At 40.0% G+C, this 232,757-nt stretch overlaps 16 protein-coding genes, 1 long non-coding RNA gene, 20 other non-coding genes and 1 pseudogene across 50 annotated transcripts; 29 read left to right on the forward strand and 9 right to left on the reverse strand.

Moving 5' to 3' along the window:
• Positions 1 to 1,658: 1,658 nt before the first annotated feature.
• Positions 1,659 to 30,658, reverse strand: mical2b (microtubule associated monooxygenase, calponin and LIM domain containing 2b). Of its 4 annotated transcripts, XM_061282590.1 has the most exons (37): positions 30,462 to 30,658; positions 21,899 to 22,249; positions 20,739 to 20,946; positions 20,201 to 20,317; positions 19,781 to 19,882; positions 18,955 to 19,110; positions 18,107 to 18,207; positions 17,703 to 17,960; positions 17,497 to 17,612; positions 15,845 to 15,971; positions 15,597 to 15,678; positions 15,186 to 15,333; positions 14,485 to 14,684; positions 14,256 to 14,326; positions 13,929 to 13,991; positions 13,674 to 13,799; positions 13,066 to 13,245; positions 12,710 to 12,931; positions 12,431 to 12,565; positions 11,688 to 12,107; positions 11,457 to 11,558; positions 11,224 to 11,316; positions 9,763 to 9,949; positions 9,602 to 9,666; positions 9,367 to 9,448; positions 6,040 to 6,174; positions 5,315 to 5,365; positions 5,047 to 5,168; positions 4,755 to 4,964; positions 4,459 to 4,637; positions 3,961 to 4,292; positions 3,109 to 3,176; positions 2,916 to 3,005; positions 2,707 to 2,800; positions 2,132 to 2,243; positions 1,968 to 2,041; positions 1,659 to 1,891 (listed from the first exon to the last, which is right to left on the reverse strand). In XM_061282590.1, exons 2-37 carry the CDS (start codon positions 22,160 to 22,162, stop codon positions 1,659 to 1,661), a joined length of 5,325 nt encoding a protein of 1,774 aa, XP_061138574.1. In that variant the 5' UTR covers positions 22,163 to 22,249; positions 30,462 to 30,658. The 4 variants fall into 4 exon arrangements, 2 of the variants coding, with proteins under 2 accessions (XP_061138574.1, XP_061138575.1); XM_061282591.1 differs by lacking the exons at positions 11,224 to 11,316; positions 11,457 to 11,558; positions 11,688 to 12,107; ... (1 more) ...; positions 12,710 to 12,931; positions 13,066 to 13,245; XR_009714895.1 differs by lacking the exons at positions 1,659 to 1,891; positions 1,968 to 2,041; positions 2,132 to 2,243; ... (9 more) ...; positions 9,367 to 9,448; positions 9,602 to 9,666 and having other exon boundaries at positions 9,914 to 9,949; positions 11,418 to 11,558.
• On the forward strand, positions 23,142 to 39,043 carry LOC133156717 (dual specificity tyrosine-phosphorylation-regulated kinase 4-like). The gene is made up of 14 exons (XM_061282636.1): positions 23,142 to 23,227; positions 31,516 to 31,690; positions 32,307 to 32,480; positions 32,568 to 32,631; positions 32,730 to 32,893; positions 33,458 to 33,594; positions 35,306 to 35,446; positions 35,541 to 35,679; positions 35,922 to 35,997; positions 36,681 to 36,853; positions 36,921 to 36,981; positions 37,892 to 37,991; positions 38,080 to 38,180; positions 38,718 to 39,043. The coding sequence occupies exons 1-14, from the start codon at positions 23,142 to 23,144 to the stop codon at positions 38,801 to 38,803; spliced, it is 1,677 nt and encodes a 558-aa protein (XP_061138620.1). The 3' UTR covers positions 38,804 to 39,043.
• Positions 39,044 to 43,881: 4,838 nt separating this feature from the next.
• Positions 43,882 to 61,775, forward strand: LOC133157452 (synaptic vesicle glycoprotein 2B-like). The gene is made up of 15 exons (XM_061283979.1): positions 43,882 to 44,078; positions 50,018 to 50,563; positions 51,243 to 51,466; positions 54,209 to 54,389; positions 55,217 to 55,368; positions 55,467 to 55,600; positions 55,852 to 55,941; positions 56,422 to 56,535; positions 57,537 to 57,625; positions 57,716 to 57,791; positions 58,062 to 58,150; positions 59,700 to 59,833; positions 59,996 to 60,193; positions 60,735 to 60,894; positions 61,186 to 61,775. Exons 2-15 carry the CDS (start codon positions 50,322 to 50,324, stop codon positions 61,367 to 61,369), a joined length of 2,067 nt encoding a protein of 688 aa, XP_061139963.1. The 5' UTR covers positions 43,882 to 44,078; positions 50,018 to 50,321; the 3' UTR covers positions 61,370 to 61,775.
• A 1,920-nt stretch (positions 61,776 to 63,695) lies between these two features.
• On the reverse strand, positions 63,696 to 81,216 carry LOC133157451 (aminopeptidase N). Its single transcript, XM_061283978.1, has 24 exons — positions 81,081 to 81,216; positions 80,845 to 80,993; positions 79,456 to 79,553; positions 78,992 to 79,108; positions 71,417 to 71,603; positions 71,181 to 71,323; positions 70,695 to 70,831; positions 70,336 to 70,462; positions 70,011 to 70,165; positions 69,808 to 69,921; positions 69,365 to 69,508; positions 69,044 to 69,109; positions 68,604 to 68,669; positions 68,165 to 68,337; positions 67,840 to 67,919; positions 67,549 to 67,679; positions 67,386 to 67,441; positions 66,914 to 67,061; positions 66,713 to 66,804; positions 66,036 to 66,146; positions 65,772 to 65,939; positions 65,566 to 65,706; positions 65,150 to 65,231; positions 63,696 to 65,073 (listed from the first exon to the last, which is right to left on the reverse strand). The coding sequence occupies exons 2-24, from the start codon at positions 80,988 to 80,990 to the stop codon at positions 64,918 to 64,920; spliced, it is 2,838 nt and encodes a 945-aa protein (XP_061139962.1). The 5' UTR covers positions 80,991 to 80,993; positions 81,081 to 81,216; the 3' UTR covers positions 63,696 to 64,917.
• trnai-aau (transfer RNA isoleucine (anticodon AAU)) lies at positions 72,080 to 72,153 on the forward strand. Its single transcript has one exon. It is a non-coding gene; the product is annotated as a tRNA-Ile (tRNA).
• Positions 72,419 to 72,492, forward strand: trnai-aau (transfer RNA isoleucine (anticodon AAU)). Its single transcript has one exon. It is a non-coding gene; the product is annotated as a tRNA-Ile (tRNA).
• Positions 72,756 to 72,829, forward strand: trnai-aau (transfer RNA isoleucine (anticodon AAU)). The gene has a single exon. It is a non-coding gene; the product is annotated as a tRNA-Ile (tRNA).
• trnai-aau (transfer RNA isoleucine (anticodon AAU)) lies at positions 73,097 to 73,170 on the forward strand. Its single transcript has one exon. It is a non-coding gene; the product is annotated as a tRNA-Ile (tRNA).
• Positions 73,443 to 73,516, forward strand: trnai-aau (transfer RNA isoleucine (anticodon AAU)). Its single transcript has one exon. It is a non-coding gene; the product is annotated as a tRNA-Ile (tRNA).
• On the forward strand, positions 73,794 to 73,867 carry trnai-aau (transfer RNA isoleucine (anticodon AAU)). The gene has a single exon. It is a non-coding gene; the product is annotated as a tRNA-Ile (tRNA).
• trnai-aau (transfer RNA isoleucine (anticodon AAU)) lies at positions 74,135 to 74,208 on the forward strand. The gene has a single exon. It is a non-coding gene; the product is annotated as a tRNA-Ile (tRNA).
• trnai-aau (transfer RNA isoleucine (anticodon AAU)) lies at positions 74,477 to 74,550 on the forward strand. Its single transcript has one exon. It is a non-coding gene; the product is annotated as a tRNA-Ile (tRNA).
• trnai-aau (transfer RNA isoleucine (anticodon AAU)) lies at positions 74,819 to 74,892 on the forward strand. The gene has a single exon. It is a non-coding gene; the product is annotated as a tRNA-Ile (tRNA).
• Positions 75,146 to 75,219, forward strand: trnai-aau (transfer RNA isoleucine (anticodon AAU)). Its single transcript has one exon. It is a non-coding gene; the product is annotated as a tRNA-Ile (tRNA).
• On the forward strand, positions 75,488 to 75,561 carry trnai-aau (transfer RNA isoleucine (anticodon AAU)). Its single transcript has one exon. It is a non-coding gene; the product is annotated as a tRNA-Ile (tRNA).
• trnai-aau (transfer RNA isoleucine (anticodon AAU)) lies at positions 75,832 to 75,905 on the forward strand. The gene has a single exon. It is a non-coding gene; the product is annotated as a tRNA-Ile (tRNA).
• trnai-aau (transfer RNA isoleucine (anticodon AAU)) lies at positions 76,176 to 76,249 on the forward strand. Its single transcript has one exon. It is a non-coding gene; the product is annotated as a tRNA-Ile (tRNA).
• Positions 76,519 to 76,592, forward strand: trnai-aau (transfer RNA isoleucine (anticodon AAU)). Its single transcript has one exon. It is a non-coding gene; the product is annotated as a tRNA-Ile (tRNA).
• trnai-aau (transfer RNA isoleucine (anticodon AAU)) lies at positions 76,861 to 76,934 on the forward strand. Its single transcript has one exon. It is a non-coding gene; the product is annotated as a tRNA-Ile (tRNA).
• Positions 77,203 to 77,276, forward strand: trnai-aau (transfer RNA isoleucine (anticodon AAU)). The gene has a single exon. It is a non-coding gene; the product is annotated as a tRNA-Ile (tRNA).
• On the forward strand, positions 77,530 to 77,603 carry trnai-aau (transfer RNA isoleucine (anticodon AAU)). The gene has a single exon. It is a non-coding gene; the product is annotated as a tRNA-Ile (tRNA).
• On the forward strand, positions 77,854 to 77,927 carry trnai-aau (transfer RNA isoleucine (anticodon AAU)). Its single transcript has one exon. It is a non-coding gene; the product is annotated as a tRNA-Ile (tRNA).
• Positions 78,197 to 78,270, forward strand: trnai-aau (transfer RNA isoleucine (anticodon AAU)). Its single transcript has one exon. It is a non-coding gene; the product is annotated as a tRNA-Ile (tRNA).
• Positions 78,513 to 78,586, forward strand: trnai-aau (transfer RNA isoleucine (anticodon AAU)). Its single transcript has one exon. It is a non-coding gene; the product is annotated as a tRNA-Ile (tRNA).
• Positions 81,217 to 81,538: 322 nt separating the features above from the next.
• LOC133157557 (aminopeptidase N-like) lies at positions 81,539 to 92,403 on the reverse strand. 3 transcript variants are annotated; one of them, XM_061284185.1, is made up of 22 exons: positions 92,277 to 92,403; positions 91,742 to 91,900; positions 90,874 to 91,180; positions 89,776 to 89,918; positions 89,561 to 89,697; positions 88,696 to 88,822; positions 88,098 to 88,252; positions 87,772 to 87,885; positions 87,528 to 87,671; positions 87,336 to 87,401; positions 86,962 to 87,027; positions 86,252 to 86,427; positions 85,937 to 86,013; positions 85,466 to 85,599; positions 85,326 to 85,381; positions 84,761 to 84,908; positions 84,256 to 84,347; positions 84,044 to 84,151; positions 83,795 to 83,962; positions 83,571 to 83,711; positions 82,498 to 82,579; positions 81,539 to 82,162 (listed from the first exon to the last, which is right to left on the reverse strand). In XM_061284185.1, the coding sequence occupies exons 3-22, from the start codon at positions 91,077 to 91,079 to the stop codon at positions 82,007 to 82,009; spliced, it is 2,496 nt and encodes an 831-aa protein (XP_061140169.1). In that variant the 5' UTR covers positions 91,080 to 91,180; positions 91,742 to 91,900; positions 92,277 to 92,403; the 3' UTR covers positions 81,539 to 82,006. The 3 variants fall into 3 exon arrangements, with proteins under 3 accessions (XP_061140169.1, XP_061140167.1, XP_061140166.1); XM_061284183.1 differs by having other exon boundaries at positions 91,742 to 91,937; positions 92,277 to 92,387; XM_061284182.1 differs by lacking the exon at positions 92,277 to 92,403 and having other exon boundaries at positions 91,742 to 92,201.
• Positions 92,404 to 93,199: 796 nt separating this feature from the next.
• On the reverse strand, positions 93,200 to 97,786 carry LOC133157206 (uncharacterized). The gene is made up of 3 exons (XR_009714972.1): positions 97,601 to 97,786; positions 94,864 to 94,982; positions 93,200 to 94,776 (listed from the first exon to the last, which is right to left on the reverse strand). It is a non-coding gene; the product is annotated as an uncharacterized LOC133157206 (long non-coding RNA).
• Positions 94,508 to 99,201, forward strand: dnaaf4 (dynein axonemal assembly factor 4). The gene is made up of 9 exons (XM_061283575.1): positions 94,508 to 94,760; positions 94,851 to 94,998; positions 95,788 to 95,921; positions 96,503 to 96,719; positions 96,947 to 97,092; positions 97,183 to 97,292; positions 97,373 to 97,526; positions 98,064 to 98,169; positions 98,841 to 99,201. Exons 1-9 carry the CDS (start codon positions 94,644 to 94,646, stop codon positions 98,942 to 98,944), a joined length of 1,236 nt encoding a protein of 411 aa, XP_061139559.1. The 5' UTR covers positions 94,508 to 94,643; the 3' UTR covers positions 98,945 to 99,201.
• Positions 99,202 to 114,814: 15,613 nt separating this feature from the next.
• On the forward strand, positions 114,815 to 119,006 carry LOC133156871 (homeobox protein DBX1-B-like; annotated as a pseudogene).
• A 1,340-nt stretch (positions 119,007 to 120,346) lies between these two features.
• ckap5 (cytoskeleton associated protein 5) lies at positions 120,347 to 140,716 on the reverse strand. Of its 2 annotated transcripts, XM_061282948.1 has the most exons (44): positions 140,626 to 140,716; positions 139,880 to 139,976; positions 139,400 to 139,593; positions 138,880 to 139,086; positions 138,463 to 138,634; positions 138,254 to 138,374; positions 137,607 to 137,707; positions 137,264 to 137,377; positions 136,793 to 136,897; positions 136,330 to 136,419; positions 135,782 to 135,946; positions 135,573 to 135,701; positions 135,327 to 135,491; positions 134,918 to 135,016; positions 134,317 to 134,427; positions 134,039 to 134,131; positions 133,728 to 133,913; positions 133,319 to 133,413; positions 133,029 to 133,212; positions 132,792 to 132,928; positions 131,674 to 131,848; positions 131,085 to 131,198; positions 130,883 to 131,011; positions 130,521 to 130,715; positions 130,330 to 130,450; positions 129,792 to 129,877; positions 128,810 to 128,920; positions 128,114 to 128,236; positions 127,730 to 127,879; positions 127,401 to 127,604; positions 127,180 to 127,315; positions 126,879 to 127,072; positions 126,616 to 126,791; positions 125,082 to 125,255; positions 124,866 to 124,986; positions 124,127 to 124,306; positions 123,851 to 124,038; positions 123,409 to 123,484; positions 123,133 to 123,321; positions 122,669 to 122,791; positions 122,435 to 122,518; positions 122,167 to 122,326; positions 121,985 to 122,094; positions 120,347 to 121,046 (listed from the first exon to the last, which is right to left on the reverse strand). In XM_061282948.1, the coding sequence occupies exons 2-44, from the start codon at positions 139,934 to 139,936 to the stop codon at positions 120,786 to 120,788; spliced, it is 6,105 nt and encodes a 2,034-aa protein (XP_061138932.1). In that variant the 5' UTR covers positions 139,937 to 139,976; positions 140,626 to 140,716; the 3' UTR covers positions 120,347 to 120,785. The 2 variants fall into 2 exon arrangements, with proteins under 2 accessions (XP_061138932.1, XP_061138933.1); XM_061282949.1 differs by lacking the exon at positions 128,810 to 128,920.
• A 913-nt stretch (positions 140,717 to 141,629) lies between these two features.
• On the forward strand, positions 141,630 to 146,002 carry cstpp1 (centriolar satellite-associated tubulin polyglutamylase complex regulator 1). 2 transcript variants are annotated; one of them, XM_061283779.1, is made up of 9 exons: positions 141,630 to 141,865; positions 142,027 to 142,129; positions 142,250 to 142,380; positions 142,681 to 142,765; positions 142,985 to 143,070; positions 143,517 to 143,718; positions 144,112 to 144,221; positions 144,330 to 144,393; positions 144,496 to 146,002. In XM_061283779.1, exons 1-9 carry the CDS (start codon positions 141,811 to 141,813, stop codon positions 144,662 to 144,664), a joined length of 1,005 nt encoding a protein of 334 aa, XP_061139763.1. In that variant the 5' UTR covers positions 141,630 to 141,810; the 3' UTR covers positions 144,665 to 146,002. The 2 variants fall into 2 exon arrangements, with proteins under 2 accessions (XP_061139763.1, XP_061139764.1); XM_061283780.1 differs by having other exon boundaries at positions 141,634 to 141,765.
• Positions 146,003 to 146,057: 55 nt separating this feature from the next.
• mapk8ip1a (mitogen-activated protein kinase 8 interacting protein 1a) lies at positions 146,058 to 156,509 on the reverse strand. Its single transcript, XM_061283778.1, has 12 exons — positions 156,179 to 156,509; positions 154,252 to 154,327; positions 153,272 to 153,856; positions 152,137 to 152,679; positions 151,688 to 151,936; positions 151,404 to 151,479; positions 151,155 to 151,321; positions 150,960 to 151,063; positions 150,243 to 150,353; positions 150,112 to 150,182; positions 149,930 to 150,028; positions 146,058 to 149,610 (listed from the first exon to the last, which is right to left on the reverse strand). The coding sequence occupies exons 1-12, from the start codon at positions 156,248 to 156,250 to the stop codon at positions 149,538 to 149,540; spliced, it is 2,226 nt and encodes a 741-aa protein (XP_061139762.1). The 5' UTR covers positions 156,251 to 156,509; the 3' UTR covers positions 146,058 to 149,537.
• Positions 156,510 to 158,885: 2,376 nt separating this feature from the next.
• On the forward strand, positions 158,886 to 170,601 carry cry2 (cryptochrome circadian regulator 2). Of its 2 annotated transcripts, none has more exons than XM_061282585.1 (12): positions 158,886 to 159,206; positions 160,135 to 160,243; positions 160,726 to 160,868; positions 163,326 to 163,510; positions 163,723 to 163,811; positions 164,219 to 164,359; positions 164,442 to 164,567; positions 165,110 to 165,295; positions 165,386 to 165,537; positions 166,049 to 166,251; positions 167,593 to 167,673; positions 167,773 to 170,601. In XM_061282585.1, the coding sequence occupies exons 1-12, from the start codon at positions 159,049 to 159,051 to the stop codon at positions 168,318 to 168,320; spliced, it is 2,121 nt and encodes a 706-aa protein (XP_061138569.1). In that variant the 5' UTR covers positions 158,886 to 159,048; the 3' UTR covers positions 168,321 to 170,601. The 2 variants fall into 2 exon arrangements, with proteins under 2 accessions (XP_061138569.1, XP_061138570.1); XM_061282586.1 differs by having other exon boundaries at positions 167,854 to 170,601.
• Positions 170,602 to 170,853: 252 nt separating this feature from the next.
• On the forward strand, positions 170,854 to 180,216 carry tango6 (transport and golgi organization 6 homolog (Drosophila)). The gene is made up of 18 exons (XM_061282584.1): positions 170,854 to 171,011; positions 171,434 to 172,089; positions 172,293 to 172,409; positions 172,686 to 172,833; positions 172,908 to 173,011; positions 173,118 to 173,280; positions 173,607 to 173,674; positions 173,899 to 174,011; positions 174,241 to 174,417; positions 174,496 to 174,622; positions 174,750 to 174,956; positions 175,893 to 176,036; positions 176,413 to 176,904; positions 177,451 to 177,508; positions 177,643 to 177,801; positions 178,188 to 178,339; positions 178,486 to 178,599; positions 179,396 to 180,216. Exons 1-18 carry the CDS (start codon positions 170,960 to 170,962, stop codon positions 179,570 to 179,572), a joined length of 3,228 nt encoding a protein of 1,075 aa, XP_061138568.1. The 5' UTR covers positions 170,854 to 170,959; the 3' UTR covers positions 179,573 to 180,216.
• Positions 180,217 to 182,594: 2,378 nt separating this feature from the next.
• has3 (hyaluronan synthase 3) lies at positions 182,595 to 194,881 on the forward strand. 2 transcript variants are annotated; one of them, XM_061283415.1, is made up of 5 exons: positions 182,595 to 182,807; positions 185,031 to 185,124; positions 185,610 to 186,151; positions 192,596 to 192,697; positions 192,765 to 194,881. In XM_061283415.1, exons 2-5 carry the CDS (start codon positions 185,031 to 185,033, stop codon positions 193,692 to 193,694), a joined length of 1,668 nt encoding a protein of 555 aa, XP_061139399.1. In that variant the 5' UTR covers positions 182,595 to 182,807; the 3' UTR covers positions 193,695 to 194,881. The 2 variants fall into 2 exon arrangements, with proteins under 2 accessions (XP_061139399.1, XP_061139398.1); XM_061283414.1 differs by lacking the exon at positions 182,595 to 182,807 and having other exon boundaries at positions 185,019 to 185,124.
• Positions 194,882 to 195,275: 394 nt separating this feature from the next.
• chtf8 (CTF8, chromosome transmission fidelity factor 8 homolog (S. cerevisiae)) lies at positions 195,276 to 197,057 on the reverse strand. Its single transcript, XM_061283767.1, has 3 exons — positions 196,923 to 197,057; positions 196,694 to 196,817; positions 195,276 to 195,814 (listed from the first exon to the last, which is right to left on the reverse strand). Exons 1-3 carry the CDS (start codon positions 196,940 to 196,942, stop codon positions 195,551 to 195,553), a joined length of 408 nt encoding a protein of 135 aa, XP_061139751.1. The 5' UTR covers positions 196,943 to 197,057; the 3' UTR covers positions 195,276 to 195,550.
• On the forward strand, positions 197,057 to 203,330 carry utp4 (UTP4 small subunit processome component). 2 transcript variants are annotated; one of them, XR_009714996.1, is made up of 17 exons: positions 197,057 to 197,471; positions 198,094 to 198,282; positions 198,372 to 198,456; positions 198,570 to 198,659; positions 198,759 to 198,970; positions 199,230 to 199,401; positions 199,758 to 199,849; positions 199,970 to 200,066; positions 200,837 to 200,901; positions 201,208 to 201,327; positions 201,488 to 201,644; positions 201,811 to 201,917; positions 202,005 to 202,100; positions 202,207 to 202,392; positions 202,484 to 202,594; positions 202,861 to 203,063; positions 203,172 to 203,330. XR_009714996.1 is itself a non-coding variant. In XM_061283764.1 (16 exons), exons 1-16 carry the CDS (start codon positions 197,313 to 197,315, stop codon positions 202,975 to 202,977), a joined length of 2,055 nt encoding a protein of 684 aa, XP_061139748.1. In that variant the 5' UTR covers positions 197,057 to 197,312; the 3' UTR covers positions 202,978 to 203,114. The 2 variants fall into 2 exon arrangements, 1 of the variants encoding a protein (XP_061139748.1); XM_061283764.1 differs by lacking the exon at positions 203,172 to 203,330 and having other exon boundaries at positions 202,861 to 203,114.
• A 115-nt stretch (positions 203,331 to 203,445) lies between these two features.
• il17c (interleukin 17c) lies at positions 203,446 to 209,021 on the reverse strand. The gene is made up of 3 exons (XM_061283765.1): positions 208,837 to 209,021; positions 208,535 to 208,764; positions 203,446 to 204,340 (listed from the first exon to the last, which is right to left on the reverse strand). The coding sequence occupies exons 1-3, from the start codon at positions 208,891 to 208,893 to the stop codon at positions 204,094 to 204,096; spliced, it is 534 nt and encodes a 177-aa protein (XP_061139749.1). The 5' UTR covers positions 208,894 to 209,021; the 3' UTR covers positions 203,446 to 204,093.
• Positions 209,022 to 211,853: 2,832 nt separating this feature from the next.
• zc3h18 (zinc finger CCCH-type containing 18) lies at positions 211,854 to 230,152 on the reverse strand. Of its 4 annotated transcripts, none has more exons than XM_061282671.1 (20): positions 229,971 to 230,152; positions 228,172 to 229,157; positions 227,176 to 227,260; positions 225,869 to 226,017; positions 225,486 to 225,581; positions 224,553 to 224,695; positions 223,828 to 223,857; positions 223,572 to 223,686; positions 221,543 to 221,808; positions 218,300 to 218,482; positions 217,988 to 218,113; positions 217,054 to 217,146; positions 216,469 to 216,762; positions 216,098 to 216,214; positions 215,722 to 215,730; positions 215,309 to 215,517; positions 214,860 to 215,221; positions 214,542 to 214,638; positions 213,838 to 213,934; positions 211,854 to 212,949 (listed from the first exon to the last, which is right to left on the reverse strand). In XM_061282671.1, exons 2-20 carry the CDS (start codon positions 229,141 to 229,143, stop codon positions 212,751 to 212,753), a joined length of 3,642 nt encoding a protein of 1,213 aa, XP_061138655.1. In that variant the 5' UTR covers positions 229,144 to 229,157; positions 229,971 to 230,152; the 3' UTR covers positions 211,854 to 212,750. The 4 variants fall into 4 exon arrangements, with proteins under 4 accessions (XP_061138655.1, XP_061138653.1, XP_061138657.1 ...); XM_061282669.1 differs by having other exon boundaries at positions 214,542 to 214,641; XM_061282673.1 differs by lacking the exon at positions 215,722 to 215,730.
• Between the last annotated feature and the right edge of the window lie 2,605 nt (positions 230,153 to 232,757).

The following is a 232,757-nucleotide window of genomic DNA, read 5'->3' on the forward strand; positions in this document are numbered from 1 at the left end:
GACTGGAGTGCTCATTGAGTTGCCTCGTAGGCATGCGTGAATCATTTGGATTCTAGTAACCCTTTAAGAAAACACAAGTCATTTATTATCATACCTTTCACGGTCAGGGTTTTGTGGAATAAAATGCACGAAAGCAATATTTTCTGAGCTTGACTAGATACCGTAATGCCATTTCCTATGCTTTTTATTTGTGTCTACTCATCATGCACTTCTATTTCAGCCACTGATTCATTAAAACAGCCAATTTTGACAATCAATACCATTTTGCAAACTGCACTAAATGTCGCATTCACTCAAAGCATATTCGAAAAGCACAACGACACAAACAGCTCTTAATTCTTCAGAATTCTAAATGTTGCTTTTTTGCTTAAATCTGTTCTTTGTATTTTAATGCAAGAGTTCTTTGCACTGGGGGGGGGGGACAAAATAAAAACAAAATTACTGTTTATTTTTTGGTTATTTCAAACCTTATGTTGTTGAATAGGTTCTTTTTTTCTACATGCATTGAGAAATGTATTCTGAAATACATTAAGAACACATTGTACAATTGTTTGTCCAGATTTAAAGTGGCATTATTGTCAGAAATCTGGTTAGAAAATGCTGGGTCCAATGTGACCCCCCTGCGTAGCATTGATGAAAAACTGCAGGAATTTATAGATACATTTTATTATAGATTGGGCTCCTTTTAAAACAAACCATATGGCATAAAATAAAAACATGAAGCAACATCAAATAATACCACTAAACAGACATCCTCTTAGCTCATACAGTTTAGCTAACCAGTAGTGGCTGGCTAAATTCACAGCTATATAGGATAGGTACACTCATTTTCAACCATGTAGCAATTTATCTGGTCACTGCATCACTGATTGGCTCAATGTACTGTACATGAAAGGGTGAATCGCCGAACTGTTCATCTATTTCTCACATTATATTACAAATAAATGATTAAATAATGATGATGAAATAATTGTGTTGAAAGCAATGGACTGATGACTTTTTTAATATAATTACTGTAAATGAAAAGTAATTCCATAACAGAAGTTTGTGAGTTTTGTTTGAAAGGGACCCGTTATTAAATACCGGGTCTACCGTTACACCAGTGATGCACCAATTTGTCATGATGACAACGTAAAAACAGTTTTACACGCACAAACACACAGTAAACATACATATATTAATGAACACAATATACTGCACATCTGTGGATTCATTATGCAATTACAAAATTCTAGCTGTGAAAAACTGAAACCCCAAGTAAAGTGTTTGGTTAGTCCATGTGATAAGATGTGACTATGTAGCCTACAATAAGACGTATTTGTCACCAATCTATCTTATATAGGTAGATATATATATAAAAAAGAATATAGCAGTTGTGGCTTCAGGCCAGTTGCATTATAAAGTGTGCAAAAAGGCAGTCAGTCATGATCAGAAGTAGTAAATATAAAGTACATTGACAACTCATGTTAGCTTTTTCTTTTACGTCATTTGTTTGATTTTGAGTCTTCTTTTCAAGTCTCTTTCATTGATTAAAAAAATGATAGGCAAGACTTGGATGAAGGCTATGAATGACAAAAAGCTAAATAGAAAGTTAACTTTTCTTACTTTGTCTAGTGTTGCGCATAGTCTTAGGACATCTGACCTGGTCTTTTTAATAGTCACCCTTCAGTACTGCCTCCCTCATGTGACTCCAAGCTGTCATTAGCCTGGGCCCAATGGAACTGGTAGCCTTTAGACAGCACAAGGCTTTCCAAGTCTTGGTCTTCAGCTCTCTCCATCAGCCTTTGCTCCTCAAGTTTAGACACCAGCATGTCCCTCTTCTCCACTGTCCTCATAATCTCAGATAGGATCACCTGCTCCTTCTGGAGCTCAGAGGCACTCTTCTTTGTATCTTTGGAAAAGAAAAAGTGAGAAGCTACAAACAATCAGCTCAATGGCTCCTTACAGCATGTCTGTGTGGGATTTACCGTCTTTACTCATCCTGCGTCGAAGGTCTTGCTGCAGTCGGCCCTGGATGTCCTCCAATTCAAGCTCCTGAGCACTGAAACGGACAGGAAGGAGTGACCTCTACTGGTCAGGTATGGAAAGCGCATCCCAGTCACACATTTCTCGACCAGATGCAGTCACTTACAAGATCATGAGATCAGACTCGTATCGTGCTAGTCTGTTCTTCTCCAAAACCAGTTCGAACCAGGATTGATAAAGGTGGGCTTGGTCAGCATCATTTTCCTGATTGTCAGTGCCTTGGAGGAGGAGGCAAAAGCAAGGATGAATGGCAAAATCGACAATTGGGTGGGGCAGGGTCCGGAAGGGATTGAAAGAATAAATCACGGGGATTGCGGGTGACACAGGAAGATCAGACATCACGTTTTGGAGAACACAGGGTTGAGAAAATGTCAAATTTTGTGGGGTTTTTTTGGAGGTCATTGCATAACTTTCTATTGTACGAATCAAATCTAAGATAAAATAAGATAAGATAATCCTTAATCTGAACCATATACTGGGATAAAAACACTGCGGCAAGATCACATGCTCTACTTGTTGCGCTATATCATTAAAGACACACTGTATAGAGGAGCATACATGAAGGGAGGAAAATTAGACGGGATTTTCAGTTTGGGCATCTATTGAGGTTTGACTTTTCTAGTCCTTCTTGCCTGATTCTGTAAGTACTTGTTTTCAACATTCTACTACATTATTCAGTACCTTCTTCTCCTCTTATAACTTTTTCTATGGCCACTCCTCTCTCCTCCAGGTCTCTTTGTTTCTCTCCAACCTCCTCCAGTTGCCGCTGAATCGCCTAAACGAAAACCACACACGGTGTACTCAGAATCAAACTGCGGTGATTAATATTCAAAATAGCACATGAAGAGAAATACGTAGGTACAACATGGAGTAGTACAGGTCAAATGTACCTGAGCTCTATGCAACCTCTTTAATTGTTCTTGTTTGGCCTGCAGCGCCACTGTCTTTTCTCGCCTCTTTTGTTGTCTTTTTGAAGACACCTGTTACCAGAAAGTTTCATCAACATTTAATAAAATGTACACAAGATTAAACAACACTAACACAGACAGGCACTCTACAGAAACTACATACAGGTGTACGAACCGTCATATGAGTCGATTCGCATTCATCATCAGTGGAGCTGGGCTCCTCCAAACTCTGCTGACTGGAAGCTAGGTTAAAAAAATATTGACAATGTTTCTAAGAGACTAATAAATTGGCCATTAAAGGCATGTCCAACAAATATAACATTTATCTATTGTATTGCAGAATAGTATTCACAGCACAGCACTTCAATTCTTCCACAATTTATATTAGCCTTATCGCAAGCTGTCTTAAATATTTTCTTATTTTAAATTCTTTATAGCATCCCACAAGAACATTAAAAAGATAAACTCAAAAACATTGCTAAGTATCCACAGCCTTTGCAATTAATCTCAAAATTGAGTTCAGTTGAATCTGGTTTCCATTGATCATTGGATTTCACCTTTGGTAAATAGTTGATTGGAACTGCTTTAAAAAGGCAAACACCTCTCTGTGTATGTACCTAAAAACGTCATTTTTTTTCAAAAGCCGACAGTGCGCCTTATAATCAGGTGCGCCTTATATATGGACCAATATTGAGCCACGACAGCAGGCGTGTCCAAAGTCCGGCCCGCGGGCCAAATGTATATATCTTATATATGGACAAAGTTTTAAAATGGGCCATTCATTGAAGGTGCCCTTTATAATCCGGTGCGCCTTATATATGGAGAACGTTTTAAGATGGGCCATTCATTGAAGGTGCGCCTTATAATCCAGTGCGGAAAACACGGTAATCGGATGATGTGGCGATGTGAACAGCCCCTAAAACACATTGAAAGTAAATACCCTATTTACTCGTCTTCGGCTCCATAGACATTTTGAATCTACCCAGATTTCTTAATTATCTCAGGTTGTCTGAATCACTATACTGACCTTTGTTTCTCAGGTTGATAAGTATCATCCTGATTTCCTTTTGGAGCTCCTGGTCCTTCCTGTCACTCTCTGATGACTCCCTCTTCCGAAGCCTCAGGGAAGAGAAGAGGGTAACTTTCCTGGAAGGCAGTGACGAAACGTTGTCATTGAAAACCCTCCCAGAGTTTCTGCGGCCCTTCAAGCAGACTTGCTGCTGCAGAGACGGCAGCTCCGGCCCAGCCTTGTGGTTTCTAGCTTTCTTCTCTTCGGATAACGCTGGTTCAGCAGTGGGAAAATGTAACTCTCCTTCTGACAAAGGCCTGCGTCTGCGTTGGCCGTCATGTCTGGGTCTTCTGGTGAAATGGAAAAATAAACCGAAACGCAGTGTGAAACTCATCACAGAAACACTTAATCACAAAATCAAACATTTGAAAGAGACACCTTATAAGAAGGGTTCTAGAACAATCTGTATAATATGAGCAGTATTAATGTGGCGCACGTAATTGTGTCTTTACAAACATTGTGGGGGCTGTGTTGGAGCTGCTGGAAGGATTGGTCACACCAAATGTCCTCCTGAAGGCGTTGGCAATAAGCTGGAAAGCTGAGAGGGAGGAGGCACTGGCAAATTGGCTTTCAGTTAGTTCTCCATGCTGGCCGGAATCTGCCTGAGGCTGATCTGCTTCTCTCTCTGCTTGGACCTGATAAAACATCAGAGGGGAATATGTAATGCAGGTCATTATGAGGTGAAGTGAATTCCATTTAATTCTCGTTGGACCATGGCGTTATAACAAGGAGAGTGATAGTCATATCTCAACCTGGTGTTGCTTTGTGGTCTTGGCATCTGGATTAAGTGAAGTTTCCTCTGAATGTGAATGAGTGTCCCAGCTCAAGAGTTTCTCTTTCTCACTGGGAGATAAGATCAAGCATTTCTTTGGACTGGCCAAGTTGCATGTTGTGTGCTTTGGATGCTTTTCGCTCTTCTCAATTCTGTGTTTGGGATCAGCTGGTGTCTTGCCTTTTGAGGTCTGAGTAAAGAACACCAAATTACTTTTTAATCAAATACCCAATACTGTTGGCAACATGGAGAGGATAAGAAAGTGAGCGTACAGTTTGCTTTTCAGCCGACTCAATATCCTCAAAGTCAGAATCCACTTCAGGAACAGTTTCCGGTCCGTCTTTGTCTCGGGGCCGGCTTCGTTGGAAGCTTTTGACAAATGTCAAAGGGAATGCTGGGAGGGGCCGGAGGATGATGAGAAAACAATGCTTACATAAGGCATTTGCTTAACGGGGAAAAACAATCATCACTACAATTTTCAACATACATGACGATGCATTTAAAAGCCGGAAAAGTTGAGCTTTAGAGAAATATACTCACTTGCTCTGATTCTTTGCTTCCAAAAAAGACTGTGTTTGGTCTTACAGTGACCTGCACACATTTGGGGGAAAACGATCAAGAAACAAAAAGACAACAACCTGTACTGACATTGGAAATCAGTCATGACACTTCTGTTTGATCAATTCAACAGTTTGGAAAAAAAAAGGTTTTAAAGGGTAGAAAGGTTTGAACAAGCATTATCAGAGACAGTTTCATCATCCGATTTGATAGAGATGAGTGCTTTAAGTAATTAATGGAAAGCTAGCTAGAGCGCAGCAATGAACATCCTTATTTCCCTACCAACCTCAAGAGGAGTTTAAATACTAATGCAAGCATCATATGATTAATCAAGTTGTATTTAAAAGTCACAACATCATTATCACTTGATCTCATTAGATTAAATCCAGTTGCGGTATCAAATTAGGAACAGCTACTTTTTTTTTTTCCTCAATTTCAATGACATGATGATGAATTTGATTAAAATATCATAACTTCACCATAGCTGAATAAAAGATTGTTAGTCATATTACATTCTCAAGGACAAACAAAAAAGAAGAAAGTCTAACACTTCTCAGACAGTAAGAATAAAAAAAAGGACTATTATTCTATCAAGATAGTGTTCTTAGATCTAATTCTAATGTCCAAGCATTCATGATATTTGAATTGAGTTATTGCTCAACATACACTATATGTAATTGAATTTACGGACTGAAAACCATCCTGACCTTCAGCCCCCTTTGCCTCTGTGACATCTTGCTCTGCAGGCTTTTCTATGCTGGGCACATCGAGGGTTTCCACAGCCATGAATGTTTCTCCGGGACCAGCTGTCAAACTTCTAGCGGCATGCATGTTAGACCTGTCTGGAAATTAAAAACAACACTAACTGGTTAAGGAGAATGAATTCAATTCAAGTTCAAAGAAATAGCCGAGTTAAATACACAGTTATTGTTTGAATTGAGCTTGAGAACAGGTACACAGCCTTATGATGCAAGGAGTAAGTATAGATTCAATTTCTACAAGTCTAATGTTAGCTAAAACAATGTGTCAACCTCTGGCACGATCACATTAAGTTACGATTCAACATATTGCAACAGAGTGCTGGAATCACATCAAAGGATGTCAACATTACATATATTACCAATGACGGTTCCTCTAAATCAGTGCAAAAAAAATAAAAAAAATAAACAAAAACAAAATGTAGGGAAATGGTGAGGCCAATTCTTCTATTTTTCATTTTGAGACTGACACATTTGAGTTTGACATAAATATATAAATCAAGCAAGAAAAAAATCAAATTAAACTTTAATCGATTAAAATATTGGTGTTAAAATCTGTATCTCATACACAACTTGTATAATGCACAAAATAATTTGTAACAAAAGAAACAAATGTTTCGTGTGCAATAACTGCATCACTTCTGAAAAAATACCTATTGGCCAGAAAAAGCGATGCGATCCCACTTGCACAATGATTTTAATGGCTTTCAAACTCAAATGCATTCAGTCTACAGCAAAGCCAAATAAATAAATAAATAAATAGATAGATACACAAATAAGTACACAAATAAATAAGAATAGGTGCACTAATTTTGGAGCAAAAAATACTTACTGTTATAGTTTGATGTTCCCATTTCAGTTGGCTACAGGTTTGTAAGAAGCAACTGATAAGCGTAAGCGCAACTGTGTAAAGAATTGAGAAAATGTGAAAGAGCCTCATCACCCGAAGAAAAAGAAATAGAGTGAAATATAGCCCAGTAGAAGATGACAGGAGACATGATTCACTTCAGCTTTGCTCAGGTATGAAATTCAATTGAGTAGAGATGAATAAATGGCATGTGCTTTTTATTTCCTGTCCTTTCACAGTTCCAAACGTGACAGACAAACATTATGACAAGTAGGTGATGTTAGGGCAACTAGACGCAAAAGTAGACAGAGGATTTTCTTGACAGATGGCTGTGAATGCAATTGTTAATTGTGTGGTTAGGTATGGAAATATTAAAAAATATATACATATTATTTCAATTTTAAGTCGTGTAATGCAAACTAACATATCTGATAATAACGCACAAACAATTGTTATCATTTGGGTTTATTTTCAGTTCTATTTACATTGCATAAATAGATTAAGAATTCTTTACAGAGATTCTCAAGAAGGAAACGAAATACAAATGTTGGTAGACTACATCAAGATCTAAATATCCAGCAACGAAGACAATATTTTTGAATAAAGAAAGCGAACACACCTTGTTAAAGCCCTGTATCCTTGAATATAAATAAAAACCTAGAACCTGTAAACATGCAGCTGAAAAGGAACGTAAACATGTTTCAACTTTAAAAATGTACAGTAGGATGACTCCATGGCACGTCTTAAAACAAATAATTTGCTTTAATTACAGCAGTTTTCTGAAATACACGTCCGCCAATATCTGCTCATTATCCCGTCTGAATAGTGAGTACAGAAAAAGTTGCCCATTGTAATTGTTGATTTATTTTTAACTATGCCATACTAGGTATTGCTTAAAAAAATAAAAAAATAGCGAGCGTCAGTAAAAAAAAAAAAAGTCATTTTGTATATTCACTACATCATATCAGCATATTAAACGGTTGATGGTGTGTGCAGCAAAAAGCAGCTACGTATTTGTTGGACAAATTCTAGCAGGTACACGAGAGAGATCTGGAGAGGGGTTCTGAAGGGGAGAGGTCTTCTGTAACACAGTTGTGGACACGCATTACTGTCAAACTAGCCTAAGAGTAGGACGCTTGATGATGATGGTTATGATGGATCAACTGAGGCAGGCAGATTGGTTGGTATTAGGGTGTTAGTGAGGAACTGCTAAGCACACGGGTTACTAGGGTCACACTGATGTTATGACTGCCAGGAAATACAGTGACTAATAAGGGATGGATACGTTCAATAAAATGTCCATCTGTGCATCACAATTCTTCGGAGTGGGAAGGTAAAAAGAAATGTAGCACCTCCCAAATTGAATCATGCATGATACATAATTGCCAATTGTCACCCTCCTTTTGTTGCAAATGTTAGACTGAACAAAATGAAGTGAATGAATGAACTGAGGAAGAAAATAGATAAGAAAAGATTGTTGGAGGCAGAACAGATTTAGAAAGAATACTCAAAATAAATAGATAAACTCAAACCAGAGAAATGCAAAATTGAAATGATGTATTTGGTCTTTTTTCAAGCATAAAGTACATAAATTAGAGAAATATTGAGAGTTAAAAGTGAGCAATTTTGTTGGCCTTAGGCAAAATAAAAAATAATAATGAACCAAAGTACGAGACTAAACTAGAAAGCAAAATAAATATCTATAATGTAATTTTTATCACTGGTGTCCCAGTGCAAATGTTTTGAGTGCAGTGATTTTAGACCAAAGACAACAAATAAAGTAAACAAAACATTGTTTTGGCATTTCCATTGCAGTCATTGTGCAGCAGGCAATATCCCGAGTCAACTGCCATGTGGAATTCTTATAGTTTGTTTAAAAGCATCCAACGCATTGTGAAAGTTAGATTTGAAGCAAGTTCCAGGTTACTTCCAAGTTGCAAATCAATGCTGCATTAACAAAATTCTGACATTTTAGACATTTCCACTCACCAGCTAAAACTAAATAATGGAAACTAGTTAGGTGTTGTATACCTTGACTATCAAAATAAACTTTGCCTTCAAAAATATTATATCCAATAGGGCACTTTGGAATGCAGGAATGCTAGACAAACTCCACATGATCGGGAACGAAACGGAGCACACTTAGGTAAGACAGAGCCCTCGACTATTTCCTCAGCTCAGTACGCAAGCTAGCTGAGGCTCCTGGCTGATCTGTCCAAGCACCTCGAGCATTACACAGAGCAGAGAACAACCCATGCTCATCAACTCATACAGGAACACATAATCATGCGAGTAGCTTCTCACATGGGTACTCAGAGCTGCAAAACACTCACGCACACAGCCCAAAAGATGTCCAGGAATCACACACGCAGCCCGGCTGGCATGCCTCGGCCAATTCAGGCCTCGCTTAAGCAAGGAAACCAGGGTACCTGGAGGTTGTGTCTGGATGTCGCTTGTCAATGGGTTTCTCTCTTTGTCTAGCACCAACGCTGTGACGTGATTGTGGTTGTCCTGCACAGATCAAATCACAGAGATGACAGATGCAGGACAATAACAATGTTAGTGTGTTCTGTCTTCTTTGTAGACATGCTGTTTGACCATCTCGTTCGAAAGATTTTGAAATATAGCTTTTGTGACATCAAACCATACCATGGTTATATTTACCTTTCTTTTCCTGAAGTGTGTACTGGACTGGTATTGACTATAATGCATCTTACAGTAGAATTTTGCTGGAAGAATACAAACATGACAAATTCAAAGTATTTCACAACACAGGCAAGATTTTCAAGATTAAATGGTACATTTTGACAGTGATTCAAGCATACCCTCATACGAGTTGAAGGTGTGGCCGCCCAGTCGAAGTGTGCAGTTACAGACGTCACAGCGGAAACACTCTCGGTGGAAGAAGTAGCCTTCAGCACTCAGTCTCTCCATGACATACACACGCTTCAAGCAGAAATGGCAGACGTCGCTGCCACCAAGTCCAGACTGGAATTCCTTACGTCCCACACACTGAGAAAACGATAGGACATGGGTAACGTTAAAATGACTTTAACCCTATACGAATACATATTACGCAAATCATAGGAACATTTTCAGTATGAATAAACTTTCCACTAGTGGATACAAGAATATATTCCTAAATGCATGAACGCAGAAGAAAAAGTAGAATAACAGCCATGTTTAATTCCGGGATTATTATTATTATTTTTTTAAAACAGAATATATATAAAGCAAAGTTTGCACCAAAACTCATTGTGTAAAAAAGATTGTTTATTAGAATGAACCCAGAGAACACGGTCGATCACTCCACAACAAAGCAAGCGTTTGAGTTGCGCACTGAAATGAAAAATATGTGAAATGAGTGGCAATAGTTGAAAAATGTCGAAGGAAGGAAGGAAGGAAGGAAGGAAGGAAGGAAGGAAGGAAGGAAGGAAGGAAGGAAGGAAGGAAGGAAGGAAGGAAGGAAGGAAGGAAGGAAGGAAGGAAGGAAGGAAGGAAGAAAGAAAGAAAGAAAGAAAGGCGGGAAGCAAAACAGCAAAGAGAGAACACCTCAAAGGCTTGGATCCCAGCAGGCAACCTCCAATGTCCTGGCACAATATGATATCCACTCCAAAAGAGTCTTTCCAAAGATAATACCGCCTCGCTTTGATTGACACTGCCATAATTATTTCACAATTGTTTATTATTGTGGTTGTATTTCACCGTGATACATGAGAGTTGTTTATTCATTTATCCTCTCAAGCTGCTGAATTGCAGTACACTGCTACAGCTCTGCAAACTCAAACTCTGCTACATCATTTGAGCTATGACGGATTGCAGGCGATGAGTTGTGTAGCTGTAATCAAACACATCATCGTTAGGCCTTGTCAGAGGGCACAGCACTACTGAGTGCCATTCTGCTCTTCTCTTTTAAACGTTTTGTTTGAACATAATACTGTCCTGTACATAATGTTGCACCAGAATGTCATTCACTGTGCACCTGTCCAGTAACTATACAACAAAAATGAATTTGAATCTTGCACGAAACATGATTGATTTGACAGGATGTGAGTCAGGATGTGACACGATATCAGGCGTGCTAAGCGAGCATGAAGCTGGCCTTGTACAGTAGCTATCCAGTGCTGAAACGACTCTTTTAGAGCGAGTTTTGTTTTTAAATCAAGTTACTTGCGATTGCATGCATAATGCAGAACTTCTGAATATCTTTTGCAAACAAAACTGCAGAGAAGCCCAATAACTCGACTGTTAGATTTCTCACTGCAATATCAAAACACACATCTTACCATAGCAGCACTGGGCCTGTGATCTGTCTCATAGAGGATGGCTAGCATTTGGGCTTTAGCATCTATGGCTGAAGACACCTTTCCAACTGTGCGCTAACATTGACATCAACACAAATGAAAGGACAACAGAGGGAAGCAGAAGATTGACAAAAGAAAGTCAGGAAAAGAACAGATCACCCTTTCCCTGAACAAACCTGGATTTAGGTTGGTTTTAACTGGTTTTTAACTGGTACCTCTTTACTGTAGCTCGGAGCTCCAGTTGGACAACTCTCAGAACGAATGACTGATTTTCGAACGGTTCCTTTATGGTCTTTGAGAACAGAACTTCCATTGCACTAAGACATACGGCAAAGGGAAGAGTAACCTATGAAAAAGTGCTGATTCCTAGTAAATGACGTATGTAATTAAAGCATGCACAAGGTTGCTTCATGCCATGCATGCTGCTATTGTCATAAATGTGTTACCTTTGCATTTATACAATTTTTGTGGCTCTCCGATGTCTCATTTGAAGTTTTGTGGATTTGCTGTGTTTCGAGGCGGCCCTGAGGCCCGTATTGAGTCCCTGTATCTTTGTTTAACAGAGAAAAAACTGGACTTGAAGAAAAGTGGTTTTCAGGGAGTGATGTGGCATCCTGGCTTGCATTCGAACCAGATATTTCAGTGGGGGCTTTGCTGTTACTAGACAAGGAATCCGCTTGACTAGTTTGCTGTGAACTTTCAGAGTCCACGTGAAATGTGGGAAAGGGAGATTCTTTTTTGTGCTTGAGGTGAAGAGGGTTAAAGAAACCAGCCTGGGCAGTGGGGTCAGGGACAGGGTGCACCATAGGGTAGATTTTTGTGCTTATAGATGGAGGAATAGGCGGGACAGAGGTAGATAGTTCAACCTAGGGAAGAGTCAAAAGTTAAAGGATGAAGTAGAATAAGGAAAACAAGAACTCAACATACTATTACTAGCGTCGGGCAAAATCCTCATACCTCCAAAACTATGAGTTTTCAGTAGACCCCAAAAAGGGCATGTTTTTTCAAACATTAACATTGCATAGTCAAAGACAGCAAGCTATTTTCAACACTTTGGATAGATCAATAAGTTGTTTAAAAAACTCACCTGACTGATATATTGCATAGATTTTGGAAAAAAATAAAAATAAAACACCAAATTGTAACATGGGAGGTTTCTGCCTGACGCCAACAATATACTAACTCAAACCTGTGCTTGAGGAAGAGAGGGAAAATGAGCAGGAGTAGGTTTGTCGGAGCCAGTAAACAAGGACGAAAGGAGGACAGCTCTTTCCTTTATCGTCTTTTGTGCAAACTGTCTAGCAGACAGCCTCTCAGCTTGATTCTGCAGGGTGGACCAACAAGAGGCAGCAATAATACTACAGCTTATAATGAACACTAAAAAGCAAACAACTGTGAACGGCATCTAAAGATTTAATGAAGCTTTGTTCTTTCCTTAAATGCCAATACGGTACACCCATATGTTCACCTGTTGCATTTCCTCCTCTGACCTTGGTGAGGAAAGATCAGTGTCCAACAGAGCAGAGGCAGAATAATGGCTGGCTTTAGCTACAGGGGAGGTGCATTCTGTGTAGTGTCGTTCAGGGCTTGGTGAGCGCAATGGGCTACTGGGGTGTGAGGGTGAAGGAGAGCGACTGCCGCGTTTTGAGTAAGAATCAGGATTCTCCAGTAAGCGGAGGTAGATGGAAGGCTGAGGAGATGGAGACAAAGAAACATGGAGCCACAGTAGGGAGTGATGACAAACTACATCTATGGTAAGAATAGCAAGTTGAAAACTACTGAGCCATAAATGACATGACACAAGATACAATGGGTGGAGCATACCTGCCATTTGCGGCCAAGAGAAAGAGGAGGAGGAGGAGGAGGAGGCGGAGTATCCTTGGGCTTTGCAAAGCGGGGATTTTCACCCTCCTCCTCCTCCTCCTCCTCATTTGAGAGAGGAAGTGGGGTGGAGGAAGGTGACAGAGATGAAGAAAAGGGCAGGTTAGGTAGGTCATCCTCGGGCTGATTGTAGAAGGAATGGGAAAAGCAAATATTAAAATAAAGAGAAATAAAGTGATGTCTGGTTGTTCACAATCTGCACCTTGCTGTGACGTGAGTTAGGTTTGCTGCTGCCATTTAACACCCGTACCTATAATTTTGCTCGCAAATGAAAGAAACAAATTGGCCCAGTGATTGGCTCACTCATTTCCTGAAAATTTTAAAAAGTCTACTTACTCATAAGTCAAGGTACCACTGTATTACACCACGCCCCAATCAATTCAAACGTATCTTATTTTTAGGTAGAATATCACTTTTTAGGGTGCTTTCATTTTAATTCTCTATTTCCACTTGTTTTGCAGCAATGGACGCAGAAATAAGACAAGCCCATGCACCCAAGGGTTCATAAATTTCTCAAATGTTGATGCATTGACTACTTCTTGATATCCGACCTTGCCATGCATTTTTTCTGCCGCGTTCTCCTCAAATTTGGCCAGCAGTTGGGTTGCCATGGATCGGACCTTGTTCTCCCGCAGTTTCCCATCCTCACCTGCTGAGGGCGCACTGTGACAGGATAACTGGCCCAATGGACCCAAAGAATATGAAGCAAGATCATGTGAAGAATAGTCATAAACTTCATCAAATGGTCGAAATGTAAGAGGAACTATTTCACTTCTTTTTTAAATATGATGATATAATTGGCCTACCTTTGTGACGTTACCCTTGCGTCGCCTTTTATTAATTGAATCATCGTCCATTTTCTTGTCATCCTGCGAGAGCAAGCACAAGATTCCTTTATTATAATAAAATTAAACCTTAACATGATAATTTTCCTTGCAATATACACCCAGCAGACATCCAATAATCCATCTAACCAGTTTCATGCCCATTCTTTACCAATGTAATGACTTGAAAGAAAATATTTTTTTATATCAAAAGAGCAATGATGGTTCTCTGACAAGATGCCAAGTGACATAAAGCGTTTCCATTGGTTAATTCAACAAGTTGGTTCATTCCAAAGAGTGTTATACAACCTTTGGGATCCTCTTCCTGGGTTGGCTTTGTCCTGTTTCTCTTTCAATATTTTCATTCCTTTCTTTTGCTCCTGGAATGTAGAAGCACATTAGATTTAAAAAAAAAAAAAAGTAGGCAATACTTAAGCAATAAAGGTATGGGATAAAACAAAACATTCTCAAAAGTCACACACACACGCACATGCATGCAAGAAACAACAAACAAACAAAATGTTTTTTTAACCTTGACCTTTTTTGTTTCCAGGCAAGTTCCTGAAGGCTTCATAAAACTTGGACAAGTATAAAACCATTAGCAGCTTGTCTGGTTCAGCCCCAGCGAGCATCTCCTTTCCAGTCGTCATTGGCTGAATCCCGAGGTGGTGCTCAGCCACATCAAATGCCAATTGATTGTTTGCTGCTACGTCATCTTCATAAAGGGAGTTATAGTCGCTGAAACAGAAAGACAATCACAGACATGTTCATTATCAATGCTCAAATTCATATGCTAGCGAGTTCTGCCTTTGAAGATCACAAGTTAGCAGTATAACTATCTTGACAATCACATGGGTGAAAAACAAGCAATTGTGAAACTGTGCGAAGATGGGAAATCAATTATAAATATTAATTTTCAATACATCGTGGACTGTTTGCAATCCAATGACAAAGTGCATTCAATTTCAAGAACAGGTGCTTTGCTCCCTTCATTTAAATATTTTTGTCTATTTTTCATAATTCAATGTTTCCAATCATCAATCCAATCTCAGTACCTCACAAAGGCAAACCAAGTGAAATTATTATTTTATAATTAAACTGTAAAAAGAAAAAAAAAAAACATACAAACCCATTGCTCTCCCCCACCACATTTCAAAACCAAATGTCTTAAGTTTGAGGCAAAAACAGAGGAATTGTTGTTGCAATACTTTGGGAGGAATACAGAAAGTGCATTCTCACATGAGCTCAGGCCTCTGCCTATGTATGAGTGCACAAAGAGCAAGGCCACTCCTCCAGGAGGATGTCAGGTTGGTGATGTTGACCCCTCTATAGCCATTAGTCTGTCTCTGACACCACGTCAGCAGCCTGTTGGGGCACACCTCAGATTCTGTATAAGAAAGAACATTATTCACGTTACTGAACTTAGAACAGCTAGGCTTGAAATAAAGTGATTTTGACGCACACCGTTTGCCGTCATCGGCACTCGTTACCATCGGTCCTCGTCGCCACCCACGCCTTGTATGCGGAGGCATTTTTGGAGCGCCGATGGGGCTGGCGCTAATGGCAATGGCAACAAGCACCGATGGCAACGAGCAGCAATGGAGCGTCGTGTTTATTAGGCTTTGAACGTATTTGATATTTGAGTCTCACCTCTGGAAAGGTAGACAGGTCTACCTATGGGACCTTCAAAGTGAGAAGAGTCATGTTTGCCATCATTGAACAGGTGGCGCACCTTAGAGGTAGAAAATGAAGTGATGCTCTTTTTAGTAAAGCAATGACACATAACACAATTCATTTTTATCCTTGAGCAAGCAGTAACACTGGGTATCTCCATCCAAAATTGCAACTGCACTCCTTTATGTAATAATGGATTCATTTTCAATAAGCGTTAGACTGACCTGGTGGGGGCGAACATTACTGGAGTTAAGGTTGGGATAGCGGGTTGCAGGGTCAATGGTATATTGATCAAAGTTTTTACTGATGTTCTCTGGTGTGGTCTGGGGAAGTAGCCGATAGATGCTCTCCCTAAAGAATGATACAACAAACAACTGAGGAACAATTTGTAGGTATCACACTGCATTATCATTATTTGTAAAGATTAGTTATCCTTGCAGAACATTCAAAAAGGGAGGCTGTATTTTGTTTGCAAAATGCTAACAATCCTCCTGGACTGTTCTATTTTGCATTCATTGTTTTGATGCTGTAGACCAGGGGTGTCAAACTCATTTTTGTCGCAGGCCGCATTAGAGCCATAGTTTCCTTCGGAGGGCCAATATGACTGTAAACGACTTACTATCTTATACGCATACACAACTAATTGATGACTAACTAGTTTTGAAATCAGAGACGAGTAGAATTGTTCAAATATCTTAAAAAGATTGCTCGGAATTAGAGATGCACCGATCCGACTTTTTCAGTTCCGATACCGATGCCGTGGCTTTGCGTATCGGTCGATACCCGATACCGATCCGATATTATGGTTGACTTGATTGATTGATTGATTGTATATTTATTGATCCCCAGGGGTGGGGAAATTCAGGCCCCAGCCGTATTCATACCACAGAGTGGGTATACAAAAGACACACAGATGGCATGAGCGCAACTCAATAGGCTCTCATAAGGCTGCCACACAACGGTGCCACAAAGAAAGGCAGAAAGTGCTCAAGATAAAAGCCATCAAAGCAAAACAAAGCTAAAAGACAAAGGAAAAAAAGTAACAGCGGCCAACCAGCACCCCTCAATACAAGAGAACACCCCAAAACACACAAAATAGCCTCCACGGGGTCCATAGACAGGTGTAGGGGCAGTCCAGTTCAAACTTAACAAGCTACATAACTCTACATGTGGAACAGAAAAGACCAAAGGCAATGGCATCAGGCAGACTACACAGTTCTTTGCTCTAAATTAGGGGTGTCCAAACTAACGGTCCAGTTTTTATTGGCCCGCAGCAAATTCCGAAAACATAATTGAATATGGCCCGCACAAGAAGCTTGAGCTCAGCTTCTCAGTTTCCACACTAGATGGAGCCCGCCACACAAAGCGTTTGAGGTCCCATTAACACCCCCCCCCGGAAGAGAAGCGAACACGCAGCGTTTCACATCCGATTAGCCCCCCCCCCATTCGGGAGAGAAGCGAACGCGCAGCCTTTGACGTCCCATTAGCAACCCGAAGAGAAGCGAACGCGCATGGTTTGACGTCCGCTTAGCAACCCGGGGAAGAGAAGCGAACGTTCGCTCCATGTTTGCGTTTATTTAGAAAACTCTCGTGGCATGCGGCACACGTGCTGCTGGCGTATGACGGAGCCCGCGTCCCAATAGATTAAGGAAAGTATCGGCTCAAAAATCGGCTGTATATCCCGATACCCGATCCATCTATTTTGTTGATATCGGGACCGATATCCGATCCAGATATCGGATCGGTGCATCTCTACTCGGAATAGCTCTATTTTTTGAAGTGAAGATAATTTGTAGTCGATGCACAATGAAAACAATCAAGGATATTGGCAGACAACTTATTTCTTGTTCGAGAAAGAAAAGCAATGCCACATAACCTCTCGGCCAGAATTTCCAGAGGGCTCTTCCCCTGTGCAAAGGCCTTCACCATCCAAGCTGTGTCAAAAGCTGCCAAAAAACCTCGCGCGCAACCTGTACCCATCGGCCAGAAAGGCTGTGGAGAGAATCATCATCATCATCTTGGTCAAGGAGAATAATTTCTCTAAAGATCGAGTTAGTGCTTATTTCCACTGACAATACAGACCTCAAGCAGACTATCTCCCACTAGTGCAACCAGTAGCTGGTGTCCATGTTTTTCCCTGATCAGAGCAGCATTCTCCGAGGCATACATGCTGGTGAAGTCAAACATTGCCACATCTGGCTGGCCGTAGTGGTTGATAGCATAGTCCAGTGATGGTAGCTGGTAATTTGTGCCAAAATCAGCTGCCTCTCGGGCATACGAGAGCAATGCTTCCTGGTTTACATTGTCAGTGCTTAGTAAACGATCCGTTTCTACATAATCCTATATGAAAAACAAAAAAGAGGAAATCAACACTATATATAGAACATCAACTTGTATAGTAATTATTTAGGGAGATGGGGGGTTGCATTCCTAATTGAATATTTACGACCACTGAGTCAAGCCGCTCTATGAACATGTGAACTTACATCAATAATGACCCCTTTGTCCAGCAAACTCTGCTTCTTTGCAGTCATAACAAAGTAATGAGTGTTGTCTCTGTAGTAAACAATGTTCTCCAAATCAATTCCTGAAAATATGAAGACAAAGACAAACTCGAGATTTAGAACTGACATTTCACTTAAAGTATGTATAATACTATAGTATAATATAATAGTCTATATGTACAGGGTGTCACAATTCTTCAAATTTTGATTGGTCTTTTTTTTTCCTTAGCGCACAGAGGCCTGTGGCATATTTAAACTAGTTAAGTCTAATATAGATTGTATTCATTGCATTCTGTATTTAATACAAAATTTAACAGTGGACTGTGCTAATGATTGTCGGTATTTTTGTTGCAGTTTCATTACACTGCTTAAGCGCAGCACTTCAAACCATACGATTAAGAAGTTACGTAGCTCCTTAGATATTTTAACTTTGATGTCAAATTATCACATGGTGAAATTCAACAGAATTTTCACTAAGATGAATGTGCCGTTAAACTCAACGGTCGATTAAACAATCTGAACCAGTGATTAAAAAATAACAGAGTTTAGAACAACTGGCCCCTGAGGGTTAAGATCAGGGGATAAGATAGATTGACAGACAGACACTTTCTTCCTTGCAAAACAGCACCAGGTAGATTAGACGAAGAGTGTTTGTAAACAGAAGTTTTCAGATCTCCAGATTTTCACTTGATCCATGTCTAGACTTGGCCATTTGAAAGCCTTGATTTGTTTAGTTAGGAAGCATTTTGGTCCAGATTCCGCTTTCTGTTTTGGATCATTGTCTTGTGAAATTTAAGGGTATATACAGGGGCAATATTTTGGTGATTAACCTGTTTCTTCCTTGAGTTCAAGGAAGAACTTCTGGTTGAAGATAAAGGCAACTCCACTAATCTCCTCCACTTTGGCCTCTGCTGTGGTGTTTCTGTTGACAAAGTTTGCCGTAATAGCAATGGCGAGCTTTCCTCGAAACTCCTTGCGCCTGAAACCTACCAAAAGCAAAGAAAGAAATGTTTGTGAACAACAACAGCCAAAAACAATTCAACTTTAAAAGGCATTGATTCTATTTGACCAATTCAGGGGAATCAAAGTTTTACAAAGTAGAACATAGCTGGGCAACAAACTTGCCTGATAATAACAGTGTGCTTGTCATGAATTTAAACGGTATGCTTCTGGTAAGAGATGACAGCTTGTCATACTACAGGGGCACAGAGGACATTAAAATAAGCTTGGTATTCAAAATCTGTGGCTAATGGGTTGTGCAGCTGTGGGACATTTGGCTGTAAAATCTTTACGCAAATATAGCGGAGCTATTTAACAGGCTGTATAGCAGGAATAAAAAAAATGAAAATTATGACCTCGACCACAAACTCGGATGGACATTATACAATACTTGCCTTCCACTTAAAAGCATGTAAACAGGAAATGCTTTAGTCAGTGATGGAGGGTAGCTTTGGAACTATTCACAGAAAATAAACAGTGCTTTGACTACAGAGTTGCACTTAGCATACTACTTTTGGGGGGAAAAACATTCCTTAAGCTTGTTTGGGCTAATAATGTGAACAATAGGACAACATTTAAAGACTGACTAAAAAAAGCACAATCACAAAGTATAATAGTCCACAATCCGATTCCTCCTGATATTTTCTTTAACTTTACCATCTAATGTGTTTTTGCGTCCATCAGCTCCAATCACCACATCAAAGTCCATGTCTGAGACGGGGTGATTTGAAGGCTGGATATCTGCTCTCCAACTCGGACCTAGCAAAGCAAACCAGTCTGGTTAACAAAGATGACAGGGAGTTGGATGTGACGTGTTCAGCAGTAATGCTGTTCAATTGAAAACAGTGTGGAGAAGGGGAATCTTTCATGTGCTGCTGTTTATTAAGCGACAAAGTTTTGATTTGCATGAGGAACAATGGGAAAGCGTGAATGCTGAGATTAGTGACCGTCAAAAGTAAATTTATTGTCAATTTCTTCACATGCCAAGACACACAAAGAGATCAAAACTACATTCCCACCGTGTTCGGATTACTCTGTTTTAATATACATTACCAATGTTTATGAAGAGAAACTTACTGTCGTCAGTCTGTTCTTCTGGTGGCTCAACAAGTTTAATGAATTCCACATTGACATGAACTTCAATGCCCAGAATGAGACAAATTTTAAGCAGCATCAACTGGAGCTGACGGATACCTGGAAGAGATATTAGCACTTGCAGAGAGGATGCATGTATATATCAAAAAAAAAATAATAATAATAATTGTAAAACTAAGGGCAGATTAGCATACGTACACAAATCATCCATTCATTAAATGAAGATGCATGGATGTTACTACAGTGCTGCAATTTCTCTTCTTGACTCGCACTCTTTTTTTTGTCATTTAATGTTTCATTTTTAATCAGTACATTCTTTGAACATGGTTGGAAAAATCACACATCACAATAATATTATTCCAAATCCAGAAATAATTCCGCATTATTCATGGGAAGAGTAAAGCTAATGAAACAGTGTTTGTGAAATAAAAGTATTGCTTTTATTCAGTGCTTCCTCAGCACTGGAAACAATGATATTTCAAGGGAACTATTAAAAACAATGCCAGCCAAATGTACTCACTGATATGATCGATGGACCCAGCACAGAACTTGCCATAGAACTTCTTAGCACCAAGGCCTCGGAGGTCTTCAATGGTGAATGGCCACAGATGAAGCACATTGTTCCTGGAGAACGTGTCCCTCTTTTCAATCACCACCACATTACAACCCAGCAAAGCCAGCTCGATGGCTGTCCGCAGACCACAAGGTCCGCCACCAATGATCAGACACTAAACAGGGTTAGAGAGGTGATCAAGAACTACTCGAGGGGAAGACAATTTGGGCTCATGATAACATTAATATGTATATTTGTAGTGTGGAAGTACTTAGATTAGCAAAGACATACTGTTTAAATTAAAAGTAAGAAAACATTTTCCTTTGCTGACTCTGTCCTTTAATTGCAGCACAACCAAAACAGAATAACCAAACAAGACATTTGCTGTGGTTAGCAATGAAGACTAAAACAAATTCACAATAATAATCACAGTAACAACTGACTTTCTGAAACTTTTATCTGGGATAATGTAATAATTATTATAATTATAATAAGATGCAACAATACAATTTTGCATACACACAGTTCAAATCCCACAATGTAAATTTAGAACCAGCTTGGCCAACGAGCTAGGAGCAAAGTGTTTTGTTTCAAATACTTTGTTTTCACTAAAAAAAAAAAAAAAAAAAAGAGTCTGGGGTAATAATTCAGCTGTTGTTTTTGGCCAGCCAACACTGCTATCGCCACTCTTTCCTTTCCAGACATCTTATCTTCAGTTATGTATGAAGTCATTGAAGCAGCATGTTAAAAGGGTGTAGCTTTTCTAACATAGGGGCGGAGTGTGCCCTGGATTTATCTCAACATACACGACGAAGTATTTCGTTGAGGCAAACCATTTAATGGTGGCCCTTAGTCTCCCCCAGAATATTAATCTCTCAGTCGATGCCTTTTGGACTATTTTGTGCTTCGGATTTGGTGGGAACATTTTCAATATGCTGACTGTAATTTATCAATAGAAGCTTTATTCTTATCATTTGGCCATAATGTATTTTCAACAGAAATAAACAAATTGTCAAAACATACTTTTAATAACTGAACATTGGCTAAAGCAAAAGTAATATATCACACTGTGCATGTGCACCTAATATACTGAGAATTATAGTTTTGTGAGCAATTCTGTGTCTTACCCTAGTTCCTTGAGAGGCTTTATTCTGGCTGTACACTTTTTGCTGTGCCCTCTTGTCCAATTTGGTCCACAGAGGTTTGACCTTCCAGGAGTTGACTGCTGCTTTCAGTGAGCTGTAGAAATTGCTATAATCCAGCGGATCCAGTTCCAGCTGCCTGCAGAGGATACTGAAGGCCTGCAGAGTTCCTTTACATGTGGACATCTGGACAAAGTTCTCAAAGAGTTGACTAGCCTTAGCGGTTCGCTCATCCTCCGTCTTGCCCATCCTGTCTGATTGTTACCAATGTCTCCTTTCCCCTTTTGACTCCTTGCACACTCTGAGAACTCTGTCCTAGAATGTTGCCATGCATATCTGGGAATGGAAAATAAAGAAATAATGAATACAAGATTATTCACTGATAAAACAGAATACATGAACGTGTGTAAAAATAATCCAAATGATTGAAGCAATGCCAAGTTATGTATGGTGCAGATATGAATTGCAATGGTGTAGAAAAAAGTTGCATAATTGTGCACGCAGCCAATTTAAGCATGGCCGCTCTCTGGCTGCTGGTGTAATTTACTGTGTCGCGTTCTGCAGGGGGAGCAGAATTATTGCCAGCAACATGCCAGTGGGGTTATTAAAGTAATCCCAAAAGAATCCGATTACAACTGGAGTTATGCAAGCCAATGAAGAAGAGGAAGTCTCTGATCAAACTTTTATTCAGCTACCCATCCCAACCCCATTTTGACACGGGTTGGTTGGGCCAATCTCATTCAGCTGAGTCGTCATAAAAAATAGATTTACCTTCCTGCCCATACTAAGTATAGGGACTGAAGCAAGGATGTTGCGGAGTTAAACAAATAAACAGACGGTGTTGACAAGATGAGGAAAGCAAAAAGCTGAAATAAAATAATGCATACCAAACCACACTCTTAATGGCTTACATATTTGGGGTAATGGCAATGTATTGGACGTCTGATTTTAAAATAGTGGGATAGAAAATAGTTGGACATCTTTTTTGGATGCAGAAGGACAACCATGGTTGTGGATTGTATTTTAAGTAGACTGTTAGGAATTTCCTTTTAGGCCAATGCCAATATTTGAAAGAAAATAAAGCCGATTTCCAAGAAAATACATACTGAATATCAGGGCTGCTCAATTCATTGAATATAACCATGATTATGATTTTGGCTGCAGATGATCTCGAAATTCATATAATCAAGGAAAAATGATTATTTGGTGTTTTCGTTCTGAGACGCGCATGCACAACTCCATCGCTACCTCTCCGCGAGTGTGGAGAGTGGAGATCCAGGCCGGCGGTTTTAGCAAGTGTGAAGATGGTAGAGGGTGAGGCTGAGCATCGTCACTTGGTTGACAAAAAAGGCAAAACCACTCCATTACTATGGGTTAAGGTTAAGCTCCTAGGTCAACAGGCTGGTGTTTCGGCAAAAAACCTTTAAGAACATACAAGTGGCCCTACCAGAATTTTAGTTTAATGTTATTCGTTTTTTTTTTTTTTGTGTTGGACATTTGACCAGGCTTTGCAGATTCAACCTTTGTTTTTTTCCCCTTTACTTTGTTGAATGTTGTGGCAGGGTTAGGCTCCATAATCGAGCAGCCCTATTGAATAAATTAACAAATTTGTTTGTAATTTGCAACTATTACATAATTAAAGACATAAAATTTGACTATTTTACAATACTGATTGAATCAGCAGAACAACTAATCTGTCACACCCTAAATATAAATGTTGCTGAACTTGAGTGTTGATCAATAAAGAATTAAATGAAGCTATTTCAATGTTAATACATTTCAAATATGATTTATTGAACAACATACTACATACATAACTGTAAAAAGGGATGGAGATTTTCAGCGATGAATACAAACTAAAAAAGATTTACATAAAACTGTCAATTTGGAGGCTTGTGCAATAGCAACAATTATTAAACTATGGACTTGAATGCATTGGTCACTGCATCATTTGGGATATCAAACTGAAATGGAAAATCGTAAACTTGGGTAAAGGAAAGGTTACATTCCAAAGGCAATAACTGCTTGTAGCGGTCACTGAAAATAGCCTTCACACGTCCGTGTGCTGCCTTGCTTAACTTGTCATGTTTGCTTTTAACACACATCTCTGCATGCATGTACAGTATACTTATAGCCAACAATAAGCCAAGACTGTTCAAAATTAATTATTAATCCTTTTTCTTTTCCCTACAAAACATATTTACCTTCTTCCACTGCTCCACTGAATGCCTGATAGGATTACGACTGGGTGCATGTGACTGGATAGGTTCGGCTCAACAAGCTCAAAAAAAGAAATTCACACAAGCGAGCTTAGCTTTGGAACGGAAACCTCGTCCTTTCTCTGGTATTTAATTTCAATTTCAAAATCAATTACACATAACCGATCTTTTTAGGGAATATTGAATCAAAATAAGCTTACATTTATCTTAATAACTATAATGACCTACTGTATTATTTATTTAAGTGGAAAAACTAAGCATAAGCATCCGGATTAAAAAAAAAAAAAAAAAAAGTCAGGCAGAGCACTCTAAAGATGCGTTCACACCGCAGGTCTTTATGCTCAATTCGGATTTTTGGGTGAAGTCCGATTTTGTATAAACATTCACATCCCATATTAAGTGTGATCCCAGTCAGTCTGGTGTGTGAACTAGGTTGAATTTGAGAACCAAAAAAAGATCTGCACCTATTAGAGCTCTTGCAGTCAATTTTAGTAGACAGCCATGAAATAATAACATGCTCTCTTGTAGGAGTGCATGATTCACATTAGGCAAACAGTCTAACACCGGATAAAGTCATTTAAAAGAACCGACGTCTCAACACCTGTTCAGTGTTGATATGAAATTGAAATGTTTTCTGGGTTCCTTAAATCCAGACAATCTGTTCAAATCATTAAACCCCAGATTACACTATTTGTCTAATTCTGATTCTTAATCTAAAGACATATTGAAGTTCCCACTGATTTATAAACTCAAGTCTTATACTGTAATCTAAACAGTGACATACATAGGCTGGTCATGGGAATGACTGACTTGAAAGCTGTATTGCGCTCAAAAAAAAAAAAAAAAGGGAATGAACTTTGTGTTGTGGAACAGGAAGTGGTTCATTTGATCTCTCTTTGGACCTCTCCTGCCCTCAGTATATGTAGTGTAAACATAAAAGTTTGAAATAATAACATTTTTATTGTAAATGGCTACCTTGTGCATCTGCACAAATAGCAGATTATCAAACAATATACTTCATAAAAGGAAATTGTTAATGACATCACTATATTGGGAGAAAGCAAAGCTAATTTTAGGTAATTACGTGCTTCCTGGTTACTGAATCTAAAGATAAACGACTTATGGCCGTAGCGCTCAGGGGTATCAGGCGAAACAGAGCGACTATCTATTAAGCCACATCCGAAAGCACCACTGCAGTGGAGGATGACACACCCATGCCTAACATTTAGATAAAAGACTAACAAAATGCACGCCCTTCATCAGTTACAGTTTTGCAAAGTTTGCACACTGGAGGGGGTAATTCATGTTGAAATCCAGTTAACGTGTATTGTACCCTTTCCATTTCCCATAACTATTAGAGGATTGTATTGGTAAGGGAATAGTTTCGCCAATAACAGTTTAAATTTAAATCTGGATCAGTTTGGAAAGGTATTGGTGGTGTCGAACATCATCAGTACCCCGTGCGAAATATCAACCGATTTAACACCATCTTGTGTTTGTTTGACGAAACATACTGCAGTATAACTTAACACACAGTCAGCACATCAGGCTTTTTAAAACAGAATATCTGGCAGAGGTTTTGCAACCTCAAACTGCTTCAAGGGTCTTTGGTCGAATGCCCTTACTTATGCTGTCTCGTCTTATGATGGAGACAAATAATCGCTCAGATAACCATCTAAAAATTCTGACTGATCAAAGACTAAAAATGATCCAATTACCATATTTGATTGACATTCCAGTGAAATCAGCAGATACTCTTTCAATCAATTTACAATTGTACTTTGGAGCACATCCATAAGGCTTTAAATGAAGTAAGCCCTGATTGAGCAAGCAATGACTGATATCATGCATCAACTGATAATTCATGATGACACACCAGATTCACGGTTAGTTTGTCAAAGCTGAAGCAAAAGGGAAGGCAAAACCTCTCGGATCAATTGTTGAAGATCAATATGTCTGCAAGTTACAGTGGACGCCCCACGTACTCACGGTTCGACATCTTTATCAAGAACGTTATTGGGGGACGCAGAAAACTAGAAGGAAGAATTAAAACTAGATGGATGGGCATGAACTGTTTTTTTCCCTTGTTTAACTCATTGGACAACTTTTGGATGAATGTCCTAATTTCGAATCCAAGTTACTTTACAGTGAGTGGATAATCTAAATTGACCATTGCTGTGAATGTCAGCGTGAATGGTTGTTCGTTTCTATGTTCCTTGCGATTGACTCTTGACCCAGTCAGGTGTGTAAACCGGCCGCTAGTACGGGGTGGGCTTCACCTTGTCTGCAACTCAACTGAGAATAAACTGGATAGGCATGCAATACAATTCATGAGCGGCATTGCGTATTTAAAAAACATTTGCATTTTTTCTGGGTGGTAATTTTTTATGCATTTTAAATGAAAACATGAGAATAAAAGGCAAAATAGCCTATATTAATAATTAACGTGTTTTGTCAAAATCTGGATCAATTGGTGAAACGTTTACATTAACTAGCTAAATGGGTTGCTACGCGAAAGACCTAAAACTATTGAGCTTGTTTATTTATTTAACTTTTTACATGCGTGTTTGAGAAATCAAATCCAACTTTAAAGTCACGATTGTGTTGTGTATACCGTACCTCAGCCTCATTGAGCACATGGGGTTCTGAATGCTATGTGTACAAGGACTGTACTGAGACCAGCTTTGACTGTTGCATGCAAGTCCTTAAATCACACTCCTAATCCTCATAGCATTAACACCACACACTGTAGATGACCAATGCACGATTAAGCCCATAAACTTGTCAGCAGTTGTTGTGACACAATAGCCTGCACTTCCATAGTGCATTATAAAGTGCGAGAAGCAACCCGGGAATAAGAATGTTAGTTGTAAGCAACGGTCAAATAATAATGATGAACCAAGCCAGGTCCTATGATCCTATTTTCTTAAATCCGGTCCATTTTTCAAAATAAAAACTTGTTCTCAGACTCAGGTAAATAAAACGGTAATTCATCCATTCATTTTTTTCTACCGCTTGTCCTAACGGGGGGGCGCGGGTATGCTGGAGCCTGACACCCTGAACCAGTTGCCAGCCAATCGCAGGACACACAGAGACGAACAACCATTCGCATTCACACTCATACTTAATCCACAGCGCATTATAGGGCGCATGCATGCCATGATTTACGGTAAACAAAAATATGAAACGGAAGCAAGACAGTTTGGTTGTACTTCATTCTACTCCTCATATTATTGTTAATTGTTATTCATACGCAAATCCATCAAATTCCTCTTCTTCTGTATACGAGTTAAACAGTTTGACAAGTTCGCCATTAAACATGCCCAATTGTTCAATTTAAAACACAGGACCTTTGACATCGAAGAGGTAGCCTAACTCTGAGGCGCTACGGTTTATGTAGTCCAGGGGTGTCAAACTCATTTTTGTCGCGGGCCACATCGTAGTCCTAGTTCCCTTCGGATGGCCATTATGAATGTCAACGGCTACACAACAAACCGATGAACAACTGGTTTTGAATTCTGAGACTAGTAAAACTGCTCAAGTATTTTAAAAAGATCAATGGTAATAAATATTACTCGCAGTATCTCTATTTTTTTTTTTAAAGTGAAGACAATTTGTAATTTTAGTATTGACACATGAAGCCGATGCACAATTTGTCTTGGCGGGCCACACTAAAACAATTTCTTAAACAAAACATGAGGAATGTTTTTTATTCTTTCATGATCTATCTTGTTTTCATTTGTTTACTATGCCCAACAGAGGCATTTTAAAAAGTAGCGTTGAGATCTAAGAATTTTTTTCTCAGCGTCCGGTTCTCATGAAAAGATTATCCGACACACTGGAGCTCAACTTGGCCTTTCTCATCTGACAGCAGCTCATGTTGTCAGCCAGCAACACTTAGCTCCCTGGTGTATTTTTGTCGCCTGATGTCTCTCCCCCAAAACTGATACGTGCAGCGTCGCCCCCATATAAGTCAATCACTCATTCAAGGGACTAACAGCGTGAGCCATAGTGGCTTGTTTTCGTGGCCCCACACACTGAATGACAGAAAGATAAATGAGAAATGACTCAGAGGAAATATGATATTCACATCTTTGGTGTCGACTGCAACAGCGCGCTAATAAAAACATAATTTTTAATTCCTGACACTACTCTCATATTATCCGGATGTTGTCATTGCTTTGTAATACAACACAGGCAGAGAAACCCATATAGTGTACAAAGAGGTATGGAACTCCAACTGATACTGTGGACAGAATATATAATAATAATAATAATAATAAATTTTATTTGTATAGCACCTTTCATACAAGAAATGCAGCTCAAAGCCCTTTACAACAATGAAAGAAAAATATGAAAACATAAAAACAAAACATTAATGTATGCATACACAATTAATAAAGTGAGTTTAAAATAGGAGCACGCTTTAATAAAATAAAGAATAGATCATTAAGAAAAGGTAAAAAATAAAATAAAGATAAAATTAGGCTTAAAATGAAATTTACAAAACGTAATTAGTGCATAAACACCTCCCCAATACATACACTTGCAAACAACTTTTGAAAAGTAGAACCATTTTCTTATTACAGCTTAACCAATAGGATATTTGGAATAGTACAATTTAAATGCATGACATTCATAGTTCATTCAGAATCATTAATTACAGTGGAATGTCATTTTACAACAGTGCTGACACGAGACGCGTCGATGTTAGAGACGGTGAACAATGAGCTAGCGCAGTAAACTCAGAACACTGTGGATCACTTGATGGCACAAGGTACAAAGTCAGTTACAGCCGTACTCTGTTTTTCATCCGATTGTTTTATATTAACGGCCTAGTGTTTTTCACGCAAATGTTTTCTGTAATTGGATAGATGATTGATAGACTTTAATACGTTCCATGTTCCAATTGTGGCACACATTTGGGTTTATGTTGCTGCTTCAATGGAGAAGTCAAAATAAATATTTTCAATATGTTCTATGCAGCCCAACTTGTTGAAAGACAGCATTCTGATTAATATTACAGTATTATTAAAACTGCATTCTGATGAATATCAATATATAAAAATTTGTTTTAAAAGCATTAAAACTACCGTTTTTTTCCATGTATAATGTGCCCCCATGTATAATACGCACCCCTAAAAATGGCATGTTGATGCTGGAAAAAAGCCTGTACCCATGTATAATACGCACCCAAATTTTGACTCCTACTTAAGTCCGTGAATATAAAATTACTTCAGAAAAAAAGAGCATCTTTGGGAACAACCGGATGTTATTCTGCCGGTCAGTATCACTGCGCATGCGCTAGCATACTCAATAGCGAAGAAATGTTTCGGATTTGTGTAGGGTACATTGTGACAGCAAACGAGCAGGTGATCTAGCAAGCGTCTGATACGAGAGCATTGTGTTCGTATGGAGTGTGTTTGAAGTGAACAGCAGAGAAGAAAGTGCATCTGTAATGGCGTCCTCCGTATGATATCCGGATAAAAAAATAAAAAAATAAAAAATAAAAAAATTGTACCCATGTATAATGCGCACCCCAGATTTTAGGACAATAAATTAGTTAAATTTTGCGCATTATACATGGAAAAAAACGGTAATTTACTTGTAATTTTATTGTTTTAGACTAAAAGCTTGTGTCTTTTTCTATTTTATCTGTGATTCCAATCTGAATATACCAAATCCCTAGTTTTTTTTTTTTTTTTAAAGCACGTATATGGTGCATATATGAATTCTGCCATTTGACAGCAGAAAAAAAAAAAAAAAGAAGAAATCAATCGTGTCACTTGAACATTAAGTGGTGGCGTTTCAACATGAAGAGGTTAAGTTAACTTTTGACACGGGGAAATATGAGCAGCAACAAGCCTGAAGGAATTGAACATCTCAAATGGCTGCAGCACTTGTGAAAATAATTTCATTTGGCAGATATGTAATGGGATACTTGCGCCAAAAGGAAATTCATCTCATATTTTCAGGACTTCTCAACGTTTTTTTTATTTCCATTTCTGATCCGTTTTGAATCGAAGCTAATAAAAAATAGAAGTAGAACCATAATAATCATTGCAACGTCATTTTGCTGAATCAAGTCCATGAACATTCCACCTTAGCTCATGGCCTGCTTTAATTCACCTGCTGTGCCTCTTCAAGGGAGAAATAGCGTAAATAAAGCTGCAGCGGGTTTAAAAAAAATCAATCATGTTAACCAGGTTGGTTAGAAAATATGAAATTGACTAGGGGAATTGCAACCAGGTGCGAAATTCAAAGTAACATTCGTGATGGGCATTAAGTCGTGCGCACATTTGCAGAGGGGCTTTCTGACAGCTACTTACCGGGGAGCTCATGTCAGCAAATCGGCGACCTGTCGCAGGCTTCCGTCTTTATTCAACGTTGTCTCCCAAATAGTTTCCTCCAAGTAATGGCACAAATTGGCTTGAATGCCGACACGCGACTACGGTAGTTGAACCTGATCGCTGTTCACATGACGACCGCCGGAGTGTGACAGCTACTTCATAAAGTCTTTTTTTCCCCCTAGTAAATCACACGCTTCCGTCTTGCCCTTCAACATAAGAGGCAGACAACCTAACAACATACTGCTTTATCGGCATTTATAAAGGACGCTTATTATTTTTGTACAGACCAATTAATAAAGTAAAAAAATCCAATCCATTATTCCTTTATTCCTTTATTTATTTATTTATTTATTTATTTTTTTATTTATTTATTTATTTATTTATTTATTTATTTATTTATTTATTTATTTATTTATTTATTTATTTATTTATTTATTTATTTATTTATTTATTTATTTACTTATTTATTTGGGCCATCCTAACTGATACTTCAAACTAGGTATGGATGGATGGATGGATGGATGGATGGATGGATGGATGGATGGATGGATGGATGGATGGATGGATGGATGGATGGATGGATGGATGGATGGATACCTCAGTGCATTTGGGGTAATGGAGTGCTCAGTAATACGGTATAAAGTGCAGATAAAGAAAAATACAATTTCATCCATGGAACGTCATGTGTGGTCCTCTTCTGCCCTCAGGTGGTAGTGGCAGCTCCGCAATATTTGCATTTATAAATGGGAATGTAGAATAAATATCACAAGGCACTGACACGATACAATACAGGAAATTGTATATTAATATTAATTGTAGCAAAATAGACATAGATCTATTTTTTAGGATGAAGAAAGTCCATGAAGTAAGGACAGAGGCAAAGTTGGAATCCAGCTTTTGTTTTCCCCTTGTAACTCAAATTGTGACGCCGATTGTCTAGTGACTCGCGCAGGAGTTGTTCTATAAACTATGACGAGATCATCGAGCCTTTAAGTCAAAGAATGACCCAATGGCATTACGAGGGGTTCTGAAGAAATCGTATAACACCACCAACGTATGTTCCGCTCCGGCGTAAAATGTTTACTTTCAACCATCTTGACATTGCGCAAGTCTTCAAGCAGAGGTGCTTGGGACTTGAAAAGGCACTGCAAGCGAGGAGGTTCCAAAAACAACAATGTATTTACAGAGCAATGTTTCAACCCAACAAGGTATGTTATATTTTAAGATGTTTTATGTTAACGTAGAGTATAAATGATTATTGTTTTCATACATGCATAAATTGCCCATCTTCTACATGTAACAATTTATCTGTGGGGGGAAAAAACTAAAACTGCAAACTTCTGTTTCTATGCAGCAATGGATATATTTGCACACTATATGCATACAAGGGCTGAAACAAAAATCTTAAATGCACATCTAGGTCCAGTGACTCCAACCACAGACAAAGGAACAGGATGCTGAATTGCTTGCTTATTCAACTATGGATTCGTTTTATCCCATGTCGGCACAAAACACTCATTCTCACTGACACTTTAATTGTGTTCTCTTCTGAGTTCTCCACCCCGCCCTCATTGCTCATTTGTTGCGCCAAATTATAATCGAACTGGTCAATTTGTCAGATGTCAAGCTTTTTCTTAAGATGAAACAAGGGGAAAATAATTTTACGAAAGTGAACTATAGACTGCACTGCACATTTTCATAAAAAAGAGCCAAATGTTTCAGCAGTGCTTCCATGCATGATGATATAATCTGGTTTGTCCATATGAATCCAGATTATTTTGTTTACAGCATCCTAAATATGAACCTTTTCTGATAAACATCTAGATCTGTCCAACTTCAATAAGTAAGGTTCACCAAAAGTCAAGCAAATCTGCTGGAAAAAAGATGTCACCACCATCAAATCATCCTCCTCAAATTACTGAAATTGGATTAATATGTCAAAAGATCAGATACCCACAAAAACATGTGTATCAACAAGGACACCCCAAACCTGTTCACGTAAGTTTTAATGGCGTCTTGCAAATGTATTTCTGTTTGTAAATTTGTCAAGTTTTGGAAATGTTTTCAGTTTCTCTTTCTATTCAGGCGTACAAAACAACCATCAAGAACAAAATCTTCACTTTCAATTTGCCGAGTATGACATATGAAAGTAAGGGCTTCAGGGACCGGCCTTTGTATTATTGCTACATGCATTGTTTATAGTCTGATGACAAATACGTGAAATGTAATCTCTTAATATGTCCACAGGTATTCTTCGAGATAACAGACGATTCTTGACACCGTACGAGCAGATTGAAATTAAAGAATACAGAAAAGTCTGGTACGTAGGAAAAAAGGACAGTAAAAATCGGACACAAACCACAACTGAGGAGGTCAAGTCATTTGATGATGAACAGGGATTTTACAAATCAGTAAGTGCAGAACGACCACTGGTTTTATTTTTTTTCTATTTTTAAAGAAGTGTATTGCTGCCACTCAAGGAAAAAAAAAATCAATGTCATGTCATCATGAAATTTCATGTTTTAGCGAAATATTTGTTTCGTTTCTACCGTCTAACCCAACCTGCTAAGGTAGAAGGCCACCTCACATCGAATCGTGGATCTCGTCGATCTTGCTTCACAACCAATTTGTCCTTGCTTCCGTCGCATAGTGCTGGCTCATGTAGGGTTCAGTTGAAATTTTAATAAATCAGGCGTGTGGTCTTTGACTTGTTCCATGTGAACAGTGCCTTAAGACACCTTCTGTTGTGGTTTGGCGCTCTGTAAATAAATTGAATTCTACCACGACATACTGTATTTTTTCTTTTGCATTGCCAAAACAGCTACATTCGAGTGACCACCCTCCTCATCCTCTAATCACATGAACTCTTAATAAAAGCGTTTTCTGGATATTTCTACTGTGTATCGTGAAACTCTGCATGACACATTACTAATATATTCACATTCATTGATCAATGATTTTTTTTCCATCAACAGAGGATTGGCGACCACCTGGCTTACCGCTTTGAAATATTGAGGGTGATTGGATCAGGATTTGCTGGAAAAGTCCTCAAGTGTAAGGACCACAAGACAACAATGCTGGTTGCAGTCAAGGTTTTTCGAAACACAACCGAGTAAGATGTCACCTAACCAATGTGTATAACAGAAATCGTGCCAAGTTTCCCAGTTCACAAATTTCAACCCCAACAATCTCTGCGTGATGTCCGATCAGTCATTTCTCCCTCTAAACTCCCAATACTGTATTACAGTGAAATAAACAGTTAAAATCGACACAGCTCCTTTTGGCCAAGGGGGGTGACTGCTCGCTCAGATTTGCTGTCAGTCAAATCCTCCTGTGACCACTCATCCTCAGACATAGCCTCGTCAATATTTTGAAGAAGATGTAATGCCTCTACTTTATTTGTATGTCGTTTATTTTTATAGACCACAATGACCCTTTTCTCAATCCATACCAGCACTCGGCTGGTTGCTGTGGAAATCTGGTGGGCGATGTCCGAGCGATGCAAAAGATATACATTGAAATGAATAGAGTGGATTGACTGGCGGTTGAAGGAACAATGACGTAAATATTTTTTTATACTCTTTAATCCACCTCCTTTTAACGCCCCATGAGCCTTTGCGTGAATTTGGTGCGCATCAAAAATCTGCGAGTTCACCTTCTCTGACAGCGACAGACTTAACAATGTGGGAATGCTGGTTGTTGCATCATATAAGAAAAAAAATCCCGCTTTCTGCTAATATAAGAGTAGGAGGATGAGGGGAAAAAAGGCCAGCGACAAGGTATGGAAATCGTAACAAACTCCTTTGCTTCAGACGTGAGGCAATCTGAAAAGCCTCACTAATGAAGTTGGTTGTGTTTTGTCAAAAGAGTTTGAACAGAGTCTTATTTAGCTTAAAACACGTGGGAGCCAGCCAAACCTACTACAGTACTCACCAGGGATGCAACTGAGGGGTATGCAGACACATAACACATAACGTCCGCCCTTATATATGATATAATTGTCCCTCTGTCCTTGTCCGTCATGGAAAAAGGCTGTGGCCATTGTCAGTCCAAAAATAAAGCCATAGTCCAAGAGGTGAGAAAGTCAATCTGATTAAAATGTTTAAAATAATAACACATAACACACACACATATACATATATACATGGCTGACAAAGAGCTTTACAAAGCTTCACATTCATATTTTTGCAAACTATGAAACGGAAAGACGTTGGTTACGTAGCACATAATAAACATTTAAACCTCATTAGCTGGCAAGTTTGCTATTTACATCCACTTGATTTACGAGAACTCACTGCCGGGTTAACATTCATTATTTATTCTTTTTTTGCGTTGTGAAAATTTAATTTGATGTTGACATAGTAAGACACTGCTGTGACACAAAAAGATCACCGGATGGTAATATATTACAAGATTTGGTTGACTTTAACTGAAAAGAGTCAATTGTGTTTCTGGAAATGTTATCTCATAAACAGGATGATAGAAAAATCACGTCAGTCTCCTTTCTCCACCTGCATGAAAAAAGAACCTTCTTTTTTTGTTTTCAACATTCACATTCGCTCTAAACGTACGGATAACACATGCAAGACAAAGTAGAAACGGAAACCCCTAGCTTTGATTACTAAAGGTAGAAACTATTTTCTCAAGAATATATTCATACATTTTTTAATACAATGAAATTACAGCCAGTGTATGATACATATTCAGACAGGAAATATCAAAAGGCCAGGAACCTTGTTAATGTGAACAATAAAAATAATACATCAAAGTTTAAGAACCCTGGTTGCTAAAGAAAATAATTCTGGACATGCTTTTGCTTGTAGGGGTCATGGGTTTGCGGAGGCAGAACTAAAAGTTTTAAAGACCCTGCAAAAGTTAGACAAGAGCAACAAAGCCAATCTAGTTCACATGAAGGAGTACTTTTACTTCCGCAGCCATCTGTGCATCACATTTGACCTCTTTGAGTAAGTTGACAACCCTTTTTGTTTCTTTCTGTAGTAGGACTAGAACTTCTGATTCATGCAGTAAGAGTAAGCATTCAATTATATTTATTTTCAGAAAGGACCTCTTTAAAGCCTTAATGCAGAGCAAGATGCGACGACTCCATGATGGGGACATTAGAAAATATGCCACCGATGTGCTTAAGTGTCTTCAAGTACTCAAAGGCATGAAGATTGTTCATGGTGATCTGAAACCGGTAAGGTACCCTTAGGACAACCATATGTACAAGTCTTGAAAGAAGGTAACATATTTTTGTGAATTGTGAAAAATGTAATTTTGGAAAACTACACGCGTTAGGTGCAAATGCTTCAAAGCCAAAACAACAGTGAGTGATTCTAGATTTTAGGTGGCAGTTCATTTGTTAATTAAAAATTGTAATTCACTCTTTGGGCTATGGTTGATATTGTTAAACTTCTATACTATGTTTTCTCTTTGCAGGAAAACATTCTATTAGACAAGGAAAACAATGCTGCAGTGAGCGATTTTGGAGGCTGCATTTTTTTGAAAGACAATGGCAAGTGCATCTTTTTCAACTAAATGTCACAGGTGAACATTTAGTGTCCCTGAAAAGTAAAGCACACAGTAGAAAACAGTGGAGGTAGAGTTGAAAATTGTGAGAGTTAAAAAAAAATGAACAAGACGTCAAATCAACCAATCACGTCTCCTGTGACATTTGTAAGCGATGTCGTAATTAGTTATCTGACTAGTGACAAAATGAAGTTTTAAAGAGGAAGTCAATCCCAAATGTTTCTTTAGAATATATGTTGTTTGTGCCCCCACTGCTCGGCATTCTGGTTAATACTGCGTTCGTGGAATATGAGTTAAGCAACAAAATGGAGAAAAACAAGTGGATTTTGCTTGTTTAATTCTTATTCCAGTAATTCAACATTAATCACATTTAACACATCTAGGTATAAAAGCTGTAGGATAATTCTGAACTTTTGGCTCATATTCTTTTGATTTGAAACACAAATATCTTTAGTTTACAACAAAAACAAAGGAACTGACCTTGCCTTTCCAGTTCTTTTGGAGGAGACTTTGTGTGTGTCTATGCGACTGTGTGTGCGTTGTTAACACAATAGTGCACACGGGGAAAATAACAGTACCAGGACAGAAAATCCCATTATACTTGACAACTAAATTAAATTAAACACCACAAACAATGCTTATGTGTCTTTTCTATATGATCTACCACAGACAGACCGACCATTTACACTCTGCCGTACATGTCTCCAGAGCTGCTTCTCGGCAAAATTTCTACCCCAGCGACCGACATGTGGAGCCTAGGCTGTATGTTGGCTGAACTCGACAGAGGCTACGCTCTCTTTAGTGGCCATACCAAAGCAGATATGTTCTACTCTATCACAAGAGTAAGACTGACAATTGCACGCCTCACTAGTTGTGAATAACTAAGCAAGGCATTGAATATCATTTCAGGTGCTTGGCCTCCCACCAATGGAAATGCAGATGGAAGCAAATGAAAAAAAATTCCGCATGGGTAAGTAAAAAAAATGTTTCTTCATGATGATGGCAATTTTCTCCCTCAAGTTTCTTTGCTATTTTGTTTTCTTTTTTTCAAAGGGTGGGAGCTTTTAATGTGAAAATAATGGGGGATCGTATTGAGAAAAAGTATTTAAAGTTTTATACTTAATTAAAATACTTTATTTAAAATACCACATTAAAGTAAAATAAGTTATAATACTTGAACGGTCTCTGAATTTTTCTTCTGGGGTTTTCATTCTCGTTCTCAATCATGCATTTTTCAAATAGGACACTTTGGGCCAATGTCCACTGGTCTGCAGCAAACTAAGACAACTCGTAAATAGAACATAACTGTAGCAATTTGCTGATTATATTAATACTATTTCAATAAATTAATACATTTTCAAATGATTGAATGTCTGAGTTTTTAAAACATTTCTACAGATAGTGTAGTAGATAAAGTGCTTTAAAAGTCATGTGCAAATCCTAGTCGTATCAGAATATATGTATCGGGCGGAATCCTCATACCTCCAAAATCATCACTTTTAAGAGAGCCCAAAAATGCCAGGTTTGTAAATATCACCAAGCAGTGCACGCTGGGATGGGCTCCAGCACACCAACAACACCTGTAGGTCTGTATATTTTTGAAAAATGAATATCAGCAAGCCATTTTCTACATTTTAGCTTGGTCAATAATTTGTAAAAATAATACCTACGTACGTGTCTTGACTGACCAAAAATAAAAAATTAACTGTGATTTAAAGATTTTGGCCCAACTCCAGCATTCAATATAGCTGTTGAGTAAGAACATATAATAGTGCATGGAACATTTATCTTTTTTTATGACTTAGTAGCACATTTGTTCACAACATTTAGTGCCAAATTAGCCCCAACATTACCATCACTTTTTTTTTTTTTAAACACAGGTGGTCCGGACGTTGAATCCACCAAACAACAAAAATCACTGACCATGAGGATAAGGTCAAGCAATCCAAAGTTTCTGGATTTCATTTCAACCTGCTTAGAGTAAGAGAACATACAATGACAGTCGGTATTTGTAGTATCATCAATCAATATATGAATGTACATTGAGTGCATGTATATTGTTTGTCAGATATGATACAAAGAAGCGTCTCACTCCAGAACAAGCTTTGCGTCATCCATGGATCCTAAACGCAGATGTGTCCAAACCAATGAAGACGGCAATTAAAACGAGTGAGTCAACACTAATACTGTATGCTTCAACTCGATATGAAAACATTAACGTATTCACATTAATTACTGTTTCAGAACACTTTAGTACAGACTGAAATATCTCATTAACCATAGGGGTTCCATGGCATTGTATTGTTTGGTGTTATTTTGAGTTGCAAGAAAAACTAGGTGAAGTCTTTGGAATTATCTAGATGTCATAAATTCCATGATTTGGTCACAAGATATGATCTGATCATCATCCATGCCACAAACACAGACATATAATTATGTATATTCAGGTTTTAGTGAACACATGTTTGTACATTGTCATAGTGAAGGCTGGAAAAGATTGTAAACCATTGGGTTAATGCTTGAGCCTCCTTTTGCAGCAATAACCTTGAAGTTTAAGATCAGACTCAGTGATTTGGGGATTGTTCCTCACAAATTGTTTCAGTGAGGCAATATTCCTGAGAGTTCTGGTTTGAAACATATACGGAAACAAGCTACTATATAACATTTGAAAAGACTAATATTTCCCTTTTTTGTCCACCTCCACAGGTGTCAAAGCAGCCAAAACCAGCTTGCTGAAGAGAGACAAAATTGCACCACCACTGTTACAGCCATTGGTACCACATAAACAGTAACTCCTGAACTCTTGTACACTGGGGTGCATGTATATATAAAAACTACATGCATATATAAAATTGTAGAGATAGGGAGGAAATAACAACAGGAGGCCTAAGCATCCATAACTAGTTTGCAAAGGCATGACTCAAAACTCCCAAGGCTCTACAGACCTGCATAAGGTTTCCCTGAACTGAGTAAGAGAATGCTCAGTGCCCGAAAAATGGATACTAGAGAGCATGGCATCATGCGGGCACACAGGCAGCTCATCCTCAACAACAATCCAACAACAGGAAGCCAGCCATTGCACCTTTCACTTTCAAGTGGAGCATGTACTGAGTGCACACTTCATTTGCAGTATTGTACCATGCCTTTCTACCTCCTAAGTATTCACCAAATGATGGTGTGTACTGACACCTAGAGTCATTTGGGTTAACTTGCTCAAGAATATTTTAATAAATGAGACCGGTCCCAAGCCATGCCACCCTATGCACCCTGAAGACACAGATGTAGTAATGAGTCGCTTGGGGCAAGGAGTGAAAATCCAGTGACAAGAACAAGTTAAGCTTTGACATGAATGTGCAACAGTCAATGGTATTGTCACTGGAATTAATGTAAGCTGCTGGTATCAGGATGACGCTCCACTAAAGGTTTTCTCAACAGTTAAGCATCAGGAAGAATTGAGAGTGTCTCACAACACAAGACAAAATAAGGAGCAGCCACATCTACAGTTTTAACTGCATTGCGAGTGTTCCTGTTGGAATTTTCTTTGGAGGTGATTGATTGGTCATCCCTATTTTGAATGTTTTACTTTTGGGTGAGTTTTTTTTTTTGTAATGATTAGGTTCCCTGAGAGGCTGAGAAGGACAGGGCCCTCACGTTTTTGTCAAGTTTAATGTAAATTTAGAAAGCAAATGGACAAATAAAATGTTGGTTATTTTTTCACATCTGGCACTATTCCAATGTCTCTTCCCCATATGCACATTCTTCTAGTTGCTACTTTCCACAAGAAGATAAAGTATAAAATATTTAATATTTAAAATAATGTAAGTAAATATTTTTATCTAATGCGAATTTACATTTTTCAAAGGTCTGTCGGGTACTAGTCAAGTAAATTCTATTTATGTAGCCCCAATTCACAGCAGAGCCCAAGGCAATATAACATTAGGAAGAGGTCTAGTGACAGGGACAGGCAGAGAGAAAATTATTTGGTGAGTGATGAGAAAACAATGCCAAGCGATAATTATTGCTATCCATTAGATGAACTTGTTCACCATGAAATTGATTAATAAATGCTTTTCAAATGGGATATACTAATTTATGTTGGACATTAGAGGTCCTATTTGTGTAGACAGGCGCTTGATTTAAAAACAGGCACATCTTTTTCGTGCTGAGCTAGGTGTAGTTTACCGTGCGGAGCTGTCTTTATTGTCTGTGAGTTGACAGACTCTATCTATCTATCTATCTATCTATCTATCTATCTATCTATCTATCTATCTATCTATCTATCTATCTATCTATCTATCTATCTATCTATCTATCTATCTATCTATCTATCTATCTATCTATCTATCTATCTATCTATCTATCTATCTATCTATCTATCTATCTATCTATCTATCTATCTATCTATCTATCTATCTATCTATCTATCTATCTATCTATCTATCTATCTATCTATCTATCTATCTACACAATGTTAATCCCTCTCTCAGGAAAGTTCACAGTGTGTGGTGAGTGGTAAATGAAAATATATGTAGTAACTAAAAAACATACATTACCGTCTCCCTGATGCAACAATGGTCACGATTGTCATCCAGCTTCTCCAGAACTTGCTGATTACAGACCTTATGATTTTATCTGGTAGCATAAAACATTCCTGAAACCGGCCCTCAAAGAAAAGAATTTGAGGTCAGCGGCTGAACAAGATAAATGTAATAAATGAAGTGACTCCTGACACTGGGAAAAGTCAGTGTGCCTTATAAATGTGAAGATGAATTGTGTTTGTACACGTGGATGTGGTCATCTAGTGAAAACAGGAATGAAGTGCTCTCGTAATGACGCTACCAAAACCCTATCCACAAACCTACACAGCTGATATGTATTCAGACCTTGTCGAGACTGCATCAAGACACCTCTCTCACTCTCTCCCTCTGTACCACCTCGTTTTTCCCTGCATCATCTTTTTGGGATCTCTGCCATCCTTTAGGAACGCAAGAGTAAACCCCAATCACCTACCTACATTGTAAAGGATAAGGCAAGTAAACTTCATTTATCGTTTTATCCCATCATTTTCACGAGTTAACATTTAAACATGATTGCCAATTACAATATCCCATTATGAAAAGTGTTTTGTGGAAACTAACATCGCTGATGAAAAAGATAAACAGCAAATCTAAGTCTCTAAGGGCTGGGCAGGATCAATGCAGGATTTTCCCTCAATGATGTCTGAACATTGTATAATTTAAATCAATGTACTCTGTGAACCACAATTCTGGTGGTGAAGCAAACAGCGCAGTGAACAAGATGTCGGTAAATCCACTCAAAGCAAGCTTTTCGCTCCTACATTAGCTGATTAGCATTCACTTGGCTTATTTGTCACTTGGGAGTTTCTTGGCAGATTTATTTTAGAGACAGCAATGACTGTGCAGGTATTCATGATGCCACTTTTCATTATCAAAACCAAGTAATACATTTCTATAATCATCTAGGTATTAAAAAGTGATTGATTAGATTATCAATGGAGGATTTTGAGTCATGATCAGGTATTTCATGGAAGTTAATGCTCTCATATGTTATTTGTTGACCTCATGAAATTGATATACCCCATTTGTAATTTCACTTCAGACTTTGGGGCCATTAAAGGTGTTTTTTTTTTTTTTTTTGCCCGTGCCAAAGATTTCTGCAAGTCTGTAGACTTGAATCAATGAATGACAATGAATCAGCTTTACAAGACAGCAACTCATACAACAAGCAAAAGCGGTGGTTAACTTTTCTTTGAATATCAAGGTTTTTAGAGATATTATATTTGTGACTATTTCTAATTTTAGGTATTCTCACAGCTCTTAGGTTTATATTGGGCATTACTTTTTGAAAATGGAAACCTCCAAACTGGTGAGTGGGTTGAAGGCGTGACCGCTTCAACCAGCTCTTTCAATCGGACCACATTCATGTTCGCATACTTTTGTCACTCACACTGCAAATGTTTACATATCTAACAAAACCGTGAATGTGGCTTTTTTTTTTCCACCAAGCTGTGTTTGTGTATTGTGACACGTGAGAAAAGGTTGTTGCAAACTAAGATAGTAGTTCCCCTGGTGCCTAACACACTTTCTCAGACCTAGTCTGCCAAGCCTTCATAAACAATAGAAGGATGACGAGAACCTCTGTTTTCACAAGCGACAAACCTCATGAGCTTTGGAAAGAGGGAGAAAAAAAACTCTGAGTAGAGAGCTTGCTACTTCTTGGGCAAGAATTGTCAAATGGTCAGATTATTGTGTGTTTTTATTTGCCATGCTACTGTATGTATCTCAATGTGTAAATGGCCTTTTTAACGATTTTTAGCACAGTGATGTAAAAAAGACATTGACATGACTCCTTGTAGTATCTCTGCTATCTGGCCTTAGCAACTACAGACTGAATGCTACCTGCCATTGCCTTTGAGAGATGCACAGGAAATGAAATTGGGTTTTGATTTTCATCCGATTTCATCTTGGTATAGACTGACTGTTCGGTTGACTGGCAGACTGATGACACTGATTTAATCCTCTACCGCCAGCTTTGAGCTGTTCTGCCAAAGAGTACCACTGGGATTAAGGATTCCTCCTATCCTCTGCATGTGTGTTCTTCCTGCTTCAAATGATCGACTGACTCCAAATTACGTCAAAGAAATGGTGTCATTGAGAAAGAGTGGGAAGTGAGTGAGCTTAGTATAATTTCACAAATATCAAATTTCTTGTTTCCTGGGAAATCAAGCGATGCATTATCGACATTTTTATGTCGTTAAACCCAGAACCAAAATAAAATAAGAATGGTTTGGATAGATGCATTGTTGGACTAGCAGAAATAATTCAAAATACAATCTGGTCAGACATAGCACACATTTTTCTTTAGGTTTGTGGCCTTAAGCAATGCTTGCTTATGAAAAAAATATTCACCAATCTCAATAAAGGGTTTACAAAAGAAAAAAAGGAATATACACTGGAAGTTAAGTGAAGAGATAAACACATTCAAAGCAGTAGGATATAACGTGCCCTATATTTTCCAATGTACAATCAACGATTGCAGCATTTTCAAGGAGCTCTAAGAAGTAGCCATTTTAATACCATTGAATGGATGGATGGATGGATGGATGGATGGATGGATGGATGGATGGATGGATGGATGGATGGATGGATGGATGGATGGATGGATGAGAAATAAATGAACAAACGAACGAACAAATGAATAAGTAAATGAACGAATGAATGAATCAGCGCAGCAGCATAGGACAAGGAAAATTCCTCCTTTTGTCTCAGAACAGATTTTTTTTACTTGTGTGAAAAATATGATTGATGCATGATGTTTTTTTGTTTTTTTACGACATTGAGACACACTAAACTTGTAAGATGGTCATGATTTTTCCAAATCAGGTATGTGGGCCTTTATTTCGAGGCCTCTGCTCACCGTGTGTAATTGTCAAACATTGTTTTAAAAAAAACACACACACACAGAGGAGTTAGAGTCTTATATCTGTGCAAATCTGCAAGACTTTCCCATCAATGTGCAGAAAGCATCACACTAAGTCAACACATCTGTCACTGGGCAGCCCCACTCGCTTACTCCACCTCATCATCTATTCATCCCTCCCTGCTTCCATCCATCCCCCTCCCACAAGCCACCCATCTGCTCCTCTCAAACCACCACCTCCCCCTTACACGCCCTCCTTTCCTCACATCACTCCTGGCCTCCCCCTGCAGCAAGACAAATGGAATGGTCTTGCTCATGAAACAGGGCAGAGGCAGACTGTACCATTATGCCCCAGATAGGAAGGACGCAGCAGAGACTGCTGCTGCAACAAGAGAGAGAGTGAGACCGACAGACAGATAGAGAAAGAGAGGCGAGATCTATCCTTTGCTTTTCTAATCCCTCAGCTCTGTCTGCGTCCTGCCTTTGTAGTCAAAGTAATGCTCTCTCTACGTACACTGTTCAAGCTCCAGATTCACATTTTAGGGTGATTACCGAACTATGAGATAGATTTTTTGTGAGAGCGTGACGCCAATGAAAATTCGTAAACTTCAGGTTGACTCCTTTCTGGTAAGTCAACTATTTGTCATGTATTTAATTTGAAATGAATGAAGACAAGTGTTTTTATTGAAGCATTATTTGAGTTCAAAGATGTATGAGATGGCTATGAAATGCAAGACAAATATTTAAAGTATTTTCTTATTCCAATAGATGAAATTTGTCAATATTCTTTATGTAACAATGCATGCAATGTAGTTCTATTTTATTTAATGTGACAACGCGTTGCGCATAAATACTGCAGATGCAATTGTATGGAAACAAGTCAAACTATTTTGGCTATTATGTGACAATAATTTGAATGTTACAAACTGTCAAGAAGCACAGAGGCAAAGATTGCGTGCCAGTTTTATGCAAGAAATATGCACGTTGAAAACACTCAAACCTTATTTTACAGCATCTGTTCAATGGTACCTGATGGCATATTGTGTATAATATTCTTCCTTTGCCACACTCTCACATCAAAAGCTGCATTTGTAATGGACCACTACAAACTGTTTGAAGTCTTGCATTTTAATAAAAGCCTGTATTTCTTGACAGAAGGTAACAGAACAAGACTATTTTAAACCCATCTTAAAGGTTTTAAAAAGCTTGATGCCGACTCTTCCAGTCTCAAGTGTAACCTTTTATAAAACTCATCTTAATGTTAACGTTTAACTCCAGAAAATGATCATTTGAATACTTTATTTCAATTGCCAACTTCAATTAAAGAGACACACACAAACTATAATCATGAAACCTTAACCCTGTGACTGAGTGGCGACACATCCGGAGTCCGCTTGGGTTGCCTTCATGCATGACCCAAATGAGGACAAGCTTTATAGAAAATGAATAGATGGAAAGATGGGATGGATAGATTCAATAGTTTTATTACTTTTGTTATCGACTGGGAGATATCACATGGTTCATGAGGCGTGAGATACACAAGGGGGGTGAGAGTAGCGGAAGGCTTTAGCTCCCAACCTGCTGAGTTGCGGGATGGGCGTGGACAGTAGACCAACAGTGAAGGGGCGCTACAAAATAATGCCCATCATTAATAGAAAAGGCACCAGAACAAACTTCCATTGTTCTAGCTCGGATCTGGTGATGCTGCTTATAACATCCAGCAGGTTACTTCAGCTCCAATTTGATTCAGTAGACTGCACTATTGCTTAATGTGTGTGTGTGTGTGTGTGTGTGGTGGTGGGGGGGTGGGGGGAGGTGGAGAGTCTTCCTGCTGTAGCTAGGAACATGATGCATTATTAATTGTGTCTAAATGACTCGGCTGACTCTTCAGCTTCCCCATTTCATATCCATCACAGCCCTAAGCAGCACTGTTTTTTGAGCACATCACTTGCAATTTTCAAAACTAAAAGCCCCTTGAGAACATTTTTTTCCCTTGCAATACAAACTATAAGCTATCAGGTGTTGTTGTGTTTAAAGGTTGCGGTATGATGCGGATATAGAAAGGCTTTGAGGTATACGCAGTCAAAGTATTATATAAACAGCAGCCCCCTCAACATACCTCATCCCGCTGGCGTTCATTTCAGTCTCTCACAGGCTGCTCAGTGAAAGCTGCATGACAGTAGAACAGCTGCAGTCCTGTTTTGGGACGTACTTCACTTTTTAATGAGTCTATGTGGTCCAATTCTACAAAGTCTTTTTTAATTGTGTTATTGCTGAATTCGTACAGCACTGTATAAATAGCATTCTCACGTTGTCTCGTACTATGTAAACCTGAAGTCTAAATCCAGTCAAATAGAATATTAAATATATTTAATCTGGGTAAAGTTAAAGAGGTGATGGAGGATCTTTGGAACCTGGAAGTACTGAGGGCCATTGAAGGGAACTTTAGAATTTATTCTTCTCAACGTTGTTTTCTGCCTATTCCCTCACTCACTCATTAAAGTGGAAAAGCACTGATTTATGAATATTTCCAAAGCTAAAATCCCCATGGGAATTTTTTCCCCCCACCAGTTTGCGTCACAATCAGCAAATCAAAACAAGGCATCTACGTGTTTGTGAAATTCATCATTACCTCAATGAACATCAGATTTTAGGCAATCGCCTCTGGCTGATAAAGTATTAGCTAAAATCATTATGGCTGTTTCTCTATTTCCGGTGTACTTACGATTTAGTTTTATTCTGATTTATTTGACCACATTGTGTTATTTAGGACTCAGATCCCATTTGAATGCACTTTTTAAATAATCCCACAATTTTAAGTGGATTCTATTGTTCAAATGATATTTTAGGCGCAGTCTCACGATAAGTATTAGGATCTCCACATCACACAGATTAAAATTGACGTATGTATGAATGATGTTAGAGCTTCAGTAAAAATGTTAGTTGTTTCCTGGCTGTGAGTGAGCGACTTCATGCAAAGTCACATGTGTAGCTGGTGGGAGGGTTACCTAATAAACTTAAAACAACTACTCTGCACTGAATAAAAATCTGCTCTGAATCTGAGACAAAATGGACCTCAGGAATCAGACTTCAGTGGATCTTTAAGATATTGCAGCAGTGTGAAACGTACAGGATGACTGATCAATGATAAATGCTGATGTTATTTTGTTTACCATGATAATGTTAATCCTCAGGCTTCATGGGTACCCTGGAAAACAAATACGTACCTCTAAAAGCGCGTGTTTGTTGTGCTCACTTCTGCGATCAATGTGTGCTGGTACGTGACAATAATTGTTTTTTGTCCATTGACATTCAGGTGAATGATGATAGGCCTTCAAAACGGAATGCTTATTTGTTATGTTTTTGGGATGCTGTTCCATATTTTGCACTTGGGTAAAAATGTGGATAATAGAATGTGGAAAATCCCAATCTTAGATATCAACTGGAAATTGTTGATTAAAACAATTGTTTCCTCAAGTTGAGCATACTCTATACTGTAAGATATCTCGTGGACTCACTTGTTAGGTCTCAATGTTTTTTGAAAGTTATCATGACAATATCAAACTAAAACAAGTATGTGTGCTAAAGGTTTATTGTTAATTAAGCATGAATTAACATATTTTTTCTTTTTTAATGTAATCTTTACTTATCAAGCAATTGGACTGAGAAGACTGCGATTATAGCTAGGTCTCTGCAAAGAAAGGAAGAAGTGCTTCTGTCAGATTGCCTTGAAGGTTTTTATTCTACAAAAATTTCTGTACTAATCCACAGGGAAGCACTTAGACAGAAAAACTAACAGCATACTTCCATACTATTGTATAGATGAATTTAATACTCTTCAAGGGTTTAGACTGATGTGAGCCCAGAGTGAATGCAGCATTGGTTGAACAACAAGCCTGGGAGGGGACCAAGCGTTCATTTAATATACATGAAGGCACACACTGCACCTGCAACATTTATAACCCAGAAGGGTGGAAGGAAACAGATTTGGGGGAGGGGTTGTATACACTTTTTGTGAAATATCGTCTTAATTGGCAGGGAGATAGATGGTCAACACATCTCTTAGTGTGGAAAACATGCAACACCCCATAGAAAGCTGGGGTTCAAACCCAGAACCTTTAAAAGTGACACAGATATGTACACGCTCCGCCCTCCTCCCCAGAAATCATCTAGTTGAATGAATTATTCACAAGTGAATCTTTCATCTTCTTTCGAAGACATAGTCAATCGTTTCGACTTTGTGGGAGGGCCCAAAGGAAGGCTCTTACCTGTCTCTGCGTGACTGTACCCCAGTATACAAAGTAAGGCTCTTAAAATGCACGGTGTGATGAGTTGGGTGTGAAAAGACCTTGACTGGATCAAACAAAGCTGGAACATCATACAACCCTAACCCTCAAAGGAACAAACAGTTGTATCTGGACCTACAGTGGGGACTTGTCCAACGTAATCCATCTCTTACAACAATCACTATTACAATATAATTATACGAGATACCACCAGTACCATAAAAAAAACCAATATGCAAATTTTTTATCCTTGACCAACCAATCAGAGGATGGAAAAATGTTGACATTATCGAGGACCTGTGAAAAAAACTTGAAGTCTGGTTGTTGTAGAAACGGTCCTGTTGCTAATAATTGAAGTTACATTGGCCTGCACTAAAGAGGATTAAAAACGCACAATACGCAAAATGAACTTTGTAGACAGATGTATTCATGATGCAGATCAGCTTCCACATCTGTTTGGATGAGCAATCAAGTTTGCTGCACTCACAAACCTTCAGTATATCAAGCTCATTGAGTACTTATTAGTTTTGACAGTATATGTGAGAGCATGCATGCATGCATGTGGGTTTTGCATGTTCTTGTGTGCAGTCCGTATCAACTTAAAAGCTAATGAACCATCAGATTCCAACCTGACTGAGCATCTGTTCCTGACAAAACCCATTTCCTGAGCCACTAATTAAAGGATGAGGTTGCAGAAAAACAGATGAAGAACAGAAAATAGATTTCCGTTGATACGTACGTACGTACTGTAGATGCATCCATGAGTTTCTTTATGCTAAATAAATGAAACATTTTCATCTCACTTTCACAGAACATGGCTAGAGTTTTTTTCAGAAACCATATTCTTTCAGAAGGAAATTAAGAACAGATCCTGACCGCTCAACACGGTTGAGTTCCCACACATGGATCTTTGTTCTTATGATAGCCCACTCATTGTAATTTTTTTTTTCCTCAGCACACCAATTTCAGCTTTTGTATTAGTCTTGTGTGGAAAATGATTTTACCAATAAAGTGGAGCCTACATTTTGCCTCCTTTGAAAATACATTATCTAGCAGAAAATAATGGGATTTAAATGAATTCTTTACGGGGCCAAGTATTGTATAGGTTCATTTTAGTAGCATTTTATCAATTGAAAGCAAGCTATATATAATAGTGGACTGGGAATAAAGACAAGTGACCGCTCATAAGGACATGATGCACTGCATGCAGGAGCCTAACTCATGGATGCTGCATGTTAGGTGCAGCCATATTGTTTCATGACTGGACGGCAATGTAGATTACCAGTGCTTCAGCTTTTACATTGCATTAGATTGGTAAAGTATGAAAACACACATTTGGGACTGTGACATGCTTGGAATCAGACAATTATCTAATTACAACTTGTTGAAACTGGCAGTACATGCTGCTGACTTTATCGGATTAATTATGTGCATTATTCAAAGATGGAGGGCAGATAAGGTCTGGCGACAATGGCGAGCCGATGACGCTGCCAGAATTTAATTTCCTGCTGCCTATCCGTCAGTAGCGAATACCCCGTACATAATGATGGAAGGTTGGATCATTGCTGGTCAACTGTTAGTCAGATAAATCATTATTGTGTTAACTCTATTTTCTGTGACTTTGTTTTGTTACTGATTGCTTTGACGTAAGCAAATAAGAAGTAAACAATCAACCCATACAATAGGTAAACATTATGTTGTTTTTTTCAGAAATATCTTTCAGATTTATCTGGTACCTTTTGCAACTGGGACAAGATTTAATCTTGCATGCACATTTAATCCCAAAAAAGGAAACCAGTACTCATCAATAAAAGGAATATCAACAAGGTTTTATGATTCTGCGGTACTGTATGTAACCGCCAGCCCGGATGCCAACACTGGCAGCGGAGCTTTGTTAGACTCTACTGGGCCCCCAAACATGTTTCAACGCTGCCCGGTGTTCATGTTTCATGTGTAGAAAGCCTTGACACAAAGTGAGAATTGCAAGTGACCCCGTCAGAACATGAAGGGTACATACTGGGTTCTGTGGTTTTCCGCGGGCCAAACCATATTGTTCCTTTGAGCCTCCGTGCCTAAACAGCCCCGTCCCCTTATAGGTGGCTATGAGAAAACATACAGGAGGGTCATACAGGGGTCAAAAATGGGCAAAATCTCATAGTGGTCTACGTTTCTGGCAGTATACAGTGGGGCTGTTGCGGCACCCAGGAGCATAATGTAAATGTAACATGTGAAAGACTGTATTGTGGTTTGATAATTACATTTTTTTTCTTCTGTCTTCAGGTTTGGATATTGAAAACAAATATTTCATTTCTCTGAAGTCACCCAAACACCACTGCAGCTACTGAAATCAGGTCTTAAGACATTCAGGCATGCATGATTACACACTCGCTGCAAGAAAGCAACAAATGCAAGTGTGACCAACGGATCAGATATTTTCAAGTAATTGACACATCATGCTCTAACTGAAGGCTCACAGTTTACACCCTTGAAACGTCACACAGGCTGCCGATTCTTCCCACAAATCACAGACGTTTCCACTTGTTCCGATTAGTCTATCAGCATAGAGAAGGTAGAACCAGATAGGATGGCCGACCGCTACCAAAACAACATATACCACCAAAGCGACGGCGACAGCTATGGGACTTATGGAGAAGGTGATGGAGGTGGTCACGATGGATATGGCTACCAGGCCGAATATCCCCCCCAAGAAGAGGACGCTGCCAGTGATGCGACTGAAGGTCATGATGAAGAAGACCAAATGTATGAAGGAGAATATCAAGGGATACCACATCCTGATGAGGTGAAGGCCGCACAGAGGGCTGCGAGGTGAGGAGACACATTTACCATGACGGGAATCCCCCTAAATAGTAGCAACATAGCTTAACATAGCTGATGTATGCTCAATTATTTTTCACCGGAAGTATATATCATGTTGCGTTCTATGGATTTATGTCTGGAATTAAAAAATAAAAACAATAGTCCATCTGAACACTTAGTGAATACTTCAAGTCCACTTTTTCTACATTTTATCTTACAGCCTCATTCCAAAGTGGAATAAATTTATTTATCTCAAAATTATACTCAACATGTACGTATATTGTCAACATGCAAAGCTTGAGGCATTATATTGAAGAAGACTTGAAACAGCATGCTGTACCATACTGCACGACGGCTAATATATGTAAGATTTGGCCAAAACATCCAAAAACAGTAATTATGGGATGTTTTGTGTACCATTGAGGGGATCAAATGAATTTTGAAACAAGGCTGATGTGGGAAAACTGTAAAGCAAAGACTTTCCAGATGCACGTTGAACTCATGTAAAATGAATAGAGAACTAATTGCAGTAATAAAATCTAGTTTTTAGTATAGTAGAAAGAAAACTAATTTGAGTCTTAATAGTCATTCTGTCCAATTAACATCATGTATCATTTTAATGTTAATGTGAGCTCATTAGGGAGTGATTCCACCTCAAGATTTGTTCTCCTTTTTTGTGCAATCTCAGGGCAAAGTCTCGAGCTGGCGGTGCACTCACCGAACTGCAGGAGTTATCGGAACAGTATGAGGATATCATGGAAGACTGTGGCCATGGAAAGTTCCAGTGGACGCTCTTCATGGTGCTGGGCCTGGCTCTCATGGCTGATGGGGTGGAATGTTTTGTGGTTGCCTTTGTTCTGCCATCTGCCGAAAAGGACCTGTGCCTGTCCAATGCAGAGAAGGGGATGTTGGGTAAGGTTGATTGTCTTACTGATTTGATACTGGCTTACCTGTTATGTGTGCTCTTTGATTTCGTCTAATCCGCGAGTCAATATATTCCTGCATTCCAAACGGGTGTGTGTATTGACATATCCTGTAGTGCTCGTTTCAGACAATTTAAAACATTTCCTTGGTGTTTTAAAACCAAGTCTGTGATAAGAATCTGATTACCCAAAGGATCAAGAAATGCAAGATACGATCAATGATTTTAATTCTTTAAGAGCCACATTTTCTCATTTGCAAATAAGTCTTTTTTTTTACGTGCTTGGCTTGCACACCTTCTAGCTCAGCGGATTCTCCCGTCAAATTGCTGACACACCCTCCGTTAGGAACCTGGAAATGTGTAGGCAAACACCAAAGAGGCATGACTCAATAAAGTCTGAGGCTGGCTGTAAATCATGGAATATTGGGTTTTCCAGAGACTTGTCATTGTACTGACACCTTGGGAAAGCAGAGCGCATTTTGCTTCAATTGTTAGGAACATTGCTGTTGTAGAATGAGCAGCAGAGCTGAGTCGCAGGTTTGTGCCCATGAAGAATTTTCAAAAAAAGCTGGTGACAAGCAGATTATTTTGCTGTTGCCGTTGACTCTCGTTTTCAGGTTCTGTACATGTGGAGGAATATTATGATGAGCTTGAGTTCAGAAGTGTGGAGAGGAACCGAAGAATGCCACAATACGCTAATTGCTGCACTGATATAGTAACAACTTTTGGTGGAGGCAGTTTGATCATGGTCCGTGACTGGGTGTCAGTAATGTGGAGTATTGTTGATGCAGTAAATCCCCAAATGAGTCTGGTTTTCTGAGGTAGCAGAAATAAAACTGCTTGCTTGCAGGAGATTGCATGCAGTCTTCATTGCTTTACATATTGAGGGCTTACTTGAGTTGCTTATTTGTATTCTACAAGTTATGCAGGGCATGGTTAGAAGTGGAAGTGCGTATTTGTACAACTGACATTCATGCAACTGTGAGGAAAGAGTAGGATAGAGGCTGAGCCATCAAATTCCACTGGGAGAGAAAAGTGAGAAACAAACAACAGCAGAAACAAGAAAACAAATAGCAGTCAAATGCAGACAGGGGGATACAGAAACAACTTGTGTGTGAATGAATAAGCAGGGGAGTGGATGGCAAAGGGAAATGGAGATGTGACGTGAAGAAATATGGGTGGAGGAAAAAGCCTGCTGCAGTGCGGTCGTCATGAACTATTTCAGTCGTAGATCAAATGCTCGAAAATGGAGTCTGGTCAGACATTAACACTATGACAGTATTCATAAGTAATGTTCTGATGTGTTTTCATACATTCACTTAACATGTATGCAGCCTAATAAAAGAATCTTAAGATGAATAGTCACAGCTATAGCTCGACCCCTGTTGTATGACCATCTGCACACTGGTGTTGTGTTTCCAGAATTAGTTTGATGCAACAAATAGATAAAGAGAATGATCTGCCCACAACTCTCTTGAATAACTTGAGAAAATTCTGTAATTCCATTTGCCACAGACAAGCTCCTTCCTTCACCCAGATATATTGAGATCACATCCCATAATTTAATCACATCTTTCAAATTCATTGATCTACCTCACAGTCAGCTGATCTACGTTCGAATCTCGGCTTTATTCTCACCCATGTTGTCTTTCTGCAGCAACGTGTCTTACTTGAATGACAGGAAAACAGATACAGGCTTGCACAGTTCACATCACACGGAATCATGGTGCTAAATTACCTGGAGTGCGGAGTGAGTGGCTATTTTTTATGATGATCGGACCGGGGTGGGATCCGGAAGAGTCACGCGCGGTGGCCCTTGCTGTGATGTTGTCATGGAGAAGTGGATTCCAGTGGCAACCCAAGAAGCTCTGGTGAAGTCCTTTCTCAAAAGGGTTAATACACTGTTGGAAAATAATGGACAAAACATATTGACACTTAAGGACAAACACTTATTGACACAAGTTTGGACATTTTTACATCGGGGTGTCACGTGCCTGTGTTACCTGCCACCCAGCCAGTCACTTCCATTGACGTCACATGCTCACAGCCACACCCACGAAATCAAGTAATCAGCTGCAACAGTCCCTTGTTAGTGAACGCTACTTAAACCTGCCACTACCTGCTTTTCTCTGTCAGTCTGTCCCGTGATGCCACTCGTTGCTCCCGGCGCTTGACCCCTCTGACTCCCGTTGCCAACATTGCTCATGTACTGACCTGTCTGCCGCCCACCCTGACCACTTGCCCATTTCTGACCACGTCTCGCTAGCCGCCCGGCCTGACCTCCTGCTTGGTCAGGACGGGCGGCCGCACCTGTCGTTCAGCTTCTTCCTCTGCAGCCTCTGTTCCCGGAATTCAAGCGCCGCCGGTTCCTGACGCTATGGACTGATGCATCTGCGGAGTAGTGATCCGCTTCTGTAATTGGTTGTCCTGTCCTGTCTGTCACAAGGGACATGTCCATTTTGTTGCCAGTGGCTTAGGCAATGCGTGTGTTGAGGTATTTTGAGGGTACAGTAATTTACCCTGATAAACATGCCTACATTCCTGCAAAGTGTCTTTTTTTTTTTCAATGTTGTCCCACTATGAAGTACCGAAGTTGCCCAAATCTTTTTCCATGCATCTGCCATCATGAGTATGAAAAAGTGCGTTTAATGTCAACCAAATAAATGGCATTTTATGAATGAATGAAACACTCCCTCTTGCTCAAGTTTAACACCTTCTGTTTCTCTCTGCAGGTCTGATTGTCTTCCTGAGTATGATGGTGGGAGCATTCATATGGGGTGGTCTCGCAGACAAAATTGGCCGTCGACGCTGTTTGGTTGTGGCCTTAGCTATAAACTGTGTCTTCGTCTTCCTATCTTCTTTCGCCCAGAGCTATGGCTTCTTCCTCTTCTTCAGGCTGCTGTCAGGCATCGGGTAACTCATGCACTGTACATCAGTACATCACTGGTAACTGTTGTGTTGTTGCCTTCACTTCTTTTTACTCAAGAACTCAGAGGGTTCATACTTCATTATTATCCACTATTGCATGCTTTAATACGTGATTATCTTTGATCAGTATATTGTGGTAGACGTCATATTTACTTTCATATTTACAACCCTACCTCGGCAGTCTGGTGTTTCATAGCAGGGACCAAGTACAATGCTTAAGCTCAAAATAACTCAAATCCATTGGGAACCACACACTCAGAAATCAGGTCACGGCACACCACAAATGATCCCATCTACAAACAGCTTGCACCACATCAATAAATGTCTTGTAGTTATAGCTTATCTGCCGTGTCCTGCCTCATTGTATGTGTGTGTAATAACTATAGACCTACTATGGACTATTAGTATTACTATTTCATCCATGCATTCTTTAATGCTTGTCTTCACTGTTCCATCTGAGTGTACCCTGGAATGGTCACCAATAGAGCACATTCACAGCAGACAATTCACACTCACATTCACGCCCATGCACGATAATAGAGTCTTTAATTAGTCTAACATTAATCCCTGTGGAAAGAAGCTGGGAAACCTAGTAGTCAAACTCCACACTGAAAAGTATCAGTCGAGAACCAAAGTCGTAACCTCTCGATTTATTCATCTCTCTTCTCTCTCTCTAGTAATCCAATTGGCCTTTGTTGTTTTTATGACTCTTAATTCCATTATTCCTTTGAATCAAATCATTTGAAAACAAAATTCCATGCCGATAATGTTTGCAAGCAAAGTTAGTTAAAGGAGTCTTATCTGTTTTTCAGTATCGGTGGCACAGTGCCGATTGTCTACTCGTACTTCTCTGAGTTCCTCCAGATGGACAAGCGAGGAGAGCATCTTTCCTGGTTGTGTATGTTTTGGATGATTGGTGCGATTTTTGCTTCTTTTACTGCCTGGGGAATCATCCCCAGATATGGTAAGATGATTTACTGTCATTGTAGCTACATGTACAGCACAACTTGGCATATAATTCTTCGGTTTAATAATATGTATTTGTGCTTGTGTTTTGCGTAGGTTGGGGGTTCAGTATGGGCACAGACTTCCAGTTCCACAGTTGGAGGTTATTTGTTCTGGTTGCAGCTCTTCCTGCCATCGCCTCTCTCATCGGACTAACATTCATGCCTGAGAGTCCTCGCTTCTTGCTTGAGGTGAGATAGCTACCATGTTTTGGTTCCATGCTCACTTTTGCAAATGTTTTTTGTTTAGTATATAGGTGTTGTGGTTTTTTCAATGAGGCAATCTGCATGACTTGAAAAATCAATTTATGCATAAAGGGGATTCATTACTTTGAATCTACAAGCACAAAGAATAGGAATTTGTTTGTTCTTGTGTTGCTCTATAAACACCAAGAATTTAGTGTGCGGAATTGGTGCTGAAAATGTCATCTTGTTTGGAGCAGAATGCCAAGCACGATGAAGCATGGATGATTCTGAAGCAGGTCCACGACACCAACTGGAGAGCCAAAGGACAGCCGGAAAAAGTCTTCACCGTGAGTCAATACTGTAGATATCCAATAAAGCTATCCAGATGGACATACTGGCCGGGTGTTTGTCTCAAAATGTGCCCACATTCATCTTTGTAGTCAGTCAGGTTTAACTTTTAGGATCATTTTAAAGATGAAACTGAACTATTTTGGGTGGAAAAATTGCATCAGGCATTAACATTCTCAGAACCACCCTGAATATTATAACATGACTGGAGGGCGTCATTTGCAAGAATTTTATGAAAATGGATATCATTGTTGCATTTACATATAATTAGCCTCAGAATTGTGTCAAAAAATGGAGAAATAAGACTCTTTTGCTCATGTTTCACAGTTGGTGATTTTGCAAACATCTGTAAATAGCTGCATTGGCTCAAAAGTTGTCGTCTGAAAGTCTGTCCTATTTGAAGAAATTAAAGATGACATCATTGGAGATGTTGGACAAATTTGATCAACCGTACCTCAGTTCTCCTTTACCTTCTTCAGGTGACTCACATCAAGGCTCCAAAGACAGCAGAGGATGAGTTAATTGAGATTCAAAGTGCTACAGGAACAGCTGTGCAACGCTGGGCTGTCCGCTCACTTACGCTATGTAAACTGGTACGTAAATCACACCCAATACTGTATTTTAAATTGAATAGAGAATACTAATTCAAGTGTATTACATCTCACAACACACGCATTGCTCTTCTGACTTAACGTTGTTCTTCCCGAGCAAACAATAGACCTTATTCCCTAACTGTCTATTTCCTTTCACCAGTTCCAAGAGGCTTTATGTAAACTGAATTATTTATTCATGCATTGTTATATATTCAATTGAAATGGGTAAGGGTTCATTTGACTTACAATTCCCCTGAAGTCCACATATGGGGTACCACCTCCGCCACCTATCACAGCTCAGTTGAAGGGTCGAGCTCCTCGCTGGACGTCTGATGCTCCCAATTAAGCTCCACACATTGCTGAGATGTGCCAGATGAATTCCCTTTTATAGGGAAATAAAAGCAAGGTTAGGGTTAGAGCTTTTTTGATTTTGATTGAATTTTGATGAGTGAATTGGCCAACAAGAGCAGTCTATGAAAATAAAGCCCCACGTGTCTCACCCAGGTGGAGTAGTGATCAGTCCAACGGGTGTACCTCATCTCTCACCAGTCGCCATATGCCATCTGGGATAGATTCCAGCATCCAAACAGAATAAGCTAAATGGATGAATCCTATTAGAGCAGGGGTGTCAAACTCCTTTTTTTCGCGGGCCACATTGTAGTCATAGCTTTTTTCGAAGGGCCATTCTGACTGTCAACCCAAATAAATGTATGAGCACCTCATATTATATACAATAAAAGCTACAAAACAAACTGACAAATAACTCGTTTTCAAATCAGACGAGTAAAAACTGGTCAAATATTAAAAAAAAAAAGATATTAAGTGAAGACAATTTGCAATTCCAGTAATGACACACGAATTTGATGCACAATATGTCTTTGCGGGCCACATAGGATGATATGGTGGGCCGTATCTGGTCCCCGGGCCTTGAGTTTGACACCTGTGTATTAGAGAGTTTAATGTAGATTTTTCTGTCATGTATATTTGTGTTTCATTCCCAGGTATTTGAGAACGTAGCATCTCTCTTTTCTGCTGAGCTGAGGTTTGCTACTCTCTTTATGGCCATCATCTGGTTCTGCATGGCTTTCAGGTTTGCTCACACTGTCGCCCACTGCAGGTGAAACTTGCCACTTATTGCATTTTAAACACCCGCTTTTCTTTTCACACTGCTTTCTCCCAGCTACTATGGCCTATCTGTGTGGTTCCCAGACATGATCAAGCACCTTCAATATGAGGAGTATGAATCTAGAGTCAAGGTAATGTAAGCACCACTCTGCATTCATTGATCTGATAGATTGTGCGTGACCTCTGGCGAGTGAGCTGTTACATCTCAAGGGGCTAAATCAAGAATTTCCACCAACTTTAACAACTTTGTGTAATAAAATAAGGATTACATTTTCATACCCAACTTTTTCTTTCAAGTGCCATTCTCACTTCTCACATATCCCATCTGTGAAATGTTATTTATCTATACAATTGCTCAATTCTGAATATTTGCCTCTGGCTGAAGTTTTTTCTGTCTTCAGGTATTCCATAGAGAAAAAGTAGAGAACTTCCATTTCAACTTTTCTTTAGAGAACCAGGTCCATAAAGAAGGCGAATACATCCATGACAAGTAGGTGCTTCTTTCTCGTTCTCTTAAAGTTGTTTTATTGACATTTATGTGATTTGACATTTAAATACGTAAAACTACGAGGTTGCAGAACTATCAAAATGTTACATTGTTGTAAAGTTGAAATGACTTCAGCTTCTCTCCACAGCCCTGCTCAGTGAAAGCATAGTAAATCATCTTGATGTGACGTGTACAGCTTCTGTAGTTTGAATGCGGCCAGGATCCGATGCCTTTCACTTTGAAAAACATCATAAGCACCTTGTGCGAAGTACACAAGAGTTAATGCATTTCATTTGTTATCCAAAGTGCATGTTGTGCATGTTTGCTCTATGTGATTAATCATTTTGCTCTTGCATAATGGCCAAATACTTACGTTGAGAAGCTGATCAACCTCGTGAGGTTTACGCGTTAATTGCTGATTACTAAAACTGTACAATGTACTTGGAATAGATCGATAAACTGCAATTTCATTTTTTTTCTTTTACAGTGACTAGATTTCTCATCTATACCATGACTTACTGGCTAATATTTTGGCAGTTTAAATATGAGGCCCAGCATCACATTTGCCCATCTCACTTCCTCACAACTTTGTCTCCAGTCCATTGTATTTTGTCCCAATGGCTGGCCTGAAATGTGATTGAAAGAGCCGCCATAAAAAAAACCGATGTAAACACAGAACATGACGTGTGCTATTGCTTGCCTCCATTATATAGTTTACGAGGGATGTGTGTAAAGTTTGAAAGAAAGTTCTGGCAGGTCCCCCAAATATTGTTCTGAACGTGCCTTAACGAACTTTTATTGGATTGTGTAGCGCACGGGTGGTTAGATGAAGACACTGAGAGTTTTTCTTTTTCTTTTATTTGGTCACATTTACTACAACAGTGCAGAGGTTGTGGGTTTGATTCCAGCTCCGGCCTTCCTGTGTGGTGTTTCAAAAACATGCATGGTAGGCCAATTGACCGCTCCAAATTGCCTGTAGGTGTGAGTGTCCGACTCTCCTGTTGCTCATTGTGCAGATTTACCAAACTCGCTGTAGCAGTAAAGAGTGGTTCAGATAATGGATGAAAGGATGGATGGACTTTACATCACCAAATCTATCATCGGGTTTGCTCACAAACAAAGAAAAATATGAATTTCTCTAAAGTGGAAAAAAAAATTGTAGCTGCTATTGGGCTTTACATCATCTGTACGTGACTATATTTAATGACGTTTTCAGGATACAGTATGTGACTACTACTACTGTATATCACCTGACTTCTATGCTATTGCAAAATTGAAAAAAGACAGAATGGGACTTCACTTCAATATAATAACAAGTTTTCCGCTCAAACTATGATACTGCCATGGAGCGCATCACGTATGCATACATGTGTGCATCGTATGGCGATCATATCTTTGCGTGCGACAAAGCTTGTTTGCATAGCAGTTGTGACTGACTGCAATGTATTCCTGAGACCATTCTGCTCATTCTGCAATGCTTCAGCTATAAAAGTCGGAATCCATATTTTTTTTGTCTATTGGCTTGTTTGTGTGTCCCATCCCATGCCCATAGGTTCATCAAAATAGAACTGAGGTCTGTGAAGTTTGAGGACTCATTGTTTGAAGACTGTCTCTTTGAGGACATCAAATCCACTGACACGATGTTTGAGAACTGCACCATACGCAACACTGTCTTCACTAATACAGGTAGGTTCAGGTGAAGCAGCTCATGTTGGTGAGGCTCACTGGTTTGGCTGGTATGTTTACTAAATATCATGGTTGGAGGTAGACAGAAAAATTCATAGCTGTCCCAATACTGTACACCAAGGGACAACACCCTGAATCTCTCTTATGCATTATACTCTGTAGATCTGAAGGAGAAGTTCATTGACTGTAAAATGGAAAACAACACCTTTGAGGACGACAAACGTGGCTGTCACCTAGACACTGGTGAAGAGAATGATGTCCTCATATATCTGGTCAGTTTCCTTGGCAGTCTGGCTGTGTTGCCTGGCAACATCATCTCCGCCCTCTTCATGGAGAAGATCGGCAGAGTCAAGATTATAGGTGATGTGGATCTTACGTTGCTGACCTCTCTGATGGTCATGACTCTTTATATGCAAAAGTCAACCCAAGATCTCCCAATGTCCAATTGGCATATTTACTTAACAGTGGTTTTTAAAATTTAGTCTACCGAGTATTTATTCTAAAAGATGAGTTCAAAACATGGCATTTATTCATCTTTCGGGTGCATCTATGAGAATCTATGTCCAGGGGGAGACTCAACAAGCATATTCAAAGGGAATGAAAAGAGCTGCTTTGACTGGCCATGATTGAAGTCCGCTGTGACCACTCCCATAGTGGCACAGCCCTCCCTTTCACAGATCTGCCGGTTTACACTCGTTTGTGAAATGACCAACTTGTTGAACTTTCCTTTGCGCAGAGATGTGCTGTGTGTTGCGCCAGATTTATGTTAGTCACAAAAATAGAGCACAGAACCTTTCAATTCTAAAGTGGGATTTGTAAAAATCGATTTTGAGTCCAACATTATTAGTAGTTCAGTCAGGCCTTTGTAGTCGGGTTTTAATTGGACTCATCATCTCCTCAGGTGGCTCAATGCTGATCTCAGCAGGCTGTACCTTTTTCCTGTTTCTGAGCTTCAGCCAATCTGCGATCATCGCTCTACAGTGTCTCTTCTGCGGCGTCAGTGTGGCTGCATGGAACGGCATCGAGGTGGTGACAGTAGAGCTCTACCCTGCTTCTAAAAGGTATTTGCCCACTTTTGTCACAACAGGAGAGACATTGTTAACATCGATCAGCATTGAATGAGTTTTAAATAACCAGAAACAAACCCCAGAAGCATGTAATTCAACAGAAGACATGGGTATTGTCTAATTTGTGTCTTTGTCACTTTGCAGGCATGATCACTCAAACCAAGAATAACCTAACTTTTACTGTGGATTAGTGTCACGATTACCTTGATTGTAAATCAATTAATCATGGAATATCAAGCTATTTTAAGGTTGCAAAAAATCTTCTTACATCTGTCTGTATCCCAGGGCAACAGCCTTCGGTGTCCTGAATGCTCTCTGTAAGCTGGCAGCGGTTCTTGGCAGCTCTATCTTCGCCAGTTTTGTGGGCATCTCCAAAGCCATCCCCATCCTGCTATCATTTGTTGCGCTGGTATGCGGCGGCATGGTTGCCCTCAAACTGCCGGACACCCGAGAGAAAATTCTCCAATGAGGTGACTTGAGGTCCAGTATTAAGAGTGTTTAAGACCTACTGTAATTGCTTGATGTTGAAGTCTTGGCAGCACCAATTGACTTTTACTGCACTTTTCTTTCCAAGGCAAGGACGGTAACAACTTCAAATACAAAATGCCATGTTGTACTGATTATTTTTTATTTTGACAATGCGCCTTTTGAGGGGTAGATCAGACAACGTGAGATGAGCTAGATTTAGTTTGTTTCAGTTATCAGGGATGATCTTAAAATAATGTGTGAAAAGAATATGCATACACTAACTTAAATTATGTGCACACTCAGTATGACGCAAATCACAATGTAATTGATCATCATTCCCCATGCTCTGTGTTGAATATGTAATGTGAAATGACATCACAAACTGACAACATAAATTTTGAATTGTCTCACTGGCAGCAAAGTCCATTTTTAAATGTGTTGCAAAAATGATCCTACAATTGTGATTTGATACCCAGCTCGTCCTAATGCTATTCATTGTGTCCTTGTTAAATGTTTACACTTGTCAGTACTCTTAACTAGAGTGACTGGAACATAAGGCAGGATAAACTGTGATAATTAAATCAATAATAATCCACATTTTTAAAATGTACTCAAATCCATGGCTAAATTGCACCGATGCTTTTGTCCCGAGACTTGACAAACAGGTTTTATAAGTGTCGTCAATTATGTACGATTACCATTCATAGCTGCTTTACATTGAAGATGGTTATTTTAGTACTGACACTATTAGAGAGATGTTTTATGTGTTACATATTCACAAGTGCGTTTTCTGTTGTCCTATTATCCCGTTAATGTATCACTCTGGACTTCTCAATTAGTCTCGGTTAATTTATGGAGACAAGTTTGCACCTATACAAACTTGAAAATGAATTGACGGCACATGCATGTACAGTGTGTCAATGACTCCTTACTTAATGTGTGTTTTTTCATGGCTGCAGCAAATAAACACATTCATCTCATGAAAAGTACTTATTTGCACTCAAGATATTTGAATCTCTAATAGTGTCAGTCAAAAAATAACTCACCTTTGTAAAGGCACATCATTTAATACAATTTTGGAAATGACAAACGTGCAGGTGTGTCTAATAGATTGAAAGTGTCCAGTGAATTCTGTTTACAGGCACATTTATTATTGCATTCCGAGCCGCTCCTGCAACTGATGAGCACATCAACACACTGACAATGCACATACCAACATATACGGATGACATTACATGTGTGGGTGATGGAGTTGAATGTTTTATTTTTCTTGTAAAATTTGATGTTGACATGTATTTATTGCAAGCGGTTCCGTGGCGCAATTGGTTGTGTAAGTAACTAACTGCATGTTTGTCTGATGTTTTCTCTTGTTTGTATGTTTGTCAACGTGTGCGGCTCAAAAAATCTCCTCAAATGGTCTGTGCTTCCTCTAAAGCAGGGATTGTCAACGGGTGATCCGCGGCCGTCTAGTAGGCTGTGGTGGTATTGCAGGTGGTCCGCGAAATTGGACATGAAAATTAATTGTAAGAATTTTAAAAATAAGATGTATCTATTATTTACACTTAATTTATTTTCCAGCTAATTTTGTGAATCATTTACCTATACAAATGATGTCAAATGTAGCTGAGATTCCCCAAATTGACATACAGATGCAAATAAATCGCCTGTCCGAATAGTTCATTTCTCTGCATATGACTCTCATCCAAAGAGGGAAAAATGCTGGTTTCGAAATTTTATTCTACATCCTCGGTTAGCTCTGGTTTTGGTTGCTCTGTTGTCTAATGACAAGTGTTGTCATGCACCAGCACATTTACTAGCTTTGGTTAAACTTACATACATGAGCTGTAACCAAACAAAAACTTATAAGCCCTGGGCATACCGCTGCAGAATGAACACATTTACGCCGCTTGGCTTTAAAAGGGCAGGCGACTCCAAAATATTCTTTACAATAATATGTTGTATGTACCCACACTAGACTAAAGATGGCATTCTGACAAATTCGACATCTTTTGAATGAGTTAGGGAGTAAGATATTATATCCATTTGAGGGGGCGGCTATTTTGCCATTTGCCATCGACTGAAAATGATATTCCATAAATAAAACATACATCAGTACACTGTTTTGATTCGATCATAATTGTTGCTGCAGTGAAGGAAAAAAAAGGGCAAATCATCAAACGGTGACAGTATTTTTTTGATGTCATGACACCAATAACCAAATTGCTTATGACAATGAAATAGTAACATTCAGTTTTTATGGCTTATCATATTTATAATTTTCCCCTGTCAATATTTGTGTCTGGAAGAAGTGAAAGCAAAGCCTACTGTTTGTTCCAAGTGCAAATGATTGTCTTTCATTTTATTGGTGGTTCTTGGTATCATTTGATTTCTATTTATTACATGTGTATTTGTGGCAATGACAAATCTGATCATTAAAGCAAAATTGTCCATGCTTTGCAGTCTTTGAAGTACATTTATTTATTCCATGACCGAAAAACAACACATGCATACTCATACTGTACATAAACTCAGATATAAAATCAGATATTGTAATCTTTGAAGATGCATATTACTAAAATGAGACCAGAATAAGCTTTGATGCAAATTTATATTCATAAATGAGTCCGCAAATCTTCTAGAGACCAGCTTCAATACAATTGACAAAAATGATTGGCTGTAACTACCCTCATCTAGGAATATTCAAGCGGAATTTCCTGCCAGACCCCTACCAAGGTCTCCTGCATCGGAGACAGTGGAAGCAACGATGCTTGCTTCAAGGAGGGGCCAATCAATAGCATCATATGCCTTCATCACTCAGAAACTCCTGAATTACTTCTGCGTCATGGGCACTGACAATTGCATTCACCAGAAGGAGCCCTGCGTAACGCCTGCATAAGCAGATGGTCTGAAAGAGCCCGACCATTTGCTAATACCAGCCAGGCTCCATCTGGCTAGCACACAAAAATATGTGTGCCTTTTAAGGACAACCCTCATAAAACCACCTTAAAAACTCCCACGAGCATGGTGGTGGCAAGACCATGAACAGGCATGTGCTCGTTGTTTTTTTTAATCAAGTTTTACAAGTCAGAATAAGAGGTGAAGACTTTTTATATCGACTGTAGATCTACATTGGCTTGTAATACTAAATTCTTACTATAAACCACAATTTTGTAACTATAAATTCTAGCATGAGCATAGCTTCTCTCCCCGAGCGGAATAAAGTGTTAGCCCGGGTGCAGTAATTGTAAAATAGTGACATTCTTCTGTAAAAAATATTTGTGGTCACACTCTGCCCCTGGCTTTAACAGCAACATAAATGTGGTTTTCAATTAATTAATAAAACCAGTGACTTTGTCTTAGTTGCAAAAGTCACAAAATCTTAACAGGTAAGTGTTATGCATAAATGCATTGCTGATCACACACACAGACACACACACATGCTCTGCTACTTTATTTTCGTGTGTGTATAGAAAACATTGGGCCATTATCAGGTGATTTCATAATGTTAAGTATTACGTTTGCATCAAATCTTGTCAAGATACAAAATCTTCACTGGTAGGTCTGGCTGGTGAACCAGTGGAGGATCTCCTGTTTGTTCTGCTCTAGCCATTTGATATTTGCTCTGGTCCTCTCCACTGCTTGCTCCACTGCCATAGTTGCTGAACCAAAGCCTGTGGCATGGTGTTCAGTCACAAAATCCTCCAGCTACCAGAGGAAATGTGAGAAATAGTTCAGACAGATGCAGGACTACAATACATCATGATTTTTTACATTGACTGACCTGTTGTAAGTGGACAGGTGTGGAAAACCTTGCTGTGACATCATCAATGATTGAGGCAAAATTGAAGGAGCCACCACCATATCTGTAAAGAAGAACACGAGAACAGCTTCAACTCTATTTTCCTCTGCTTATCTTCACCCAGGCTCTCATGTTCAAGGTCTGCCCTCGGGCCCCATTGTCGGACTATCTTGGAACACTTTAACAGGCAGACATCCAGCAGGTATCTGTATTAAGCTGTATTGAGCCAAAGGTAAATACATTTTGCGTGAGAAATAAAAAAAAAAAGAAATCACTAAAGAGGAAATCAAATATTCTGTGCTGTTCTGTTAAACCAAAAAGCAGGAGATAACCAGATGATAAAAGTTCAAATTCAATTAAAAGCACACATCCATTAAGCACTATTATCCATGACTTACCCATTAAACATGAAGTCCCATTGAAGTCTCACAAAGTTCCACGCTAATTCCTGACCCAGTCTGTTGCTGGCCACAGCCCCAATGACTGTCGCGGCATCCTGCTTTCGAATCATATCTGGCATTAATGTGTACGAGAGATACCTGTGAAACCCGACAACATCTATTAAAATCAGTCTTCATAGCACAAATGGATAAAATGTACTTACCTTTCCAACAATTGTGTGTTGCTGCTACACGCTAAGGCAGACATGAGTTTATTTGCCTCACTGGCCACAGATGCATTCTTAAACTGGGCCCAGCCAAACTCCCACTCCGCCTCGTCCCCAGATGCTATGGCACTGCAGTATACTGCATCTCTCAGGTGTGGCTGGATCCTGTCAGAGAAATACAATGAAGGTTGCATTGTGTGTTTGTTCAACAACATTAAATGAGTACTGTGTGGAGGAGAACATGTATTATGAAGAACACACGAGTTATGTTGAGGGTTTAGCATCCATTGTTCGAACCAAGTGCTGGTCAATTTTTGGCACTGTGTTATTCCAGTCTGACAGGCCATTTGGATGGCATTCACCTGATTGTACCTGCAGGGAGAAACAACATGGCCATCAGCTTGGTGTTCCATTTGTTCTGTATACCTTCGACTACACTATTTTCATCCTCCCTGACTGAAGGTGGTAGGAGTGCAGTACTTCTAAAAGTTAGTTTTGAAAACTCATCCAGTGTTGTCTTCTCATCAAAATGCTACCATGACTACAAATCAAATTAGATTCAGGCAAGCCGTGCATGAGCATCACCTTCTTCAGAGAACAAAACCAACACAATGCATGAACTCACAACAAAGTACATACCTGCTAATTAGTGTGACTTCTGCTGTTGCCTTTGCGAGCCAATTTAGATATGTCATCACGAATTTGCACGATAAATCAAGTGTGTTCGGACCTTCGCAGTGGAGTCTCTGCCGAACCCTTGAGACCGACTCACCCCTATGGTTCGATCGAACCAAGGTTAAGAACCACTGCACTAGTGGAAGCCATGTGAGGGATTAAACAGGTAATACCCATTACCACGGCCTCCTTTGTGTTCTTCTTGTAAGTATATTCTCCCCATATTTGTAAGTGGCCAGGTGTGGACAACCTGATATACTCACTGGTCTGTGTGTCTCTGAGGAATCTGGATCCAATCTGATGTCATGTTTTTGAAATACAGGTAGAGAGGCGTAACTAACTTCTTCAAGTACTCCTGGAAGTGTTTCAGAGAGATGAGTGAAGTACAGACTGTAAGTGTTACTTTCCAAAACTACACAGTAGAACAAACATGACAATGGGTCTCAAAGTGACTCTTTACGTACCTGCATAGGGTGGTAGACCTCGGTTTGGTCCAACATAAGGTAATAATAGTGAAAGTTATTCAAAGCAGTTTGCCAGGGAATGTACTCAGTCTCAGCATATAAATAAGATGTGGTTCTCAGAGCAAGTGAGGCAGAGACGAGACGAGCTCTGCAAAGGGAACAGAAATACCTAAATTTAACCGATGGGTTATCGGATTGATAACTTGGTGATGAAATAATGAATGAATCTTCTTCCCAGTTTTTTCACTATTCAGAGGTACTTTTGTCTTCATTTTTTTCTGTTTTGTTTTGCAGGGAAACAGTGAATGTTATCCTTGAATTTAATTGGTTGAAGGAATAGCAATAATAAAAAATAATCGATGGAATTTGCTAATAATTTTGTTAACTTGATGTTGTAGTGGATTTTAACAAATTTCCTGTAAATGATTGGGAACGGAGCAAAAAATATTACAGACACATTTGAGTTCTTTACCTGGCCAGATTAAAGGCATCATCTACAAGTTGGGCTCTGTTTGTTAGTGGTATAACCTGCACAAGAGATTTGAATGTTCGCACACAGCATGTTAGCGTATATATTTAGTCCACAAAGAAGATAGAACCACAAACTAATTAGAGTTGATATCAGTATACTGTACCTGATGATCTTTGATGAGCTGAGAAAGAAGTCTTTCCCAGTTTCCTAGATCATAATTTACCCGATAATAACCTGTGACGTTGATATTAGCAAGAATCCACAAGCCGTCACTCTTCATCTTCATGTTTACAGCTAAAAGGAGCAAAGTGCATGATAAAAAAAATAAATAAAAATAGTTCCTGGACTGATGTTAAAAATCGTTCTAGCCCATGCTAAAACAATGTAAGATTTGCCCTTCAGTGTAGGTCAGACTATCAACTTAAGCATCTACAGAGAGATATTTGTTCCATACCTGTTTTCTTCAACAGCCACCAGGTATCTCTTTGGACCTCACCGGACTTCATCCATTGAATAGGAATTAGCCACTCATAGCTGTAGAATTCATAATAAAAGCAAATTGTAAAGCATATATATTTTTATATTTTGTCAAATTTGTTTATACAGTTTCTTTTATTTATTTATTTATTTATTTATTTATTTATTTATTTATTTATTTATTTATTTATTTATTTATTTATTTATTTATTTATTTATTTATTTATTTATTTATTTATTTATTTATTTATTTATTTATTTATTTATTTATTTATTTATTTTAAAAAGAATGAAGTACATACTTATATGGTGATTGCAAGGATCTGTTGGACTGAGCGTCCAGCAAGAAATGCTTCTGAGATACTTGTCCTGTGGAAGTATCAATGGTAACGACAGGGAAGCCCATCTGGAGTATCCACCGATTCATGATGTCATGAACTTGACGAGGAAGATATATATTGTTGGCTTTCACCGCCTGTTGACAAAGATTACACAAAGAGCTCAAGATTGGTAGAGCATCTGCAACAAAGCGCAAAAACTGTCACATCCTGATTTTGGCTCGTTGGGCCTGTGTTTCAATTTGGCTGACCGGTCTGTGCCAAGCTGACAAAGTTCATGTGTGTTCATGTGTATGATGTGGCTCTTTGCGGTACACAGTAAAAAAAAATGTGGCTCAGTCTCTGACTGGTTGGCCACCCCTGCTCTGCAATAAGTAAAATAAAACTAAACCAAACTCCTTACCATTTGTAAATTGTCCCATAGGTCATTTCCTATTGTGTTACTGTAGGCAAAGTGGCTCAAGTATTTCTGGAGAAGAAAGACAAGCACATTATGCTGCATTAGATTTGCAATTACCGTAATTTCCGGACTATAATCTGCACCTGAATATAAATCGCACCAGCAAAAATTAGGGGGAAATCCTGTTTTGTTCGCACCAAACTATAAGCCGCAAGTGTTTGAAATGAAATGTGCTCATTTCTATTTCCTGTATAACCAAAACAAATCATTTTTACATTATCATAAAAATCATGATAAATCCATAGATAAGCAGCACCGCACTATTATATAGTATAATATAGCCTGTGGAAAAAGCAGCGTCTTATAGTCTGGAAATTACGTCATTTATGGGTTCTGGACAACATTGCTAATTGTTCTATATCAATTCTAAGAACGATACATACATTGACTCCTTGGACGAAGACGGGCTCTGACAGGAAACAAGACAACATTCTCAAGACTGCTGCACCCTAGGGAACAGAAAGTTGTGTTTTGAAACTTGCAACAATGTATTTGTAGCTTTTTCATTTAATCTTGGAAAATATCAGAGGTGGTAAATCCAGATTCAGAGAGTAAAAACCCTGTTACTGTTTGGCTTTAGCTATAGGAGCTTCACAGTTTTTTCCTACAGTACCTGCACATGCATGGGTGTGTGTGTGCATGTATGCGTGTGTGTGTGTGTGTGTGCGTGTGCATGTGTGTGCGTGTGTGTGCGTGTGTTAAACCTTGCTGTATGAGATGGTGTCAAACTGCTGACTGATGTGCTCAGGCAGTAGAATATGGTCTTCTTTCAAAGACAAAGGGTGAGAGGAGGTCAAGGCATCAACTGCAAACGCTCTGTGGGTTTCTATGAGAACTATCTGATCCTTCTAGAACAAAGAAACAGAGATATATAATCAGTTTCTGGTGTTCACAATAGAGATTTATGTAGGAAGGGGAAGAAAAATGTACAAGCACATCATACCACTCCGAACAGTAACATTAGCGACAACACACAAGTGAGACTCTAACGACTTGAACAACTATCATGAACAATTTTAAAACCTGTTTGTCAAAGTGGCCCAATATCTGCAGTGTTTTTTGAATGAAGTCAAACAATTGTTACTGTGCATTACCAAGGAAACAAGCTGCATATACAAAAATAGAAAGATTGAAATAAGGTCCTCACCAAGCCCCATGTTGGCTCATAATAGTCAGCTGCTAGATAAGAGACATAAGAAGCAAAGCCCTCATTGAGCCACACCTCATTCCACCACCTCAGGGTCACCAGGTTACCAAACCACTGCATCAGAGAATAAAATCACACAACTTTACTGATTCAGTCAAATTGAAGGACTCATTTTAAGTGTGAGAACGTGATCATCAGCAGACCATGTGTGCCAGTTCATGGGCAATGATGGTGGCTGTGCTCTGTTTATTTTGACTGGAGGAGGTCAAAGGGCTGTATAGCAGTTTGGTTTCTCTGTATGTAACCAAACCCCAATTCTCCATCGCCCCATAATAGAAGTCTGGCAGAGCGATTTGATCTATGAGATAGAGCAGCAGAGAAAGTATTGATTGGACGGTCTTTGGAGGCATCAAAAACATGTAAGTGAACAATATTATGAACTCCAGAATCATTCTTATTTAAGAAATAAAAGTGTAAGTGTAAGGGGAAAATTGTATTTGTGTATGACGGCTATTCTCCTAATCTAACCCAACTTCCTCAAAGGATAGGAGATGTTGTAATAGAATTGAAGGAATTCCAAAATGGGTCCCGTCACACTGAGCGCATAGTTTCCTTGTCCTTGCTCCATGGACTTCCTCCGGGCCCAGACACGTAACTGAAAACACACCCATGTTTTAGTCCACACTTTACTTTTTCTTTAATCTAAATGGAGAAAAAAAATGGAAATAACACAAGTATTTATATATATATGTATTTGCCTTTTAATAGCATGCGGGTTAACAGTAATTGGAGACAGCAGAATTGTTGCTGTATTCATGTTTTCAGTAAATATTTTTCACAAATCTGATGTAAAAAAAATACATAGATATATTCTTAATATGAGTTACCAAGATGTCATCTTGCATAGAATTGAGGTGTGTGTAGTCTGAGATGACAATAGCCAATAGATATGTTGACATTTTCTTAGTTGGCTCAAATCTGGTCCTTGTCACAGCTATGCCGTCAATAGTGGTGTTAACAACCTCTAAAATGAACACAAAGGATCAATCAAATAAAGGACGACTGTGAAGGGAGTTAACATCAGCATGTTGTTGAGTTTCATCCTCCACTCTCAGCATGCTAAAAATGAAATACTTGCAATGTGCGTAGTTATTTGAGTGTAACAATATTTTTTTCTTAATGACTAAAGATGTTTTGCTTTTGGATGATGATTACATGATAATCATTACATTCCATAGGAAAGGTAGATTGATGGGCAGTGATTAATTTCCTGTATATAGAACACATTTTAATATTTGCAATAATTCACGTGTAAAGCAAAAGAGGCAGAGAGTCTATATACAATATGAATAAATGCTGGAGTTAAAACTGACCTGTTTCATTGCCATTGGACAAGGCTACAGTTTGGGGTGGGTGGATGAGAGTTATGTTGAAAACAGCTTTCATAGCTGGTTCATCAAAACAAGGAAAGGTTTTTCTTGCGTGAGTTGGATGCATCTGAGAGCTAGCAATAATCCTGTGAATGAGTCATAATCAATCTGAGCACCTGACTTTACCTCACTCAAAACAAATCTTAAAATACTACACGAAAATATAGAGTAGAATATACCTTCTGGCTCCATCCTCCACATATTCACTTCTGTAAAGGCCAGCTAAGTCATCAGCCAGCTCTCCAGTGAACTCAGTGTGCAGAAGGTATGTCTCGTCTTTGGTTAAAATGTCATTTAGCTGAACCACCATGTACTGTGTCTTTGGCTGCAACCAGGTGGATCTAATACTTGGAACGTAACCATTGCCTGCATAAAAATACAAACAAGTGAGATATGCTCGCTACCATTTATTTGAACCATGCACTGAAATAGTCGGCAAATCACATTGCACATACCTAAACAAACTTATTTAGACAATGTCAGCGGTGTCCTTCAGTAAAGTTTTATCAGTTTGTATTACATGGTTTTGACTTGAATGGACTTAAACAAAATACTTCACCACTTCTCATTAAAACTTACAAGTTTTATAACCAAGGCAGAGGTTTCTGGGACATTTGTCGACCAGCATTCATATTGGTTGTCCTTCATTGAGGTCTCTGCGCTTGGTATATGGTTTTATCTTCAGCAGACCAAAAGGAAATGCCTTAGAAAACACTAAGCCTAACCCTAACCCAAAAGAAAATGCTTAAAAAATAAACTAACCCTAACCCACCACTCTCATTAAGAATTACCCAAGGCAGGGTTTTTTCCGACATTTGTTAACCAAACTTTCCTAACGTTGTGGCCTGTTAGCTCAGTTGGTTAGAGTGTGGTGCTAATAACGCCAAGGTCATGGGTTCGACCCCCATATGGGCCACTGTCTTTCATTTCGTGTGCTCCAGATCTGTAATGTTGCCAAAGTCCTCACTTGGACATATTGTTCTTAATGGGTTGAGGTTGTCATTCATTGAGATCTCATCACTTGGTATATGGTTTTATCTTCAGCAGACCAAAAGGAAATACCTTAAAACACCCTAACCCAAAAGAAAATGCTTAAAAAAAAACTAACCCTAACCCACCGCTCTCGATTACCCAAGGCAGGGGTTTTTCGACATTTGTTGACCAAACTCTCCCAACGTTATGGCCTGTTAGCTCAGTTGGTTAGAGCGTGGTGCTAATAACGCCAAGGTCATGGGTTCGACCCCCATATGGGCCACTGTCTTTCATTTTGTGTGCTCCAGATCTGTAATGTTGCCAAAGTCCTCAATTGGACATATTGTTCTTAATGGGTTGAGGTTGTCATTCATTGAGATCTCATCACTTGGTATATGGTTTTATCTTCAGCAGACCAAAAGGAAATGCCTTAAAACACCCTAACCCAAAAGAAAATGCTTAAAAAAAACCTAACCCTAACCCACCACTCATTATCCAAGGCAGGGGTTTTTCCGACATTTGTTGACCAAACTCTTCCAACGTTGTGGCCTGTTAGCTCAGTTGGTTAGAGCGTGGTGCTAATAATGCCAAGGTCATGGGTTCGACCCCCATATGGGCCACTGTCTTTCATTTTGTGTGCTCCAGATCTGTAATGTTGCCAAAGTCCTCACTTGGACATATTGTTCTTAATGGGTTGAGGTTGTCATTTATTGAGATCTCATCACTTGGTGTATGGTTTTATCTTCAGCAGACCAAAAGGGAATCCCTTAAAACACCCTAACCCAAAAGAAAATGCTTAAAAAAAAAAACTAACCCTAACCCACCGCTCTCGATTACCCAAGGCAGGGTTCTTTTGACATTTGTTGACCAAACTCTCCCAACGTTATGGCCTGTTAGCTCAGTTGGTTAGAGCGTGGTGCTAATAACGCCAAGGTCATGGGTTCGACCCCCATATGGGCCACTGTCTTTCAATTTGTGTGCTCCAGATCTGTAATGTTGCCAAAGTCCTCCATTGGACATATTCTTCTTAATGGGTTGAGTTTGTCATTCATTGAGATCTCATCACTTGGTATATGGTTTTATCTTCAGCAGACCAAAAGGAAATGCCTTAAAACACCCTAACCCAAAAGAAAATGCTTTAAAAAAAACTAACCCTAACCCACCACTTTCCTTACGAATAACCCAAGGCAGGGCTGTTTCCGACATTTGTTGACCAAACTTTCACCACCTTGTGGCCTGTTAGCTCAGTTGGTTAGAGCGTGGTGCTAATAACGCCAAGGTCATGGGTTCGACCCCCATATGGGCCACTGTCCTTCATTTTATGTGCTCCAGATCTGTAATGTTGCCAAAGTCCTCACTTGGACATATTGTTCTTAATGGGTTGAGGTTGTCATTCATTGAGATCTCATCGATTGGTATGTGGTTTTATCTTCAGCAGACCAAAAGGAGATGCCTAATAAAACCCTAACCCAAAAGAAAATGCTTAAAAAAAAACTAACCCTAACCCACCACTCCTCTCATTAAAAATCACACCTAAGGCAGGGTTTTTTCCGACATGTGTTGACCAAACTTTCTCAACATTGCGGCCTGTTAGCTCAGTTGGCTAGAGCGTGGTGCTAATAACGCCAAGGTCATGGGTTCGACCCCCGTATGGGCCACTGTCTTTCATTTCATGTACTCCAGATCTGTAATGTTGCCAAAGTCCTCACTTGGACATACTGTTCTTAATCGGTTGAGGTTGTCATTCATTGAGATCTCATCACTTGGTATATGGTTTTATCTTCAGCAGACCAAAAGGAAATACCTTAAAACACCCTAACCCAAAAGAAAATGCTTAAAAAAAAACTAACCCTAACCCACCACTCTCTCAATTACCCAAGGCAGGGGTTTTTCGACATTTGTTGACCAAACTCTCCCAATGTTGTGGCCTGTTAGCTCAGTTGGTTAGAGTGTGGTGCTAATAACGCCAAGGTCATGGGTTCGACCCCCATACGGGCCACTGTCTTTCATTTCGTGTGGTCTAGATCTGTAATGTTGCCAAAGTTCTCACTTGGACATATTGTTCTTAATGGGTTGAGGTTGTCATTCATTGAGATCTCATCACTTGGTATATGGTTTTATCTTCAGCAGAGGAAAAGGAAATGCCTTAAAACACCCTAACCCAAAAGGAAATGCTTAAAAAAAAACTAACCCTAACCCACCACTCTCTCGATTACCCAAGGCAGGGGTTTTTCCGACATTTGTTGACCAAACTCTCCCAATGTTGTGGCCTGTTAGCTCAGTTGGTTAGAGCGTGGTGCTAATAACGCCAAGGTCATGGGTTCGACCCCCATACGGGCCACTGTCTTTCATTTCGTGTGGTCCACATCTGTAATGTTGCCAAAGTCCTCACTTGGACATATTGTTCTTAATGGGTTGAGGTTGTCATTCATTGACATCTCATCACTTGGTATATGGTTTTATCTTCAGCAGAGGAAAAGGAAATGCCTTAAAACACCCTAACCCAAAAGAAAATGCTTAAAAAAAAACTAACCCTAACCCACCACTCTCTCGATTACCCAAGGCAGGGGTTTTTCCGACATTTGTTGACCAAACTCTCCTAACATTGTGGCCTGTTAGCTCAGTTGGTTAGAGCGTGGTGCTAATAACGCCAAGGTCATGGGTTCGACCCCCATATGGGCCACTGACTTTCATTTTGTGTACTCTAGATCTGTAATATTGCCAAAGTCCTCACTTGGACATATTGTTCTTAATGGGTTGAGGTTGTCATTCATTGAGATCTCATCACTTGGTATATTGTTTTATCTTCAGCAGAGCAAAAGGAAATGCCCTAAAACACCCTAACCCAAAAGAAAATGCTTAAAAAAAACTAACCCACCACTCGCCTAAGGCAGGCGTTTTTCCGACATTTGTTGACCAAACTCTCCCAACGGTGTGGCCTGTTAGCTCAGTTGGTTAGAGCGTGGTGCTAATAACGCCAAGGTCATGGGTTCGACCCCCATATGGGCCACTGTCTTTCATTTCGTGTGCTCCAGATCTGTAATGTTGCCAAAGTCCTCACTTGGACATATTGTTCTTAATGGGTTGAGGTTGTCATTCATTGAGATCTCATCACTTGGTATATGGTTTTATCATCAGCAGAGGAAAAGGAAATGCCTTAAAACACCCTAACGCAAAAGAAAATGCTTAAAAAAAAACTAACCCTAACCCACCACTCTCTCGATTACCCAAGGCAGGGGTTTTTCCGACATTTGTTGACCAAACTCTCCCAATGTTGTGGCCTGTTAGCTCAGTTGGTTAGAGCGTGGTGCTAATAACGCCAAGGTCATGGGTTCGACCCCCATACGGGCCACTGTCTTTCATTTCGTGTGGTCCAGATCTGTAATGTTGCCAAAGTTCTCACTTGGACATATTGTTCTTAATGGGTTGAGGTTGTCATTCATTGAGATCTCATCACTTGGTATATGGTTTTATCTTCAGCAGAGGAAAAGGAAATGCCTTAAAACACCCTAACCCAAAAGAAAATGCTTAAAAAAAAAAACTAACCCTAACCCACCACTCTCTCCATTACCCAAGGCAGGGGTTTTTCCGACATTTGTTGACCAAACACTCCCAATGTTGTGGCCTGTTAGCTCAGTTGGTTAGAGCGTGGTGCTAATAACGCCAAGGTCATGGGTTCGACCCCCATATGGGCCACTGACTTTCATTTTGTGTACTCTAGATCTGTAATATTGCCAAAGTCCTCACTTGGACATATTGTTCTTAATGGGTTGAGGTTGTCATTCATTGAGATCTCATCACTTGGTATATGGTTTTATCTCCAGCAGACCAAAAGGAAATGCCTTAAAAAACCCTAACCCAAAAGAAAATGCTTAAAAAAAACCTAACCCTAACCCACCACTCATTAAAAATTACCCAAGGCAGGGGTTTTTCCGACATTTGTTGACCAAACCTTCCCAATGTTGTGGGCTGTTAGCTCAGTTGGTTAGAGCGTGGTGCTAATAACGCCAAGGTCATGGGTTCGACTCCCATATGGGCCACTGTCTTTCATTTTGTGTGCTCCAGATCTGTAATGTTGCCAAAGTCCTCACTTGAACATATTGTTCTTAATAGATCGAGGTTGTCATTCATTGAGATCTCATCACTTGGTATATGGTTCTATCTTCAGCAGACCAAAAGGAAATGCCTTAAAACATCCTAACCCAAAAGAAAATGCTTAAAAAAAAACTAACCCTAACCCACCACTCTCTCCATTACCCAAGGCAGGGGTTTTTCCGACATTTGTTGACCAAACTCTCCCAACCTTTGTGGCCTGTTAGCTCAGTTGGTTAGAGCGTGGTGCTAATAACGCCAAGGTCATGGGTTCGACCCCCATATGGGCCACTGTCTTTCATTTCGTGTGCTCCAGATCTGTAATGTTGCCAAAGTCCTCACTTGGACATATTGTTCTTAATGGGTTGAGGTTGTCATTCATTGAGATCTCATCACTTGGTATGTGGTTTTATCTTCAGCAGAGGAAAAGGAAATGCCTTAAATCACCCTAACCCGAAAGAAAATGCTTAAAAAAAAACTAACCCTAACCCACCACTCTCTCGATTACCCAAGGCAGGACTTTTGGCGACATTTGTTGACCAAACTCTCCCAACGTTGTGGCCTGTTAGCTCAGTTGGTTAGAGTGTGGTGCTAATAACGCCAAGGTCATGGGTTCGACCCCCATATGGGCCACTGTTTTTCATTTCGTGTGGTCCACATCTGTAATGTTGCCAAAGTCCTCACTTGGACATATTGTTCTTAATGGGTTGAGGTTGTCATTCATTGACATCTCATCACTTGGTATATGGTTTTATCTTCAGCAGAGGAAAAGGAAATGCCTTAAAACACCCTAACCCAAAAGAAAATGCTTAAAAAAAAACTAACCCTAACCCACCACTCTCTCGATTACCCAAGGCAGGGGTTTTTCCGACATTTGTTGACCAAACTCTCCCAACATTGTGGCCTGTTAGCTCAGTTGGTTAGAGCGTGGTGCTAATAACGCCAAGGTCATGGGTTCGACCCCCATATGGGCCACTGACTTTCATTTTGTGTACTCTAGATCTGTAATATTGCCAAAGTCCTCACTTGGACATATTGTTCTTAATGGGTTGAGGTTGTCATTCATTGAGATCTCATCACTTGGTATATTGTTTTATCTTCAGCAGAGCAAAAGGAAATGCCCTAAAACACCCTAACCCAAAAGAAAATGCTTAAAAAAAACTAACCCACCACTCGCCTAAGGCAGGCGTTTTTCCGACATTTGTTGACCAAACTCTCCCAACGGTGTGGCCTGTTAGCTCAGTTGGTTAGAGCGTGGTGCTAATAACGCCAAGGTCATGGGTTCGACCCCCATATGGGCCACTGTCTTTCATTTCGTGTGCTCCAGATCTGTAATGTTGCCAAAGTCCTCACTTGGACATATTGTTCTTAATGGGTTGAGGTTGTCATTCATTGAGATCTCATCACTTGGTATATGGTTTTATCATCAGCAGAGGAAAAGGAAATGCCTTAAAACACCCTAACCCAAAAGAAAATGCTTAAAAAAAACTAACCCACCAGCCTAAGGCAGGCGTTTTTCCGACATTTGTTGACCAAACTCTCCCAACATTGTGGCCTGTTAGCTCAGTTGGTTAGAGCGTGGTGCTAATAACGCCAAGGTCATGGGTTCGACCCCCATACGGGCCACTGTCTTCCATTTCGTGTGGTCCAGATCTGTAATGTTGCCAAAGTTCTCACTTGGACATATTGTTCTTAATGGGTTGAGGTTGTCATTCATTGAGATCTCATCACTTGGTATATGGTTTTATCTTCAGCAGAGGAAAAGGAAATGCCTTAAAACACCCTAACCCAAAAGAAAATGCTTAAAAAAAAACTAACCCTAACCCACCACTCTCTCCATTACCCAAGGCAGGGGTTTTTCCGACATTTGTTGACCAAACTCTCCCAACTGTTGTGGCCTGTTAGCTCAGTTGGTTAGAGCGCGGTGCTAATAACGCCAAGGTCATGGGTTCGACCCCCATATGGGCCACTGTCTTCAATTTTGTGTGCTCCTTGAGCTTTGCCAGATCAGAAATGTTGAGAAAGTCCTCGCTTGAGCATGCTGTTCTTAGTTGGTTGATGTTGTCCATTGTTGAGGTCTCATACGTTGTATGTTTTATATTCAGCAGACCCAAAGGAAATCCCGTCACTCCTCTCATTAAAATGTTAGAATTTTTAAAAGCAAAAGAGGACTTTTGGGGACATTTGTTGACCAGACACTATGTACAACATGGCCTGTTAGCTCAGTTGGTTAGAGCGTGGTGCTAATAACGCCAAGGTCATGGGTTCAACCCCCATATGGGCCACTGTCTTTGACTTTGTGTGCTCCTTGAGCTTTGCCAGAACTGAACTGTTTCATAAGTCCTCGCTTGAACGAAATGTTCAAAGTGGGCTCAGGTTGTCATTCATTAAGGTGTGTGTCTGTTTTTGCCCTGTGACTGACGAGTTCAGTGCATAGCCACCTTTGATATCCTCCAGTACCCCCTAACGCTTCACAGGGTAATTGTGTTTGATGGATATAGTATCAGCGGTTTTTTTTTTTGACATGTATAACTTGATCTGAACTCCATATAAAAAATCATTCAACATTGCATCTTAAAGTCTGAGAGCTGTACCAACACAGAGTAGAACACATGAAGCACAACAATGATGTCAAGGAACCCACATGACATAATCCCTCTTCATCAATATGTGTTGATGTGTGAATACACCTGAAGCACGAAGCCGGGCAATGTGTTTGTTCTCCAGCACAGTATAGTTGAGTTTGTTTGAGTGGATCAGGACCAGATCGGCTTCTATTGCACACTCAAACTCCACAGTAGATGTGCCTGGTGGGGAAAGACATCACATGTTTTAGTATATATTGACACTATTGGAGCTAGGATTTTTTCCCAGAAGGGACTATGGAGGAGCCGAAGACGTCTCAATGCTTCTCATATGACTTCAACCAGTAGGTGTCGGTAATGCGCATTGAAGCTGGTGCCACCTCGCCGTAAATCAAAACAAATAAGAAAATGACGTCACAGCCTCTCCAGACAATCGGAATTTAAAGAACTTTAGAACTATACAAGGTTGCTACAATATTTTTTTCATGCCACTGCACTTTCTGGTTCTACAGAATAGCAACATTTCAGTAATGTATCCCTCTTGACAACTATCCAATGCTGTGACTCACCAGTGAAGATGAAGAGACCAGAGTCGGGGTCAGGGCTTAACCGAGGCCACAAGGTAATGTTGTATGAAAGAGGGATCAGAGAAGTGGGCAGACGATACCTGAGGAGACAAAACATTTACTGAGGGCCCAGCTCAAATAAAATTAGCCTTTCTCATTAAATAACAACACATAAATTGTAATGACGAATGAAATCATAATGCTGAGAGGATCAAAGCCCACGGCTCCTATCTAATCATAAAAGTGGACCTGCATAGTCATGTTAGTATAGGATATAAAATAAATAATTGCTATGAAGAGAGAGAGAGAGAGAGAGAGAGAGAGAGAGAGAGAGAGAGAGAGAGAGAGAGAGAGAGAGAGAGAGAGAGAGAGAGAGAGAGAGAGAGAGAGAGAGAGAGAGAGAGAGAGAGAGAGAGAGAAGCTAAGCAGTTATGACAACGTTAACCCCAGTCGTAAGAGGAAGTTTGACTTTAGAAATAATAAGATATATGATGATTGATTAACTGGCATCAAGTCCATAATCTGTCTTTATCTTGAGGTCAGTTGAAGAGGAAGGATAGGTGAAAGATAAATGAATTTGAATTTCATTGAATGGTTTTGTTGCTCGAATAACCTTTGTGAGATTTAAGTATACTGGAAAAATGTTTTTCCAGTGTGTTGAATGAATATCATGTCAGCGAACGAATTTAAATTTTCTTTCAAAAAACGAAGTATTGAGTCAGATGTGCATTCAGTATTTAGGCTTAGCATTTAAAAGCGATGGAATGTTGCAGTTGGTATGGAATTGATAGAATCTTCTCGCCAAAGGTGTGACAGGGAGATGCCCAACCAATTTTACAAAATATTGCTGCTATTACTGCAAGCTGATTTTAGAGCAACTATAAAAGCAACGTTTTTGACGTGAAGCTCAGTAGGTTTAATATGTACATGTATGCACATATTTTGCATTTTCTTATAAGATATTAAATATCAGAGTACTGCATCATGTCAGTAATTCTGTTTGGATTGCGAGTGTGTTCATTAGAAACATTCTTAGATAGACTGCAATGTTATGTTTTTTTTCTCTCAGTGTATAAAAATACTGGTGAAATCGTATCCAATACACACATGATTAAACACACATTGGCTGAATCTAATGTTGAGTAATAATTCTTAAGTATTTCTTATTAAGGAACGGGTGTTTTGAGCCTTGTGTGAGTGTACGTATTTCTTTGCAATTTTACTGACAAACAATGCTTGTTATTTAATCCTAAAACAATTAGCATATCAAAGCGAAGTGGTGACTGGTGACTTGACTAACCAAGCAACTCAATCTACATGAAAAGAATGAAAAAAAGATCTCTGATGAACATCACTAAACTGTTAAACATCTCCTGAGGCCAACAATCATACCTGTCCCAAGGAGCGACAGCATGATCACCTTCATCTCCTCCTGACAGGGCAATAGTCCACAGAGTGATAATGGTTGCTACTGAGACAAAGGTTAAAAGGACACACAGAATACAAAACTTGCTGAGCCGACAACGTCTTTTCTCCATTACCTGATAAACAAGACAAAGAATGTTCACAGGCTCAAACACATAAGTCACAATTAAAGTAAAAGGCTAATATATCCAAAGCACACTTACTTGGCAGGGCTTCAGATCCAAAATGACAAAAACCAAGTGAAATTCATCACTACAGTTATGCTCCCTTGCTCAGTCCTCTCATTATTTGCAAGGGAATGGATGACGTATTTGGACAGAGGAGTGACATAAACAGCCGATAACCATTGACTCGAGGGAGCAATAAGAGTGGTTTACAATGTTTTTTAACAATGTCCATGGCATGTTCCCACGGCCTCATAAAATGTGAAGATGTGTTGCCTTTGTCACAGTGATCACAGCTCAGTCTTTACTTATCCCCATCGAAAATGAGTTTGAAATAAACAATGCTGCGAGTATTGATTTTAGTACCTTGGAAGTTCTGTATAACAAAACCAATTACATATATCTCACAAATACACACCAAAATAGTTTCTTTTGTTTGTTTGACATAAATTAATTGTGTAGTATTCAGCGTAGGGGGAAATGAATGACCAAATGAGTAAATAGAGACATATTTATTGGAGAAAGCTGATGGAATTAAATTTTACAAAACAAAGCTTCAGTATATATGATAAATGCAATAGAAATAAATAATGGAATTACATTTCTCAAAATTGTTTCTCATTTTATGTTTGACTGACAAAACATTCCAGAAAGTACAGTATATAGTTTTTAAGTTAAGTTTTATTCTTTCAAATCATGTAATAGAGTGATCCTGTTATGAATAATTATAACCAAATTGACTTGCAAAGTTGTCCTTGTAAATGAAAACATTAAATCATTTATTTATTTACAATAGGAATCTCACTTATGAGTCCAACAAAAATCTTAAATTGAGGTTGTTGTATTTTCAAGGGCAGAAAATACCCAATAGTTCTGCCTACTCTGTCGAGCTGAAAGTACCAACAGCTTCAAAAGATACTTTGTTTAAAAATAGATGTTATAGTTGATGGAAAGTGAAGGCATCATTAGGGTTTTACTGCATCTTGGAACCACTCTAAGACACTTTCCTTGTTGTCTGCTATCCACTTCTTGTTGGCGATGGTTCTCTCAATGGACTGATCCACTGCCAGGGTCCCAGAGCCAAAACCGACCTCGGCGTTATCTGCTTTGAACTGCTTTAGCTACAATGGTAAAGAAAACAGACATTATTATTAGAAATTATGCTAACACTTGTGAAGTTATGTTGAGCAGAATAAGAATTTAATTTACAGAAGTGCTTGTTTGCCACAAACACTGACGGCAAGTGAATATGTGCTTGACAGTAACAGATCTCATTATTATCATTACGGTATCTAAATATTAGGTTGTTTTACCATGTTTGGTGGTGACCCAAACTAGTCTACATAATTGCAGGATTGACAGAAAGAAATCATGTTGGGGCTAAATGTGTCCCCTAAGGAATGATGCTGGTAAAATGACTATTCCAACCTGTTAGATTAGCTAAAAACAATCTAACCTGTTGAAGCTCAAAATCACTGGAAAATCTTTTGGTGACTCCGTTAATGAGGTTGGAAAAGGAAAAAGATCCACCTCCATATCTGTAAGTGAAGGAAGACAAGAATTGAATAAAACAGTAATGGTACAAAGAAATTGGTCTGGACAGGCATATGTTAAATATCATTTAATCAGAAAACTATAACAAAAATAATTAAAAAAAGAAAATATGCTTAACAATATGGTAATATTGTTTTTAATAAAACAGACTAAGTGAGTGTGTAGTTTTTATCTTTTAGCATGTCTGAGTAATCAACCAGCAATGTCAACTATATATAAAAAAGAGAAATACATGTACCATTGCCTCTTTGAAACCCTATGATTCGTTTTTGAAACTCTATTTGGTGCTTTCAGTCTTTAATCTTTTCTGGGGGGAGTTTAAGTTTGGAGGTCAACGATTTTAAGTTGTGCATTTCTGGTAGGAATGTTATTTTTAACATACTGTAACTGAATTCAATGAATGGACATGGCACAACTCAAGAGGCGGTAAAACCAAGGAATAATACTAAGAAAAAAAAATCAAAAATAACATGCATTGTAAATGAAACCTATTGATAAAATACAAAGATTTGAAAAATAAACACTTGCCATATTAAGTTCAAGGTTCTTGAACATAATATGAATGTAATGCTGAAAAAACACATTGAACCCTTCAAACAAATGATCAAAAGGTGAGTTTAAAGTATCGGGTTGATTCTTAACTTGACCAAGCTGCACTGGCCCAGAGAGCAACAGTCAGCACAGCAGAGGTTGGATTACAACCAGGGTCACAATGATCTAGGCTATAAAGCTGCCATTCTATTTTTATGTGACATGAGCGGAGACCATTTAATTGCTTTAAGCTTGTTTAGTTGAATGTCAGGTAAATAAGTTCCTTGACATATCATATAATTTAGTGGCCACAACAATGGCAAGCTTTTACACAGGGCCGTAAAGTTAACTTCAGCAATTTGAAACAGTCACGTTGTGAACACGAATGATGAGCAGACATAATTTGTCAAAACGAGGAATTAAAAAGCTGGACTTTATACTCACTGGGTAAAAATGAATGTCCAATGAGCCCTGACAAAGTCCCAAGCAAGAGATTGACCAATCACATTGTTGGCAATGTAGACAATGGTGGAGGTGGCATCCTGCTTTCGGATCAAGGTGGAATTCAGCGTGGACTCCAAGTACCTGAGGAGACCCCACCAAATAAATCCGCGTTGTTCGAGTAAAAGCATGCTGGACTGTAGAATAGTAGTCTAGACTGAACGTACCTATTGAGCAGCCAAGGCTGCTTTGTACAAGCCAAAGCAGCACGGAGTTTTTCAGCTTCAGATGCAATGGTAGCACTTTGAAATTGCGACCAAGCAAAGTCCCACTCTTTAGCACCACCTGCTGCGATGGCATTGCAGTATACAGTGGAACGTAGGTTGGGGTCGATTCTGGATAGAGATAGTGTCAAATCAGAAACAGCAGTGATAGCAAATCAGATACAAAATGGACACATCTTGCTATTTACGTACGGGTTTTTTTCCCCATCCATCCACTGCTTGAACCATGCTTTGGTCAGGTCTTGGCATTCTTGATGGCCCGTCCTGCAGGCCAGACTGATGGCATTCACCTGATTGTACCTGAAAGGTAATCCAAAATTAGGAAGAAGGGCTGAAGAATATATTGGTATTGGAAGTGTTGAAGGCTCAACGTCTGCCAAACCTGTATTTCAATCTATACTCACTGGTCCATGTGTCCACCTGGTAATTTTGTCCAATTTTCAGTCATGGTCTTGAAGTAGTTAAACAGTTGGATGGCGTGCTTCTTTAAATAATCCTGAAACAAAGAAGAATGAGCTTGAATTAGTTGAGGAACATGGAAGAGATCATATTAAGATATGCATATAGCACACCGCATACAGTATACACAACACATTCTGCAACCTCTGGTTTCTTTAATGAAGCTGCTGCCAAAGTGTTTGTGGGAATAGTTACCATTATTTTTTGTTAAGAAGAACATTCCAGTATGTGAAATCATAGGGTGTGTTTGTTTGTGGGCCAGTGATTGACTTCATTATCAAACTTTATACACGTCTTCATTGGCCCTGCCAAACTCTTTCCACACTGTTTATTTCCAAAATATTTATTCAGAGGCAGCTAACCAGGGATTATTTGATTAAAAGTCATGTTTTAGTTATTGGATCAATGGAGTGTATTTGTTGTATTTCTTATGAAAGGGCGAAACCCCACCTGCATGGGACCATAAACCTCACTACGATCAAACATGAGGTAGAAGAAGTCCAGGTTGTTCAGGGCCGACTCCCAGGGCATGTATTCCCTCTCCTGATCCAGATACTTTGTGGTTTCAAGAGCCAGCACAGTGGGGATGATGTTTGCCCTTGTGGAGTTTAAAGTATTGTGAAAATAACTATAACATTACAGTCGAGTTTTTTTTTTATACTGTGTATCAGCATTAATATTGTCAAATTGAGCAAACTTCCTGGGTCGGTCCAATTTTTAACCCTGAGTGAGTGAGTGAGTGAGTGAGTGAGTGAGTGAGTGAGTGAGTGAGTGAGTGAGTGAGTGAGTGAGTGAGTGAGTGAGTGAGTGAGTGAGTGAGTGAGTGAGTGAGTGAGTGTGAGTGAGTGAGTGAGTGAGTGAGTGAGTGAGTGAGTGAGTGAGTGAGTGAGTGAGTGAGTGAGTGAGTGAGTGAGTGAGTGAGTGAGTGAGTGAGTGAGTGAGTGAGTGAGTGAGTGAGTGAGTGAGTGAGTGAGTGAGTGAGTGAGTGAGTGAGTGAGTGAGTGTGAGTGTTTACCTTGCCAAGTTGAAAGCATCATCCACTAACTGAGCTCTGTTGATCACCGGTATAGTCTTGAGACAACAGAACAAGTGTTATCACTTGACTAAAATGAATCAAAAAAGTGCAGAGAAGTGTGATGGCACAAATGGTCTTACTTTGTGAGTGGTTTTCAGGACATCCAGAAGTTTGTTCCAGTTGCCTTGGTCATAGTTAACTCTGTAGTAACCCATCATATTGAGATTGGCCAGGAGCCACTCAGAGCCTGATAACTTCATTGACGCTTTCGTATCTGGAGAGGAAAATGTAACATTTAACGTTTCCCAGCCATTTGAAGTAGTTCCCCTCATTCCCTTGCGTCTACTATTTTGGTAACAACATATTCTTGTATTGATGAATTTACTCAAATTTTTAAATTGTACAATGGATGTGAAGATCTATTACGACTTTTTTTTTTACCCTACCACTAGTAGATGTTTCATAATATGTGGTTGCAATCAAATGCAGGAGAAATTATAAGGGCTATGACGACATAATGATATGATCATCTTAGTATAATTTAGCATTTTCAAGCCTAATGCTGACCTTGCCCAGATGAAAATTTGCTTCAAACTACTTATGCTATTTACCTGTTTCTTTAGTTAACCATAATTGATCTTGGGTGACTCCAGTCTTCATCCACCTGATGGGTACAATCCATTGATAACTGCAAAAGACAGATGATATAAATTAGTTGGACCACTACAAAAATCATTTTATGCCTTCCTTTGCAGTTAATTACACCAGTAGTTTGTAGGTTTGTTTATTCATTGATTTTTGGATGTGAAGTTTTACAATTATCTCTTGACTAGGATCAAATAATGGAGATGAAAATGCTTTGCAAAGAAATTTGCCTGTATTTGGATGGTCTAATTTTCAAAAATATGACAACTGAACATAATTACTTGTAAGGAGACGGTGCAGTAACTTCAGAGTCGGGATCCAAGAGAAAATGTTTCTGTGTAATAACTCCATTTGTTGCATTGATTGTAATCACGGGAAAGCCCATCTGCAGCACCCATGTGTTCATGATGTCATGAACACTTTGGGGAAGATCACCAAGACCAGCACTGTCAACAGCCTGCAGAGACATATCAGTTTTCTTCATTGTTCAATTGACTTGCATATTTACACGACCTTTGACCGCTGCATTTGACCCATCACAGTGACCACACACTGCTGTTGGCACCCATTGGAACAGAAGCAGCCAAGGATGGATCTTTGTTCATCTATGTGTGCCAGTCCAATGACAGGCAGAACAATTCAATTTTCTCCCATTGCATGGCAGAAAGTGAAATTAACCTTAGTATCAATTTTTCTAATACAAATTATAGCCTTGTCATAAAGTTTGGGACGCACAAATCTACACCCATTGAGCATCAACTTGGCAAAACAACTATTCTCATTTGAACCAAGAATGTGAAATAGTAAAGACAATTAGAGTAAGTTTTTCTCTGGTGGGGAAGAGACAATTATTTCTTAATGTGGACAGCACGCACAGTCATAAACTTCAACACAGCGGTTAAAAGAGAGGGTGCCACTGTTTGAAGATATAGACTCCTAAATGTATTGCTTTTCTATTCATGTATTTGAGACATAAAAAAAAAATACTTGCCTTCTGCAGATGATTCCACAGATCTGTATAAACCGCATTTCCAAATGCAAATTCAGCCAGGTAGGTCTAAAGGGACATGAAGAAAAATGGTAACTGTGGATAAATACTGCAAAAACATAAACATTAGAAATGCTGGTACAAGCTGTAAAGTTTAATAAAAGGTGAATGTAATATCATCGTAATTGTCTTTATTTTTAATTTGCACCTGCCTAAATAAATTCAAGCTGTAATAAAATGATGTATATAAGCGCAGCGGCTTGCTGGCATGATACGCTGCAATTTACATTAGCCAACCATCAAAGTGAAAATGATTCAAAGCATCATGTGAATATTGTTTAATTCATGCGGTAAATATTGGTGCAAGCACTCCTTACCCTGAGGCCCTCTTTGAAGACAGGTTCAGACAGGAAATCTGACAACATCCTCAGTACAGACGCTCCCTACAAATGAAGGAAAAAGGTGTAACTGCTGATTACTTACCAAAATATTGCAGGTTTTTTTTTTTTCAGTTATAGAGATTTTGAAAATTCACATGTATGTGTGAAAAGCCTGATGGACAAGGTTACCTTGCTATATGAAATGGCATCAAACAGCTCACTGATTTGTTCTGGCTTCTGGATATCTTCTTCTTTCGAGGACAAAGGGTGAGAGGAGGCCAAAGCATCAATGGCAAACACCCTGTGCATATCACTCAGCACAATAAGATCTGTCTGTTGAAAGGAATATTAAAAATAATCACAGTGGTTGATCATCATCATCATCATCATTTAACGTGAGATTCAAGAGACAGAGTTGGAAAGCAATCCTTACCACATTCCACAGAGGTTCAGCTTCATCTGCTCCAAGGTACTCAACATATGAGGCAAAACCTTCATTTAGCCACAAGTCATTCCACCACCTCAGGGTGACCAGATTCCCAAACCACTAAAGAGAACAAACAAATTGAAGCAAACCTGATAAGATGTCACCTTACACACTATATGTAGCACGAATTAGATTTCCTCTCCTAATTACAGAATGTTCTTCGTTTTATTTATGATTGGCTTCGCCTAACTTCTCACATTTGAATCTCCCACACTCTGGGCTTTTCCGACCTTACAGAAAAGGATGTGCTGTTAACCATTATCTGAACTAACCATATGAGCCAGTTCATGACTGATGATGGAAGCGATCCTCTCCTTGTTGCCGTTGGAGGAGAAGTCTTCATCGTAGAGGAGAGCTGTCTCTCTGTAGGTGATTAGACCCCAGTTCTCCATGGCTCCAGCATTAAAGTCTGGCAGGGCTATCTGATCTGTATTCAGTAAGAGTAAACAACTGCATATTTGTAAAAGAAAACATTTTCAGTTAAACATTGATCATTTATGACCAGGTACAATGCACTTCCCAAACAAGACATGAAAGACAACCACAAAGAAATAAAATTATTTACTGTGAGCTAATAAAAGTCCGGCATCTCTCACCTACTATGATAAATGAGACGAGAGTGCAACAAAGCAGTTTATGAAAACTTATCGATAATGTTATCAAAACCACACTGGCCTTGTTGGTGAATTGACATAAATGCAGACTTATTTTATAATATATGATTTAATTTTCATTATTTTGAAGCTCATTCTGATCACAAATGTTTGTTATAACTGCTCCAATTGACCCTCACCTTTGCATAAATACAAAGCAGTAACATCATGAGCCCCAAGAGGAAAATTCCATTTAAAGTAGAAGCATTTGACATACCTGACTTGGGCAGGGGGTACGTGGAATTGTAATAGTTCTCAAAAAACTTGAGAATTGGTCCAGTTTTTTTAAGAGCATACGCTCCTTGGCCAGCATCAATAGCAGATTTGCGGGCAAAGATCCGGATCTAAATCAACAAAACACAACAGAAGTTAATGCGTAAATAAAACACAACTCATTAAGTGAAAAATTGATTTCCTCAAATGAAGATGATTTAGAGCGCATCTGTTTTCTTTAAATGCGAATAATGATATGAAAATTTGTCTAAGAGGGTAGTGTACAGTTTCTTATTTGAAGTTTTACTGGATCTCTGTCATGCTCGTGGCTAACTAACTTGTGGTAGTCTCAATCACAACTGTAATAATGCTAACTACTGAGAACATTCTGCCTTTCTAACCTTTTACCAGTGGAATGGGAGAGTGCGTGTCACATGAGACGACAGATCGTTATCACTCATCTGATAAAGAATTCATTCTGTGCAAGAGTTCGACGTTTTCTTTAAATTGGTATTACAAAAGACAGATAAGAGTCAGCACTGACTATGCACTATTTTTAATGTTAATGTTGTCTCATGGGTTTGTTCACTTAAGAATGCGGAACGATTACTTTTATAGATGTTAATTATCAACTTTTTGACCCTTAAAAACAGATTATTACCCTTTATGTGTTTTCTCTCTGTTTCCCAATGAAGGTAAAAAAAAAAAAATATCCTAGAATGGATTATTGTATTCTGTTTTAAGAGGTTCCATGGCTATTTCCTTATGAACACTTGGTTTTGTTCCATGCTATAAAAATTAATTATGAACATTATACTTAAGTAAACTCAGCCATAAACATATAGATAGTAACACAACTGTTACATTACCGTGACATCATCAATGATGTTGGAGATATTGCCAAAGTCACTGACAATAAATGCCAAAAGATAGGTGGACATTTTCAGAGTTGGTTCAAACACTGTTTTCTGTAGAGTCTTTTCACCAATGACAATATTGCTTGTTTCTGCAGAATGGAATATGATGGATTATAACAAATGAACATCAAAATAAGAAATAAATATAACAATCATCTGGATGAAACCTTTTGGTTCGCCATTTGAGAGTGCCACAGTTCCTTTGTCATGTATCAGAGTGATGTCAAAAACGGCTTTCATAGCCGGCTCATCAAAACAAGGGAAGGCCTTCCTGGCATCTGTTGGCTGCATCTGAGTTGTTGCAACAATCCTAAACAGTAACAAATGCAATCACTGCATAAAATACTCATAAAACGATTCATAAAATACTCATAAAACAATTGAACAGTAATTCAGGTATGAAGCAACACAAAGCGGGGTTGAATTGACCCAAGTTAAAGGGATCAGTCACATTTTTGACCCAGCAGTTTTAAGGGTGATTACCCAAACTTAAAAAATAGAAATGACAATAATTAAAATAGATAATGCATCACTTGGTTCAAAAGGGATTGAGCCAATTGTGGGTCATTTATACACAGCACATTGGGTTGAGGATTGCAAATATAAATTTTACTTCCAATATTTTCTAACAATTTACAGTGGTCAGTGGTCTCTCAATACGTTTGGCGCAGATTTTTACTGATGCAACCTGCCCATTTTGATTGCAGACTTGAAAATGCCATATGGCATAAACAACTACTGACTAGCCCTCCAACTGGAGGTTACACTCTTGAAACTACTGGGTCAAAAATAACCCGCTTTTAGTCAAAAATTGGAAAGACCTGCTACTTGGGACAATTTGAGAATGTAACATTCACCCTGACCAGCGGTGTCACAGTCGTCCAGTCATCATCAATGTTTAATAAATTTGATTTATTTACTTAAAGTTTTTACTTCAACTTCAGTACACTAAAAGTGTTCGAAACAAGTCTATTAGAAAGCAACAATATCCATTTTCCATAACATTTACTCTGTTGAGGGTTGCAACAAGAGCCACGAGTTGGGCCCATCTCATTTCTGATTTTCTTGTGACAAGAGTAATAGGTGGGAATTAATCCCTTGCTAGTTAATCCCAAATAGACCAAACGTGTTAAGAGCAATAAAGAATCACACTGATAAGAAAACAGATGAGCAAATGATTGTCTTGCACACGTGAACGCTTAACAAAGGGATATCCATTTTTTCCACTATATTTTACAAACATAAATAGAAACAAGTCCACATACTTTGTCAGTCCATTTTCCTTGTATTCACTTCTGTAGAAGCCTCCAAGGTCATCAGCCAGCTCTCCAGTAAAATTTGTGTAAAGAATGTACCGATGGTCCTTCATCAGTTTATTGTCCAGTGTTATGACCAGATACTGAGTTTCTGTTTTGACCCAGGAGGAGACTATTGAGGGAGCTTTGATTTCACTCTCCAAAGCATTGAGCATTGCAAATTGGTTATTGTCATGCTTGCTGTAGTTCAGTTTATTGGAGTGGATTAGAATCAGATTTGTCTCCTCAGCACACACAAACTCGACACTGGATTCACCTAGAATGACATTGAGTGTGATATGATGATAATAATATATACAAATATATAAAAACACATGTAATATAACAGATAGTGTGTCAAATTGTCTTTTTCTAAACCAGAAGTTTCTATGACAAAGTACAAGCAGGCAATGCTTTTGTGAAAGTGGTGATGAGTTATAATTTATATTGGGGCCTCCACATTTTTTATAAATAGAGAGTAATAAGCAAACAAGACAACTATATATATATACATCATTGCCCTTTTTGATCTTTTGAAAATGTGTATTTGCAAGATCTTATAGGCGAGTGATTCTAATCAACTTATCAACTTCATATTAGGGAAATTGGACAAGGTTATATTGGGAAATTAGAGACGTTTTTGTCAAACAAATTCTTAAAATAAAAAATAAAAATAGGGATTTTATTTTAAATAAATACCCTTCATTATCAAATAAAAGACATATAATAATTGATCAAATTCAATCACTTTGTGTTGGTCTTATTTTGATCATGAGAGTAACAACACTGAACAGTTTTTTGGTGATACTAGACTGGTCTAAAAATGAAACCACTTTACCTGTAAAAATGTAGAGTCCAGTCTTTGGATCTGGAGTTAGCCGAGGCCACAGTGTGACGTGATAATGTTCTGGTACCAGGCTCTTGGGCAGTCGATATTTATCCCAAGCATTGTTGGACGGTGCAGTTGTGGTGGTGGTGGCAATTGTCGTTGCTCCAGCTGTTGGGGAGACATGACCCTCATTTTTTGCCTTTTCCTGGGAATAAACAACACTCAATGCTATTATAGTGGCTACAGCCCCAGCTCCAAGAATAATAGAAACTACCCCGACGCCTTTACTGATAAAGAACCCTTTCCCCATTTCTCTGCCTGAAGTTGAACCCCACTCAGAAACGGAGCATGCAACAGAGAAAAGGTCAGCTTTTATACGTGGCCCTGCAAAGTATTCCTCCTCCCTTTTTGCTGTAGCAGCCGAGCAGGTGATGCATTAACAGGGACATCGTTACTATAACAAATACTAACAATATGCAATAACTTCTATAACAAATACTAACTTCTTTCAGTCAGGTATATTAAATTTGATATTGTCACTTACCAATATTGAGAAATAAAGTCAGATTACCTTGAAATAAAAATGTTATAACATACAAAGATGTGTCTTTTGAGATGTTATAAAATAATATAACAGTTGTGAAGACTTTTTCTTGCTACACTTAAAAAACGGGAGTGGTATTTACTTAAACCATTGAACGCGTCATTAAGTCACAGCAACAAAATTATTTGTTTTAAAACCTGTTTTGCTGACAGTTTTTGAGAAGAAAAAAACCCCCGCAACATTTGTCCCATGTTGGGCACTGCTTCTGGAGTGTGATCACTGAGTCATTTCTGAATATTTTTTTTATTTTCAAGCACTCAAAATGTTTATTGGCATCATACCTATCCATACATATATCGTTTTTCAATTATGTTTCTGATAACCTCTGTGGACAATATTAGTATTTTTATGCTAGTATCAAAGATAACTAAGATGTTCTCATTCAAATTTCATAAAGATTTTTGCTGGCATTTTATCCGTATATACTTTTAGTAATATTTGCTTTAAATTATTTTTTGTTGTGTCATTGAATTGTGCTCTCTTCATTAAAATGTTCTACAAATAACAGAAAACAGGCATGCACTTGTGATACTATCTCCTCTTTCTCAACATGAGAGAATTGCACTTTTAAATTAAGTGCTGATGATACATTTTGAAATGTTTAATATTCTACCTGAATGCTTATCAATGCCAGAGATATACACAAATTACCGGATACACACGCTATCACATGTCTCCCGTGATTGAATTGTTCCCTCATCAATAAAACTGCAGGGAAAGTCACGGCACCATCGTGTTGATATTATCATTTGTATAAAATCTTGCATGCAGTAAAGCACAGTCAGCATAGATATTTTGTTCCATTCTGACAATAAAGATACAACCAAGTAGTAGTAAATTATTTACTTTATATCGTACAATGGTGATGTTCATGTCACGTGTGGAGCAAGATAGGGTCCCAGAAAGAGACATGATACAAAAATTGAAAAGTACACGTTTTTATCAAGTGTCCCCAGAAAGCAGGGATGGCTACTCAAGAAAATTTGAGGTTCTACCTGGAAGATAGATAGCTTGACACACTGACAACTTCTCACAGAGTAACCCGGGCTTACATACCGCAAGACATCAGGCTTGTTTGACAGAATAAAGATTGACATAACGGAACAAAGCATGTAGTAAGGGAAACGACAACTGTATAGCAACTGATACATTATGGAATCTGGCTTATGACAGAATGAACTGGACAAAAGCATAAAGGATCAGCATTATCTGAACAACTGATGAGTCACCGACCGGTCACGACAGTTCAAGAGATAAGCGATTGTTAAGACTTGGTATCTCCATCAGATTACACCTGCGACAAGGTTGTGAGCATTTATGGGAAATGTTTTAATGCACAACCTAACCTTTGAGAATAATTGTCAATTTCTGTTTATGTGAAGCCCTTTGAGACTGATTGTGATTTAGGGCTAAACAAATAAACTTGACTTAACCTTGGAGTGTGACATAAAATGACAACTGGCCTCTTCAGAATGGCTAACAGAAAATAGTAGTCAAGATCATTTAAAATGGAAGGAAAGGTTTATTATGTAAGATTGTTCAATCATATTTTATGAGCTTTAAGTGGCTGAATAGTCAATAAAGCTACTTCAGTAAAAAATCATTTAAAACTCCAGGAACTCTGTCATAAAATAACCATGCATCACGTGACCGAGAATGTAGCCACAAGGTGGCGCAAATCTCTCGTAAACGTTTTGGCGTGTATAGAGAAGTTGGATGGATGGATGGATGGATGGATGGATGGATGGATGGATGGATGGATGGATGGATGGATGGATGGATGGATGGATGGATGGATGGATGGATGGATGGATGGATGGATGGATGGATGGATGGATGGATGGATGCATTTTAGGAATAACATTTCCACACGTGATACGTACTGGCGTTCCTCAATCCGTCATATTGTATTTATGACATCAGCAATGTGACGATAAAGTTTTACTCTGCGAATGTTATTCACTAAATTGTGCTAGGTATTTACATTTTCGAACAGCAAAATATGGCTTAACAAAACACGTATTCTGCAGATAACTGATGCCATCCAGTTCTCGTGAGAATGATCAATACAAAATCCTCATTAGAGTGCATTTGTTCGACACTCATGTTTCCGATAGACTTGAATGCAACGTTAACTCCATGGTTTCCATAGTAACAATCATCAACATCAACAACATCTCCGTTAGCCTTTTGTTTCTCGCTGGCAATAAAGTTGTATCGAATCATAAATTAAGCGCGTTTAATTCGACAGTAACTGCAGATACATAACCAGAAACATCCACAAATCCGTGTAGGCCCACGAACTAGATGCCCCTCCTCGTAACAGACCACTCATGGACGCAGACAGAGTCCATGGTTTTCATCAGCGTGCCTCTGAAAGGGGCCAAGAAGGTAGACATTATGTCGTCCGACGAGTACCTGAAGGTGAGCTAACATAAACCTGTTCAAGACAGAATAAAATCAATTGTTAAGCTGGTGAGAAAATCCACAGATTTGTGATTTTATTTTCAATAGGTTCATTTCCCACCATTTCTGTTGGAAGTGTTCCCTTCGGAGCTTGTTGATGATGACCAAAGCTCAGCAAAGATTGGAAATGGTGTCGCAATCATCAATTTGTCAAAGAGGACCAACAAACTGTGGGAGCACCTATCAATAAGCACATGTAAGATTGGCTTGATTTTGAGTTTTATTCTAAGGTAGTACCTACATTATATAAATGGGTGTGTCCTTCGTTGCAAAAAAAAAGTCAGCATTGAGCCAGCCAGGAGTCCCACCGAGAAAGCTCTGAGGCCATTCAGGCACATTATCCACTGGAAATGACTAACATTTGTTCCACTCAATTTATGGAGTTTGTTGGAAATTGTATCGTCAGTTTTGTTGACCACCCATAAACCCCTCAATATATTCATACTGTTAATTGCCATCCAGAATTGTTACTACAGCATCAACTGTAAGTCAACATTTACTAGAATGACTGTTTCTATTCCCAACAAACAAACAAAAAAATATAAAGGCAGTATAAATAAGACTTTGAGGCTACTTATTAAATTATTTAAAATAGCATGTACATTAAGGATTTATTTGGACTCGTTTATTTTTTAACGCAAAATAATAGATGGATAAGATAGAAATACTTTTTAAATTCCGTAATCGGAAAAAATACTCAATACATGTTTGTATTTCTCTAGCAAAGGAAAAATAGAAACTGCATAAATGACACTTTAAGCTTCCTCATCAACATATTTAATATACATGTACATTGCGCATAAATCGCACAAACTAACAGGAGGGATTTATTAAACCGCTCTGCTATTAGGTTATAATAAGTTTCATGATACAATATACAAAATAAATAGCAGCAGTCAAAATGTTATTGCACATCCTCCTATATGGGGATGACTTGAAAACCAACTCATTTATGTGATGATATATTTCATCTGCTCTCTTTCAGATGATAAAGAGAAAAAAAAGGAAATCCGTGAGCGAGCACTGTCAAATATGCAGGAAAAGCTTGCTGCCCAGGCCAAAAACAGATCAGAGAAAAGGCAGAATGAGAAGAGATATACTGTGAAAACAATGATGAATGTAAGAAACACGAATGCCCAGTGGGCATCCAGTGGCAACAAATTGCAAAACTCACATATTTGCTGTTTTTGTGCTCATGTCACAGAAACAGTAGTAATATTTCGGTGCCACGTTGAAGTAGGATGAGGCACAGTACTAATGTCGAAGTAACCTGACGGAATTGGATCAAACTAGTTCTGTGCGCCATCTTGTGGCATCTTTACACAACTGGGTTGCAGCATCAATGACTTGCAAAGTTTTGCTATTCATTCTATTGATTAGCTTTTCTGCTCTATCCCTATGCATCATGAATAGCAGGGGAACGTATGCGCCTTCATCCAGATCTCACCAATCTTTCTTTACGCCTTGCCCATGCGCCACCCATCTCAATTTCACACTACCCTCACGGCAGAGCCTAAATAGCTATTGCGAAACAACTTAATTATCACGGCTTTATTATTTTTTTCTCCGTCCTATCTGACCTACTATTTACCTTCTTTAAACAAGATGACTGCTATTAAATAACTGACTTAACTCAAATAAAGGTTGAACTGGTTTAAGCATTTGCATTCCTATCTAATCACATTGTTATCTGTTTATAGATTGAAAGTGAAGAAAAAGACAGGATCCAGAAAATGAAGGATGCTGAACGAGAGAGAACCACAGCTGAACTGGAGGCATGGCAGCTGAAGGAGAAGAAAAAAGCTGACGAAGAAGCTCGACTCAAACTGCAAAGTCGGAGCAACCATTTAAACAAAGCAAAAAGTGTAAAACACACTCGTGAAAACGGAGGATCGGATGAGAGAAAGGTCATATTTGGTGAGTAATGTCCAGGTGCCATGCCAAGTATCTTATTTGCTATTATACAGTGCTATTGCTAAATAATGTCTACTGTACAGTTTTGAAAAGTATGTTATTTAAATTATTTTCATCTGTGCTTTTTATTTAGTTTCAGTTTTTATTTTGTTTGTTTGTTTCACGTGATTATTTACTTTATATTGAGCACTGAAGTTTACTATAGTTCCGATTTGCATCCTTGCATTTAGATAAAAGAGATGTCCGTGAAGCTGAGAGAAAGAAAAAGCAAGTGGATCTTCCTGCTCCAAGAGTTTCAGGAAACATTCAGGTCTCATTCACTCCTCGAGTTTTCCCCACGGCTCTCAGAGAGTCACGAGTTGAGGAGGAAGAAGAGGTAACATTTTCGTCCTTCGTGCAAAGAAAGTCTCAATAAAGAATTTGGAATTGCACCCGACAACTGCGTCTCTCGGCCAAACAACGGCAGTGGCTGAAAAAGCAAGCAGAGGCCAGGCGTGTCATCAATGCAGATATAGAAGAGCTGGAAGACTTAAGAGAGGAGGAGAGGAATCCCGACTGGTTGAAGGAGAAAGGCAAGTATGTGAAGTTTTCTCTCATCACCACCGTTAACTAGATCCTGACATGTGACGACTAAATAAATCATTTCTTTCTCCAAGCAAATGTTTTGCAGCTGGAAACTACTTGAGTGCTTTAAATGCCTACAACCTGGCTATTAGACTCAACAGGAAGATCCCAGCTTTGTATTCAAATCGAGCTGCATGTCATCTCAAGTTACGCAACTTTCATAAAGCCATTGAGGACTCCTCTCAGGTCAGAATGTGTCATTTTAGGAAGTTGACAAGTAACAAATAGACACCAAACTAGCATTATCGGGGGTAACTTACCCACCTACCAGACCCTTGCTGGGTGGCTTCTGTAGATTTGAACACATGTTGGATTGAGATAGTTCATCCAGCCACTTTTCATTTGAAAGGAAAATAAGATCCTCCAGCAGAGGCTTTGATGAGTGACACATCCTGTGAAGCAAGGTGGAGGGACATCAACACGAGGCACAAAGTGAATACTGACAGCCAGACTTTTGCAGACAGATTTATGCATCTGAAACATCAATCATTTTATATAAAAAATCTGCACGGTCACTCTGAAGTCATCATTGCAAGTAGTATTGCGCTGAGATAATTACACACCTAAAATAACAACAAAAATTAAGCTGATGATGTCATAGTTGTTGTTATTATAGTCTGCAGTACAGGCTGAAATGTATATCCAATCCAAGTATTACGGTAATGCTGAATTTCAAAATACATTAAGGTGGTGGTTAAGAGTGAAATGAATCTTTCTCTGCAGGCTCTTGAACTGCTGACTCCAGCCGTTTGTGCCAATGCGGCTGCCCGAGCGAGAGCTCACGTGCGTCGAGGCTCTGCTTTCTGCCAGCTGCAGCTCTATGCGGAAGGTCGGAAATGCACCACACTCGGTCTGACTAAGCAGAGTCGTATATCAAAGCACTCAGATTAACAAGCCACTCACTTAACAGCAGCTCTTCTCATCACACTTTAGGAAGGAAGTAAAGTACTCTTGCATGATACGTTCAAACTGGACTATTTCTGTACCTGACACGGCACCTTACCATAAACGTTATATTTTTTTAAACACAATTTAATCCGAACTCTCTACTGACTACTAAATCTATTTTCTATGTGTAATAGGGGAATCATTGTGTCATAGATACTAGAAAGTTTTGACGAGATCAACCTCCAACTTTGAACTCACGACCGAAAACGATGCTCAGCGTCACATTGACAGTCATTTGAAACTTGCAATTTTCTATTGACTTGTGGTTACACAGTAGGCTAAATTTGTGGAGGCTAGGAACCACTCATGCAGCAAATAGTGAAAATGATGCCACACCACCCCAAAAATTTTACAATTGCCAATAGATGGCAGCAAAGCTCTTTTTATGTCCAAATGAAACTCCTAGTAATGTCAGCGTAGTTCTGTGTCGGCATGAATCTTTCTAAATTACTTTAACTGTAGAAAGCTGATATCCAAAGCAAACACACACATCATAGCATATTTTTTTACCAAATATTTGTTGATTAACTTGTTTAACTTTCCTTCCCACAGGACTACAAGAGTACCAAACTGCTTTAAGGATTGAGCCAAACAACGAATCTCTGCAGGCAGACACTCAAAAAATTAGGGACATCATACAAGGCAGTGCAGAATAGGCTGACTGTGGCAAAGTGAAAGCTGTCAGGCTTAGGATAAGCAGTTCAAATAATGGATGGATGAAGTTTTATTTATTTCAGTAGTTCATTTCAAAAGGTCAAACTCATTACACTCACCAGTTTCACTGACACATCAGTTAATCAAATTTGAAAATTCTTCTCAGAAGTCAAATTCTTCCCTTATTTCTCTATTTAAAAAGTTTTGATTTGAATAGAGTGTTCTTATTTCTTGACATGGTGCTTGAATCATCCAAATTTCTAGTCTTAGTTGCTTTTATTTTTTAATTCCTATTCCATGAGTTCATCTTGTGAGTCATTATAAAATCAATATTCTTCATTTGCAATGCGGTCCTTTTTATTCTTGCTGATCCACACAGATCCAATCTTTCCAAAGATCGCCAAGTGGCACTTGAGGACCTCGACCACACACCCTGCCCTCTGTTAGTTGGCACAATTGAAATCTATAAACACCTCGTGAAGCCGCATTTCTTATTTTTTTATCCTACTGCCAATTTTGTGGGGGGGGGGGGTTCCCCCTAATCTTCTAATCAAATGTGCCGAAAGCTTTGCCTGGAATTACCAGTGGTTGAAATTCCGCATCAAAAGAATGGGGTCATTAAGAGGCTGTGATTTGTAGTGGGGCTGTATTGTGCCGGGGTAGTTGCAGTGAATGGCTGTCACTGAATGACGTCTCAAAGCGTTTGAAAAGATAAACACAATTCCAGAGCTCACGGACAAGCGAATGGCTTCAAGTGTTATTACAAAAGATTAATGCAGGGCCTTGGAAATGGAACTAAAGGAGGGTCGTGCACTGAGTGCTGCTGCTGGGAATTCACTGCAGTACTTTCAACAGTTTGTACTCTGATATCTAGATTAGGTACTGGTAATGACAACCGGGGACAGATATTTTAATTAGATTATTTTCAATTAAACAACATAACTAAAAATTGTATGATTACTGAACGATGATAGAATGAAGGATGGAAACCATGAAGACAAATTAGAATCAGTGGTGGGACATGCAGTGGGGATTCACGCAATTGTATTCACATTCTAATATTAAGTCATTATTACGGAAAACATCAATATGCGAAAATGTAACAACAATAGAAGGTGGAGCAATGCAGAAGCAAAAATAGATTGAATAAAATACATGATAATCACCAGAGAGGTGAATTATTACATTATTTGCGCAGAGTTTTGTCAGCGGAACTTAATATTTTACTCTGACCAACCAATCAGAGGACGGAAAAATGCTGTGGGTAATGTGAGGTGAAAAAAACATTGATTGGTTTAAGAAACAATCCCATTGCTAATAAATTCGACAGCAGTATTCATTCTGAAGGCTTGATTAGACTCTTACGCCAAACAGAAAGTGGCTGAAAATTTAAAAAGTTATATCCACACGCAATAGGTAACAGTGCAGCCAAAACTGAAAAGAAATGGTAAAAGGAAAATGAAAAAATATCTGCCTTTGAAAAGGCTTACGATTCCTCACGTCTCAGAGGAGAATCATCAGATTGTGATCATTTTCCACATGATATGGAAATCTAAATCTAGTTATCATCAGTGTGTGTGTGTGTTTGTGTGTGCACGTATGCGCGTGCACGTGTGTGTGCACCTGTGTGTAAGCTCTGGGCGACTTTCCCATTGTTGCTGGAGGTGGTTTGATTGGCAGCTGGACGCCCCCTCTGGCTGGCGACTGGGTCCGAGTGACCAGCACAATATGGAGGCCTTTATCCATGCGCACTGGCCAAGACACACACTGCTGCTTCTGGACACCACACTTTAACCCATTTTACACACTTATACAAAGGCTCGGGGACCCCCATGTATACATGTTCCGGCCACAAAGAATCAGCACCTGGATTCAAAGTTAGGTCTGGTTAGTGTTGATTCTTGTGAAACACTGAAACAGGAATACATTTCTTCTCTGGTCAGAGTTCACAAGCTCAGTCTAAGTGCAGGTAACGTAAGCGAAGATCCCAGTCAGTGTCAGTGGTTGTCTGCTTTTATTTGTACTCTGTGATTGACTCATAACCAGTCCAGCGTGTAGTCCGCTAATCGATACCTGTATGGCTTTTCATGCTGGTATACTAAAAATTCACCGCCTCAATTATTCAAAGTACCGTAATTTTCGGACTATAAGTCGCACCAGCCATAAAATGCCCAAAAAAGTGGAAAAAAAACATATATATGTATATAAGTCGCTCCTGAGTATAAGTCGCCCAAACTATGAAAGAAAAACCGCAACTTATAGTCCGAAAATTACGGTATTCGTGTTTAAATTCGAGAATCGGTCTTTGTGGTATCAGAGGGATCAACGGCTCTAAAAATATCCATGCCGCACATCACAGCAGGGTGAGCGTAACTCCAATCACACCATTGCGCTGTCTACAATTTTAAAGTTATGTACATTATGCAACTGTTAAGTCCAATATCCACCATGAATATGAAAAACTGCACAACATCGATGTCCTACCTAACTTGACACTGCCATGTAGCTGTGGCACATCAATGCACATGTTCTTCATTGAAATCATTTTGAAAACATTCCAACTAAAGCAGGTATCGTCATTTTGATGCTGATTTTGATGCGTCACGTTACTAAAAATCAAACTGCTCATTTGTTAACGAATATAAACATTTCATATTTCATTTCACAATCCCACCCTTTTCTTTGGCGTATAGCAGAGATTGTTAAAGAATACTTTAGAATGTTAAAACATGCTTTAGAATCATTTAAGTGGCAATCAGTATAGCATACCGAAGCACACGCGGTAAATAAAAGTTATTCTAATCGAAATTCGTCAGGTCTGGTGATCGTGATATTTGTATAAAGTTCATAAATTCACCTTTCTGGTTTCTTTACTTTTGAATGATAGGAGAAAAAGTGATTGATCCTAATTGGTCCTTTTGCTTCTGTCACTCCCTCCTTACCTTACAGGCTCATCTTTTCCCGCTTCCATTCCCTCCGCCTTGCTGAATAAGCACTAAAGGTAAATTAGATCATAATGACCCTGCAGCCTCTATACAAAACCTGATTTGACACGCAACCCTCTGCCTAATGAGCTGAAAAACTCCTCTGTGTGCGTGTATCTGCGTGGATGTGTGTGTGTGAAATGTCTGTATTTTGCTCCTTTCGTCACAGCTCTGTGTGGTATCTCCGAACACACAACCAACCACACATGCAAACACGCACATACACCAGTCACCATATGTTGGCATTATGTGGTTAATGTGCTCTCCAAAGACATAGTTAAATGGATTATGCGGGTAAACGTCACAATCTGAGCTCCATTTAACTTTTCAATCCACTAAAAGTACACATGAAAAGTGGTTAAAATCCCTTTTTTTTTTTTAAATGTACAAATGTTCCACAATGTTAGCTGAAGTGGGAATGCAGAAACAAAGCAATCAAGTAGTATGCATGGTCATCCTGGACAACTCCAGTCGTCCAAGTGCATGATTGGCCATCTTGCCACTTTACCACAATGTCCGTGGACTATAACTACGAAAAGTAAAGATCAATTAATACAGTTGCAGTTCTATCTTCAAAAGCTGTGTGATCGCTTGGCATATCTGCCACCCATCCACAAAGTTGAATTGGTTTATTTGGTTGGTTGTGCAGTTTTTTTTATGCATCCTTCAAAATGAAACAATGACTAATACAAGAAATAAAAAATTAATTAAGAAATAAAACACTTATCCTCATTAGGATCACAATGAGCTGTACATATCCCAAATGACTTTGGGCAAGAGACCGACGTACACTGGACGTACTGGTGCCAGTAAAAAAGTATATTTTGTCAGATATTTCCTCTAAAATACAAAACAGTGAGTGTAGCTATTTTGATAGGAATTCAATATACTAAAGAAGCATTACCAGATAAAATATGCAAACTACGACAAGGTGAGTAAAAATTAAAGCAACTGGAAGCTACGTGGTGAGCTCTCACATTTTCACCACAACAAATTTGGCCCACTTTTCAAACTGTCTGGACACCCCTGATCTAAACCAATGTTCTGAAAGTTAGTTAATGAAAACTAAGGAAATAACTAGTAAAACTAAAAAAAAATCTGTTATCAAAATTAAATTTAAAAAAATAAAAATGAAATCTTTATCCTATGTTTATAATACAAATTAAAACTTAATATCATTTTATAAAAATAAATAAAAATGAAATCTTTATCCTATGTTTATAATATCATTAATATCATTTTTTGATGCTGTACAAATTTTTATGGGCGGCATGGTGAAGCACTGGTTAGCACGTCCGCCTCGCAGTTTAGAGGTTGCGGCTTCGATTCCACCTCCGGCCCTATGGATGGATGGTTGGATGGACGGACGAAGAAACCGACGAACACGTCCTCCTGCTGGAGTTTCAAGTCAGAGGTCAAATGTTTATGTGTCCATATAAAGGAGACCATTGGGGTCTTAAACACTGGGGTCTCTAGACTTGACCTTTGACCCCCAAACTTTCTTATGTGCGTCTCAATCAGATCAAAATACGCAATCCCAAGCTTCTCTTTTGCTTCATAGTCTTTCCTATCTTTTCATTTCATCCACAAACTCTCGAAATGAACTCCTCAATCTTTCCCCTGTTAATCTGTATGTGTGTGTGCGTGTGTGTGGTGGTCTGAGCGTGTGAATGATAGACTAACCCCATTCTGAATTATAGACTCCTAGGGGTCACCCAGTAACCCCATGGGCCAATTGTTACTGCCCCACTTGCAGCCTCTCTAAGCTGCACTTGACATCACTTTCCTTTGGTGTGTGTGTGTGCGCGTGCGTGTGTGTGCATCTGTGTATATGTGCATGCCTGCGTGCTCGTGTGTGTGCTTTCTAGCGCATACATGCGTGCAGTCGTGCGCGTTTCCTCTCAGGTAGATAAAACCCCATAGGTCTCTATCCTTGCATGCCTCAGTGCTTCTTTTGTAAAGCCTCTGACTAAACAGAATGCTCACTCCCACAAATTTCACTGAAATGTCTTGCTCATTCATCACATGTGGTTTTATGAGCCATCCAGGAGTCAGGTCTTCCAGTAGAGGATTTTTATCAGTCCCAAAGGTGACGATAAACACTCATAGTGAAACATCCAAACATTATTATCCTCCCAAAAATCCATTTCATGCCAAGCAAGTAGGCAGAACAGTTTTATTTTGAAAAAATACCACATCGACCTCAAATGCCGACGCCCGACTTCCTGTCTGGCTCGTCTAATTTCTTCAGCCTCATGAAAATCTGCATGCGTTATCCGCAGAAAATAGAAACCTAGCTTTTACATTCGTCACGCAGTCGGTGTGAACTGAGCGTCGCTAATGTGCAGGATATTCACTGATGCAAAGAAAGATGCTCGCTTCTTTTCTCGTAGGGGGAGCCAAAAATAAATATATCTCATGATATCATGATAGATCTGAGTCACTACTACATTGATGTTGATTGCTTTTTAATGAGCAGACGATATAATAATTACAAATAATAATTTGATTATTTGTACTTGCTTGTAACTTGTAACGCTTCTCTAATTCAGCAGCAATTCTCCTTCTTCAAAAACCTCTCATGGCCTTTAACCTAAAGCTAATTAGACTTTTCATTCGTCTTGAATGACTTAATTGATAAACGATCAACCGTAATGGCTTCATCTATAAACATCCTCTCATTTGCTTTCAGCGCCTACTCCTATCCACTCCGCTCTCATCCCTCTTCCATTGTAGCCCCAACAAGTTATCCGACACATTAAGCTGTGCGCTCACAGAAAGAAAGAAGAGAGTTGCTTAGAATTCCTCTGGTGATTTTAATTAAAGTCCAAGACTAAACACCTCTTTCTCTGCCTCTCTTTCTTTTGGTCTTGCTCCACTACTGCCACCCAAACTTTTTTTTCTGTGATCACCTCTTATCCCTACATCCGCTCAACAGAGTGGCATAAGGAATGCCCAAAAACCGGCCTTCAGAGGGTCCTTGTGGCCTGACAGCTCCTAAAATAAGAGCCATTAGTGAGAGAGAAAAATAATGAAACATTACTGTTGAGAGGCTGGCATTAGAGGATTTGGACAAATCTTTGGTAAAGAATTACTTGATTACTAAAATAGTTGTTGATTAAGTTCATAGTTGATTAATTTGGACAGCTCTGGTTGGTTGATCAGTCAGTTGGTTTATGCTTTGCTTTTTTGTTTGTGGGTGATGGACCAACTTCTAATAGTATGTGTACTGAAAAGTCCAAAGATTATTGGTTAAAAAAAAAAAAAAGAGAGAGGGCAAAAGAACTAAACAAATGAAACAGGCATTTCATGGGACTGTAACTTTCCTAAAATGTCAATCTTGGGCGCATCTAAGACCAAAACAAAGAGCATTTTCCCAGAGGCTTTGTGGCTTGTTGTTAAATTGGTTTCAACAGAACCAACAATTTTGATAAATGTGTGTAAATGCCATATTTTTCAGAAACCTCTCGAATTTAAGCTCCAGTTCTTGCCATCAATAGAATATTACTGATTTCATTGTGTATCTATTGTGGTGGTGTATAAAGGCAAAATACAGCAAAACAAAAGATAAGATTGCATGATGGCCAACTCTTCAAAATAGTCCTTTCTGTAAGGGATTAAACTGGATCTTTAACAAAACGCTCACGCTCGGTTAGTCTTTGACTTAAAATGCAGACGACTACATACTCACGCACGTATGGTTAGCCCTCGTTGCTTGCACCTTTTACGAGCTGAAAAGCAACAATTATCTTGACACAAAGAGATGTGGACGCACCACAGAAAAGGAGTAAAAGAGAGTCGGGCTTTCTTTGAGAAGAAACGAGAAGGAGAAATTATCTTGAGCATCAGCGTTTATCAGACATATGGTCAAGTGGAGCAGACTGTGAAGACTTGAGGACAATTCATGAGCTCCACTCAATTAAAGGGATTAAGAATGCTGGGGTAGGCCACACGCACACACACACACATGGACCACCTGCAATACCGCCACGGACCACGAGAGGGTTGCGGACCACCGGTTGACAATCTGACTTAAAGTAACTGAAATTGAAGGCCAAGTCTACTCAAAAATTTTCTTTCAAACAATGACAACGACATCCTGAATAATATTGCGTTTGTGTAATTGACTCGCCAGTTTTCTGAAACTGAGCCGCAACTGTGATGTTGTTTTCAGCCAACAGGAATTGGCATAATGGCCGCCCCCGAAATGGATAAAGTCAGGTGTATTTTGCTGCTTAATTCATATTCCACAAAGGCAATATTAATCTGCATGTTGTGTTTAGCCCACAGAAAAATTCGGACTTGACTTCTCCTTTAAATAAAGTAGGCTTTTCCTGCATTGTAAGCTTGACAGCAGTTCTTACTTTTTTGTGCTAACAACTGACTACAATTTGTAAGTGTTTATAATTCCTTCTACTTTGACTAAGGCCCCAGTTCCAGCTGAATCAAAATAACACCAACACACGATGTTGTCAGACCATGCAGATATGGTGCTAAACTTTCTCTGGGTTTAAATAAAGTCACTTTGAATTGTGGCAGGTACTGCAAACTACATTTAACTTGAGTTTCAATGTGATTGGTTAATTGTGAAGCGGAGCCACAAGTGCACACCTTTTTTGCGTTACTAAGCGATCATTTACTGTGTGTGTAAAAAAAACATTGTGTGCCGATAATGTGCATAGGAAATTGATATAAATTAGTTAGCTCTGCTTTCCTTCCCTTTCTTTTCTCTTTTACGCTCTTCCTTCCTTTCTTTCCCCCTGTCCCGTTCCCGTGTCGCTGGGTCTGAAAGGCCTAGCCATGTATAACAGATATGGTCGATTGTGAGTGGATCAGAGCAGATCATTGATGTGAATGGCTTCAGTGAAACCTCTCTTTCAGCTCGGAGTCAAAGCTTTCAAAGGATCCCTGATATGGAAGAAATGAGGATATCCTTCCTAGCTGTTCCTTTCTTCTGCAGGGTGTCAGTCAATGTGCGTTTGTGTGCATGTGCAGGATGTTTGGTGCGGGCTGCTGACTTTGGTGCTTGTGAAATTATTTGACAAAGCTGAAGTAGGAAGTCAAATGAATGGAGTCATGCTAGGCACCATGACCACATTGGCGTAATGCGTTGCATGTTGCATGTGTGTGAGTGCGTGTGCGTGTGTGTTGTTTCATATCGTTCTCCTATTTTTCTTTTTTGGTGCGCATCCTTACTAGCACCTTCTTTTTACACTTCCCACTGATGGCCTTTTCTGCCATTAAATTGAAAATATTTTTCCCGACTGGATATTCAGCTGTTTAGATGCCTCGATAATCAATTGCGGTTTTGCAAATAATGGTTCTACGAAAGGAAAACTAAAGTTCACTTGTTTGGAATTGAAAGTATTTCCTTATTTTTGGTTGTGTTGGCACTACATAGGCAAAACTGCTGGCGGTGTGTGTGTGTTGGGGGGTCATCAATTGAATCGGATGTTTTGTTTTACCCTTTCTGTCAAAGTTCTCTTGGCCCTAGCTCGGGATGTTTGCCTGCATCCATCTTGTTTTTATCCATAATATTTAAATTGTTCTTCTCATAACAAATTATGATTCTAACTGGCATACAGGATCTGATTTAGGTTACAAGGACCGAGTCCAGATAGCTGGGGAAAAATCTGGTACCGTTTCAACAGTTTTTACTTCACTATTTCTTATTCGTAGCTGTACCATACTTCAGTGTGACACATTCCATATTCTTTCAAACTTAATCAATGGGTGATATCTACTTTATAATCAACAGGTACAGAAACGCCTCGACACAATAGGGTCCACTAGGAAACCAGATCAAACCACACACACACTCATATACATGTGTAGACTCTGCATATATAACGTGTGCCTGCATGGATTTGCGTGTGCACTTGCTGGGAGCAAAGAAGCAGGCTAAAGGGCCGAAAGGCAACAAAGATCAAGAAGAGAAGAGCAGCAGGAAGCTGACTAGTCACTCTATCCCAGCCATCTCTCCTTGCGAAAGCAGACGGTGGGATGAAGGGAGAAAGTTGAAGTTTAAAATCAAAGGCTAAACCGCGGATTAGCCTCGGGTGGAGAGAGGGGGGGGGGGGGGGGTTGCTGAAGGGAGGTTCGGGTTAAAAGAGATTCATAGGGGCACACTGACTTTTGCTGAAAGTAATATTAGAATGTCTGTCTGTGCGTCGGAAAACTGGGTCACTGTGCGGAACTCGAAATTGCATTTCCTTCACTGACTGCAGTTTCAACGCGTCACAGAGCTGAAATTTATTAAGGACTTGTGAAAATACAAACATATCACAAGAATGGCGTAAGATTGAGGTGAGCTGAGATTCCTAATTCAAATCTCAGAAATATCTGTTAGACATCCTTGACACTTACCTCACTGTGCTGCCCAACATTATTTTGAATTCTATATTTTTGTTCCTGTGGCTTCAAACTGAAGGAGCTACAGCTCAGCTAGAGAATTTGTGATCAATTTCATCAACACTATCACGAGTTGATTTTATTTACTTTTTAAGAGTGTTAAGGGCAGGAATTTTCATTTATTTCGTGGCTGGTCTTCAGAGAAGGATAGCCTCACTTTGTTGCAATTAGCTTCTTGCTAGACATTATTCTTATAATTTAACAACTTTTTTTTTTTTTTGAGTGTCATTATGCAACTCTTTAGTCTTTTATCCGGAGATATAAACACTACTGTTTTTTCCTCATCATCATTTTCATTTCTTTTCTATAAATGATGGTTCAGATATTTCCTATGGATATTCTGAATCGCTAATATTGCACATGCATCAATAATTATAATATATTACCAATGACAAATAAATATCAATGGATCACACACGGAAGCATTCATGCGGGTCTTTCTCACGTGAGCAGTTTTTGTGCAACAGAACCTCAGATGAACAATATCGTTGTATTTGTCTAATTTGGTATCGTACATTCCAACAAAACCTTTTGAGTCTGAGCTTGAAATGCCATCACAACAATGTGAATTAGTCAATACACAGCAGCATGCATGAGTGTATTGCAACAGAATCTCTCTGTGTGCTGATCCGTGTGAGAAAGCGTGTTGCCCAGCATATGCATATATAAGCCTGCTATACACTTTCAGTTACAACACTGTTCCTGTTCTCCTTCTCTCTCAAACACACACACACACACGTACACACACGCAGGGACACTGAAAAGGCAGAGTCCCTTCTCCCTGTTATGCAAATAACGTCAGCTCTTAAAATGTTTTGAGTGAGAATTAAATGTGAATTAAATGAGGCTTGGCTCTTTTCTCTCCATTCTGTCTGAATAAGGCAAAGCTCCGTCACCATGGGAGATCCCCACGCTGTTGCCATGCCTGTTATAGGATTGACAAGACAAGAAGTGACATAAATACCGTAGCCAGTGCTCAATCCAATTATGTGGCGTGGACCGCTTCAATACCTGGTAGTCATGCAGAGTTGCGCTGGCGTCCTTGTATTCAGCCTAAGAAATGAGACTGCGTTTTTCATTCAGCGTCAAGCCTCTTGCTAACCTTTCTGTCGCTTCACCTCAGCTAGCTTGGAGTCTCTGCCCTCAACTCTGAGCTTCTAAAAGGCCTTTTGGGACTGGACAATTTGCATCCCCTGGCTCACTCAAACTCCAAAAATGAAAGAAAGTCCCCTCGAAAGTAACCAACATTGTCATCGAAATGAATAGCGACTGAAATAATTATGTATACAGAGTAAAGAAAAGCAAATAAAAGGGGAAGGAGAATAGAAACGTCTACGTCGAGGGATCCAGAGTTACACAAAATATGTAGACTTGATAAAAGCGATAAGAGTTTTTGTACTGGTATTTAGGTCATTTCTTTTCCAGTAATTCAGTTTGAATAGTACACTCACTACACACAAAGTGACATCTTTTCTGACAATTATGATTTATCTAGCTTAGAATTAAAAAAAAGAAAGCAAATTCACCATCTCGAGAAATGTTAGTATTAGATAAGAAACCATCAAAGTGTTGGAATAGAAATTAGGGTAGGAAATGTCATTCTCAAGTGGTCCTACACAATCCACTTTGGAGCTTCTACAGTTAATAGTGATTTTGAATTTGATCGTTTCACCATTTTGTCTGAGGAACATATTATTTTGTCCATCATCCATTTTTAATCCCACGCCAGTAGTCACCAGCTATTGCAAGCCAAATATGCTTTTAACGATGGACAAATGTGTCTTGGACTTCGTCTGCAAGATGTCACGTGACCTATGCATGACCTCTGATTTTTACCCCGGTCTAACCTCGTTTTGCCACTTGGCATTCTAATGTACCATGGGTTTATTAAATCTTCGTTACTATATTTTTAAAATCAGATCTTAGCACAGCTATGGACAAGGGCATAAACGGCAGAGTTAGATGCTGGTTTCTGAGTGCTCTCGTTACAGATCTATAATCTCCCCGGTCAACTTGCGTACTCTGTGCACTTCAACCTCCTGCTTGGACTCCGGCAAATCAATTTCTTCTTGTGCCATGTCAAGGACTGCGCCTCTAATGCACCCATTTTAGAAGGAATGCAAGGAGGAAGAAATGGGTCACTGCAGTTTTCCAAAAGCAAGAAGGCAACGTTAGTGAAAGACCCAAAGCAACAAGTTGCTGCAAAAAGTGTGTCACTATCCCCACCCTGTTTAAAAACCAAAACATAAACTAAACTTGACAACCAAATCGGGGCCCCTCCTTCTGCTTGTGCAGCGACTGGCTTGTGTTTGAACCCCAGGGCCCATTTTAACCACAGACGTTTACAAGCTCCCTTCTAAACAACCTGCCAGGTTCTTTAAGACCATCACTAAAAGGCCGTAGAACATTATGAGACTCCAATGAGATTAAAGCAGAAAGGCTTTTGAATTGAAGAACGGCTGCTCTTATAACGGCAGCGATTGTGGAACAGTGATGTGATGCTCTTAGCTCCCATGACCAATCTGCAACTAATGAGCATGCTATGTGTCACAAGTACCCCAATGATGGGGACACAGAGGCATGCTACTTCTCATATTTGTCTGCAACACAGTGTAATTGCTTTGGTGCACTTTCACTTTTGTTGCACGCATCAATTCAGGCTAGGGACGTTCTCACACTCTGACACCGATGAAAATTCATGGGGTTGGCTAATGAGCATTTCACAGCGCAAAGTTTGAGGCATCCAGCGAATGAATTATTGAAGCAGTGATTATAAAAGGCAATTGCTTGCCTGCTTTCTCTGTGAATGAGCCCAGAAAAAAAAAGGTTATTTTTTTTAAGTCAAGTCAAGTTTATTTGTATAGCCCTAAATCACAAGTAGTCTCAAAGGGCTTCACATAGACAAAAATTGACAATTATTCTCAAAGCATCCCCTGATCTTAAGCTCCCAAAAGGGCAAGGAAAAACTAAAAAAAAAAAATTACATTTTAAAATCACATTTTAAAAAATGTGTTTCATCAATGACTAGCAGTGCCTCTTTTGAGGACATGCAGGAAAACTGTGATTTAAGGGCAATATATTTTTCATTCTTTTTTGACAATATTATCAACCACAGTAAATAGAATTACTGAATTCTTTGCAATTGTCCTTTGAGAAACATTGTTTTTCAACTGTCGGATTATTTGCTCATGCACTTGTTCACAAAGCAGTAAAACTTGCGCCGTGCTTGCCTGTGAACGACGGAGCCTTTCGGGATGCTCCTTTTAAACTCAATAATTCAACTGTCTCGAATCAATCTGTTTACCTGTGGAATGCTTCAAACAGGTTGGTGTTTTTTTTTTAGCATGACTAAACTTTTCCTGTCTGCGGTCACAGCTTTTTATAAAATGTTACAGGACCAACTAGCAGTACGGTGGCTAACTGATTAACACATCATTGTATATTGTTGGTGTATTATTTCTCTCATGCAAACATTTTGCAACTGTTTGAAACTGACATGACGCATCCATGTTTGGTTGCTAATCCAACCCTTTCAACTATGCTGGGAAACTGCACCATGCTCGAATGCGGTACACAAATAAAGAATCCAAACTTCTGGGCCTCTATTTTCCTGTCCAGTGTAAATCAGGTGCAACAAACACTGTAAACAAGTTTTGGTCATTTCACAGACCCATTTTAAAAGTTGTGTTTTGCGAAGTTGTGGGTGTGAACACAGTTGTTTTTCGCCACCAATCAAAGAGATTCTGCTTATTTCCAAGTGTTGTGCTAGTAGCCCTTGACATGGCGGAAGAAGACACTGATTGCTTTGAGTTCAGGGTAGGTCAAAGTGCACAAAGTATTTTGAAGAAAGTACAATTTACTACATGGGTGGACGACATAAAGTTGGCTTGAAACATCACAGATCTGTGAAGTGAACAGTTCCGCCAAGTTCTTCAATAACTCATGGGTGAAACTTGGGATTTGATGAAAATTATGAATCTTTTTCATTTGATCTAAATCCACTCTTTGTACAATCACAATGTCTGACAAAGGCATTGTATTTGGTTATCTTTTTCAGTGTACATTACACTGAGAGAACAGGTGCGCTCTGTCTCTCTGTCGCACTCTAAGCAGCTTTGTTCACCGCCTTGTCTCTCTCACCCACTACACAGCGAGGTGATGTTTAATGGAAAGTTAATATGGTTTTAATGCTTGTCGCTGCTCTTCGACACCCAGGGCCCCACTAATCCACTCTGTTCCACACCGCCTGGAAACAGATGCTCGGGGAGAGAGAGAGAGAGCGAGAGAGACAGACAGACAGGCATGCCAAGAGAAAACATGATTTTGAAGTATTTTGAGATGAAGAAGTGGTTAAACGTACGCATTGCCATTTTTGTTTTGGTAGGAAACCCCAATCAGAATTTTGCAAATGACTAGTTATCCATGAATGCATCATAATATTAATATTGCCATAATCAATAATATATTGCATTTTATTGCATGTCATTTTCTATTACCCGTTTTCTATTTTGCTATGCGGTCATGACAAGGTAGTTTATTAATAGTGTTATATAATACTAAGGCGCAGGGTTGGATCGTTATGTCTCATTCACAAACATTACTATATAGATAAGATACATTTGATTTGTTGATGTTGTCATATAATCAACTTTGACATACAGAGGATGTTTTCTCATCAGTTGTCTGGTGTATTAATTGGCCTTCAAGTTACCCTGCCCATTTGTTCATTAAGAGCAATCAAGAGTTAATGCATCGGCATGAGTATTAAAGAACAATTACATCCCCACTGACACAGCCTCACTTGTGTGACCTTCTTTGCATGTGTTATCAAGCGAGGCAGTTTTCGGGGAGGGTTGATGTTGGAGGACTTCTCCAGGCAAAGAGCTTTAAAATGAATCTTGACTGGTGTTTAATTCACTAACAGCTGTTACGTTTGTTAAGAATCTCAGTGCAGGCTGTTCTGTTTTTCGACCCAGGAGGAGAAATTAGTTCTGCTGATGTCCACCTTCCCTCCCAGAGAACCATCTGCTCTACTTCAATACAAAAGAGGGATTTTGTGAAGGAATAAAATGCTTTGAACATAATAATTTCTGGTTCTTTCCCTTTGAAAGAAGTTTTGGTTAAAGTGTCGCATTTCCCAGCAGGTCAGGTGCTCAGCGAATCAGCTGCACACTTAATGATTGCCTCTTTTAGTGGAAGAGTGGATGCTTTCATCATAATGCCCTCATAATGAGTCATGTGCAGAACTTATACGACATGTTTTTGTGAATGTCCAAAATGTATAAGTAATATACCTATGTCAAGGTTATTGTATATCACATAGTCGTAGTGTAACGTTGCTATTCTGCTTATCATTGGGTTCTATTTATTCTTCTATGAGCTACTTCCATCATAAATTATCTTTCTTATGGACTTTAATTATAGTATTCAAAATGTTTATTATTATTTTTTTTTTTAATCTACTCCGTTTCATAATGCACATGATCACTGTTTGTTAGTTGTGTTTCTTGCTATGAGTGTGCCTCAAATTTTAATATTAACCGAACAATTCATTTTAAACTATGAAGATTTTGTTTTTGTATGATTTAAAGAAATAATACAAATAAAACTAACATCTCTCTAATCAACTGAAATGACATACAGTGCAATTTAACACAATCCAATTTTATTTATACAGCATATTTCATGATAAATATATATATATATATATATACACATATATATAGAGAGAGAGAGAGATATATATTTCTATATATACGGTCATTTGGATGTAAAGATAAGTGCTAAGATTAAAAACATCAGTCAAAATCACCAAATAAGAATTTACACTGATTGAGATTTTCCTGTTGGTTAAATGATGAAATTTATAAGGATGATCGACGGAGTGAAATAACATTAGTCACGCATCTTGTCACGTGCCCCCTGGGACTCATGGCTCTTGTCCCACATGAGCTCTTTAAAAAAGCGCTTTTGTCCACCTATCACCTCTTTCAACTCAAACATGTTGATAATAACATACTCATGAAAAATGATATTTAAATCGACTTGAGCTATCGATGTGACTCATTCCAGAATTGAAATAATCGCTGCACGCGTGCAAATTAAAGTTGTCCTAAATCAAACTGCAGCGGCACTTTGCAATATATATTTTTATTTCTCGTATCCCTCTCTCTTCACTAATTTACTCATCAAATAGTGAAACATTTTGTTTAATCGCAAAAATTGAATAACCCTGTTCCTAAATCCTTTTTAGGCACACTTAGAGGCAGAGAAAGAAATTGTGAGATATATAACTCAGCAGAAATGACATCATCAAGATAATTGTATTTCTATTTCTATAATGACCCATCTCATATACGACTCCCCCGTCCCCCGCACTAACTCCAAAAGTTTGAATGAGATAGGCGCAAAAAAAAAAAAAAAGAGTCCAAGTCCAATCAGGCCAGGGAGCAGAGACGCATTGACCAATCCCCGGTAATGGACCTTCTCGAAGGCTCATCCACTCAGATGACGGGCTGGGGCGGTGAACTTGCCAGCCAACATCACTTCTATAAAAGTTGCAACTAATCACCACCCAAGAACAAACTTTTTGCCTGCAGGGCCCAGTCATGATGTTTCCGTGCAGCGCCTTGCCACATCCTCTCTACTCGGACCTGTTGCGTCCCCCAGCCGCTCTGACCTGCCATCTTCCCCGGTCACCGCCCTCAGGCTACAGGGTGGAAGATCTCCTTCGAATCAGCCAACCGGCGTACAGCTACATACAGCGGACATTCTCGGTTGCAAACCCCGGGGAGGTCCTCTCGCTGAGCCCAGAGCAGGGCGTCTCGCACCGGGCGTTGGGACCGAGCACTGGCCGCTCAGTGTTTCAGTGCTCCGGGCAGCCGAACCACATCGGGGGTGGCGCCACACAGTCCGCATGTCCGGCCTCGAATTGTCTTAAATTCGGCGTCAGTGCCATACTGGCACCATCAACCAGGAGTGGTAAGAAACTCATTATATTGGTGGAAATTAGATCGTGCTTGGATTACTATACAGTGGAGTATTTTTATTTTTTAGTACAGTATGTTTAAAACACATTTTAGCTCTAATAGAAATATGTGTACTCATAAAATTATGTATTTATTATATCAAACTAATTCGACTTCTGGACCATGTGACATTCGACTAAAAATACATAATTCCGTTTCATTATGATCTACGAATATTTAGAGTCACAGGTCCTACAAATAATATCAATTAATACTGTATCATGATCATTTATATTCTTTATAGTCTGACACATTACCTACAAAATCTATGGAGCATCTTCAAATGAGTTTTGACAGAGGTTTACTTTATTTTTATTTTATTTAGTTTTATTTTAATTATATCAACAAACACATATGCAGATTTTTGGGGGGATAATGATAATTGAATTTAGGGGATAATGTAATTACAGATATATGATGAGTAGTGTATTTATGTTGCGTCACAATCATAACCGACCCTCAGAGGGAAACAAATGTGACAGCATAACTGTGACACACCTTGAATTTTTTTTTCCAAGGTTGTTCTTCTCCTCCAGTCCACAGTTTGGAGACAAAATCTTTCCCGCTACCATTCTTGGATGCAAGTCTTCTTTCGTCTCCTTTCCTCAGAGCTTCATATTTCACAGGTGGGAGTTCTATCAGCTCTACAAATTCATACAAGCAGCCAAGAATTTAATTTTAGATAAATAAACATATTTCTATTAACATTGCTCTAACAGTATCTGTCAAATTGAGTATGATTGTCTTTATAAACTTGGAATTGATTCATGTGTGCAGGTTACTTAGTAAAATGAAATTATAGGAACATTTAGGACAATAAATTGCATATCCAATTCTCTTTGAATTTTGTAAGTTACACCTCATAGTTTGAGAAATAAAAAAATAAAAAAAGTCACACATTTAAAATATTGCCAATTTGGAGTTTTCATTTTCAAGACATTGTCAGCCTTTTAGCATGGGAATACCACGGACAGCACGAAACCAGCTCCGCCAATTTGAAGACCTATTTAGTAGACAATCTGACTGCTGACATTAGCACCAGTTGTTGTTATCTACAAATTAGTCTAGTTTGTCACGCTCCATATATATAAGTGCCGTTTGTCATGGTTTAAATGTGAGGCGGGTATCTTCCCAGCTCGGGAACTCACTGCCTCTTCACGCGCTGTCGTTTTCCCACCAAGCTCTCACAAAACTCCCTGTACCGTGACCAATAGGAGCCACGACACCCACCCACCCACACACACATACACTTTGTAGATTTTATTCTAGAGCTACACTATGTATCACTATAATAGTTCTATGCCCTGTGTACAGACAAGCAACTCTGTGCATATCCTCACTTCACCTCAAAATTAAAAAGGAAAAAAAAATACTGGATGACTTTGTAGGGACATTTTGACATCTGCATTAGGTCATGAAGGCAAGTACATAACTGGCAACATCTCTAAGAGCCCAGCAGCTCAAGCCTTTTAACAGTAGCACATTATACTGACCTGCCTTTAATGGGCCTGTAATATACTGGCATGTCGACAGCCTTCTCGGCGCAATTCTTTGAAACACAATCAGCTTTCTCTATGCGTTTGCAGCCTATACAATCCTTCTTCATGCTTCATTAGAGGTAGTGTGAGCTGAGCTTTGGAGAGCCGGTCTCATTAGCATTGGCTCTGTTTGCGCCACTTGACAAATTGGACTTTTAAACATCACATTTCAGGGAGGACAATTCTATTTGAGGCAGAGTCAAGACGATGAAAGTCCTGACTTGCTCCGACTACTGACAGCAAGAGCGCTACTCTACCGATCGCAAAAGCAGCTAAGAGACGACAGAAAAAGTTCTCTGTGAAGTTATTTGATGGATATCATCACATTCTCTTTTACTTGAGTTATATGAGCAGTAGCAAAATAAATGGTTGTATTTACTGTATGTTAATGAGACTACAATGTAACCTTCAGAGCAGTGGCCCTCACTAAGTCCAGCCAGACACTTTGCTAAGTCATGATTTAATTACAATGTTTTGATCATAAACATTTTAAGTGTACGTTTAAAAACAACCAGTCCATAAGGATAAAGAAAACGGCATTACCGTACCTGAAAGTTAAGTACAAAAGCACAGTAGTGAATTTAGAATAATTAAAAAAAAAAAAATGTTTTAACTGACTGTACAATGCATGGCTACAAGCTTCATTTCAATGTGCTTTATTGTAATTCATGGTTTTCTTAAATTGGGTGACCCACCACAAGTGGTACTCATACCACACCAGGGAACTGATGTCAAGTCCATTATATACTAATAACTGTATATACATGTATTATAAATGTGTTTACCTTAAATTCTGTTTTACATTTTGTCGCTTCAGCTTCCTCCTCCTCTGTGGTCCCTGTCCCAGGAACCTTTTCATGGCCTTTGGTCCCCAGAGGGAAGCCAAGAAGGGGCATGCTGCGACGAGCAGTCTTCTCAGACCTTCAGAGAAAGGCCCTGGAAAGAACTTTCCAGAAGCAAAAGTATATCAGCAAGCCCGACAGGAAGAAGTTAGCTAGTAAACTGGGACTCAAAGACTCACAGGTACGTATATAGAGAAGTACTTTGTGCATTTGGTTGACATGAACATTTCTTCTGTACAAAAGATACACACGCTTGAACTTCTTTACATGCAGATTTACGTTTTAGTAGTTAATGGTCAAAGGTCATCCATTTTTCAGCTGCTGTTATATGCATCTCATACAATAAGACAAACAAAATCTTTGTTTGTTCTCATAGGTAAAGATCTGGTTTCAGAACCGGAGGATGAAATGGAGGAACTCAAAAGAAAGAGAGCTGCTGTCGACAGGAGGTTGCCGTCAGCAGACCCTGCCCACCAAAACTAACCCCAACCCAGACCTCACAGATGTGGGCAGCGTCTACTGCCACGGTGGGCTTGAGAGGATTGCAGCTAGCAGCCAAGGACAGAGCCAGGAGTCACATCTTCCCCATCCTCTTCATCATCATCACTACCACCAGCATCGCTCCTCTCCGTCAGAGTGCAGTAAGCCATCAGAGTCAGAAAGTGAAGAAATCACAGTTTCATAAGAAAATGATCAAAAAAAGGACTCATTCTTCGCACGACAGTTGCCTTACCGTGTCATTTAGGAGCAAAGCCACAAGAAGGTCTGGTGGTGTTGTGAATTGATTGTATTCTATCAGCGTCTAATCTCTATTTGTGTATAGTGTTTTATTTGACTTTTTATATTTAGTTCAACATATTGTGTACACACTGTAAAAAATATATGGAGCCAATTTAAACGGACTATCTGTAAGATAGCCTATTTTTTTAACTCCAAAAGATACAATTGATTCAGCGGACTGTATTTGTTTCCTTTATTTTCGTAAATAAATCTTGAAAAAGTCCAATAAATGTATGTCATAAATTACAATTTTTGTCAGCACAGAAAACTTGCCAATAATTTCCCAATTGCTCATCAATATGCCAAAAACATTCATTCAAACTGAGGTTTACAGATAGTTTTGCCTTGACGACACATCTATATTGCGGGCATATACTGCTATGTTGGAGGTCGACGCATTGTTTTGTTCTGATGCTTCCTGGAATGTTTGTATAGGCAAAATTTGATAGAAAACATACAATTTATAACTTCTGTCATTGAATTAAGGACTATTCATTTATTTTTTATTGGATGGATGGATGGATGGATGGATGGATGGATGGATGGATGGATGGATGGATGGTCCACACAATGATTGCAGGTGTGCCAGTGCCTATCCCAGCAGTCTTTATGCAGTAGGCCGGTACACCCTGAACCATTTCAAATAAAATACATACTACATTCAAAAGAGCCATTTCGTCTATAATTTTGAAGATGCTACTTTTATTTTTACACACAATTGCTAAGAGGTGTTAAAAATGAGTGGATGAAAGTTCGTGACTTTTTACTTGAATTGATCAATGGTTTGCTGACCAACGAAAGAATAGGTCAATAAATCTAATAATTTTCCTGAAGAACAAACCAACAACAATCAAACTAATAATGAAATGAGTGATGACAGGAGTAAAGTCGGTACCTGATGCAAACTGCACATAACTGTGGAATAAAGAAAACAAATCCCAGAGAGGGTCAAGAGTAGAGAGGGTGACAGCATCGGGAGACAGTAATCCGTCACTAACTCCTTAGTGACCTCTAGTGGCCGGAGCAAACCCCTACCTGTGTAACATAAACACGTTATATCCTGTCCGTCTATTTTAAATACATACAGTGGGGCAAATATGTATTTAGTCAGCCACCAATTGTGCGAGTTCTCCCACTTACAAGATGAGAGATGCCTGTAATTAACATTATAGGTACACTTCAACTATAAGAGACAAAAGGGAAAAGAAAATCCGGAAAATCACCTTGTCTGATTTTTAAGGAATTTGCGAATCATGGTGGAAAATAGGTGTTTGGTCAATAACAAAAGTTCATATTAATTCTTTGTTATACACTCTTCGTTGGCAATGATACAGGTCATAAGTTTTCTGTAAGTCTTCCCAAGGTTTTCACTCACCGTTGCTGGTATTTCGGCCCATTCCTCCATGCAGATCTCGAAGACTTACTGAAAACGTTTGACCTCTGTCATTGCCAACAAAGAGTGTATAACAAAGTATTAATATGAACATAACCCGAAGTGCCTTAAGGTGCGTAAAACACGGAAATTGGTAGTTGGATTGACTTCACCATGTTCAAAAAATTCAAGTAAAAATAAATAAATGTCAAACTAGTCCTTCGTCCTATTTTTCTGTATGCAGCCTTCCGAAGCAAAGGTTTGGACAACAGTCTTAAGGAATTGTCCCTTCAGACTTTCACAGATCATGTGTATGCAGTGTGGACGTACGTATTGTATTTTTAAATTACAGTATCGCACACCGAAACACCAAGTACTGCAAGTTGGAGAAGAAAAATGATAAATACAAATATTTTCCCTTGGGGGGAAAAATGTATTTAAGGAGAATGTTAGGCAATGTAAACTTTATTTACGTGACCAAAATAAAAACAATCATGAATGTAATGGCATGCTCTCAACCCTGCGCAGCAAGAATTTGCTTCAGTGGGATGAAGAACTAAGAATTGGTCTGAAGCGCTTTTCCTGACGCCGTTAGCTCTGGACTCGTGTTCCAAAGAAAATGTCTTGGCATTAAACAAGGACATTACATTAGTACATACAAACAGTATTTACAAGGACTCACAGTGTCCACGCTAGGGATGAAACTGTTTACGGTACATTACTAACAGTAAAATCTCAATTCTACATTATTCTCATTGCCATTGTTAATGTATTCAGTGTCGCGCGGCCTCTTAAATGGCGAAAGAACAAGGGAAAGAGTGAGGCGGGCTTCACGTTTGCAGATAACAAAGGTGGGTCAAAAGAGAAATCACAATCTTGGTCTAGTTCCTACTCCCGATTGTTCTTTATACGCTCCAGACGTTTCTTCAAGTCGCCTAGGTTCGCCGCTGGCGAGGCCGAGCGGGTGTGTGCGTTGGACGGAGAGCGGGGCTGAGCGTTGTGTTCCTGCTGACAGAGCTCGCGGGACTCTTTGAGCTGCGACAGCTTGCTATGGAGCATGTCGGTAGAGGAGGCCACCGAAGGCTTCGGTGACAGCAGACAGGACAATGGGGCTCGCTGTTGCGTCTCGTCGTCACCCCCACTGATGCTCTGCAACACGTGCAAAGACTCGTATTGGAGTCAGACGGCTAAATTGCAGGGTGGTGCACCATAACCAAACTTTTCAAATTTTCACATTTTGAGTTAGCATAAGTAAGGGAGAATACATGTGTGTGAAGGAGAGATGTTGGAGAAGGAAGAGTGAAATTACTGGGAGAAGAGAGCGTGGGTGGGGAACTTGAAATACTTGGGGGCAACAATCCAGAATAATGGTAAGTGCGGTACAATGGGGGAAGAAACTAATTCAAGCAGGTTGGAAAAGGTTGAGTAAAGTGTCTGGTGTGTGTTGTGTTGTGAGAGAGTCTAAACTCGGATGAAGGGGGGGAGCGTTAATAAGACAGTGATGATTTACAGCAGTGATTATCAACCGGCAGTCTACTGCCCTCCAGTGGTCAATGGTGGTATTGCAGGGGGTCCGCAAAATTGGAAATGGAAAATAATTGGAACAGTTAAAACTAAATTTGGTTTATTATTTAGACTTGATTTATTTTCATGCTAATTTTGTGGATCATTCCAAATTATGTCTAATGCAGCTGAGATTCCCAAAATAGACATAAAAAATGCAAAGAGCCTGTATAGGGCTATCCTCCTTTGGTGCAAAATAAAATATTCCGCCAAAGCAGTGGACCCCGAGTTGAAAACCCCTGATGGACAGATTAAAGACAACAGTGCTGAAGAGAAAAGGAAGAGTGGCTGGAATGGAGGTGGCAAAAATGAGGATGAGTTTCTCTAAATGGTTCGGTCACATCCAGATGAGAAATAGTCAACAGTGAATATCAGTATTAGGGGTGATGACAAAGGAACTGTCAGGAGGAAAAAAAAAAAAGATTGAGAGAAAAAACAAAAAAGAAGGTTGATGGGTGCAGTGAGGGACAAATAAACTGTAGTGAATATGAAATTCCGGTCATGTGAAATTGTGAAAAACTCACCCTGGTGTTTTCCAGGCCTTGTCTCTGACGTAGGATCTTGAGTCGCTCATAGTAGGCGGCTGGCTTTAGATCTTCCTCATTACTGTTGTCAGTACCATGCTGCCCAATCACTGCATAATCACACATTACTCAAAACGGCTATCGGTCAACAAAGTTCAAGAACACTTTGTCTATGTTCTTACCTGCTGGGTTTTGAATGCGAGGTTTGCCCTCTCGCTCCGACTCGATCATCCGAAGCCCTCGCTCCACATAACTCTGGAAGAATGGGCTTGTGGTCTTGAGGAAGGGCTCAAGGTCCACGTCCGAACACTTCTGTTTGTACTCGTACAGCTCTGTCAAACCCTGGGGAAATTCAGGTGCAGTACTTAAAGGCATGTTGCTAATAAGCCTCTAATACATGAATATTTTGGAGTATAAAGTTTCAAAGTAAGCCACGATGATCAAACTGACCTCTTTAGTATTCTCCCTGGAGCCGATCTTCTTGAAGATTTCACTCAGATCGTCACGGGCTTTTGCTTTTGGCATCCCATCCTCCTGGGAAGAAAACAAAAATGTTCAATATCAAACTTGAAAGTCAAAGATTTTGTAAAATTATTTGACAAAATCCGACACACTCCGAGCGACTTTTCGTCCGAAAAATACGGCATTTGCAATAAGTGTGTTACTCACTGTGATCAGACTAACCTTCTCATTGCCTCGATCACTCTTGATACCAAACAGAATCCCCGGTTGTTTGACAACACGCCTCAAATAGGCCTCTAATTCAGACTCATTTCGATTCTCAATCATCGAAAGGTGGTCCAGGATCTGTCAATTGAGAAAAAGTTGAGTAACTACATTGCCAAAAACAAAACGCTCCTAGGATGATAACAAAAAGGAAAATAATGAGACAATTAAAATCAACAATCAAGCAAAGGCAAAAAAACAACAACCTTCAAACAACCATATTTAAATGTCTCCAAACCAGCATGAACACCTTTTGTGTGCTTACAGTGGTATTTACAATGCAGTGTGCCACTCCTATCATGGTTCACATTTAAAGGCATTTGTATTTACCGCACGCTACTGAAATAAGATTTTCAATGGCAAAGGAGTCTAGAAGAAGGAAAACAAAACATTGCCAGCTACAGTACGTGAACTCTTGTTACCTTAGCCCCAGTAAGCTTGCAAAGTGTGTGTAGTAGAGTCTTCAGGGTTCTGTGTGGAACATCAGTCTTGAGCTGCTTCAGTTTCTCTTTGGGGAAAACCTTCATGATGTTGTGCACATCGAATAGAATCCGATCGAGGTTGATGCTGTTGATGGTCTCCGGAAGATGGCGGATCAGCCTCCACAGACACTGAGCAAACATGTCACATTAGCCTTGATTTCGGTTTCAGTTCATCTACACTTCCGGTTTTGCTGGCTGCTTAGCTAAGGGACTTGCCTTCAAAACCAGGTCAGAGAACGTCGGAGACCCAGCTGTTGAAACCAAAGTGTCTTGAAGCATCACCAGGAGGGCACTGTCCAGAGTCAACAAAATGCCATTTAAAGAAAAGAAAAAATAACATAGGGGTTGTGGTTTGTGGACCAAAGTTCTGTTTTCTTTGGGTCCAATGAGTCCATCTAAGCTGGCTTTTTTACAAGATAAAGCAGTTCAGAAAATGGATGGGATGGATGGATGGATGGATGGATGGATGGATGGATGGATGGATGGATGGATGGATGGATGGATGGATGGATGGATGGATGGATGGATGGATGGATGGATGGATGGATGTGTTTCCCTTGGTATTGGAAAAATATATAAACTCTCAATGACTATGAATATTCAGATAAAGCTTGAGGTTAAAGTTGAGTCTGTTAACATCTAGGAGTCGTTTATGTACCTAATCATGTTGGTCTGGTCGGACTTCTCCAGCACTTTGATTACGAGCAGGTTTACAGATCTGATGACCTGCTGTCCCTCCTCAGAGACCTCCACTCTGTTGTCTAGCAACAACGTTATCAGGCCGTGCATCAGGTCCTTTAAAACACCCATGGATGCCTCTCGCGCCAAAGACTCCAACGAGAATAACTGAGGAAAAGAATACGGCGACCATTAATGCATCCGGTGTATCCACCTCAGGGTTTCCCAATAAAATCTAGATGTGGAAGATACTTACAGACAGCATGTTGCCAAGGATGCAGCTATATAGTTTAAAAATAACCTTCTTGTCCAATCTGTCATCTGCCATGTGGGTATTATAGATGAGCCGAAGCTGCATGATGGTGGCAATGAGGAACTGGTCAATGTGTCCAGACATGACCTCTGCCTTGTTCTCTTGCCACAATACTTCATCAATCTGTAAGGAGAAACCCAATGTCAGCATTGGTATCGATACCGTGTGCGTTAATGTAATAGTTTGCCACCTCCTTGGGAAGAGAGCGGTTATGGGGAACGACTGCAGATGCCAATGATAGGGCTTTTTGCCAAAAGTAAGGATTGCAACAGGTTATTAATTATTTGCTTGTATTAATATTTAAATATTAGGAATTTGGTTGTTTGTCCTTCATTTTACACTCAAACTGCTTGCTGTGGCAATATTTAATATATAATATTACTGTAATGAACACAGGGAAACAGCAAGTTTATTCTTTTTCATTTGATTCCAAGCATGCGAGGTCAATTTGTTTAATGTTTACTAAAATGTTTACTAATGTAAAGTCGGGAACCAATTGCGTTCTGGTCCTGGGCGTCCTCTGTATTGTGTTTGGCTAATCCATTACAATAAAACTCATAACAGCTCCACACAGGTGACTGGAGTTTCATGTTAAAATAAAAAATAAAAATAAAAAAAAAAGAAAGAAGCAGCCTATAGCTGTCAAAATAACGAAGACCGTAGAGGGCTAAGCAATCCTTACCTGTGCAAGTGCCTGTATGCTGGTGTTAATGTCTCCACTGGCCACCTGAGAGATGACAAAGTTTATAGTGGACGCAGTGCTGTTGTGAAGGTCATCCAAGTGTGGTGAAATGCTACGCATCCTTGGGAGACAAAACACAACAGCATTCAAATGAACATCAAGTTCCATGTCCAAGATCTGTTCTAGATACATCGTGTGCAAATTAATTAGACATACTTGGGCTTGGGTATCACAATGGGTTCCAGAAGCTCATCGAGCTTGTGCTGGACAAGGTCTGGCAGTTCATTTACCCTGATCTGGTCCTGCTCAATCATGTCCAAGTCTAGTTGGAACACTTTGGGGAAGGGCACGTGGGAGGACTCACTGTGCTGGGCATTTTGACGGGCTTGGCTGGGGAAGAGAACAGTGTATCATGTCAATGGTGGTTCTAATCATTAAGGCAGGACGATCATTTGATTTGAGTCATTGAGTTGATTGCTCAGGACTTTTTATAAATCGATTTTAAAGGACCCCCCCGTGGAAGGCAATCACAGAATCAATTGGGATGAACACTGCCAAAGATAAGTGTCTGTTAATACATTGAAAAATCAGGGATTTATCTAAGTCCAGACATTTTGATTTGATCAAAAAACGTTGACTTTGATTCGAAACTAAAATGTTAACCTTGTGCTACAGCGCGACTAAAAGGAACTCCAAAGTGACTGACATTGGGTAATTGCTGGCACGACATCATGGGGCAAATCCAAAAGATGGTGTCCAGTTGCATTAAGATGATCAAATGATATTTGACATTTTTTTCAAAGGACCGACACAAGAGGTGGAGGAGGAGGAGGAAGTACTCACATCCTATAAGTGCGATACATAATTCTGCTCCGGAAAGGAAGGCAAGAAGAATACAGAAAAGAGGAAATCACAGGAAAAACAGATAAGGAGTTAAGAGACATGCAGGCAGCAGGTCCACTTTCCAGCCAAAAGACACACATGGTGATATGCAACTGGAAGGATTCCGCCTGATGTCTGTTCTGTTTAAACTTAAGTACATTTGCATTTCATGTTTGTTTTCAACTGTATCTATGTAAAACGGGCTTTTTTTTTCTTTTTCTAAAAGCGCACCGTTTATTTATTGTGCATCCGTGGCTTGCTTTCAATGAAAATACATTTCAGGAATAGAACCTGAAGATCCTAAAATGACCGCCATTTTACAACTAAGCATTTTGAGTGAGCAAGCATTTTGAAAAAAAATGTCTCAACAGCTTAAATAATGCACATTTCCAATTACACACAACTCATCTATTCATGCAGGTTCCATATCCTATCGTTTTAGTGGGAAAATCAAATTTTTGGAACATTATTTTTCTTTTATTATTAGTGACGCAATGTGGCATACCCCTATCCCACTAAGGGGCGAACCACCTCGACTGTCTGCTAAAGTTGCAAAATGTGCATTTGCGTCAGAGTTTGCCAGGGTTCAATAAAGGTCACAAATGTTTCCCAACAGGCGAGCGTCTGGCGACCGGTTAACATTTATGGCCGTGAACGAACCCTGACAGGAACGCAACATTCACTGCCTTCGCAAACACTCCTCAGAGGGCTTTAATAGGTCAACATGCTATTTTTGGGGTCTCCTGAAGATTTTGGAAGGTGGAAGGATTCCGCCTGATGCCCGCGATATATGATTTATGAATGTGTCTTTGCAAACATTTCCATTTACCTCCTATTACTGGTGCAAATGTTCAATTTGGTTACCTACTTGAGTTTGTTGGGGTCTTCCTGTGCAGACTTGCGAATTAAAGTGCCATTGGGGTTAGCTGCGTGATCTTTTGGAGACCGCTCATTTACACTCTGCTTGGCTGGAGCAGCAGCTGTCCTCTTCGCTGATGAACGTTTGATCCTCTCTTCCAACATGCTCATGTCTTTCTCCGATAACTGGAAGTGATGGAAGTCGATGGTCAATTGCGGAGTTGAGTTTTAAATGAACTTGGCGACTACAGCGATCGCGATTCTCAAACTTACATTTCCAATTAGTTTATAGACTTGGTCGCCACAGACGTTGTAGACGGCCACTACCGTGTTCAGAGCAGCATTTCGGACAGAAGTGTCTCGATCACCAATATGAACTGCGATCTCTTTCAGACACTTGGCTGGAGTAGGTTGGCATACATTCATTCCATAGCCTTCTATCAAACATCCCAACTCCTCTAGACATTCTTAAGACATAAATCCAAAGACACATTGTAAGTAGGCTTACACTCACAGCGAGCCATAAAATCTCCAGACTGCAATGACAGTTAGCTTGTTGATCATCGTGACTCACCAGCTCTTTGTTTGGAGTTTTTGGACTTGGTACCATCCATGAGGAAAGGAAAGATCTTTGAGGCAGGGTAAACCTTACATAGCATGGACAGTATTGCACGGACATCTTTGCGAACTACATCCTTCGACTCTCCAACCTGAGAAAAAGAAAGAGGAGCCAAGACTTAAACTATCATTGACGGAGCAAAGGCTTGCCGAGCCAAGTGCAGCGTGTGCGCTGACCTTGAGTAGAAGGTAGGGGACAAAGGAGTTTGCCTCATACTCGGTGAGATGATAGTTTTCCCTATCGAGCATGGCAAAAAGCATCTTCAAATACTCCAGCACCTTCATGAGGACTGTAGTATTGGTGTCAAAAAAGCGCAGAGTGAACCACTTGAGAATTAAGTCCAGACAGCTTATGGTGGCATCACTCTCGCTCTCCAACCTCTGTCAAAAAAACAAAAGTGCAGTGACGGTTTAGATACTTGTGTGATCTATTGATAAAAAAACAAGGAACTATTTTGGATGTACGCCTGAAATCCCTGTAGAAAAATGAACGCTTGCGATCTCACCTCACTCATGACACTGATGGCCTTGACTTGTCTCTGGAAGTCAAGATGGAAGAGCTCATCCTGGAGCCACTTGGCAAAGCAGGTAGACATCTGAGTTTTAAGCTGTTCCAAATATTCATCTCGAGGAGTGGTGAAATTCCACTTCAAAATCTATTGGGAAAACAAAAAAAAAACCATGAAGTTAAATTTTACTTATTCAAACATTCCAGAAATTTCTGGTTCTGGTCACATTATACCAAGTAGCATTAGATTTCGCAACATTTGGTAAAGCAGATAAGAGAACTACATTGCTCCAGGAGTGCGTTCAACCATCCACAACAATGAAAGACTAATGGCGAGATGTTCTCTGGGCTCGTTTATAAATCACCACAATATATCAAGTACCTTCAGTTGCTTCTCCTCTTTGATCCTCTGCTCCTTAGCATTGGGGACAAGGATGAAGAGAGCCCCAGACCTGTCCTCATCATCTTTTATGCCTTTGGCCGCAGGCTTCTTGGTAGGTGCACTCTAAAAGTGAGGCAAGTCCAAAACGTCAGACAATAACGGCCGTTTAACACAAATATATTTACCCTGTAACAAAACAAGCACACCCCACTCAAAAGAAACAAATACACAAATGACCGACGGAACAAATGGAAACCATGAAACATGCAACGACTTAATTCATGCAGCTGCTGTGAAGGGAAACTGATCACTTCTTTGCGTTCCATTTCGATGCACATGCAAGTTCTGCAATTTGACTCATTTTTTCAGAAGGATGATTATTCATCGAAGCAAAACTGCCGTGTGAATGGGTTAGTAAGCTTTCACTTAAGAGAGGACTGTATTTGCGCAATTAAACATTTAAATAGTAACACAACCATTTGTGACGACCGTCTAAGGATTCAACGGTTGTAAACTCAGACCAAGGGGTCACGACGAATGTCAAAGCTTAGTGGCTACACATTCGTGTGTCGATCACAACTTTTTGGGTTTGCTGGACTACTGCTCGTTGACAACAAGACCTCACAGAAACATTTGGTTAGTGGTAATAGTTGTGCAAAACCCGTCTCATCAGCAGCACAGCTTTTCTACATCTACCTGTTGACTGCCAGCAGCAGTCTTTCCCTTGTTGAGAGACTTTTTATTAGCATTACTGTCCTTGTCCTTTGAGGGAGGGGTGGGGTCAGGTTCCTCGGGGGGAGAGGGTTGCTGAGCGAACAGAAAAACCAAATCATGTTCACAAATCACTCAACAACTAACTGAGGGGGTGATAAATGATATACACAGACATGCAACACTAGAAAATGCCCAAGTCTGTGGACAGGTTGCTCCCAAGGACCACACAAGTAGCTCGCGGGGCAAGTTCTAAAAATAGCTCACCAGTGAGATGCTTGGTGACCGTAGCTATTGTAAAAAAGAAATCAAAATAGAGCTACTTACCAGAAAACTGGATCTAACTTTTTATTGCCATTGTTTTTTGTTTTGTTCAAATCAAACTTGTGTAAAATCGGAAATTACAATATTTGGGGGTAGGGGGCAGCCACATTAACAACGAGCTTATCTCCAAAAAGGGGTGGCATGGATCAATGGCAGAGTGTTCGCCTCTCAACTCTAAGTTTGTGGGTTCGATCCTCAAACCTGGTGACCATGTCGAAGTGTCCTCGAGAAAGGCGCTGAAACCCCAAATTGCTCCCAGTATGGACATGGCAGCCTTCCCATTGGTGTAAGAATGCGTGTATGATGGGTCAATGTGAGGGATTGTAAAGCACTTTGGGCACCATGTGGTGTCCATAAAGCTCTATACGAGTGCGGTCCATTCACCAAATAATTTCTGCATTTTTTCTTTCCGTTTACTGAATTTTTTAGATTAAAGCCATACTGCTAAAGCTTCGGAATTTCCCGTTAGCTGGCGTTGTTTTTAGCGTGTTTCAAACCATTTTGACGTCCGACTGCAATCTCAAAATAACTATTATCAAACTATTACAAATAAATTGTAATAATCTAAAATCCACACAAATTGCAGTATGATGCTGCTACTGTTACTGTGTTTAAAATGGGCATTGATATAGAAATACAGTACCTTTTTGGCAGCTACTCCGCCTTTTATCTTCTTGGCTTCTGGTTTATTATCACAGACATCCTCACTGACTGCCTGAGGCCTGGGGGCTGCGGAAAAATAGGAAAACGTGTAAATGACACACAAGTGTCGCCCTGGCCATAAGTGTGAGACTGAAAGAAAACAAATTTTCTTCCGATATACACACCACAAAAGTCTCTCCAAACTCAAATGTAACAGACTGTCTTTACACTTAGGCCATATAACAAATGTATACACAAAATACCAGTCCATAAAGCAATGTAATTCAACTTTATTGAGTATCTTACAGCTTAACAACGAATGCAATAAAACTTTGAACCCTTAGTATTATCATATTTGTTGATACCTTATTTAGTTCAGATAATAGCAGCACCAAAACAACCACCTTTTCTGCTCATTTGAGAACCATGACATTTTTATTATATACTACTGTAAACCCTGACTATGATCATGATGTCAAATTTGAATTTATATGATTTTATCCCTCGTTAACATGCAGTTACTGAATGATAATACTAACCTGCTCTGCTTGTCTCAGATGAGCCTTTTTCTCCTCCGGTTTTGACAGGAGCAGCAGGTTTAGCTGGCATCACAGCTCTGGCCTTTTCTAACATGACGACGATCTGGTCTTTAGAAGTTGTCTAAGAAGAGACAACACTGAGTATGATAGGAATCACTGTAAAGAGAATCCGTTGAAACATTTTTGGGTACCTTGAGCTTGCCCGTAGCCTTGTTCATCTTGTCATAGCCAAGGTGCATCATGAACGTGGGGAGGGCATCCTGAGCTTTCTTCCTTACGTCACCATTTCTGTCTTCGAGGCACGCATATAGTTGCGGGACGCAACCCATCAGATCCCCTGGCACGGATCTCAGGGTGGGTAACTTGTCGGCTAACCACCCTAACAACTTTGAGAGGAAGGAAATGTTTTGATCATTAACATCATGACTTTAAGAACCATATGGCTTTATTTCTCAATCAGGTATTATTGCAATTATTTCAGAGGGTAGCAATTTTTCCTCTCCCCCTATTCTCCATATATACATTACTCTGCAGTCTGTCACGTTCTATGTACCTCTTGACGTAGAAAGGGGTTTTCCTTCTTCAATTCCTCTGCTAGATCATCTCCTTCCAGCCATTCTTTCATCCCAGTCTGCTCCACCCAGGCCTGCAGAGTGGCCATTGCAGCTGCCCTGACATTGGACTATAAAGACAAACATTGCTCATGAGGAGCACATATACAGGTAGTCAATACACAATATGTTGTGCTTACGTACTTTACTGTCTCCAAGCACAGAGATGATGGGGAATCCGAGTGTTTTAACGTGCTGTTTGAGTCCAGGCCCCATGGCTGTGGCAAGCTGCAGCAGGATAGTCAGGCTCTGTTGGACCTGGACGTGCGCAGAGTCATTTCAAATGTTTTAATTATAAGGCTGAATGACACTGTGTAAAAACAAAACACAATTCGACAATACATCCAACCAATAATCAATTAAATACAAGACAAGTTGCTGGATCTAATGTTCAAATTGCTAAACTTCTTATTGTTGGCAAATACAAATTCTGAAATGGATGACTACAACACACTCCTTCCTCCCTGACTTGTCATGTTAGAGGGGTTTATGTGTCCCAGTGATCCTTAATGTCAAGTCGTCTTGGGGGTTTTGTGCCCCTGGCAAGGTTACCCTTGGCACACAGGTCCTAGGTGAGGGACCAGACATTGCATGGCTCAAAAGAGCCCAATGATGACTACAATTATTGGCGCAGTTTGTTTGTAGCTACCCACATGTTAATCATCAAACGGATAAAAACAGGTGGATTATGCTCCATCATTCAAATGTATTCATATATTCTTGTTCCACCTACCAAGATCTTGTTGGAATCACAGAGTCGTCCTTTTAAGGTCAGAGGGAGCTCCCCGATGTTGGCAGTTATGAATTTTGCTTCCGAGATGATGGCTGCAACCTCATCAAGTCCCTCCTTTCTAATCTTCCAGTTCTTATCTCCGATTTTAGAGACCAGATCATAAGTAATTTTGTCACTAAAAGGTGGAATAAAAGGTTGAATTTAGTTTTTCATTTTCACACATCCCTATTTCAAACTTATTGGCTAGGTTTTCGACTGACAATTTTTTTTTTCCCATTGACAAATAGGAGGCAACAAATAGGAGATAAGAGATGTTCAGCTTTTTATTTCCAGGTATTTATGTCTGGACCAGATACACTATTTTTAATCAAATATCAAATGTTTAGGTGACTTAAAATGTATTCATCCATCCATCCAAATAGGACTTAATTGTTAGCTTGCAATGATTGTATCAATCCTGTGCTCCATCATTCATCTTTTCCTCCCTCCTCTTCTTATGATATTTTTTCAGGATTTCAAAGCAGCCTTGTTTCTCATTTTGGGGGTTACTCCCTTGAGTTCACTTCTATAAAGAAAGTTTAAAAAAGTTATTGCATTCAACAATAGATAGCTGCATAGAGGAAAAAAAAAATGAACTCACGTTCGGCTGTTTACGCGAGTTGTGTTCAATGACCACTCCTAAACTAGGACATCTCAAATATCTATCGAAGTCAGTGAGTGGAGGCTCATTTTTCTGACTTTCCTAACTTTTTATCTTGACTGTCAATATGTGATATTGGGATTAATGTATTTATTGTGTGACTATGTCGGACGGGTGATCCAGTCAATAGCGAATGACTTTACAGTCCGGCAAAATCTACTGACCTGGCCTGCACGGCATGTTTTGGAGAACCGAATTAACAAACGTTTGATAAACGTTTGATACTCCCCGACGCACACAAGGCGCCATCGTGCTCCTCCACCTGCGCTCTTTGACAATGTGCCCTATCCATATCTCCATCCGCGCAAAGAACATATAAATACATTTCACGAAACAGCGAGGCCACAAAAGGTGAACCACAACATAGCCAGGGAACGCCGTACTTCTAAATGACAAACTGGAATTTTCAGTAAGTCACCTAATCTCTGTTCTGGGGAGTAGGTCCATGATGTCCTGTCCTCCTTCCTCTTCTTGCTCCTCTGCATTGTCACACTCATCTTCATTGCCAGCCTTCTTGCAAAACCTCGTTGTAGCTGGCGGTGATTGGCCTTGCATCTATGATGCATTATTACAAAAGAAAAACGAGGTAGCTTGTACAGTTCTCTTGTTAACACGAACAGATGTTATCGTTATGAGCATTAGAAAAAGCCATTACCTTCTCAAATGCCGCATCGATTTGTGAGAGGAGAGCTGGTTTTTCATTCTCAAAGAACATGCGGAGTGGAGCTCCCATGTAGAGATACATAACACTCAGCAGGGTAATGGCTGCTGTCCGAACAGCCGGGTTAGTGGCACCAAGCGCTGTCTTGACATTGTTGATGAAACCTTTTACATTAATACTGAGAAGAAAAAGTGAAATGTCAATTTACTTTACACCTTCTACAGTCCCGTCAATTTTGTAGTCAGAATTGGCTAAACGAAACAAATATAACGACTGTTAATTACCCAGCAAAGCCAAACTCCTTCATGGCATTAGCCAACCAGTTTAGAGTCTCTGCCTGGTTTTTCGGGTTCTTTTGTGCAAATGCCAAAGACACAACCTGGACACAACAAGAAAAAAAATAACCAATGTTACTACGGTATTATCTTCATAAAGTTATTTTGGTAGCGATGGGTGTTTTCATAGATTGTGTGCACTGCTAGTTTGCTCTTTGAAGAACTACAGCAAATTCTAATAATGAAACCAAAAATTTAAACTTGTTTTGAATAATGTTTGCTTTTTCTGTAAATGAGGCAGTGAGGACTGGTGCAAGATTCAATTTGATTTTTTTTAAATCAGATTTGCATGGGTGTGGGAGCATAGAGCTAAACCCTACTATTCTGTGTTGGAAAAGAGTTTTGGAAAGTTAAAAACCTGTTCAGCAGTCCACGTCAGTGAGCAGGCCTCCCCAATTGCGGTCATTCCTTCCTTGGCATTTCCGCCGCATTTGACATCACCAACCTTATCCACCAAGCCGTCCAAAACTACAGAAGCTGATGTTTTTGAAAATTGCCCCTTCTGGGCAATAAGGGCCACAATGTGTAGCTTCATTTGCATGACCTAAGAAAGAGCAGCACAAAAGATTGCGATAAACTAGAATCACAAAGACTAGTGACTATATAAATCCTGAATCCCTGGAACAGGCCGACTAGTTTAATTTACATTCAACATAATACAAAGGTTACCTGGAAATTTGTCTCCTTCCAGCCTGGTTTCTTGGCCAACATTTTGACTAAGGCCTGACATGGCATTGCCATCTTATCCATCGTCTCAACAGCCTAAAAAGAAATGCAAATTCATCAATTGGCATTCTTTTGTCCATTGCGTCTTATCAGCTCTTTTTCCAGCTTTCAAAACAAAACAAAAAACACAGACCTTCAATCATTTGCTTGTGCTAATGTTGTGAATGTGCTTGATTATACTTATAATGGTGGGATTTCCTGAAGGGAATCAACAAACCTACCCTCTGAAATTCCTCCATGCTGGCGAGTCTCTCCTTCCAGTTAGCTGAATCCAGCTGTTCAAGACAGGATGCAGGAAGTACTTCGGCTGCCCGCTCTTCACACACCTCAATCTGAAAGAAAAATGCAAACGTCAAAATGCTCTGTGACCCACTTAAGCGACAACACTGTCTAAACAACAATAATGTGCTCCCTTCAAAAACTTCAGGCTCTCAAATGTAATAATTCGGAATTCTCTCGCCTTCGTGAAAGCAGATTTTTTTTTTATTTAATCAAAATAAGACATTTGCTAAGATCTGCTTTTATTTTGGAAACAACGACCATGAATCTTGTGTGATATTGCTGTTGTTTAGTTCTTTAATCAATAAAAAAATACCAAATACTAAGCAGGAATAGTGTTGAATAGTAATTGCGGAAATTTTTTTTAACGCAAATAAAATTTGATGAAATTATTCGATTGATTAATCGAATAATCTATTCTGAAAATATTTCATAATGACAGCCCTAATTTCATTACACTTTGAACGGTCACTTCTGGTGGACAGCAAAGCTACTTGAGACAGAAGAATACTTAAAGTCAAATGGATGAAAAACAGGTCTCACCGAAAGTTCAGTTTCTGTGAAGTCTTTACTTTCCACGGTCTTTTTGGGTTTCGCGCTGGAAGCAGAGGCTGATTTGCCTTTTTTTGGGGGACCAGCAGACTATTACAGAGAAAAAGCATCACAAATTTAGCCACTTTTTTAACAGCAAAAAAAAAAAAAAAAAAAACCGCCACGAAAGCAAGACAGTGGTTGTATTTTATTATAGTATTTAACCATGTGCTCTACTGTACTCATTAGTGTTAATTGATATCCATACACACATCCATCAAAGTCCTCATTTTCTATATTAGATGTTTTTGAGAAAATTAAAGGCTTTTAAGTGCGCCTTGTGGTGCAGAAAATACGATAAGTTCAAATCATAATACATGGTCCAGGAAATACGAAACTACAAAAACAGTAAAAATGTTACCTTGCTGGGGGCACCACTTGAAGCCTTCTTGGGCGCGGCAGAGGATTTAGTTTGGGCTTCAGCAGCAGGAGGTGCTTTCGAAGCTGCCTTCTTGACAACAGCTCCACTCCCTCCTGCATCCTTCTTTCCTCCTAGAAGTTCTACTTTGTCAGCGGACTCTTTTATCTGTGGTGGAAAAACACAGGTCAACCCTCAAGTCAGAAATCAATAGGTTCCCTTCGAGTCAGGCTCATCGTTGTATTTCACCTTGTCAAGTTTCAGTTTATCCAAATCAGCTAGGTGAGGGTTGACAGCTTTCTCGCCCACCACTTTCATGGCTGTCCCTAAAGCTTCAAAAGCAGCATCTCGCACCTCTGGAGCAGAGTCATTCACTTGCTGGTAGAGGAAAAAGACAAGTACAGATGTGGAGTGATTCAGACTTCGTTTCCTTCTTTATATAATGCGCATGCATGTACCTTTACAAGGGCAGCACAGAGGAGTTTGAGTACACTCTTGGGCAGTGTGGTCTGAGTGCAGTGTCTGAAGGAGCGGGCCAAAAACAGAGAGGCTTGCTGCTTTATAGAAGGGTTTTTATTATCCATCACAGCCAAGACGTCCTCCGACAGATTTTGTAGAGTAGTCTAGGAGAGAGTTGCATTGTATTAAGTTTCACGCAAAAAAAAAAAAAAATTAAACATCTAACAAGCAATCAATAAGCTATGACCCATAGGGGAAAGCCCCATAAATTCTCATTAAGTTCACGTGGCTGCGGATGAGTAGAATAGAAGCCCGCAATTTGACGCTAATTTGTTTCGGAAGGAGCATCGAAAAACGAAGCCATCGAGTTCTGAAGCAATTCGTCTAATTTTGTCTAAACCAGGACATAAAACCATAAAACAACAACAACAAAAAAAATACACCCTCTCACGTACATTTAAAAGACAATGCGTTTGTAATTAATATTTTGCGTCATGAAATTTTTTTTTTTTTTCAACTTCAGTGCTTAGAATTTGTGTGTACTTACAGTAAGGAAAATGGCATCAATAGCCTCTTGCAAGGCTTGGACAACCTGAGGCTTTTTCTCTTTAAACTTTTCCAGAATAGTTGGAACAACCTGGGGAGTGGAGAAAATTGCACCTCTTATTTAGGGATCAACAACCATTAAAAAAAAAATTAAAAAAGGGGGGGTTATTTTCTATTTCATTTTCACCAGGCAAAATGTAACCTAGTCTGTCCTAAAAATACACTTTTTCATGAATCATTTTTCAGTTTCTCATTTATTTAGATGGTTGTCATACAGAAAACTGCCTGTACTTTTACATTATAAATCTAATGAAATAAACTTGTCAGCACAGTGACATTAATGAAGAAATGCAAACAAAAATAACTGATGATAAAATAAAAGAAGAAAAGATTGGGGATAAATATCTGCCAAAAAAAAACGAATTTCCCCTCCATTCACCCATCGATCCAAAAGCACAACTTACCTGTCCTGCATATGTTCCAAACTTCTTCCTGAGACCGGTGGCCAGACCAGCCAGACATTTAGCTGCCATTGAAACCAGCATGACATTGGCATCTTTCCCCACCACCTGTAACGTCATCATACCAGTGTTAAAACGCCAAGAGCCAGTCAGAAACTTGCCACGTAAGTTTTTTTTAAAAATAACCAAACATTAATCCTCCAGTTCTTTGTCATAATCGACAATTGCATGTATGTGTATAAATATAAATCATAAACGAATCGCACATATTTTTACCTAAAACAGAAGCTTTTTTTTGTTTGATTTGGTTTTGATTATGAATCTGTGATTTATGTATGTTTATGCCATGTTTTTACAAAGCGCTACAGTTTAAAAAAAAAAAAATGAAATCTGAAAATGACTTGAATCCACCAGAATGAGCCATGGCTTTAGTTTTTTTGCACAGACCCAGATGCATATAACTCAACCATGTACCTTCTTGAGCGCTCTAACAAGGTCTCCATAGTCTCCACTCTCCAGTTTGGGATTCTTTGACAGAGATTCAACAGCTTCCAGAGCTTCTTTCCTCTCCTGCCACTTTTTGGCTTCCTGCAGAAACAGAAAAGTAGGTTTGCAATTAAAATGTAGATAATGCCCAATGATGACTGGGATAGGCTCCAGCACGCCCGTGACTCCCGTGGGGACAAAGTGGTACAGAAAATGGATGGATGGATAATGAAAACACGAGATACACAATATTTTTGGGTGAGTATATGACACACACCCACGGGCGCCCACACACACACACACACATGCAATGTAAGCTTAATAGACTCACAATTTTATCATAAAAGTCTTTGGGCAGCTTGCTAAGTATATCCACAGCTTCCATTAGCTCATAAGGATCCACTGCTGCAACGGTTTCCTCCTCTTCCTCTCCTGCAAAAGGGGGAAACAGCATCAGATTAATTTACCAAGTATGAAAATACATTCTGTAGAATAGGAACATTGTTTGAAACGCAGCTTTTCGTACTTACAAACAAGAAAATTGCGCAACAGCACATACTGAATATTTTTGTAGCTCGTTTCTTGAGCAGTTTAATTTAATTAAATGGAAACATCTCCAATGGTTTTAGTAAACTATAAAGACATTGGTTTGAAATATTTTTTTGGTAAAATATCCCATAACTATTTGGACATTTTAGATGATAGTACAAATCTGCAAAGTAAATTGATCGCAAGAATGGTGATCAGTAACGTTTGATTGATTGATTTCTTAATATAAATGGGATACGGTCTTAAAGGTGGATAGCGGTTCGAAAATTGAATACCTTCATCAGATGGCATTTCCTACTTGTCAATACTTTTTGATGGCCTTATTTTCTGCTAATTTTGTTTACAACCTTTTAATACCGTTTACAACTTCCGTGGAGACCCTGCGAACTACATTGTTAAATACAAATGGAATTCAGCAAGCGTTAATACCAGACTCTTCTTGTGCTTGTTGTTGAAACTTCGCCTTCAAGTCTTGCTGGGAGCGCAGAAACCTGCTTTGCTTGGGTGGGCTTGACGGCAACTTCACCCACTCCTCTTCAAGTTCCTTCAGCTAGTGAGGAGCGACAGACATTGGGTCATCTAATACACACTAAAGTACTCAGCAAGTACGGATGTTTCCAGAAATGAGCGTATCCCACCAGCACAGAATTGATAGTCTGCAGTGAAGGTCTCAAAGCATCTCGGATCCATTTGTAGATTTCAACAGCGAGCAGCTTTGCCTCATCTCTCACCGCCTTCTCTCTGGACTCAAACTGCTTGGATAAAACCTTCACTACTGGCTTCAAAGTCACGATTTTGGATCCGAATTCACTGAAAGGATGACACCCACGTGAAAATGTCGTATGCAGGTTGTGCGATTTGTGTTCTTATGCTTTCTAATGGACGATAGGCTGTGGTAGGCACACATCACACATTCAAGTTCATTCCATTTACATTTTTTCACATATCTCCATCAAATTCTTCTGGCAAAGGCCATCATTAAAGTTCATTGAAAGTGTTTTTATTACAGTGATTTTTTTTTTATTGGTGGGGTGGAGGGGGTTCGTAGCACTGACCTGAGAGCTTTCCGTAGAGTCTCAATACAGGCCACAACTATCTTGGGGTTCTTGTTTTCCAGCCCTTTCAGAAGCGCATCCTGTACCACCTCAGCTTTTTCAATTTCAATGTACATCAGACAGATGTCTGTGCCGAGCTCCTTAGCCCGGGCCTTTGGCTGGTTGAACACTTTGGTCACCACGCCCGACACCACGTCACCTGTTGTCCTGCAAAAAAAATGAAAATCAGCCCATGCCAGCACTCGTAAAATCTCAATGAATACAGCTAAGCCTTGATTTTACGCCGACTTTGGGGTCTAGAATTTGGGAATCGTGTTAAACCCCCAAAAGCGTGTGATTTAGAAAGTCTTGGAACTGAGGGGGGGGTTGATTAATAAATCAATATTACACGTAATCTTAAATATCAATCTGGAGCCATGATATTCAGTCAATAAATGTGAATGAATTAAATTTTTCACATGACAGCATTTTGCTTGTCACTTTACAAAAGGATTTCTTAATGAAACTTTTCATCACTTACTTCACAGCGACGTGAGCATTCTCAACGTACGCCAAGGCTGCTTCGAGGCCTTTGAGCTGAGCCACTGCATTTGACTCTGTGACAAACTTCCTGATCAGTCCAAGGTACTTCCCCCACTCTGGACTCTTGTCATCATCTATCCTATTGAACAACTGTAGAGCTTCTTCGTAACCACTTAGACGAGCTTTCCACACCTGGAAATCAAAAGGTTCAGAACAAATTGTAATTGCACAAAATGGCACAAGTCCAATCTTATATTCTTACGCGGCCAATTCTCCTTCAAATTATTTATTTTCCTGTCAGTATAAATGATTTTGGTGTAGTCTCACAATAATAGCTATGTAATTTTAGGGGATAATGTTACTTTTACTCTATGCCCTGGTGATTTCACTTCGACCTGACCTGCATTATTTTCTGATTAGCCTTTGGTTGAGAGGACAATACAGAATTGAATATCACTGGAGCACAAGTACCAGATACCTTATGTTCGCATTTCTGGTCGATGGGAAGCTTCATCCACTCACTATCGTCCCCCATTTTGCCACTTGTAGCGGCAGGCTTCCCCAACGGTACTCAACTGCAAAACATCAACAATTTTAAGAACAGTTAAATTATGCAGAAAATTATAAAGGCCCAATAAAACTGACATCAGGGAGAAATTTCAGCCCTCAAAACAGTCATGACTTGTACATTTGAGTCCATGGAGGACATTTGAATATGAACATATGAATTTACTCAGACATGGAAGATCAGTTTTATCGGATACACCGGATGTTATACCAGACTGCTAGTTCCCTCGCATATTGTTGAACAAATATTTTTGGGGATGTTTTTTTTTTTTTTTTTAACGGGTAATCGTCATACACGCAACAGTAACAGTAACAAGCTAGCGCATTACATCGTTCATTTAGCTTGGAGATATTTCCACTGAAAAAGCAAAGGCCGACATGCATGCATACATACATACACGTGTGTAAATGGACTAAACATGCGATGATCGATATGCTAAGTGGGTGTCTGCCATAGAAAACGCTTATTGTTCATCGGACACGGTAGCCGCCTTTAGCTGCTCTACGAGCTAACCATCGGCGCCAACACAAACAGGCCGATCAACGCATACACATCGGCCTCCCAACTGAAACATAATAGCCTTTCACGTTATCCATGAGCCGATTACACATTTTAATACTGACGACATAGTAATTCTTTAAAAGATGATTGAATACCTTTTGGGGGGGATCTTGATGTAGATGTGCGGTGGTGAGACGCAGGTGAAAATGCAATCACCCCAATCAAGCTTCATAGAATAGTCATCGTACGTGCAGGATTAAAAAAAAAACATCCGGTATAGAAATAAAAGCTCCCCCGTATTGTTGACATTGTGCTGTCTGTTGATGAAACAAGTTCAGTGATATGTAGTGAATATTTTATTGTGAAAATGTTGTAGTCTATATTTCAATACAATGAATCTTTTTCGAAGACATTTTCAAAGATTTAAGACCTGTTGTATGCACTACATCCGGTGTAGCGTTGTTATTTGAGTCCAACTTGTTTCAATAATTTGAAACCTTTCCAGGGGCGGAAAAAAGAATGAGGGAGTCAATGTTTTTTAGAAACGTGTTTTAGATTTTTTTTTTTTTCTCAAAGCGAATGCAAGGTATCGGAGATCACTCTTACTCAAATCTCGCTTAACCCGACAATTATTTTATGCCTGCGAAATGGATTCCTCCTGTGTCATGAGGGTCGAAAACTGATTGGTCAATTTTCAAACTAAGCTCCACCCTAAAGTGTAACTTTGAATTGAGGACCGATTTAATTGGTCCAGGATGGGCTTTTTGATCCTTGGAAAGAGTCAAACCTCGGTTTTTGAACGTCCCGGTTCTCGAAGAAATCAGAATTCGAACAAAAATACACAAATGAGTTTTCATCTAACCGAAAAAAAACGTGTTTACTGTATGCCATTAATCCAATAATTATTGCAATGTTATATTATTTAAAAAAAAAAAACTGATGAAAAAAAACTAGACAAGAAAGGGCCAAAGGAATCTTGGTAGGACTTCATGTTGGTAAATCCAGGTTTTGAGTTTTCTTACTATGTAAATCCTCAACATTTTGTTTAAGCTATTTATCTGAGAACAGCATTTGCTTATTTTCAAGCGTAGTGGAGATAAAAAAGGACATTCGCCTTTCCAAAGAGAAGGGTAGGAACCATATATTCGTTTTTGTTTTAACACGCTATTCGAATGGTGACTCACAACATCCGGTTTGTACATACACATTCGAATCCAGACTGAAGGATAAACGAACTAGCAAATCCTGAGACTCATCACATATGAGTACTGTCAAGCGGGACTCAAGAATATCGTGTAATGTATTTTCGGAAGACTTAATGTTCATCTTTTTCTGTCGATATGACGTCAGGATTGAATCGTTTTAACCCAACTGTCTCGGTCGACGAATATCTTGGTATGTTCTTTCCTAGAGACTTGTTCAAGTCTGCTTTTCCTTAGCTTTGAATTTGAGGTCATCCATGGTGGCATTTTGAGTTCATGCAAAAAACAACAACAACCTGGGACAACCCCAGTTCTCAGATCGTGTTTTTTAATTGTTGTTTATTTGCTTCACAGCTGACAGTCATGTGTTGTTTTACCTGAGTGATGCTCTGACCCAACTGCTGGAGCACAAAGTGGAATACACCCATTTTGGCGTAATCAGCTACTTCGCTGAATAGTATGTCACATTTATTAGGCTGCTAATTTACAGGAATTGTATTCTAATCTACATAACTTGTCTAGTATATGTGTGTGTGTGTCTAATATATTTGAACATATTTATTGTGTGTGTCTGTAGTTTTAGCAGCGTAAAGAATAGTAACCACATCCTCTTCCGAGAATTTAACTACATCAGGGCCACCCCTCATAATAGAGCCTCATTTATCAGAGTCTTCTGGAGATGCTACCGGCAAATTGGCAAGAGTGGAGGTGAGGGAAACACTTTGAAAGTAAAACAGAAGAAAACATTTGACCAAATGACCTTGAAAATTCAATTGAGTGAGGACAAATAGTTAGTGTTCTTCAACGAGTAGATCTGCACAAAATATTAATATACTCATTGATAAACACAAATGGATCACTTGTTTGTGTTTAGACATAGGTGCTGGAATTAAAATCATTAAAAAAAGATATTCCAAGAGTATGTTATAACAATTATCCTAACTGAGCAGCGCTCTTGCACGTTTCATGTCAAATGATCTTTTTTTTTTTTGTATTTGTTCCTTTCAGACCTTCTGTCCATTTTGGAGTACTGCTCTCTGCTCCAGTTGTTATGTCCAGACTTCCCAGTGGAGGTAGTAAAGAGTGCAGCCAGGTTCGTTAATTGCAACATCACAGATAACACAATTTCAGTATAAATCCCTGGATATTTTGTTTGCAATGATCTATCATTTTGGATTTATACACTGAGAGGGTGAGCCTCATCTGCAATGTTGTTTGCAGACAGTGACTGAATACTCATAGTGTTTGTGGGCATTATATTCCCCCTGTTAGCATTACAATGTGTTCAAATGCTCTTATTGTGTCCCTTTAGCATTGTTTTGATGGATGGTGGCTCCGATTCCTTGATGTCTTTCTCGGACTTCCTGTATGCCTTCCAGTTGAAATTCTACTACCAAGGTACTGTTTCATGTTTTAAAGACTGCAGGGCCTTTTGGGTAATCATGCAATCATTTATCGATTTTATGTGATCGAAAACAGATATTCCGACGTGCTTAAAATGTACGTCCATTTTGGTTTTAAACAATCTTATTGTTAACGTTGACATTCACTTTTGATTTGTTTATTTCGGAAAGTACAACGCACTTATTAACTGGAAGTTTGATAACAATTGATAGCAGTTTGATTTGATGACAGCAATGACAAGTTAATTAAAAAATAATATATTTTAACAGTTTGATTTGGAGAGCATATCACAGCCCTACTTCTTGATCGATTTAGATTCAGTTAATCCTGTTTTACACTCAATACATTGAAAAATGAATTCAAATTCGACATCATTCTTGATTCCCTTTTCTGTGTGTTGCTACTGTTCTTCTAACCCTAACTCCCAATTGTGCTTGTAGAATTCCTGGATAGCGTGTTGCTGATCTACCAGGATCTGTTAGCTGGGAAAAGTCCAAACACAGTTATTGTTCCAACATCAACTTCTGACGAACCACTTTCTTGCTTGACTACAGAAGGAAATAACAAAAAACAGGACTTAGAGGTCGACGCTTCCATTCTGGCTGGGTGTATAGATGCACTCTGTGACCGCATCAAAAACAGGTCGAGCAATTTTAGTCTCACCAATTTTAGTCTCACCAGGAACTGATACTGATAGATTATACAGTACAGTTGAAATGTATCCAGCCTCTTTATATAGCCTGTGTTTGTGTATATGTATGGAATCTTGGTTATACAACTGTAGGCCTGCGACTAACAATTATTTTAATAATCAATTCGTCTGACGATTCTTGTTTTTTTTTCCTTCGAATTAATCAATGAATCACCCAATTTTTTTGAGGGGCATTGGGGTTCATCTGCACCACAGGAGATTCTCTGAAAGTCTCATTTTTAGTTCCTTCTCCCCCTGAGCGTCCACCTCATCCTTCTGCAATTCAGGACTCCGCTGGACTTGCTTAATAACCGTGTGTTTGCATGTGCGTGTGTTGTGTGTAGCCACCCTCCCAGGTCCTGCTTACAAGAAGCACTGGAAGAGACTGCCAAGTTGTCATACTCCAGTTTACTGAGGAGCCTGGCTAAGCATGAAACCATAAACCAAATGATTGGTAAATATTCTCCTTGTCATTATGTCATGCTGAATACCAAGACAGGATTAGTTCATGTAGATGGATATGTGGAAATGGAAATCTTCAGTCTTTGCTTGTCGGTTACAGGAGCCTTACCGTGTAAAACCGAGGTACTGAATGACCCAGAGATGGACCAGGAACTTGACAAACTGTGAGATATGCATAGATTGTCTTCCTCGTCATGCTTTTCCTTTCACCTTCAGTTCTCGTTGCGGTTTCCTTAAATTGGCCCAATTTGCCTTCATTCCCGCAGCATCGCCCAAATCTCAGTCAGCCCCAGCAGCAACAGTAGTAGTAGTGCGGTGGGGATGCTGAAGGAGGTGCAGAGAAAGGCCTCACCTAGAAGGAACATCCACCACAGGAGGAAGATGGAGGTGGAGAGTGACGGCTCCACAGAGGAGACGGACTCTTCTGAAAACTGAGCCTTCACCATCCATGCTCTCGGTTATAATACAATTTTTTTTCTTGCCTGTGTCACACTACTGTCATTCACATCTGAGTAGTTTAGTAGCATGAAAATACTTTAACCTCTAATGTAAGAAAGTACGTATAACAAAAAGACCTCACTGTACAATTTTAGCGTATTGTTAAGCTTATTTTAGAACTTGGTGACTGAAAGTTTATAACCTAGCTGTCCTTTAACTGTACACTCAACTATGCTCTATATTTTATTGGAATGGGGGTATTAGACTGATAGATACGATAAAGCTATTAAAGATGTAATTGTTTCTGACTATTTCTGATAACTACAAAAATGATTACAGCATTGACTTACAATAGCTGTCATGGCAAAAGGTGACAAAAGTGTTGACACAGGCTACTTAAGACTGGTAAAAATCTAGGTTCTTACTGGTTTAATTTCTGTTGGTGCAACTTTTGGCTTATCCCATCAAGGGTTGTCACTCGCGTGATTTATTTGGCACGTTTTGCATGTCCTTTCTGAAGCAACCCACCCGTTTTGCCATTGTCCAGCACATATAATTGACTGCATGATTCAAATATAGTACTCAAATTTAAAAAAAAAAAAAAAAGAAGAATCAAGCGTAGTAGAGTTAATTTAGTCATTTTAGTCCGACCGCGGAACCAGCGTGGCACGGACATTTTTTGTGACAGCCCCCGCTGACACTTAGAAAATATTCCAACATTTGGAATGAGTGACGATCATGTTCAGTTGTGTTTGACACTGTTGGACCTACTAATTATTCGGTATCAGGTATTAAATATTTAAATTCACTATAGTGAACTAGGTGTACAACTGCACTATGTCAACAGCTGTTACTAAAATAGGTAGACAAATGTTATCAAGCCAAATGTATTTAGGCGGTACAGTATTGTCTTTGTAGAGACATGTCTAAAAAAAACAGGTCTTGTATTGATCGGATCTTATTAGCATGTGCAAGGAGTTATAATGTTGTGGCCAGTTGGTACACGCAATGTCATACACGTCTCATTCCTGCTTTCTTGAATGTGTTTTATTGACAGGAATAACCAATTAACCATCATCATCGGCACTAGTCTGTGCATAATTCAACATCAATATCATGCAGTGTTTCACCCATGGTTTGGTCAAACTTCCAGTATAGAATAATAACTTCTATACAAACATACACTCTCCATGTATTTGGATAATTATGTACAGTTGATCCCTTTAACTGAAGAGATGAAGTAAGACGTTCAAGGGGACAAAACAATCTCCACTGAAGCTGGGCTATCTGGCATGGAAATAATCAAAAGCTTCCCCATTAAAGTTTGGAATTGATCATTTCTGTGTGTTTAATTGTTCTATTTTACTTCAAAATTACATCTTGAGGTCAGAACCTGAGGTTTGCTGAGATTTTTTACCACTTTTTTTTTCCACTTGAAATAACCATGTTAGCGATATTAGTGAACCAATTAATACCAAGCTGTACAAATAAAGAATTCATCTGAAGACAACAGTAAATATAGACAACATAATCATAAAAGAAAAATAAATAGGCACTCTTTTTTGCATAAAACACTTCAACATATATTTCCCGCTTAAATCTGTCATTCAGCAGCTTGTTTTCAGTCACCCACCATGATGAAGTTCATGTTCTGATGGGTGAATTCATCACTTGATAAGGCAGTACTACTCATTTCTGGGTCCAGATCTGGTGAGTGTGAAGGCCAGATGATTTTTATATACCGAGGTCCTTAAAAATTGGAGTTCATTTGCAGTTGAGGTATTTTTTTTTTCATATTTATTTAAGCGCATGCCAGACTAGTGTGATCAGATTTAAACAGGAAACAACAATGTAAGTTCATGTGAGCTCAGGGCATCAACGCAAATGGGAGATGGGGCACAGTTGTGGGTGGGGGGATCACAACGTAACTTTTTCTTTTGTCTTGTATCATGTACTCAATGCTATCCATCCATCCATCCATCCATCCATCCATCCATCCATCCATCCATCCATCCATCCATCCATGTTTTGGGAATGTGAAAACAAACCAGAGTACCTGGATCAATTCTATCCGTAGTAAAATGTACTTAAATTTCTATTTTCGTTCTTAGTGACACCCTTTTTTTTTTTTTTTTTACCATGCAAGGGGTTGTGGAGTTACTGGGAACAGGTAGCCGGTTTTAGTGTTCAGAATAAGAAAAAAAAAAAGTTGAAATCACAGTATTGTCTCAAAATGCAGACAAGTAGACTATCCGAGCTGTGGCAGTTAATTGTTCTGTAACGTTGGGAAATTAGTCACAATAAGAAATATTTTAGTTTCAGTTGCTCCCCATACCCCCACTTCCAAAATCCAATCTGCGCCCCTGGCTGAGGATAATGTTGACTGCTAAGACAACAGGCTGCGGTGTTGAACATCACACTCAATTGCACAGAACACCTAGGCCACTACACAGTGCTTACAAAAAACTGCATGTCAGGAATAGGGGTTGTACAGACCAATTCATTTGTCAACTTTACTACTCAGAATTGTTTGGACATAGATGGGTCACCAATCACATGTTTTTGGCTTGAGGAGAAAGCAGAGCTGCTTGCAGCAAGAGGGCTCTCAATTAGATGACTTCAATACTTTAATTGATTAACATTGTCTTCTATTTCTGAATGTGTATCTTCTGTGAAGTGATGGAAAACCAGTAAAGGGGTACAAATAACAATAAAAAAAGTCAGGCATCATGACATTTTTTTTCACAATGATGGTGGAAGGAGATTGGGAAATTATTCTGCTGTAGGAAGAGGTCCGTCATTATTGCAAACGTGACAGATTCCCAAAATGTTCTGCTGTGATGGGCCCAAAAGGAGGACAAACTTTTAAGGGTTATCTCAGATCATGTATTTTTTTATTTTATTTTTCTGTATCTTGTCTGAAGTTGTGCAACCCCTACTCAGGAACACTACTTTTGTGGTGGGCAAAAAACAAACAATGTCAGAACTGTTGAACCACTGTAGATTGTCTTGGGATTGTACGATAAAAAGTGACACGTTTGTATTATTTTCAAACACTTTGTTTTCATACAGTATGTGCAAAGAAAAAGCAGGGCCATTACTTTATGATACACTACTTTAAACAGCAAATGGAAGTTATTAAGAAGCCCTTGTTTGGCTGTGCTGAGTCAATAAAGAAGACAATTCGATGACACGAGAGGCACAAGGACTTTGAGAAGTTTGAGTTCAGACAGCTGACTTTACTCAAAACGATGTTGAAAAGTGATACATCTTGCTGAGGATAGATGCACACTTCATGCCCTCTTCATTTATACGTATCTAGGATTGCAGTATGACCAAAGATCGACTGCTAATGTGTGCTTTCAAGTAGTATCTACTATTACAGCAAGGCAAACTGTAATTTTAGTCAAAAGATAAAAATAATCATGTAAAAAAATATAATATGGGAACAAAAGGAACACAGTTTTGTTCAACAAGAGTCACTATGTACTCTAAATGGATGAGTTTAAAGAGGAAGTCAAATTTTCTTTGTAATCATTTTTCCTGTGCAACTAGTCAAAACACAGTGTTCTGATTAATCTTTTGTTTGTGGAATATTATTTAAACTGACATAATCCACCTGTTTTTATTCAGGTCTCAGGTCACAACCGATTATGGCTCACCAGTTTTCTGAAGCTGAGCCGTGATTGGTTAAGACCTGGCAACTGTGATGTCATTTTCAATCAACAGCAAGTGGCAGAATGGATACCCCCCTGGGATGGATGAAAACAAGTGGATTTTGCTTCTTTCATTCATATTCCATAAACAAAACATTCATCGGAACACTAGGTTTTGACGAGTGGGGGCTCATACTACATATTATTAAGAACATTTTGGGGTTGACTTCCCCTTTAAGGTGGCGTGTAGAGCATCTATTGTGGCAGGAACTCATATGTATTTAAACACGAATAAAGAGTCAAATTTGAATCATCATCATTTGAATCATGTCCACATTTAAAAAGTCTCTATTGATCATTTAAACATTATTTTATTGTCTTTCTAACTTTGCAGGCCTATTCCTAAAGTACATTATGTTTTGAGTATGTGTGGTCCTGGGCAGGTCTGCTGTACGTTACAATTTTGGATAGTTCACATGATCGGGTCCAACCTTCCATCTAGACATGGCTATGTGACATACAGGCAAAAGTTGTTGCCTGTATGTGGATGCAGACAAGAACACTCAAACATGCAAGCAGTCTCACATTGGTCATTGAAGTGGTCCAGTTTATGATGTAATCCCTCCCCCCCCACAAACCAAGACTACCTCCAAGCCAGCTGGACTTCATTATTATAGCATATTTTGAATTTGGGCACCCTATTAGAAAGAAAAGAATCTCAGTAGTGCATAACCTGCATGAATTGTCATTCTCAAATCTTGTTTGGGGGTGATTTAAAATGGAGCTGCTATACTGTTTTTAAAACCAGGTTAAAACTATCCGTTTTTTGTTTTTGATTCCCCATAGCTAATTGAAAACTTGAAACATATGATGAAGGTGTTTTAAATCAGTTTAAAAATATTTTAATAAGCTACTTTTTTTTTCTGATTTGATTTTTTTCCAAACTCAGAGATCTACCTGTGTTCTATCTGGTTTTAGGTTTTGTTCCTCTTAGGGTCAGTTATGGCTAGTGTTGTATGGTTAGTCACTGCAGGCTGGAAAAGATGGTGTGTGGGAGTTTGTGGTGTTAACATTGAACTGATCCATCTCAGGCAGTTGGCTGCTTGAAAAGTAGATTTTGAATCCAAAAAGGTTGGGAGCCCCTGATCTAGATGGATTCCACATGCACATCACTAATATTTAGAACATACTGTTGCTTGAAGCAAAAAGAAGTGTCATTCAATGAAGATGTCTTCGGTGGGACAAGAGTAGCCAATGTGTTCCTTGTAATACTGCTGAAAAGCTTTCCTGCAAAACATGAAGGAATGCAGTTCAGACATGTGACATGAGAAAATCGACAAACACCTTTATTGAATTCACAAACAACGATGACAGTTGCTTTTCTTGGGTTTTATTAATACACACATGTATGATGTTGCAGTTATTAATTTTGGATTGTCAAAAAGCAAGCACTTTTAAACTGGATTTGTTTTTATAGTTATGCAAACAAAAGAGTAACTTATCTTTGAATACTTTTTTTTTTAATAAACTGCAACATCGTACCTCAAAGGGCTAAAAACTAAAGTGGATAATGTGCAAAAAAAAACTGAATACAAAACCGGCCTACCCGACTGACTTGGCCAGAGGATGTAAAGTTGTGTCTGCCATCATTACGTGACAGGCAAAGCGCTGTTGGTCAGGATGTTTGGTGATGAAACCAAAGTACCTAGATTAAAATAATAAGAGTCACGTGCGGTGAGCACGCTGACGAGACGATTCCAAATTGGTGACCTCAGTAGTTCCACTTACTTGCTATGATTTGGATGGCAGCCACAGAATGAGATGTTCTTCAAATGAAAGAAATGGAAACACTGCTCTCCCTGAAATAGACACAAAGAAATCAAGAATATGAATGGCAAAAAAAGTCACGCTGTTCGTACCCTGTGAGCAGCGTGACACTGGTCCTGGACGCTGATCTTCACACCCCTCACGCTGACTTCGACCGCACAGGTCGAGGGAGGCTGTCCTGCTAATCGTCTATTATATGCAACCTGTTGACACATCAGTTAATACCACCTGCAGCGTTGTCAATGAAAACTACCAAATGTAACATTTTCTTGTTCTTTTTTTGTTCTCACTCTCCTCAATAAACTGAAATACAACTACGCAGAGATACTAATAAATATATTGAAATCAGTTTTGTAGTGGAAATAAGACTGTTTTATTTACAATCCCTTTGAAAAAGAATTAGAACAGTGAGGTAAATTCCTTTTTTTTTTCTGCAGTTTGAAAACTTGTACAGTAGGTTTGACAGCAAACGTTTTCCCGAGTTCGACCAATTTTGTTTTGTGCTGTTCCGTGTTGAATCAAACGTTCCCTCAATACATTTAGATTATTTTTAATATATATATATATATATATATATATATATATATATATATACCCAATGACACCCAGCTGAGAAAATCATCACGGCTTTAGTTGTATTTTCGATGATTCCTACAAACACTAAAGTGAGAGAAAAAAAAAATTTGTTCGTCCAAACAAATCAAGCGCACAGTGGCTTTGAGATTACTGCTCCTAATTAACATACAGTATTAATCCATACAAATTGTATTTCCATCTTGACCCTTAGAATTTGAGATCTATTTGCTTACCTTGCGCATGGCTGCACAAAGCACATCACTGCCTTTGTGGATGGGCACTTGAACGGAACCTAAGAATCGCACCAGGAACTGCTCTATGGAACCATCCTTTTGTCCTGAGAGAGTGAGATATGATGAAAGAAAATCTTGCATCAAAGTCATACTAGTCTTTGGTTAGGACAGTGTCATATTTATTAATTTATTCACCTTTATTAGTATTTCTGGTTAGCCTGACAGCATAAAAAGCAGGGAAGATTCCAGTCGCTCCAGTCCTCATGTTGTAACCCTGACACCATAGATCCTCAGACTGCTTGAGAATTAAAACCGGGTCATCTGTTTCCAGGTACAGCTCATCAGAATGGCGGGGGACAAACCTAGTCGTTAATAAAGATAGTATTTCAGTCTAATGTCTTGAATGACACGTCGATAAGAATGTTAACATGTAAAAGTGTCAACCTGTACACCGCTCTGTGACTCTGCTGTTGCTCCACGCCATCCAGAATACAAGAAAACACACCAAATGAGCCAGCACCTGAAAAATATCAATACGTATCATACACGTGGTCACTTTCCAAGTGTATTATTGTTATAAGAACTCAACTTTAACATGTTTTTTAAATGCACAGTAATATCACCTTTGTCTGAATCGGAAACACTAAGAAAACCAAATTATGGCTTGTTAGTTGTTGCTATGTTTTATCCAGGATTTGAAAATGACCACAGTGCATGAGGTAACAAACCAGTGGAATTGTAGTTGTCAGAAGAAAACAGGTTGAGGAACTTCTTGCTTCTGGGGGCACTTGCCCTCCCCGCATTTGACTCCTCTTGGTCTGATGTTTTGGTTGCCATTATTTTGGGGTGCTTGCTGACCCTCGCGACCACCTCTCTTCTCCTCTTCACTTCCTCCTCCCGCCTCCTCCTCAAGTCCTCTTCTTTCATCTTTCTCTTCTCCTCCTCCTTTATTTTCAGTTCTTCTTCTTTCCTCCGCCCTTGGAGCAGAAAACACCGACAAATCCGATCCGCTTAATGAATACTTGTCTGGTCTTTTCATTTCACAATCACATAAATCTCAATGAGGACCATTTTTATTTTATGCTATATTGCTTTGGCTGGCACTGCTCAAAAAGATTTTTGTTTCGGTTGAAAATATAAAAACGTTCATCCGTTTTCGAAAACCGACATGTCTCACCTTCCTTCCTTGCTTCTTCTTCTTTCCTTTTCCTCTCCTCCTCATACTCAGGGTCTTCCTCCTCATTGGCTGACTGATAGACCGTCTCTGCATCACTGTCATCATTGTGTCCACTCTTAGTGTTCACGCAATCCTTGACGCCAACCTGAGTGTGTTCCTCAACTGCCAGGGTGTTTTTGGCAGCGTCATCATTTAACCCTGCAGATGCTTCGCTCTTTGGTACATTTTGTGCGCCTACCAGAGCTCCTTGAGAGGCTGATTTGGTGCTCTCAGCCCCAGTCACATTATCATCCTTTCCGTGCACTGGCTTGGCTTCTGACTGGACCTTCCCAGATTTTGAATCCCTTTCAGGGCAGGATTTTGTACTTTGATGAGCTTTCCGGGTGGAAGATTTCTCCTCCCCTTCTTCTTCCCGGATGTCAGGGTTTGCTCGATGCGATAGATGGGGATGTTGGGGTTCAGGTAGAGGTCCCTCTGTGTCTGAGCTGAGGGACATTCTGTTCTGTCTGTTGGTATTTTGACTTTTCCTGTCATGGTTTTGGCCTAAGAAAACACGCAAAGATCAACAAAGGTTATCATTTAAAAGTACATCCATTCTGATCAGTCCTTTATTTTTCAAAGTTTTGAATTTCTTTTCAGAAGTTCTCCCTTGTGGGACTTTTATGCTCATGTGGGCTAAGACAGCGAGACCTGGAATAGCTGCAACGTGCTGAACCTAATCTGTACGTTGTTTTTTATTTCTAAGGTTGACACTGACACGGATAGTCCATCATCTAACCATGTCTAAATTTAAGAATGTCCATATGAACACTTGGCAGAACTTTGAGGGGAGGCAGGAGAAGGAGAGTATGAGTTGGGGCTCTAAATTGGTTGGTCCTTGTCTTGTAAAAATATTTGATGAATATTAAAGGTAAAAAAAGAAATCATAACATTGAAAGGTAAATGCCGCAACCTTTGACAACAAATTTACATGAACAATTTCTTGCAATACTCATTTTCGTTATATTGATTACATAATTATTATTCAGCTGAAACTGTCTTGAAGTCTAAACGGTCAGCAATGTTGCATGATCAAGAGTCAACGGACACATCAACAGAGCCAATCCTCAATTTGAGGCCACGGGTGATTTATTACCTTGGACCTGGGTCTTGTCCTCTTTTCTTGGTGCTACGGGTGTGCGTGGGACCACCATGGCCGTCAAGTAAACCTGGTTTGGGAGCGAGTTGTTGGGCTTCCCCCGTCCAGTCAGGTTTTCCTTTTTGGTGCAGAGTTTCCCACTCCCAACTGAGCCTGAGCTTTTCAGTCCATTTCCTTCTTTTGCTCTTTGCTGTATGGTTTTCTCTTTCTCCTTGCCCTTGGACTCATCACACAGTCTTCCACCTCTTCGTTCTTCTCTCCCTGATGTCACTCCATCCTTCCCTCTGATGTCCCCCAAGCTTCTCTCTCTCATGGCACCTGCTCCCCGCCCTCCCCCTCTTCCTCTACCTGGTCCCGCTGCACCACCTCTCCGTTGGCTCCGAGGCACGCTCAAGGACTGAGCGTGTGTGGCTCCGAGCGGCTGTTTGTCTCGTGGCCGAGCCCGCGTGTCACCAGCTGCAGCTTGAGTGCTGGCTCTACTGTTGGCCCCATTGGCAGTTGGAGGTTTAGGGGCTGGGCGGCGGGTGCGGGGTCGGACTTTGTCCTCTGCTTTTGATTGGCTATCGGGTTGTGTTTTATCCCCTTACAACACAAAGACAAGCATCGGATTATTCATTCGGCAACCTGATGTGGAAATTCGGGGAGGTCTGTAAAATCCATACACGCATTATTTATATTTTTGGGACAGAGATCATGATCATATACCAGTTTGCTAACTTGCACTGTTAATAAACTAATGTATGATGATTGTATCAAAGTTGACAAAGTAAACATATTTTTTTGCAGAAGCAGAAATAAATTCTCTGGAGTCCATGCAGAAGATTGAAGTGTGCAAAGTACATTTATAAGGAACTGCATGGAGACCTCCAAGGGTGAATGATGTAAAAGATGGCTGGGGTGGTTACAGATCGCCACTGAGAAGGAGGAACCTGCTTTCCACGCAGATTTTTGTGTGTCTGGGCCCCTAGTGTCCATACCTGTAATGTGTGGGGATGAAGATCGAGACTCCTTCCAGCTCTCCTTTTTCCCAAGGGAATTGTTGTTAATGGTGTCCTTGGGACAGATGATGAGAAAGAGCAGGAGTAAAAAACAAAAGTCCAACTTGCCACCTTCCGTTAATGCAGCATTAGCCTTTGTCCGTTGCCTCATTTCAAGATACTTCTAAAATAAATGTACAATTTTAGTCCATATTTTTGTCCATCTGGATCTTTCTTTTCTATTGGGAAATTGTAAATAATGAACACAGGGCTGCAATGGTTTACAAAGGTGTTTCAGATACGGCCCGCCGCATCATTTTATGTTCAAACGTACAGAAACTAATCTAGCATAAAGTTGTTTATGTAAAAGTAGGTTTTCTTTAGAATAGGCATTTTGACATTTACAAAAGACTAATATTTCCATGACTCAATAATTAGGTATCAGATCCTTGTTTGTAAATTGTAAAGTGGATTAGCACATTCCAATATGGTACAGTACAGTTTTGCAACACTGCAATTCCACTCACAATAATCTGACATGACAAATGTATTTGATAAAACATGGCAATCTGAGTATTCACGTTTATTGTAAATCTGGTATTGCATTTTTCCTACAGCCAAGGTCAAATCCTTCATAAAATAAAATTGCAGGATTATTATTCATTACATGTCAGCGCAAAAACATTATTGATTTTGAATGATATCAACCCCCAGTGAAGACATCCAATCCAAGATGCTGAAAATAGCAGGGGTCAAAACAATTCCACTGCACTCTCCTAGCTTTTATTTTCAAAGCATATTGTTTTTCTAGGACTTTATTTTGAAAGTCTGCTGTTCTGCAGCTGTACGACATTACTCTTTTGTTCAATTCTCTTTCTGTCACAAATATCAGTAGTGTTACTATAGCTAATTGGCAATACCATATGTCCTTTTGGACTAATGAGTTCAAGGACCTTTATATATATATATATATATATATATATATATATATATATATATATAAAAAGACTCCACCTACACATTTATGTACTTTCAGTTTCCATTTCAATCTGCAGTGAAACTAATAACGTTACTATCGTAGGCTGAAAGAAAGACAATGTCAAGCTTAACATGTAACGCATTTTTAGCCGTCTATTGTATCACTGATAATAAAATATATATTTCAATATATTTTTTAACAGTCTATCAAATGTGTCAGGTTTAGGCCCTCTGGACAAAAGGCTCGTCCTTACGATTACAGAGACGTTCTGTACATGATCTAAACAAGTCATAGTCTCTCTAAGACTAGTCTCGCATGAAGTCCTGAACTTTTTTATTAAGCAATTTGAAAGCTGATGATGAAGGGATGCTGCGAGGAGATGACTCCACTCTGATAGGAACTGACACTGTAAACAGGATGCAGCTCATTTAAAGGCATACTGCTCCTGCATGGTCTGGCCTACTAAACACTGAAAAAATGCTAAACTTGTTTGAATATTCTTTATGAAATGATGAGTCATCTAAGCTTTGCTCGTATGCATGTCTTGTAATATATTGTACATCGTATTGCTGTTGAACATATTAAATCCCCATATCCAGAGTTAAACCAAGCATTCATTTGCACTGACCTGCAATTTGATACATTTCTAATTGTGTGAATCTGGCACGATTATCAACAGACAAAACCCACATCCACTGCCCATTAAATGGGCACTGCATATAAAATCTTCATATTTTTCCAGAAACGGTGCACACATACACTCGACCGCAAAGACTGACTCAAACACACAGCCTATGCTGTATCATGATGACAGGACACACAAACATTCACACAGTGTGGAGCTAATGATGCTTGCTGCTAAGTACAGGATCCACCCATACTCTCGCACACACAAACTCATTTGAAAGAGATAAAAATATCAAGGGTGGAGCCATCCCTAATCCCTACCTGGGTGCCGGCTTGTGGTCGCTGTGGCATTAGAGCTAGCGTGGTGGGCCTCTTTGGTCGATATTTGTCCATGACAGCACAGACTGCTCCGCCGTGGCGCGGTGACAGCCTCCACCCACCCTCCTCCTCCTTCTCCTCCTCGTCTCCCCTTTTTTAAGCCGGTGTATATTCTCCGTCTTCTCTACCTCCCTGTTTCTCTCCGTCTCCCTTCTCTGACTCCTGAATCAGCCCCAAGCTAGACAGTGGACACACCCCTTGCATTCCCTTCATGCTTGATCATTGGCCAGGCTCATTGTCACAACATCGACATCATCTTCCTGGCAGGAGCAAAGCAGTGACGAGACAGGGAGAGATGGCAGTCAGATGGGAGATGGAGAGAGGAGTGGGTGGATGATGTAGTAGATGCAGTGAGGATGGAGGGTTGAAAGAAGGCAAAGGGGGAGGAGAGAAAGTCCTCACCGACCAATCATCACAAGGCATGACATCACCAGCTTCTAAGATGCTCTGCTTATGCTGCATCCCGTAAGCAGAAGCCACTATGAGTGCATATCAGTTCTTCGGTTATACAAGAGGACACTATTTAGAATGAGTTAAAGGGGGAAGATTCCCATCACAAATTGAAATCTTATTATTAAGTAGGGAACATCAGCAAGAAATTGTTTAATGCAAATGTAATAGAATTGATGCTGGCAATGTTCTTTTTTTTGGGGGGGGAAGCATGCTTTGATAGTCTCACCCTCCAAAAGTCTTTTCTAAATTGCAAGATTCTAAACCCTGACACAAGTTACACCACAAAAATTAGACTTTAAAAATCAGTCTCCTCATTGAATAAAATATGATAAAGTCATTGTGGGGGGGGACAAAATTGCACATAAATACTTTAACTTTCCAATTATTTTATTCAGACTACACTGGCATGTCACAAACTTCACGACACCAAGGAAACAGCCAACAGCAAGTCATTTGGAAACCAGACCTGAAGGGGAATATTTTTTTAAATGAAATATGCACAAACAATATTTTCAGACAGACAATTGTGTAGAGAGTTCAAGTCTTACCAGCAGAATCCTTTCAAAAGCCACCAGGGCCTGCAGTTTTGGCAGGTCTCCTCCAGTTTTTGCCAAAACGCCAGTAGATTGGCCAAAAGGGATAACGGGGCTCACCGGGGATGTAACGACTTTGCACAAACATAGCCTTTCCTCGTCTGTACCCTGAGCCAGTGTCAAAGGAGTAGACGGGCTCTAGATGTGACACGCGACTGAAGACTGGCTTATTGAGTTCATTTCTGGGAGGAATATGCCATTGATCATCTGGTTGAGATGGTACAAAGTCATTCAGTTCTGGATGCCTTTGATTTTGACCATCAACTACAGCCCCAGCGTCGTAGCCAGAGACACCAGGACCCCAATTAGGAAGCGGCCCCAAAACATCACCCTGAAGCGCATTTCCTTCAAATGAGTTTTGACCTTTACGACTGGGAGGCTCAGCATTGAAACGGGCACTTAGAGGAACACGCAACTTGGATGGATCTTGGTAGCCTTGCGTCCAAAAACCAGAGTTGACTACTGGCGAAGCAGCATAAGAGCCATAATCTAAGAATACACAACACTTGCACATTTAAAGAACAGAAGTGATGGTGCATCTTCACATTGTGTAGAACTTACCTAGTTGTAAAATATTACAGATTATGCTTCCAATCAGCAGACATGAAATCATCATCCTGCTGATATATTTAAAAAGACATTTTACTACCACGCTACCACTGCAAAGTTGACCACTTTTGCAGCAAAGTTACTTACATAACACTGGTGGAGGAGGGGACACAGAATGTTGTCAGGCTGTGTATGAAAATGACATAAAACCATTGCAAAGTAAAATAAGACCTATTCAACCAACAAAGACTCTGCTTACCTGCTAGAAATCCACCAAGTGGCTTGCTCAAGAGCCCGTCTGCAACTCTGCAGAACGTCCAAGACCTTCTTTTATGGGCCCTTACACCAAGTGTCTAACTCGAAACAGATGGTGACAATCAATGGGAATGTGTGATTTAAATATATACATATATATATATGTATATATATGAACTTTCTTGGGATTAAAGTTACTTTATGGCAGGAATTTTCAAATAATTTTGTCCAAGGGATCACCATTATAACCAAGAAGCAACTCGGGCACCACTGCTAATGTGGAATATTGTTTTATTTTGTGCCGAAGGAGGCTAGACCTAAAACAGGCTTTATTTGCATCTGTATGTCTATTTTTGGAAATCTTTGACATCATTTGGACGGGTAAATGATTCACAAAATAAATCACGTCTAAATAATAAATCCATTTTATTTGTAAAAATGTTACAATTATTTCTATTTCCAATTTCGCAAACCATCTGCAGTACCACCGCGGACCACTAGAGGGAGACGGACCACCGGTTGACAATCCCACATATGTTGTGAATTTACGTGTCAAAATTGTATTTAAAAATTAAATACATAAATAAATAAATACATACATAACAGGAGCGTTTTCAACAAATGGGCACATATTTCGCGGAAACTTTTAGACACATAAAAATAAATAGAGCGTGACACTGATTTTTCCAACAGTTCCTCAATGTCTCCCACACAAACCAATGAAATGTTGACATTTTTGTTGATGATGTGGCCAGCCAATCAGCAAAGGCGAGAGGAATTTTGCCACGCCTACGTTGATCTGTCCCCGCCATCCAGTCGCTTCGCAGTCCAGTTTGACAGATAGTAAACTTTAGACAAATCTCCTCGTTCGGGACCGTTCCAGACCAATAACGTTTGCTTTTTTTGGTAACCTCTTGACGAAACCGTCCATATTTTGCTCTTATGATAGAATGAAAAGGAATCATGGTGGTGAATTCAGTGCACTGGTTTCGCAAATGTCTTCGTTTGCACGATAATCCGGCGTTGCAGGAGGCCCTGAATGGAGCTACTTCAGTGCGTTGTGTTTATATTCTGGACCCGTGGTTTGCTGGCGCTTCCAACGTGGGCATCAACCGATGGAGGTTTGGTTCGCTCCGATTTACTATATTCGTTGATTACTATACCAATAAGAATGTAAAGAATAATCTGGCAATTTGCATGATTCATTGCGGTCCCGGTTCGTGAGTTGAGGCTCGGGCCTCCTCCCTATGTCAGGTAGCTAATGCTAGATTAGAATGGAGAGGGTGCTAACTAATGAGATACTTTGATGTTATATTCGTCGACGTATCGGTGATCGGAAAAGAACGCATTACTGATTAGATTCGTGTTAAACGCTTACTTTGTCAAATCATAAGACCCTTGGATAGTTTCAATTGATTGCTTGAGTTATAGATCGGACAGGTCTCACTGGTACTAGTTTAATTTTGGCTGTGTCAAAAAATAGTGCTGGATTCACTTTTTATGAACCACTTTAACGTGATGCGTTTACGGGCCATGTGTTATACAACGTAGATGAACGCGCAGCGCCGGTTGGAATTTGTTGTAATATTACGTCGTATTCGATTTATATAACGGATTCCCTCTCACGCGTTTCCCCACCATATATTGCTTGCCTAGTCATTGTGTAACGGAATTAAAATACAGTAATTGCAATTTATACATAGATGTGGGATGAAATGACTTTTCTACAAACATAAAATAATGCATTAAACATTACATTCATTTTGCTATATAAGAAACTGAGGATAAAATATTTCTCGGTTTGGATGCACTTAATTTGTTATTTTATTTGATCTTCTTTAAGAACTCCATTTCACCGCTTTGCTGTCGTCAGACTCACAATTGAATTGATTTGAGGAGCACAACTGAAATAACCAGATTTATTTTGAAAACATACGAAATAATTACACCATAGTAGTGCCATAACGTCTTACTTCATTTTAGAAGGTTGATGATTTTGTCTTCAATGCGATTGGATCCCTGTCTAATGACTCACTTCTTTGCCTGAAGGTTTTTGCTGGAGGCACTGAAGGACTTGGACTGCAGTCTGAAGAAGCTCAACTCCAGATTATTTGTAGTCAGAGGGCAGCCTGCAGAGGTTTTTCCAAGGCTTTTTAAGGTCTGTACTCCTGTCATTAATGTGCTCATAATGATATAATTTGTCTTACAATTGATTAATTTGAACAAAAAACTAGATCATGCTGTACAAGAATGTATGCTCAGTTGTTGGTGTGCCTACTGATTTCATTTAGACTTGTAGATTAATAACATTGAATTGTTTTTCATTCAAATATTTAGCATGCCTTTCCTATTGTGTTGGTGCCATTTAATAACCCGCTGACATTTCAATTCAAACGGGATGCATCGAGAGGTTTTGTTTTTGTTTATAAATAGGATTACACAAACGACAACAAACAAATGAAATAATATTTTGAAGGTTTTTATATTCTGTTCTTTTTCTTTCCAAAAGGTAGCGTCCTGGCCATCCAATCCTAACATTTTTGTTGTTCACAATATACTACTGCTATTTTATGAATGATTTACCAAAACCCTGGCCTAAAAATGTGATTATTAAAAAACCACATCATTGTTTTTCTCCAGGAATGGAAAATGACAAGGTTAACTTTTGAGTACGACCCTGAGCCGTACGGGAAGGAGAGAGACAGCGCCATAATCAAGATGGCTCAAGAGTTTGGAGTGGAGACCATTGTCCGAAACTCTCATACCCTCTACAACCTGGACAGGTTTGTGACACGTGTACATGCACATGTATTATAAAGTTAAGCCCAAAATGTTTCATTTCCTGGCTACATTTTGTGTTGAAGCAATTTCTCGTTGAATGATACTTTTGTTGAAAAATGACATAAGAATTTTTAAAGATTTCCTTTGTGTTATTGCTGCCAATTTTGTGTTAGCTTTAAGCAAAATGGAGAGGAGGCATGGGCAATTGGTGTTCTTGAGTAAGGATTTAGATGTATGCTGCTAGTCGTCAGTGGCCATGTGAACCAACTTTTATTGATTCAGATCAGCTAGGTGATACTGGCAGCAGCCACCACCCACATCCAAGAAGCAATTCAATTGTTTTAGCTGTCCACTCTGGGTTGGAATGCGTCAGCTGTACGTGAAAGTCAGCTGGTTGGACAGGACGGCATTGTGCAATGGCGGCTTGGGATCCATTTCTCTGGCTGTTCTCTCAAATCTCTCCAGCACCGGTGCTTGTCGGTCTAATTGACATCTAATTATTAAATTAATCAAGGCTTTTTGATAATCAATCAATTGTACTTATTACAATAAAATTTGTCCAAATGTCAGATTCTCAACAATAAATTATTCTGAATTAAATTATCTTATTAGTGTATGAAAGCATCAGTTACGGAATCATAATTTGTGCAAATTGAATAAAATAGCCTGTTTTTGAATAAAGGGATGGGAATTCAAACCGATGCAGCGATTTATTAAAATAATCACTAGTTGCAGCCCTTGACATAATAGTATAATAGTGCATAAATAGAAGAGTGGTTGAACATTTTGCACTGGTAAAAGAAATTGGTGGATCTGCTAGGTCACTCTGCTCTCTAAATGTTACGAACAGATTATGAGACGGTGTAGGGAGAGAAAATGGCCCTTGTGTGTCACGCTGCTCTCTAAATGCTCCGAACAGATTATGAAACTATGTAAGGGAGAGAAAATGGCCCTGGTGTGACTTCTTACCTCATGCCTGCTACATGGAGAGTACTCAGATCAGCTCGTTATTACATAATGATTTGGAATAGAGCTGGAACGATAATTGACAACCCGATGTCCCTATTCCACTAAAATGCAAACATTTGCAAGTGTTTTCAAAGGTACTGAATTTTACTTTGAGTCGAAAAGACATTTGCAAACAACTCCTTTTTCTTTGGAAAACAATTATCAACAGGATTGCCTATTTCCTAACATGTTACAAACCTAGTTACTGAATCATAACCAATTTATGGTTGACTTTGGAAAAAAAACTCCAGTTTTGAATCATGAGATTTTTAAGATGATATCTCAACCAAACAATGCACAGATTAATCAATTTATTGAAATAGATTGTTGTAGCCCTATTGTGGAATATACTTTACATGAGGATGAGATTGAAGGAAGTTGATGTATGTTGTACACGGAGTTGGGGGTGGGGTTGTGCTCGGGGGTTTGAGCACATGCACGCTTACTGCGCTTGTTCAGAGCAGTCGTGGTAAATTGACCAATAAAAAGCCTGCTGCAAATCCTACTGGCAGATCTACACAGGTTGTATAAGAAAGTAAAAATACACAGCTTTGTCATCAGTCCCAGTGGCAAGACAGAAATAAACCATGAAGATGAAATACAAACAACAGAAACTTAAACACTTTTGATTTATTATTATTATATTAACGACCAAGTGGTGCTGTCACTGTTGAAATCATTCCGTTGATTAATTCATCTGATATATTTCATTTTGTACTGTTTATTGCAAACAAAAAATCTGTGACTGTTATAATCTGTTGTTGTGTTTATGTGGTGTTTAGACAAAGCAAAATAAAAAGCTAATAAATAAAATGAGTCATCACCAATGGTAATTAAACTTGAACTCCTTGGGTAGTGATTAATTCAAAGGGCTTGAGTGTGAAGAGTTTGATGCGCATTTCTGAGCCTACTACTACGTGTCAGTTATTCTTTCTATGGCTGCAAATAACAATTATTTTCTTAATCTGACTTTTTCCAGAATCATCAGACAAAAATGCTGATGATTGTTTTCCAAAGTAAAAGTAGATGTTTGCTAATGTCTTTTTTCTTTTGATTTCATGGAGCACTACAAAGAATATTTACTGTTGAGTGAAATCAGTGTAATTGGACTGCAAATTAAACAATGACTCCAAATGATAGCTTGAATATCCATATCCTTGTCAAGTAATCTGATAATTATTTAGCTCTTGATTATTTGCGACAACTTTGATGCATAAAATTGAAACTAAAATTGAAAAGTTTTTTTATTTATATATATATATTTTTTTCAAATCGAAGTACAGACTCTATTGTGGCAGCCCAGTAACAAACAATAATCCATCACATCTTGAATTTGAAATGTACTTCCTCATCAGCCTTGTTGTTCGGGCATGTCTCTGTACATTTTACATTTTACCTCAGATCAGACTGCTACATGTGTTCCTTTCTCTCCCTTTCCTCATTGCTTGCAGGATAATAGAGATGAACAACAATAGCCCTCCACTGACCTTTAAAAGGTTTCAGACCATTGTGAGCAGGCTGGAGTTGCCCAGGAGACCACTACCTCCCATCAACCAAAAGCAGATGGACAAATGTCAGACTAAAATCACAGATAACCATGACCAGCTTTACAGTATCCCATCACTGGAAGAATTGGGTAAACATGTTTTACATTAGTCATTAAACTTGATCTTGTGTGGAGATGAGATTTTGCACTACACGTCTGGATTTAAGCAGTACAGTTTTTTTGCACCAAAGCATCAATTGTCACCAATGACATTGCCATCATTTATAGAAAGTGGGCTCAGACTTGGTCGATGAGTGCTCGTTGTTCTTTGTTGGAACTTATTTTGACATCAATCTCTCCAGGCTTCCAAACAAAAGGTTTGCCACCAGCAGTGTGGCGTGGAGGAGAGTCTGAAGCACTGGACAGACTCAACAAACATTTGGACAAAAAGGTGAGCCACATACATTAGTTAAACACATCCGATTGCTTTTGTGCTGAGTGCTGGCTGGCTTTTATTTGACTACATTCCCTTTTTGTTTTTCATATTATTTATTTTCATAGAATAGCTTTACAAAACAGTCCAAAACCAGTTCCACACAAGCACCTTTGAAAATGCTCAATGAATGTGCTGTCACTTGTATTACGATTTCTTACCTTTGGGAGTTCACTGACATGGTCACAATGGGTGGGGGATCCCCCAAACTCTGGGAGACCACCACTCTACCACTGAGCCATGCTGCCTCAATGCTCATGCATGGCCTGTTCCTTTTCTACCATCTGTAGTTTCTGCTTATAACTCATGTCTTTTGTATCTTTGAGCAAAATACAAATGTTGAGTCATTGTCTCTTTGTGTGTAGGTGTGGGTGGCTAACCTTGAGCATCCTCGGGGGAACATGTGCTCACTGTACGCCAGTCCGACCGGACTGAGTCCTTATTTGCGCTTTGGTTGCCTGTCCTGTAGGGTCCTCTACTACAACCTCAGAGAGCTCTACATGAAGGTATCACCTATAACTCAATTTTTGTTATCTTGACCACTGCATCACAATTGCTGTCTTTACACTCGACCTTGTTTGCAATTAGCTCCGGAAGCGTTGCAGTCCTCCTTTGTCTCTTTTTGGTCAACTGTTATGGAGAGAATTCTTCTACACCGCTGCCACCAACAACCCAAACTTTGATCGTATGGATGGAAACCCAATTTGTGTTCAGGTGGGCAATAATTCAACCGAACCAGACACTTGATGGATAAAAGTCCGTCATTAGCAAGAACTTCTTAAGGCCCAAAGTCACAGTGCGTCACGACAGAAGATTGAAAGAGCCATATACGGCTCTAGAGCTGCGGGTTTTAGATCCCTACGAGATTATAGGGGAGGGGGGCTGTTTGACTAATCAATTACTCATCCAAACAAACATTTTTTTTTTGAACAAACACTTACTCACCCCTGTGGCCTAAAAAAATAAAATTCATTCTAAAGAACTGGGACAAAATCACATCATATCTGGCTGGCGTCGAGCGTAGATGAGACGACACAAGGCCTGTGTGGAAATACTAAATCAAGAAAATAGATTGTCTTGAAAAGACTGCTCCCGTGTTTGCAAATGCTGAGTGAAATGTAATGAAACGTGAAAATGTGTCACCCAATCTTGACCGCCACCTTGGCCTCACAAACACAAAACCTAAATGAATCAACAACAACGGCTACTAGAATTGGGTGGTATATCCCAATTGAAAATAAGAAATTTGCCTTCAGATTCCATGGGATCAGAATCCAGAAGCGTTAGCCAAATGGGCTGAGGGTCGGACTGGATACCCCTGGATTGATGCTATTATGACCCAGCTCAGAGAGGAGGGTTGGATTCACCACTTGGCTCGGCACGCTGTGGCTTGTTTCCTCACCAGGGGTGACCTGTGGATCACCTGGGAGAGTGGCATGAAGGTAGGGCACGGCCTGAAACTTTGTCGTCTACTAGGTTCGATGTAGCACGTGGAGCAGCTTTTAGAATTTAGTAATCTTATGTTCTTGCAGGTGTTTGAGGAGCTGCTGCTGGATGCGGACTGGAGCGTAAATGCTGGCAGCTGGATGTGGCTGTCTTGTAGTGCCTTCTTTCAACAGTTTTTCCACTGCTACTGTCCTGTTGGTTTTGGAAAAAGAACTAACCCAACAGGAGACTACATCCGGTAGGCATTGTGCAGTTGTGGTTCAGCGCTTATGTAGGCACCGATTTGCAGGTTTCATTTGGAAACCATACCTTTGCTCTGAAAAACTCATATTTGCCATTTTGTGCTCAGGCCAAGGTTATGATAGTTTCTTTCATTTTTAATTTGCTTTTAATTTTTTGAATTCAGCTGATTTGAGCAAGTTCATTTCTGTTTCTCTGGCCGAAGCCTTGTCACATATAACAGTATTGCTTTGGCAACAGCTTGGCGGCAGGGAACTACAGCACAGTATATTGACAAAACCATATTGTGGTAAACTAGGCAATTGCAGTACAAATCTTTTAAGTTTTGCTATTCACCGCAGAGCTCGGTCCCTATCCCCCCCCCCTCTATTTGCACTTTATTGATGATGCTACTTTCTTTGTATCGAATCTATAGAAGCACTGTGGTGTCTCCTTCATAAAGTTATGTTTAGACCAACGTTATTCTTGTGAAAGAAACATTGAAGGTAAACGATTGAACTCTCCTGCAGGCGTTACATCCCCATCTTAAAGGACTACCCAAACCGCTACATCTATGAGCCCTGGAACGCACCAGAGTCCGTCCAGAAAGCGGCAAATTGCGTGGTGGGAGTGGACTATCCGAAACCGATGATCAACCACGCCGAGAGCAGCAGACTCAACATTGAGAGGATGAAGCAAGTTTACCAGCAACTGTCACATTATCGAGGACTCAGTAAGTCTGTGTTATGCATTCACGTGTGAGAGAATATAACATAATTTGATGTCCCACAAAATTAATATATCATCCATGGGGCAAAACACCAGGACGAAAATTTGTAATTTCATAATTACAATTTCATTCATTTGCTGCAGCAGCTAATGGTTGAATATTAACAACTGCAATTTCCCAACAACGGTCAGTTTGTTTGTTAGGCTTCCTCATAAAACTCTCATGAGCCGTTTTTGATTTCTGATTTAGCAATTGCTTGTCTTTAAGTCTGTTACTTGCCTAACTTTAAAAAACAAAACAAAACAAAAAAAACTCCACAATTTCTACAAAGCTTTCTGAAGGATTGGGCCAATGTTTTGAAGGTTTGGGCTAATTGCCAACAACATACATTTTCTTCATCTTGTTGATTCAATATTTCTTTTCTATTATTGTTTATGACCCAAAGCCATTAGCCAGAGAGTGTTTTTTACAGTATTATACCAGACAACATTATTGTCTGAATGATTCTTGAAGCAAATTTGTCACTCCAGACACTCAATTGTCCACAATTGTATAGTTATAAATCTCTGTAAAGTGTCTTTGTGTAATAAATAACGACTCCTAAAGTGTACCTCCAGAGCATCCCACATTGAGGTCTTGATGGGGAAGAGCAATATTTCACCCACCACTTGCTACTGAGAGTTATTAAAGATCACTTGCCTATGGATGGTAATCTTTTTTTAATTCATTAGGTGACCCAATTAAACCATCGTACGAAGAAGAAGAAAAAGCCCACTGCCTCCACGGCTGCGAGAAAACGTGGCATTGAGACTCTGATTAATTTATTAATTCATTATTCCTTAGTCCACGTTTGAATGTGGCATTTCGACTCAGATTTATGTATTACGCATGTGGGCATGTGGTTATTTATGCACAGCACCTGTTAGCCCGATACAGACTTACAGAGAGAGTGCGTCATTAGAGACAGATTGACAGGCCTTCTGTTAATATTTATGCTGCAAAATTGCAAGAATCACTCGGATTTGTTAGAATCAGGTTGTCTCCTGGCTACTGGAGACGGATGCCGGGGACATCTCGAATGAGGAAGCGGCGTAGACGAGCTGGCTTCTGTCTGTCTGTCTGTCTGTCTGTCTCTGTCTGTCTCTGTCTGTCTCTGTCTCTGTCTCTGTCTCTGTCTCTGTCTCTGTCTCTCTCTCGCTCTCTCGCTCTCTCGCTCTCTCGCTCTCTCAAAATATAATGTAAAAACAAGCAGATGAAATGCATCTGTAAAAGTGGGTTGATGGGTTTGTTTTAGAACATACTGTTACCATATGTGTTGTAATTTTATCTTTGTTTGTGTTTCAGGTCTGCTTGCATCAGTGCCAACAATCCAGGAGGAGGCAGAGCCACCAATGACTGATGAGTCCCAGACCAGCAGTGGTCCTGGTGAGAAAAGACCCGTCATATTTAGAGCAATTTCATCACAGTTGGTTTAATTAATAAAGCAGCATGTGCTTCATTTTTCTTTTGAACCTCCATCCCTAGACTCTCCAGCCATAGTTCATGATGAAGCGGCTCCTGATTCATTCACTGTCTGCACATCTTCCCACACTGTTTTACACCCAGAACTGGAGAAGGATGCAATGAGAGCCTCATCCCACACATCTGCCAACTCTTCAGTATCACAAATGCGTCCTTCTGCAGCCAGTACATCCTCAACATGTGCAGACCATTCATCAGCTGTAGATGATCCCGTTCCGCTAGTCTCAACACCAGCCCACAGCCCTTTATCAGAGTCCAAGGCATGCACGCCTTCTTCATTGTGTTCTACATTGCCCCCGTCTCCTAGTCCATCCTCAGCCCAAACCCAGACGTCTTCTTTAGGACCAAGAAGAAAAAGCTTTACCCGTAAGGTACGCCGTGGCCAGAGGCAACGAGGACGACACGGCTGCCACGCAGTAGCCAGAGAGGGAGAGAGAAGGGGTGACGAGGAAGAGACGGAGCCAGGAGACAAGAATGAGAAGATGGACGAGGGTATAGAGATGGAAGAAGAGAAAATGGAGGAGGAGACTTATGCAGGAAATCCACGATAAAACAGTACAATCAAACCATCATTGGTTTTACAAACATGTTAAAACAGTGATTAGTGTTCCCTTTATTATCGCAGGGATTACTTTCCCGTAATAATGCCCGAAAGAAGTGAAATCCACAAAGTACAGGTTGACTTAAAATTATATATAAAAATAAATAAATAATACACTTGTTACACGCCACCCCGAACGCAACTGTTTACCATCACGGCTCGACTGACTGACTCAACGGCACATTTGAATAACGTTTCCAAACAGAATGTTGTTCAGAGGTGCTTTTCATTTATTCAACGTGCACCAAAGACGCGGTGCTACACAACACATCGCTTTCCAAATCCCAGTCAATTGTTGTATTTTGCCAACATTTGAATGGTGCAAATAGTCTGGAAACACAATTTGCATTTGCTTTCTTTAATTTCTTTTCAACTTTCCCAAAAAGTAGCATCCAACATCTGTTCTGGAAAACTGGACGGTTAAACCGAATGAGATGCTTATGTGGTTATTCAGAAAATCTGCACTCAATTACAAAATTAAAGATACAAGTTTAAAATCCAATTAGGCCAATAGAATAACTATACCCTAAATTCTGCCTTTTAAATTTTCTGTTCTGTAAAAATGTCAGTTTTGATTGACACTGATGTTTGCTAATATCACATTTTTTTGATGATTTGATTTTTGCAATTGTGTAGCGCTTCATAATTCTGTAGATAAATAATGTAACCAAAATCTTATTTATCATCCTCCACAAACGTAACGTAACTCTTGATAAACCAACATTTATCTTTGTAAAAACATCTTTACTTAAATGTTTCCTGTATTAACTTTAATTTGGTTGTGCAGGTTTGCCTAATTCAATCTGTCAAGTGTTTATAAACAGTACGTATCATGAAGTTAAAGCAGTACAGAACCAATGTACTTATATTTTGGTCTAAAGTAATGGGAGACTGCAGAGTCCATGTGTGCATGCAAGATGTGCTTCTTGAAAATAAATGATCACTCGTCATTTTAAATTGGGAAAAAAAAAAAAACAATTATGGTGATTGCAAATTGTCTTAAGTGATGGACACACAACAAACACGGAGCACCATATTGCATTGCAACTCGTGACTTCGCCTTGTTTAACAGTACAATCTGGCCTCAGTCATCTGTAGCACCTTCCCGCTTCTCTTAACATTTTCATTGAAACCAGATACAAGATCACCGGAAACGCCCAAAGGGACAACATGTCTTAACTGACAAAAGATAAAGCAGTGTATTTTGATTTTATCTGTAATGCTATTTTATAGTGAATAGGGTGTCAGATGTAACTTGCTCCCTGGTCTGCTTTGCAATTTAGCGAAAAGTAACATTTTGGGGAATGGGAGAATGCAGACCCCAAAATGAAATGTATTGAACTTCCCATTGTAGGGCCTTCACTGTACAGTTTTTGGTGGCGCGCATGTATATAATGTATACTGAATATAAAGTGTCAGAAAGGTTCTGTGACTGGAAAGATAATATTTCCAATCCAAACTAGGAGTTTTTCCCGCTTCAGTGTGGGTCAGATTACAATTTGTCTACAAAGAGATCCTACGGTGTTTATTTTGTTCACTGCATGAGAAGAGACGGGAATTGTGGTAGAGCAATTCATGACTGCAACCAAGCTCCTGACGATGGAGTCGCACATGGTCACTGCAATGGCAAAAGCGCATGTGAAACTGTAATTGACAAAAGACAGAATAAGTGAGAAAAAATGAGATGCAATTCAAATCTTTTTTAAAAAAAATAGTTTGCTTGCGCCGTGACATTTCGATAATAACCAAGCTGGCAGCCGCAAAGATATGCTTGCCTAATTATATGTAAGCACAAACATAACATGAATAGACAGTCATGTGGGGAATATTTCATAATAGTGTGTCATCAGAGAAGAGAGGAATGAGATAAGAGCAAGATGACCTTCATTAGAGCGAAGCAGTTCATATGATGCTATGATAAAAATACATTTTACAAGTGCAAAGAAATATTTTTCTTACAGTGCCGCAATAATCTAGAAAGTGTGTTTGATTCCAAAAGATCTTTCTTAAAAGGGGAAACGTATAGTTTGGATTTATAATATCTTTGGTGACACCAGTCCTGGAATTTTTTTTATGAAGTCTCGTAATAATGAAGTGCAGTCGAGTTTTAATATTTGCCATACTTTTCTTCTGGCAATTGATAATGCTGCTTGTATTTAATGAATGTAGAGAAAAGCCTGGAGTGTTCTCCATGTATTTATCAGAGTTTGTACATAAAATATTTGAACCCATTCACTGTCTCTTTTACTTAGTCTTTATTATACAAAGGGTCACATCTACAATAAATGTATAAGTTGTTGTTTGTTACAATTCCTAACACCCCCAAATTGACTTCCTAATAGCACTAAACATAAGTTACATAAAATTGTCTGGTCATTTTACACTACAGTACAGAAGTAACATTGCTTGCTGGTGGAGTTTCCACTCTTTTTCTTCCTACCGTTCCTGAATGCAACCCACGTACAATGCGTTGTGACGTAATATTTAAGCGACAGTAACACGTTTATAAACAAGTTGGCTAACGATTAAAAATAGACATGCAGTAAAATAAGGAATTATTCACACGTTGGATATCTATTTGATGACAAAATGACTACGGCAATAATCTCGGCGTTGAATGTGCTTACAAAACCTGTTGGTGGTAAGTGGTTAACAATTTTTTGCGGTTTTGTCTCGTAATTGTCCAAATGTGGCAAGAGTTGTCTAAAACTATTAAATACTTCCAAGTGGCGAAATGCATTTGCTGTGTGTATATCTTCAATTTTAATGTCCTTTAACTCGTTATAGTCGTCAAACTTGAGCCCTTGTGTCGTTTTTTTAGCCCAACTTATAAAACTGGACTTACTCATGATTCAGCACTTTACAAATCAAAGTTTGAGCATCCCAAACAAGGAATTTGACTCCGGTACATCTCCGTTTCTGCACATTATTTAGGTAGTTTTAGAGTCTGTGGTCGACAAGGAAGTAGGATTCGTATTGCCTCTATTATGAATTTTTTAATAAAGAGTCAAACAAATCTGTGTAAACATATATGTATTGATAATGTATTGTTTTTGTCTGCAGAGGCATCTGGACATAATGCACAAAGCTCAAAGGAGGAGGCGCTTTTGTTAGCATTGCGGGCAAACAGAGAAGTTCTCCTGGAGCAGCTGCACAGTGACCACAGTTTGCAGGAGGCGAAGGAACTGAGGGAAGATGCGATTGCTCACGCAAACTGGTTCCTAAATGATACAGAGGATGCAATATGGAGCTTTGTCCAGGAGTGTCTCCTTCTGCTGCTCAGTTTAGCACGCCAGCTCTCTGCTGAACTCGAGCTTTTTAAGCAAACACCTGCTCCCTCTGCCAAACTACACACCCCTGAGATGGCTCCACCCTTACCACCAGACGTCCTCAGTTTCACTCAACAGAAAACAGTTGGGGCAGCCCTTCAGTTTGTGGTTTCTTTTGGCCTCTGCCCATTTTTGGCTCCAGGAGTCGGTGTGCCACTGGGTCACAGGTCTGCATTTGGCGCAATGGTGGAAAAAATGGTGAATCCTCATAGTGCTGTTAGAGCACCACACCAGCTTCTCACAACGACAACTATCTTGTTGCGTTTAGCGGAACTGTCATCTCTTGCCACTCTGGTGTTCACCCGACACCTAGGAGATGTGATGGCGGCACTCTGTCAGCTTGGCTATCAGCCGCAGAAGTCCAAGACAAGCAGCACAAAGGATATGCAGGTAGTGCACCCTCAAATTGGTTTATTTTTGCTGTCTGTTAATAGAATTCAATTCATGCCTCTCTCTAAAGTCCAATTAAAAAATATTATCAACCAAGGCAGCCTTTTTGAATGTTGTGGATTTTATGTGAATATATATTGTACTTGTGCAATTGTTTTTTTGGCTTGTGATGTCGGCTGAGATTTTTTTTTTTTTCTCTATAGGAGTTCAGTGAAGAGGAACGTAGAAATAGTCGAGAGGCTCTCCAAAGTCTTCTGCTAAAAGTCTATCAGCCAGTCGTGATCAAGGAGCTCCTTATTTTACAAGGTGGAGCCAAACAGGTATGTTTCTCCTTTCTGTGTCTTGATCAAATAGAAATGAAACTCCTGAGATTTGGGGTTCAATATGTGCCTTTTAATTGACTGGCGACCTGTCCAAGATGTACCCTGCCTTTTCCCCCCAAATCAGCCCACCCGTGACCTCGATGAGTCTATGCAGTATAGAACATGGAAAGAAAAAAAGGAAAAAAAATACAAACATGAAACAGTTTGACCCAAATACAGTCAGACTGTAGAAAAGAGGCTGAATGTGCCATCATCTTATGTCTCTCCGATAAGTCGAGTCCAGAAGCAAGGTCCAGTGGTTCCAGAAGCAGGACAGCTCCTGGTTGGCTGAGGCGCCTTTGTGGTCAGTTACTGTCTGAGCGTCTGATGCAACCAAATGGAGTCCAAGCTGTAGTCAGAGCCATCCTGCAAGGAGGAACAGGTAGGCAAGTGGCAGAGGATGAACCCCAGAAATGCCAAACAAAAATCTCTTGTGATATTGCTCATGTCCTCTAGGTGAGTCAGACTGGAAGAAATGTGACGGGATTGCCAAGATTCTCACAGCATGCCCGCAGCAGTCTGCTTCAGCCGACGCTTACTATAAGCAAGTCTGTTCTCAGGTCAGTTTACACACACAAAGCTATAATAATGGGACTAAAAGAATGTCTTGTGCAGAACCATCAGGACAAGGCAAGGCATGTATTTCATTGGTTTGTACTGGTTTAGATCCTCGAGCTCCTGCACCTCAAAGACACCTTCACAGCTCAACAGTTTCAGTGTGTGGCCACCAGGACAGCTCTCCACCTGATTCAAGACAAGACCAGTTTTGCTCAGCCCTACTTGCTGCTTCCTCTGTTGGGTCCTCTCTACCACTGCATCACTGGTGCTGGTTAGTAGCAATCACATTTCTGCATACAATAGATTTCCTATGCAGCAGATGAAATATTTACTAAGTCTTGCATACATTGGCCATAATGATGCCCAAAATGACTCAGACATTTAAAAAATGTGTATGTTTTCAAGTAATGACTAAGATGCATTCAATCGTAAAGAGAAATTCCCACCAGATTGTGTGACTGAAGAAGGTCCCCAAATGTAATTGGTATATTTATAAACAATGTAGTAGATATATAATATAAACAACTAAATTAGTTGTTGTTTTAATCAGAAAAATCCCATTAAATGAAGTTCTGTGTGGGTTTTTTTTTCCACCAGATGATGTTCAGGGCCAAGTTGCTGTGGAGGAATGGGAGATGACACAGTGTGTAGAGGACATTAACAAGGTGAGATCCTCTAAAAGTGGTCGCAATGGTGTTCATAAGAAGAAATATTTTTGAATAGGACAAAAAGCAGGTTGTCTTTGGTTTTTGATGGAGTTTGATTCTGACAAACCATGCACACTCTCAGATATGCACGATATTGAGTATGTATGAGTTTATCGTGTTAAGCATTTTCTACTTCAATGTCATGTGTCTCAGTGTTTTTTCAATGGATTTCTAATGGTCAGATTTGGGTTATGGGCAACAGTCCTTCGACGCGTCTTCTCGGCGCATTAGAAGAAGTGCTTCCAGTTGTCTTCACACTCTTCTGTTTCACCAAGCAGAATGTCTCCAACCTACGGTAGGCTTTTTAAAAAAAAAAAAAAATGTGTCCAATATTGTTGGCTCACGAACTAAATTGTGATGTTTGAAGTCCAGCTGGCGTAATCTAATAGATTGTTCATATAGCAATTAAGGTTATGTCTATATTTTTGCACCCACTACTGACCAATAAGAGATGAGAGCAATGTAACATGGTTTATGTTTTTTTATGGTTCATTGATTGAATAAATGCTCTTTCTGCTCCACAGAGGCCCGTGTCAGGATATTTTACTGTGGTATCTGAGCCATGCTGAGACCTCTGTGGTCCTGTCACTACTCAGGCAGCTCTCAGGTTTGAAGGATCAGAAGAATGATGTAGCAATAGGCTTTCATTTCACCCCTGGCAGCAATGGTGGAGTTCAACTTAGCTGCAGAGAAGGCTGCAGGTGACGGATCCAGTTCAATGATGGTCTTTGCGAAAGAGCTCTATAATAGAACCATTTTTCCCATGGTTTGTCTCCCAGTGATGAGGATGATGCGCTGTATGAAAAGCTGTCGGGGGAGCAGTGGAGGTTGGAATGTCTGATGCACCTGCTGGCTGAACTCAAAGACAGTGATGGCCCTGGAGATTTCTTCCTTGACCTGCTGCATGTGAGCAGCTACTTGTGTGGTTAAATATCATTCATGCAGAACAATACATATTTGACACTGTTTTATTTCACCTATTGGTAACCAAGTGGCAGTACATTTTGAAAACATTTCTTTGGGGTTTCCGCAGGAGCTAACAAGCTGGGCGGCAGTGGCAGCAGAAGAAGAGGAGAAAGATGGACAGCAATTGGACATAGCCTCCATGACTCTCTTGGAGTTGGAGCAGCAGCAACAGGGTTGTGTTGCAAGGCAAAGCCACGCATTGGCTTTGCTTCACTTGTTGGCCGCAATGGTGGAGTCCCTTCAGCATACTGTTGTGCTGAGAAAGAACATACAGGTTTGTGAAGAATGTGCATTCCAACCTTCTAGAATGCTGAACAATCCAAATTATTCTGAGATGTTAAGATTCATGCTCGTTCATTACAGATTTTTTGTTTGCTTTGTCTTTTTTAGCCTTCACATGCAATTTCTTCAAACATTTTCATTGTAAGAGCCTAACTCCAGATTATCCCTGCTGTGGAGTGCCAGCACAATCTTTTGGAATCCCAAGAAATGCGACGACATGTAGGCTCACCATTCTGGAGCCATATCATGACATAAGCAATTCTAGTTACGCCAATTAGACTTTACACTGATCTGATCGGTGGATCAGATGGGCAGATAGTCCGCACTTAATGCAAAATCTGTGAAAGTTTGTAATGTCCTGATTTGCATATTGATCAATGACGTTATTGATCACATCCGTGAAATAAGACATTACAGCAAACATCTGGTACACTCAAGGGATGTTCTCTGCTGCCGTTAATAATCCAAGGCTTCGCGTCATATGCAGTCAGATTCCCCCCCCCCTCAAAATGTATTACATTTTTTTTGGAGTGGAGGGAGGGATGTTCTTGTTTGGCTAAGGCTCAGCGCAAGATAATGAAAGCAGGCCATGTTTAGTCATGCTGTTGAAAAAAAAGAGTTGTTCATGTTCAGTTGAAGCAGATTAAGGGAAGAGGTATTACAGTTTTGGTAATGTATTTGTGATAAGTACAATAAATATTTGTCTGGCTGGAAATGTAGGGCTAACACATTGCCTGACGGATGACGAAATGACTCATACTTTGGCATTACATTGCGGAATAAATAATAATACATTTTCTCCCACAAACCTTTGGTACTAACGGTTTTAAACTAGTCATTGCTGTTATATTTTCCACAATGCTGTGGTTAATTAAGAGGTTGAGTTTTCCCAAAGACAATGTTTCATTTCATTCTGTCTTCTCTCTAGGTGGTTGATTTTATTGACTCACTGCTTCAGAGGGCATGCATTGTTCTGGAGAAGGCAAATGGTGCTATTATTGAAAGCCCAATAGAAAACCAAACGCTGAGTATGGGGATGGGCCTGGTGGCAACTCTGCTCTCTGGACCCCAGGTACAAAACAGGATGTGGATTTAGAAATATAAACACCATTGTGTTGAAATTTCCAACATGTAATGTTTCCTGTTGGCCGCTAGAGGGCATGGTTTAATTGCAAGTCATTTAGAAGATTTTGTTTTACTTTGCTAAACGTTGCAAAGTGTTACCACCTTCAGAATTATCACATTACACTCACCCGGGGACATCATGCATAGCGGGACCAAAGTGAGTCATGGTTGCGTATGAATGTCCTGTTGCATTGTGGTCCTATCCACAATCCTCAATACTTTTACGCGCCATAAATATTTCCCATCCGGCATCTATAATAGGAAATGATAACACATTGCAAGTGACCTTGCCTAACCGCTTCAATTTCCTGTGACATCCACAGCTTACTGTTGACGTCTACTCATCAATGTCAAGACTGCTCCGGCCGCTCGAAACTCTTTCTCAGCGACACCCAGAGGTGTTCATCCAGGAACTGGCTTCAAATTTAAGAGCAATCATTGCCACTCACGGTGCCTACCGACCAGATAACCTGACTAGCGGCGCCTTCCCAGGCTCCAAAGACTGTCATGTGTCACCCAATGACAACAATTTGCCTTCAATGAGAAAAAATACAATTGAAACTAAAACACAGACTTGTCCTCCATCACCTCTGTCTCTCAACAACACGCTTCAACAATCCCATATCAAACAATCAACGCCCTCTGAGGGATCTTCGGCAGGTGAAAGTTCACGTTCCTCTAAGGCCTTTTCTGATTGGCTACTGGAGGCGTGTCACCCCGATGTTCCAACCAGAGCATTTGCCCTGAGGAACTTGACCCAAATGGTGCGATCCAAAGACCAAGAAATTGTACAAGCCCAGGAGAAAGTCCTAACTGTAAGTTGTTCTTCATTTTCAGTCAATGCAATTAATACATTTTGAACAAAAGGGACAGCGGAGATAACTTGTCTGTTGGGCGCTGCAGGTTTCCACAGTAAGCACGATTGCTTGTATGCGCGTGTATTGTGTCATGGACGAACACTTGAGCCAGCTCCTCCATGGCAACATTGGTGATGTCTTGGGACTTGTTAGTTTGCCTTGGCATAAAAGGAACGAGAGCTACTTTCACATTCTCTTTACTCGATGTTCCCTCCCTGTCATATTGGACATCCATTAACCGTCTATCTGGACAGCAGGACCTCGCAATATTGATATATATTTTTTTTTTTTTGTATTTGTATCATTTTATGAATGTTTTTCCCATATCCCCGGGTTACCGTTATACCGTCCTGGGGCTCCATTTTGAATTATTCCCTTTGTAGTCCTGTTGTTCTTTACCAGTTTTGATCATCTTTGATTTAGATGTCTGTCTGGCTGTAAGTTCAACTCCAACTGTCTTCTGCTGTGTGGTGATTACTAAAGCAGTTGAATTGTTTTCCCCAGCTCTTCCTTGAAAACTTGGAGCATGAGGACTCCTTTGTCTACCTGTCAGCCATTCAAGGTAATGTAATCTAACGATCTGGCTGTAAATGTAATATTTTGTCAATTGTGAACTGCTCTCAAAGTTCTAGTCGTGGAGAAGCCTTTGAGTACGGCTAATTCCTGAGACAAAGACTTGCTGTATACTGTCTGCAGGACTTGCTTCATTGGCTGATTTCTATCCTGAGAGAATTCTGGAAAGGCTCCTGAAAGACTTTCAACATGGTTCCTCGCTCTCCACATCCAATAAGGGCCACTCCTTGGAATTTCGCCTTAAAATGGGTGAAGTCCTAATGAGGGCAAGCAGAGCTATGGGTGAGCATACTGTATTTCATTCATTTTGTGGGTAGACAATATTCACCCCAGAACCTACGATGTTGTCCTGTTTTCCATGCAGAAGTGACCCGATGGCTAAAAATTCTGTTCAGCTCCATACCCTTTTTTGGTTTTGCTGCTTTTCCCCAAGAGTCTCTCTCTTTTTTTTGCCTTGCCTGGGACTTTTAGTTTATTCAGCACCGTTTACAAACATTACACAGAGATCTACTGACATATGGTGTTGGAAAATAGCTGAACTTAATTCTAGTATGTGTTCTGGGATGAGCTGTTAATGTTCACAAGTTTGCATGGAATATGCACTGCTGTTTGAGGCAGTGTTAAAGGTAATCACCTTCGACCCCCCCCCCCCGCTTCTGCTACTGCAGGGGAGTTGGCACCCCACATCGGTCGTCCCCTGCTGTCGGTGTTCCTGAGAGGAACCAGAGACTCTGACCAAAGCATCCGTGCCAGCAGTCTCTCTAATCTGGGAGAACTGTGCCAGAGACTGGACTATGCACTGGGTCCGCTGGCTCAGGAGGCAAGTAGAAAAAACAAATGACAGTATCGTAGCTTTGAACATTATTACAAATGCTTCCACAGTGACAGGATCCAAACTTCTTATGTCCTTATTTCATGAAGCTATTGTTGATCAGCGCAGTGATGTGTCCCGCTTGTGTTGTTCAGATGAGCTCCTGTCTTACTGCCTTGATAAAGACAGAGAAAGAAGCAGAGGTGAGGAGAGCTGCTGTTCACGTTATCACCCTACTGCTCCGAGGCCTCAGTGACAAAACCACCCAGGTACAAACAGCAAATTTTGTAATGCAAACAATTGACTGCATTCCCTCCAAGTAAAATGCTCCTATTTTTAAAATTCTGTCAGGAACATTGCAGTGGGAATACGTAGATTTAATATTAATGCTTCCAAAAATTGGATGAAAAATGTTCCTGGGGAAAGAAGCATTCTTTTTTTCTTTGACACCATGGCAGGAAATGATTAGAAATTGACTCTTGAACAGAATTTTCAATCAACCCAACATTACAGTCCATTTTTGGAATATGAGAGGAATTGGAGTAATCTGGAAAAAAAAAAAAAACATCCAGGCTCAGAGAGAACATGCAAACTCGAAAGGCTTTAGCTGAGATTTAAACCCATTGACTCCTAAATGCAAGACAGCTGTACTAACCATTCCACTATGCTAGCCGTAGGGAATCATTGAATGAAGCAGCAGCATTACATTCTTTATTATTCAATCAATGGTAGGCGCTCGTCATTAAAACCTTCTTGTGGTGCAACCCCCGACCCTTGACACCGCCACCCAAAGAAAGAAATGTTCAGGTGGGGCTGCGCTGCTGTTCTCAAACCAGGCTCTGTCATTACCGAACAGCTGCAGTGCACCATCTGTAGATGCTTTAATGATACCCGGTGACGTGCGAACAGACATTAGCAGAACACACCACAAAGGTTAGGCCAGGTGGTGAGGCTCTTGTGGAGGGTGAAGGGTCATGTGAGGATTATCTCAGTGTGAAAAAGATTGGATGCGGCTTCAGGGACACTTTACCAGTGTAACATCTAGCATTTCTCTGTGTCCACCAGGTCCTCAGCGATGTTCTGCTGGACCTGTACCGAGCACTTAAGTGGGTCGTTCGATCTGACCCGGATGAGGTCGCCGTGCTTCATGCCCAGCTCGCTCTTGAGGAGCTGGACGACATTATGCGATGCCTCATCTTCCCAAAACAGAAGCTGGAGAAGAAGATAGTTGTCTTGCCGTAAAACTTGGATTTTTTTTTTTTACCCCCAGTATTACGTTTTCTCCCCCCCCCCCCCCTCCAAGCACAATGATAGACTCTGACATATTTAGGACCCCACAGAATCATTGTGCGTCACCATAAATCTCTTGGCTCATAGAGTTAGTAAAGTTGAACACCCCAAATAATCAGTCCCCCAAAATCAAATGGTGTATAATATTAGTTTGTGTTACTGTGTGCTCATAACAAAACCAAATATTCATGATAAGTGGAACACATTTAAAAACTAAAAATAAATCAGCACAGGTTCCATGACTTATCCCTATTTAACATGGGACATTTCAAGCTGGATTTGAATAAATTTCCCATGGAATGATTGAAGACACCGAATGTACCAGAAATGGTCCACCTCACTTGACATAAAGGACTACAAGAGAATTGATCTGCTTAACCGGCCGGCTTTGAGGGGCGTCAACCCCCCACTGTGTTTGTAGCAAATCAATTCCTTTGTAGAATATTGTAATTGGTCTTGTTTCTCCAACTGGATGCCGACTTTGTTTGAAAATCATGTAAGTAATCCATTAGGAATGAATTTTGGAGTATTGTCATACATTTAGACTGAATTAGAAGGTAGGGGTGGTTGGCTCTAAATAAATACACCCAAATGACCTTCAGGGTTTGAACAGGATCTGATTCAAGAGGCATTCCTTCTTTTGTCCTTCATCATGCCTCTCATCCCTCCAGCACAGTGCATGAAGCATGACCTCCCCCTCTTCCCCCTCAGAGGGCAAACATGGCAAACCAGCCTGGTTTCCATGGATATTCTCTTTAATACGGAGTCAAGGTATTGCAGTGGTGTGAGGTGCTTTACAAATCTCTTTGAGTGATTTCGGCCTCTCCAGGAATATCATGGAACTGGCATCTTAATCAAAGATGTGTTTATTCTGGAATTATATATTATTTCGTGAAGAACAAATGCAACATAGACTCCCCCCCCCTTTCCCTTTCCCCCCAGCATTAGAACAAAAGTGGTCGAACAAAATGAAGCCTTTTCTCCCCATTGGACTCTTGAGTTGATTTCATATTCAAAATGGTGCATTGCTGCCATCTATTGGTTGTTGTGCATCAATAAAGTAGTTTCCAAGCTTGGACTTTGCAGTGGAGCACCATCAGATTCTCTTTCACCATAGTAATTGGCAAGTTTACACGTCAAAGGCAGTGAATGGGTCAATCTGGGGTTTGGCTAGATAGACTTTTTAACATTTTATGCTTCCAACAATGCACAAATTAATGTCCATAAATGCATCATTTGAGTAGTGTGGAAAAAAATCCCCTTATTTAACATTGGTGACCTTTAAGAGAGGTTCTCCGTGAATGAACAAAATGTCGCCCAATTTTGTACTAAGGTGATTACGAACAGGGAACGTTTTTGCAGTTCAAGCAAGGATGTTTGAACTTTTTTCTTTGTGGACTCCATAAACTAAAGACTCCAGGGACCATTTGGAAAATATTTATTAAACATGACAAAACCAAGCCACCAACTGATCATGTTTTGGTTTTCATTACTTACTCTTAAAAACTGCTGCATTGCAGATTTTTTATTTTTTTATTTAAAAAGTAGTAATTAGGCAAATAGTTTGACAATGTAGATTATTTTTAATCTGGGAGGATTTGACCTCTTACTTGTTTTTCTGCTATTTTGTGATTTGATAAACCTTTACTATAGACAGTTGCAAGCTGAATAAAAAGATATGAATAAGCCCCCTCACAACCTTCATTCACACCCTAATCCAAACACGCATTCCATATTCCAAATATTATTTTATGAACTGTGTCAATGTTGATGGAAGATTAATCTTTGTAAATGTTCTTAGGTGATGAGAAGCTTTTCGCCTATGATTCTTGCTATTAAGAAAGACGAGTGACAGCATTAAAAAAAAAAAGAAGCATATTGGCTTCAGTATCACACCAGTTTTATTAGAGAGAACAGTAAAAACAGCCAGCCATTATTTTTTGACATATTCATGTGGTATAAAAAAAGGCTGGGTGGATCCATAACACAATTTTTTGTGTAACATGTTAAAAAATTAAAATGTCCGCTTGATTCAAAATTTAACAAGGCTATATGAATCCCTTGACTGTATGACTTTTAACTGGAGGAATGACGATCCAGTTCCCACGCGCGAGAGCCTGTTTTTACCTACTCCGTCCGATTGTTTTGTCTCGTTTCTTTCCCTGTGATTGTCCCGAAGACAATCAAACTTTTTGTTTTATTCCAGGAGAAGACTCTCCCACCATGTGTTCCCCAATCATCAAGTTAAAGGTCATCCAGAGAGGCGTGCGAGGGAGGAATATTAAGTAGCTACCCTTTCTGCTTCATCTCCCTAACAGACACTATTTATTACTGGATTTTTAATGAAGTATCGAAGTAGTAGCCTCATATCGATCCCACTGAGGCATGCAGGCAGTCTGTGTCATGGAAGCTGCAGCTAAGCCTCAGAGCAGGGGAGGGAAGGAGGGAGGGAAGAATAAATAAAGTCATAATAGATGCTTTGAGTCAGGCGGCGGGAAGGCGAGAGGTGGCTCCACGCAACCAAACAGTCCTGTGGCTTGTTGGATTCCGCTGGCTGCATTGCAGTGAGAAAGCCAAGGTAGAGCTTCAGCGTACAGGTACAGGAGGGGGAAGAGGAGAGGGAGAGGCGAGGACAGGAGAGGACGGACGGTGGTGGCGTGAGGTAAGAGCCGAGGGGGAGAGAGATGGAGGCTCATCTGCGCACTGGAGGTTTGAAGTGGAGCTGATATTGCGGCACAAGGACGGCAGGAGCGCTGGAGATGAAGCATGGGTAACCTTCAACCTTCTTAACCTCTTTGACCTCCCAGTGGGCCAGCCAGGATGGAAAACTAGGAGAAGAGCTGGATTGATCTGACCAATCTTCAAGGGCTTCATCAGACAGCAAGTCCTGGGAGACAGAAGGGGGAGGGGGGTGGAGGTGGAAGAGGAGGAGGTGGTCGGTGGGGGGCTGTCTCATAGAAGTGGTCTCGCGGTGGTTTCGGCTGCCGGCTGTATTTTTGGGATCCTGCGAATGGAGCGAGTGCGCTGGAATAAAGATGTAGTGTGAGCCGGTGGAAGGAGGGGGACCAAACAAGGAGAGCGCTGTGCTAAGGGAAGGAGAGGACGTCCCAGCTGGGCGCACAGACTGGGAGGACAGATCTTTGGGGGGGAGACAAAGACGGGCCGGTGGGTCTGCTGGATCAGGAAGGTAAGGAAGGCATTCAATTTCCTACTACGAGGAGACAGCAGTGCATCCTTATAATGTAAATTGATGCCCACTGGGAGAGGAGAAAAGATCCATTCCCCCACCCCCTCCCACTTTTTCTAACTTTAGTATTCAAACCGGACTCAGGATTAGTGTTAAAGCCATAATTAGGTGGATTCAATTGTGAGGGTTTGTTGTTAAGAAATGAATGAAAGTCTTCATCCATGAGCAAACATGTTCTCGGGGACTGACGCTGAATGGGAAAGTTTTTAAAAGCTTGAGGAAGCCACATTAAAGTTGAGTTAGAAGATGCAGGACAAAGAGCTGAGTGTGTTCGTGTTTGAGGGGCAAATGTGTTTGCAATGTGGGGTAGAGAAACGGTGGATTTTTTTTCTGTGTGTGCGTGGGTAGGTGCACTTGTTTGGGTGCAGTACATGGATATTCATCTCATATGTGCGTGTTTGAGTATAATCTGAATTCCAAAATATGTCCGGTTTTAATTGAGTCGGTCAGACAGGAATTCGTCTTGATGATGTAAACTATTGCAGTTGCAGAGGTGTGGGCCTTCCAAATGAACGGTGATGTCATTGGTTGTCATTCGGAAAGTTAGACTGAAAAACATGCTTAAATCTGTGAATGATATTTGGAAACAAGTAGAAACAATTCGGAGACACACATACATATTTTCTATTGAAAAGAAAGAAGACCAAACACCAATTTTGAGATCTGGTATAATGCAAATATGGGCAATAATAGGGATGACATCAGAGTCTTCTACATTGAAGCAAAATCGGTTCTTGGATGATGGTCAACCTCCAATTTAGTCAGATTTGGGGAGTTTGTAGGAATTAATTTGAGGGTCAAGCTCTCATAAAAAAAAAAAATGTCTTTTACTTTCTAACATTGATTTTTTTTTCCCACCAGCTACATTAGAATATTTTACCCCCTAAACAATGCTCATATACAGTTTCTATTTTATTTAATATCATCTCAATATGTGTACACGGGCCTCCCAGAGCTGAGCGTAATGAGATAAATAAATCGGGTTGTGTCTGCTGTCAAGGTCTGGTGGGGAGGTTTTGATGGGGGTTGGTTAGGAGGAAATGTTAGGAATGAAAGGATGGAATTGTAGCTCCAGGTACGCCGGTTCTGAGCACCAGCCACCAGACTGACCTTTAATCAGCTTTATAACCCCTCCAGGCAACAAAGGATCAGGGATATTCTCGTGAGAATTTCATATGGAAAAACACTAATGTTAGATTCTATATATTGCTCAACCATAGTAGCCTCCATGTAAGCTACCATTTTTCAAAACGGTGCATTACACTTTGTACAAAGTCCTACTATATTCTCATGAGGACAGGCTTAAGAGGGAGTGCTAGATGCTTGACTAAGGGGACATCTGGCGAGGGACAGGATGGAGGAAGATGAAAGATACAACACTGAGGCTGTGCATCCATGAAGTGTTTTACTTGATGGGGCCAATTTCCATCGCTACAAAATGGCCAATGCTCAAAAATCATACTGGCATTCCTCCAACAAACACCTCCATTTTTATACCCATAGCAAGCTTTAGACCCCCAAGTTGAATCATGACAATTAATGTAAATGCTCTATATTTATTAAATGTGAAAATTGAATGAGCTCTGGGACTGCTCACATCTTAATAGTGGTAATCAAATTGGAAGTGGCAAGATTGGAATTTTATGTTGGGATTTGCATCAGTTGTACTGAAGATATATTAGGAGTGATTGTTCTTATTGTACCGACAACTATTACCAAATGGATCCTCCAATCTGAGAAATCTTTATGTAGAAAGTCCAACTCCAAGTTGCTCTTCAGTCTACAAAGTGAAACTCTTCCCAAGGGCGCTAAAAGTAATCAACTGGGTAGTATAGTAAGTCTCCATGATGAATTTATTTCGTTTCCAGGCTGTGACGTTCAACGTTCATGTTTTTTCCCTGTGTATTCATGATGTCATCCAGAGGCTAATGATGTGTTTTCAGCTGATGGGAAGAAAAAAAAACAGGAAATCGCATTTGAGTCAACTAATGACACCTTTCAAGCTTTCCAAAAGACTCTCTAATGTCAAAGCACGAACTGTGACAGAAATCACAAATTCATGCTCCACTGAAAACAATTTTCTCGAGTCATCGCTATTTCTTTGCATCTTCTGCTGCGCTGCATTTACGTGCTGATCCTAATCTTATTGTGATGCCCCTTCAGATGACCTCTTGCTGCAGAAATGCGGTGAACATTGTGGTCACCACCGTTTTTGCAGCGGTGGTCCTCTTCACCATCCTGCTGGCCTACATCACAGGTTAGCATCTTTATGGCGGTCATTTATTTCCAAGTACCGTATTTTCCGGCCTATAAGGCGCACCGGACTATAAGGCGCACCTTCAATGAATGGCCCATTTTAAAACTTTATCCTTATATAAGGCGCACCGGACTATAAGGCGCACCATTAATGCATCATGTCAGATTTTGAATCCAAATCAAATCATTCTCCATTTTATCTTTTTTATTTCAACTTCAGACGGAACAAATTACTTTATAATCATAAAATAATGATCCATAGTCTTTTTAAGTCATGATTCATAGTCTTCAGCGGGCCACTTATGATTGATTTCATGACACAATGCTTTGGGCCAGTTTAAATTTAGGAATTTGGTCCATATATAAGGCGCACCGGACTATAAGGCGCACTGTTGGTTTTTGAGAAAATTTTAGGTTTTTAGGTGCGCCTTATAGGGCGGAAAATACGGTACTTATTTGAGTTAACTTTGTTCTTGTGCTTTGCAGGTTACCAGTTTATTCAAACTGAGCAGCATCACCTGTCCTTCGGCCTCTATGGCGCTTTCCTCTCCCTCCACCTTCTCCTCCAGAGCCTTTTCGCCTTTCTGGAGCATCGGCAGATGAAGATCCCCACTCACCCTCAACATCTCCGCCGAACTGTGGCCCTCTGCATCGCCGCCTACCAGGAGGACCCAGACTACTTAAGGAAGTGTCTGCGGAGTATCAGACGAATTTCTTTCCCAGGATTAAAAGTAGTGCTGGTGGTGGATGGAAACAGACCAGAAGACCGTTACATGATGGACATTTTCCAAGAGGTGATGGGTGGGGCTGACCAAGCGGGCAGCATGGTGTGGAAAGGAAACTATCACAGCGATGGAAGCGGTGGAGGTGGAGTCGGAGGGAGCACAGTTCACATGGAGGAAGCATTACGGGTGACTCGGCTGGTCAGAAGTTGCCGCTTTTCCTGCATCATGCAGGAGTGGGGAGGGAAGAGGGAGGTCATGTATACAGCTTTTAAAGCGCTGGGGGACACTGTGGATTATGTGCAGGTAAGGACCACACACTAATAAGAGTCTTGATTATATGATTCTGGATGGTAAGGACTGAAATAAATATCGAATCATCCAGGAGGCTGTATCGTATACAATGATCACTTGAGATACTCGGATCATTTATTCTTTGACCATGTTCGTAGTGTACCTCAAAGCATTCGAATCTCATTTTTAAATTTTCGAATCATTGTCTCAAATAAACTTTTCCCTTTTAAAACAATAAAAAAAATTGTAATGGGATTATTCATCATAGAAATACCATAGTACGGTATTGAATTAATCTTTATTTCGAACATGATTTAAAGAATAAAAACAATATTATATTGTATTTATAAAAATGATGCAGTCTTGCCAATAGAATTGCATTAAAAACTAGAATTTTGCAATTTCTGGAGAAATTGCGTGTGAAGGCGAAATGTATGAATAACTTTTTCGGGGAATGCTGCCGAACGATGTTGAAACGTGTTCAATTACTTGAGAAATGTAGAATATTTGGAGAATTTGTAGTGAATTTCAAAATTGAAAGTTTGGAATATTTGGTAAGTGGGAAGTTGTGGAATAGGTAGGCAAAAGATGAACAGTTGAAAGTTGGAATGGGTTGAATCGGTTGAAAAATGTAGAAATTAGAGTAGAAAAACGAAATTTTGGAGAATTTGGTTGAATTTCGAATTTTTGGTAAGTGGGAAGTTGTGGAATAGGTAGGCAAAAGATGTACAGTTGAAAGTTGGAACGGGTTGAATCAGTTAAAAAATGTAGAAGTTAGAGCAAATGTTGAATCCCCATAGAGAATGAATGGGAAAATAAAAAAAAGCAATTGCGCCAAAATCTTTCTAAATTTGGAACAAAACAAAAAAAAACAGCCTCAGGAGGTTCACTTTTGGGGTAAAAATGTTGAAACGGGTTAAATCGGACAAAAAACGAAGACGTTAGCGCAAATGTAGCTATTTGGGGAACTTAGTGTTGAAATAAGGTCACTTCCGGCTTGATTCGGGTCATTTCCGGTCTAATTTGGGTCACTTCCGGTTTATTTGGGTCACTTCCGGTTTAAAACAGGTCACTTCCGGTTTAGCTGAGGTCACTTCCGGTTTATTTGGGGTCATTTCCGGTCTAAAAAGGTAACTTCCGGTTCATTTGGGGTCACTTCCGGTTTGATTTGGGGTCACTTCCGGTTTACCAGAGGTCACTTCCGGTCTATTTGGGGTCACTTCCGGTCTATTTAGGGTCACTTCCGGTTTATTTGGGTCACTTCCGGTTTAATTTGGGTCACTTCCGGTTCGTCTGTGGTCACTTCCGGTTTATTAGGGGTCATTTCCGGTCTAAAAGGGTCACTTCCGGTACATTTGGGGTCACTTCCGGTTTGATTTGGGGTCACTTCCGGTTTACCAGAGGTAACTTCCGGTCTATTTGGGGTCACTTCCGGTCTATTTGGGGTCACTTCCGGTTTATTTGGGTCACTTCCGGTTTAATTTGGGTCACTTCCGGTTCGTCTGTGGTCACTTCCGGTTTATTAGGGGTCATTTCCGGTCTAAAAGGGTCACTTCCGGTACATTTGGGGTCACTTCCGGTTTGATTTGGGGTCACTTCCGGTTTACCTGAGGTCACTTCAGGTCTATTTGGGGTCACTTTCGGTTTGATTTGGGGCACTTCCGGTTCATTTTGGGTTCATTGGGGGCACTTGAGGGTCAATCCAAGATGGCCGCCACACTGGAATTGGGGGTCAAGGGTTGAATGTGTAAGCATAGTGGAAGTGGGGGTGAATGGGAGTGAATGTGGGAAGCATAAGGTGAATGCATTTGGAATGGGTTGAATCGGTCGAAAAATGTAGAAATTAGAGTAGAAAAACGAAATTTTAGAGAATTTTGGTTGAATTTCAAATTTGAGAATTTGGAATTTTTGGTAAGTGGGAAGTTGTGGAATAGGTAGGCAAAAGATGAACAGTTGAAAGTTGGAACGGGTTGAATCGGTTGAAAAATGTAGAAATTAGAGTGGAATAACGGAATTTGAGAGAATTTTGGTTGAATTTCAAATTTGAAAATTTGGAATTTTTGGTAAGTGGGAAGTTGTGGAATAGGTAGGCAAAAGATGAACAGTTGAAAGTTGGAATGGGTTGAATCGGTTGAAAAATGTAGAAGTTAGAGGTGAAAAACGAAATTTTGTGAAATGTCGAATGTGCCATTAAGAATGGATGGGGAAAAATTTGTCGGAATTTTGGGAATTTTGCGGAATCGGAAAATTTTCGGAATGAGAAAAATACAAGCCACCCTTTCCTGAATATTTGGAATACGTGAAAAGTGGAATGGAGTGAATCGGATGAATTTTGTGAAAGAAGAAGCGGGACAAAAAAGTGAGGAGAATAAAATATAATAATAATAATAACTAGAATTTTGCAATTTCTGGAGAAATTGCGTGTGAAGGCGAAATGTATGAATAACTTTTTCGGGGAATGCTGCCGAACGATGTTGAAACGTGTTGAATTACTTGAGAAATGTAGAATATTTGGAGAATTTGTGGTGAATTTCAAAATTGAAAGTTTGGAATATTTGGTAAGTGGGAAGTTGTGGAATAGGTAGGCAAAAGATGTACAGTTGAAAGTTAAAACGGGTTGAATCAGTTAAAAAATGTAGAAATTAGAGTATAAAAACGAAATTTTGGAGAATTTGGTTGAATTTCAAATTTGGAATTTTTGGTAAGTGGGAAGTTGTGGAATAGGTAGGCAAAAGATGTACAGTTGAAAGTTGGAACGGGTTGAATCAGTTAAAAAATGTAGAAGTTAGAGCAAATGTTGAATCCCCATAGAGAATGAATGGGAAAATAAAAAAAAGCAATTGCGCCAAAATCTTTCTAAATTTGGAACAAAACAAAAAAAACAGCCTCAGGAGGTTCACTTTTGGGGTAAAAATGTTGAAACGGGTTAAATCGGACAAAAAACGAAGGCGTTAGCGCAAATGTAGCTATTTGGGGCACTTAGTGTTGAAATAAGGTCACTTCCGGCTTGATTCGGGTCATTTCCGGTCTAATTTGGGTCACTTCCGGTTTATTTGGCACACTTCCGGTTTAATATAGGTCACTTCCGGTTTAGCGGAGGTCACTTCCGGTCTATTTGGGGTCACTTCCGGTCTATTTGGGGTCACTTCCGGTTTATTTTGGTCACTTCCGGTTTAATTTGGGTCACTTCCGGTTCGTCTGAGGTCACTTCCGGTTTATTAGGGGTCATTTCCGGTCTAAAAAGGTCACTTCCGGTACATTTGGGGTCACTTCCGGTTTGATTTGGGGTCACTTCCGGTTTACCTGAGGTCACTTCCGGTCTATTTGGGGTCACTTTCGGTTTGATTTGGGGCACTTCCGGTTCATTCTGGGTTCATTGGTGGCACTTCAGGGTCATCCAAGATGGCCGCCACACTGGAATTGGGGGTCAAGGGTTGAATTGTGTGAGCATAGTGGAAGTGGGGGTGAATGGGAGTGAATGTGGTAAGCATAAGATGAGTAAAGAGAATAAATGTGGAATGGGTTGAATCGGTCGAAAAATGTAGAAATTAGAGTGGAAAAACGAAATTTTGGAGAATTTGGTTGAATTTCAAATGTGAAAGTTCGGAATTTTTGGTAAGTGGGAAGTTGTGGAATAGGTAGGCAAAAGATGAACAGTTGAAAGTTGGAATGGGTTGAATCGGTTGAAAAATGTAGAAATTAGAGTGGAAAAACTGAATTTTGGAGAATTTTGGTTGAATTTCAAATTTGAAAATTTGGAATTTTTGGTAAGTGGGAAGTTGTGGAATAGGTAGGCAAAAGATGAACAGTTGAAAGTTGGAATGGGTTGAATCGGTTGAAAAATGTAGAAATTAGAGTAGAAAAACAGAATTTGAGAGAATTTTGGTTGAATTTCAAATTTGAAAATTTGGAATTTTTGGTAAGTAGGAAGTTGTGGAATAGGTAGGCAAAAGATGAACAGTTGAAAGTTGGAATGGGTTGAATCGGTTGAAAAATGTAGAAGTTAGAGGTGAAAAACGAAATTTTGTGAAATGTCGAATGTGCCATTAAGAATGGATGGGGAAAAATTTGTCGGAATTTTGGGAATTTTGCGGAATCGGAAAATTTTCGGAACGAGAAAAATGGAAGCGCTCATCGCGTGAATATTTGGAATACGTGGAAAGTGGAATGGAGTGAATCGGATGAATTATGTGGAAGATGAAAGTGGACAAAAAAGTGTGGAGAATAAAAGAGAATAATAATAATAATAACTAGAATTTTGCAATTTCTGGAGAAATTGCGTGTGAAGGCGAAATGTATGAATAACTTTTTCGGGGAATGCTGCCGAACGATGTTGAAACGTGTTGAATTACTTGAGAAATGTAGAATATTTGGAGAATTTGTGGTGAATTTCAAAATTGAAAGTTTGGAATATTTGGTAAGTGGGAAGTTGTGGAATAGGTAGGCAAAAGATGAACAGTTGAAAGTTGGAATGGGTTGAATCGGTAGAAAAATGTAGAAGTTAGAGTAGAAAAACGAAATTTTGGAGAATTTGGTTGAATTTTAAATTTGGAATTGTTGGTAAGTGGGAAGTTGTGGAATAGGTAGGCAAAAGATGAACAGTTGAAAGTTGGAACGGGTTGAATCAGTTAAAAAATGTAGAAGTTAGAGCAAATGTTGAATCCCCATAGAGAATGAATGGGAAAATAAAAAAAAGCAATTGCGCCAAAATCTTTCTAAATTTGGAACAAAACCAAAAAAAACGGCCTCAGGAGGTTCACTTTTGGGGTAAAAATGTTGAAACGGGTTAAATCGGACAAAAAACGAAGACGTTAGCGCAAATGTAGCCATTTGGGGCACTTAGTGTTGAAATAAGGTCACTTCCGGCTTGATTCGGGTCATTTCCGGTGTAATTTGGGTCACTTCCGGTTTATTTGGGTCACTTCCGGTTTAAAATCGGTCACTTCCGGTTTAGCTGAGGTCACTTCCGGTTTATTTTGGGTCATTTCCGGTCTAAAAAGGTCACTTCCGGTTCATTTGGGGTCACTTCCGGTTTGATTTGGGGTCACTTCCGGTTTACCAGAGGTCACTTCCGGTCTATTTGGGGTCACTTCCGGTCTATTTGGGGTCACTTCCGGTTTATTTGGGTCACTTCCGGTTTAAAACAGGTCACTTCCGGTCTAGCTGAGGTCACTTCCGGTTTATTTGGGGTCATTTCCGGTCTAAAAAGGTAACTTCCGGTTCATTTTGGGTCACTTCCGGTTTGATTTGGGGTCACTTCCGGTTTACCTGAGGTCACTTCCGGTCTATTTGGGGTCACTTCCGGTCTATTTGGGGTCACTTCCGGTTTATTTGGGTCACTTCCGGTTTAATTTGGGTCACTTCCGGTTCGTCTGAGGTCACTTCCGGTTTATTAGGGGTCATTTCCGGTCTAAAAAGGCCACTTCCGGTACATTTGGGGTCACTTCCGGTTTGATTTGGGGTCACTTCCGGTTTACCTGAGGTCACTTCCGGTCTATTTGGGGTCACTTTCGGTTTGATCTGGGGCACTTCCGGTTCATTTTGGGTTCATTGGGGGCACTTGAGGGTCAATCCAAGATGGCCGCCACACTGGAATTGGGGGTCAAGGGTTGAATGTGTAGGCGTAGTGGAAGTGGGGGTGAATGGGAGTGAATGTGGGAAGCATAAGGTGAATGCATTTGGAATGGGTTGAATCGGTTGAAAAATGTAGAAATTAGAGTGGAATAACGGAATTTGAGAGAATTTTGGTTGAATTTCAAATTTGAGAATTTGGAATTTTTGGTAAGTGGGAAGTTGTGGAATAGGTAGGCAAAAGATGAACAGTTGAAAGTTGGAATGGGTTGAATCGGTTGAAAAATGTAGAAGTTAGAGGTGAAACACGAAATTTTGTGAAATGTGGAATGTGCCATTAAGAATGGATGGGGAAAAATTTGTCGGAATTTTGGGAATCTTGCGGAATCGGAAAATTTTCGGAATGAGAAAAATACAAGCGCTCATGTCGTGAATATTTGGAATACGTGAAAAGTGGAATGGAGTGAATCGGATGAATTTTGTGGAAGAAGAAGCGGGACAAAAAAGTGGCGGGAATAAAATAGAATAATAATAATAATAAAGTAAATGGAGTAGAATAACATATGTGTGAAGGCCTTCGCCTTCACACAATAAAGTGAAAAAAGTAGAATAACATATGTGTGAAGGCCTTCGCCTTCACACAATAACAAAAGTAATATATATAATATATATATTTTGTAGTGCCCTATCTACGGAACATACTGTAGGGCAGAACCACCTAGGATACTCTGAACAGTGGTGCAGTAAATAAATGCCTGGCATACTTGAATTAACAACAGCCAAACGCCATCTGTTTTACGTCTTTTGTTCTCACGCTAATGAATAAGGTCATGGGCCGCAAAGATTTAGGCATCTGTCCTTAGCGTGTGCTTGTGCCTTTTCCAGGTGTGTGACTCGGACACAGTTCTGGACCCAGCATGTACCATTGAGATGCTGAAGATCTTCGAGGAAGATACGACAGTAGGAGGAGTTGGCGGAGATGTACAGGTAGAACATGAGAACACAAAAATCTCTCCTGGCAACGGATGAACATGCAGTTCTTTTCCTTTCACAGATCCTGAACAAGTATGACTCCTGGATCTCCTTCCTCAGCAGTGTGCGCTACTGGATGGCCTTTAACATTGAGCGTGCCTGCCAGTCCTACTTTGGATGCGTCCAGTGTATCAGCGGCCCTCTGGGAATGTACAGAAACTGCCTTCTCCAGCGCTTCCTAGAGGCTTGGTACCATCAAACCTTCCTGGGCTCCAAGTGCAGCTTCGGCGATGACCGTCACCTCACCAACCGAGTGCTAAGCTTCGGCTACAAGACAAAATATACAGCCCGATCACAGTGTCAGACTGAAACGCCAACCCAGTACCTGCGTTGGCTCAACCAGCAGACTCGCTGGAGTAAGTCGTACTTCCGTGAGTGGCTTTATAATGCTTTGTGGTTTCACAAGCACAGCCTCTGGATGACCTATGAGTCCGTGGTCACTGGTTTCTTCCCGTTCTTCTTGGTCGCCACAGTCATCCATCTCTTCTACCGTGGAAGGCTGTGGAACATCTTGCTCTTCCTGTTGACCGTCCAGCTGGTTGGGATGCTGAAGGCCACCTACGCCTGTTTCTTGCGTGGTAGCCTGGTCATGATCTTCATGTCGCTCTATTCTCTGCTCTACATGTCGAGCTTACTCCCTGCCAAAATATTTGCCTTGCTCACAATCAACAAAGCAGGCTGGGGGACTTCAGGCCGCAGGAAGCTCGTGGTCAACCTGATCGGGGCTGTCCCTGTGACAGTGTGGACGATGGTGCTGCTCGGAGGCGTGGTGTATACAATTTACTGTGAAACGCAACAGCCGTTGAGCGAATCCGAAAAGGTCTTGTTGATATCGGGGACCATACTGTATGCCTGCTACTGGCTCATTCTGCTGGTGCTTTACCTTGCAATTGTAGCCAAACGATGTAACAAGCGGCAAGAGCAGTATCGCCTGCCGTATGTTGAGGCATAGAACTGCTTCAAGAAGTTGCTAATATGAAGACCAACTGCTGTATCCTCACACCTTTGTGAACTGCTGGAGCAAATGCACAGTCATGTCTGTAGTGCCAGTGCTAAAAAGGTGGGGATGTGAAATCCAAGCAGCAGGGAGCAGATCCAGTTGGGGGGTGGGGGGGAACTTGTGAGCTATGACTGCGTCCATGAAGCACAACACTGCTTGCGCTGAAAGGAAAGATCATGTACTCTATTTGAACATCATGAAGTTCATGGGGAGAGGTTAGATGACAACAAAAGCGGTCCAGAACCGGGCTTGTGATGAGAACAAAGAATTAATCAAATGGAATGAAGTGCAGTAAAGATGGTTGAGATTAGGGCTTCAACAACCAAATAAATTAACACAAGGACAGCAAAGAAGATTAAAGTCACAGTCTCTCTCTGAAATAATGTCTCCAGGAAACATGCTGAAGAATTATTTAGGTGTGATTATAAAACGGATCCAACCTAATCATTTTAGGAGGTGAGATAGAAAAATTAACAAAATGAAACGGCCATATTCTGACTGAGATGGCTCCGATCAATCTATCGAGCAAGTGGATTAGGTTAAAAGCTCAAAGAATGTGTCAGGGTGGCTGTCTATCCTTCAGCCTGTCCCAAAGTTGATCAAGTGGCTATCCAAAGCCAGTGCCATCCTCTTAGAACTTGATCAAACGGGAATTTTGACGCTGTCATGCCAATTCTTGTTTGTCTGTGTGCCCTGCGATTGGCTGGCGACCAGTTCAGGGTGTCCCCCGCCTCTTGCCCCGAAGTCAGCTGGGATAGGCTCCAGCACCCTCGCAAGGAGAAGCGGTTCAGAAAACGGATGTACGTACCATGTCAAATTTACCTTACAGCCATTTCTATTCCTTATTTTGTTCTGGTGAGTTTTTAGCTTAGTGATCCCTGAGGTGCTAGAGCATCATCCGTGCAGCAAGTATGATTTGAAGCAAAGGGCACTCTTCTCTTGATCTTTTACAGTAAATGTAGAAGAAAATGCTTTTAACTGTAACTGAGGACCACATATATTTCCTTGTGAGAGACTTGGGAACCTTGTGTTTGAGTGTTTCACACTCTTTTCCTGTTATCCAAGCAAAATGACTGTGACAATTCCGTGTCCGACTGTCAAATCTCTCCTGTTTGATGATGATCTCAGGAAATCACTGGAATGTTTCTCACTCAATAAAATGTGTTCTGCTTTTGACAGAATAATGGAGCCATTCATTCATACTTGAGTGTTTCCATGTTTGTATTTCATTCAGTATGCCGTGTTGAAACGTAGACTACTGAGGGTCGTGAGATCTGACACAATCATCGCGTATTTAAGAAATATAGGTAGTTGCAGCTCTAAAATTGAAAATTTTACACTGAAGCCACGTGGTCGTATTGGATTGCTTTTGGCCGATAACACTCATGGACGATCCGTATCGGTAGCACAAAATACTGATTGGAACATCCCTACGATATAGTGTATACTGATCAAACCTAACGTCTGGTCTTGGGTAGAACCTTTTTTTAGGAAAAGGCAAGTTTCCGACAAAAAAAAATCCAAGCTGACACGTCTACTTACTTGCTTTAATGCTTTGCCCCAAAACAGTCAAGTATCAAAACAGAAATGCTAAATCTCAATACGACATTAAATGACAACAGCATTTGGAAATACGGCCTCAATTGACTAAGCTTTGACATGATTGTCAAAGTTTTTTTTTTTTTCTCTTGAAGACAGGTCAGCCTAAACACATCATGGCATTAGCTGAAAAATTCAGTTAGGGTTGCAGGCACAAATATAAAACCTCTGTATTTATAATATCGGCCACCAAATATACAGTTTATACATTATACTTTCTTGGGTACATTAGTGATGATGGGTTTGGGTCGCGTCTTAAAGATAAGTTTCCTCTTGATGAGTGCCGACACGGAGTAGGAGGTTGAGACATGCAGCTCGGTTTTCACGGCAACCTGGGAGGCATTGTGGTAGTCGGTGCTGTCCATAACGTCCTGTGATTGGGCAGGATGCTTAGTAAGGACGGCAAAGGGTTTTTCCAGTTTGACCTGCTTCCCGTACAATATGTGATGTCCTACAATTAACACAGGCACCCCCTGTTGGAAAGAGAAAGGACAACGGGGCGGATTAAAAATCAAGACAACCTAGAGAACAAGCAACTCTGATTTAGCGGGGAATTGGGTTTACTTTATCACAATGTCGATATTTTAAAGGGAAAAAAGGCCAATCGCAGGGAACAAGTGATTCTTATCAGTAGGTCTGGAGCCAGAAGTTCCAAATCGCTTATCCTCACAAGGGTCGCGAGGCTGCTGGAGCCTATCCCAGTTGACTTCGGGCAGTAGGCGGGGTTCAGCCTGAACTGGTCGCCAGCCAATCGTTTAAAAACGTACTTAAAATGTATTTTCAAACGTTTTTTCTAAGAAAAATTAAAAAGGTCTGTTCTTAACTTCTGTAAAATATGTCACAACTTTGAAACACTAGAAAAAGGCAGGCCCCAGGTTGATGTCACTTGAGACCCTCTGCTCTGGCCAAACACATTCACAGAACAATCACACCTATGGAGAAGTGAAAATATTTTATTGGGTTTGGAAGCGTTTTCATGAGTTGAGTGGGCATGTAGCAACCACAAAGTGGGTAGGGACTTGAATAATGAATGTATGATGGCTAATTTAAATCCACTGAGTCATTTTTGAAGGCCTTACAAAGACTATTGCATGCAAACAACAAACTGCATAAATAGTCAAACTAAGTGACAAATTCACTTTGACCTATGTTATTCACAAAAACAAATCTTATAATTAAAGGTGTTAAATGAGTATGAATCTATACGTTACCCTTATTTAGGGCTTTGGATATCAGCAATATTAGAATAATGTCATATATACAGCGCTGTATTTTAATTATTGAGTGTGGTTCAGTGTCAGCAAATATGTAAACATCTTCAGCATTACTAACGAACATTGTTCATCGTTTACCTCTTTGGTGTAAAGCAGGTCTCCCATTACATTACCTGCCAGACCAGAGTTGTGTCTGGAGATCATCTCTCCCTGCAGCTCGATCAACAGCCACTCAGGAGGACTGCTGCCATCAACACTTCCTCTACATAGACAGTCATAAATCAGATTAATACATATCGACAAATTAAATAAAAAAACTGCACGAATAGTAACGTCAAAAGTCAACAATAGAGCATTCGCTTTTTACCTTATGACTATTTGAACCATTGTGCACACTCGTACTCCTCAATTCGATGATGTTGACAGTCACGTTTCCCGCCAGACGCCGGTGGGCTGGGTCCCTGATTCATGACGTAGTTCCGGTTAGTACCGCCTGTAGGTTGTTCATTTCCGGGTCAGATGTTTCTAACGTGGCTGCCCATGTTTTCCAGCGTGTGTCAAAGTTGTGTGAATCTTTATTATAACGTGAGAAGTCGTAATCTTCAACGTGTTCTTCCGGCTAACTTTCACGCTCTTATTTCCCCCCCACACGTGTTAGCTGTTTGACTCGCTAGCACGTAGCGAAAGCACGTGTTTGCCAGGCTCCCCCCTACTCGTGTAGGAGCTACCTGAGCGTGGCTTTTCCCTTTCGAACAAAATGGGTGAGTTTAAGGTGCACCGGGTTCGTTTCTTCGACTATATGCCCAGCGCTATCAAAGCCATGGCGTTCAATAGCCGCACTGAGAGGCTTGCAGTGGCCCGGGCTGACGGGACTGTGGAGGTCTTTAACTTCACTGACCACTACTTCCAAGAGAAGGTAAGCTTGTGGTCAGCTCACTCAACTCTCACCTTGATTGCTGTATTCCAATTTAATGAGAAATGGCATTTAACAAACTAAGCATTCAACCACATTAACCATTTAATCAGATTTTTTTATTATTATTATTAAAGACATTTGCTTCCCCTTACAAACATCAACTTTCACTTTGGGGGGAAAAGTAAAATACAATGACTTTATTGTCATTGTCCAAATGAAATTGAGATATTCTACCAGTGGGGGCTGCTGCCACGAAAGACAGGCAAATGAATCTTGGTAATGTCCCTTTTGGTACTATTTAAAGTAACTTTTAACATTTTATTTTATGCTTTGTTTCTTGTTGACTTTGTACACTTGGTATGGATGTAGTTTTTTACGATTAGACACCTTTAATTTCCCTGTTGGGGATCAATAATCTAGCCATCCATCATTTTTGTGCATTTTCTTTGTACTACCAATTTGAATTGTCCTGTTTTTGTTTAAATAACATGATGAAAAATAAAAACAAATCTTGAATATGATTCTCCAATTGACAAAATAATCTTTAGTTAATTTAAAAAAAAAAGTTAAATTGAGATTCATCTACATCAAAAACAATGACCATTTCCACTCTTTTGGTAAGGTGATTCCTGGTCAGGATAACGCCGGCATTGAGGCTCTGTGCTGGGTGGGTCAGCGTCTCTTCAGTGCTGGCTTGCGTGGGGAGATCACAGAATATGACCTCGAGAACTTGCAGCCCATGTACACTGTGGATGCCTATGGGGGACCAATCTGGGCCATCAGCTGCAACAGCAAGGGAACCCTGCTGGCTGTAAGTTAGCACCTCATGGCTCACTTCTTTCTTTTTGTTCACTCCATATGTCAGCGTTTTAATTTGGATGGATGATGCATATTTTTCAGGTTGGCTGTGAAGATGGGACAGTGAAGATATTTGAAATACTCGAGGGCAAGATTCACTTTCAGACAAACTTCAATAGGCAGAAAAGTAAGACCATTTTTGAGAAAATCTTCGTTATTTTGCCAGCGCACACACACTGCATGTGTCTTGTGAAGACAACCTACAGCCATTGTGACACGTCTGTTACTGAAATCTTGTAGGTCGAGTCATCAGTCTTTGCTGGCATCCCTCTGGCACGCAGTTGGCCGCAGGCATGATGGACATGATCCGAATATTTGATGTTGAGACTGGTAATTTCATTCAAACTCGACATGAGTGTATGCCGAACACATGGTGCAAGGATAAAAATGACCCTCTTTTTTTCTTTTTGGTGGCTATGCTTATTTCAGGTCAGAGCTTGCACAGAATGCTTGTTGATAGGGCTGCGCAAGCATCCAAAACCAAGGAGGTGGTGGTTTGGAGCATAGTCTTCTTATCTAATCACACTGTCATCAGTGGTGATTCTGCTGGAAAGGTCCAGATATGGGACGGAATTACAGGAACACTCGTCCGCACTCACCTACTCGCCAAGTGTGACGTGCTTTCGCTTTCTGTATCCAAGGCAAGTGGGGCATTAGTTGAAGCAACACATTTCCAAATGTAGTGTGTCATTATTTTAGTCCAAATACATAGAATTCAAGATTCAAGATTCAAGAGTTTTTTATTCGCCATGTTTGAGCGTGCCAAACAAGGAATTTGACTTCGGTAGAACTACATAGATAAACATTCATTTCAGAGCATTATAAGGGATTGTTTCCAAAATCAGACTTTCCAAAGTATGTATGTATATGGTGCATGTAAATGAATTGCTTATCTTGCAGGATGAAAACAGCCTTGTAGCAGGAACGTCAGAAGGCACTGTTGCCCAATTTGAATTTATTTCCCGCTCCTTCAACCACGAAGATAAGGACTGGGTCCGAACCAGAACCTTTAAACACCATTCACATGACGTGGCGGCACTGGTTCACACCGAGACTGCTGTTGTATCTGGAGGTCAGTTTTAAGTTTTTCTTCTGTGGTTGCTCTGATGTATATTTTATGCTCCACCCCCCCTTCCTTTCAATATTTTATCAATTGTGGACCACCCCAAAGAGGATGTGTGGAAATGCCTGTTAATTGTGCTTGTTTTGTCGGGTTTTGGTTTGTTTGTTTGTTTGTTTGTTTTTTGGGTGACCTCATTGTGACAAAAAATGTAATATATTTTCTTCAACTCATAAACTCCAGCTCGCGCTGCCATCTGGAATTGAACTTTAATCTATAGAATATGGAGACACAGTTTGTGAAGATGTGGGATGACCATCGTGCGTTGAAAGCAGCTAAAACATTTGTTATGGTTTCCACCTTGTCAGGTATGGATACACAGCTGATAATTCATCCCTTGCTGCACAATGTGGAGAAGAATACACAAGAGTCGGCTCAGCGTAAAATAATTTTTCCTCATGTGAGTACTGTAAATTTTGAATTTATTTCAGGTAGCCACATGGAAATGGATCAGTTTAATAATTGTTTGGGCAATCACAACGTAAAATACAAATTGTCAATGTGGTTCCCTTCTATGTAGAGGAGTTTGGTGTCTTGTGCCAAGAAGTCTGGACTGCTGCTCTTCCAGTTCCCTGATCATCTTGAGCTGTGGAGACTAGGGGAGAGTGAGGGGCATGGTGAGAAGACAATAACACACCCAATTTTGATACCTGTGCTCATTTTGGATTCTCAAATATGAAGTGGTAATGTGTGGCCGTGAGGTATACCGTATGGGCTCGAATATAAGCCGGTGTTTTTTGCATTGAAATAAATTCGTCTTACATTTGGGGTCTAGACATTAGACCCATTGGCGACGCTAGATAGCGCCAGATATCTTTAAAGCGAATGCTGAACTGAACTCCCCAGGCCAAAGTGAACTCCTGTCACGAAGAATAAAAATAAAAATAGCGATAGCACGAAGAAGAAAAATGAAGAATAGCGGTAAGAAAGAAAAGAGAAGAAAATAAGAGATAACAGAAAATGGAGAAACAGTAGGTTTATTTACATTTCAAAACCCAGAAGCCATTCATTTACAAGTGTAATTGCTCTTTAGTTTACCAATCTAAATGTTCAGATATTAAGATGTGATAGACAGTTTTTGCATGATTTGAATGAGGCTAAATAACATGCTTTTTCTCTTGAATATATTGTTGTACTCATTTATTTCAGATGTACTGTAATTATTTTCTGTATAAAATTTAAATTTGGTGTTCAAAAAGTCCGATTTCAAACTTGACTCTTGAAAAAGAGGGGGTCCTCTTATATTCGGGCCAATACGGTGGTCACGTGTCTAACAGTGCAGCGCAAAGCACTTGAAAGCCCCCAGTAAAGAATGACAAACCTTTGACGTATGTGAGCATACTATAAACATGACCTTTAAAATACCACTATGTATTTTGTTGACCAGGAAAGCCTGGTGATAGTCTACCTTTGAAGAGGAAACCAGAGAAACTGCTTCATCTGAAGAGGAAGGTATGTGGTGTGAAGTCCACCAAACTTGAGCCCGATACTTTAGCGTGAATTGTAAGAGGATCTGGACTTGATTCATATACTGGCATTGCATCAATGTACGGGCCAATCTGAGATGCCAAACATTTCAAGCGGGTTATGAATTCCAAAAGTAGTGTTACGTGACTGCACATAAAGGCCACAACTTCTTCTCGTTGAGGACACTTATCTTTATTGACTCACTATGATTGCATATGGACCCAAAATGAACACTGCTGATCGGTAGAGAAACTTCTTGCCAACTCTAACGACAAGCTGTGATGTGCGCAGGGCGAAGATAATATTTGGTGCAGTGCTCTGTCTCCATGCGGAGAGTGGCTGGCATACTCGACTCTCTCCAGCGTGCGTCTGTACAGGCTACAGGTCCTCAACAACATCAGCATTACAAAGGTGACCGCCTCGATGCTGACATGAAACATGTTAAGTCGGACTTCTAGTAAAAGCATGAAACACTGTTGCGCCTCATGTACATTCTGTGTTTGATAATATTCATGTCAGACGACCTGGCTCAAGATTACTCACCTCTTGCCTTTTTTCTTCCTCACCTTAGGTTTCTAAAATACCCAAGATCCTTCACTCAGCCCAGCAGCTCTGCTTTTCCTCGGATTCCTCCAAACTCTTTGCATCCTGCAGCTTGTCATCAGTTGTTGTGGTCTCCCTCAGCCAGTCAGAGTGCAAATACATCCATACCCTTAAACCTCAGCCAGGTGTGATTGAAACTGACCTTTGTCTGGACACATCTGGCCTGCAATAATCCCTTGATTATGCAGTTGCTTGACTATAATGTATGAATTAAGCAATGCACTGAACCGGCAAAAAGTGAACCGCAACATATAGCGATGGATGACAATCCAGTGTATGTTTGTGTTTCAGGTTCCACACAGGCAGTCCACCTGTTGAATGCGAGTGACGATGGCAAATGGCTGGTTACAGCCAATACAGGCTGTGAGATCCACGTTTACAACCTTCAAAAGCTCAAGGTGATCAGAACTATATTTTGACCGGACACAAGATGTGTGCCTGACTGTACACGGCTTCAACTTGTTCCTATTTGCACGTGCACGTAGCTTCACTGCACGCTGCCGGTGTACAGTTCCTGTCCTACCGCCTTGGCCGTCCACCCAACCACTGGAAACCTCGTCACGGTGCATGCTGACCAGCAGGTGAACATCTCCGTCACCTTTGTTCATATCTCTTACTTGTGCAATACCCAAGATGAATGTTGCAATCACTTAACCTGCCCGTGATGTGTGCATCTCCGCCACGCAGATATTTGAGTTCTCTCTAGTACAAAAGGAATACACCGATTGGAGTCGCGAGCTGCAGAATCATGGGCTGCACCCTCTGTGGCTGCAGAGGGACACGCCCATCACCCACGTCGCCTTCAACCCCAAGAACTCGGCTCATATTCTTCTGCGCGATGCGTTTATGTTCTGCATCATTGACAAGAGCCTGGTGTGTGAACAGACTAAAATCCACCTTGATTGCCTTATTTTGTGGTGTGCGAAATTCAAATTAACAGGGCTTTTCTGCTTTCCCCACATAGCCCCTTCCTAAAGCAAAGTGGCAACTCTCCAATCAGATGGCACTAAGGAGTCTTCCCGCATTAGAGAGGACGAAATACAGCCATTCGTTCAAGATTTGCAAAACCTTTCAGGTATACTTTATGATGCTGATTGTGCAAGATAGATAGATAGATAGATAGATAGATAGATAGATAGATAGATAGATAGATAGATAGATAGATAGATAGATAGATAGATAGATAGATAGATAGATAGATAGATAGATAGATAGATAGATAGATAGATAGATAGATAGATAGATAGATAGATATGCAAGCAGGGAGGTGTTGAGTTTCTAAGCTTTCAGTTTAATAACTCAAAAAGTAGCAATGTTGACTTTCACACTTTGCTTCCACAGCCTCTTTTGAGTTTGTCTCTGCTGGACGACCAGTCCTTAGTTGTGGTTGAGCGCCCCCTGTCGGACATCCAGTCTCAGCTGCCTGCACCTGTACGACGGAAAACGTTTGCCACCTAAACAAAAGCACGCAAATACAGCTTTTCACCGACTTGTCAGCATAGATGTCAGAAGGTTGTTGCTGGAGCACATCCAAAAAACAGCAGGTTATCATTTTGTAAAACCATTTTGATAAATTAACACAATTATTACCCTTATTCTTGTTTGTTCTGTTTGCTGTTCTCTTTCATTTTTGTTTCGTCAACGCTGACCAGGCCTTGCACTAACTGACCTGACCTGTGGTTCGGCGATCCTGTTTACAATGCGCTCAGTATTTAATGTTGGAACATTTCCCACGGCACAGCTGAACACGGCACACTGGTTGGGAAACACTGAATCAGATGACCTTTCAATAACATGGTGAATAGCTCATATTTGTATCGTATTCTTTTCATATTCCTTTGCATTCAGGACGAACAACACAATGCAAATTCAAATGAGCAACACAAATGTCAGCCTAACAAAGAAACCCAGCAAACGTCTGCAAACCATGAGAAAGTAATGTCATCTTTATTTTGGTTGAATGAAGCTAACCATACAAGTCCAGTCGACTGGTCCCATTGGGACAATACAGACACGATATCAACATAGATACATCAATTCGCTGGCTTTCAATGTCCGATCTTCTTCGTTCACTCTCAAAACATCTAAACCTTGCAGAATAGATCAAACGAGTCCCGAATATTGTATGTTAAAATACCAGAACATCTTCATAAAAGAAACTTTTCTTTATAAATCCAGTCGACTGGTCCCATTGGGACAATACAAAGACGATATCAACATAGATACATCAATTCACTAGCTTCCAATATCAGATCTTCTTCGTTCACTCTCAAAACATCTAAGTCTTGCAGAATAGATCAAATGAGTTCCGAACACTATGTTAAAATACCAGAACATCTTCATTAAAAAGAAACGTTTTGTTTTTTTAAATACCCCTTATGAGACAAAATGCAGCACTGTAAAAATGACAATAAATAGTGTAGAATAAATACAAGTTGGTTCAACTTTGAACCCTGAAGTCTTGACTGAATTACAGCAAAAACAGAAAAGGTCAACTCCAATTGTTCTGGAATGGGACGCCAACATCACAAAATCCACATTCCAGCAGGAGATCATAGTTGACCTGAGATGAGACTACGCAAGAGAAGGTCTGGCGCAAGTGCAGCCCACCGTCACAACCACGGAGACAGGTTTCAAGTAGTACCTTTTCCCGTCATTGCAGCGCTCCTGCTTCAGAAACACTCGGGTCTGATTGACGGGAGCCGAGTTGTAGTCGTGGGTCATCTCGGCTCTCCCTGTACTGTTGATCACGATGCACCCGGAGCACAGACACTGAGCTTCAACGTAGGTAGGCGGGTAGTGGTCCTTCATGAGTTTCGATCTGGAGATAAACGACAGCGCAGAGTGAGCAACGCAGGCTCGGGGAGAACTTGCAAACTCCATACAGGGTGGGTCGGAGGTGAAATCAAACCAGCACCCTCCTAACTGTGAGGCGGACGTGCTAACTAGTGCCCCACCGACTCGTCGCCAAGGAAACAAATAGACGAACTATTAATGCATCTCCCTTTAAATTACAATATTAGTATTATTTGATCATGTATATACATTGTTTCAGTGGCTCAATTAAAAAAGGGACTCTTGTGGACAGCATCAGATTCACACAAAAAGAAAGTTTTCATGATTACAATGGTTTTCTAAATTCGGTAGAAATTAGCATTAACAGTAATTTGCTGTGTTTAATAATAAAACTGAAGTACTATACAGTACGTTCACTTGTATAAAGGCAACTGTTATGATTTGGAGACGGATTGGTTTGTTAAAAACATCACACATACAGTTATGATAGCAGATGGAGGTAAGAGCAAGAGGGCAATCAATAAAACAAAAATAACAGTAACAAAAATGAATTTGGTTTTCTCTCTATCGCATTGTTAAACAATGAGGAATTGATCGGAGCAAAATTAAAAGAATTTCAATTAGGGTCACAAACCTGTTTAAGTGAATTAATGAATATTAAAAAAAAAAAAAAAGCAAATGTATCTGATGTGTTAGCTTAGTGTGTTGTTTCCTTGGGGGGCGCGTGTGACCCTGGGGAACAGGCTTTTTTTTTGGCAGTACTAGAATAAAGTGTAATTGCGCGTTTACTACAGCAGGGGGCAGTGGCGCTCTCATTGTTACTTCTGTCACGTTTGCGACAGTGCAACATTTTACGACTTACAAGACAAGTTAGGATAGTCACGGTGGGGAGGGGGGGCGCGAATAGTTTTCTTCTTGCTAGGGGGGGGGGGGTGGCGTAACAGAAAATAATTGAGAAGCACTGGGTTAAATAAAGGTTAACCTAAAAAAAAAAAAAAAAAAAAGTGAACCCTGAACTTTGAACCCGCGGTGACCCCGCGGTGACCCCGCGGTGACCCCGCGGTGACCCCGCGCTGACCCCGTGGTGACCCCTGGGTGACCTTTGAATCCTGAACTTTCAACTCTAGTTAAAAATCGAAAATGTGCACATGACCCCGTGAACTTTGAACCGACCTTTGACCCCTGGGTGAACTTTGAACCGTAAACTTTGACCTTTGACCCCTAGCTAATTACGTTTTTTTTTTTTTTTTTTAAACCGGCATAGCAGAACGATCCATGGTCTTCAGATGCCGCGCTGTCGCCATCTCCTGGTCAGTTAGTGAAATGCTTTTGCTGATGTTTTTTTTTCTCTCAATTAAAACAAATCAATTAGCCAGTTGGTTTTCTTTATTTAATATCTATTATCAGACAAAACCAAATTGTGAATCAGTCACCTAGGCTATAGCAGAACAAACAATCCATGGTCTTCAGATGCCACGCTGTCGCCATCTCCTGGTCAGCTAGTGAAATGCTTTTGCTGTTTTTTTTTCCTCTCAATTAAAACAAATCAATCAGCCAGTTGGTTTTCTTTATTTAATCTCTGATATCAGACAAAACCGAATTGTGAATCAGTCACCTAGGCCAGTCGTAATCCCCTGGATTGAGAAGCCTTTGGGGGGCGCGGTGCTATTCCTGGGGGGGCGCGTGTGACCCTGGGGAACAGGCTTTTTTTTGGGCAGTACTAGAATAAAGTGTAATTGCGCGTTTACTACAGCAGGGGGCAGTGGCGCTCTCATTGTTACTTCTGTCACGTTTGCGACAGTGCAACATTTTACGACTTACAAGACAAGTTAGGATAGTCACGGTGGGGAGGGGGGGCGCGAATAGTTTTCTTCTTGCTAGGGGGGGGCGTAACAGAAAATAATTGAGAAGCACTGATTTAGACTGATATTGTCTGTATACCTGAATTTGCACACTCCCATTTTAACCTTCTGTCTAATTGACGTTCAACTTCGATAAAAAAAAAATCACAAGTGACTGAGCAGGTACTCCTTGTCTAATTTTCCCACAATTACTTTCACTCAAGCACTATTTGAGGGAATACTTTTTCCAATGACAGATCTCTTCCTTGATGCTATTCTGGTCACCTCTGCTTATAAATAGCAACAATGGTTTATAAATAGAACAAACTACCTCTGGTTATAAATAGGTCTGGGTTATAAATAGAACAAGCAAGCATTGTACGAGTCAAGATGATGCAATTTGTACAATGATGCAATGCTGCAAAAAAGAAAAGAAAAAAGATCCTCCCTGTACCGCCCACTTCGCTGTATAAATGACAAACTACTTCCCGAAGTCAGCTGATATTGGCTCCCGCACGCCCGCAAATCTTGTGAGGAAAAACGATCAGAAAATGGATGGATGGATAAAAATAGAAAAATAGAGTTTAATCTGACATCCACACTAATGTTTTTGAACGTCAAAATTTAATCGATAGGCGAATATACTAGCGAATGTGCTTTCAAGATGGGTGGGTTCGATTTCGTCACAGGATCATTTCCCACCTGCTGATTTCGCCACAGGATAATTTCCCACTTGTTGGTTAACTGATCCCTTTAACTTTGAACAAAGGAAACGTAACGTACGAGATGGTGAAAGTCTGGAAATGCCGTCATGACAACACGTGACACCGCTGTCAGATTCAGATCACGTGATCACGCGTCATCGTAGCGCGAGAGCGCGTCAGCGACTCGATAATTGATGGCACCAGTTGACACACAAGTCACACAGCAAGCAGTGTGACGTCATTTGTTGTCCTCATCAGAGTATCGACATATACACTTTTTTTTTTTTTTTAAATGTGAAAGGTGATGGACATGATCTAATACATAGCAGTAATCAAAATAAACATTCCGTTTTGAGGTGAAATTTCAAGAGGTAATCTGATGAACTTAATTAGACCTAAACTTCTAAATCCATGCCTAACTGTTTAATACTGGATTATATTTTGAACAGCAAAACCTAGTCTATCAATCCCAGTCTCTCTATCAACCTGCTATTGATTACTCTGAATGGCCACTTCCCTGCAAGATTATTTCTGTTTGAAGCCTTGCAATGGCAAGGTGCCATTTTTGGGTGGTGTGTCTGTCTCATGATGTCAAAATTTAAACAGCATGATAAAGAAAAGTGGTTAAATACCTATTTTAATTGAGCCAGGAAACACATTTATTTAATTGGACAAAGAACTGAAACATTATAAAGTTGGAAAAGGTCAAATTAAGCTGACCTGTAACTGTAAATGTTATTGTGCATTTCGGGGTGACGTGTTAGCTAAGATGTATTTTGATTTTGAGATCAGCACAGCTTTTAAGGTGAAGATAAACATTAGAGGATGAATCTCTCGCATGATAAACAAAAAATCATTCAACTTAAGCCATGCGGCGACACAGCGATGCCTTAATAATTAGTTTGCCATCAAAAGCCATTTCATAGTCTTGTTTTTTTTATATAGTTTGAGGTGTCACAAAAGCAAACATTATTTGTGTATTTGTGTTCAGTTTGAGGTGTTTAAATGAAAAGAGAGTCTACTCTTTTCTATTTCTAGATATGCCACGGGTGCCACCAAAGTGGAGCACCAAACACAATACAGTCAAAATGGACTAAAATGGCTGGCAGTGACAGACAAACAGGAAATTTGGATTTTTTTTTTTTATAATATAGTTATTGTTCATTTCCCTTTGACTTTAATTTTTAAACTCTAGTTTGATTTTTTTAATTTTATTTTTTATTTTTTCAAAAATGCTTCATTTTGGTTTAGTTTTGTTTGAATATTATTTTTCTGTAAATAGGTGGAGTATTTGTGGAGATCAAGACCATTAAAAGTATTGTGTGATATAGTAAACTACAATTCTCAAAGGACTGTTTGACCTTCCCTTTTGCACTGAACAAAATTTCAAATGATTGCCAAAGACAAAAATGATAATTATCTTCGCTACAATTAATTGGAATTAGTTATATAAACATATCATTTCGTTTCCGTTTGTTTTGATTTTTATTTAATTTGATCAACAAAAAGTTTTTTTTCAATTTCATTTTTTTCTTACTTTTTGTTAACTAGAATAAAAGTTAGGTGTAAATAATATCACAAGATTACTTTCGATACAGTAATTTCACATTTCACACACTTTTTAACTGTACAGGACATGCGGATGATGGTGATAAAGATGAAAAGGATGCTTACACGTATCTCCAGGGAGACAGTGACCTCTTTTCCAGGCCCCCACGCGAGTAGAGTTCCAGGGGGCATTCAGCGGGGGAGTCGTGGGCCGGTGGGTCCTCAACCTCCTTCGGCTGCGGGTAGTGGCTCGCCAGCTTCCTGAGGGCCACGTTCCTCACCTCCCCCTCCTCGTAGCAACCGTTCAGGTTGGACGACCACGCGAGCCCCACCAGGAGGGCCACCACGGCTATGATCTGTGTCGGAGGCAAAAGTGGTTGGTACCGCGGATGGGATGAGGAACAGTCGATTGTGACGTCCCCACTCACCTGAGTCTCCATCCTCTCTTGGCTCTCTTTGCCTGACTGTCTGTTGCTGGCAGACATATTTATTATTTATGAGCCAGCGGAAGCTACGGTGGCATGAGGAAATGGAAAGCAGGTGTAATTGGTAAAGAGTTTGGACAACTACCACGCATACACACTCACGCATACACACTCACGCATAATGGTGTTTACACGCTCACGAGTGTTTTGATTTGCAGGAGACGTCACGTGGTCGCTCCCCCCCCCCCCCCGCAAATTGTTAAACACAACAAAGATAATGCCTGGTGACGCATGGGGCGAGATTTCGTCATGTTGGCTATCGTTTATTATTTGCCAAAGTACTGTTTAACTACTTGGGTAAGAATCCCTTTGCATCGAGGATTGTTTAACCGATTTTTATTAATAATTTCCTCGCTGTAATGAATGTAGCCAATAATGATGGAAAGTTTCCCGTGCAGGAAAAGAAAGGGAGCGATTAAGATCAGTGTAAGCGCAAGCAAATTTCACAGATATATATATATATATATATATATATATATATATATATATATATATATATATATATATATATATATATATATATATATATATATATATATATATATATATATATATATATATATATATATATATATATATTAAATTGTTTTGATTCTTTAAATCCTGTTCGAAATAAAGATTCATTCATAAAATGTTTTTTTTTTTCTGCGTGAACTTGCCAATCGACAACCAGAAACCTGGTTTTAAGATAAACCAATCCAATCCATTACAAATGAACAAGTATACAAAAGATTTGATTGTAGTTGTCACTCTTATTTTCAGGAATTGTTGACAATTCACCGAGTATGCTTTTAAGTCCTTGTCACGTGAATAATTAGTCTTTTGTGACAGAGAACACGTTTGTTAACAAACCTGCCATATTTGTGTAGTCACGACATAATGACGCTGTGCTTGACGAAACCAGAGTGAATTGCTTACCTGTCAATCAAACACAGCACATGTGTCAAAGTCAAGGCCCAGGGGCCAGATACGGCCCGCCACATCATTTTATGTGGCACGCAAAGACAAATTGTGCATCAAATTCATGTGTCATTACTCGAATTGCAAATTGTCTTTACTTTTAATATCTTTTTTTTAAATATTTGACCAGTTTCTACTCGTCTGATTTGAAAATGAGTTATTTGTCAGTTTGTTTTGTAGCTTTTATCGTGTATAATATGAGGTGCTCATACGTTTATTTGGGTTGACAGTCACAATGGCCCTCCGAAAGAAGCTATGACTACAATGCGGCCTGCGAAAAAAAGGGGTTTGACACACCTGCTCTACAGCATTTTTCTTTTTCAGTATTTGGCAGAATGAGCAGTGAGTACAACGGCTCCACATACAATCAAGTAAACTATTGAGGACGTTCAATAAGCAGCCTCACGCACAAGTCATAGAGAAACTGCCTCCACGATTTTTCCGCCACAAGATCAACTTTGGTTCTTAGACGATGAGCCGATGCCAGATTCTCCCATGAATGCATGTAAACTTGTCCCACCACAACCTTTGTTGCTATTCAAACAAGCACATTCATGCCTACTGTGTTTCTCTACATACTGAATATAGGCAGTTACCTCAAAATCCCTGATGTCAACTAAAATGATGAAGTAACTGATACGGGTAATCCAAATAAATGAGAAATTCCTGAGTATTTTGGCCCACGTCTTCCACTTCCTAGACAAATTTTTACAGAGAGGCCAAAAATGAAATACAACCTTTCATTAAACATTTATAGTTCCTTATTCAGACTCTGTATACAACTTTAGGTGACTCACAGGTCATACAAGTGTGAAACTGACTGTACTTCCTCAGGCGGTTGGTATCCTTCAACATCTGCAATGTGATGCTGCAGATGTTTTACCAATCTTCAGAAGAGGGATGCCTCCTCTCAAACTAGTGAGGAAGGAGGGTTCTGTTGTGGGCATGGAGCTACCTAATCTGGCAGAACAGCTGGTGTTGGCCAGGCTGCTGTCCATCAAGGACAATCCTGTCCACCCACTGTACACCACCGTCCGTCACTGGGCAAAGGGGGAGCTTCAGTGACAGGCTGTAGACACCATCTTGCTCCACGGAAAGGCTGACGGGTTCATTTCTCCCCCATCCCGTGAGACTTTTTAACTAGTCGCAGAGGTTAAGGGTGCGTTCACGGTCATGATCTTGGGTCGGCAAATAAATATTGTTTGTTGTTTATATATATATTGACTCTCTTTCAGTAGCTCAGGTTGTAAGGACTTTTCTTTTCAAGAGGTAGGTGTGGTCAAGATGATGGCATGTTGGAGCTATTTCAGACACGCCAGACTGCTTGGGGTGGAGCTAATGTGGCTCATGCAGTCATTTGCTCGGAACCAAGTCACCTTTCAGTCACCTCATAACCTCATATTCGTCTCATTTGATGTGAAGGGAGCTGTTTTAAGTCATAGTACAGATATGTGACGTGGATGACAAGTACGTTCAAATCAACAACTGAAAGTGGAAACCTTGGAAACATTACCTCAGTGGACAAAAACATCAAGGTGGCGTGCAGTAATGATGTCAAAGACAATTTAGGCAAGTTATCTTTTTTTGGACTGCATGTCCATGTTGGGCTTTCCAGAAAAGCCACACATTAATTACTAACCCCCACTCTTTGCTGTCCTATCTAGCCTATGTACATGAACTGATGATGCCTTGTCTGATGAGGCACCAGAGACAACCAGAACAATCCAGTGATGATGATCCATGTTCCAAGAATGCTGTGACCTGGGTGAATGACAATATTCAGATGTGCAGCAAATGAATCACTTACTAGCAAGTTTGTATCTCTTAAAGCCTTATCTCTTCAACTTTGTCACTAACCTTTCCGAAAGTGAAAGCCACTTTGGTACTGATTAAGCCGAAGGGCTACCAGTTTGGGAAACTACTGGAAAATCCTCATTTGGATCGTAAGCTTGAGGTTGACCTAGTTTCTCTGGACAGCATGGCAAAAAAAGTCAACTGTGCTCTTTATCAAAATAGTTTATTTGGGCTTTTGTCACAAAAGCAAGACATAACTTGTCTCGAACATCCCATTTGCAACCTCTCTCTCCCCCAACTACAAATATGACACAAATAAAACATTGGTTTATTCATTACTTCCGAGAAGAGCTATGAAACAAATAAAATGCATATTTCTTTTGTTAAAAAGCATAACTCACTACTGCTGTATATAATTTTCTTGAGCTCCTGATGACTTCTTGTCATGGTACAAGGTGTGACAGACATGGTGTCACACCATAACTCCAGACAGACCTTTGGTTGAAGGTGGGCCTACGACCAGTGTTGTCATATACAAGGAAACACTACACACTTGCAACAAATTTATTATTATTTTTTTTTACAAAGGATTGGGGGGGAGGGTCTTGCTGATTCTGTGTCCTACTACAGGGAACACGTCATACAGAAAATAACAGGAGGCACCAAGATCTGATGGAACAAAATAAAAAATATTCCACACAACAGCAAAAGCAGATTCGTTAGAATCTTGCTCGTCATCAGAAGAACAAATAATGGATTTTGTTTCATCGCTCAAAGATTAGAGTGACACCTTCTGTTAGTCAGGAGACAAATTCCATGATCCCAGCATGCCTGTGTTCTGTCCTGCTTTTAAAACTACTCGCAGAATGTGGGCATATGGGAGTGAAAGATGCTCTGAGACAAAACTCTCTTGTGGAGGCCACATGTTTACTTACACAATGTACACGAGCGCCACACAGCATTTGTACATGTCCGCTGGAGCCAGAAAAATAAAGCAGGATTCACCGGGAATTGATCCCCACCTGCGAGTGGCCTGGGCTTACCATGCTGTGCGCTGGTGTGGACTGCCAGCCAGCCAACAGAAGCGAGAGATGCACTCTGGCTTATTTGCCGGGGATCTTTGCTCTTTTCCTAGCGATGGCGTCTTCCACGGCCTTCAGTTGTTTGAGCAGCTCCTCACGACGAGACAGAGTGTTGCTGGTTTTACTGGAAGTGGGAGCTTGAGTGGGGGCAGCGAGCTTGCCAGACGGAACTCCAGGGCCTTTCCCAGATGATTTTGAGGGTGGTGATAGAGGACGTTTTCTACAAAACCAGACAAAGATATATTCCAGTTTTTGTGATGGTATTTTTTGGTGGTTGTAGCCAACCCCCCAAAAATCTTTGTAAACTTTCAGCCGCCTAGATTTTGACCATCTGCTTTGTCATGGGGATGGGGCGGGGGTGGGGGGGCGGGTCTTGGTTATCATCACCGGCATCTTTACCAGCCATAAAAGGAAAGGTGATCTTCACTGTTCTTCTTTCAAAAAGGAAACTGGATAATTAACAGAATTAATTGCGGCGTCTATGCATTCGTCCACCAATGTCACCGGAATTAGTTTGAGTGGCAAAAATCAGCAGGCCTAGGACAAGATGCACTCTTGTGATTTTGTGAGTTCAAGGGGCGCTTGTTATATTTATTGTGTGAAAAAAAAATGCATTTGATGAATTTCTTTATCCTATTTTAATTTATAATCAATTTTACAACCTGTTTATGCCCCTCCTATAATAATGCTTTGATACTGTTTTTTATTATATTTTGCTGTTTCTTATCAGGAAATTGACTAATGCAAAAATCTTTTGTGTCACTAAATATAGCGAAAAACTTGTTAAGTTGGCAACACTGGGTGCATTGTTGTAAAAAAACTAACAAAAACCCCCCATTCATGTCTGTTTGCAGTTAGCGGAAGCAGTCGACGTCAGCAGAGATGTGCTTTGAACTAGAGAATTGCACACGTACATATGTACTTTTTATGATATGTTCCTCATTGAGACCAGACATTTGTGACCAGAGCACACATTTGTGCAGCTGCTGGTAACAATAATAAGTGTGTGTCTGTGTGTGCGCGTGCGGTAATTATTAAACGTCCATCTTTTTGACAACTCGAATTACTGTGTGATGAAGTGTAACAAATGTTGGACAGCTGCACTTACCGGTCTCCCTGGGGGGGCACCGCCCGGGGTCCTTGGCCTCTGGATCGATCCATTCGAGGCGAGGGTGGGGGTCGGCCAGGTATCCTGCGATCACGAGCTGAAAGAGGTTGATGAGGCCATTAGTAAGGATTCTTGGCATTTCGGGATACGTTCTGCCACAGCTATTGTGGCACACACCACACAGCCACTGCTGCCTTCGTCATAGAGGACAATAGAAGACATTGTGGCTTATGGTTATGATAGACAAAGCTTGGTTTAAGAAAACAAAACTGTCGTGTAGTGTTGGACCAAGTAATGGTTCCGTACCATGATATCTAGCTGGCAAAAATAACAATATACCGTAATTTTCGGACTATAAGTCGCGTTTTTTTTCATAGTTTGAGTGGGGGGGGGGGGGGGGGGGGCGACTTATACTCAGGAGCAACTTATATACATATATGTTTTTTTTTTTCACTTTTTTGGGCATTTTATGGCTGGTGCGACTTATAGTCCGAAAATTACGGTAACCATTTCTTATTTGGGGGGAAATGCTGCAACAGCCTTATGTTTGAACAAGGTGTTTTTTATGGACAATCCATGATGAGTGGCGGGCCATTCCTTCCAATCACGCCCTTGCAGGTCTCACTTTTAATTCTAAGTATTCAAGTCTCTCAGCAGAACGAGCGAGTCCCTAGGGACAGTGCTAACCAGCCGATGTTTCTCACCTCTGTCAGGAGACATCGCCATCCTTTTGCTGAGGGGCGAAACAGGCCGGTCTTTGTCAGAAGGGAGATAGCGCTTTCTGTTGCTCTTCTCACTATGCTGCTGGAAAAAAAACATTCAATTACGTGTTAAAAACAACAACAATAAAACAAGTTGTACCTTCACGTTCTTTACTTCACAATTTTGAACTCTGAGCATACTGTTGAACTACTGGCTCGAAACTCATTAGCAGGCTAACTAACTATCCACAATACATGTGCATCCAAGAAGCTGATTTGAATTTGATGAATTGCTCAGCCATAAATTCGATTCGCAAGTACCTTGTTGAGAAGGGTGAGTTTGATATCTTTATGGGAACTTGGCCCGCCATAGTTTCCTGGTGGGGGCATATTCCCAGCAGCGTGGTGTCCGGGGTGACCACCTCTGTTTCCGGGGACTGCTCTGGGCATGGGGTTGCCTCCTCTGGGCATGGGGTTGCCTCCTCTGGGCATGGGGTTGCCTCCTCTGGGCATGGGGTTGCCTCCTCTGGGCATGGGATTGCCTCCTCTGGGCATGGGGTTGCCTCCTCTGGGCATGGGGTTGCCTCCTCTGGGCATGGGGTTGCCTCCTCTGGATGGGCCGCCAGATGGGTTCATCTTTCTGCGATCGTCTCTTAAGGGTTCTTCTTTCTTCACCAGCCTCTCTATGATAATGGACCACATCAGTAAAACCTCTGTACAAACACCTTACGCTTCCAACTGTCATCACTACGCATTCCATCCACACTGACCCCTATTCTTGTCCCTGTTCTGTGGAGGTCGTTCCCGAGGGGGGACTGCTCGCTCTTTCCGTGGGTGCCCTGGCGTAGGTGAGCGAGTGCTGGCTGAAGACACTGGACTAGCCAAGTCAGCATACATGTCATCAGAGTCGGCACTACGAGCAGAACTACTGCCTGTTGAACCCGATGACACCGATGACACACTGCTCACACTCAAAGACCTGTGGCAGGGAAAAAGTCGGTTATCCAAGAGTCTCACAAACAACTGTATTGGTTTTGTGGAAGGGACAAGCATTCACACACTGCGCAACATGCCCGCCACTGGCTGCTGGCATGTCGACAGAATAACGTAAGAAGACAGCTAGTAGTATTTCCAGGCACACACAAAGACACTTCCTTTAACACACAAATCATGACAAACTTACCGGGACTTCCTGAAAGGTTACCCAAGATCGATCAAGCATGTGGAAACAAGAGATTTCTCAATTAGGTTTTTGTTATTTACAGCACAGGAGACACGAAAACCCGTGACCTGTTACAGTTTTTCACAATATGATTCGTCATCATGCTGCCCCTCCCAGTATGATGCGACTCCACATTGCTCAATTAATTCCTAGCTCGACTGGATCAACATTGTCGTTACGCAAGTGTGTTAAATTAGACAACACGTTATTAACATCATAAATACCACTACTACTAACAAGAACAACAAAAATAATTAAAATATAAAACGTCTTCTTCTGGACAATCATGCAGTATGTACCATGCATGCAACAAAAAGTGTGTTGAGGGTCGACGTACTTGGATTTTCTGGATCCGGAACGTGAAGGTGACAGGGAGTTTGAAGAGGATCTGGACCTAGAGCTTGAACCAGAATAACTACTGCCACTTCCGCTAACACTTCCACTTAGAGTGCGCCTAAAAGAGGAGACCAACCATAAAGGAAAGAACTGACAACAGTGCACACCGGCATGCTTTATAAGATAAACAGGACACAACTAAAGGCATTGTTGGGCCAACAAGTGTCATATTTTGTACATGTGTGAGTTTTAGGAAGACTTTTATTAAGCTTTGCTTTTTTCATTATACAATCAGACTGCCAACAGACTTCTAAGGAAGACACTAAATAAGTCAATCTTAAATAAATCTTTTGAGATTCATTTACTGCTTACCTCTGAGGATGCTGCTGCTGCTGCCGTTCTTTCAGCCTTCCTTCCCTCTGGTTAGGATGCTTCCCAGGTTCTCGGGAAGGTAGCTGTCGAACCATCACACCAGCATTACCGTCACCACTGGCCCCGACAACCATGCCTCCGGTTTGCCGAAGATTAGCGGAAGGCTTTCCTCCCTCAGGCAAGGCTTTGAAAGGCCTACTCATCGGTCCACCGGGTAGTGGAGGCGTCTGAACCTTTTTAATGAGGGGTTTATCTCTTCGTAGTGTGGGTGCAGCACCCTGTTTCAATGGCACGCTATGGAGAGGAAGAGGGGGGGACATTTTGAAACATGCAGACAACACAGTGCAAACAAACTATAAAAGATAAAAACATACAGTTTCATTATTCAAAAAAAGACAGTGACCCTGCATTATAAAATGGGTACAACCAAACTTGGCCAATGTGCAAACTTTGAATGGATTTATACTTGATCGTTTCTATGATCTTGTGGCAGCTTTTGTGGAGTAAACCTAACTCTGATGTCCAACACTAAGCATTTAATTAAATCAATCACTTGTTGCAGTTAAGAAATGCACTTTGATTTACCCTTTAGTAAGCACTGGAGGAAGGTCTGGCTTATTTTTGGCATTCCTTGGTGCAGTTGGAGCCGGAGAGGGAGACGTGGAAAATGATCTTGACCTGAATCAGTAACGCAGTAAACGAGAACAAGTTTAATGTAGTACACATGTTTATATCTTTGTTATTCTAACAATACACAATTTTCATTCCATAAGTTTATTGAGCAACCCAATCTAACAAACAAAATATTAATATATTCAGGACAATGCCTTTGTAAAGTAAGCTTACTATCCATTTCACAGGGAAAAGAAAAGCCGACAGCTAATAACGCGCGTGGTCCAATTTTGCAACAATAGCTTGAAAAAACTATTCTGCACTCAATGCTAAAATGAACAGTGCAAGACCATCAGGATGAGAGTGATATAACGAAACATGAGGTATAGCTAAAAGCTCAGCCTGGCATTTTGAACCGATAAAATGATGATTTATGGAGATGGGTCAAAAGGAAACTGCAATTTTCAACATGTGAGAAGAGAAAGGTATGAAAGACCTTTTCTGATTTAGAGTGGGATTGTATGAACCTAAGTTTAGAAACACTTTTAATGAGAAAAATCAGGAATGGATTACAGTTTCAATATATTAATGTAAGAGTAAGGCTTGATCAAATATGACACACCAAGTTGTCTTTTTCCGGCCGGAGAACACAGCAGTGTTAAATTTTTGTACGTGGGTTTGATTCAACAACCAATTATTTTGACAATGCTCAACTTTAGTCGCTTTTGGCCGCACCTCCCTGTCTGTGGTGAGCCTACAGCAAATAGGCAGTCTGCAAGGAATGTGACTGAACAAGGCCATTTGAGCTAATGTGAATTTTATATATGTAGTTTTACGAGCAGGTATATTTAGTAAAGCTGCAGAGAATGTATACAAAATGATTTAAAAGGCATTGTGAGAAACAAACCTCGAGCGGCTCCCACTGAAAGAGCTGTGATGCGAGGAGTGGCTGGTATAGGAGCTGAATGAGGTGGAGCGGCTGCGGGAACGAGAGGAGCCCGAGCCAGTGTAGGACGAAGAGTGAGACGAAGACCTGTGGCAGACAGAGAAATTTAAGGAGCAAAGAAAAACATTGACACAAATCGAAAGATACTTGGAGATTGCGCATCATTTGGTGGCTCCAATAAAAGAATAAAATCGCAAGCCATACAGCCGTTATATTGTAGAATGAGATTTTCATCATTCTATCAGGCATGATGACTTGCAGGAAAGCTCATACCGGGAAGAGTTTGATGGAGAAACAGAAGAACCCGAATGACGATTTCTCCGACGACCTCGGGGTGGAGAGCCCAGACTGGATCTTCTCCTGGGGGATTTTGACCGACGCCAAGGGTCCTTCCACTCGTCCGGTTGTCTCATTGCTGGCGCAAGCTCTTTCTTGGTGGGAGGCTCCATTGGTCGGCTGAAAAGATGGAAGACGAAGCAATAAGTAAGACATGTTAGAATGAAAGGACTGCTTTGAGAATTTTGTCAAGTGCTACATTTTCGGAACAAATTCTTTTCAATTCAATTAAATTTAAACGCAACGTGGTAAATCTGTGTAAATGTGTTGATACACTAATTGAAACAGTCGTAATGATATTGGCTGGACAGATATTTGCCACAAAACAGCTAGCTTACATGTAACATCATGTTACTTTCTAAACCCACATGCTTGTGAAAGTCAAAACGTAGCTTTGTTTTTTTTTGCAGTATCAAAAATGGCTTGTTTTTCATGACGGTGGTACAAGGATTCTGCACGACACAGATGACGTTTCTTTGTTGACTGCCATGTAATACAATTACCAGGAGAAAGTCCAGCTAGATCACCCAAATCCAATTTTAACCACAAACAAGGAGCAAACGACACCTTTTGCAATATTTAAATGAGTTTCACATCCTCGGACAACTCCCTGTGACGCATCAAGGATCGTAATACAAACAAACAATTCCTGTTATATCTCAACCATTCAGGATGGCCGGTCATTACGTAACTGTTTGCTTGGGTAAAGATATTGTTCGAATTAACGGATTACTGCAAGTATTGACAGGAGGAAATGAACATGTTCGGGGATTTCCCCACTCTTGCATTTCAAAAGGGCTGTAATAAAAGTGGTGCTAAGCACTGTTGCATATTTTGGTTCATTGCGATATCCACCCATTTAAGTTTAGCATCACGCTAAAACAGGAAGAACTGATAATTAAACAGAGGACCATTGTCTTGAGAGTTGGTGAAGATCTTATCTTATATTGTCGTTGTATGTCAATTAGTCAATGACTTGGGGTCAATAATAAATTCCGCAAGTCTGATGCAAGAGCAAATGGATGACTCAATACATCTGTGTGTCAGAACTAAAAATAGAATCGCAAGCTATTTTTAGACATTTGATGAAGCATTTCATTTGCTCAAGGATCAAACAAACAAAAAAAATCAAACAAAGTAACAAAAGAAAGCAAACAGGATGGATGTTTACCTTCCATGACAAGTAAGCAGTGTTTCCAAAGCTTGTCGATGTAATTAAGTGATTTTTATGAGGGTTCAGGAAAAGCATAGCTCAGTCTGAAGTGAGGACTTTACAGGAAGTGGATTGTAAAGGCGTAAGAAAAGCCCCCCCTTGAACTTTTCAACCTTTTGCCACAAACAGATCAGAATCAACAAGTGATGTGGATCGAAATTTATTGGACATTTTAAACATTTTTAACAAATAAAAAAACTGAAAAGTGGGGCGTGCAATATTATTCCGCACCTTTCCTTTCAGTGCAGCAAGCTCACTACAGAGGTTCAGTGAAGATCTCTGAATGAGCCAATGTTGTACTAAATGACTGATGATGATAAATAGAATCCACTTGTCTGTATTCAAATCGCTGTATAAAAGAGTTCTGTTTAAAGCTCAGAGAGCATCATGAAGACCAAGGAACACACCAGGCAGGTCCGAGATACTGTTGTAGAGAAGTTTAAAACCGGATCTGGATACAAAAACTTTCACAAGCTTTAAACATGTCAAGGAGCACTGTGCAAGTGATCATATTGAAATAGAATGACTACCAGGCAACTCCAGATCTACCAAGACCCCGGCCGTCCCTCTACACTTTCATCTCAACTAAGGAGATTAGAGCCAAATCCACAATGAAATGGTTCACACAGAAACATATTCAGGTGTTACAATGGCCAAGCCAAAGTTCAGACCTGAATCCAATCGCAAATCTGTGGACAAAGCTGAAGACTGCTGTTCACAAACGCTCTCCAGACACACACACACACATGGTATAAAAAAATCTGATGAAGCGGCAATAACTTTTTTTCTGGTCATGTAATTCCTGTATTTGGCTCGTGCTGGTAACGCGCTTCTAGATTACATTAGCGGCTACAATGTTGGCTCGCTGTTGGTCAGCATACCCGCGCACTGACTCATCATTTGACTTCTCTTCCGCATTCTCTCCTGCTACACGTGTATATCATCCCGTTAACGTCGTGTCATTGGATTATTTCTCATCGGGAAAAACCAGTGAGGCGCGATGTCACCGGAGCCACCAGGTTATATCCATTATAATAAATGTTACGGCCCTAGTATTCCTCCAGCAATCAGTGATTTCCATAACAAAATCCAAACAATCTGGAACAGTTGGCAGCTCTGGTTTACATATTAACTTGTCATTGGGACATTTTATTCAAAAATATATCTCTACAATATTAGACGATTCAATGCGTATTGCAAATGACAGCATTTTCCGCACTATAGGGCGCACTTAAAAGCTTATAATTTATTTAAAAAAAAAAACCAGTGCGCCTTATGATGCGGAGCGCCTTATATATGGATCAATTGATGAATTTATTGATCCACACTGGTTGTACGCAGCGCTCTGCTAAAATATTTCCGTACGTTGCAGTACAACTAGTAAATTACAAGGTCGCATCGCTTTCAGCATTACGGCAACCGTGGTCAGGGGCGTCACCAAAGTAAGCTACTGCTGGTCGATCGCTTGACATTTTAAAAAACTCTATAGGCTAAAATCCATCCCATCGCTTGATTGACGTATAGGTAGCCTGTCGGGAGGCAACCACAGTGAACCGCACGTGCGCAATAGACAGTGACCAAACCCCCCATTTCTTGCTCTTAAATCAGCCATGGAGAGGGTAATCCTTTTAATATGTTGAAATAGTAATAAGTAGAGATCTCCATGTAGATTTTGGTGCCGATTAATTGCTGTTTTGGACATTTTAAGCGATAGTCTGTACAATAACTTCCAATAGGGATATTATAATAAAAATGTGATTCATAAAACGAATTTATTCCAAATCCTGTAATTAGATTTTTTTTTTTTAAACACCTGACAGCACTACTTTTTATCATATTCAGTAACAATTTGTAAATTTATAAAGGGAAACTCAAGTTAACTTGAGTCCAAGACACAATGACTCAAATAACCATCTTTGCTTCCTTCTATCGCAAGATTTTAGAGATTGATCACGTATCTCACTTACTTGGGTGGTAGAATTAAAGGTGACTGAGGCTTGAGTTTGTCATCATTTTTCTTCTCCCGCATGTCTCGAGGAGGACGCATCTTCGGTCTCTCCTTCTCATCGCGCTTTATCCTGTCTCTCTCCCACTCTTCTTTCCGCCTTATTCGCTCCTTCTCTCGCTCTCTCTCCCGCTCTCGTTCCCTCTGCCGGCGTTCCCTTTCACGGTGATCTCTCTCCCGCTCTCGATCTCTGTGCCTCTCCCGAGGGTCCCGTTCCCTTTCCCGCTCCTGGAATGGTGACAAAAATCATTACAAATCATGTTGTATTCTTTTGAAAATATTCTACCAACAATATACACAGGATTAGATCCCCCTGGGATTGACATCTGTTTTTTGGATGTCCTGACTAGATGTCAGGATTACCCAACTGTGGGGCAATGGTATGTAGACCAAGAACTAGGGCTGCACAATATTGGAAAAAAAAGTGATGCTGTTTAATAAAGCGATATATACTATTGCAATATTAATTTTGTACCTAAGATAAATCACATTTTTTATATAACTTCAAAATAATTTTTCATGTGACAAGCTCAATGTATTCTAATTAAAGTGTACCCTTGGGGCTTCTACAGTCTTGATGGTTAAAGAGCACAATTTTGTAAAGTTTGAAGGCTATCTGGTGTTTCTATTTTTGTGTCTAGTCTTGTATTTGCCCAAAATAATCTTCTTGGTGTATTTTAATGCACAGGGCCATGTTGGGAACGGATGTGATGTCAAGTCATTGACGGGGGCCCCTCCCCTTGCACCCAGCACTTGCTTTTGAGTGATATGCCAGATCACATACTTATGGCTGTAAATCTGCCTTCTTTCTTTCCCCCCTAATAGCGAGGGGACCCTAATGAGCGGTCGTAGGGGGAGAAGAAAAGGGCAAGCCAAGAGCAAGCCGTCAGCCATCGCCTGCTTCCTCATTTGACATGGAGATGTCAGATAAAATCATTTATTTCCCTTCAGACAGCATCGACACTGGAAAATTGCGAGAGTGCCTCAGGTATTTCTGAATCTGACCTTGAAAAAGCTGCATTGCAGTCAGTCGCCAAGTCACCTTGTATTGATGAGGTGGTCGACCCAAAACCGCTCTCAATGCCGTTGCTTCACGGCGCACCTTAGGCTCCCCTTTTTACAGGCAATATGGATGTGCCCCGGGAGACTCGACAAATGGGTTTGGCAAACTATTATAAGCTTGCTATAATACAACCAGTGTAACCCAAAATGTGTTTGGATACAGTTTTTCTTGATGAACCATATTTTGTCTTCTGTGCTCCACGGGTACACTTTAATTTTTACCCCCTTTATGTTCAACTACGAAACGGCGATATGCATTTAAGTTTGTATTCCCGTTGCGATAAGCATGTTGCCATTATCGTGATATGGATATTTTTTTCAATATATTGTGAAGCCCTACCAAGAAGGGTTTTGTTCAGGGTCCGTGTGGAGTCTATGTTCTTCCTTTGCTCGTGAACGTTCACTCCCGCCCGAAGTTGATAAACTTGATGTCGTGTGAATGTGAATGCTGGTGAAATAAAGTAACAGAAAAGCAACTGTCTAAAAGGGATCACTCACACTAGATGAGTTCTGTAGTAACACACTTTGGTGCGATTACCCTTCTGTCCCCTGGCCTCCTCTAGCCTGCACTCACGTTGCTTTGCAAACATCCATCCTTCAAAATGTTTACGTGCGGCATCACCTCATGATACGACACTTTAGAGCAATTTTCCAGATTTTTTTAGGTTTGGTACACTTCCCCTCCTCTGGAACGCTTGGAAGAGGTGGACCAAGGCCTGACACTATTGGTCATGCATGCACATGGACGACGTGTCATACAATTACTGTAATGCAAAAGTTCCTTGACAGTTATTCATGGTAAATGGCATCTTGCATAAATATATAAATGGAATAACTTAAAAGAAATGGAAAAAAAGGTCTCTGCACTACGAGAGCAAGAAGCAGATCAACAGCCTGTATAAGTCGTTGCATGCGTTGAGGATACTTACATTGTAGTGGTATGGAAGAGGAGCTTCGGTATACTGCACTTGGAAATTCTCATACTGCCCACCTCGCCATAGGGCCTCCATTTCATAGTCATAGTATGGATCAGCATATTGATCACTGTGAACGTATTACAGCAATTTAATGGACATATAAAAAATGTGCGTACCTCATTTGAGTTAAAGGTCTGCTGATTTATTGATGGACTGTAACAACTGGGATGATAAAGCAAGCTTTTAATATAGACTAGTTTATACTTACCCATATATTGGCTCTCTGATGTCCATTTCTCTGGAAGAGCAAATTAAATATTAGTGAATAAACTGTTTGTATTCTATTGACTGTCTCATATTGATTAAAACAACATCAAAAAGAGTATTTTTTTTAAATAAAAATAAATCAATTCATTATTTATTAATTTTTATATTGATGAATCAATTAATACCAACAGTGTTAACTGTCGTTTAATCACCAACACCAAGTCGGGTCACCTATTATCTGGTGAGCAATAAGGTTATACCAAAAACCAAATTATATTGTCTAGTTTATCAATCCAGTACGTAGATTTACAAAATATAGTACCAAGTACCCTCAATGATTGCATAATGGTTTTAGAACCTCTCAATCGAGGTGCTTTATTTTGACACTCAGTTCTCCCATTGTAACTGGGTAAAGTTCAAATTAAAAAATGTAGACATTGCAAATTTTTGGAAATCAAATTAATTCCATCCAAGGCTATGTTATTACTTAATTTTAAAACCATGTAGCCTACGGAGGATGCCCACTATTTGCACCCAATAGTGAAAATCCCAAGAACTGAGTGACACCCATTCAATATGTAGGGATGTCCCGCTAACAAGCGTTTTCCCTATCAGTTAAATCTTGCAAGACAAAAATAATTCGGGTCCCAATCGCTGAACATTTGGTCAGTAAGTATGAGTCATTTCAAATAAGGAATCAGTGCAGAAAATGCAGGTAGATCATACTCTCTGATTATACGGTAGCTGCGGTCCCTGAAGAACTCGTTCTCCTTGTCAAATTCTCTCTCATCTTCTCCAATAGTCACATTGAAACATTTCTCCTCAAAGTCTGGCTCTTGTTCCTTTCGGATGGTGGCCTTCTTCAAAATCTACAGGAAACGGAAACAACATTTGTTTAAAAAAATGAACACGGCCATGTCTGAGCACATTGGTGGGTCCAAAAGGAGCTATGCTTAGTACCTAGTTTGAAGATAACACTTTACCCAAATATTCTAATCATTCCTGAATTTTTACAGACACATCCGTCATCAGTGACAGCGGTGATGTCTTGGAGTTTTTTCCCCAGAGTAGCCAAAACCAAGCCAAAATAGCAATACCAAATAAAGGCCAATTATGTCCGTAAACTACAAATCCTGAATCAAATTAAATTGGAACTTTGTGTAAAATTTTGGCAAAAACAAATTACACTGATTTGCAAATTCCTTTTCATCTATATTTGCCTGAATACACTACAAAGACAAGATATTTGATGTTGTATTTGATCATTCTTGTTTTGAGTAGCCTCCAATGCCACTCTGATAAAAGAATACTGAAAGAAATTGACCAGGTTAACAGATGATCCAAGTAGTTTTGAGTGAAAAGTATCCCCCCCCCCCTCCAACAAAATGCAGTGGACTGACCCTGGACTGCAAAACGGGTAAAATAATAGCTTCCGCGAACGAGACTAAAGAACACTTTGTGTAGTTTGCTCAGCAAGTTAGTATTGTTTTTCTTAGTGAGCATTCATTGATTTATTTCCATTGTCTCGTTCTCGAGGCCAGATGAGAATTACCAGTACGGAGAAATTCTCATCAAACTCCTAAAACAAATACAATGCAACATTGTGACTTCCCTTCGAAACCCCATATGTGATTCATCCAGTTGACACATGATGGTTACCTCTTTGGCATGCCTGACGCCTCTCTCCCACGCACTTTCCACGGGAGGTTCGACAGGAGGTGGAGGAGGAGGGAGCTCTTCCACTGCAGGTGCAGCCTGAAAGAGAAATGATGATCATTATACTGTGCCAAATTTTTTTTACAAATATGCATATACAGGTGTGAAAACAAAGCAACGGAAAGAAACAAGGCAGCCCCCACTTGTGAGGCAAAGCCAATTTGCTAACAGGTTGTGCCAGCACCTTCCAAAAGGAAACCGTGAGCCATGTTGTGATGACTCTGCCAAAACTGGCAATGAACGTGTATATTTAAATGATATCATAAAGGATATAGTGGTTCAGGTAATGGATGGAAGTTTCAATGAATATTGAGACAGCGACTTACCCAGGAGTTGTTGGGTATAAGGGGCACGGGTCCTCCAGGCTGTGCTCCATTAGGTGAGAAGATGTCTGGCTTTGTGATGAGGGAATAGTTACCTTTGTCATTGACACCAGGGTGGATAAACCGACAGTTCATACCCCAAGTACAATTGCCTGGTGAAACAAAATAGTTCTTGAAAGTTCATGAAAACAGACCACACAATAGAATCTTGTAATGATTTAGGTTGGAGGTATTAGTGGTTCATCTTTGGCAATAAAGAATGATCCACTAATGAGCTCTTCAAAAACATTGACTTCATCACGCGAGAGCATTTTAATGCATTATCAGAAAATATACATAACTCTAATAGGGCTTCAGCTATGGAATATTTTTGAACAAAAAGGTACCCAAATTAGTCGAGGAGCCATTTGAGCCCTAAACTCAATTTCTTAAATTTCACCCCCATGATCTGTATTAGAGATGCACCGATCCAACTTTTTCAGTTCCGATACCGATACCGTGGTTTTGCGTATCGGTCGATACCCGATACCGATCCGATATTATGGTTGACTTAACAAGCTACATAACTCTACATGTGGAACAGAAAAGACCAAAGGCAATGGCATCAGGCAGACTACACAGTTCTTTGCTCTAAATTAGGGGTGTCCAAACTAACGGTCCAGTTTTTATTGGCCCGCAGCAAATTCTGAAAACATAATTGAATATGGCCCGCACAAGAAGCTTGAGCTCAGCTTCTCAGTTTCCACACTAGATGGAGCCCGCCACACAAAGCGTTTGACGTCCCATTAACACCCCCCCGGAAGAGAAGCGAACACGCAGCGTTTGACATCCGATTAGCCTCCCCCCCCCCCCCCCCCCCATTCGGGAGAGAAGCGAACGCGCAGCCTTTGACGTCCCATTAGCAACCCGAAGAGAAGCAAACGCGCAGGGTTTGACGTCCGCTTAGCAACCCGGGGAAGAGAAGCGAACGTTCGCTCCATGTTTGCGTTTCTTTAGAAAACTCTCGTGGCATGCGGCACACGTGCTGCTGACGTATGACGTAGCCCGCGTCCCAATAGATTAAGGAAAGTATCGGCTCACAGATCGGTTGTATTTTCCGATACCCGATCCATCTATTTTGTTGATATCGGGACTGATATCCGATCCAGATATCGGATCGGTGCATCTCTAATCTGTATAGTTCTTTGGAGGATCACAAGGATTAAGGCACAACTGTGAACACTGTTTCACAATTTACAGGACACATTTTTACAGGTTCTCTATACAACAGAAGCTAAACAGAGGTCACGATATCTTCTAACATGACTTACCTTTAATAAAGAACCTGCAGATAGGACGTGGTCTGATCTTTCTATCGGACGGATCTTTTACCTCCCCCTCCTCCAAATCATCGTCCTAGACATTAAACACGAAAATACAGCTTTACATTGAACAGAACATTTTAAGGCACATGATGTTCAACGTTTCATCTCCAGTGTAAATTTGACATAATGTGCTTGCAAGGTATGAAGTGGCTCATTCAGCAAACGCTGCCAACGAGAGCCTCGAAATAACAGTGAAACACATTCAATGATTTTTAGTAGAAAAATAACAATATGCTGTCTTTCATCGACTAAATGGACATTACATACTATTAAATGCAACCTCAGTCTGTGTGGAGTGTGAACTAAATGGGTCCCCAAAGAAACCCACCCTCGCATCAAAAGACGACATCATTTACAGTGTAGAGATTCGGGAAGTAAATATGGTCCAGGGGCTAAACGTCTTATCGTCTCATATCTCCACACGAACAATTTGGGAGGAGGTAGATGAATACAACATTTTGGGTTAATGAAGCGAGGCTTTTGGACCTAATTGCATGGAGACGCCACTCAAGGTGACGTCACGTCACTGCCGCCAGAATTGTCTGCTGAACGTTAGTTCAGTGACCACTTAATGTTTCATCTTCCAAGTTGGATTAATGTGATATAATAATAAGTCAACACTGTTACTCAGAACAACTCTAGAGATTCAATCTAACTCCCAAGCAGTCTGTTTTCCAGCCCGCTTTTAATGACATAGGCCCGTTTAGACTGCGGTCGCATTGCAAAAAAAATAAAAAAAAACTTTGATGCGATCTAGGACCACATATGAACGCGACCCCAGGTCGCTAACGGAATTGGGATTGAGCAGGACGCAGTGTCATTAAAAAAGATACAGGTAGATTACGGGCGAAAATAATATCCTATCTGGGTCGATTTGCCTGCACTGTGACACCAACTGTAATCAAGCCCCATGCGGTTATCAGCCAAACCGTGTCTACTTACATCAATCTCGCCTTCATCAATCTCTCCATCATCCTCTTCTTTCTTCTTGTCTTTCAAAGACTCTCTACGATTTTTGGAGTTATCGGTCTTTCTGGTTTCCCCATCTTTGGGGGACGGGGGAAGGATTGGTTTCTTCTCTCGCTTTTTTACAGTTGTGGCTTCGCTCACCTCCTCTTCCAAGGCTAGTTTTGCATCCTCTTCTTCCTCATCGTCATGTGGGGGGATGTTGGGCTCATCTGGGACTTCCTCATCATAATCCAGCTCATGTTCATCCAGCTCCCTGGAAACAGACGGCGAGTCCTCCTTAATGTCTCTCGACACAGGAGCTCTCCTGTCTCGAGTCCGCAAAGTATCATTCTGTTCTTCTGCAACGTTTTTCACTCCCTCCTCCTCCTCATCTTCTTCCTCATCTTCACGATCAGCACCAAGGACTGCTGCATCCCTTCTGGACTTCCCATACGCGTCTGATGATTTCTTGTTTTCCTTGGTGACAAAGTTCTTGCCTTGTGCTGGTTCTAATTCAGGGGACAGAGTGTGAAGTAATCGATCATCTCCATCTTCAACCTCTCCATCCAACCCACCCTCATGCTGCCTATCATCATCGTCATCATCATCTTTATAATCGTCATCGTCCTCATCCCCTTCCATTAGCAAAATAGCCTCATTCTCTTGGCCCAGTCCATCAGTTTCTCCTACAGATTCATCATCATCATCTGGCTCAGAAACAAAGTCAGGTACGACCTCATCCTCTTCCCCTGCCACCGCCTGTAATGCCAGACCTCCTCCTCTGATTTCCACTGTATCCTCATCTTCATCCTCCTCCACCAGTTCTCCATTTTCTTCATAGAGTAGCTCACTGTCTGATATGACCCCATCCTCCTCACCGGGGGAATCCAGGAGCTCACTGTCAGAAATGTCCTTTTCCTCCACAGGAGACTGCAATGATCGGGTAGGGCTTTCAGGCGTATCCATTTGAGAATATTTTACTGTAGGCAAAAAAAGGCACACGTACAGTTTAAGGTAATATGGATTCAAAAGGCAGTCTCCTTGTGTATATCTATAATTAACATGCTATAGCAAACTCCAATAATCCCCTATTTCTTAGCACACCCAAGTTGTAAGTGATAAGGCGAAAAATATCTGATTGTTCAGGCCTTCTGGCCATTTAGATGCTTTAATGTTAGTAATGACACTTGCGTTAAAGCCGATCGCCAAATTCAAGTAAAATGTGTACACACTTGTAGACACAATCAGTCTAACATAGTAAAGGAGGGAATAAACGAGTCAATTACATATTATGTTTGCACGTAAGTGTGCACACAACGAATCTAATGTTTCAAATGAACCATCTCCTTAGCATTAGCAAACTAGCCTGTTTGCTAGTTGGTAGCATGGGTTTAAAGCATTCAAAATCATATGTAGAGGCAATAGTGTCACTTATTAGTCCGTACAGCACTATGCAACGATCAAGAGAATGTAAACACGACACAATTCATTAGAGGGTCATTGACTGGTAAGCATGCTAATAGCCGCCAGGACGTGGAGTCGGCAACAAGGCCCATAACGCGAGGGCGCATAGTTAACAGGCTAATCATCTAACAACAACCAACTGTCTTCGGGGAATGATCGGAGAAACTGATTAGCTTCGAGTTCGGAGGTTACGTCCATTATCACTTGGGCAACCTCGGGACACTTGTAAATCGACCAACAATTCACAAACAATGAGCGCCGACCCCGGTGGTAAGCTATACGCGTAACGCCACTAAGCTAACTATGAACAAACCCTCGATGTAATTCACCTTGCCGACCGGAACTCCTTAAACGCGTCACGGTTGCGTTAAGAACTGTCCTTCCGCACTGATAGTGGTGTTTGACGTCTATAATGTCTCATATACGATATAATTGAACCGATAGGATTGAGAAAATAAAACACCCCACTCGACACGGCGAGGTTGGCCGTTAGCTGACGTCATAAAGGCACGACGCGGCCACGCAAAAACGCCGCGCCATCGATGGAGACAGACCAGCAGCCAGGGTGCATTGAGTATAAGGTGCCAGTGGCCTGTCATGAAAAGATCACCAGAATATTTCATTCTTCGTGAGAAACGAAGTGACTGTAATACTTTGATATTTGGTACCTGGAACAATAATCCGTCAATATGGAAAATACTATTTTGAAAAGCAGAGGTGTAAACAGTTTGAAGCGGACAAAGGACACTGTGGGAAAGAAGGGGACGCATGTAAATGGCGACCTCAAAGTGAGTGACGCCGAGAGCTCAACAGAAATGTATTTAACTGGTGTGAAACAGGCAGAAACCTCAACCAGGGGCACAATGGACAACTCTAAAGTCCAAACCAACAACACAAGCAAGAAGTCTGTCATTAGACAACAGAAAGGAGACAACAGTGACTTTTTATTTGCAACTCAAGGGCTTTCAAATAAACATGAGACTTCCCAGAAGATTTCAACTATTGAACTCATCATGGAAACAAGTTCAACATTTCGACGCATTGAAAGGATAACTTCGACAGTCGAGCAGCTTGGTGTGAATGTTAATTGCCACAAAGACATTCTGAAACAGACGAAGTTGGAAATTGATCAACTGAAAAGAGAAAACCACATGCGGAGAGGAGGAGCTGCTGAAAAGCGCGAGGGGCGCTTCTACGGTCGACGAAGATGACTGCAAGAAAGACCCCCCTAAAAAACAGGATGATAGATTTGCAAGGATATCTTTAATGCATCACAAAATATCAGTCCATCTGTCATTTCTTAATTCATTGTTTGCTCAGTGTACATCACAACTTAATTACTACTCAACTATTCAAGTAACATTGCTTATGAGCAATAAGGCGTGCCCTTAATATACGATGATTCCCTTATGAAAGAAACGTCCAAACTTTATTTGACTCTGCTCCATGGCTAGAAAATAAAGTCCTCTTTATTCAACGAGCCTGTGTAAACAGTCTTCCTTCATCTTTTGTCAATATCCACCACACGAGACAAGTTTGTAATTATTATGGGGATGGTAATTTTTTTGGTAAATGTATTATCCCCATTCAAACTGCAAAGATGTCCTGACATTCGTGAGTTGCTTCCCAATGACTCACATTGAATGGATTACTGTACAAAACGTAATGGTTGGTAAAAGGTGAATAAAACACCTTGTGCCTGTCAACTGGCACCTCAGCGGGCATTTTGTTTTTCCTGGTAGTTGTTTAAAAGTAACACAGTTAATCTCTTTAATACTAACACCCTTAAAAATGCTGGGGTAAAATCAACCCAATTTGGGTTCGAATTTGAATGGACCCTGCAGGTTGGGTCAATTGGGTAAACCCAACTTTGCATTGTTTTCCCAAAACAATATTGTTGTACAAAAAAGTTGCAGGTATCCTTGTTGTCCGCTTGGGGTCAGTATTATCATGCATGATTATTACCACGGAATTCCTTAACGAGGATGACGGTAAATAATGAATGAATGAATGTGTTTGCTCATCCGTCACGAGATGTGCACAGATGGGTTGATACTACACTCATTTCTGCAAATGAAGTCCTTTGGTCCAGTACTGATTGAATGGAAGGCTACTTGGTTTACCCCAAATTTACCCAGAAGTACAGCAACGAAAAAAAATGTTCCCCACAAAAAATCTTCCTCTTCCATGTCATTTTATTAGGGGCTCCCTATGATTCCTGCAGAGACTTCTTTTTGTTTTCAACATAATAGGCGTTTTAATACCGTTTAACGTTTGGCACATTTGATAGAAGAGACGCTTTATATTGAACTGGGGAAAAAAACAACACATGTGCATTATAAAGTCTTGTATGTTAATAATATATCAACTCCAAGTCACAGGTGCCATCAACTTTATTCTCAGATTAATTTGGAAGAGGAAGTCTAAACTTTCATGGACGCTTCCATGAGTTAGGCCTACATAGTAAATGCCATTCGACAACTCACCTATATATAATCTTCCCGAGCTCTACGCTTTTGCTATCTGGAATGTTTATTATCAGTAGGTTATATTCTATAGTTGTAGTCATTCAGAACTGAATGAGGTAGGTAGGTAGGTAGGTAGGTATCAGGGATGAGAATGGCAAATGTGAAAAAGCATGGAAGAGTACCGCATTGGTTAGCACGTCCGCCTCACAGTTAGGAATGTGCGGGTCTGATTCCACCTGCGACCCTCCCTGTGTGGAGTTTGCATGTTCTCCCCGTGCCCTCGTGGGCTTTCTACGGGCACTCGGGTTTCCTCCCACATCCCAAAAACATGCTTGGTAGGCCGACTGAGCACTCCAAATTGCCCGTAAGTGTCAATACGAGTGTGGATGTTTGTTCGTCTCTGTGTGCCCTGTGATTGGCTGGCCATCAGTTCAGGGTGTCCACAGCCTACTGCCAGATGACTGCTGGGATAGGCTCCACTACGCCCGTGACCCCAGTGGGGACAAGCAGTACAGAAAATGGATGGATGGATGCAGGTTCTCACTCGTGTTGTCCAGTAGGTGCATTCACTGACCATTAACACAGTCGGAAAACTCAATAATTGCACCAGGATGTAATGACGCGTACGTAAGCACATTGCAAGGAGTA

The sequence above is a fragment of the Syngnathus typhle genome, linkage group LG7, assembly GCF_033458585.1.
Source record: "Syngnathus typhle isolate RoL2023-S1 ecotype Sweden linkage group LG7, RoL_Styp_1.0, whole genome shotgun sequence".
Classification (NCBI taxonomy): domain Eukaryota; kingdom Metazoa; phylum Chordata; class Actinopteri; order Syngnathiformes; family Syngnathidae; genus Syngnathus; species Syngnathus typhle.

What these genes read in the sequence shown, in the direction of transcription:
- chtf8 (XM_061283767.1), bottom strand. Translation starts at nt 196,942, where the DNA reads ATGGTTCAAATAGTCATAAG. An exon ending in ATGGTTCAAATAGTCATAAG is followed by an intron (nt 196,818 to 196,922) that starts GTAAAAAGCGAA and finishes CTGTCTATGTAG; the next exon opens with AGGAAGTGTTGATGGCAGCA. An exon ending in ACCTGCTTTACACCAAAGAG is followed by an intron (nt 195,815 to 196,693) that starts GTAAACGATGAA and finishes TCTTTCCAACAG; the next exon opens with GGGGTGCCTGTGTTAATTGT.
- LOC133156717 (XM_061282636.1), top strand. Translation starts at nt 23,142, where the DNA reads ATGCACAACTCCATCGCTACCTCTCCGCGAGTGTGGAGAGTGGAGATC. An exon ending in GACACCCCAAACCTGTTCAC is followed by an intron (nt 32,481 to 32,567) that starts GTAAGTTTTAAT and finishes CTTTCTATTCAG; the next exon opens with GCGTACAAAACAACCATCAA. An exon ending in GAAGACGGCAATTAAAACGA is followed by an intron (nt 38,181 to 38,717) that starts GTGAGTCAACAC and finishes CCACCTCCACAG; the next exon opens with GTGTCAAAGCAGCCAAAACC.
- mapk8ip1a (XM_061283778.1), bottom strand. Translation starts at nt 156,250, where the DNA reads ATGGACAAATATCGACCAAAGAGGCCCACCACGCTAGCTCTAATGCCA. An exon ending in GACCACAAGCCGGCACCCAG is followed by an intron (nt 154,328 to 156,178) that starts GTAGGGATTAGG and finishes ATCTGTCCCAAG; the next exon opens with GACACCATTAACAACAATTC. An exon ending in TTCATCCCCACACATTACAG is followed by an intron (nt 153,857 to 154,251) that starts GTATGGACACTA and finishes TTGTGTTGTAAG; the next exon opens with GGGATAAAACACAACCCGAT.
- cstpp1 (XM_061283779.1), top strand. Translation starts at nt 141,811, where the DNA reads ATGACGTCAGGATTGAATCGTTTTAACCCAACTGTCTCGGTCGACGAA. An exon ending in ATCAGCTACTTCGCTGAATA is followed by an intron (nt 142,130 to 142,249) that starts GTATGTCACATT and finishes GTGTGTCTGTAG; the next exon opens with TTTTAGCAGCGTAAAGAATA. An exon ending in GACCAGGAACTTGACAAACT is followed by an intron (nt 144,394 to 144,495) that starts GTGAGATATGCA and finishes TCATTCCCGCAG; the next exon opens with CATCGCCCAAATCTCAGTCA.
- tango6 (XM_061282584.1), top strand. Translation starts at nt 170,960, where the DNA reads ATGACTACGGCAATAATCTCGGCGTTGAATGTGCTTACAAAACCTGTT. An exon ending in AGCTGCAGAGAAGGCTGCAG is followed by an intron (nt 174,418 to 174,495) that starts GTGACGGATCCA and finishes TTTGTCTCCCAG; the next exon opens with TGATGAGGATGATGCGCTGT. An exon ending in TCAGTGACAAAACCACCCAG is followed by an intron (nt 178,600 to 179,395) that starts GTACAAACAGCA and finishes TGTGTCCACCAG; the next exon opens with GTCCTCAGCGATGTTCTGCT.
- il17c (XM_061283765.1), bottom strand. Translation starts at nt 208,893, where the DNA reads ATGTCTGCCAGCAACAGACAGTCAGGCAAAGAGAGCCAAGAGAGGATG. An exon ending in AAGAGAGGATGGAGACTCAG is followed by an intron (nt 208,765 to 208,836) that starts GTGAGTGGGGAC and finishes CCTCCGACACAG; the next exon opens with ATCATAGCCGTGGTGGCCCT. An exon ending in CTGTCTCCCTGGAGATACGT is followed by an intron (nt 204,341 to 208,534) that starts GTAAGCATCCTT and finishes GTTTATCTCCAG; the next exon opens with ATCGAAACTCATGAAGGACC.
- dnaaf4 (XM_061283575.1), top strand. Translation starts at nt 94,644, where the DNA reads ATGCCCCTCCTCGTAACAGACCACTCATGGACGCAGACAGAGTCCATG. An exon ending in CTGTGAAAACAATGATGAAT is followed by an intron (nt 95,922 to 96,502) that starts GTAAGAAACACG and finishes ATCTGTTTATAG; the next exon opens with ATTGAAAGTGAAGAAAAAGA. An exon ending in GAGTTGAGGAGGAAGAAGAG is followed by an intron (nt 97,093 to 97,182) that starts GTAACATTTTCG and finishes AAACAACGGCAG; the next exon opens with TGGCTGAAAAAGCAAGCAGA.
- LOC133157557 (XM_061284182.1), bottom strand. Translation starts at nt 92,042, where the DNA reads ATGGGGAAAGGGTTCTTTATCAGTAAAGGCGTCGGGGTAGTTTCTATT. An exon ending in ACATCATTGATGATGTCACG is followed by an intron (nt 88,823 to 89,560) that starts GTAATGTAACAG and finishes TTGTTGATTTAG; the next exon opens with ATCCGGATCTTTGCCCGCAA. An exon ending in GATGCTTTCAACTTGGCAAG is followed by an intron (nt 84,909 to 85,325) that starts GTAAACACTCAC and finishes AAACTCCACAAG; the next exon opens with GGCAAACATCATCCCCACTG.
- LOC133157451 (XM_061283978.1), bottom strand. Translation starts at nt 80,990, where the DNA reads ATGGAGAAAAGACGTTGTCGGCTCAGCAAGTTTTGTATTCTGTGTGTC. An exon ending in GTGGAGGATGGAGCCAGAAG is followed by an intron (nt 71,324 to 71,416) that starts GTATATTCTACT and finishes ACTCATTCACAG; the next exon opens with GATTATTGCTAGCTCTCAGA. An exon ending in ATGAGCCAACATGGGGCTTG is followed by an intron (nt 69,509 to 69,807) that starts GTGAGGACCTTA and finishes TCTTTGTTCTAG; the next exon opens with AAGGATCAGATAGTTCTCAT.
- ckap5 (XM_061282948.1), bottom strand. Translation starts at nt 139,936, where the DNA reads ATGGGGGACGATAGTGAGTGGATGAAGCTTCCCATCGACCAGAAATGC. An exon ending in CAAGTGGTGCCCCCAGCAAG is followed by an intron (nt 135,017 to 135,326) that starts GTAACATTTTTA and finishes TCTCTGTAATAG; the next exon opens with TCTGCTGGTCCCCCAAAAAA. An exon ending in AGGCTACGGGCAAGCTCAAG is followed by an intron (nt 130,451 to 130,520) that starts GTACCCAAAAAT and finishes GTCTCTTCTTAG; the next exon opens with ACAACTTCTAAAGACCAGAT.
- mical2b (XM_061282590.1), bottom strand. Translation starts at nt 22,162, where the DNA reads ATGGGCAAGACGGAGGATGAGCGAACCGCTAAGGCTAGTCAACTCTTT. An exon ending in GTAATGTTCGCCCCCACCAG is followed by an intron (nt 15,679 to 15,844) that starts GTCAGTCTAACG and finishes TCTACCTCTAAG; the next exon opens with GTGCGCCACCTGTTCAATGA. An exon ending in CCTCTCTTCCTCAAGCACAG is followed by an intron (nt 12,108 to 12,430) that starts GTTTGAGTTAGT and finishes ACTCTTCCCTAG; the next exon opens with GTTGAACTATCTACCTCTGT.
- zc3h18 (XM_061282669.1), bottom strand. Translation starts at nt 229,143, where the DNA reads ATGGATACGCCTGAAAGCCCTACCCGATCATTGCAGTCTCCTGTGGAG. An exon ending in CCTTTAATTCTACCACCCAA is followed by an intron (nt 218,483 to 221,542) that starts GTAAGTGAGATA and finishes CCATCTTTTCAG; the next exon opens with CCGACCAATGGAGCCTCCCA. An exon ending in CAGCAGCAGCATCCTCAGAG is followed by an intron (nt 216,215 to 216,468) that starts GTAAGCAGTAAA and finishes CTCCTCTTTTAG; the next exon opens with GCGCACTCTAAGTGGAAGTG.
- LOC133157452 (XM_061283979.1), top strand. Translation starts at nt 50,322, where the DNA reads ATGGCCGACCGCTACCAAAACAACATATACCACCAAAGCGACGGCGAC. An exon ending in TGGTTCTGCATGGCTTTCAG is followed by an intron (nt 57,626 to 57,715) that starts GTTTGCTCACAC and finishes GCTTTCTCCCAG; the next exon opens with CTACTATGGCCTATCTGTGT. An exon ending in CGGCAGAGTCAAGATTATAG is followed by an intron (nt 60,194 to 60,734) that starts GTGATGTGGATC and finishes TCATCTCCTCAG; the next exon opens with GTGGCTCAATGCTGATCTCA.
- has3 (XM_061283414.1), top strand. Translation starts at nt 185,019, where the DNA reads ATGCCCCTTCAGATGACCTCTTGCTGCAGAAATGCGGTGAACATTGTG. An exon ending in ACACTGTGGATTATGTGCAG is followed by an intron (nt 186,152 to 192,595) that starts GTAAGGACCACA and finishes TGCCTTTTCCAG; the next exon opens with GTGTGTGACTCGGACACAGT. An exon ending in GAGTTGGCGGAGATGTACAG is followed by an intron (nt 192,698 to 192,764) that starts GTAGAACATGAG and finishes TTCCTTTCACAG; the next exon opens with ATCCTGAACAAGTATGACTC.
- cry2 (XM_061282585.1), top strand. Translation starts at nt 159,049, where the DNA reads ATGGTGGTGAATTCAGTGCACTGGTTTCGCAAATGTCTTCGTTTGCAC. An exon ending in GAAACCCAATTTGTGTTCAG is followed by an intron (nt 164,568 to 165,109) that starts GTGGGCAATAAT and finishes ATTTGCCTTCAG; the next exon opens with ATTCCATGGGATCAGAATCC. An exon ending in CCTGGGAGAGTGGCATGAAG is followed by an intron (nt 165,296 to 165,385) that starts GTAGGGCACGGC and finishes ATGTTCTTGCAG; the next exon opens with GTGTTTGAGGAGCTGCTGCT.
- utp4 (XM_061283764.1), top strand. Translation starts at nt 197,313, where the DNA reads ATGGGTGAGTTTAAGGTGCACCGGGTTCGTTTCTTCGACTATATGCCC. An exon ending in ACCACTACTTCCAAGAGAAG is followed by an intron (nt 197,472 to 198,093) that starts GTAAGCTTGTGG and finishes TCTTTTGGTAAG; the next exon opens with GTGATTCCTGGTCAGGATAA. An exon ending in AAACTTCAATAGGCAGAAAA is followed by an intron (nt 198,457 to 198,569) that starts GTAAGACCATTT and finishes GAAATCTTGTAG; the next exon opens with GTCGAGTCATCAGTCTTTGC.